The following is a 288,358-nucleotide window of genomic DNA, read 5'->3' as shown; positions in this document are numbered from 1 at the left end:
ATTAGGCTAGCAACATAAATAGGCAAACCTACAAAAGGGAAGAGAAAAATCGACACCATACAATCAGCAAAATCTGAGATCCTTCAACATGCCTGAAATACTTGCGCCATTATGCGATGAAAGAGCAAAACACTTAAACAAATCAAACTAATGGCAGATCTTGCAGAAATCAAAGCACATTGGCTCCTGATTTTGTGTTCACACAAAAGGCTTCATTCATGGTGCTTTTAGTGTAATAACCAAAGTGGTCTGAAAATGGCTTATGATGATCGTGCAAGAATCCTGTGCCAAAACCGTTTGAAGATAATAACTTCAATTTTATTTCAAGCCCCTTCAGATATAACAAAACCAATATTGTGGAGGTAAAAGTGTTTTTTTTTTTGTTTTTGTTTTTTTTTTGTAGTTCTAAGTGTATCATATGATTATTTACACAGCCACAGAAATGTGTTGCTTTTAGTCTAGATGTAAGGCCAGCTACAGTGAGAGTGTGGTCATAAAAAGGTGAGAAAGTAAACTTTTAGCAGATAAATGCATGCTTTCTCAGCAGTAGGTGAAAAATATTGATAACTGGTCGTGTTTGTATGGATGGTTTTATATAATAAACACTTATCTGTGTTTTTTAATGGCAATTGACTTAAACTAATCAATTATAATTAAAATGTCATTTTCTTAAGCCGCTGTCATTGCAGGACAACAGTTTTAAGGGAAACCTGCAGAGCGGGTTAGTTAAAGTTAATTAAAGGAGACATCAGATGTAAAATGAACATTTGCATTTAAATGTTTTTCTGTGCACTACGATACTATACTGATCAAGCCCCGCCCACATCCACCCCGTATTAGCATATCCCCGCCCTCAGCCACTTGTATGCTGTCTGCCATTTTCTCCACACTTGAGCAGCTGTAGCAACCAGTGTTGGGCAAGTTACTTTTAAAAAAGTTTAGTTATAGTTACTAGTTCTCACAAATAGTAACTGAGTACATCATTATAAAACTAACTAATTACCAGGGAAAGTAACTACTGTGTTACTTTAAAAAAAAAAAAAAAAAAAAAAAAAAAATTCAAATATGTCAAATAATTTGGTAACACTTTAGAATAGCTAACACTTAATGACTATTAACTATAACTTTTCCTTTTTAATATAACTTTTAATTTAATAATTTGCTGCTTATTAATAGTTAGTAAGGTAGTTGTTAAGTTTAGGTATTGGGTAGGATTAGGGATGTAGAGTAAGGTCATGTAGAATAAGGCATTAATATATGCTTAATTAGTACTAATAAATGGCTAATATTCTAGTAATATGCATGCTAATAAGCCACTAGTTAAGAAACCGTAAAAATAAAGTTTTACCAATAATTTAGACGCCCCCAATATTAAATGTTAAATTATTGAAATTTAAATGAAATTAATACAATTTTTAGTTTACTCACCAGACTTATGATAATTTAACATTATACTTTAGTCATTGGAACTTTAGTATTTAGAATAATCATGTGTGAATGCATATTTGTCATGTTGACTGAACTTAGGACTGTGGTGGTGCTTAAGAAATTGTTTGTAATTTAGTGTTTCTATTTTTTTTTTTAAAAACCTACAAATAATACTTATAAGATAACAAAACTACTATGAATTCTACTACAAATAACAATCTAAAATGCACCAAGCCCTGTTATAAAAACCAGCATATACTGGTTAGGTAGGTTTTGATGGTTTTAGCTGGTCCTTAGCTGGTTTATGCTGGCTCTTTGCTGGTTCTTAGCTGGTTTAAGCTGGTACTGGACCAGCACATGACCAGCTAAGGACCAGCATAAACCAGCAAAGGACCAGCATAAACCAGCATCCCAGCATCAAGACCTACTTAACCAGCATATGCTGTTTTTTTCAACAGGGAGGAACTGTGTTCATGAATGTTAATCATGTTGTCTGCACTCGCACAAACTGATTTCCTGATTTGCAGGGACGATAATAGGTCAGCGCCAGCCAATGAGATTGCTGTTTACACATTAGTTCCACCTACTACCAGAGAAACCAGTTTTTAAACAAAGAAACTCTGTTAATATTATAATAAATTATAGTAACGCCACACTTTATTGTCAGTAATGGTAACGGCGTTGCAACGGGTAAACAGTAATTTGTTTGATAACTTGTTACTGAGAAAAATAACGCTGTTAGTAACACAGTTTATTTATAACACCGTTATTCCCATCACTGGTAGCAACAACAGTTTTTCATAAGCGATGCAGCTGTTTTGTAGTTGGATGTGAAAGTGAAAATAAGAGTCTTCATTTTCTCCCAACATGAGAGCCACTGAGGACGCAGTGAATTAGTTTGGTTTTTAATGGTAACGTGCCACCGAACACACAAAAAAATGGAAGAGAGGGGTGGGGTAAGCTGTAGATCATTATCATTTAAAGAGACAAGCACTGAAATGGGTTGCTGTGAACAAAGTTGTTTTTGAAGAGGTAAAAAGTGTGTTGTTTTACATGAACATTGAAGAATTTTAACCAAAGTAGGTTGCAGACATTTCATGAAAGCCCTAAAGAGTAATACCAACTTGTGTAAATGACATCCGATGCCTCCTTAATGCTGACATTTATATAGCATCAATTTAATGGAACATATATTTAAACATAACTTGAACACCCCCTTGAGTCATAATAACAGTAACATAATAATGTATGGCAGAACTGGATGCTTAAAATGTGTTTGCCAAGTGCAAACATCTGCACAGTCGTGCAGTATGTTTCTGCCATATGTTTCAGGCTATTACGTTGCATCAGCATGCAATAAATATAGTCAAAGAAGGCTGTTTACTTTTGATTTTTATTTTAAGCCAGCCAAAGAATAATGCTTTCTAAGAAAAACTCAACAGTAATGGCTTAGATGAATATTTCATTGTTGTTTTGTGCTGTTTATAAAACGTGGATGCCTCACTCGCGTAGTCAAACCATGAGCCGGATAATCAATGCTAAACCACAGAGCTGTGAAGTTGACTACAAAATACAACACCACCACCAAAAAAAGAAAAAGAAAAAAATATGATCACCGTTATTCCTGCACCCCCTCATTTAATGTGTTCATTACACCATATTCTGTTATTTGCGGTGATAAAAGAACATGGAACATGCAAACACAAAACTATCCAGATTGAAAAACAAATGAGTTGAAATTACCACTTAGAGTTGTTTCCACAATCCTTTTTATCCATAAAAGCAAGCTGTCTGGAGAGTTATTGGGCCTGGAGTCACAAATGGATAGCTTTTGAAGTGCAAAGGATGCTGAAACATCAGACGGTTATTTCTTTATTTATTTATTTGCCGTATTTGGTTGCAGATTGCTGTATATTTTCAGTAGCTCTTTGGCTTATTTCGTCATTATTAGAGCAAAGAACATTCAGATTAGAGTAGGGGCCTCTTGAAAGCGCTATTGTTGTCTAACGAAACTCAACTACTGCTTTGCAATATCAATGCCTTTTTGTCATGTGACCATGTTACTGCTGTTTATATAGACCTGGAAAAGATGTTAAAAGACCTTTTTAAAAAAAAACAGTTTGCACTACTCAGAGATCAATGGGCATCCACAGGAAAATGTATCACTCCTTTATTTCATCTGAGTTAATTATTCTGTGGCAAGGACATTTTAGTCAAAGTTTACTGGATTCAGTCTTTTGCCTGTTTTCTTTCAATTAGAGCCGGCTTTGTATTTCTTTTTGGAACCGATTGATCGTAGACCTCGTTGAGCTCAGCTTTGTTTTGTGAGGTGAATAAGATTGAGTGAACTTTTTTTCACTCACATTTTGCAGTGCATAATTCAGATCAATGAGGTGTATGATCAGTCTGTTCCAAAAAGAAATATAAAACCTGTCCTAATTGAAAAAGCAGATCAAAAGATTGAATCCAATATTTGGCAATAACTAGAGATTCATAAGAACTTTTTTTGTAGGCACCACAAGCGTAACAAGAAAAAGCCTACCCAAAAAGCAGAAAAAGAAGTTGTTATGCCCTGTGCAAGCAACGTCAGTAAGTTTAACTCCAATAAAACATACTTTATCCACATATACATATCCACATACTTTTGTCAATGTAGTTTACATAAAATTGAACCCAAACACTAAATTGTAGTTTAAAATCATTTAAATGATCTAAAAAACTGTAAAAATCGGACACAATGTACTATATCAGTATGTAGGGTTTTTTTGTCAATCAGGTGTTTTACCTATATTTTAATGTTTTAGGGTTAATGGAAATGTCTTTAAAATTACTGGATAATGTCCTGGCAGAAAATTACGTTTTCCATTGTAGAGTCGTTTTGCATTGGTAAGATTTTTTTTACAACACTGTGGAAATTAATGTTGATAGCTCAGAAATTAAATAAAACAAAGGCTGCCTCATAAATAATGCCTAATGAGTGGGAGGACCACGCGGTCAACAGAATTAATAAATCACTAAACACAAAACCCTGTTTTGTCAAAAGATTGTGGGCCTTATAATTACAAGCGTTGAATATTCCAGTAATTTGTGTGAAGGTGAATCTTAATAATAAGGCATAAAATTAATTATTATTTCTTTTTTGTTAAATAGCAGGTGACATCCAAATACTTTTGCCCTTATAGTTTAGATTAAATTGAACCAAAACACTAAATTGCAGCTTTAAACCGTTTGAATTATTTTAGTTTTTAGTTTTTTTACACTGTAGAAATTAATGTTGATAGCTCAGAAATTAAATCAAATTATTGTTGATAGTTCAGATAATTTGATGAGAAATGTTTGAGCTCCGATTGAGATTTGTTGGCAAACCTGAGTACAGTTGTTGATATATCAAACTTTATAGGAGATGCATTTGAGATTATTAGGGACGTTTTTTGAAGCAGATGAAATCTGAGAAGTCTCCATTTGTTATCAGTGCTCTCTAGGAAAAACGAGAGTTATTATTCAGATCCTTGTTCTCTCTACAGGCATGGATTTGTGAAAATGGACTAAGATGTCAGGTTAGATAGAGGTGTGTGTGATTTGATGTTTCTTAAGTTTGCATATTCATGCCATGTGAAATTAGCGGTAATGTTTCTGCTCCAGTAATGCATCTGATGGGCCTCGCTGCCGCACGAAGCCGCGACAAGGAGTGAGATAACAGCGTCTGACTGACTCCAACTGCCACATCAGATTTTCTGACATTGCTTTGACCCTCAGACGATGTCTGTCCGATCCAGTGGCCCGTCTGCGTTTTGCGCATTTGTTTGACAAACACTTGAGGGGAGACGTTGATAAGAAACATTGGTTGGACTGCTCCACGGACTGATCTTTTCTGATTTGCTTTGCTCTCGGTGAGCCTCATCTCTTCGTGTTCTCTATCAGAAGGGAAAAGAAGCATCGTACACTACATTTTCTTAAACTAAGATAAAAGAGACTTGAGAATGCAGACTTCATTTCGCACTGTCAGTGATTTGAGAGGTAAAATCCATTGATTCGCTCATCCGCTGACATCTCGCAGAACGAAGCGCTTTGAAGTAGCTTGTTGTTGTTGTCAGAAATTGTGAGCAGAACACAAAAATATATAAAACTATGTACAGAAAGATATATGATGTTCCATCTGAGTGTGTGTACACAGGCTGAGGCTAATAAAAAGTGCAAAGCTTAATTAACTTCTATTATTATTAATTTTTAATGTGCCTGTCCATTTGAAATGTTACAATTCTGGCACTGTGAAGTTGAGGTCTTTCATCTCTTTCTTTTACAATCAATAATTTTGCTTTGAAGAGACAGGCCATATCTTACAGCTCAGACAAATGTGGCTCATTAGCAGCAGGTTTCTGAAAGTAAAAACAGTACGGACTGAAGTAATTAAAACGCTTCGGGCAAATCAATAGAGATTAATGTTAGTTTAATAGTCAACCTCCTTTCTTTTCTAGGCTGTAGTATGGGAGCATCGCATTATTTACTGCAGTGGATTTTGCTGCAGAGTTTCAAAATATCACACACTAGAGCAGTTCAGTCATGACGTCAATTTGTAGGCCAAACCGGGAGGCTAATTTGCCACAGATTCCCTCAGGAATTCCTAATGGGTTTTTAAGAATAGCAGAGTTCGATTTATTGCAAAGTAAGAGAGTTTACAGGCCATAAATTACATGCAGTCACACCTTAAATGTGAATTTTGAAACCTTAAAAATGCACATTGCTAAGAAGTTAGTACAGAATGACATGACAAAATTGAGATATTTAATAGATCAGGCTGGATGGGATAGAGAAGAAACAGACGTAAAGGGACAAAGCAAAGAATAAACGGCTTTGTAGTAAATCTGCATTTAGCATCCACACCAGTACGTGTCAGTATGAAGTCCACGACCACTGAGATGAAGGAGAGCCAGCGAAACCACACTTTTAATATATTAAAAAGCAATCAAGATTTGATTTTAGGCCATACAGCTCATGAAACTTGCATGAAACAACCAATGCTGCCATCACTTTTAGCATGCAAAGTAGAGGGCACTTTAGAACAAAATGAGCCCCAAAACCACCATGACAAGTGCACTGAAAAGTGAGATTTTTTTTGATCGGTTCCCCCTGCAGACCTCTCAGAACTCCTGACATGTTTGTTTTCCCCCTCCAGCAACTATCAATAGTGCAATAGATGTAAAATCGCCCTGATAGACTCGTCAGATGCTCATTTATGATGCCCTGTGGGTTTCATGATGGGCTGCAGCTGAACAGATTTAGAAGCACATGCTCGCTTCACAATGAAAAAAGATCTGCCAGAAATGAACGAGGGGTTTAGAACCACAACCGTATCTGTAAGGCATCGAGCATTAATTGCTGGCGTGTACATGTGGGATGTTTCCTCAGCAGCGAACTTTCTTTTTGGCAGATCATTATCTAATCCCTGGGCTTCTTGCTAATCAGTTTTTTCTCAGGAGCTCACCATCTCTCCCAAGGGGACTCTTCTCTTCTCTTCACCTCGCTAATGATGTTTTGAATGATGAGGGAAGAGCACGGGATATCCAAGCTAATTACTCAAAAATAAATGCTGAAATAAGCACTTGGGGAGGTTGCTTGTGTTCTGACAGCATGAGACAGTTAGCAGAACACTGCAGGATAAAATATAATACAGGTGAATATCTTACGCTGCATTTTTTCAGATGTTTTTAACGGAGCCACGATGGACTCATTCACTGCGTAAGTGCGTATTGGTGCATGAAACCTGTGCGTGTGAAATTTATACTCCCTTTAGAATGTGTTAAGCCAAAATATTTATTTACGTACACTCTCAGAAAAAAGCTATAAGAGGTGGTAAAAGGTACACCTTTTTACATTATTTACCCCAAAAGGATTTATATTTGTACCTTACGAATACATATTAGCACTTTTTGAAAAGTTACTGCTCCACTGACAGCTTCTGTCCCTTTTTTCTGAGAGTGTATATTAATATACCCAAGTGACCTTAAAGGAATAGTTCATACAAAAATGCTAATTTTTCTGAACATTTACTCACCCATAGGCCTTCAAAGATGTAGAGTTTTCTTCTTTTTTAGAAAGGTTTGGAGACATGTATCATCTCACTTGCTCACCAATGGATCCTGAATTGGTGCCGTCAGAATAAGAGTCCAAACAGCAGATAAAAACATCACAGAAGTAATAATCCACAAGTAATCCACACCACTCCACTCCATCAATTAACATCTTGTGAAGCAAAAAGCTGTTTGTTTGTAAGAAACAAATCCATCATTAAGACTTCTTACCTTTAAACTGTTACTTCTGGGCAGAATCCATAATGACGCTTCCTGCAGTGTAAAAGTCCATTCCTTGTTTTCCTCTCACATCAAAATCCACCAACATATTTTTTTGTTTGGAACTCTTTTGGATTGATCGCTTGTAACATGGCTTTATCTGTGCATATTTCTCTCCAGATTCAGATTAGATGGTTTTTTTCACTGTAGAAAGCAATATTACACTCTAAAAAATGCTGGGTTATTTTTTTTAACCCAAATGCTGGGTTCAGCCTGTTGGGTCATTTTATTGAGTTGTTTTTAATATTTTTACCCAGATGCTGGGTAGTTTTTCTGCACTCTAAAAAAATGCTGGGTTCAGCTTGTTGGGTCATTTTATTGGGTTATTTTTTATATTTATTTTACCCAGGTGCTGGGTAATTCTTCTGTAACTAAGCTGCTGGGTCATTTTTAATGCTGGGTTATTTTTTTCTACCCAACCGGTTGAGCCTGTCTCCAACGAAACAACCCAGCTGCTGAGTTACAGTCAGAGCCTAGACAAGTTCCACCTTTTGTAAATCTTGAAATTTTGAATAAGACTCTTTAAAAGACAAAACATAAAAAGTTACACTTCAGTCTGACTCTATGCAGAAACAAAACAAGTACACAAGTACTTGGATTGTCTGAATGTGCACATCTGCCGTAGAAGTGCCACTTCCAGGATTTCACACAACAAAATTATGTCCAAATATCATGTAGTGAGTCACACAAGTGAGTAAACTGATAGATAAAGGTCAGAAGCAGTAAAAAGCAGACTTCCCAGATTATATGTCAGGCCCTTCTTGAATGCAGTGCGACAGAAAATGACAATTGTTCCTTTTAGAAAAATGGAGAGAAAGTGGAGACTTTTTCCTAAGTTACTTGCTTCTTAGTTTTTTTCCCTCAGAGTTTCAAACGAGATCTCACAAACACAAGAAGAGATGTCACAAACTAGGCTTGTCATGTATTTCTTTTGTTATTTCTAGTAAGAAACTTTAAGGGAGACTTCTGAGACAACTTTAATAAAAACCGAGCTGAGAATAAAAAAGGAAATAATGTATACCCTTACAGACAGTAGATGGCACACCTACCTTTAAAGTGCTAATCCTATTAAAATCCATAATCATATAGTATCACTATGATTTGTATTATTAAACATATTTAATGATTAAAGGTTCTTCTGTATTTTCCAGCTTCTCCACCATTCGGATGAATCCATTAATTCTAGATGCCTAATTTTCTGTATCAGGACAGAAATACCAAACAAAAAGAAGAAAAAGCCTCAGGCTAACTCTGTGTGTCAAAATGGCTAGTTAATGAGCTCTGCAGTCTGACCTGGTTCATTCACAGGATTTACCACACAACTCTGGCCTTTTCCATTAACCAAGTTGGTGTTGGCAAACAAAACAACTTGGCAAGTGTAGCAATTAGCCATTAAACATCTTCAAAGACTTTTTGCTTTTAATCTGCATCGTCAAAGTCATCACCTCTTAACCACCTCTTGCCCCAACAGATTTTTGAGCCAAGTTGATTTGTATGCAGCTTCCATTATGCACACTATACATGAATATTTAGTACACAAGTGCATTTGTGCTTTTTATCTTTTAAAATATTGTAAGTCAAATAAATTGTACCCTGATAGCTTGTTAAAAATAAGAGTGAGTGTGCAGTATATTTATTTTACTTTTTTCCTAACTTTTACCTCGAAATGTGTGCATTTAATAATTTCATTTCATACTTTATTTTGTTTATTTTATTTGATCTTCGGCTTTCACTCTTTAGCTGTATGGCATGGAAAAGCATTACTAGATTGCATTGGATAACATTACTTTCTAATGTTATTCAACAAGCACATTTTGCAGATTAGGACACAGTCTACTTAAAGTTTTATGAAGCATATAAGTTTAAAATGCACATAATATGCCATTGTTTGACTATGCTATTTTTTTTCTGGCCATGTGAGGCTGTTGTCTTTTATCTCTTCTCTCTTGCCTTGTGTCGCAGTGACCCTGAGAGGGTGAATGAATCGAGTCCACTGGCATAACTGTCACTGTCCGATCCAGTTTACTAATTACCCCTCTTGTGCTGACTGTGTCCTTTTCATGTTGCGTGTGCTGTCTGAGCCAATTTGTGAGTCTAAATGAGTAATCAATATCAAGTGTGGCAGTATTACCTGGTCAATAAGACATATCCAAACTATTAACATTGTACGAGAGGCTGTTTTGATAATGCCACAAGCTGTTTGCTTGCTTTTTCAATTCAGTAAAGAGGTAGGTAGCTGTTTTAAAGGTGCATTGAATATGTATATTGGTATATCTGTAAGTAAGGATTGTGTGCTGCTGAGAAATGAATTAAGAAGGCCCTTATAAGGAATTTGAATCGATGAATTGAGGTTACAGAATGGTAATTTGCATTTATTTAAATTTTTAGAATTAAAATGGAAATTTAAAGGTATTCTTTTGCTGAGAAATAAACTAAAAAGGCCTTTATAGGGAATTTGAATAGACGAATTGAGGTTACAAACAGGAAACAGAATAGTAATTTGAATTCAATTAGAATTTTAGAATTAAAATGGAAATTTAAAGATATTACTTTGCTGAGAAATGAACTGAAAAGGCCTTCATGAGAAATTTGAATCGATGAATTGAGGTTACAAACAGGAAGCAGAATAGTAATTTGAATTCATTTCAAATTTTAGAATTAAAATGGAAATTTAAAGGTATTACTTTGCTGATAAATTAACTAAGAAAGCCTTTATAGGGAATTTGAACTGATGAATTAAGGTTACAAACAGGAAACAGAATAGTAATTTGACTTTAATTTGAATTTTAGAATTAAAATGGAAATTTAAAGATATTCTTGTGCTGAGAAATGAATTGAAAAGGCCTCAAAAGGGAATTTGAATCGATGAATTGAGGTTACAAACACAAAGCAGTATAGTAATTAGCATTTATTTCAAATTTTAGAATTAAAATGGAAATTTAAAGATATTCTTGAGCTGAGAAATGATTTGAGAAGGGTTTTATAGGGAATTTGAATCGATGACATGAGGTTATAAACAGAAGCAGAATAGGAATGAGAATTTTTTAATTAAAATGAGAATTTAAAGATATTTGTGTGCTGAGAAATGATTTGAGAAGGCCTTTATATGGAACTTCAGTCAATGAATTGGTTATAAACAGGAAGTAGAATAGAAATCTGAATTTAATTTGAATAGTTGAATTAAAATGGGAATTTAAAGATATTCTTGTGCTGAGAAATGAATTGAAAAGGCCTTCGTAGGGAATTTGAATCAATGAATTGAGGTTATCAATTGGAAGCAGAATAGAAATTTGAATTTTTGAATTAAAATGGGAATTCAAATACATTCTCATGAGTCGATACTCAGCCAACTATTAAATTCAACACTCTATATGAATCGTTTAGAATTGTCTGTATTTTGTCAAGTTAAACCTTGTACGACAAAAGCAAGTTTTATTAATAATTGTGGGAACTATGATTCACTGGCTATGCATCACATTATGTTCAAATGTAAAAGTGAGGCATAACCAGCCACTATAATGCAGCAAGGTACACATACTGATTCATGTTATTGTTGCTATAATTTTTTTCCAATGAAATGTCACATGCATCACAGGGCTGCACTTATGAAAGGTCACGTCGGGCAGTATAGGTACATCATCACTCAAATATTTTACGACTGACTTTAACCACAGTTCAGATGAACGATGGGCTAGTAAACTCTTATACTGGTCTGCTTGACTTCTCTTGTTATGGCTTACGTCAGTAAGTTTTACTTTATAATGCAGGCAGCACCAGGTCACAAATTTTGTAAACTGCTTTTTTATATGTGAACTGCTTTTGCTATTTAGCATATCAAAATCCACAAGTTTTGTAGCACTTATCTGGCTAGTTTCTGTTAAAATTAAGCATATTGTGTGCAACAATAATGTGATATTTTCTAAACACCATATTAATGAGATCAGTGATTTTTTTTTTTTTGTTTGTTTGTTTTTTTTTTTTTTTTTTTGATGCATAAGATGCATAAGATATTAAAGAAATAGTTCACCCAAAATTTAAAAAATGCTGAAAATGTGCTTGCCCTCAGGCCAAACTTTGATGTAGATGAGTTTGTTTCTTCATCAGAACAGATTTGGAGAAATTAAGCATTAATTAAGCTCACCAATGGATCCTCTGCAGTGCATGGGTGCCATCAGAATGAGAGTCCAAACAATTGATAAAAACATGTCACGACTCCAGTCTATCAGTTAACATCTTGTGAAGTGAAAAGCTGCAAGTTTGTAAGAAACAAAGCCATCATCAAGGCGTTTTAACTTTAAACCACTGCTTCTAGCCAAAATATAAGTCCATAATAACACTTTCTTCAGTGAAAAAGTCAATCCCCTGTTGTCCTCTCACATCAAAATCCACCGACATATTTTAAGCACTGTTTTGAACTGTTTTCGCTTGCAGACAGTGTTTGATCTGTGCATATTTCTCTCCTGATTCAGATGAGACGACTTTTTCCACTGGAGAAAGCAATATTATGTATAGAGGACTCATAGAGTGGAGTGGTGTGGATTATTGTGATGTTTTTATCAGTTGCTTGGACTCTCATTCTGATGGCACCCATTCACTGCAGAGGATGCATTGGTGAGCAAATCATGTAATGCTAAACTTCTCCAAATCTGTTCTGATGAATAAACAAACTCATCTACATATTGGATGCCCTGAGAGTGAGTGCATTTTCAGCAAATTTTCATTTTTGTGAGACCCATTCCTTTTCTTTGTTTTAATCAGAAATGCACAATAGGGAAGTGAAATGCATTGCAAATGCCGTTTCATGACGCCTTTAATTGTGCATTAGTCTACTGGGATGTATACTTTGGTTTTGTTTTATCCAAAAGAGAAGCTAGTACCTTTTATCCTTTGTATCCTTAGCAATTCTTAACAACGTATAAATATATTATCGACAAAGTCTGTGCAACCACTCTTTATTTTGTTATTTGTGTTGTTTAGTTCATTATCTCTTAACCAGTTCACAAGTGTGACTAAAACTAGTTTTGCTATTTAGCACGTCAAATTCCACAAATTTTGTTGCATTTGTCTGGCTAGTTTCTGTTAAAATGAAGCATATTTTGTCCAACAGTAATGTGACATCATTTCTAAACAGGATGGTAGTGAGATCAGTGATGCAGTGATTTTTCTTAATGCATAAACTCTAGTGAAGTTATTAAAGAAACAGTAGATGAGTTTGTTTCTTTATCAGAACAGATTTGGAGAAATTAAGCATTACATAATTTGCACAACAATGGATCCTTTGCAGTGAATGGGTGCCGTCAGAATGAGAGTCCAAACATCTGATAAAAACATCACAATAATTCACAAGTAATCCACACCACTCCAGTCCATCAATTAACATCTTGTGAGCTACATGTTTGTGAGAAACAAATCCATCAAGGTGTTTTAACCATTGCTTCTAGCCAAAGAGTGCATAATAACACTTCCTTGTGTGCTTGATCTGTGTATATTTCTCTCCTGATTCAGATGGAGAAAGCAATATTATGTATAGAGGACTCATAGAGTGGAGTGGTGTGGATTATTGTGATGTTTTTATCAGTTGCTTTAACTCTCATTCTGACGGCACCCATTCACTGCAGAGGATGCATTGGTGAGCAAGTCATGTAATGCTAAACTTCTCCAAATCTGTTCTGATGAAGAAACAAACTCATCTACATCTTGGATGCCCTGAGAGCGAGTGCATTTTTTTTGGGTTTCATTTTTGTGTGACCCGTTCCTTTTCTTTGTTCTAGTCAGAAATAACAATAAAAGGGAAGTGAAATGCATTGCAAATGCTGTTTCATGTCGCCTTTAATTGTGCATTAGTCTGTTGGGATGTATAATTTGGTTTTGTTTTATCTTTGCATCCCTAGCAATTCTTGACATGTATAAGTGACAGAGTCTGTGCAACTCTATTTTGTTATATGTGTTGTCTAGTTCATTATATCTTAACACACACGGAGTACTTTTTAAATGAGGGTTTTGAGATCTAGTGAGTTTTCCCGCTTTGACAAGTGTGAAATTTTCATCCAGACTTGGTTGCAGATCAAACAGTTGAACTCTAGTCCACCCGCAAAACTTTAAAAAGTCCATTTAAGAAATAGACCCCCAGAGTCCTGGGGTCAACAGGATTTAGTTTATGCCAACATGCTTCTACAGAGGCCGAGGGACTGATGAAGTACCAGCTACTCCAGCAAGTCGCCCACTAACAGGATAGAGATCAAACTCGGTGATGCATTTGAGATTCCCGGAAGTTCAAGCTGAACCCCGGGCTTCCATTGCTCTTGGGCAACAGGATGACAGACTTGCTCGCAGCCAGGTGCTTCATCAAATCTATATTCTCCCCTGTAGAAAGGAAGCAGATGCTGAGGTCTTTAACAGCGAGAGACCAAGTCTATCACAGCCTATGTATGAAACTGACTTGGTAAATATCTCTGAAACTCTTTCTCCTCTGATGTATCTGCACTGCTGAGCAGAGAACTTCTGAGGTCTTCTTCACAGCTCTCGCCGCTTCAGATGGCAGAGTAGCAATGATGTAAAAAGACTTTCATCTTATGCAATTCAGTGAAGAGCTTTCACGTTTCTCCTTATGACATAGTACATTTGACTAATGTAAATGCGACGCGAACTGATGTCCAGACATTCTCCTGCTGTGTTAGTGTGAAAAATGACTCTGCACTGTAAAAAGTTGTAAAAAAAGATTATTGGAATACATTTTGCAAGAAAATATTATTTTAGTTTTTCTACTTCAAAATTTCATGTTTAATTCAGTGTGTTATGTGCCATTTCTTTGTATTTTTTTGTGAAATTTACTAGCAATTTCTAAGTAAAAATAATTATATTTTACATCATATTTTACACTTTCACTGCATGCATTCAAAAGATTTTTTTCGAAGTTTTAGATAACATTGATTATGCTTTAAAAGAAAATATCACTGCAGTCTTTCTAAATATCTAATTGCCATACATAAAAGAAAAAAAACAGTTGCATATAGATTTTAGCAGAGTAAAAACATTCAGACTACTAAAGATTGCTACAACTGGGTTTGCATAAATGATTTGCATTGCATTGCATTAATTTTTGGCAAAAAACTGGCATCATATGTGCTCACAGCTTAAAGGTCAATAGCACAGCTCTCTCAGTCATATGCTTGGCAAATAATATCCAATCAATGACCATATGCTTATGCGGCATGAAACATATTTGGTCAGGATGCATAGCTGTAATAAAAACCACTAATTGAAGCACTGATCTTTGCAAAGGTGAAACCAGTTTTCACTAGTGCAGTGCTAATACGTTCTGATGACTGAATTAATTCCAGTTTATTTATTCAGAAACCATCCGAATTTGATTTGGAATAGAGTTTCTTTAAAGCATCATTTATCAGTATGGGAGATTTTATCTTGAAATTTCTTGATTTTGTAAAATGTGGGCCTGCTTCTACTATCATATCATAATGCATAATATTCAGCATTACAGAGTACAAATGAGCATAATGATGAGTTTTCTTATATTTACATGAAAGGATGCATTTCTTAAGAAGCTGACTACGGTCAATCAAAGAAGTCATATCATTTTAATTGCTCTTTTGAATTTGAACAGCTTTATGTATAATGTGTAAACATAATCTTTCTAACTCAAAACTCCCATTGTTACTTAATTCTAACTGTCAGACAGAGAGAGAGAGAGAGTAAAAATGGTCATGTACATCTAAGTTACAAGTGTTTTTGGTGCAAGAAACTTTGACTAATATTTTAAGTTGACCCTAGAGGAAAACATAAAATGATAAAAAGAAATTATATGGCCATTTTAAAAGCTCTATTACTCCTTTAAAATGACAAACGGTTGAACAGTTGCAAGGACAGACTCCCTGGAGTAGTTTATGGATAAATGTTATCCTTTGAGATTCTAGCAGGCTGGAGGATATAACATTGATAGCTTTGAATGCTGTAGTCTTATGAACTTTCAGTAGTGCTAACATGTCGGTTGATTAGTGAATGTCAATATTTGCACTCTTAAGTAACCTGTGTACCACTGTTAGATCACTGAAGGGAAAGGTTTTTGCTTCTATAGTGTTTTTTTTTCTTAAGGCAATCATTCTGACTTGGGTCATTTTGAATAGAATCATCAGATTTGTTATGAGAACTTTGAGACAAATTAAAATAAAGCATCTGGAATCTTAAATTTAATGTCCATGTGTGTTGTATAGTCTCTGGTGCTGAGCTGGAAAATGTCAGACAGAGAATGCTTTGTGAACTTTGGCTCATTTTCCAAGTTAATTAAACAAATTGCAAGCTACCGCCGGCTTCCACCGCCCAAGTTCTTTCATCCACAAAAGCGGCGACAGACAATGCGCTGAGATCAAAACCCATTGTTTCCATGGAGTCCTCATTTTGTGTCATTTGCAGAGACATCATAATCACGGCAGAGCCAATCAGAATTCACTTCATCAGGCTCATGCTGGACTAGAATTTCAGACAGTGTAGTCTGACGTGTTCAATTTCCAACATCAATTTGGAAAATTATGTCAAGATTGTTATGAATTAAGTGCACTTCCTATATGCCTGGTCTCTGTCAGATATCTGGTCTTTTATTTTTACTTTAGTCTTTTAATAATGCATTGAAAAAGCGTGTGGGTGAACCACACAAAAACATGTCTAGGTCTGTTTCACCCCAAAATCAAATATCATTGCATGAAGAAAATGAGGCATATTTTTGAGACCATTTAACATCCTTTTTATTGCATTGAGGTTATTTTCATGACAGTAACGTTTTCCTGCTAATTGCCATTATTATTGTTTTTTTTCTCTGTAGTTTCTTCTCTTGATTATGGAATACCATTTACATATCGCTATTCTGTCTTTTTCTGAATTCTGAGCAATTTTTGTTTCCGCCACAGAATGAAAAAATAAAAAGGTCATTTGTAGACTTTTTATCTCACAGTTCTGACTTTTTTTCACAAATGCGTTTCACAGACTTTTTCTTTTCTTTTTCGTTTATATCTCAGAAATACAAAATAAAAAGTCTGAACACTTTTTTTTAATGATTTTTTTTTAATTTTATACCAGAAACAAGTTTCCAAACAAAGTTTGCAATACATAAAAATTAGGCTATACAACAAATATCACCACAATGTGTACATTTTTTTTATATTATCTATTTATTATAATTTATTTATACATACATATATATATATATATATATAAATTCCCAACATATTATTTTGATGCTTAATTTTCATGGAAATAATGTAGTTATTATAGTTAAAAAAAAGAAAATGAGGCATATTTTTGCATTGAGGTATTATTTTCATGACAATTAAAAACATTTTCAAAAGCAAATTGCCATTATTATTTACTTACTCCACAAATATCATGAATCAGACTTCTCAGAATTGAGTTTATATTTTGTCTCTGAGTTTATATCTCAGAAATATGAGGAAAAAAGTCAGAATTAGTCTAGGATAAGTCAGAATAAACTTTATATAAAATATAAATTGTGAGGTAAAAAGTCACTTTTTTATTATTATTTTTTATTTCCTTAGCAGAAACAAGCTTCCAAACAAAGGTGACTCAGCATATTCTTATTGCTAATCATCATAAATATTAGGCAGTACAACAAACATTACCACAATGTGTAAGTTTTTAAAATATTATTTAAATATATAATATTATTTTATAATTTAGCATAAATATTTATTTTTCCACATAATAATTATATTTTCATGCTTAATTTTTATGAAAACAATTTAAAAAAAATTCTGAAGAGGCTTCATTTTCTTCATTTATTTGTTTTGAATTTATGGAGAATGACTTGCATGAAGTTTCGTCAGATTCCTGCACATACAAAACGCTGCACATTCAAATTAATGAGCATAGATGCTTATTAGGTGTATAAACCAAGCCATGTTAATACAACCTTCTCAATTGTAAATACAACAATATCATTAAACCAGTATCTCATTTGCATAATTGGTCTGTGCATTGATTGTGAAGTGCATCTCAAAGCACACGCTGATCCAAGGTTGCTCTGCGACCATAATCTCCGGCACGCGGTTCTCCCGCCGCATTACGTACAACACACAAACTTATCATATGCAATACTCCTCCAACCTGGGAATCCACCCAGCAGTACCAATTACAATCACTGCCTCTCTCTGGCTCGCCCACGCCTAGCATGGGCCCGAGGGAAACAACTGCAACCATGTCAGTGAACTAGATGAGAGAGGTGTATCCGTTAATGTGCTCTCTCTCTCTCTCTCTCTCTCTACCTCTCTGTCCCTAGTCCCTGTTTTCCCTGCAGGTACTGTTGAAAAGTCTCTATTAGCTTTAGAGCTGATTTACTCCAAGGTTATGATCCTGTTTACCTCTTGTGGTGTGGCACCACGTAATGTTAGACATTCCTGCTATATTCTGCAACATTAGACAAGCCAAACAGGGATAAGTGGTGTGTGTTTACCTTCCTGTAAACAGATTTGGAGGGTAAATGCTTGGGCACTTGCAAGCAAAAACAGGTACTGGCTTAAAAGACATGCCAACATTGCAACTGAGAATAAAGTATTTTGATTGAATTTTGGATTTATTTGATATCAATTTTCACACTAAATTCACACTGAATTTGAGTATAGTTGATCCAGTTAGATGCTTTTTACACTAAGTGAAAATAGCGATGGATGCTATTTACCGTAAGTTCAAATAGAAATGGGTTCTATTTACACTAAGTGAAAATAGCAGTATTTTTTAGCGATATGCTATTTGCTATTTAAGTGTAAATAGCTGTAGATTCTATTTACACTGTTAAAATAGTATTTTCAGGTATTTATACTACTTATTGCTAATTATCTGCACCTCAGAATTGTAGTACATTATAAAATAGCATGCAGTAATAACATATTGAGTGCAAATTATGATTTTAAAAAAAATATTAAATGGATGCCAACTCATTGGGACAATAAAGCCATCCTTACACCTACCCTAACCCTACCCAATATTGTATTTTCAACTTTTCGATTATTTCCTGTATTTTTATTGAAAATAAATTCTTTTCAGATGTTATATGAGGTTTGAAAAAGGATAAAAAAAAACGTTTGGCGAATTGTAGATTCGAACTCGGGTCGATCGCGTCAAAAAGACTACCGCACATGTTTTTCCATCTACACCGTCTTTTGTAGTGTTGACGAGCCCAATCACATGTTCGTGGGTGGAGTTAGTGCAAATAGCCTCTGCCAACAAGGCGGGCTGTTTGCACTTAGTATAAATAGACACTCTGAAAATGAATTTGAAATACATTTATTTCCTGCTAAGTATACTAAAAATGCATTTGCATATTTATGTACTTTATTAAAATACCCTGGCCTGCAGTTGTATTTTCGGTATACTAAACTGGTATACTAAAAGTCGAGGATACAAAATCAGTGTTTACAAGGAATAAAATGGGCTTACCTCAAGGTTCAATTTTAGGTCCATTGCTTTTCAGTTTGTTTATAAATGATTTGCCATGTAGCCGTCCAGATTTTGATTGTCAGCTTTATGCTGATGATACAGTAATATATACATCTGCGAAGCCATCAGCTAAGGTTCCAACAAATGGAAAAGATATCTAGATAATCTCAAACGCTCGTCTTGTCTTACTCTTCCTTGAACTCTCTGTATTCTGCCTCATGACAGTTAGGGTATGTTGAAAAACTCTGATCGTATTTTCTCCCTCAACTTCAAAAATTATTTCAAAATCATCCTACATCGCTGCAGAAGTTCCGACCCAGTCTTTGCAAAGTGAACATGCACAGAAGATCAAACACCCTTAACAAAAAAAGTAAAACAGCCATATAGGACGGTTTTGAAGTTGAGGGAGAACATGAGATGGGAGTTTTTCGACATAGCCTAACTGTCATGTACCGAAAAAAAAAAAAAAAACAGTTTAGGCAGAGTAAGACAAGACGAGTGTTTGACATTAAAAAGAAAATAAATAGTATTATTTTTATTAAAATAACCGATTGTTTGGTAGATAATCATTTCTTTACGACTGAATGAACATCTTGGGTGACAAGGGGGTGAGTACATTATCTGTAAATTGTTGTTCTGGAAGTGGACTTCTCCTTTAAGTACATAATATGTATTCGTAGTATTCTTAGCATGAAAAAAGGTATTTTGAATACATTTTAGTACCTTTCAGGGAATCCAAGTGCACACTATAGATGCATTTTCATGTTTCAAATCTGTGACAAAAACTCCTAGGTTGTACCAAGCCATCTAGTGTGTTTTTGTGAGAATCCCTGATGTTATAACATATTTCAGACTCGTCTAAAATCTGACTGTGTGCACACTGTCCTGACTTGCGATGAACAGCATGAAATTACTAGATAGTAAAATAGCACAAAACATGAGCAAGGCAGTGGGTCGGTGTGGTATCACAAGACACCCTTATTTCAGAGATACCTGCGAGGAAGCAGAGACATTTTATGCTTGATATAAAAGATTTTGAATAAAAAAGCGTTTATTTCCCATGCATATTTACTGAGGTGTTTTGAGTGTGCTTTGTCCATTGCTATGTGGTTGCCAAGGCATTGTAATCGGTCTTGTCATGTTGCTGAGTGGTTGCTACGTGGTTCCTAATGCATTCTGAATTGTTGGGTGATTGATTACTGACTTAAGTCAGCTGGATCAGAAATCTCTAAAATCCTGATATAATCACTTTAGAAAAACAATAACACCTCTTATCTTATAGCTGCATGATTTGAGGTAGGCTACTATTCATACCAACAGTAATATTGACGCTTGCCTTATAGGAAATGCCAATATGAGCAACAAATAATGAAAAGGCTGAAGCATTTATAATATGCAATACTGTTCAAGGATGCATTCTTTTTTAATAATTTAAATCGTTTTTTCAAATGAATGCATAGGAAATTGTTTTCAACATTAATAATAATAGCAAATGTTTCTTGAGCAGCAAATCAGCATATTGTAATGATTTCTGAAGGATCACGTGACACTGAAAACTGGAGTAATGATGCTGAAAATTCAGCTTTGAATCACAGGAATAAATTACATTTTAAAATATATTCAAATAGAAACCAGTTATTTGAAATTATGATAATATTTCAGAATATTAGTGTTTTTACTGTATTTTTTTATCAAATAAATGCAGTCTTGGTGCGCCTAAGAGACTTCTCTCAAAAGCATAAAAAAAATCTGAAAATATTTTTCTTTGCACACCAGCACTGTTTTAATTGCAGAAATGTGCAAAGCTATAAATGAGTCCCAGCGTGTACGCGTGCCTGTGTGTTTATGCGTTCTCGTGTCAGTCTTAACCATGGTTGACTGCTTTCTTGAGGGCTGAATAAGACAAGCTGAAAGGTCACCCATAGCTTGTAGATTCAGGTATTACTGGGTGGAGCGAAGGGCGAGCAGTTGTTGCAGACGAGGGGGCAAAGATTATTGCAATATTCCTGCCGAACTGCCAAAAGGGTTCAACATAAACCGTAGGTGGCCCTGGAAATCAGATAAGGCTGAGTGAATCAAAGCATAAATAAATAAATCTCATCCTTCACCCTGAGACAGAAGCACTGATGTTATGAGGAAATGATAGATTCTTTCACCGTCAGCCTTCGACCTGCTTTCCAAAGGAAGTGGAGATTTCTGAAAGCTAATGAGGTTCAATTTCACCTGTGCAAATGCGTCGAAGTGCCGTCGGTTATATTGATCTCGTTGTAGCTCGTAGTGGTGTTGATGCACGTGTAATTATTCCAGCTCGGATTCTGATTCAGCATCTATCAAGTCAATACACTCAGCATCTGCTCTCCTGTTTGATGCTGATTTGAATGCCAATATCGTCCCGCAACAGCATTAATGAGACATGATATTCATTGAAAGATCATTTGAAAACTTCTCAGCTGTTGCGAGAGAAGAGTTTGCAGACACTGATTGCTCATAATAAGCATATGACAGGCAATTCATCATGTGTTAAGAAATGAGCTCCTCCACTCTGCTGTTGAACATTCTATTATCTTTAGAGCTCGGCCTCGTCGCGCTCGACTCGACTGCGCCGCTCTTTTAAGCAGAGCCTAGTTACTGTTTTAATCAATATGCCGCTGTTCCACACTGAGCACAGGCTGAAATAAGCAAGTGACCAGTGTATTGCCGTTCAGCTCTCCTGATCCTGTTTAAAAGTAAATTAGTTTGACTGTTTACTTTCTTAATGCACACTTATTGTGTAGATATTCCAGTCCCTTATATTACTAAGAAAAAAACAGTTTGTCTTTGTAATCTTACATCAAAATGTAATATTTTACTTTGCCTCTGAAATTACTTTGTTTTTAGCTGAATTTTTAGTGGTTTTAATGTAATAATAATAAGATTTTAAGATGTATATATATATATAATTACACGTCTGTTTATAAAAATCACAATAATAATAATACAATTGTTATTATTGCTACTACTACTATTATTACACATGATTATAAAAAATACTAAAATAATAATAATCGCTGACCTAATTTTTTGAGTTTTATTTAAATGCATATATATTATTATTATTATTATTATTATTATTATTTCCATTAATAGTAATAATAATAACAATAATGATTGTATTATGATGATTATTATTATTGTGATTTGAACAGTTGTGTAATAATAATAATGTATTATTTAATAATAACAATGGCTTATTTAAATGCAAATATAATACTTTATTATTATTATTATTATTTCCATTAATAATAATAACAACTATATTATTATTATTATTATTTTTATATTTTATAATCAGAGGTGTAATAATAGAAGCAGCAGTAGTACTAGTAGTAGTAGTAGTAGTAGTGGTAGTAATAATAATAATAATAATAATAATAATAATAATGCCATAAAATGTATTAAAAATATAATACTTTATTATTTTCATTAATAATAATAATAATAATAATAATTTTATTTTTGAAAGTTATAAAAATGTATTACAAATATACTTTATTATTTTCATTAGTGATGATAATAATAATAATAATAATAATAATAATAATAATGCCATTTATGAGTGTTATAAAAATGTATAAAAATATATTACTTTATTATTTTTATTAATAATAATAATAATAATAATCATCGTCATAATCTTTTGAGTGTTATAATCCAAATTTATTTAAATGTGTATATATAATACTTTATTATTTCCATTAATAATAATAATAATAACAACAACAATTGTATTATTATTGCACATCTAAAAAAATAATAATAATAATAATAATAATAATAATAATAATGGCATCTTTTGAGTGTTATAAAAATGTATTAAATATAATACTTTATTATTTTCATTAATAATAATAACAATAAAATTATTTTGTGATTTTTTTTTATAATCATATGTAATAATAATAATGTCTGACATCATGATTTGAGTGTTATCATCCTTTTTAATAAAAAAAAAATATTTTTAGTTTTACATTTTTTAGCTTAATATAGTTTGTTTACATAATGTTAATATAATAAAGGTTATGGTACTAAAAGCAAATTGCGCCTTTTTCGAAACAACTGACTTGGGAAAAGCAAGTATTAGCATTTGGATATGTAGAGATGGAAGTAAAATGGGTCATACAGTAAATGGGATTTACCGTTGACTTAACCTTAAGGTGACCACTATTCAATAGGACTTTCTTTGCACACATTCTCTCTCTGTTTAATTGAGTTTGAAACTTTGAATTGATCAATTTTTGTCAATGCTGCATCTTTTCAGTCTGAGTAAATGTAAGATTGTTGGAGTCATGGCTTTCAGTCACAGTGAACTAAATCAGAACAGTATAGCATTTTCTAATGTGTCAGTCACTTATTTTGAATAGTCTTCAATTCTCCACCTTTTCTGAAGCTGAAACTTGAAAATGTGTTGATCAATCCGAGGAGGTTGGTTCCTCATCAACTACATCAATATTTCTGCTGTCGTCAAACCGAGTAGAAAAGAAGCAAATGCAAAATCCAGGAGTGAAAATTGCCAACCCCTAAAGAGGCATATTTCATACACAGCAGCTTTTATTTAAGCAAGAGATTTGCATTTGAATGAGTTACAACATTAACCTCAGACAGCGTGCTGCTGAAGTGTCACACATCTTGATTGCACTTTGTCAAATAAAAACAAATGAATGCACAACAGGGCTCTCCAATAATCTCCCTCTTAATCTCCTCAAAGCTGCTGTCCCTTAAAGGAGACACTTCATCCTTCATTTACAGTTCCGTTGTCTTTAACAATTGTCGAAAACAAGTTTTGTGGCAGCGCCTGTGCGATGCGCAGAGCATTGTTTCCTCTTGAGGTTGTGCCATCGCTGCGGTGCCAGCAGCTCATCTGTTATGTTGCAGGCTGGCTGCAGCCGTGTGTGGGGGCCAAGCAGTGATTAAACAGTGATCCTGCTCTAAGGGTGGGGGAAAAAAAGCAGTAATAGAGCGGCAGCCAGCCGTGATTGATGGTCTGGACTTCAGCTGACAATAACGTGTCAGGGCAAGACAGCACAGAAATTATGTTTTGCGCTTTCCAAAAGATGCCAGGTTGGAAGCGCATCAAAACTGCTGTGAATTACACTAGTTGATCATTTGGAGGAAATGTCAACATTAAAACGCATTTGTAATGCACTTCTGTAGCAAAATATTTAAGACGAGTGTAGGATGAGACTTGTTTTTATTCACTGGGAATTGGTTGGATTGTGAATGGACAAGAGCTGACTGGGCCTGAGCTTTATATGACAGATGCTTAAAGTTAAACATTCTGACAGGTCGAGATTTTGCTGGTTATAGCATGGTTCGCACTGACATCACAGCTCAGTATATTCGCTATCGTTTTTGGGGCTGCTGCCGAATTTGGAATAGCATACTAGCATGCTACTCTTACTATTTCTGCCATATGATGAAACAGTAAAAGTAGTGTGCTAGTCCCATACAGAGAAAAATGTTAAATGTATTTTTAAATATACAAAAATATGTTACAAATTGTAAAATATGTTTATATACATACAGTTTCAGTGGGTTTTAGTTTTAAAATTTTTTTTAAACTTTTTTTAGACCATTTTTATATGTTTTAAATCTAAAAATATTTATTTTATCCAAAATATATTCATAAAAATAGATTTTGCATTTAATATTGCAAATAAATAATAAAAAATATTAAAGTAAATATTTATGCCATATGGAGAAACAATTATACAAAAATGGCCAAAAATATGTTACAGATTTTAAAATATATTTATATACACACAGTGTCAATGGTTTTTAGTTACTTATTATTATTTTTTTCCTTTTTTTGGCCATGTTTATATATATATTTTTTCAGTCTAAAAATATTTATTTTATATAAATACACAAAAAAAGATTTTGCATTTAAGTGTGTCAGGATTGGAAATATACTGTATTTTCTTGGCCCAGTCTATAATCCTTTTTATTAAAAAAAACTAAACAAAAAAACTTTTATTAATAATAATAAGTAGATGAAGATGAAGAAGAAGAATAACAAAAACAATAATAATAAATGCTGTTCTTTATGTTTAATTTATTTTATTAATTACCTATTTATTAATTAATTACCTATTTAGACTATTTAGAAATAACTATTTTTAGTTATATATTTTTTTGTTTAATACTGTTTATCTGCATAATGTTCATATAATAAAGGTTATGGTACTATATGTTCAAATATACAAAAATGAATTAATTTTTTTTTTTAAATATTTATTTTATCTAAAATATATTCATAAATATATATTTAGCATTTATCTAAATGCATCAGGATTAGAAATATACTCTAATTATATATATTCTTAATATATATCTTGGCCCTAAAAAGAACATTTTGTAATATGTTTTGCAATTTGAAGGCTTAAACACGTATCTGAAATATGTTTTTGTCCAGAATTTACAGCAGAAGAGCATACTAGCATGCTACTCTTACTATTTCTGCCTTATGATGAAACAGTAAGAATAGTATGCTAGTCCCATACAGAGAAAAATGGTAAATATATATTTTAAAATATACAAAAATGGCCAAAAATATGTTAGGGAATTTAAAATATGCTTGTATGCACAGTTTCAATGGATTTTAGTTACTTATTTTATTTATGTTTTACTTTTTTGGGCCATTTTTATATATTTTTTTCAGTCTAAAAATATTTATATTATCCAAAATGTAACAAGAACATTTTGTAATATATTTTTGAGTTGAAGAGTCAAATACATATCTGAAATGTATGTATTTATTATTTTTTCTTACTCTTTTTTTGTCGTTTTTATATTTTCAATCTACATATATTTATATTATCCAAAATATATTTGTAAAAAAGAAAAAATAATAATTTCTTAAAATCTTAAAATGCCTTTTAAGATTGCAAATGTATTTTCTTGGCCCTTAAAGTACTATATAATATAATATTATGTAATGTAATGTAATATAATATAATATATTTTGGCATGTGAAGGGTTGAACAAGACATAGTTCATGTTTGAAAAATATATTTCCTTAAGCATATAAATGTTGCATAAATCTGTAATGGATTTTGACCAGATTTTTTGTTCATTAAGTATTATAAATTCAATTTATGTATTAATATTGCATCATTTGTTGTGGTTGCAATAACCAGTCACATGCTATTTACAGCTCAGGTGATTGGCTGAAAACAACCTGCCTGGAGAACTGAAATTTGTACCAGAACTGACATTGCACAAACGTCATTTTCTCAGCTGTGTGTGAGACTAAAAATGAGATTGTTACGTTATTGACAGAATAAACCATAATCCCAAATCAAGATGTTTGTTATTCTGTGGACATGTCCTCTGAGAGTCCAGGGCTTTGAACCACTGATACATTTAGGATGGAAATTGCATCAGATCATTTCTCAGAGTAATAGATCATTCCCTGTTTATATGGGCATGAAATTGGTGAGAAAGAAAAAGCCGCTTACAGTTTCCCATTATGATGCTTTAGTAGCTGAACGTGGAAAATCTGCATATCCGAACCCTTATCCACCCATCAAAAGACAAACAGCCATGAAGTGCAACTATCACCCCAAATTCTTGACTTCTCTCAAGTATCACACAGGTCTATAAATTTCCTGCCGTTTCCTGTCAGAGTGTCAGAGTTTGGATGAGCCTTGGGAATTGCTGCAATTGGTGGTACTGGTGGCATTGGCATTAGCGCTAGCTCATTAATCCTGGGCCGCGCATTGACATTTGCTGACAGTATTGAAGTCTGTAGAACTGAATGGAGCCCCAGAGACCACTCAATTACCCTGTCTTGGAGCAATTAGCAGCCAACCAATGCTAGTCAATGTCTGCCCCGTGACTGAGAGGCCAGACGGGACCAAAAAAACCTAGTATATGCAGGGAAATAAAAAAAAAACACATTCCTGCTAATACCAGCAGGCTAGAACAATCCTGTGGTGTACTGTTTTGTTAATATGATTTGTTTGGTTGGTTTAAGCATTTTTGAAGTGGGGAAAAAAATTAAGAAGTAACTTGTTAGGTTATGATGGAGGAAGATGCCTCTGTTAAAAACAAGTAAAGACATTCATTGCATTTACTTTTATTTATTTACACTACCAGTCAAAAGTTTTTGAACAGTAAGATTTTTAATGTTTTTTAAAGAAGTCTTTTCTGCTCATCAAGCCTGCATTTATTTGATCCAAAATACAGCAAAAGCAGTAATATTGTGAAATATTTTTAATATTTAAAATAACTGCTTTCTATTTGAACATGTTTTCAAATGTAATTTATTCCTGTGATCAAAGCTGAATTTTCAGCATCATTACGTGTCACATGATCCTTCAGAACTCATTCTAATATGACGATTTGCTGTCTAAGAAACATTTATTATTTAGTATTATTATTATTATCAGTATTATCAGTATTTAAAACAGCTGACACTTATTTCAGGATACTTTGATGATTAGAAAATCCAAAGATTAACATTTATCTGAAATAAAAAGTTTTGGAACATTATACACTATACCATTCAAAAGCTTGGAGTCAGTATAATTTTTTTTTTTTTTTTTCTTATAAAAATAAACATTTTTCTTTAAAATTTCTCTTTAAATTCGTATTTAAACTGATCAAAAGTGATGATAAAGACATTTATAATGTTACAAAAGATTTATATTCAAATAAATGCTGTTCTTCTGAACTTTCTATTCATCAAAAAAGCTGTTTTTAAGAACAACAATAATAATAATAATAATAATAAACGTTTTTGAGCAGCAAATCAGAATATTAGAATGATTTCTGAAGGATCATGTGACTGGAGTAATGATGCTAAAAATTCAGCTTTGAAATCACAGAAATAAATTACATTTTAGAATATATTAAATTAAAAAGCAGTTATTTTAAATAGTAAAAATATTTCTAAATTTTACTGTTTTATATTTATATATATATATATTTTATAGTAAGTGTCTTAACATAAAACAGTGAACCACCCACTCTTCTGTGTCTTACAGAAATTAATATAACACATTTAATTGCAGGTATTTTTGAATATGTCATAATAACAACATTCAAACTAAATGATTTCACTCAATTAAATAATAAAACTGAATGATTTCACTTAATTTAATATATAATGAATATGTAATATGTCTGAAATGTACATCTAAAACCCATGAAATTATTAAATAATAACACCCTATAATTACAATAGTAACATTAGTAACAACATGCCACTTTGGACTGTGCCTTGTATATATGTGTGTGTGTGTGCGCTTGTGTGTCCCTCACAAATCCCTCATTTAACCTCAAAACTGACTATATTGTATAAATGTTGCCAATTAGGAAGAGTAAAGCCATTCATCAAACATGTTGAGATGAGATTTTGCACCGTCTATGATCAAAAGAAAAAATTAGGTCTGGGGGTCATTGTGCTTTGCTGGAAAAGCAGCATTTCTTCACTACTGTCACACTGAAGATGTGGTTATTTTAGTAGTGTTTCCCTGTTAGTAACTCCTCAGCGCTGTAGCCCACTGTGCGGCGACCTGTTCTCTGAAAATTATTGACTGTCATACACATGAGGACTTCCTAGTATTTTAGTTACACCGAGTTGTTAGCCTGCGGTATGTGTGGGTGTTCTTGTCCTTTCTCAAGTTTCGTAAATCAATTGATTCCTTCTTAATGAACCCTAAAGTGGACTCGGCAGCCTCGGGTGTATTGTCGCATTTTTCGGCTTTTTGCTGATTGTTTTGAGATAGGACTATAATTTTGACATGCCATGGAAAATCCATACGCTGCCTCTTGCAGGGCAATCAAAGCTGTTTTTATGACTCCACAGTGGTAGTTCACTATCTCTCTCAGTGTATATCTGTGTGTCTAAGTGCATCGACTGAATCAATACATTTCATCATTATAAGATGTTCCTTGCTCCAATCCATGTGCAAACTGTATATTTACTTGTAAGTCCCCGTTCTTCCTTCCTTCCTGCTGCCACCGCAATGTTGTAATGTACCACTTTGTTTCACCAAAGCTTAATCATTGTCCAAATCCTGTCCCTTTTTATATAATATACTGTATAAGTAATCAGCAAAGTCAAATTCAAAAAGAGCCAAGCCCCATCGCCCTCAAGCCAAGTATATATGACATTCTTCTTTCAGACAAAATATAATTGGAGTTATATTAAAAAATGTCTTGGCTTTTCCAGGCTTTACAGTGGCAGTGAATGGCTGTTGAGATTTTGAAGTCCAATTAAGTGCATTCATTCAGCATAAGCGCTCACACTCCTCCTCCGAGGGGTTAATAAAGGCTTTCTGAAGCAAATTGATACATTGGTGTCAGAAAAATATACATATTTAAAACACTATAAACTGTATTCTCTAGCTTCCGCTAACTGTCGTACGTGCATTCACAAGTGGCGTTCCAGTGGATGTTTTTTCTTACATAAAGGCATCGATTTGCTTCAGAATGCCTTTATTAACCCTTGGAGCAGTGTGGAGCATGTTTTATGATGGATGGATGCACTTTATTGGACTTTAAAATCTCAACACCCATTCGCTGCCATTATAAAGCTTGGAAGAGCCAAGACACTTAAAATGTTCAAACTATATTTGTCTGAAAGAAGAAAGTCATACATATCTAAGATGGCTTGAGAATGAGTAAATCATGGTGAACTATCCTTTAAAAAATGCTTAATCGGTTTTTGTTGTTTTTGATGTTTTGGCTGATATATAAAAACACTGCCATGTTATACCACTTAGTTTCTGGCCATAAATTGATTCTGTACAGTACAATAAAATTAGTAATATTGTGAAATATTATTGCTATTTAAAATACACAATTTGTATTTGTGAATATTTTAAAAAACTATTTTGTTCCTGTGATGCAAAGCTGAATTTTCAGCATCATTACTCCAGTCTTCAGTGTCACATGATCCTTCAGAAAACATTCTAATATGCTAATTTCTTGCTTAAAACACATTTCTTATTATTATCAATGTTAAAAAAAAACATTGTTGCTCAAAATTTGGTGGAAAAAAAGTGCCTCACACAGCTCCAGGGGGTGAATAAAGGCCTCCTGTAGCGAATCGATGCATTTTTGTAAGAAAAATGTCCATATTTAAAATATAAGAATCACTTTAATCTATCTTGCACTTATCTATCTAGATATATTTCTTACAAAAATGCATTGATTTGCTACAGGAGGCCTTTATTAACCCCTGGAGCTGTGTGACTTATTATGGATGGATGCACTTTATTGGACTTGTTTTGGACTGATGAAAAGAAACATCCACCCATTGCCATTCTAAAGCTCGGAAGTGCCAGGATAATTTTTAATATAACTCATTGGATTCGTCTAAAAGAAAAAAATCATATACACCTAGGATGCCTAGAGGGTGTATAAATAATGGGCTAATTTAAATTTTTGGGTGAACTGTCCCTTTAATTTGTATTTTAACTGGAATATTCCTTTAATGAGCACATATGCTTCAGTACAACACATAGGCGTATTAATAAGTACATTAAACATCACAAAACCATCTGAGACTGAGTATAATGTCTAATAAAATGCATTTACTCCCCTTTTCCCTGAGCCGTTCGGCAACGGTAACAAGGTGGTAACAAGCCAATACCCATATATCAAACTCTTAAGGAGTTGGAAATTGAAACTGTTAGTGAACCTTCCATTGAGGCATAAACAAGTAGCAGAAAACCATGTGGAATAAATGCAATTAAGTTACATAGCCAGTGCACAAAAACAAACATGCATGCAATTAATGCTCACGCACAACAGGAGGATATCCGGCAATACTTCATATAGGTAACCTCTGCTAAAAAAGTCAGGCATGGAGAACGACAGTGTGCCAGCTTGTTAAATATTGCCCTTTTACCCGCACTCCTCCACGGTCTTCATAACTCCAACCTAACGCTTAATTAACTTCCAACGACAAATCAGCCCATTTTCTGGGCCAGACGTTTATTTTCGAGAGCTGGGACTCAAGGTGCGCGCGAGTGTAAAAAATGAAGCACATTTGTAAGGAGCTTGCCAACAGCTGTGAGACAGCCAGTTGGGTTGTTTCTCAATGTAATTAAAATATAAAGCCAAAAACTCATTACTGTATGAAGCGAGTGATATAGCGCTCAGGCAATTTAGCCCTAGAGCATGTTACATAGAAGTGGAGACAGTTCATGAATTAGATCTGTTGGTGGTTATTGATTTAGAAGCGTTGGTTGGTTTAAATATGTTGATGTGATGAATTCGAGTTGAACTGCGTGTTCAAGCAGCACACTTTCAGTATTAATTCCCCTCTTTTAAGTTTGCATGAGTTTGCCACTCATCTTGCTGCTTTTATGGCTTTTATACAGCTTGATTTGGCATTTGATTGAGCGGGTGGATACCTACTGAGCTGGTTGAATCAGAAATGGGCCTTTAAGTGCCTTTCGTGGTATATGTTATTCACACCGCTATACAAGCTGATGAAGAATTTAAGCGGGCGTGCTGCTGTTCTCACGTCAGCACTAATGGCCGTCCATTGTGTGCTGATGAGGGATCTGTGGTTTAACTGTAATACAGCTTAGTATTATAGGCTATTTCTATGACAATTTAAACAGGTCAGTCATTACGAGATGGATTTTAAGCTTTTTTGTGACATGCAGGTCTGCACATTAAGGTCAGATGTGAGGGGGCATATAAATCCTGAAAGGCTTAAAACATTTTTAGTGCTGAAATACAGTGTAATCACATGCTACATAGGTGAAACCTGTCAAGAACATGTCTGGGTTATATTTTTTCTTAAAATCAAATGGTAGAAGTAAGATATTATACTTTGCTTAAAGGAATAGTTCACCAGAATGAAGGAATTCACAGGAATGAAAATTTGCTGAAAATTTACTCACCGTCAGGCTGTCCAAGATGCAGTGAATGGGTGCCGTCAAAATGAGAGTTCAAACAGCACAATGATCCACAAATAAACAAAACAACCATTAAACGTTTTTAACATCAAACCATTGTTTCCAGCTAAAATATGAGTCCTCTATCAGAAATTGTCTGAATCAGGAGAGAAATATGCAAGCATCATTTACAAGTGAAAACAGTACATCATAGTACTGCACGACCAGTCAAAAGTATGTGAACAGTAATTTAATGTTTTTAATGTTTTTTAAAGAAGTCTCTTTTGCTCTCCAATCCTTTCATTTATTTGATCCAAAATACAGCAAAAGCAGTAAAATTTTGAAATACTTTTACTATTTAAAACATCTGCTTTCTATTTGAATATATTTTAAAGTGTAATTTATTTTAGTGATTTTAAAGCAGAATTTTTAGCATCATTATTCCAGTCACATGATCCTTCAGAAATCATTCTAATATTCTAATTCTAATTTGGTCCTCGAATGTGATTGGTTGAGCCATGTTCAAAGCTGTTGTAAATTACTCTACAAACCTTTGTTTACGTTTGTGTGTTTCTGAGGAACTACATTGTTTGGTAGAAAATTAATATTTGTATTAATATTATTATACTTTATTGCCTCAGTTTTCTTTTGTAAAACCTTACTATATATATATGGAATAACCGTTTTATAAAAGCAATAAGCCCCGTGAAGCCGGGGTTTGAGTGAATTTATAACAGCTAATGGGTGTTGCTAGGCACGACACAAAGCAGTGTTGTCATCTTTTTTCAACTTACCAAATATCTTTTTTTAACTTTAAACCATCACTTAAGACCAAAATATGTGTCCATAATCCATAAAAACACTTGTTTAAAACTGTTTGTAGAGTTTTCACTAGTAAATGTTCATTGCATATTTCTCTCCTGATTCAGACAAGAAACGTTTTTACTGGATAACACAATATTATGGATAGAGGACTCGTATTTTAGCTGGAAGCAATGGTTTGAAGTTAAAAATGTATTAATGATGGATGGATGATTTCTTGGGTGAACTGTTCCTTTAAGCAGAATGTGATTTCTTACTTCATGGGGCTTATTGCTTTAATTTCAGAAAAATGCTGATCTTTGGATCTTTCTGTTCATCGAAGAATCCTGAAAAAAATTACTCAACTGTTTAAAGATAATAATTTAAAAAAAAATGTTTCTTAAACAGCACATGAGCATATCAAAATGATTTCTGGAGGATCATGTGACACTGAAGACTGGAGTAATGATGCAGAAAATTTAGGTTTGATCACATAAATAAATTACATTTTAAAATATATTCAAATAGAAAGCAGTTATTTTAAATAGTAAAAATATTTCACAATATTACTGCTTTTGCTGTATTTTGAATCAAATAAATGTGGGCTTGGTGAGCAGAAGAAATTTTTTTTTTTTTTTTTTTTTTTTTACTGTTTTTAAATATAAAAAAATAGATTTTTATATAAGTAATATCAATCAATTTTAAAGTTTCTCCCCTTCAGACTTTTGTTTTATTGTTCCCTGTTGTCTAAGAGACCAGGTTCTAGGTTTCTGTAAAGCAACACTCAACAACAATAATAATCATTATAAGGTATGTCTTTCTTTTGTATTGCTTTTTCAAAGCAACTATATGGAAATCAAGAGCAATAAACACTTGTCTTGTTGCATCTGTCCTTGTAATTGCATTCAATTTACAATTCTATACTGTTTTCCCCTGCTGGAGTTTCTCCACATAAAAGGACTCACATGAGTGAAAGCTGAATAAGGTGTGCGACACTACAAAATGAAGACGAAAAGTGTGCGAACAAAAGCAAAGCCTTGATTCAACAGCATGTAGCTGAACCTTACCAAGTATAAATGTAGACAAGCTAGTGTTGTTTCTAATAATTAAGACTATTAAAAATAATTTCCAGTAATTAAAATAAAGCTGAAACAAAATAAGATATAAATGTTAGATGAAAAACACAAACTTATTTGATTTATTTAATTTAATTAAAAAATGCCATTTCAAGTTATGTTTAAGTAACATCACAGTTTTTTTGTACCTGTTTTTTAATTAAAATTTAATTAAAGTGGTCTAGTATTAAGCTTAGCTCAACAAATTTGCCTAATTGGCTGTTTTATTTACTTAACACTGTGCTTTTCGGTGTCTGTCCAAATATACAAAAATCTAAGTGCAAGAGCCTCACATATGAATACTAATGAGATCACGTTGGAAATCAAAATGAATTATCACCTATTATGCTAACTGAAGAGAGAACAGAATTAGCATTGAACACCTAGAAGTACTTTCTGTCTGCTGAAGGTGTTCTTTCACTAGCAGACAGGTTAATTATAAGCACGCTGATCTATAGTTAGGTTAAAAAAAAAAAGTAATGGATTTTACAGGTCATTTCATGTAATGAGCTATGCATTTGCATGTTTTTCAGAGCTAAAAGCGTCCAATCGCTTTTCTAATTTATTTTGACAATTCCCATTCTTAGCCAAGTGTTTCTTAGTGGCTCCCAGTTCCCAGCTCAGTGCATTGGTATTTAAAAAACGGCTTTGTCTCCCAATAATCTGCTGTCTCCCCCACAGCTGTGATTTGTTTCCTCTGAGAAAACAGAATTTCCATATTATTCAATTACTTTCCTAACACATCACAGGCTTAATTGAATGAAGCATGTCTCCAGTTTAGCAGCAAAGTCAATTGGGGTGGGACCAAACAAAACTAAAGTGGTTAAAGCTCTTGGTTACGGAGGGTCCCAGATGACTGAGGAAGCTAAGCAGGTTGTGCGGTATTGTTGCCATTAGCCCTTTTCCTATAGCGTGATCAGTTATGGTATGTGATGATTCACCGCTGCGGTACAGGACGTCTTCCTGCGCCGAGGGCACGGCGTGATTATTTTTCTTCTCTGCAGAACTCTTATGATGACGGCTGGGATATGGAGGGGCAATTTGTCTGCACTGGTTTCACAGAACCTTCCAGAAGTGGTGATGATTTCAAAGTAAGTTCGGCACTGGTGGCCATTGTAAACTTTATAAAAGGAGTTTGTTCCCCACAGAACACTGATGAACCCAGTGACACTCCGGACCATTTCGGTGATCTGCTGCCTGGGAGTAAAATGAGCTTGTGCTGCAGCACTACAGCTCTGTTCTTTTGTTATGTCTTTTTTGTGCAGAGTGCTTGACCAGTGCAACAACTAGCTAGTCGATTAACGAGGTTAAGTTTTTTAAAATTAATTAATTATTATTAGTAGCAGTAGTACTAATATATATATATATATATATATGAAGAGATGCAAAACCAGCTAAAAACCATCTTGATCAAAAATGAGATAATGATATAATGATACTGAGTGAATGCTCCAGACATATATATATAATAACACTAGTTAGTACATCAAAACTAAAGCATAAAACAAAAATGAATACATTTTTTTATATAAATATAAAAATAAAACATTTCATAATTATAATAAATTTAAGTTAATAAGTCACAAGTTTAAATTGAAATAAAAATGTTATTTATAGTTGTTTTATGCTTTTTGATTGACTACTAACTAGTGTTCTTTAACAGTGATATTATATGTAGTATATCAGTGTATACTGTTATTGCTAGTTATTGCTATATACATAAAATATCACTAGTTTTATATATATATATATATATATATATATATATATGTAAATAAATATTTATTTTATTAATTTTTGTTTTATACTTTAGTTTTGATGTACTAACTAGTGAACTATATATCTATATATAGTTGTTATTATTATTAATATTATTATTATTAAAGTAATTTTTATTTCTAGTAGTAGTAGTAGTAGTGAACTATATATATATATATATATATATATATACACTATATTGCCAAAAGTATTCGCTTACCCATCCAAATAATCGGAATCAGTGCAGTGGTGTAAAGAACACCGCCACTGGAGCTGAAGCTGTTATAGCAGCAAAGGAATGGGATGTCACTTAAGTTCATATGCAAGTCAAGGCAGCTGAGTGAATACTTTTGGCAATATAATATATATATATATATATATATAGTTGTTATTATTATTAATATTATTATTATTAAAGTAATACTTTTTATTTCTAGTAGTAGTAGTAGTAGTATTACTAATAATAAATAAACAATTGGTTTTTTTTCCCAGAAGGATTCCCATCTTTAAAGCAACCAATTAAAAAATCGAAATAAAAAAATTGTACTAATAAAATATATAAATTGTTGCATTTGTTTTATTTTAAATAATTGTTTTATGCTTTAGTTTTGATGTACTTACTAGTGATTTTTAATAGTGATTTTTAATAGTGATATAAAAGAGTATACTCTTATTGCTAGTTTTGCACAAACTAAAACTCTAAAAGCTATAAACATAAAAGTAAAATATATATATGTGACCCTGGACCACAAAACCAGTCATTTCTCGAAATCGAGAGTTATACATAATCTGAAAGCTGAATAAATAAGCTTTCCGTTGATGTATGGTTTGTTAGGATAGGACAATATTTGGCCGAGATACAACTATTTGAAAATCTGGAATCTGAGGGTGCAAAAAATACTGAGAAAATCGCCTTTAAAGGTTTCCAAATTAAGTTCTTAGCAATGGATATTACTAATCAAACATTAAGTTTTGATATATATACACTTTACTTTACTTAATATCCTAATGATTTTTAGCATAAAAGAAAAATTATAATTTTGACCCATCCTATGTATTTTTGGCTATTGCTACAAATATACCCGTGCAACATAAGACTGGTTTTGTGGTCCAAGGTCACATAAAACGTTTTTAAGTTAAAAGTTACAGTATGTTTAAACAGTACAGAACATCTGACTCTTATCTGAAAATAATTTTTTAATGGTATAAGCTCTTTAATAACGAACATTTACTATAAGAAGATGCAGTAAAATATTAGTGGTAACACTTGAAGTATTTATATATAATGCATTATGAAAGTATTTTAAATGCATTGTGGTTGTAATGCACCTCATTCTCATGAATAATTGTAACCACAATTATAATACGTTTCTCTTCATTGTTACACCTTCAGAAAGTATACTGCATTAAAACACATAAACAACCAATTTCAGATGTAACAAGCAATCTGCAAATATCATAATACATTTTAAGTGGTTGCAATTATTTATGAAACGATATAATGCATTACAATGTATTTTAAATCTGCAGACGTTAAAGGCAAAGCAGTGTGTCCTGACAGAGAAGTAGAAATTCACACATTAGTTTATCACTTTACAATAAAGAGTTCTTCACTTTTCATTCAGATCTTTCAGCACTCAAGCAGTAATTTGTGAATGATGGAGCTGCTGTGTTTTCTTATTGTGTTTAAGGTTACAAACGGCTCTCCTGTGCTGCGCCTGTAGACTAATATGGATTGCTCACATTGGTGCTTCCCATAAATTAAGGTAAAACACGGTGTTTTTTTCTTTGATTAAAAGATGTGTGCATCATAGTCCCTCAGCTCTTGGCTAAAAGAGTAAATTGTGCCGGTTTAATAAGTTGTGAAAGCAAAGCTCCCTTTCTGCACATGATTAATAAGCTTATGGTAATTGGGTTGGAATGTCCTCTGAGTAAAACAGATATTTTTCTTCTAATTTACAAGACAAATTACCCATCATCAATAATATTTGGCCTGGAGAAATCTTTGATTTTTGGCATTGTGTTCCTGTACTTTTAATCAAAAATACACATACAGCATTTTTTCTTTATTAAAGTCGTACAATCCATATTAATTAATACATATCCCTAATGTCTGCGTGCAGTGCGGAGATTTCATGTTTGAATGATTACATTTCCTGTGGTTGTGCACAAGAATAATGCAAATGGATGAAGTTTGCCTGACAATATGAATTCAGGTTATCCACAAACATCAATTATTTTTATTTTACAATTTAGAGGTTTATGTGAAATTCTATGCAGTTTCAGTTTCAACAGATCTGTAAGTAATGATAACTAAAGGGACTTATGATTATTATTAATATTAGAATATGTGTTCATAGTAGTGTATGAAGATATATTACCAATCGGATGAGTTTAGGGGAGGCTCATTATTAGATTTCAGTGTTTCTGTACTGTGCAAATCTTCACGATCTTCACAAGAGGGAGTAAATTATGAAAAATCTTGATGTATTTGCCATTCTGTTTGGTTCCGCTAGTGGCTCGTGATGTTTAAAATAACTTCCGGCGCCGTAATTGAATTCTAGAATAAGCCAACTCATAATACAAACACACTAGCATAGCTCATTATGCATGTTGGGATTATGTTATTTACTCTGCCCACTGACCTAAGCAGACAACAGTGTTAGCTGAGCCTCAGCACACAAATCTTGATGCAGACCTTGTTTACGACACAGGCACACGCACACAAGCACGTATTCACTGCCAACTGACAACAAGTGCTATTACAGTCAGTATTAGAACAATACAGAAACCATCTGCTGACCAGATTTAATCTGATCCAATTAGCATAGCATTTGCATTGATTAATCCACAAAAATATGCCGCATAATATAATTTCTGAACGAGTCGGTTCATGCCAAATAAAATCACTAACAGACAAATTGATGCTAAATCGCTCTCTGGGAATCATAACCCATCGCGTTCCATGTAAATTAGAGGTGGGAGTGAGAAAGAGACGGGCGAAGAAGGAGAGAGAGAGAGACAGTGACAGAGAGAGACAGAGAAAAAGAAATCAGAATCAGGTTAGAGATGGACTCCGGTCATTTTTCTTGCTGTCAGCTGTTTGCTTTGCGGTGGTGAGGGTGAATGACAATGCTGGCTGTGACATTCTACCTCACGCGGAAACTGTAAAACTTGCATGCGTTCGGAGGGAAAGTGAACTGCATCTGGCAAACCTCAGTACTGGATGTTGCAGTTGTCCTCCAGTTTTGTCTCACTCCAGTCTCTACAGTTATGCTAATGAATAATAACTTAAATAATATTCATGTGCATGTATTTATTTAGATAAGGAGCTTTGTGATTGTACTGTACTCAAATCCACATCATTTCCGTCGGTGGGTTCCAGAGCACGTGAACGGTTTCAAAACCTCCCCTGCTGCATCCTAAACATTATAAAACCACATCAGCGACCGATTTGGGACAGTCTTAGACAGCAAAATCTGTGAAGCACAGAGGAGATTCGATTCACAATTGCTTCTAATAGAGTTTGATGTTTGATCTATATGGTCTAATAACAAAAATGCACAAATGTTTGGAGTCTGTAAGATATTTATGTGTTTGAAAGAAGTCTGTAATGCTCACCTGCATTTATTTGAAAAAAAAAAAAAAAAAAAACAACATAAACAAAAAAAAACCAATATTATTAAATATTTTTACAGTTTAAAAATTGTTTTCTATTCGAATCTATTTTAAAATGTAATTTATTTCTGTGATGCAAAGCTGATTTCAGCATCATCACTCATCATTTCAGTCACACTTTATTTTAAGGTTCAATTCACATTGTTAACAAACCATTAACTGTGACTTTTTGCCTCAATAAACAAATAATTTGCTGTTTATTAGTAATTAGTAAGGTAGGGATGTAGATTATTGTCATGCAGAATATGTGCTTTATAAGTGATAATAAATAACCAGTATGTTATGAATAGGCATGCTAATAAGCAACTAGTTGAGAATCGTTCCCTATACTAAAGCGTTACCCACATTTCTTATTATTATCACTGTTGAAACACTCATATTTTTGTGGAGACAGTGATACATTTTTCAGGATTCTTTAATGAATTCTAACAGTATAAACAGCATTTACTTGAAAAAAAGGTAACACTTTGATTTAAGCCTTTGTGTATAATGCATTATAAAAGTACTTTTAATGCATTAATTATGCCTTTTAATGTATCTTATTGTACAGTCTCATGAATGATTGTAACCAGTTATAATAACACTTATTAATTCATTGTTACACTATGCATTTTATGTTCAATTTAAATTATTTACAACAAGATATAATGTATTAAAACACACATTATGAATAATTATAATGCATTTTCCCCTTTAATAACTCTTTATAATGCATTATACAAAGGGTTTAAGTGTTACCTAAAAATATTTCATTTAATGTCCCTTTTTAGCAATTTAATGCATCCTTGCTAAAAAAAAAAAAAAAGTATTACATTTAAAAAAATAAATAAAACAATCAGTTTCAACTATTACATAGATTGATTAAATTAAAGGATTAGTTCACTTTCATGATAAAAATGAAGGCTTTTGAGAAAAACAATCCCGGATTTTTCTCCATATTGTAGGGCTTCGGTGGTGGCCAACAGGTTGAAGGTCCAAATTGCATTTCAGTGTAGCTTCAAAGGGCTCTGCAAGATGTATATTTGTGTTTAAAACGTGTATTTTGAAAATGACTGATCATTTCGCTAGATAAGACCTTTATTCCTTTGCTGGGGTCATGTAGAGGCCTTTAAAGCTGCATTGAATCTGCAATTTAGATGTTCAGCCCATTGGCTCCCATTGAAGTCCACTATATGGAGAAAAATCCTGCAATGTTTTCCTCAAAAACCTTAATATCTTGCGACTGAAGACGGAAAGATATGATCTTGGATGACGTGAGAGTGAGTAAATTATCAGGAAATTTTGCTCAGGAACTGAACCTATCCTTAGTTATCCTTATCCTTAATTAGTTAAATTGACTTTTTTTTATTTATACTGTTTGGTATTGAATTAAATTTTCAATTCACCCACCACCTTTTTCACTATGCTTGTCGCAGTGCATTCTTGGATTGTCTTAGAAGGCAGCATAAGCAGGCAGCTACTTTCTAGAACATCCTTTGTGCCATAAAGCACCTCGAACGTCATAAAGCACTCACTATTTTTTTAAAACAACAGAGCCATTTATTTTCATGCTAAAGTACATGTACGTGCACCAGATAACGTTTGCTCCAACTGTATGAAAATGCCTCTCACTTCCAGTAAACCCTTTTTGTGCACAACAACCCTGACATAAAGCCTTTATTAATTCCCATCTTCGCTTTATGCACTCAAAGAAATATACTTCAGCACACTGTTACCGTACAAAACACAAAACCTCGCTCCGTCTCTCAATAGTTTGCTGTGGAGGACACAATGGCTTTGTCCCACTCGCAGGCAATCTAAAAGTGTACAAATGCCCCCAAGAGCATCTTGGTATTTGTTATGGCTGCCCTGCAATAGGCGCAACAATAAAAACAACCTTTAGCCAAGGCTGAGGTACTTAAAGCACAATCATTATGCAACTTTTCAGCAGCAGATAAACACATAAACCAGTCATCTTAGGTCGTTTTATATGAACCTTTTAATATTAGGCACTATAATGCAAGTACTTAACATCCGATCAGCAGCTAGTGTAGAAGCTGTTTATTTAAAGTTGAAAGCAAAATGACCCTGGTTTTTGAGAAGAGGCCCTTTAAAAAGTTTCTCTATAGTATTTCTTGAGCAAACTTTGGTGAGCCTTTGTAAGACCAAAAGTTGCAAAGTATAGCAAATTGCTAGCCAAAAAAAGTTCAAAATAAGAAAAAAACATTAATGGGTGGCTGCCAGCCATTCTGTTCAATAGCACTGCAATTAGTTTTTAGCAAGTCCATTCAAGGTGAAAGGCACAAGAGGAAACGTAATACCACTGCCATAGCTTTTTAACAAGATTTCTTTCAAAGAAATTTGTATTGCTTTGAATTGAAAGTTACAATAGAAGCAGCTGACCCTTTGATGGGCTCCGCCCTTTTATTTTCAGTGCTTTCGCTCGTTTATCATGAATGAGGCCATTTGTGAAAGTGAATAGAATTGTTCCTGACATTTCTACAATGCATTCCCTATGGCACTTCTGACCTGGATTAATAAAAACGTTATTAAAATTATTTATCTTGTACATTAGGTTCATACTGACACTGGTCTCACATTAGAAATGCTTTTGAAGAATTTGTCAGTAGTGTTTTCATGATGGAGTGTAGTGAAGGGTCAGTTGTAATTGTAGTGTTTTTAGTGGTCCTGTAATTAAATTCGACATTGATTGAATCTAAATTGCCAGCGTGACCTAGTTATTCAAAGTCATTCAAGGTTTCGAGGATATTTAAATTGTGTAATAACTTAATGCAGTTCTCATCAGCTGTGAAATGATTTTAGCAACAAAGCAGGCTAGAGTGTTTTCTTGAGCTCTTGACTGTCAGGTGTGCGCGAGCATTTTAATTCAATTACATTAAATGCCGTACAGACGATTGCAGCTCAGATTAGTTTAAATTAATTAATTAATGCTGGTGCTTGTGATTAAATAAAAGTAATTATAGGCACATAAACAATTATTTTACTACATCTGTTGCATAAACACATGCTTAATGATCATGGGAATAAACACTCCTGAATTAGTCATAAAGGATAACTGGCTTAAAGGGACAGTTCATCCAAAAATAAAAATTCTGTCATCATTTACTAAGCCTCATGTCATTTAAAACTGTATTTAATGTCTTCCATTAACACTAATCACATCCTTTTACATTTATGCATTTGGTAGATGCTTTTATCCATTGCATTCAAGGTATCCCTAGTGAAAAATACATTTACATATTATGTACTTAATAAAAATAATGTGCAGTTGTACTTTTAGTATACTAAACTGGTATATTTAAAGTCTGCTAAATTGGAACAACTAATTTTGTACTTAACGCACTTTAATTGCGCGTAAGTAGTGCTGAAGTCCAACTAAAGATATACTTAAGTATATATAATTGTGCTGGCCTGAAGACATCTACATGCCAATATTCAGTGGTGTTGAGCCCGGGTGCGAGGGCCCTTTAAATGCTGCTTGCAGCTTTAATTTAAATTGTAATTCAACACAGGTAATGTATTCTGGAAAAAGCTAATTCCACCCAGGTCTACACAAAATAAATGATTAAAGGGGTCATTGGATGCAAAGTTCACTTTTACATGTTGTTTGAACATTAATGTGTGTTGGCAGTGTATGTACACATCTACCCTATAATGATAAAAATCCATGCAGTGATTTTTAATTCTGTAAAAATATTATCCCCTTTTTCAAATCTAGCCATTCTTAGATGCCTGAGCGTCACACTGACAGAGGCCGCTCCCACAATAGTTGATTGACGTGAGCGTCTTACCTCAGACCCGCCTAAATCCACTGTAACTGTCTGACCTCCACTGTTTCAATGCTGTAGCAGGGATGTAAATTAGACAAGAATTTCTCCGATTGAGCGATTGAGGTGTTGTGTTGCTGAATGTAATCATGAATGTAGTGGTTGTCATTTACTCCCAACATCTGAGCCGCTGAAGATGCAGTGGATTCGTGATCCAGCTTCACTTACAGCAGAAGTGAGTATAAGGGTTTTTTTAATGAATCTTTGTGATCACCTTTCCCAATAACGTGCTAGTTAGCAAGTATAATGGCTAAACGCGGATGCAGAGCTCATTAACATTTAAAGCAGCCTCGACCAGAACAGGATGATTTTTGCAAAGGTGATTTTGGCAAGGTAAAAAGGGTTGTTTTACACTACCATTGAGAATTTTTAACTAAAGTATATTATAGACTTTTCATTAAGACCGTAAAGAATCATATCAACTCGTGGAAAATGGGCATCCGATGACCGTACACTGTAATTTTATTAACTGATATAATGTTAATATACTGACTTATGAAAGTACTGAAATCTGTTTTGTACCTTTGTAATACACTGATATCCACCAAAAGCAGGTGGTGATGAGGAAGTTACATGATGAACTGGAACCTGAAACTGAAATAATGCAATAAACATAAATTTAACAACACTAGATGTAACATACAACCCAAAGAAGAAACAGTTCTAATTATTAAAAAAAATCTAATTACGGTTATTCACTGTAAATTACACGTTCACTTACTACCTTAAAGGGGTCATCGGATGCATCAATTTTCCACAAGTTGATATGATTCTTTAGTGTCTTAATGAAAAGTCTATAATATACTTTGGTTAAAAATTCTCAATGGTTGTGTAAAACAACACCCTTTTTACCTTGCCAAAATAAGCTCTGCAAAAATCATCCTGTTCTGGTCGAGGTTGCTTTAAATGTTAATGACCTCTGCTCGCCCCGCCCCTCTCTTCTCTCTGTGGAGTGACGAGCCTGTTTATTTTAGCCGCATTTAGCCACTAAACTTGCTAACTAGCACGTTATTAGGAAAGGCGATCGCAAAGATTCATAAAAAAACCCTTATACTCACTTCTGCTGTAAGTGAAGTGAAGATTTGTGCGAACATAGACGCATTTGTGTAGATCAGGAGGCGCATTCCATTCACAAACAAACGTGATCCACTGCATTTTGAATGGCTCAGATGTCGGGAGTAAATGATGACCACTATGTTCATTATTACATGCAGCAACAAAACACCTCAATTGTTCAATCTGAGATATTCTTGTTTAACTTACATCCCTTCTCTGGCATCGAAACAATGGAGGCCTGACTGTTACAGCTGATTTAAGGCAGGTCTGAGGTAAGACGCTCATGTCAATCAACTATCATGGGAGCGGCCTCACACCGACAGACATCTGAGAATGGCTCAATTTGAAAAAGGGGATATTAGTTTTACAGATTAATTAAAAACCACTGCATGGATTTTTATCATAATAGGGTAGATGTGTACATACACTGCCAACACACATTAATGTTCAAACAACATGTAAAAGTGAACTTTGCCTCCGATGACCCCTTTAAGATTACATGTCATGTCCAATACAGTTTTTCACTTTATATAGTAGGGGAAATTACTATTAACCAATTAATAGGTTTTTACCGTAGCATTTTTACAGTATTTTACTGTTAAAACCATTGTCATTTTTTACGGTGTATAGATTAATATACAATACGTATGTGCATCTGTCCGGACTGATGCATGAACTCTCACCTGCGCAGGATCCCCTGCACAGTTACCCTCGCCGTGAGCTGTGTTTACCTGTTCCAGAACATTAATACAGACACACTGATATCTTCCCACTGTGCCGTGCAGCGAGTCGGAGCAATCAGACATACACGATCATCCTTTTGAAAAATCAAAGCTGGGCTTCCAGCTGAGCCAAGTTTGATATCCAAAGGCAGGCTGCCCAGCGAGGCTATCTCTGCTCTGTTTTGATGAGGTGAAGTCTCACACTGTTACGACGGATGAATATTTATTTTGGGTGACACTTTCTAAATTTGCTTCTATCATTTGATGGGCCAGGTCTCTTTTTTTCTGCCAGCGACATTCATAAATTTGCACAATTTCCCTGTGATTTCAGGCAACTCGAGGATGACCAGCGGACCGCTGTGGCTGGAGATCTTCAAACGCGTGCGTGCAATGACAAAAACAGCCGTATGGTGCATGGCTTTTGTATAGCTCGAAATTTCAGCTAAATAGCTCTCTCTGTGGAACAATGCAACAGCACAGTGAGCCGTGATGGAGTCTGGAGTGCATAGCTTGAGGTGTTTGATAAGACCTGCACAGGCTTAGCTCTGAGGGGTTACTGAGGTGGGCTGACAGCATTGTGCGAATCCTCAGGGACTCTCTGCCTCTATGATTACAGCTCGCTGCACTTTCTCTCTCTCTCTCTCCTTCTCTCTCTCTCAGCTGTTTGACTCTTAAAATAGACCCTCAAGGTCTGGCTGGCTGCTATTCCCAGCTGTAACTCGAGAGATTTCTAAAACAGAGTGACCACTTGCTCTTTTGTCCGCAACCTGCGGAGTGTGAGATGTGGATGGTGTCCAAGGTGGAGGACAAGGGTCAAAAATGCCACTTTTGGAACATTTTTCAACCTGATTTTTAGCACAGTAGAATGTGTTCGTTGATCAATAGTGCCATCAAACAGTTGTCACCCTACTCACAAAATTAAATTTAAGTGATTGGTTGATTGAATTATTGTTACGAAAGTTGTTTAAGCTCAGCTGTAAACATAAACCAAATGTCTGAAACGTACTTTATGCAAGCGCATAAACTCAGCCATTGTTATGCATCAATTCATAATGCAATGCAAGTGCCTGTTGCATTCCCAGCATTACTGTAGGATTAGCATTAAACAGCTGGTTTTCTCTTTCAGATCAGCTGCTGTCATGGTGGTGCTTGAAGAACACTTACTGAGCAGGTTAGATCTGATTAAGCATTTTTGTAGCTTGATACCTCTAAAATGACTGTCAACCTCTCCAGTATTAAGGTTTGTTGCAATGCAAAGAGTGTATTTGCAGTGTGTTGGCCATGCATTCACGTCTTCGTTTGCCCAGAGTATGTTTCTAATCTCATTCAAACCCTAGACCTAACCCTAAACAACATTGCCTTACCAACAATGAATGTCAATCCTGGAACATATCCTACTTGATAAATCAGATTAAGCAACCAGCTCAGTGAAATGCTATTGTTATAGATTACAGGTTCTGCTCTGATTGTTTGACTCAAAATTGTATCAATTCTGTGTTCCATTCAAGCTGAATGTAGATAATTTCCTATTTGATATCACAGACTCTGACTGTGATGAATGCATTGCAGACTATTGGAGGATGATGCACTGTATGGGCAACAAAATGGCAAAGCTTTAGTTGTGCACAAGGAAGTCTCCAAACAATCAAGCACAAAATAAAAGAAATTAGAAAAAATAATTAGAAAAGCATTTACATTGGTGAATATTTATCATTAACCACTGCACTGTTGAAAGATGTCTTTATGCTCACAAAGGCATTTTTTTGATAGGTAATGCTGTAAATATTGTGAAATATTATTGCAATTTAAAACAAGATTTTTCTGTTTTAATACATTGTAAAGTGTAATTTATTCCTGTGATGCAAAGCTGAATTTTCAGCATAATTACTCCAGTCTTCAGTGTCACATTATTCTTCAGAAATCATTCTTATATGCAGATTTTTTATTAATGTTGTGCTGGTGAATGTTTATTTATTTATTTATTTGTTTTGGAACCTGTGATATTTTTGGGATTCTTAGATGAATAAGAAAGTTATATGCACTACCATTCAAAATTTTTTTTTAAAGAAGTTAATACTTTTATTCAGAAATGATGCATTAAATTGCTAAAAAGTGATAGTAAAGACTTATATTATTAGAAACGATTTCTATTGTTTATCAACACTTTCTTTTTAATTTTTTATTTATCAAAGAATCCTTAAAAAAAAGTATCACAGGTTCCAAAAAAATTAAGCAGCATAATAATTAGAAAAGCACTTACCATTGGTCAATGTTTATCATTAACCACTGCACTTTTGAAAGTCTTTTATGCTCACAAAGGCATTTTTGTGATAGGAAATACTGTAAATATTGTGAAATATTATTGCAATTTAAAACAAGAATGTTCTGTCTTAATATATTGTAAAATGTAATTTATTCCTGTGATCAAAGTTGAATTTTCAGCATCCTTACTCCAGTCCATCATTCTAATATGCTGATTTGGGGCTCAAACACATTTCTTCTTATTATCAGTGTTTAATCAGAAACTGATTTTTTCAGGATCCTTTGATTAATAGAAAGAAAAACAGCATTTATTTCATGTTTAGCATGTTTGTCTTTACTCAGTGGCCATTGTCACCTTGTGCTAACTAAACAAATGTGTTTGCATATTTGTGGAAACTAAGGTATTATGTCAAATTAGAGATGGGACATTTTTCAGTATGAGTTTGAACACAATTCATGGACTTTGTTCAAGGACTCCTCTTAAAAGTGTTCATTTGCTCTATAAGTGACCAACATCTCCTCTCCTAAAGGAGTGTTTCCATGTTAAAGGCACACTGAATTCATGAGAATTGTGGTCGAAGACATTTTGCAACAACCTTGAAATACGTTCTAACTGGCAAGTGGTAATAATACACTAGTGACATTGAAAAGTCATCAACAGTTTAACCTCCATTCAGACTACTTGTTTTCAGATATCATAAAAAGCGCTTTCGTAATGAATAAGCACACGTGAAGTGGATAAGAGGGCCGCGCTTGAAAGAAGATGAGAGGGCCGAGCTGAGAGTTGCTTTCGCTGGGATGCTTGCGGTGTGGCGAATGCTGTGTCTGAAGTTGATGCGTGGGAAGAAGGCACTTCACCGTCCAACTTCATGCAAAAATGCTCCTATTAATCCCCCACAGCGCCAGAGAAGGTAGAACTTCCTGCAGAGAGACACACACACACATACAGTACATGTGGGTACATGCACACACGCACTCATGGTTTCATAGATGGTAGGCTGGCTAATGAAGCCGTGAAATTAATCACTTTGTAAAATGACGGTAAGCGTTTTCAGTCTTCTGCACTGATGGCCACTGTGGGGAATCATTCATAAAACAGCAGGTGGGGATGACACTGTGCTGTCACTCCCATACCTGTTTTTCTATACGGCAGATATAAAAAACTACATCATCTACGCTCTGCAGAAATCACTATATAAGCTCTTAATATGATTAGCTGTTCAAGTCCAATCTTTATATCTGTTGTATCACGAAAGCACTGTCACAACCTTCTAAATAAAACCTTATTCTTCTACACTGGTGTTAAAAAGTTTGGGATCAGTTTTTTTTTAAGAAGTTTCTTAGGCTCATCAAGGCTGCATTTATTTGATTTAAAAAAAAAAATGAAGAAAAAAAAGTAAAATTGTGAAATATTATTGCAATATAAAATGACAGTGTTCCATTTGAAAATACTTCAAAATATAATTTATTTTTGTGATGCAAAGCTGAATTTTCAGCATCATTATCATCAGTGTCACATGATCCTTCAGAAAACATTCTAATATGCTGATTTATTATCAATGTTGAACAGTTGTGCTGCTTAATTTTTTGCAACCTGGGATACTTTTTTAGAATAAAAGAAAGCGTTAACAATAGTAATCGTTTCTAATAATAAAATAATAAAAATCTTTACTATCACTTTTTATCAGTTTAACACATCCTTTCTGAATAAAAGTATTAATTTCTTTTAAAAAAAAATGTTACTGACAATTTTGAATGGTAATGTATATAATTACAAAATATATATTTTTTAAGAATAAAAAAATATCACTGGTTCAATAAATAAATAAATAAGTAAAAATTCACCAGCACAACTGTTTTCAACATTAATAAAAAATCTGCATATTAGAATGAATTCTGAAGGATCATGTGACACTGAAGACTGAAGTAATGATGCTAAAAATTCAGCTTTGCATCACAAGAATAAATTACATTTTAAAGTATATTAAAATAGAAAATGTTATTTTAATAGGTAAAAATATTTCACAATAATACATTTTTTTTCTGTATTTTTGTTCCAATAAATGCAGCCTTGATCAACAGAAGAGACTTTAAAAAACATACAAAATCTTACTGATCCCAAACTTTTGAGCGGCAGTGTAAATAAAAAATAATTTGTTAGCTTGGTTGATCTACCTACTTCACTGATTTATTTGTCTCTGTCGTCCGAGATGAACCTTCACTTTGCATTGAAGAAGACGCTGAAAATGTGTCACTGTTGCCAACATGCTCTTTGAATGTTAAAGAAAAACACGTCTTGTCGGTGAAAGCCGGAGGAGAGATCAGTAGCATGCACTGACCCATAGATGAAACCTGTCCTGCTTTCTATTTTCCAGAAGGAGGGTTTTCAAACCCAACAAGGCCTGTACTACCTGGAGAGAACTATCCGATAGCATTTCCATTCATCTCAACGGCAGTTTGTTGGCTGGCGCAGGAACCCTCAGAAGTGTGTGACCTGCTTTCTGGCATCTTTGCATGTGGGCAAAGATTGTGAGGGCTGAGTTTATTTCACACATTTAAGAGCTCTCCAAATAATTTGTCACACAATAATATAATGCCTTTAAATAATCTGAACTGACTTGATTTGTTTCAGTTCTAAGCAAATATGTTGGTGGATTTTGATGTAAGAGGACAACAGGGGATGGACTTTTTCCACTGCAGGATTTGTCTTTTAGCCAGAAGCAACCTTTTGAAGGTAAGATGCCTTGATGATGGATTTGTTTCTTACAAACGCAAGTGATGATATTGTGATGTTTTTATACACTTCCATTCACTGCAGAGGATCCATTGGTGAGCAAGTGATGTAATGCTAAATTTCTCAACAAACTCATCTACAGTTGAGGTCAGAAGTTTACATACACATTGCAGAATCTTCAATCTTCAAAAATTTGTGATATTTTTTATTTAGTACTGACCTGAATAAGATATTTTACATAAGATGTTTACATTAAGTCATTAAGTAAAAATAATAATTGAATTTATATTAAAAAAAAAAAAAAAAAAAAAAAAAAAAAAACCCTGTTTAAAAGTTTACATACTGTGTTGTTACCTGAATGATCCACAGCTGTTTTTTGTTTAGTGATAGTTGTTCATGAGTCCCTTGTTTGTTCTGAACAGTTAAACTGCCTGCTGTTCTTCAGACAAAATCCTTCAGGTCCCACAAATTCTTTGGTTTTTCAGCATTTTTGTGTATTTTGAACCCTTTCCAACAATGACTGTGATTTTGAGATCCATCTTTTTGCACTGAGGTCAACTGAGGGACTCATATGCAACTATTACAGAAGATTCAAAGGCTCACTGATGCTTCAGAAGGAAGAACAATGCATTAAGAGCCAGGGGGTGAAAACTTTTTGAATTTGAAGACCAAAAATTTAAATTAAATTTAAATTTAAACTAATTTTGTCTTCTGGGGAACATGTAAGTAAAATAAGAAATGCAAAATAAGAGAAATGTTCACATCTTGTACACATCACATTCTGTTCAAAAGTTTTCACCCCCCGGCTCTTAATTCTGGAGCATCAGTGAGCATTTGAACCTTCTGTAATAGTTGCATATGAGTCCGTCAGTTGTCTTCAGTGTGAAAAGATGGATCTTAAAACCATACAGTCATTGTTGGAAAGGGTTCAAATACACAAAAATGCTGAAAAACCAAATAATTTGTGGTACCTGAATGATTTTCCTGAAGAACAGCAGGCAGTTTAACTCTTCAGGACAAACAAGGGACTCATGAACAACTATCACTAAACAAAAAAAAACACAGCTTTTGCATTCAGGCAACAACACAGTATTAAGAATCAAGTGTATGTAAACTTTTGAATGGGGACATTTTTATACATTCAGTTATTATTTTCTCTTGTGTACTATATGTAAATGTATTTTTAATGTGAAATATCTTATTCAGATCAGTACTAAATGAAAAATCGCATGCATTTTGTATGATCCCTCTTATTTTGAAATTAACATCTTTCAGATTCTGAAAGATGAATGGAAGTTTTGACCTCAAGTGTACATCTTGGATGGCCTGAGGGTAAAGACATTTTCAGCAAGTTTTAACTTAAAGTAAACAATTACTTAAATTGTCTTTTACATAATTAATTAGAAAAATCCTTTTAAATCCCTAACAATGTATGATCGGCCTTCTTTCAAAGATGTCTTATTAGATCCTGAAAAAAATGAAGTGATGACTTGATGTGAATACAAAGTACTCCCACAGCTAGCGTGTTTTTTTAAACAGCGCTGACATACTTGTATGCATTCTTTAATTTCACAAGCATCACTCCAAACAACTGATCATGCATGCAGCCCATATGCTGAACTGACTGCCTTTGTGTCAAACAGCTGAATAGGCATTGAGAATGTGAATAACATCGTGCAGCATTTACAGAAAAGCCATGTTGTTGATATTGAATCTTTTGTTACAATGCTAGACGAAGCAAAGCCTTATATATTCTGAGAATATATATTCTGAGAAACTCGTAAATCGGTGCCGAACTGACAGTTGTAGAGGTTGGATGAGAGCATGACAAATGTGTTTAGGGCTTACGGGACAGTGCACAGCAACACGGATGCCTTTGTTTCCCAATTTCTAAATTTTAATCACAGTATGTCTGAAGTACAGTTCCGCTACGTCTTCCACATACGGCAGCGGCACAAACATGCTAATAAGTAACGGCACGGAGCTGTTGGAAGTTGAAAACTAACATGAATACTGATAAAGATGCTGATTGATAATGAAGTACTTGCGGCATAAATATTCAGCACTTGCAGATCACTATGGATTAGCGCAGATCTTTCAACATTGCGACTTCAAGGCATTGTGGGAATTGCGGATTTCAGTTTGGTGGCACTTTACATCAAGTGAGCCAAAAACTTTATGTGATAAGTCATAACAGAACGTTGGTGGAATAATATGAATGGAGGTACATGCATGCATATCTATAAACATCTGAATGAGCTCAATAGATGATTAAAAAGGTGTTTGTGTCTTGATGATATAATTACGCTGTAAGGGAAGGAACATTGTGTCATAAAGAGCACTTTGAGCTTAAGTGCACTAAAAGTGGAGAACACAAGTACTGTAAGTAGTCAATTATCAGATGCTTTTATCCAGAGCAACCCACAGTATACTTATTGCAGTGACAAGCCCCTGGAGCTCCTGCTGTTAAGTGCTCTGCTCAAGGCCACAATGGTGATCGCTCAGACCAGAAACCTTCCAGTGTAGCAGCCCTGAGCTTTAGTCATTAAGTCACATGAACCTTACGTATGGCCAGAGCAGGGTCCCGACGGGGCACGTCTTTGGAGCCCGTGGCTCGTCCATTACAGTACACTGTTATATTGTCTACAATCATAATCAGACAGACCATTTTAAAATCTGTTATTACATTATATACACTACTATTCAAAAGTTTAGTGTCACTAAGATTTTTTTTTAACAAAATGAATGCTTTTATTCAGCAAGGACACACAAAGTGATAGTAAGGATATTTATAATGATACAAAACATTTCTATTTCAAATAATTGCTGTTTTGGAACTTTCTATTCATCAAAGAATTCTAAAAAAAAATGTATCATGGTCACAATGTGACACTGAAGACTGGAGTAATGGCTGCTGAAAATTCAGCTTTGCATTACAGAAAGAAATGACATTTTGCAATAAAATGGAAAAGAGCTATTTTTTTAAATTGTAATAATATTCAATAATAAAAAGGTATAAAGCTGTCACTAGGGCGGTACCTTGAGGTACACGCTGTCACGAAAAAGAAGAAATTGTTGAAAAAAGTCATTTTTTGTGTGCACAAAAAAGTATTCTCACAGCTTTATACAATTAAGGTTGAACACTGATGTTAGATGAATTATTTTATCGCTGTGTCTTCAATGTATGTGCAGGGTCTGAAAGCTCTCGGATTTAATCAAAAAATATCTTAATTTGTGTTCCATAAATGAACGAAGGTCTTACGGCTTAGGAGAGGAGAAGTTCACTTCCAGAACAAAAATTTACAGAAAATGTACTTGTCATCCCCCTTGTCATCCAAGATGTTCATGTCTTTCTTCAGTCATAATGAAATTGTTTTTAAGGAAAACATTTCTATGGTCCCTCCGATTTTGAACTTCCAAATTGCAGTTTAAATGCAGCTTCAAATGGCTCTAAACAATCCCAGCCGAGGAAGAAGGGTCTTATCTAGTGAAATGATCAGTTATCTAAAAAAAAAATTACAATTTATATACTTTTTAACCTCAAACGCTCGTCTTATCTCGTCTGCCTGAACTCTGTGTATTCCTTGTTCAAGACAGTTAGGGTATGTCTAAAAACTCACATCTCATTTTCTCCTCCAACTTCAAAGTCATCCTACATCACTGTTTTACCTTTTTTTTTGTAAAGGGTATTTGATCTTCTTTGCATGTTCACTTTGTAAACACTGGGTCGGTACTTCTGCAATGATTTAGGATGATTCTGAAGTTGAAGGAGAAAATGAGATGGAAGTTTTTAGACATACCCTAACTGTCATGAACCGGAATACACAGAGATCAGGCAGACGAGATAAGACGAGCATTTGAGGTTAAAAAGTATATAAATTGTAATTTTTTTTTTTTTTTTTTTTTTTTTTTTTTTAGAAAATAACTGATTGTTTCGCTAGATAAGACCCTTCTTCCTCAGCTGGGATTGTTTAGAGTCCTTTGAAGCTATATGTAAACTGCATTTTGGAAGTTCAAACTCCGGAGCATCATTGATGTCCACAATATGAAGAAAAATCCTGAAATGTTTTCCTCAAAAAACAATTTCTTTACGACTGAAGAAAGAAAGACATGAACATCTTCGATGACAATGGGGTGAGTACATTAGTTATCTGTAAATTTTTGTTCTGGAAGTGAACTATCCCTTTAATTCCTAATGGCTTTGTTTTCTATTATTCTATTACACTCAAAAATGTGTCACATTATTTATTTAAAATAGGTTTATGCTGATTTTAATGGTTAAAAAATTGCTGTTGTACAGCATTTGCAGCATGTAAAAACTGAGCTCTTACCTTCAATCTCAAATTAATTTCTTGTCATTTCTTTTGAAAACGGCTGATTCAGTACTTTGCATGTGGCCTTAAGTTATTTTTCATTATATGATACTTTTTAAGCCGTGTGGGACTTTCAACCGAGCGATCAATCTGTGTACGTTCTTAGCAGATCAGAGGAGAGGCTAATTAGGCAGATGGCCTGGACTGCAGGCACTTTCAGGATCTTAGTCACATACTTATTCTCTGTACTTGTAGACCTATGCATACAGAATTATTAATGATGATTAATGCATGAGTTCACACCTACTATTCAAGGCTTCATGGCTGCACATTTACACACCGTTCCTGACTGGTGCTGAGAGGATGAAAGCGGTTCACGAACGTGCCGCGCTCACACGTTCGGTCGTGCATGTATTTTCTTTGCCGTGCTTTTGTAATGTAAAATGTGCTGATGCACGATAACACATCACAGCATGTATCGCTAACATCTCCATCGTTTTTGATTCCTGCACTCTATGTCTATGAATAACTCCATTTCTCCAGGGAGAGTAACACAATCAGCCGCTAATACTATTTCATTAGCTGTCCCCTCATGTGGGCATAGCCGCACATGAACAGATAGAGAAATCCACAAACAGACGCTGCACGTAGTTCTCTCAATTTAGCTTTGCACCAGTTCACAGCAGAGACATTTGAGAGTTATAAGTCACATAATCACAGTTTGATAGGTGAGGAATGGTTTATTTTTCAATTTCCGCTTTCATGCTAATGAATTTTGACTTTTGTGATTACTTTTTCAATAGCAATAGTGACCATTATATCCATCTTTTTATCTGGTTTCCTGTTTCCTGTTTAATCTGAATTTGGAGTTTTGTGTTTTTTCCGCTGACATATTTTAGCTTTGAAGCCGTTCATATTCTATTATCTTCTTCATATTCTATTCTATATCTCCTAAAAACAAATTATATTCATTCATGTTTTTTTATCGGAAATCTATATGTGACCCTGGACCACAAAACCAGTCATAGGTAGCATGGGTATATTTGTAGCAATAGCCAACAATACATTGTATGGGTCAAAATTATTATTTTTCTTTTATGCAAAAAATCATTAAGATATTAAGTATAGATCATGTTCCATGAAGATATTTTGTAAATTTCCTACTATAAATATACCAAAACTTCATTTTTGATTAGTAATATGCATTGCTAAGAACTTAATTTGGACAACTTTAAAGACGATTTTCTCAATATTTAGATTTTTTTTGCACCCTCAGATTCCAGATTTTCAAATAGTTGTATCTCGGCCAAATATTGTCATATCCTACATTAATGGAAAGCTTATTTATTCAGCTTTCAAATTATGTATAAATCTCAATTTCAAAAAATTGACCCTTATGACTGGTTTTGTGGTCAAGGGTCAAATACAGCCAAGAAAACTACATTTATGATGCAGTTTCTCTGTGCAAATCAAGAGATCTGTTGCTGTCATTTAGAAAAAAAGTTCAGTGAAGTAAATAGGGCCCTATGAAATCTGTTTTATTTTTTTACGAATTATTTTTTATTTTTTCCAAATTCCATTTTTTCTGTTTTTATTTTCAGGATTCCATTTTTTCCATTTTATTATTTCTAGACTCTGTTTTAATGGTTAACTTTTAAAGATATTAATCATTATCATCAATCATTATCAAAGCATATCTAATTAATTTAAGTCATGAAACTTACACAATTTAGCAACAATTTATTAAAAGTGTAAGAAATATTACATTTTAAAGGCCCTATGATATTTCTCAAATTCAGTTATTTTTAGCCAAATTCTATATTTTCCATTCATTTTATGAATTCCATTAATGGTTTTATTACATTTTCTCTGATAAACCGATTTCATAAAAATTATTTATTAACAAATTCTTTCTTTCTTTTTTTTCTTTAGAAATGCTGTATTATGTAATTTAGATTTTTTCTGGTAAATATTCCCTTAAAAATAATGTTTTCATAATAACTTAGCAACTGTCATCATTCTGTCACAGTTTCTCCAAGTTAAAACAATGATTTATTTTGTTAAGTTTTTGTGAAGATTTTTAAGTTTCTGTTTGTATATGATATGACGATAGTTTTTCTCAGTTCTAGAGATTATTTTTATGTGTTTATGTAATCATACATTAAGGCAGATGCTAAAAACACAGCAAGCGTCACGTATGCTTCAGTATTCGTATAGTAAACAAAACTAACAGTGTACTGACCTACTCTTGATGTATTTATCCAAAATTTGACAAATTCCATGACATTCTGCGATTCCACAATTCTGACCAATCATAGGGCTCTAAGTAAAGAAGCAAAAGTTATTGATGCATACTGACCTTTTTCCTTTTGTTTTATTTTCTGTTTTGTGTATAGTGTCAGTTGTTTGGTTTCAGCAGTATATAGGGGAAATATGGATTGACGGCAGCTCTGAGACACACAAAACACTATAATAAATAAACAGATTTACATTCACTTTTGTGTACTATTTCTTGTTTTTATATTAAATTTATAAGTGTAGAAAGCTACACGATGCAGTTTCATGGGGTCTCTGTGCAAATCAAAAGATCTGTTTCTGTCATTTAGAAACAAGGTTGTAAAGTTCATTGAAGTAAAGAAGTGAAAGTTATTGGTGCGTATATACTATTCTTTTCCATTTATTTCCTATTTTATACATATTGTCAATTGTGTGGTTTCAACAGTATATAGTGGATTGACAGCAGCCCTGAGACACATTAAATGCCATAATAAAGTAATATAAGTTGACATTTGCTTTCATACTGAAGCAACATACTCACATTGTGTTTGCAACAATTACATAGGCAGTTAGCCAAGGAAGGAAAACATCAAGTACAAAGGGAAGACCTTGATGCAAATAAAAATGACACATCAACACATATGCAAGTTCTTAAAGACACACAGTTTTTCTTCCAGGCTTTTGAACTGACACCAGTTGATGTGTGCTGTAATTTCCCAGTAAATCGGTGCGATCATCTTTTGTTTTGTTCCTCTTGTTTAAACTAGGTCGTCTAGTGGTCATGTGATTTCAGCATGTCTATGATCATCTCCATGTGGAATAAAACTGCTTTTTCTAGAAGTCTTCATTGCATGTGAGTGACCATGATTTTAATGATATTTCTCAAAAGTATTCATTATTCAGTGTGTGGAATATGAATGCACCATTCAACCACAAGGTGCCAATAAAATTATTATGGTATTAAGAAGAAAACAGGAGTTATCCTTCATGTAGTTAGTAATGGTCAAATGGGGTTATTATTTAATTTTAATTGATTTTCGTGACAAGCTAGATGACTTGTTGTGGAAAACATTGTGCTATTATAGTGCCAATTTACCTGCAAGACAGATGATAGGAACGATAAGTGATTGAATTGTCCTGATGAGTCAATAAGACATCTGACTCTGAGCATATGTTTTAGCTTCTATCTAATTGAGCACTGTCTAACTGAGTTATTGTATTGAGCTGTTGTGTCCTTGAAACGTAAATCCACATCAGAGTTGGTAGATTTTATTTTTTATCGGTTAAAGCATTACTTTTACTGTTGCTCATACTTTAGGGTCAGGGATCTGAACAAAACCTATTTGCAACCCAGTTGTTTTAATAATGTGGCATGCTGTATCTCCAAGTAAAAAGGCTGTTTAATGAAGAACAAAAAGGATGTTGTCCATCAGAAATTCATTAGACCATGAAAAATTTGTGTTCCATACCTGAATGTGAATTTGCAGTCAGAAAACACAGTAATCCACATGACTCCAGTGCATCAATTAACATCTCGTGAAGCAAAAAGCTGTGTGTTTATTAGAAACAAATCCATCATTAAGGTATTTTAACTTTAAACTGTCGCTTCTGGCCTAAATAAGTCCATAAATGAGTCCATAATCCATAATAAGGCTTCCTCCAGTGAAAAAAGTCCATCCCCTGTTGTCCTCTCAAATTAAAATCCACAGACATGTTTGTTTACAACTGTTTTGGCCTGTTTATGCATGTAAACAGTGCTTGTTTGTGCATATTTCTCTTCTGATTCAGACAAGCCAACTTTTTCACTGGAGAAAGCAATATTATGAATAAAGGACTCATATTTTAAGAAGGAAGCATCTGTTTGTTGTCTAGTTAAAAATGTCTTAATGATGAATTTGTTTATTACAAACACACAGCTTTTTGCTTCACAAGAAGCATTATTGTGATGTTTTTATCAGCTGTTTGGACTCTAATCCCGATGACACCCATTCACTGCAGGGGATCCATTGGTGAGTGAGTGATGTAATGCTACATTTCTCCAGATCCTTCCATTAAAAAAAAACCTCATCTACATCTTGGATGGGCTGAGGGTGAGTACATTTCTGGCAAGTTTCCATTTTGGGTGAAATAATCTTTTAAGGTCCAGTTGACCCTCCAAAACGTCTCATTGTATTCCAAGGATAAAACTTACTGTAATTTTAATGTTTATCATTGTCAAGATTTTGAAAGCTTGCATAAATCTTTCATCTTTCTGCCTTACTGATAGTAGGAACTATTTAATTTGACACAAAGTTCATGATTCTATTCTGATTCACAAGCTTGCAATTCGATTCAATTTCCAATTCGATTTGATATCTGTTATTTGGACATATATCAGGTGCAGTAAATGTTACAGTACAGTACAACTAATTCTGTAAAATATACATGGGGGTCAGTTGGTACTAGATTACTATAATATAGAAGGTTAAAATTAACTGAATTTTACACAAGTTTTTATAATAATAAAGCTATAATTACATTAGTTATATTTCTATTCCAGTTCATTCTTTGAAATATAAATATTTTAAATAGTGGCTGTCATATTCACACATAAATTAAACATTAAAGAAGTAAACAATTAAAGCTGCAAGCAGCACTGAAAGGACCCTCACACCCGGGCTCAACACCACCCGGTGCCTTTAGGAAATCAGTGTACGATGGGCAATATGCATTTAAAGTAGTAAATATAGAAGGAATATGTCAAAGTCATTTTTATGTGCCAAACTTCCTGCTACCAGGTGGTGGCGCTATGACTATAACTGGATATTGGCATGTAGATGTCTTCAGGCCAGCACTTTTATCAAACTAATGAAGTTTGGTGCAGAGTGAACATGGTATATTTGAGCATGACGTATCCTGTTGCCAACAGGTGGCGCTATGATAATAACTGAATGTTGCCCTTTAGATGTCTTCAGGCTGGGACTCTTACCAAAGATGTGAAGTTTGGTGCAGGTTGGACATTGCATGTTTAAGTTATTGTAAAACCAGTCATTTTCTGTTGCCAGTAGCTGGTGCTATAATTATAACAGAATATTGACCTTTAGATGTGTTCACCTTGCATGTGAAGTTTAGGGCAGATCAGACATTGTATGGCTGAACACCTTCTATTCCCATGGCGAAACATCAAACTTTGTCAGGCAGCCACGGACACGCCCTTTAACAAAAACTCAAGATCTTTGAGAACAATTTAACATTGCAAAGTCCTTTAGAGTAGACTGACCAAATAAAATGTTGATGTTATGAAATCTCTATAAAAGTGTAAAACAAGCCACTTCCTGTTGCCATCAGGTGGTGCTATGGCTGTAGTTGAATATGGGCATGTGTTCAGGACAGGACTCTTATCAAACGTGTATTTTGGTGCAGATCGGACATTGTATGCCTGAATTATAACAACTTCCTTTTTCGTGGCGAAACATCAAAGTTTATCAGGCTGCCACGGACACGCCCTTTAACAAAAACTCAAGATTTTCGTAATTTAATGTCACAAAGGGCTTTAGATTACACTGACCAAATTTGGTAGTGATCTGCTTAAATCTCTAGAAGGAGTTTGTTTTAATGCAACGCCTGAAAATGGCAAAACGTCACAAAACTTGCCAAGAAAATTCAAAATAACAGACTTCCTTTTGGGTTTTGGACTTCATAATTCAAAACTTTATTTTGTAGGTATTGGTTTGTTACATGTGTCTATTGAATTTTGTACATGTATGTGAAACATCCCTGGTGGAAAAAAACAGCTTATGTTGGTTAGGTAGGTTTTGATGCTGGTTTAAGCTGGTCCTTAGTTGGTTTATCCTGGTCCTTTGCTGGTTTATGCTGGTCCTTAGCTGGTCATGTTGCTGGTCAAGGACCAGCATAAATCTGCAAAGGACCAGCTTAAACCAGCATCAAAACCTACCTATCAGCATATGCTGTTTTTTTCAGCAGGGATAGCTCAAGAGGCACTTCAATGAAATTTTTTTGGTGGTGCTATCAAGCCATTTTGCTAGGGTAAATGCGGCGTTACATGACATTGTTTACAAGCTGTTATACAGTGCCGTCTTTGCATGGTTAAAAACACTGATTTAGCGATTACATTAGAGAGGCTACAAATTTTGGTAAGTTGTGCTTATTCTTTTAACATACCTTTGTATGTTAATTAATTTTTATTTAGTGCTAAAATTAATGTTAAGGCGAAGGAGAGGATCAGTTCACGCATTCTTTTTTAAAAGACAGGTCTTGCAAAGTTTATAAGCGAGCAAGGGAAGACAAGAAAAGCGAGAAGCGATTCCTTGTTCTTCTAGACCGTTTGATTTACTCTCTTTCGGACGTTTTTATGGATGGCAGAAGGCACTCCCTCACTCCATGCTATAACGGCGTAGTAATTGCATCCACTGCATGTCCTCCAAAGTGCTCAATTACTCTTTCCTCATCTTCACCCGACCTGGAGGCGCGCACAACAATAACCTTGTCATGAGCTGGCTGTTTAAATGTCTCATATATATCTCTTTAACATTCCCCTTCTCCCACGTCAGCACAGAGCCCAGACCGTGAGAGCGGATGGATGTTTTAATAGCATACTGGAAGTTTTAGCGCGTGAATGCGGCTCTGTACGTCACTTTGGCTTATTGAATTTGTGAGGTTGTCAGTAACCATCGTATTTGCAAAGAGAGTTGTTTACTCCAGTTTGTAGTTTGGACGATGCTGGTTAATTAATAAGACATCGTAACAACAGCTGACCATCAGATGGACTTCCTGATTCACTGATGATATCACCTATTTCATGCATCGCTCAGCATGAATATGGTTCTGCACTCAGTATGTGTAATTATATTGTTCTCAGGACTGTTTTAGATAACGCAGATATTCGGTTGTGGTAAGGTAATACTTTCATATCTGTAATATGTGAAGAGATAAGAGATTTGGAGATTATTTCATGCATGAATTCATGAATTTAAAGACTGGGAAAGTAAATGTTTCCATTAAAATGGGTCAGAAGAGTTTGATATGATCCAAAAAGCTTTCTGGGAGGTTATAATTGATTGGAGACTGGTTTTGGATATGGAGAGGAACAATTTGTTCTATGCAACTAATGCATATTTGTTTAAAACATTAGTTCTGAAAAGAATACGAAATTGTTCATTTTTTAAGTGTGCAAGGAGCCAAGCATGAATTTGGTACATGCACTACAGTTTAAAAGTTAATTAATTCTTTAATTCAGCAAAAAGTGCATTTAAACCGACCAAACTTTATAGTAAAGACATTTAGAATGTTACAAAAAAAATGTAAATATTAATCAAATTGTACTATAATTTTGGAGTTTCTATTCACCAAAGAATCTTGAATTATTTTTTTTTTAAAGTTTCCACAAAGACATTATGGAGTTTTCAACATTGATAATAAAAATAAATATTTCTTGAGCAGCATTTCAGAATGATTTCTGAAGGATCATGTGACACTGAAGACTGGAGTAATGATGCTGAAAATTCAGCTTTTCATCATAGGAATAAATTACATTTTGAAATATATTCAAATACAAAACAGCTATTTTAAACTGTAAAAATATTTCAGAATTTGTACATTTTGTTTTTTTAGTATTTTTCATCAAAGAAATGCAGCCTCGCTGAACATGTAAGACTTCTTTATTTCCCAATTCATGTTTCTGTTCTTGTTGGGCGTGATTTATTGCTGCACATTATTCTCCACCCCTTCAAGCATCTGTCGAGCACTTTTCACCATCCAGTGAGTTCCTGATGGATAAATTTAAGCTTTTTGCAAGATTTATTCTCTCCATAAACAATACCAGAACATGTATTTTTAATGGGTAGCTGCTGAACAGGTTTGTGTCATTGCTGTTACATTGTGCATCGTAGCTTGGCCTCTGTCCAATTAGCATTCAAGGACCAGAACTCTATGGATTTATGTACATAGATACAACATAGTTTATAACATACAAGTAGGATTGATACTCATCCTTTTTTTTTCAGTCCCCTGAAGCTGATAGGAATCTCTCTCAGTGGTTTCTCTCTCTGTCTGCTCCAGAAAATCGTGCATCAAAAAGCAAATCTATCCATGGGAACGGAGTGCAATGGCTGCTAGCTTCATGTGTAAAATATTAAGACCCCTTGACTAAATCTAATCCACATCTCCCTCTGCCTCACTTATCACTTTGCGTGTGTGGGTCTTTCTTCCTCCATCAGCACAGTTTATCTCCCAAAAGATGTCCCGTCTGCAAGACCACCAATACGTAGACAGTTTACTCCACTTTTTTTCTTTATAATCTCCCACTATTTTTCTGCTGCTTTGCTGTCAGCCAAATAGCTGAAGTTTTTGAAGTTGAATTGAGAGATTTCAGTCATTTTGATCGATTTAATTTATAAAAAACAAAATTATCCCAACACAAAGAATGAGTATAAGAATGTATATACACTACCAGTCAAAAGTTTTTGAACAGTATGATTTTTTAATGTTTTTTAAGGTCTCTGCTCACCAAGCAGTTTTCACTGTTTAAAATAACAGCTTTCTATCTGAATACATTTTAAAATGTAATTTATTCTTGTGATTTTTAAAGCAAATTTTTAAGCATCATTACTCCAATCTTCAGTGTCACATGATCCTTCAGAAATTATTCTAATATGCTGATTTGCTGTTAATGAAACATTTATTATCATTAATATTATTATCAATATTTAAAACAGTTGAGTACATTTTTTTAAGTATTCTTTGATGAGTCGGGGGAGGGGGAAGAAATTATAGAAATTAACACTTATTTAGAAAGGATGCTTTAAATTGATTAAAAGTGATGATAAAGACATTTATAATGTTACAAAAGATTGTTGTTCTAAACTTTCTATTCATCAAAGAAACCTTCTACTCAGCTGTTTTCAACATAATAATAACAAATGTTTTTTGAGCAGCAAATCAGAATATTAGAATGATTTCTGAAGGATCATGTGACTGGAGTAATGATGCTAAAAATTCAGCATTGAAATCAAATAGAAAAGTGTTATTTTACATAGTAAAAATATTTCAAAATGTTACCATTTTTGCTGTACTTTGGATCAAATAAATTCAGGCTTGGTGGGCAGAAAAGACTTCTTTAAAAATCATTAAAAATCTTACTGTTAAAAAACTTTGACTGGTGTGTGTCTGTGTTAATGAATGTCTTAAAAGTCATACATTTTTACCTTTTGCTGGGAGTCAAAATGACACTTTTTACACTTCAATTTAATCAGTAGCTCAGTTAGAGTAATATGGAGATGACTAAGCTAGTTGTCACAATATTTATTCCAGTCAATATTTCTTAGGATTGGTTTATTTTGAAAGTCAGTTTTAGTATTGACATATTCTTTGGCTACAAAAAAAAGTTATTGATGTTTTCCAGCATTATTATCAAGGGGAAAAGAAAATTACAACAGTTTATTGGCACAGGTTTGAGAAGAATAGCCTCTTCTTGAGAAATAAACCTTATCTCTTATCAGTATTTAATCTGAAACTGAAAATGGAAAGACTAACGTAAAATATCAAACCATTGTTTTAACCAAAAGTAATTAGTAAAAACTGCATAAAACTACAACCACACAGAATAATTAATATGGGAAACTGTTCTAGTAAACACAGCAAACGTTAACAAGAGCCAACAGATGAATTTAATCATTACTCAGACCTTATATTTGTTAGCCTATTGATGGTTTAGTGTGTAGTCGGACAAACCAGGATACTAAAAACGCTCTGCCAATAAGGCCGGGCAGTCTTTGCAGGAGCTAATCACAGAGGAAATGCTACGCTGCGGCCATCATTGATTAAACCTCCTAGAAATCAGCATGATTGCGCATCACCAATTAAAGAGATTTGACAAAAAAGACGAACTAGCAATATTTCTCAGTCTTGCATCCCTTCAGAGTCTCCTCTGCTCATCTCATCCTGTTTACTGTAGTCTGAGCATGACTCGGCTGTTGTTGTTTTTGTTGTGTCTGGTTTCAACCTGTTCTCCCTGTGCTAACATGCTAAGCTAATGTGCTCATTACATTTGATTCAGATGTGTCTTGGCAGCGCAGTAGTGGGTCAGCAGGCATTGGCGCGAGCGAGGATAGATGGTAATTAAAACGCACTTGGCGTGGCTTGCTATCTGTCCGCTCCAATACGCAGCACATGTGGAGCAACAGAAACCTGCGGTGTGTACGCCTGTACCATTTGGAGTTTTGATTAAGGATGTGGAGACGCGGGCAAGTGTGGGACAGAATGCACTTAATGACCTGCAAGACAGAAAATAATAATTGCTCCTCGACTACATAACTTCATAAATTTTAATGTTATTTGGAATGCAAGAGTTAGTTCTTCTCACTAAATTTGACAAGACTAGAGACACTAACAATGGTTGATAAGAGTGTTGAGTTGTTTCACTGTCTGTATGTCGCTTGTGACAGCCAAAGCTTGATGCTTTGGCCTCTTTTGGAACTATTTTTATTGCGGGGAAGAAAACTATACAAACTAACTAGCAAAATTTAGTCTGAAAGACAGTTCTTGATATTTTTATATCTTGCCAGCAGAACATCTGCATTAAGGCTCAAATAATTGGAATCAGACCTAAATAATAAATGAAACTAGTAAATAAAAAGGGTTTTACATTATCTGAGGAAAAGATGATTGTGGCACAATGATTCAAAAGTTTGGTTTGTAAAAGATTTTTAATGGTTTTTGAAAAACATCCTTTATGCTCACCAAGTCTGTAAAAACTGTAATATTGTGAAATATTATTAAAGTTTAAACCAGCTGTTTTGTATTTGAATATATTTTAAAATTGAATTTATTTTTGTGATGCAAGAATAATGAATTTTCAGCAGCCATTACTCTTCAGTGTCACATGATCCTTCAGAAACCATTCTAATATGCTGATTTGCTGCTCAAGGAACATTTCTTTTGTCGTGGGTAATGCTATTTAGTTGCTTAAATGTTTTCAGCGTTTTTTTTACTGTGTTGCTTGAATGTTCTTAGGGTGTTCTCATTGGTTGCTTACAAAACTTAGCAAAAATATAGCTGCAAGCAGTGATTACTGGGGTTCAAGAGCTGAAGGCATTTCAGCATATAAGGAAAAAGACAATACATATTATTTGGCAAGGCTGTACCCATCTAAATCAATGATTAAAAAGCATTTTTGGCAAATCCAGGTCATTTACCATAGAAATAATGTGGTTCTGTGTCCTTTTTAACTGGTTTAGCGCTGGTCCGATCTCCTTAAAACTTTGCTTGTTTAGAATGACCTGTCTCATGTGCTCACCATGTTTTGTGAAGTTTTGAGTTTTCCTTTAGGGTTTATAGGATTTGGGGTAAATTTGGACAGGCCACTTTTCTAAAGACCCACTTATAGTAAATTTCAACATTTTTAATAAGTATTGACCTAGAGAGTCCAGAGAATTGTACTGCAGTGTTTTTTCCAAAAAACCTAGGACTAGTTTGCAAAAGCAGGTTTTTGACATCTTCTCAAGCATTTAACAAACGATTCGATTGACAGTGGTGGTTCTAGAGACAAAGTTGTCCGGAATGAGGAGTTCTATCGTTTGATATGAATATAAAAAACATACAACGTACAATCGTTTACACTCTTGAAAAATGTGATACCGCCCCCAGTGGCTGATTTCTTTCAAATTTCTCTCAGACCTTTGGGGCCGTGAGTCGAACAGGCCCACCAAGTTCACTCCGATCGTCCTACATTAACCTTGTCTAACAGGTGCTCAAAATTTCCCGGCCAATGGTGGCCATGATTTTTGACATACGCAAATGTCCTTATAATCACTTGTGGCACTTTGGACCAAGACCATGCACACCAATTTTCATGTTAAAAGAACAAATGGTTGCCAGTTATAGCCATTTTTATGTTTTTTCCTCTAATAGCACCACCAAGTGGCCAAGCTCCGCATTTTTTTCCTGTGACCTCAGATTGAGCTCTTACGCAAGTGTTCTACGTTTGGCGAAGATATCTCATTCCATTCAGGAGTTAAAAGCATTTCACTCTTTCAAATGTTTTGGCACCCCTTCGTGACGTTGAGTCATTTTTGATAATTACAGATATTCACTCTCCAGAGAATCTTTCTGCACTGGTTTGGTTCCGATAAAAATAATGGAAATAGTTCGAAAAAGTAGGTTTTTCCAAAAAATGCAAAATACCCGAAAATTTCGCCAGGATCAAATCTCATTCCAATGACATAAGACTGACGGTTTAGGAGTTAGGAGCAATTTCATTCTTTTGATCGCTGTAGCGCCCCTGTCAGGCCAGCTGGGGAGAGCCTTGCTCACACTGTAAGCGCTGTGAGTACTATCATCCCTCCAAGTTTCAAGTCTCTACGACTTACAGTTTGCTCTGCACGATCAGTTTTATGTGGAGATCACTGATCCATGACCATTCTAACTATTACAATAGGGTTTCAGCACTAAACGCTAGAACCCCTAAAAAAAAAATAATAACAACCCCTAGTCTCTGATACTGTGACTCGAGTTTCCTTCAAGCCCCAATAAAGAAATAATGCATACCGATAATTCATTAGCTCTGCAGTATATAACCGCTGTCTCTACTGTTTACATTATCTTTTCTTGTAAACAACAGCAGGAATGGATTATCTGATTCAATCTCTTTGTGAGTGAGATATGAGGAAACAGAAAATTCAATTAGATCATCCCTAACCAAACAGATGAGCACTGTGTTTAATTTCTGTAACACGTCGGATGTCTACCAGCTGTCACTGAGTCAGCCTGAAATTAAACATTGACAGGTTATCTGAGATAACAAGCCTGTTTGACAGATACGTGGCATTTGACCAAACATCCACATCTGTGACAAAAATACAAATTTATTGGGAGAGATGAAATGATAATGTGTACCGCTCTGGACTGGAGCTTTCTAGTTGTTTATCTAATTATTGTATTCTACTTTTGTTAATTAATTTGTTTGTTTTCTTACTTAGCAGTTTTTAACACTACGAATGATGCATATTAACTTAAGGAAGATAAGGGGTCAAAAAAAACCTGCATAACCTGGACACTTGAAATAAACAGGATCTAATACTGCGAAAAAGTTAAATTTTCAACAGACGTGCAACATAATTGCTGTTTAAATTGCATCGTGCAGAAATCCACAGACCTGTGATTTGTAGGTATGCGAGTCCAGACTTTGCCAGTGTTTGCAGAAACAGGTGTGTAACACTTCAAATTATCCTTTCTGTTGATGTCCGTACACCTGCAGAACAGATCATCTTCGCATGTTTATAATTTTAGCTGGAATATCTCACAAACCACTTTTTAAAAACAGAGCGTAGCATAACATGAAATCAAAATTTACATAACCGTTCGGGTTTTAAAAGACAAGGGTGTGTAAATGATGACAGAGTGTTCATTTTTGGGTGAGCTGTCCTTTTCAGACACAAACTTTGAACAATTTTAATGTGTCTTCTTAATAACCATCACTGTAGATGGATGAACTTGAGTCACACTTGAGTTCATGATCAGTCGTGGTATTAGTCTGAAAATTACTATATTCAAATGTCAAACCACTGTTAAATCATCTGCTGCTAATGTCTCTTGTTTGCAAAACTCAATTAAAAAAAGCTAATAAAAGAGTTTACTTTTAGAATCTGAAATCGAATTGGATTTTCGGAAAGCATCACAGTGTCCACAAGAATATTGAGCAGAACAGCTGTTTTCAACATTGATAATAATAATAATAATAATGTTTCTTGAGCAGATCAGCATATTAGAATGATTTCTGAAGGATCATGTGACACTGAAGACTGGAGTAATGATGCTGAAAATTCAGTTTGCAGCACAGGAATTAATTACATGTTAGAATATATTACAGTAGAAAACAGTTATTTTAAAATGTAATAATATTTCACAATATTTCTGTTTTTATTGTATTTTTCATTAAAGAAATGCAGCATTGGTGACTTCTTTCAAAAACTAATTTAATGTTGGATAATTTAATCAGTGGCCAAATACCCCAAAAATGTAAGTCTTGCTCAACATTTCTCCATTGAATGTTTCTCCCGGAAATGTCACAAAAATGCAATTAATATTGACTTTAAAACCCAATTAACAAACATTCCAATTAATTTTAGGATCAATACGTAGCCTTCCCTACGTAGACTGACCGTGCTGAATCTAGATTCATGTCGTGGCAGTTTGCGGTGGAACAGTGCATCTCTTCACATTAGCTTACAGAACTAGCGGTGTCCTGGTCAAGGGCTCTCCCAAGGACAGCTGTTAGTTGAGAGCCTGTTGATGAAAGGATGCTGTGATTGAAAATTGTACCTCAGATTGCCGCACACTTGGGCATGTGGAGAGTGAAAGACTCTCGATCGGGCCTGTTGAGCTCACCCTGTGGACTTGTGTGTACGTATGAGGAATTAGGAGATTGGAGATCAGTAGCATTTCATTTTGGAAGGAACATTAGAGGGGACGTGTCTCCACCCCAAAATAAATAACAGAGGGGATTTAAAATGGGCAACCAACCTTGAATACCCTTTTGTCAATAATTGTGCAGTAACAGAGGGATACATATTAGCAACATGCCTTGCTGTGTGAACCGAGCAGAAGCACAACAATCATTTTCAGCTTTATTTATGTTAGTAAAGCCTGGTTTGATTTGCATGTAAATGGCTTATGAAAGAAAGAGAAGCTTTATAGTACATTTGACTTTGTACTGTTGCTAAAATTAGGATGTTACATAAAATAAACTGACCCTTCGCCTGGAGTTTGACTGACAGGCGATCTGACCAATCACAGCGCCGAAGCTTCCACTTTGTCCGACAAACAAACCAGACAGGAGAGTAGATTACGTCGGTGGACTTAAACTTGAAAAATGGCGTATTGACGTTCGCGATACCTTCTGCTGTTCATTTATGTTTATTTCGCATTTAACTAGTAAACCGGAAGAGATGATCAGTTCACGTGCCACTTGAAATTATCTGGCAACGGCAATCTGTCGCAACACATCAAAGAGCTACAAAATGCTAAAATGGTGTGCTAAAAATGCAAATATGACTGGGAATATACATCAGAGGTATTTTACTCTTAGGAATTTCTAGGGGTGCTAATAATTGTGGTCAGTGTGTATTAGAGAACATTTATATCATAAAGTGATTTTTCCTCCACTTTCAATTATTTTACGTCTATAAAAAAAGCTAAATTTTGTGAACTGAATGAAAGATTAAAACAATACAGAATGTTTTTCATTTGCTCATCAATTTTACCAAGGGTGCCAATAATTATGACCAAGATTGCCTTCTAAAGCTATTTCATTTGTAATAAAATAATTCAGGTTTTCAATTATTGTTTTCTGCAACAATAACTGTGTATTTTGGATTATTTTAATTTTAATTTAAATGATTTGTGACCCTGGACCACAAAACAAGTCTTAAGTATCACAGGTATATTTGTAGAAATAGTCAAAAATGCATTGTATGGGTCAAAATTATCAATTTTTCTTTTATGCTAAAAATCATTAGCATGTTAAGTAAAGATCATGTTCCATGAAGTAAATTTTCTACCGTAAATATATCAAAACTTAATTTTTTGATTAGTAATATGCATTGCTAAGAACTTCATTTGGACAACTTTAAAGACAATTTTCTCAATATTTTGATTTTTTGCACAGATTCCAGATAAAGTAATAAAGTAATTTAGATTTTTATTCATTTTCTGAAACAATAACTTTATATTTTGGATTTTTTTTTTTGGCATAAACATTTCAATACAACTAACTCTAGTAAGCTCACTGTGTATTGTGTTGTATGTAGTAAAAGTCATTCTTCTTCATGCAGATGTGTTTGGTTAGTGTTCGCATCACACAGCAAATGTTTTATATTTTCTCATTGTTTATCATACCGCTTTTGTAAGATAGTTGCAATTTTCTCTCAAATGCGCCAGTGGTCCATCTCAGCACTTAAGCTTTTGTTTGGCCGTCCTCATTGTTGGAAGGAAACGTTGAGAGCTTTCACATTAATTTACTGAACACCTGAATGGATGGATGGAAGGCAGATGAATGGAAGTTGGTGAGCGTTTAGTCGCGGTAGACGTCTAGTCTATGGTAAAGTAAGCAAAAGTCTTTTGAATTATCGCTGCAGTCTCTTATGCTTATATAGAAACATTTTTCTATTTATTCTGTTCCCGAGACATACATTTAATTTGCTTGTGCTGGAATATTCTATCACTGAGACTAGCATGTTTAAGGGTTGAATATGCTTTGTCTTTATTATTCATTACTTTATAGCATTCATGTAGTCATGTACTCTTGACTGTTCAGCATGACATTATGTATTAAATGGCACAAAATACAATGTTCCTGTGCTCATTTGATTAGAAGACAAGAGTATGTCCTTTGCCTATTTTAGCTTGGTAAATAATAGAAAAATCATCCTTTTTTGAACAGTATGTATTAGAGCTGAAATAATGGTAATAAGAGAAAGCAGAGATTTTAAATGTTTGCTCCATTGATAATTTTTTAGATTGTACCTCAGCCATTTTTGACATGTTCAGCAGCCATTACCAAAGTTTATTACCGTTATATTTATTCACTTTAGCCGTACAGTAAAATGGACTCATCCTCAGATTAGGAAAGACAGACTTGTATGTAAACACGGCATGAAAATCAAGTATGGAAAATGCATATTTTAATAAACTTCGAACAAAAAAAGAGGGAGAATTTTCTTCTATATGAAGTCATTTGAGTCTATTGTGATAGCAACAAATACGCAAAATTGCTTTGTCAATGTCCATCTTTTACTTCTTTTATTATTTAAACAGTTAGGGTTTGCTATTTGCCAAGTGCATCACAGAGTACCCAATCCAGATGTATAAGAGTAAGGTTTAGGAGTAAAAATGAATGCGAACCCCACTTAAATGACAAAAGTGCCATTGTTACCTCAAGGAGCCATTTCTGCCTGATCCATAAAAATGACTTTAATTTATCAAGTATAATGTAATCCAGTGTGGTCAGATTTTTATTTGGTGTGTTAAATATTTAAACCAGTTCATTTACATGTTACAACATGGAATTCAATTTACTAGGCTATTCCATTTTTAGATTTACTGCCTTTTCTTTTAGGTGAATTGTAGATGATTAGCTTTTTATTACTCAGCTCTATTGACCTGCTTTTCTGAGTGAATATATAGAAGTCAGCATGAGTTCTTTTTCAAGAACTTGAATCAAAACCAACTGTTTTGGATTTTTCAGTACAGCAGCTTGTGCTCTTGTGTCTTATGATGGGAAATCCCTGGCATTTAAAGACATTTGAACACCGGGGTTTCATGAGACTTGCAAGCGCAGCGGGAATTGCCTCCCTGAAGGTGTGAATTGGGAAGGAAATGCCAGGTTTAAGATGTTACAGAGTACAGATGTTACTGTGTGTTGTGAAAAGCTGACAAATTGGCTCAACATTAACTCTTTTGAACTATCAGTCGTGTCTAAGATCTATACAGTACTGTCCTCAAATGCGTGACCCTCTTTAAATGCCAGGGACTCCCCGCTATCAGATAACTGGACAAGCCATTCAAAGGAGGGGCAGGCGCTTCTAGCAAATGCCAAACAAAGTCCATTAGAGTAAGTTCTGTCACATGTCAGATGGATTACGTTTGTTTTGGTCTTTTTCAAGATTGAGTTTTTATTTTGGGATGAACTTATAGGGACACTATTCACTTTTTGGTCTAATTTGAAATGTCCTTTAAAAGAAATGAAAATAATGTAAATAAAATTTAATACATTGATAAAAATTCTAATAATAATTATCAATTATAATTAACTATATTATAAAAGAAAAAAATATATATATATATTATAATTTTCTTTATAACATACAACCAAAAACCTATTAATAGAAGCATATTTTTCAATTCAGATACAATACATTGTATGGGTCAAATTTATAGATTTTTCTTTTATGCCAGAAATCATTAGGGTATTAAGTAAAGATCTGTTCCATTAGGATATTTTGTAAATCCCCTACTGTAAATATATCAAAACTTATTTATTTTTGATTAGTAATATCCATTGCTAAGAACGTCATTTGCACAACCTTTTTTTTTTTTTTGCACCCTCAGATTCCAGATTGTCAAATATTTGGATCTCGATTTGGATCTCGTTCAATGCTTATTTATTCAGCTTTCAGATGATGTATAAATCTCAATTTCAAAAAATGTACCATTATGACACAAATATCCATTTAAAACATTTGTGCTGATAATTTCTTATGAGGTGAAATAATTCAGCTGAGTATCATCACTTGTTTGTGCTTGAAGAAATTTAGTGTGTTTGCCATTTGCCCTTGTCTTCCAGTAGTCCTTGTTCTCATTCTCCCCTGCCATTTCTGCATCTATGATATGTGAACATAAACCAAGAAACCTTGTGTTCCCGTGTAGACCGGGACATATTGACAGGTGAAAATCTGAGCAAACAAACATCAAAGCCTGAATCAGTTCCACAATTTTTCATTTTTTCAACCTTTCTCTGAAAGGTTTTAGATAGAGAACAGATATGCTCAGATATGCAGTGCATCATTTGATGCCATAACACTGTTAAATCTCAGCCTGTACCCTTGGACTTCAAACTCCCATTCAGGTATTAGAAATATTTGCTTTAGTAGGAAGGAACGGACACAATAAATCATGTAGACGGCTGTGAGCTAACATGCATTATATTTTAAGGTTATAACCTCTGACTCTATGCGTCATTGAGATAGATCCTTGTGCAGCACTGACCTGAGGAAGATATCAATACATTATTGAGTGGCTCATTAACCTAAAGTTCAACCCAGCCACTGTTCTATTGAAAAACATCATATGAATGCAAACAACATTGTATATTTTCAAACTCTTTGGTCTGAAGGGGTTCATAAAAGGACTTCAAAAGCTAAAAGACATGGATTGCAGAAAGCCGCAGTTTTGATTTGTCATATAGCTTAAATACGTTAGATACATTAGATAAAAATATATCGCACATTAGTGTGTATTCATAATCTCATAAACCCATCAATGAATTCAAATGTATTAAGCTAAATCCAAGTAATTGAGGTAAAGCACAGAGATTTTCAGGAATAGCATCAGCAAGTCAGCCATAGATTTTTTTGACCCCTTAGGAAAAGGTCACAGAGATACGGATGAGCAGCTTCCGTCAGACTGACGTTATTATGCTAGCAGTATGCCAATGCACACAGATGCATTGCATTTCAGTGTTTAAAATTCTTAACAAATGCTTGATCATGTGTCATGCTACACTGTATAAAAATATTTTTCAAAGCTGAAATTAAAGCAAAAATTATTGGAATACATTACATTACAGTTGTAGTAGTTTTTCTACTTTTAATTCAATTAGCTGGTTGTCAGTTTTCAGTACATTAAAGACTCATCCAAAAAAAGACAATTTTGTTATGATTTAATCTTCTATCTAGAAATTAACTTTGAAAATTTTCACTCAGAAACAGCTAGTAAATTTCATAAATAATTACAAAGACACTGCAAACAATACGCTGAATTAAAAGGACAGTTCACCCAAAAATGTCATTGATGCCCAAGGAAGGTAGTAAGGACATCATTAAAATGGTCCATGTGACATCAGTGGATCAGCTGTAATGAAGCTACGAGAATACATTTAGTGTAAAGAAAATAAAAATAAATAACAATAATGACTTCAACAATTTCTTCTCTGCTGTCTTCTCTGTCGTGATAGTATTTGATGCATTCTTGTAGCTTAAAATTTAGGTTGAATCACTGATGTCACATGGACTATTTTAACGATGTCCTAACTACCTTTCTGGGCCTTGAATGTGGTAGTTGCATTGCTGTCTATGCAGGGTCAGAAAGCTCTCAGATTTCATCAAAAATATCTTAATTTGTGTTGCATAGATGAACAAATTTATTTTTGGTTTGGAATGACATGAGGGTGAGTAATTAATAACAAAATTGTATTTTTTTTAATTCCTTTAACCATTTTGTAAAATGTCCATCGTCTTATTTTGTTCTGTTTGTTTTTTTCATGTTCTTACTTGTCCTCAGAGCACAAAAGAACCTGCAGAGCAAGCCTGGACATCTGGCATTTTCTCAAACCGTCTTCACCTCCATCACACTATCCGCCTCGTGTTTGACGATGTGCTAACACATGATCTCCGGGTGCTGTGGCATCATCCGACCTTTCGTTTTTCTACATGCCCAAGATTGTCCTCATTTAAAAGGTCCCTCAGTGTTGACTTGAGGTGTTCAGTGCAGCGTCCAAGAATTATTTAGACTCCCGATTCGTCAATATGTTTACAGTCAATGAGGGGCTGTATTAGTTAACGGCTGGCAATCGCTCTACATAATTACCTCTGGATTGACGAGTTAAAATGACCAAATTAGCATTGGATATTTCCACCTGAATTTTTACACAAGAACAATGTAAGAGGAAGCATCGCTGTCATGCTATTGACAGTCCGGACCTCTCTCAGCCGGTAATATTCAGTAGAGTAATGTGGCCATTTATTTCTCTGCAAAAATGTCAAACACCCTCCCAAACATTGTGTATTTATGATTCTGGCCTTCAGGCTGAGTTTCAGGGCTACAGCCACCTCAGGTTTTTGTGTTACCCAAGTTGTTGCCTTTGAAATAGTGTAAAAGCATTAGAATTGCCTTTGTGACTGATGACTGACTGGAAGAAAAGGAGTTGGAAACAACATCCAAAGCAAAATTCTTTCTTTGTCTTCTTTTTGTAATGGTCTCTTTTACAGGCGGGCATAAAATCGAGGCTCTTTTTGATATTGTTATGGTGTTTTCTCAGAGGACCTGTGTGGCATTTAGCTTGTGTTTCTTTTGCATCGCATTTGAAATAAGCAAATCACAGTGCAACAAATCCACACAGATATCCAGCCTTTTGTCTAGACCAGTCAGTTTTAATAGGATCTCTTCTTCAGGGCTTTTTTCCCCGTTAACAGGATTCAACAAATCTTGAGAGCACTATGGAGAGAGTTAAACTCTCAAGGGATGGTGTGAAGCTGTGAATTTGGAGGAGTTTCAACTGGAGCAGATGTGCAAGGACTAATGTGCGTTATTGATGCTTGGATTTTTTTTTCTCTCTCCGCTGCTCTTCTGTCTTGGGGTAGGTTGTTTCCTAAATCCTCATTCAGTTGTTTTCTCACTTACTGGCTTTCTTGTTTCTTTTTCTACTCCGTCGCACTTGCCGTTTTCCTCCCACACTCCCTCAAAGTGTCACCTGTGCCTCTCACCTCCTGTGTTATCATTAATAGTGGCGTATCTATATTTGTTCGCCCTGATAAATTTTTACTTCCCTCTGAGGAATTGAATTAAAATCTCGAGCTTTCAGTTTAATTTTATCTTGTAGCTCTGGGCTCAAGGCTAAGCTGTTGCTTGCACACAGTATGATGTCTCCATCACAACGTAAACAAAAAAATAGATGTGAAATGGGCGCATAAGCCCCACGGAGATACGGTAAATACCCGAGAAAAACATCTCGGTAATCCTTGCCCTAAGTGTCGCTGTCTGGCATTGTCTCATATCTTTGAGAGAAGCATGGCTGCCTGAGTGTGTAGTGCTGTGTGTATGCGTATGTGTTGTGTGAGGTGAACTTTTGATATACATTTTTTCCTAAGAAACTATATAATAGATATAAATGCAGTTTGTAATCTCTCAAGATATTTGATGTGCACGCAAATGACCCAACTATTTTCGGAGTCAGAGGTAATCTGACATTGCTTGCATGCAATGAAATGAGCTGTAGCTACAAACTGAAATTATACATAAAGTTGCATATAATACCATAGACCTTAATGTTTTTAACACTGCCATACACCATTGGTGCCATTGGTGGTTTGATGAAGAACCTTTAACATCTATGGAAGCTTTCCATTGCACAAAAGGTTTGTTAGTGGTAGAAAAAAAAAATTAAAATGTTCTTTACTCTAACAGAAGAAATTATTCTTTCAAAAATGGTTCTTTTATGGAATTTCTGCATACAAAAACCCTCTTTGGCATTATTATTTGACATGTTTTTTGCAGTATTGGTGTATTATTTTACAAAATATAAAAAAAAAAAAAAAATACAGGATGTTTGTGCAACATTAATGACAACATGCTGAAATGGTTGACATTATTGTGTGAAGGTTGTCACAATGCCGTCAAAATATTTTTACCACGGTTCTGAACCATTAATTAAAATTCTACTAAAGTTACCTGGACAACCACTGTACAACATGTACACATCACGGTCCTGAAGTGAAGCTCAGATGTCAGACTTTTCTGACATTACAGATATAAATATAATATGTTTGTTGGGTTTGAGCACAGGACAGCAGCGCTATAGGAATACTTGACAGACTGTTGAATTATTAACATGGTCAATTGCGTGCCAGCTCAACTCGCCATGTAAAATAAAACATGGTAACAACAACAACGCACTAAAAATAAACTGGTGTAGAAACACTTTTCACTCAAAAATTTCTAGTAAATTACCTCACAGTTGTATTTTCAGTTGTAGCCTATAGAGGGTTTGCACTTTTTGGTCAGTTACCTGGATGTGCGGCCATATTGGCGATACTCATCAGTCTATCTAAACAACAGCATTGCATGGTTAATGTACTACTGAATATGTTCTTCTCAAGCTGCTAAATCACATAGAGAAGGACTTTTTAAGCAGAAAAGGACACAATATTTTGACAAGCTGAAGTTAATACATGGTAAAGATACATACTAGCAGTATAAATAAAGATATTAGTCTAATATTTCACCTACCTGACAGGAAATGATAAGAATAAACACTAATGTTGTCAAGTTTCTTGCCCTGGAAATCCTGCCCTGGTGAAAAAAACAGCATATGCTGGTAGGTATGTTTTGATGCTGGGATGCTGGTTCAGTATGTTTTGATGCTGGTTTAAGCTGGTCCTTTGCTGGTATATGCTGGTCGTGTTGCTGGTCAAGGACCAGCATAAACCAGCAAAGGACCAGCATAAACCAGCTAAAGACCAGCATAAACCAGCAAAGGACCAGCATAAACCAGCTAAAGACCAGCATAAACCAGCAAAGGACCAACATAAACCAGCAAAGGACCAGCATAAACCAGCTAAAGACCAGCATAAACCAGCAAAGGACCAGCTTAAACCAGCAAAGGACCAGCATAAACCAGCTAAAGACCAGCATAAACCAGCAAAGGACCCGCATAAACCAGCTAAAGACCAGCATAAACCAGCAAAGGACCAGCATAAACCAGCAAAGGACCAGCATAAACCAGCTAAAGACCAGCATAAACCAGCAAAGGACCAGCTTAAACCAGCAAAGGACCATCTTAAACCAGCAAAGGACCAGCATAAACCAGCAAAAGGACCAGCATAAACCAGCTAAAGACCAGCATTTGTTGTAACTATAATGCTCCAAATGTTTTTCCCTGTCCGACTGATTAGTACAGTCCAAAACATGACAATAATTGACATTTTCAGCAGCAATAATTAGCAAAATATGTGAGTTTAGTTCAGTTCCAGTGGCATTGTTTACATTCAGTGTGGCCGATTGATGACGCGTCGTGAAAACAGCAATAAACAAAAATAAAACAGCTTTTCTATAAGGCTCCTGTGGCTGAATTATTCATCTCATGTGGGTAAACATAATTTCTCAAAAATACTTTTCCTTACTTAGCCACGAAACTTTTTAATTAGCAAATTACTGAGTTTAATTACAAAATTACGGAGTGCACCTTTAAGCAGACAGATTGTGTGTCTCCCCCTGCGCAGTCGCAATGGTTTGCTCCACACCAGCGCTGTTTATACCGTTGAACCGCTGCTTTTCTCAGTCATTGCGCCGCTGACAGCTCCTCCTCACACTCTCTCACTCTCTCTTGTTGCTCTTTCCACATTTTTGCTCTCTGACATTTTCACCGGTGAGTACTTTCTTCTTATTTTCTCTTGTCTTCATCTTTACCTCTTTTCTACGTCCTCTTTTGATTTGGGATGTGCTTGCATTTTGTTCTTCAACTGACAGCCGGTTTTTAATGTTTTACCTTCTTGGAGAGGGGGAACGTCAGGTTTTGGTTAACTTTGGTTAACGTGAGACAGCTCTTGAGTATACTAGTTTCTTTATTTTGTACAATATCCTGTAAAGGAGCAAGTGGACACGATTTTGTTTTGCTTTTACATTTTTTTTCGTTCTTTGTATTTATCAGTTGGACATTTACATTGTTCCTGATGAATTACATCAATGAGAAAAACATTTTTCTTTTTATTTTCTGTTTTGAAAGAACAGTTGTGTTTCAAAGTTGTGGAGAGATTTTTCTTTTTTTTTTTTTTTTTTTTTAAATTGATCAAAATGATATTTTTTTGTGTGAGGACTGATGTGATGTTTGTGTTTTGGAGCGCTTGTCAATGCAGCGCAGCGCTCGATTCTCCACTGCAGATCCTGCGAACATTTAAACACGTCTGGACTGTTGAATAACACCCTAGATCTGCTATTCCACCGCAGTTACCCATGTTATGCTACTGAGACACCGAGACACAGATGTGGACAGATACCTTGACTTGTTTTAGTTTACTGGGGTGTGTTTTCCAGGGTCATTCATTCTACAAAACGTGTCTTTTTGAAATGGTGGTAAAAGTAAATATCTAATGATCTGTCAGATATAGATTATAGTTACTGCATGCTTTTATAAAAGTGACAGATTTGAAGTTTCTTTAAAAGAACTGTGTGGAGAAACAGGTCTGGATACAGAGAAAATTTTGTTGATAGTGTCAAGTTTTCCATTGATAGAGACAATGTTTACATATATTGGCACTTAAGGACACCAAAGACACCCTATTTGTGGAATGACCCTCCAAGCATGTTGTGAAATTGCTTCTGTGATTTCCTGGCTGTGTCTCAAAACCTAGTGAGCTGTCTACTTAGGCAGCATTTTAGGGCATCTGCAGCATAGCTGACTGGAAACATGTTTGATGCTAAAAAGGCAGTCAAGGTGGACCACCTTGGTTTAGCCAGTCTGTTATGCTGGTCTCGTACTAAGTCTGGTATTCTTGCGAGTCAGCTGTAGCTTTTTAATTACATCTAATTACAAGAGCAACAGTTTGATCTGTAGAAGATGCAACTGGACTAATAAGTGTTTGTGATGTGATGGTTGGAAATGCAATGCCACTGAACTAAAATAAAAAATATTCAGAACTCATCTAAGGTTATGTTTGTTGGTCATGTCTAGACTGAAAGAGCGTGAGTGAAAATGTTTTGCTGATGAAATGACGTGTGATAGAGAATATTGGATAATGGATATATCTGCCCACTTGCCACTCTATCTGCCACAATTTGGAGGTCATGGCAAACAAGTCAAATGTCTTCTCCTGTCTCTTTTTTTAATTTAATGCTTCTCGTCTCTACATACAGACATACATGCAATTACATGCTTCTTTTGAAAGTCCTCCATGACTCCATATGGTCTTCAGTGCATGCACTTTTACTTTAAAATTGTTCTTGCCAGTATGTGGCCAGGTATAGATTTTAGTATTAAGAAAAGCATACAGTTTGACCTTCCAAACACAGTGAAGCACTTTAAGCCATTTGTTCGTACTTTTTCTACAGTAATGCTTTGTATTACTCATGCCCTTCAATTTATGTGCTTCTATTTTTATTTATGAAAGAGTTTGAAGGACTTATTCTGTTTACTGCCGTACCATTAAAGGAATACACCGGGATATGCACAGCTTAATGATTTTGTCATTAAATAACAAAGAATATTCTTATAAGGCAGAGACGTGACTTCGTGACTGGGGTGATTTTTTTGTTGCTGTTGTTTATATCGGTTGGTCCATTATGGTCTTTCTCGGCTTGTACTGCCGTTAGCTTATCTAGGGCATTAGTTGCCTACCTCAAGGACAGCCAACTCAAGTTGACCACTTACAGCTACTGAATTCAAATAACACACTGCAGCGCCAGCACTAAAATTGAAGCTTTATGAAATAATGGGTCCATGCATTAAAATTAATTTGCACATTAGGACAAAATCAAGAACGTTTGTGTGTATGAAAGCCTGTAAAATATTTGCATATGCCAAAACAAACGAGGATACTCTTTACATTGTTATCCAAAGCATATTTTTCAGAATTGTGCAAGTGAATAATCTAGGGAGAAGACAATGCAAAAAGAGGTGCTAGCATCAGATTTTAATGATCTAGTGGTTAGTGATTCATTCAGAAACTTCACACTTGTCAAAAGGTGGTTTTCTATTGCTATTAATTATTTCCTAACTTCTAGAAATGTGCATATTGTTAAGGTCATATGCTGTGTCTTGTGATTTCCCAATGTTCAAGATACTAACTATAACCCTGCTTTAAGTAGTTAGCACCACTGAAGTGACATTGACATGGCATTCGGATATATTTGGATTAGCTTGCAGCTTTGTCATGAAAAGTTCAGATATTATTAGTCATTGTACTGTATTCTTCCATCACAAGCCAGTGGCAAAAATTACTTTAAGCCAGCTAAATGTCAGGAATATTAAAATCTCATGGGTATTTTTATGTTTTCAAACTTTTTCACATTCAGGCTGTGCTCATATTTTGTGAAATATCAAAAATTAAAAAGGCTTATCAGACTAATTAATTCGTTTGGTCAAATCGAGCATCATAAATTAGAAATTTAGATTGCATGTACATGAAAGTTTAATGAGTAAATTGGCAGTTGTGCTGTTAACACACTGTAGGTCTCTGTGGTATGTAATGAATTCAGTCAGTTAGTCAGAGGAAATCATAACCTCGTTTACACACACACACACACACACACACACACACCATAGTGCTTCTGTAGTTACTTGTGGATCTAAAGCATTACTGGCAGCACTTTTTCAAATGATGTTGTAAAAATGCATGTAATTTTAACAGAAAATAATCTCAAAGCATTGGTTTATGTATATTATGGTCAAATATTTTTACATTTGTGACCTTGGTCCACCAAACCAGTCATAAGGGTCAGATTTTTAAAATTGAGATTTATACATCATCTGAAACCTTTCACTGATGTATGGTTTGTTAGGATAGAACAATTTTTGGCAGAGCTACAACTATTTGAAAATCTGAACTCTGAGGGTGCAAAAAAATCAAAATATTGAGAAAATCGCCTTTAAAGTTGTCCAAATAAAGTTCTTAGCAATGCATATTACTAATCGAAAATTAAGTTTTGATATATTTGCAGTAGGAAATTTACAAAATATCTTCATGGAACATGATCTTTATTTAATATCCTAATGATTTTTGGCATAAAAGAAAAATAATTTTGATGCATACAATGTATTGTTGGCTATTGCTACAAATATACCCATGCTACTTATGAAAAGTTTTGTGGTCCAGAGTCACGTTTGTAAAAATTAATGTAAAACTTACATTTGTTTAGATCATAAATTGTCTACAATGAAGTATTTTTTGTGCATTTTATGTTCTTTAGTTAAAGTTTATTGTTGTTGTTTTTATTATTTACAGTAACTTACAGATTTCTTTGGGTTTATATATGTGACCCTGGACCACAAACCCAGTCGTAAATAGCACAGGTATATTTGTAGCAATAGCCAAAAATATATTGCATTGGTTAAAATAATCAATTTTTCTTTTTTGCAAAAAATCATTAGGATATTAAGCAAAGATCATGTTCCATTAAGATATTTTGTAAATTTCCTACAGTAAATATATCAAAGCCTAATTTTTGATTAGAATATGCATTGCTAAGAAGTTCATTTGGACAACTTCAAAGGTGATTTTCTCAATATTTGGATTTTTTTGCACCTTCGGATTCCAGATTTTCAAATAGTTGTATATCGACCAAATATTGTTGTATCTTAACAAACCATACATCAGTGGAAAACTTATTTATTCGGCTCTCAGATGATACATAAATCCCAATTTTAAAAAAAATTGACCTTTATGACTGGTTTTGTGGTCCATTGTCACATATAATATAATTTCATGCCTAATACAGTATGTAGCATGTAATTTATTTATTTTAAGAATTTTTAAGAATTAGGCTATTTGATCCTAGACATTTGGCATTTTAACGCCAGTGTTTGATGTGGTGTAAAGTTTCTTTTTCAGTTAATGTTTCTGAGTGATGTTTTGGGGAGGATGTGTGGCATGTCTATCAGTGCTTATTGCAGCAGGGGGCAGTGGCTGAGTGGACGGGATATTGTATGACTGGAATGCTCCTCAAATGTCAGTGGCTGCCGCCACCCAAACAACTAATCCCACGATAAAGCCCCTGCGACACATTCAGAATTAAACATCAGAACTGTGCTTAGACTGATCGTCCTCCACTCGACTCTCCATTTGGCCGGCCTTGATGTGCAAACAGGCTTATGTTTGTCAGCATCTTCATGATTGAAATGATGGAATATCTCAAGTTACTCACAAGTTATGCTGTCAATGGAAGTTTCCATTAAGCGTCACTGCTGAAGAGAAGGCTTACAGTATGATGAGGGTCAAGAGTGAGTTATTGAGTTTTGAAATGAAAATATCACATTTTTCTCAAATTAAACTTCCACTAGTAAATTAAAATCGCTATGCACTATTGGAGATCAAATTTCATCATGCATTATTATTAGTCATACTGTACAGCCCTTAAAATTAAGCTTCCAAAAGTGTTTTCGTTCAGTGGTGCCATAGAAGAAACATTTTTTTGCGTTCCCCAAAGAACGCTTCAGAACCTTTTTACACTTAAGGTTAAATATAAAGGTTCAATGGTTCCATGAAGAAAAGGTTCTTTATAATGGAAAAAGGTTTATAAAATGTTCTTCAAAATGGTTCTTTAAAGAACAGTTTACTGAAGGTTCTTTGGGGAACCAAAAATGGTTCTTCTATGGCATCACTGCAAAAACACCCCTTTGGAGCCTTTATTTTTAAGAGTGTAGTTTGAGGAACATTTAAAAAATGTGAAGAACTGTGAAGAATGTGTTATTTCCACTATAAAAAGCGTTTTGTGAATATTAAAGGTTCTTTATGGATCCAGAGATGCCAAAGAACCCTAGAAACTGCATAACAGCATGATTTAAAAACACACACACACAAAAACACCTATGACATTGAGGCAGTGAAGGTTGCACCAGGAAGCACCTCTCATTTTTTCCTCTGAAAATGAAAAGATGTCTTACTCTTATGCACTCATGTTCAGCTACTGAAATCCTGCTACTATAAGTATTTGCTTTGTTTTAAACCACAGGATCCCTCACGCACTCCAGGTCACAAGCACTGGGACCAAGCAGTATATCCGCATCCGTCTCCTGGTCACAGAAGAGATCTGAGAGGTATGTGCAACTTCGGTTCCCAAGCCTGAGTCTCTACAAACAGATTTAGTGGCGTTTGATCTGAGCGGAGGTGTGAAAGCTCAGTGTTTATACTGACAAATGTTAACAGGGCTTTTGTGCAGAACTCTCATTGGGCGCAAAGCAGCACACATGTTCTCTGCAAACACTGAGAGGGGATTTTAAAGCCACTGCAGGTTTTTACACACACATAAGGGCTGGGTCACACAGAACGTTCCCCTGCGTGGCTTTTTAATTGTCTTTGACTATTGCGCTGTTTCGGAGTGGTTTCTCTTGCATGAGCATCACGTTTGTAAAAAAATGCATCTCAAGACCTTTCTGCAATTGGATGCTAATGTGCGGCGTCCCATGTTTCCCAAACACATCCTGTAACACAGCCTCTAGTATACTGTTATAAACTGGTTTGATGTAACTTTTAGGGAGTTTTGATCTTGTGGTCATGAATGTGACTTTTCTGGGCCTGGGTCTCAAAAGAAAAATCTTGTTCTCTACACTTAACTAAATTTGAAAGGCGGCAATAAATGTGGAATTTTCCCACTTTTTGTACTTTAAAATAGACATCTTGGTTTTGAATTGACATGATTTGGCCTAAATCAGGGCCAAAGCAACAACCCAAAAAATGAAAATTCGCTGAAAAAATGTACTCACTGTCAGGCCATCCGAGATGTAGAAGAATTTGTTTCTTTATGGAAACAGATGGAGAAGTGTAGCATTACATCATTTGCTCACCAATGGATCCTCTGCAGTAAATGGGTGCCGTCAGAATGAGAGTCCAAACAGCTGATAAAAACATCACAATAATCCACAAGTAATCCACACCACTCCAGTCCATCTATCATGAAATCTGTCTTCTAACTGTTGCTTCTGGCTAAAATTTTTTGTCTGATTCAGGAGAGAAATATGCACAAATAAAGCACTGTTAACAAGCAAAAATAGTTCTAAATAAATATGTTGGTGGATGCCATTTTGGTGTAAGAGGGCAACAGGGGATGGATTTTTCACTGGGAGAAGTGTTATTATGGATTATGGACAAGTATTTTGCCCAGAAGAAATTATTTAAAGTTAAAACGCCTTAATGATGGATTTGTTTCTTACAAACACACAGCTGTTCACTTTAGATGACATTAAGTGATGGACTGGAGTGGTGTGGATTACTTGTGGATTATTGTGATGTTTTTATCAGCTGTTTGGACTCTCACCCATTCACTGCAGAAGATCTATTGGTGAGCAAGTGATGCTACATTTCTCCATAAGAAATAAACTAATCTACATCTTGGATGATCTGAGAGGCAGTACATTTTCAGAAAAAAAAAAAAAATGGGGGGGTGGACTACTTTAAAAATGTGAAAGGCATTAAATATCAGAAAACCAGACTGCGCAAATCATTTGCAGACAGAAGTTGTTTCTCTTTGACTAAAAGTGCTCTTTGCAAAGCCTAGGGCTTTCACAGAGACAGGTGTTATTTCTCAGGACACCTATTTCAGTGATATCTGTCGAATACCGTAATAAGCACATTTTATATGTGTTATTAAAAAACATTGCTTACAGCACCTTTAAAGTTTAATAGCCAAGAAATAAGGAAAGAAATATCACAGATGAGATCTCTAATATTTCAGTTGTTTCACCTAGACTCTGGACAGAGATTAAAAGCAATGCAAATGTAGAGTGTTGCTAAAGTCTCCTCCTTTGAGACGTTTCCCGTCTAAAGACTCCCCTAGAGTATCAAAAGAGATCATAATAAGTGCTCAGATTACCAAATTCAGTTATCAGATATGAACTTTGAAGACTTGTCTGAGCTATGCTAGCTGTTTAGTATTACTGTCTCATTTATATCGAGGCCTTTTTTTCTTTATGTCTCTTGAGAAATTTTTAAAAAAGGCACCTGAGACGAAGTTGATAATGAAATTAATTATAATAGAATTCCTAAACTTCTGTTTTTACCTCTAAGCAAGTTGGAGAGTTTTGTTTTAATAATACCGCATGCATATACTTTTATAAACTGCGTATATTAAGTCAAAAAGAGTCTTTTTGTGTATGAGATTTTGTGTTTATCACATCTGTGTAATATCTGTAAATTTGGAGCAAATTAAATTTTGATCTTTTCAATGCCTGTATATAAAATCACTCCTCATTCAGTCACTAAACAGCAAACAATCTTGCAATCTGGGGAATATGATTTGCAAATTTGTTTTGAATGTGGGTGGGCTGAGTATTTTTAGACGAACTGAACTAAATGTGTTTGGCATGAAAGTCTTGAATGAGCATTAATTAGAGGAAGCACTGCAACAAGGTCGGCCTCGGTTTGGCGTTTTAGACAAGAATGTCTGCAACGAGGATCTTGATGAAAATGTTTTGAATAGTAAATGTGCATCAGAGATGTGGCGAGCAGATCCCGGTAGTGATTCGAGCATCTCTCTCTAATCAGCGCTAGCTAAGAAAGGGCATGTGAATTATAGATACACCTCTGTGAAAATTTCATGAAAATGTTATTCATGCGTTCAGATATGTCAAACACCGACCGCAACATTGGCCAGGGAGCATGGCGAATCCTGCTTACTGAGAAAGAGAGAGGAGGTTAAAGGAAACTGTGCACCGCTACACTTTAAGTTAAATTAGCAGTGTGAATTCAGTCATATCTACAGAAGAAAAGACAACAAGTTCTTTTGAAGTCAATTTTTCTGAGCTATTTCCATCACCTGCCTCACCAGGACCGCAATTAGACTCATGCTTTGCCAATCAGACACAATTATGTGCGTTCAGTAAAAGCACATTTTTTAGAGTAAGAACTAAATGAGCTTGCAGTGAATATATCTGATGTGTTTCATGGAAATGAGTAAGCTTTTTCTTGAAACTCAACCCACATGCCCAGAGGTTAAATTGGGAGTTGGGAAGTGGGTGAAAGCATTATTATTATTGCAATTTTGCGGTCAGTGGGATATTTTCCAAAATTAATACCTTTTTTTCAACAGGGATGCATTAAATTGACAGTAAAGCCATTTATAATGTTACAAAAGATGTCAGTTTTCAAATAAATGCTGTTTTTTTTCTTAACTTTCTAGTCTTTGACGTCATAGAAATAAATTACATTTTAAAGCATATCAAACTGAAATGTATTAATACTAAAACTAAATATTTCACAATATTAGTTTTTTTTATTAAATAAATGCAGCCTTGGTGAGCATAAGAGACTAATTAAAAGTAAATTATGACAAAAATCATAATTGTTGATTATTCCCTTGAAATTCCCTTGAATGATGTTTTGAATAGCTTTATACAATTGTTTTATACCAACTACCATATCGTTTTTTATAATTTCTTCTTTAAATATGAAAAAAGTAACATTTGAAAAATTAAAACAATGAGGAAAAAAAACCTGTAGGAAAAATACTCTCTCTCTCTTTCTCTCTCTCTCTCTCTCTCTCTCTCTCACTCACTCTCACTCTCTCTCTCTCTCTCTCACACACACACACACACACACACACATCTTAAGAAAGCAGAATAATGTAAGTGGATTTTTTTTTGTAATTGTGCCTTTGAACAATAACATAATTGTGGCATCTGGAATTGAAATCACGATTAGAAATTCGATTAATTGTGCAGTCCTAGTGTATAGGGGCGGGTGATCTGAACACGTATCTTATATCACGATATGAGTAATTTTATTTCACAGTAATGATATATATCACAATATAGTTATTTTTTGCTTTAAATAAGGTCTTTATGATGTCAAAATACCATAAAGAAACCATAGAAATTCTATAATTCTTGTCACCAGTGTCATTATTGCAAAAAATCCTAAAAAAAAAAAACTCACAACAACAGTCTGCAATTAAGAATAAGGAACTCATTACTAGCAATAGCAATGGAACAAATAAATAAGACATGCTACATATATTGTATAAAGCAATTAAATATATAAAAACACTGCATATACTTCACAGTGTAGAATAAATATCTTATTCTTATTATTAAAGTTACAAAAGTGATTTAGTGAAGAGCAGTGAGAGATTTTCTCTCTTTTGTTGTTTGATTAACATGAATGACAGACAGCAGGAATATTAGACTGCTGTCAGTTTAAGAGCTGGCCGGATCCAATATAGCCCACTGTTACACATGTGTTTTCTTTCTCAGCTGTTTGCTTTGACTTAAGTCCTAAATTACTGTGGAGAAATTTAAGACCTAAATTTACAAGGATATTTCCAAAGACGGGCATTTTGACACATACAAGTGTGTTTATTTGACTTTTCAAAGCTCATAAAGCAGCAAAAATGACTTCAAAACAAGAAATTAGTTCTCTTTTGCTGCTGATTGCATTTCAACAGCTTAAAATCACTTGTTTTTAAATCATGATGCTTAAATGTTTAGGGTGTTAATGTATAGGGTGTTTATAGTAAATTAGTGTACTTTTTGCATTGAAATGAATGGCGAAACGTGCCACTTTAGTACGCTACAAACATTTGTTAGAAAACAAATAACCCTCCCTTAAAGGCAAAATCAAATAACCACCCATATGTAATCAATATACAAATGCTACTCAGGTCTATATGGTATATATGTTGACTTGGCACAGTTTAACCCCAGCCTGCGGCTTTTTTACAGAAGTGGTCTTGTTCATTGTACAAAGCTCATGACAGTGGTCAATATTGCTAGATGAGGAGTAGGGCCTACATTCATGTGATGGATGAAAATCTAGTGAGCTTTAAGCCAAGTCATCTGTTTATTATATATTGCTGTGTGTTTTTCTATCAATAATAAATGTTCTTCTCCTGCAGTATTTGCTGAAAGGAATATTTTCTATATAAGAAGGCCTGACCCCTGCCATGAGTTATGGGTTAATTTAGGCTTCCTCTGTGTGTGTTGTGATGTATTACACAAACGCCGCAGCCCCGCTATCTCTCACTCTTTGCACCAGCTTGTCTAAAAAAAAAAACAAACAAAAAAAAACACAGAAAACACACAAAAATTCTAATGAAATATTAAACATTCTGGCACCTAAGGGAAAATGCTCCAAGAGTTAGACTTTATAATAAGGACATAATTTTTGCAAATATTTGCTGTGTTCTTGTGTAATATTCTTGCTCATTTCAATTCCAAATCACTTTTACTTTTGTTTTACGAACCGAAGTTCTCCAAGACATCAGAGGTATCTTGTATTCAGTACAAGATGTGTACTATACTAAGTCTCACATCCATTTCTGCTTAAAATTACCTCAACTAAACCTCTTTACCAGTCAGCAGCTATTATACAAATCAACAACATGTCTTGCAAATCAAGCGTTTCATCTTTGTGAACATGTTGGTTTTGTTGCTAAGAAATGTGGTTTATTGTATGAAGCAAAATACCATAAATGTTTTCATATTATATCATGCTATGCATACACAGTCGACATTAGTATTTTTTTTATCTTTGCCTGTAAGTCTACTGCTTCTTAGGGTCCAATAATCTCACACGAGTTTCAGATCTCAGTGTGAGCTCAGATAGTTCTCACCAAATTATATCATAAAGCTATAGCTCTGTACTCTTACTGTACTGTGCATCAGCAGTTGACCCATTTGTTTCTATTTGTATTTCTCCCAAGAATAATCAAAGACAAATTGATATTTTAATAAAACTAAATGAAGTGAAAACTCAATTAAGGTTAAACAGTAAGCCTCTTTTCCTGAGCTATAAAAGAGCAACCTCTGCACAACAACACTGTGCACATGCAACAATCGCTTATATAACATTTAACAAATGCTAAAAGCTGTGATTACATTTGGCGTGATGCAATTGTGATGTATTTTCCATGCTTTATCTTGCTTAGTAAATGCATTACTGCCAAGCTCTGCTGGTGCACATTGGTGTCAGGTTCTATAGTTCATGAGTTGTTGCTCGTACCCCCAGGGGTCAAGCTTTTGAATTAATGAAGGAACCCTTTGCTGCTACAGTATGATGTCTGACAAGACTTTTCCCACTGCGTGCCAAAGATCTTCAGCTTCTTGCTGCTGCTTTTCAGCTCTTAAAACTGTAAATCAGATATGTGGTCAATATTATGTTTTTTGACTAAGGAGCTAATTATTGTGAAAATGCGGCAAAAAATAAAAATTTGTAATAGTATTTCAAAATATACAGACAGATGGTTGATATATATTACTTACATTTCCTCCTACATTTTAAGATAAAAAATAGGCCAGTTTTTTTTAAAACAATTAAACAATTGACAACCACACATGGTTGTATATCAGGCTTATACCTCTTCAAAAGGTCATCCCTCTGATGCAGCATCTGATCCAGCCCTGCATTTATTTGATCCAAGGAACAAAAAAAAACAGTAAAATTTGGAAATATTTTTACTATTTAAAATAACTCTTTTCTATTTGAATGTATTTTAAAAAGTAATTTATTCCTGTGATTTCATAGCTGAATTTCACAGTCACATGATCCTTCAGAAATCATTCTAATATTCTGATTTGATAAATAGAAAGAAACAACATTTATCTGAAATAGAAATAACATTATTTACAATTAACAATTTAAAGCATTCTTGCTAAAAAAAAATAAAATTAATAATAAATAAATAAATGCATTTTATAAGCTTTTGAATGGTATAATGTTACAAAAGCTTTTATTTCAGATAAATGCTGATCTTTGGATCTTTGTTTATCAAAGAATCCTGAAAAAATGTACTCAACTGTTTTAAATATTGATAATAATAAATGTTTCTTGAACAGCAAATTCAGCATCATAGAATGATTTATGAAGGATCATGTGACACTGAAGCCTGGAGTAACGATGCTGAAAATTTAGCTTTGATCACAGGAAAAAATTACATTTTAAAATAGAAATCAGTTATTTTAAATAGTAAAAATATTTCACAATATTCCTGTTTTTGCTGTATTTTAGATTAAATAAATGCAGGCTTGATCAGCAGAAGAGAATTCTTTAAAAAACATAAAACTTTTGACTGATAGCGTAGGTTGGAAAGGCTGAGGTACAGCAGTTAAAACACAGTGCTTCAATGCTGAGTCTTGGTTTATCTGTTTTTGACTGACTTTTTGCTGGCACAGCCCAAGTCATATCCCATCATGCCTTTCTTCTCGTCATTGTGTCATCTTGTCTGAACCGATTTGGCAAAGAATGGAGCATTACAAGCTTTTATCGTGCGTCAGATAAAAGCTCGCTTTGCCATCTACAGTATCGAACATGTTGGAAGCCCACTGTTGTCAGTCAGCTTCAGCAGGGCTCAGAAGTACACAAGCCCTCCATTTTCTCCAATATCTCTGGCTCAGGCCTAATCAGGCATGACTGATCCCTGAATCATTTACAAGAGGAACCGTTCCATCGCATAGCGTTCTGTTTTTTCGCCCGCTTGAATCCGCCAACAAACAACACGCACGGATCAAGAAAGACCCCTGAAAGCCTCACATCCACTTCAAGAGCTGCTTATGTGGTCTTGGGTAAGAAAAGATGCATCAGTGTTCAATCCTCGTCTTTGGCACATACATTCATTTCAGGCTATTCACCAGATGAGAGACATATTGAGCTTTAAAATCTCTTCTCTTCAGGAAGGTGAACCCGGCGACTTCACATCTCAGACTTCGCTGTGCTCTGTCTGGTTGTTAACCAGGAGACTTACAGGGTCATTCCTCTTCTGCAGTTCTTTTTGAAGTCTGTACCTCATAAATATTTAATATGCGTTTGTTGAAATTTAAGTATTTCATTAAAACGGTATATCAAACTTTCAGGAATATGATCTGGCCAAGCTCAGACACTTAAAATTTGTAATTAATAAAGTTTAATTGACTGAACTTGTCCAGAGCATATTTTTAATATTAATGTGTTATTTGAGTAGTGAAGTAGTCTTACTCCGCTGTAAATGTACTTTTCGAGTGTCTGTACTTTATCAGAGTGTTTTCTTTAGAAAACTTTGCTTCACGACATTCCAAAGCATAACATTGTACTTTTACTGCCCTACGTTTTATATTAATTATCATTTAATACTTAATTACATTAGAAATCAATTACACATCACACCCCTTTGGACTGTTTGTGTTGGTTTCTCCCTTCTGTGCCCATATATGGTTTTCCCTGTTCCTGTCCTTGTCATATCATTAGCACCCATATATAAGTTGTATTCAGTTCAGTGTTGTTTGCCCAATCTTAAAATTGTGTTGGTGTGTGATTCCCTGCCCTTCCTGTCTGGATTTACCGATTGTGGATTTTATTAAAGACTTATTGTTATATTTCGTCTTTGTGCGGTTCCACACACAACCGTGACAGAACTTTCTTGCTTCTACTCAAGTGAGTACAAGAAAGTACTACATTTTTAAAGTTCTTGCGTATTAAAGGTAAAACAAACAACAACTTTTATTTATGCAATGTAGTGCAGTAAAAATTATGACATTATGCTTTGGAATGTAGTGAAGCAAAGTTTTCTAAAAAAAAAAAAAAAAAATACTGCAGATACTTTTTAAAGTTATTTGAGTAAAGTAAAAATACTTAACTACTGTCCACCTCTAACATTAACATTAAGTAATACAAAAATATGACTGATTCTAGTCAGTCTGGTTAAAGTTTAATTATGGCTTGATTATTTACACACTATAGCAAGAACCATTTTTTAAAAAACAAAAGAGACAGGAAAAACTTATTTAGCAATTAAAACAGTATTTGCCAGAAAAAAATTTGATTAGAGAAAGACCAACTGAATTGCCTGTTTTTAACATTTAAAAGCTATTCTTTTAAAAAAAAATAAGTTCATTTTCGTCTCTAAAAATATGAATTTAATATTTTATCCATTACATTTAGCCATGCATGATGAGGACATCATAAATGAACAGAATAATAGGGACAGTCCATCTGTGCTTTGTCTGACCAGGGTAGTTCTCATTAGGTTTCAGTGGGTAAAAAGTGTGCAATTATGAACTGATAGTACAAAATGTATAATTTTGAGTAAACTGGCTATCTGCAATCCAATCATAAATTGATTTAGGAATAGCACATTACATCAGTGCAGGAAAAAAAAAAACATTTCCCTCTGTCCTCGGGTATAGTGTGTAATCCTGGAAGAGAATGAATGAGTTTGTGGTGCTGTCCTGTTATCACTACTGGCTGTATCTGATAGGAAAATCACCACTTAATGGGAAGATAATGTGTCAATTAATTCTCTCTTAATGACAGCGGAAAAAGGTGAAAAGAATAGAAGATAATTGTGTTACTTTGGGCTCCGCTCCTTTATCCTTGGCAGAGACATCCAGTTTGTGCGTTTCTGCTGCTGTAGAGTGCTGTTACTCAGATACACCTGTTGATTTATTTTCTTGTTCATTCATTCCTTAATAAAAGCTTTAGTAAATACCAGAGGCACGTCTAGTTGCTGTTCAATCGGTTAAAGCAGTGTATCCTTGTTTTAAGTTTTAAAGGGACAGTTCACCTAAAAATAAAAATTATTACCCCATATACTGTGCAAAAGACTTAGGCCACTAGTATTTTCATCAGCTAAAAAATGGTTTAAAGTCAGTTAAAGTCGGTCTTTTGCTGTAGTGTGTCAGTAGGAAATATCAGATTACATTTCCAAACATTCATTTTGCCATTAATCGTAATAATCCAGTGAGATTTTTGTTTGCACAAGGAGTCTGACAACAGCGAGTGCTCTGCACAGAGATCTGATCTCATGTGACAAAATCTCCAGGATGCTTCAAGAAACCTACCTGCAAAGCTGCAGCGCTGTTAAAAGTTTTAGGCACTTGTGTAAAAATGCTGTAAAATGAGGATGCTGTCATAAATAGATTTTCTTTATCAATTACCTTCTATTAACTAAATGAAATCAACATTTGGTGCGACCATTCTTTGCGTTTACAGCAGCTTTTGCCCTAGGTGCACTTGTGCAAAATTTTTCAGGTAGCTTTGCAGGTAGGTCTCTTGAAGCATCTTGGAGACATTGCCACAATTCTTCTGGATTTACTCTGTTTCAGTTTGTTCTGTGTCTTCATGTCATTCCAGGAAGACTGGATGATGATGAGATTAGATCAGTGTGGAGCACTGGCTGTTGTCAGACTCCTTGTGCAAACAAAAATCTCACTAGATTACAATTAATGGCAAACAGAATGTTTGGAAATGTAAACCGATATTTTTTTACTGACACACTACAGCAAAAGATAGAAATAACTTACTTTAAACCATTTTTTAGCTGGTGAAAATACTAGTGGCCTAAAACTTTTGCACAGTACTGTACATGCTAGGTGTATATGACTTTCTTCTTTCAGACGAATACAGTCGGAGTTATATTTAAAAAAATGTCCTGGCTCTTTCAAGCTTTATAATGGCAGTGAATGGGTGTTGAGATTTCGAAGTCCTAAAAGAGAGCATCCATCCATCATAAAAAGTGCTCCGCGCGGCTCTGGGAGTTAATAAAGGCCTTCTGAAGTAAATCGATTCGTTTGTGTAAAATATTCATATTATTCATCATTCACATGAACGCGCATGACAGTTAACAAAAGCTAGAGATTATGGTGTATAAAGTTTTAAATATGGATATTTTTCTTACACAAACGCATCATTTCACTTTAGAAGACCTTTATTAACCACCCGGAGTCGTGTGGAATATTTTTTTATGATGGATGGATCCAGTTAATTTTGCTTCAGACATCCATTAACATTCATTCACTGCCATTATAAAGCTTGGAATAACCAGGACATTTTTTGGTGTAACTCTAATTGTATTTGTCTGAAAGAAGAAAGTCATATTCACCTAAGATGGCTTGAGGGTGAGTAAATCATGGTTTAATTAATTTTTTGATGAACTATCCTTTTACTAGTGTTAATTTTCTGACAAAATGATTTTATGACAAAAAATATTTGTTGAGACTAAGATGAGGTGACGGCGACATCATTAAACACAATTTGTGACTGGAATATGAAAAATGGTTGATGAAAAAATGTAAGACTAAAATGTATTTTAAAATGATATATAATATAAAACTCCCTATAGCCAAATCTGTATTTTCTTTAACGAAAAAGAGGAGAAAAATGTAGAAGTTTTCAGGCTTAGGGTTGCCAGATGCCAAGAGTTTAAATCCCCATATTAGGACTGGTTTCTTAAAATAACACTGTTTTCTGCTCAAGGTTTTACTTAATCTTTCCAACCTGGCAACTGAATGCATATGCATGGTATTACCTAAAGTTTATATTAAGCAATGCATGAAGAAGAAAATAAACATTGACAAACATGTAATTGGAGTTTAGAAATCTCCACTGAGATTTTCTCCTCAAATGCAAGTGTAATACAGCCAGCCTGTCTTCTTTTACACGGTCATTTGCACTGTTTTGCACTGCATAAATCTGCCATCAACCTTAATAATAAAACCAATTCAAGCTGTAATAAATTTCAAACATGGCTCTTGACTATATTGTTTGTGATTGTGGCTGCCGAATAGTATTTTTAGTTGTTGTTTTAATAGAAAAACATGAATAAAATTTGGAATTAATATTAGGAATTTCACAGTTTTGGCTTGTGAGAGCTTTTGAGTTTCACCAGTTTTTAAAATGTGAAAATGAGTGTAATTTATGGTAATTAAAAAAAAAATCAGAAAACTGCATGAGTTGACTTTATTTGTGCTTTATCTGTGCAGTGAATTTCTCGAATAAATAGTCATAAATCATAATCACGACTTTATTTTGAGAAAAGTAATTGTGGTTATTAGTTTCATTGAAGAAAACTTGACTGAAATTCCCAGTAAAGTTTGAAAGTGTCTAAAAACAGATCTAAGTATCGATTGTTTTTTATTACGTGACGGTTCTCCTCTTAATTTACGCATAAGGTGGACCACGGTCGATAGGTCTTGAGCTTTATGGACGCAGAAACGGTCTCTCCGTGTAATTATTCAGTTCTTTTCCTCTTGAATAGATGATTGGTTACTTGACCCTCAGAGGTCTCCGTTCCGAGTGGTTCCTTGAAAAGCGTCCTTGCAAATGAGGCTCACGATTAGCACAGCCTTCCACGCATCAAAATGCACAGTGAATAAGAGAGCTGAAATTGAATTTGATTCAATTTTTATTAAAAAAAAAAATTAGTTTGGAAATTCAATATCCACTCGCATAAAATGGCTGAAGGTAAAGCTTCAGAACTAGTCAAAGGGAATTTCGTGTTAGATGTTAATATGATTATTAAAGCTTAAGACTTTGAGTCTGTCCGCCTTTTGAATTTGTACAAGCTTAGAGATGTAAAGATGGGATGTTAATGACATTTCTCTACATTCCTCGCTCGAGTTAATTACCATCGGTTACAAATAGCGATCCTTCACCTTATGAAATCACTTCGGCGTCTTTGAACGCTCGCTGTAGTCCTTTGATTCCCACCGCTGTTATTCAGATTCATTTTTGACTAGATAGAAGTTTCTGCATAAAATCGTAACATCTCGGCAGAGCATATTTTCAGTCTGGCTTTTAACATGATAAATCTGAGTGTAATCCAGCTAGCACATCTTGTACCCTACAGCATTTACACTTAGCCTCTTTTAATGAGTGTCTCTAAGGGTTTCCACTAATCCTGGTTAATCTCTTTTAATGGTGTGATGTATCCAATAACCAATTCAGCCTGCAGGACCGGATAGCCAGAGGGTCTGCATACTGGACCGCAAACATGAGGAGGAACTTTGGTGAAATCTGAGGCATGTACTTTGCATTCACAGCTTCCGTTTGGGGGAAATCATTAATGTGCATTGAAAACGAGCTTGGAGAAGGTGGATAGTCCTGATAGACATGAATATGGCATGCATTAGATATCCATTTTAGATGCTGAGATGTTATAAAAGCAGCATTTTGGTTGGTGCACTGGTCCTTCATTCTTTATCCATGAACGCTACTGTACTAGACGTCTCCAGCGTCCAAAAAAGCTCTGAATTGGCTGTGAAGTGCATGAATTACAGATGTTTTCACTCGGTCTCGTTCGACTGTCTCTGATGATATGTCAGCGCACATTTCTCCTGTCAAGCCTTCTGTTGCTCAATTAAGTCCTTAAGTCAGGATGTCAGGCATTCCTCCACTGAACCTTTTAAGCATTGAATGACACTTGGAGACGACTTGGCACGTATTCTTGATACCATAATTGATAGGCGCTGCATGTATGAAGACACCTTTGAAAAATAATGAGCAAAATTGTTCATGTCAGACGCTTTATTTAGCGGTTCCTCACACCCTTTTTAGTAGCTCCAATTGAGATATCACTGCCGTCATTCATACTGTTCCTGTGACTCGGGCTGAAGTCGAAAATGCAATCTTGACCCATTTATAAACTCTTGTCAACTGAAAACCCACAGTTGGCTTCGCTTATAGGCTATTTTGGCTTTGCTAATGAAGCACGAGGCCCTGGAGGGGCTGTATTATCGTGTATGTTCTGCGCGTTGTTATTGAGCGTGAATTTGATAACTGAGTCATAAATTTAAATTAGACTTTATGGAAATCAACATCTAAGTGACGGATTCAGAACAGTGCCTCGTTGCTTTTCTCCTCAGATCTCAGTCCCACACTTAAAAATAAAGGTTTTAGGAAAGAGTTAACAGTCTGACGCCTGGAGAATGTTTTTACTTTTATACCATGCCATTGCAGAACCTTTTTGGTCTATGGTACTTAAAAAAAAAAAAAAAAAAAAAAAAAAAACATTTATGAAGCTTTTTTTTCTTCTTCTTGCATTGTATATTTCATATATTTATATATACACACACACTTGGTATCCCAAATTATGCATCATCCCAAATTATGAATAATTACAATTTAAAATAATAATACAAATATATATATATAATACAGTCATGTTTTTTCATTGTGCATTCCAATTAATCTCAATCAAACTGCAGCTGGGTTATTTTGATTAGGTAAAAAATAACAAAAACACAATAAAAACATAACATAATAAAAAAAAATATTACAGTTATCTGTAATTAAAAAAATATATATATATATATAGATAGATAGATAGATAGATAGTTTTTTTAAATTATTTGTATTTTAATATTTATATAATATTTATGTCATTTATTAATTATTATTCTATTTATTAGTTTATTATTTATTTTGTTTATTTTACATAATTTATTTAAGTATTAAAATTTATAGTAAATTGTATTTGTGTAATTAGATAATAGTAAGATATATGGACACACTGCAGTGATATTTAATTTATATATACACTTTTTTTATTCTAATTATATATTACTATTATTATTATTTTACATTTTAATGATTTGTTATTAAATTAATATTTATATAATAATATATTTTTTTAATTATTAGTTTGTTTATTAGTTTATTATTAATTATTATTATTATTTTACATAATATATATTTTTTTATTTTATTTAGTTTTTACATATATACTGTATATGGTTTAATCATCATTCATTTTTGCATCCAAAAATGCAATGTATGTTTTATTTGTATTATTATTATTATTATTATTATTATTTGCTCATTGTTTTTTTTTTTTTTGTTTTTTTGCATTAAATATCCATGTTAATGAATGACAAAAATGGTTCCTGCTTAGCAAGTGTGTCTTTGCTGAAAGAGTGAGATCAACAAGAGTACATGCAAATTGACATCTGGATTTTTTTTTCTCCCAGTAGATAGTTAGGGTGACCTTGACACTGACTGTATGAGGAGGAACTATTGTGCCAATGACCATTCAGCAATTTCCAAGCGTTCGGATCAGCTAGAATACTCAAAAACAGTTCGCATCAGATTAGAGGGGCACAGTGATCCAGACGAGTCCCGGTGGCAAGTTCCGACACTAAAATGTCACAGGCCAAGGGGTTCAGAAATGTGGACGGTGATGTATTTTTAGGCCAGCGAGTCAGAATTAGCACTTTCCTTCAGCAAGATGTGAAAGTACACAGCCGCTGATAAGAGACTGCACTTGCTGCACTCTATGTGGGCTTTTATGTGTTTTATTGTCAATTATGTTTGATGGAAAGCCAGGTATATAGTCACCTCACCATATGGCTGTCGGAAATGGAATTGCCGTGTGGATGTCACATTCATTGCCATAACTGGATTTGTTCAGCCGACCAGCTTGCAGAGATGACCCCCCTTCGGCCTCATACACCTCTTAAAGAGAGTCAGAATCCATGCGAATGTTTCGCCAAATGGATTTCAGAGGCCGCTGCGCATATATATCTATCTCCACAGTGCTCATTTTGCCGTTATGACAGCTGCACTAAAAATGACATTACCAATTTTATCTTCGTGAGATATAAAGGATTATGATCTAATTCACCAGCATTACTACATTAGAGTACAGATCGTATCCGATTGGATAAAAAATTCATAATGCTTAATTTTAATGGAACAGATCATCCAAAAAAATACAAGTTCTGACGTTTACTCTAAAATTCTCTCTGTTCCTAACACAGAAAGCTGTCATATGACTTCAGAAGACTTAGTAATATGTTTTATTATCATAAATAATACAGACTCCTTTTATCTGTCTTTTTTTTGTGATTTTGGATCTTGACAACCCAAGTCCACATTTTCCATACAGTCAGAAAGACTGTCATTGGAAAAACACAAAGATCTGTAAATAATGACAGAATAATTTAAACATTCATTTCAGTCATTTCTTTTTCATTTTAAGTTCCTTTAACATTTATAGTGACTAGACTTTTTTTTTTTTGCTAGTTTGCTAGTTTCAGCCTATTCTTACATTTTTTTGCCTGATTTTACATTAATATTTTAATTTATGTTTTTTCAAGTGTTTTAGCCTGTTTCAAGAAGAGAAATGATTGCAGTAGGGCTGTCACGATTTAACTGGAGTACTCAATTTAAAAAAATAAAATAATACAAATCCTAACTACATTTTGCTTGTGAAGTCAAGTCATGTAACTGACAAAATACCGGAAGTGGTGCATTTCACCGACTAGAATCCATGAAATGCATATTTTTAGAGCATAATTACACTATAATGCTGTTGTGAATTCACAAAGGCTATGATTCAATTAAATATGTGCGCTTTATTTATTTAAATGCGTGAATGTTACGTACATACGTGTCAAACGGCTTCTTTCACTGTATGCTATATATATATATAAGTAATTTTAAAGTCTATTGTTTGTAGTGTTGTCACGATACCAAAATTTTGACTTCAATATTTGATACCTGACTAAAATATCACAATACCACTACTGAACTGATACTATTTTAATGGTTACATTTAAAAAAAAATAATAATAAAAAGCATGTGTAATTAATTGAAATCCTGAAACTTAACAGCAATTTATTAAAAGTTAAACGGAAATTACATGTTTTTAAGGCCCTGTGAAATACATTTTATTATTTTTCTCAAATTCAGTTTTGTTTGTGAATCTCTGTTTTCCATTAATTTTCTTTATTCTGTTTTAGTCGTTTCATTACATTTTAACAATCAAAAGCATGTCTAATGAATTTATAAAGGATAATTAAAGAATTTATTATATGCTTTTCAGAAATACTGTTTTGTTTATTTACAATTTTCTGGTAAATAATTGTGGTAAATATTTTTTCTGGTAAACAATGTTTTAATAATATTTTTATTAGTAGTAGTAGTACTATCTTTACATTAAGTAATATATTACTATATTTCTAGCTGTCAAATTAAACCAAACTTTTATTTTGACGGGTTGCTGTGAAGACCATTAGGATCTTAGGTTATGGATAGGTTTCCGCCAAAGAAACAGTAAAATGCTCATGAAGTGACTCTCAGAGCAGTTCTAGAGATTATGCTCATGTGTTCATGTTGTCATATATTGAGGCGGCAGAAGCTGAAAACATCGTGAGCGTCACGCGTATGTGTGTAGTAAACAAAACATGCACGTTTGCGCCATTTACTAACACAGACACGCAGAAATACGGCTCTTATTAAAATGCATTCTTAAAGTACAGGTATTAGCAAAATAAGGAATCGTACCGTTTTTAAAAGCAGGGTATCACAATACTTTTTAAATACCGGTATGTCGTGCAACACTAATTGTTTGCTTGGGTCTATTTTTATTACCATAAAAAATTAATTAGAATTATTCGATGACTCGATTAATCTTAATCTCAGAATAGACTAACATAATAGCATGTCTTTTTGATCATAAATATGTTAGCATTTGAATTTTTATAAATTATGTATCACAATATATTAAGATGCAGCTTGCCTTGTGGATATTTAGTGTTACTTTAAAAAACAAGACATGGAAGCTAAATAGTAAATTAGTTCATACCTCTTCCTTCCATTAACAAGCTTTTTCTGCTTCACTCTCAATCTGTGGCTCAATTTTCCTTTTTTTCTTTTCTAGGCCACATTTCTCGTAGGCAATGTGTCTTAATGATAAAGACCCTGGGTGAAACACATTTAACAGCATTGCTCATGAAAAACATGCACTGCCAAATATCTTATACAAGCAATCAGATGTTTTCAGCCCATCTGTAAAAGCATCAGTCTCCTCTATTGAATTCTGCGTGTTTTTCTATACAGGCGGATTTCAAGGACATCCTAGGCATTTTGTATAGCATTTCTTTGACGAGACACTATACTGATTTGCGGTTCTGCTAGTTTGCTATGAGCTGTAATCGGTATGGCTTGGCAGTGTCTTGCGGTGCAACTTTCAGAGGTGTCTTTATCAACATTTCTTTATTATTCATCACTGATTAATCTTTACAATTAAAAGCAGCATATGTATTTGTGTTTGTGCACATTTGAGTATATTTCAAATTGTTTTCTGATTATTGGAAGTTTGCATTAAATTGCAAACAATTTTTTTGTCTGAAGACAACGTGAGTGATGCTTGCCAATGCAGAAATCACCTCCCTTCTGCTAGAAGGCTATGGGTGGTTTGCCAAATCTCTGTGATATTCTGGTCTCCGGTTTTCTTTCAGTGCAAGTCTGTGGAATTTTCTGGCTTGTTTTATGATTTGCCAGGTATATTTAGTCTGAGGTACATTACGTCTAACCATTAACAATAGTGAATAGTGTGTGTGTGTATCTTATGCATGTTGGTGTGTTTGTTTGGAAGGATTGTTGGCTTGTGATTTATCCTGGACTTTATATGACATTGTACTTTACGTTGTACTTTATCTATAGCAAACCATATTGGAAGAATTAAGCTTAACTGCAAAGGCCTTTAATTCTCACAGTTTATTCCAAAAAAAATAAAAAAATATATATATATATATATAAAAACACAATAACAATATATATAATAATATATAACAAATAAAATAATATAATAAAAAACTAGGTTAATATTAATCTTCAAAAAAATAACTGTAGAAAATAAATAAGTGTAATTTTACAGTGTGAAATAATTTTTAGAGGCTGTTTTGCAATGAATTATTTCCTGTTTTCTTCAATTATGTTTCTTTGTGAAATCTACTAGCAATTTTTGAGTGAGAATTGCTTTTATATCAGAGAACTAGAGTGTAGTTTTTAAGTGTAGCTGTGTTTATTTCACATAATTTGATTGTGTATTATAATAAAATCATAATATACTAATTAATGTAAATACTGTAAGTAGAATCATCATTAAAAATAATTGGAAAATAAATAATACATGATGCAAAAATAATAGGCGGTCAAACGATTATCCGCGATTAATCACATCCAGAAGTTTAAATAAATAATAAAAATGTGTGTATACTGAATATATTATGTATATATATTATATATATTAGGGCTGTCAAACAATTAATCGCGATTAATCACATACAAAATAAAAGTTTGAGTTTGCCTAATATGTGTTTGCACTGTGTGTAATTATTATGTATATATACATTTAAGAAATATGTACAAGTATATGTATTTATTATACATTTTATATTATATATAAATAAAAATATTTTGTACATAAATAACAAATGTCTCTTAAATATATACATTAATTTGTGTGTATTTATATATACATAATAATTACACACAGTACACACACGTTTGTTAGGAAACTCATACTTTTTTGTATGCGATTAATCGCGATTAATCTTTTGACTGCCCTAAAATATATAATATAAATTATATAAATATAAATATATACATTAAAATATTTTCAAAATATATACATGCATGTGTGTGTATTTATATATACATAATAAATGTACACAGTATGCACATACATTATGTAAACACAAACTTTTATTTTGGATGCAATTAATTTGACAGCTCTAAAAAATAAATAATAAATAAAATATCCGGACGCATCACGGTAATATACATTTTTAAGAAAAATGTACTTATTTCTCATCAAAATATTGTCACAATGCAAAAAAAACAAAAAAAACCTTAGTGTTCCTAAAAACATGTAATTTTTGATGTTTTCTTCTGATTTTGGCAGTGCAACATGACCCAAACATGTTCTTGACATTTTATATGATTCATCCAGATGCTGACATGTGCTTGAGCAGTGGATCAAGTGAGAGAGAGACTTATTGTGTATGTGAGTGAAGAGTGTGATTGTGTCTGAGGAGCTGGTCCAAGTCATGTAATCTTGCCCTGTGTGTATTCGTGAGTCTTTGTGAGTGTGTGTGTGTGCAGTACACAGTTGAAGAGGGCTTAACAGATTGCTTGCCCATTGAGGTCTGACCTTTACTGTCAGTAGAACACTATAAACCCCAGCGCTGTACCCTACAGTCAAGCAGAATACTAACTAGGCCAAGTCCAGCTGTGCTTGCCGTATCTCTTTGCCCAAGGTGGGGATGTGAAACTGAAGATTTCACAGCCATGTCAATGTAATGTGGAGATTTTGAGGGGCCTTTGAACTGGCCCAAAGGATAACCTCCTGGCAAAATAAGATCTAGTTTTCATCACACAGCTGGGAAGACGGATCAGAGTACTGAGACAGAAAGTATGGCCCGGAACTGATCACTGGAAAAGCCAAAAACAATGGAAAATAATGGACTGGCTTGGGAAAACACACAGTGCACTGCGAAACTAAGAGAGTTAAGAATGGATCAGGAAAGCTGACTAGTCATTTAGTGACTTTGAAAGCATATTTTTTGTGGTTGCATATCTAAAGTCAAGTTAAACGGTAACTCATTTTATAGTAACACTTTATTTTACACTCTCCATCTTAAAAGTTACATGTGCGTGCTATAGTAATAACAACAAATTATGCATAACTGCATTCAACTAACCCTCAAACAAATTTTCTATAGCATGTAAATGTTGATGGAAAAATTATGTTTATAGCATAAGTATGTGTCAGTTTCAGTTGCACTTAGCAAATATATAAATTAGGGCTGTCAAATCGAGTAATCGCATCCAAAAAAAAGTTTGTGTTTACATATTATATGTGTGTACTGTATGTATTTGTATGTATATGCAAATACACACATGCACGTATATATTTGAGAAATATATGTCTGTATTTATTTGATCCAAAGTTCTGCAGAAACAATAAAACTTCGAAATGTGTTTACTATTTAAATTATGCTTTCTATTTGAATATATATTAAAATGTAATTTATTTCTGTGATTTCAAAGCTGAATTTTTAGCATCATTACTGCAGTCACATGATCCTTCTGAAATCACTGTAATATTCTGATTTGCTGCTCAAAAAAAAATTATTATTATTATTATGTTGAAAACAGCTGAGTAGGTTATTCCTCTTTAATGAATAAAAATTTCAGAAGAACAGCATTTATCTAAAATAAAAATCTTTTGTAACATTATAAATGTCTTTATTATCAGTTTTTTTTTATCAATTTAAAGAATCCTTGCTAAATAAATGTATTAATTTCTAAAAAATAATATATTAAAAAAATTCTTAAGCAGCAAATCAGCATAGTAGAATGATTTCTGAAGGATCATGTGACACTGAATACTGGAGTAATGATGCTGAAAATTTAGCTTTGATTACAGGAATAAATTACATTTTAAAATATATTAAAACAGAAAATGTATTTATTTTAAATAGTAAAAATATTTCACAATGCCATATTTTGGATCAAATAAGTGCAGGATTGGTGAGCAGAAGAGAATTTTTTTACAATATAATAATAATTTTAAATAAGCAATTCATATATAAAAATAACAAAAAATATATCTGTAAAAAGCGCACCTGATTGTTGACTAGTCGTTCAGATATTCCACCAACTAGCTGGCTAGTATGTCATTTTGCACATTCTCAATAAAGATGCAATGAAAATAGGAAGTGGGTGCAGTGAGAAGGGAAAATGACAGCATGCCAGCATCCTAACCACCTTGCGTTGCGAATAACAAGGCATATTGTGTCATACATAAGAATGTTGGAACATACACATTTGTATGAATGTTATTTTCATGTCACTGCATTTTATTATTTTTTGGTGGTCCCAGACATCTGTTGTCAGCGCTGACAAGTTCAGATTGTGTCTGTCACACCACAGGCTGTTTGAGCACCAAATCTTTTCCCTATCTCAGAGCGCGATGACGCTAAAGTGGTGTTTAGAGCAATAGCTGTCCTCAGTTTGCCCCCCTGTACAGCGGCATCAGCAGCAGCAGCACCCGTTTAGTTAAAGTCACAGCTTTTTAAAATCTGCCATGCAGCACGGTGCACATGAACATTAAAGTATCTCACTGCTCAGACTATCAAGAAGGTGTATGTGTGTGTGTTTGTGTACCAGAACAATCCCTTAAATGAATTTGCTCAGCCGGTGGTCAGTGTCGGGTTGGATTCAGCCTTTTTTAATTCAGAGCTCAATTCTCTATTAAGCTGCAATAAAACCTGGTTTTGCTTCAGGACTTTGTATTACAAAAGTAAACGAAAAATACCCTCGAAATCAAAGCCGCACATTTCCACTGGGTTTCATCATTGATTTCTCCATGCCACTTGCTATCTCAGCAAATTCTCACTGGTTTGCAATGCAAATGCTGAGACAACTGTGCGTACATCATCTAAACCTCAACAAAGCAAGCCAAATATGTGCTTGCAATGTGTACTCGCCGGTATTACAAAGTCTGTTTGCATTGTGCTGGGTATCAGCGCTCCACTGGAGTTCCCTGCATGCGAAGCCTTTAGTGCGTCTTCACGAGGTTCAAAGACTTCCAGAAATTATGGATGTAAATGGAACAACACAAATGTGACATGAGGAGAATCATACACAATCCCCCCTCCCGCTGCGAGAATCACTGTGCAGCGTGACTGTCTTTTATGTCGAATTGTAAATAAATCAGTCAGCCTTGCTTTGAAAAGTTACTGTTTAATGAATACAGATTAGGTGTGCAGGGAGTTTCAGATAACTGTTATTAATGCTCTGACACCGCTAAATATTGTTTAGCTTTAACGCTTTTTCATTTTTTATTTGGATTAAGTTTTTATAACCTGCAGATAAAGTCGTATGATAGAATTTGAGCATATTAGGATGTAATCCTGAACTGTAAAATCAAATTTCCCTTGATCTTTTGACATATAAGAGGTCATTGTACTATAAAAACAACAAAAAAGTTTCAGAACTCAAAACGTTCTCGTAGGGCTGTCAAACAATTAATCGTGATTAATCATATATAGAATAAAAGTTTAAGTTTGCCTAATATATGTGTGAGTACTGTGATGTAATAGTGTGACTAAACTCCTCCTCCGCTGCCTGTTTAGCCCCGCCCACCAGTTCATGCATGTAGTGTAAATAGCAATAGAGGTGAACACAGGTCTATGCAGAAACCAAACGATAAAGATGACTCCATAAAGATGACACAGTCTTTGCATTGCCTTCCGTTTGATTGCAATGTTAGGAAGGAGTGGCAGAACTAGTAAGAACTTGGTCCTTTATTTACATCAGTTTACTGCGGATTCATTTACAAACACAGCACAATTCGACCCAGCATTTTCAGAAAGATTGAAACTAAAAGACAATGCTGTGCCAACTACACTGTAAAAAACAATTTGTTGAGTCAACTTAAATTATACTAAGTGACAACTTAGATATTTAAGTTGACTCAACTTAAAATTTAAAGGCAGCTGGGTTACTTACCCATCTGTTAAGTTTAGCAAACACAAATATCTAAGTTGCTACTTAGTACAACTTAACATTTCAAGTTGACTAAACTTATTTTAGTTGACTGAACTTAAAATTTTAAGGCAGCAGGGTAACAAATTATTTTAAGCTGACTCGACAAAATGTGTTTTTTATTTTTTACAGTGTATGTCAAAGTCCTTTTAAAGACATTTTTGAAACACCTCCTGGGCAAGCAAGTGCAGCTCCTGTCTCTTTGAATGGGCGGTTATCTCTATGAAACATCACATTTTCTAAAACTGTTCACTAAGCTTACAATTAAATTTCATATTTCACACCAATGAAATTTGACAACAACAGTCTCATAAAGCTTGTTTTTTATGTTGAGATATGTTTTTAAAACTTGTTTTTGATGCTAGACCAGCCAATGTGCATGCACAGTCATGAGCGCGAGTTTGCAAATGAGTTCTATAAGAACCAGAGCTTGTCATCCAAGATGTTCATGTCTTTTAAAAAAAATTATGTATCAGTTGTTTTCATTAAAAAAAAAAAAAAACTATTTAAATACTTTTTAATCTCAAATGCTTGTCTTGTCTTGTTCTCCCTGAACTCGAAAAACTCTGATTGTATTTTCTCCCTCAACTTCAAAAATCATTTCAAAATCATCCTACATCACTGCAGAAGTACCGACCCAGTCTTTGCAAAGTGAACATGCAAACATGCAAAGTGAACAAGATCAAACAACCTTAACAAAAAAGGTAAAACAGCGATATAGGGTGATTTTTGAAGTTTAGGGAGAACATGAGATGGGAGTTTTTCAACATACCCTAACTGTCATGAACCAGAAAAAACAGTCCAGGCAGAGTAAGACAAGACAAGCATTTGACATTAAAAAGTACATAAACTGTATTATTTTTATGAAAATAACCGATCGTTACACTAGATAAGACCCTTTGTCATGTGCCTGGTCTTTGTCTTCTGTATTCGTGTTTAAGGACTTTTATTTTGTAGTTTTTGTGTCTTATTGTTCCCTGCTTCCCTGTACCTCTGTTCCCTTGTTTGTTGCCATGGATCTTCATTGAACCACACCCACTCCCTCATCAGTTACCCCGGTTACCAATTAGATCATTACCTCACCCTGTGTATAAATAGTCCTTGTCTTTCCCCTGTATTTTGTCAGTTGTTTAATGTCTGTGATGGTTGCTCCCTGTTCTTGCCTGGATTCTAAGGGTTCCCCGTTCTGGATAATTTGTTGTTTTCTTTGGATGTACAATAAACTCTTGCACATAGATCCTCGTCTCATCTCCGCTTCGTTACAGAACAACTGACCAACTATGGATCTAGCAGGAGTTTATCGCGACCCTCTGAGCACTCTTTGCTCAATTTTTCAAAACGGCCGACCGATCGAATATTATGTGGAGGAGTTCCTTTATTACAGCCAGCTAGTGCCTGGAGATGACACCAAAATAAAGGACTGTTTCTGGAGTGGACTCGATCCAGAGGTTAGTTTAAACTTACCGGATGAGGACCCCAGCTGGACCCTGTCACAGTATATAGACTTTGTTTTGCTGTTCTGTGAATCCCCTTTTTCTGTTAAGGAAGTAGAAAGGGTAATTCACAGCATGGTCGCCACTCCTGAGTCTCCTTGCAAGATGGCCGCCAGCCCAGACCCACTGCACAAGATGGCCGCCACGCCAGAGCCTGTCGCAAGATGGCCGCCACGCCAGAGCCTGTCGCAAAGATGGCCGCCACGCCAGAGCCTGTCGCAAAGATGGCCGCCACGCCAGAGCCTGTCGCAAAGATGGCCGCCACGCCAGAGCCTGTCGCAAAGATGGCCGCCACGCCAGAGCCTGTCGCAGCCCGTCGTCAAAGATGGCCGCCACGCCAGAGCCAGTCGCAAAGATGGCCGCCACGCCAGAGCCAGTCGCAAAGATGGCCGCCACGCCAGAGCCAGTCGCAAAGATGGCCGCCACGCCAGAGCCAGTCGCAAAGATGGCCGCCACGCCAGAGCCTGTCGCAAAGATGGCCGCCACGCCAGAGCCTGTCGCAAAGATGGCCGCCACGCCAGAGCCTGTCGCAAAGATGGCCGCCACGCCAGAGCCTGTCGCAAAGATGGCCGCCACGCCAGAGCCTGTCGCAAAGATGGCCGCCACGCCAAAGCCAGTCCACAAGATGGTCGCTGTCTCCAAGTCACGCCACATGATGACCCACGTGTTGGACTCACCCCTAATGGCTGTACGGACAGCTAAGATGGCGCTCCCTCTTGTTGCGGCAGCTACCCCTGATTCAAGTCAAGCTACAGGGCCGAGTCAAGCTACAGCAGCTGTTCCCCACGAGTCAAGCCAAGTCAATGTTGTTCCCGAGTCAAGCCATGTTGTTCCCGAGTCAAGCCATGTTGTTCCCGAGTCAAGCCATGTTGTTCCCGAGTCAAGCCACGTTACAGCAGATCTTCACAAGCCAAGTGACGTTATCGCTGCTGCTCTTCCCTTAATGGCAGTGGCCATGTGGTGTGTGTGGGCTACACACTGTGCTCCTGAGGTCACGCCTGTTCACAGGTCAGCCTCTGAGCTCTCGTCTGATCACAAGCCTGCACCAGAGCTCTCGTCTGGTCTCAAGTCTGCCCCAGAGGCCCCGTCTGGTCTCAAGTCTGCTCCAGAGGCCTTCCCCGTCGGAGAACCTGCGCCAATGCCTCCAGAGGTGTCGGCGCCAGCCGTAGAACCTCTTACGGAGGGGGCGTTAACCACCAAACTCTCTGCTTCTCCCTTTTCCCTGTCTACATCCTCTGTCACTGTTCTCCCCAGGTCCCACTCGATGACGCAGCCTCCTGTTCCGCCCGGAGGGCTGCTCCGCCTCCTGTTCCGCCCGGAGGGCTGCTCCGCCTCCTGTTCCGCCCGGAGGGCTGCTCCGCCTCCTGTTCCGCCCGGAGGGCTGCTCCGCCTCCTGTTCCGCCCGGAGGGTTGCTCCGCCTCCTGTTCCGCCCTGGAGGGCTGCTGCGCCTTCTCCCTCTATTCTGTCTGCCTCCTCTGTCCCTGCTCTCCCCAGGTCCCAGAGCGTGATGCAGATTCTTGTTCCGCCCCCGCAGGGCTGCTGCGCCTCCTGCTCCGCCTCCTGCTCCGCCTCCTGTTCCGCCTCCTGTTCCGCCTGGGAGGGCTGTTGTGCCTCCGGCTCTGCCCTTGGGGGCTCTAGTGTCGCTGGCTCTGCCTCCGGCTCCGACCTGGAGGGCTGTAGCGCCGTCTGTTCTGCCTCCGGCTCCGCCCTGGAGGGCTCTAGTGCCACCTGTTCTGCCTCCGGCTCCGCCCTGGAGGGCTCTAGCGCCACCTGCTCTGCCTCCGGCTCCGCCCTGGAGGGCTCCTGAGCCTCCTGCTCCGCCCTGCTGGGTACCGCCTGCTCCGCCGTGGAGGTCTTCTCTCATGATCTGGTGGTCCTCAGCTCCTCCCATCTGGCCGACTCCACCCTGGCCTCTTGCTCTGCTTCAGTCCCTTGTTTATCTCCCCTTACATGGACCTGGCCCTCCATCCCTTCCCCAGTTCTGCCTGAGCTCCTCCCCCTTCCTGGACTGGTATTTCTGTTTGGAGCGTCTGGAAGCCACTCTTTTGAGGGGGGGGGTTATGTCATGTGCCTGGTCTTTGTCTTCTGTATTCGTGTTTAAGGACTTTTATTTTGTAGTTTTTGTGTCTTATTGTTCCCTGCTTCCCTGTACCTCTGTTCCCTTGTTTGTTGCCATGGATCTTCATTGAACCACACCCACTCCCTCATCAGTTACCCCGGTTACCAATTAGATCATTACCTCACCCTGTGTATAAATAGTCCTTGTCTTTCCCCTGTATTTTGTCAGTTGTTTAATGTCTGTGATGGTTGCTCCCTGTTCTTGCCTGGATTCTAAGGGTTCCCCGTTCTGGATAATTTGTTGTTTTCTTTGGATGTACAATAAACTCTTGCACATAGATCCTCGTCTCATCTCCGCTTCGTTACACCCTTCTTCCTCGGCTGGGATCCTTTACAACTGCATTTGGGATCGTTTGAAGCCGCATTTAAACTGCATTTTGGAAGTTCAAAATCAGGGCACCATAGAAGTCCATTATATGGAGAAAAATCCTGAAATGTTTTCCTCGAAAAACATAATTTCTTTACGACTGAAGAAAGAAAGAGATGAACATCTTGAATGACAAGGGGGTGAGTACATTATATGTGAATCTTTGTTTTGGAAGTGGACTTCTCCTTTAACACATTTTTTAAAATATGAACTAATACTTCTCCAAAAAAGCTCTAAATAATATGTGAAAACTTCTGTATAATATGTGTTCAAATATAATGCATTTTATTGAATAAAATTGAATAATACTTCTGCAAAAATGTTCAACTTCTACATAATACATAATATGTATTCCAAGATACGTTTCTCAGAACATTGGAAGCTAAAAAAAAATCATTTTGCGGTTGTGTGTCCTGGATATGTGGCCTTGCTTGCTTATTGTCCAAGAGCATCCTCTCCATTCTCATGCTCCTTGAGTGAGAGTTGCTTTCGGCACTTTTCACAGTCCCACACAGCTCCCACTCAAGACCTTGAGACTTCAGATTATCAGATTCAGGTTTTAGTGCACACTACCTATGAAGATGATACTGCCGTGGCCTTATCTTGGATATGTTGTCATTTGAAGGTTAGTTATTGACAGAACAAAAAGGTTTTACACAATGCTGCAAAAATTGTATTTGCAGACGAACCAGAGACACCATAATACCAGAAATGTTTAAATAAATCCATACACTGTTGGTTGGATTTATTTATTTATTTATGTATTCATTTATTTTCTGAGTTGTTGCAAGACTTGAGAATCTCACAAAGGCATGTTCAGGTTACACCTCATAATTAAAGAAACAATTTTTTTTTTTTTTTTTTTTTACTATGCAGTCAAAGTATTTATCTATGTATGTATGTATGTATTTGGGTTTAGGTGATAAATAAAAAAATCATAAATATAATATTAAATAAATAAATAAAAACAAAACAATAATAAATAAACAAACGAACTCCAAAAATTTGCAAGGTATATTTTGGGGTGAATTATTAACTGATTTTGTGTGATTCATCCGAGCAGACTGGACCACATGAGCCTCTGTCCAGTATCTGTTTTGTAAACCCAGTGTCCCTTGAATGAACCTCTGTGGAGGTGTGAATAAAAAGTGTGGGTCAGCACTGGCGGTTGCTTGACCCTGTGGTCATTTGGGTTTTTTATTGGTCAAGCCATAAAAGCTCTCCAGCACACATTTTGTAGCTCTGGGACAGAGTGAAAATGCAATGCTGAATTCAAGCACACACACACAACAAACTTTTTCTCATACATGCTGTAAACATTTACCCAGAGGTCAAAGAATGGTGAACCCAACCTCACCAGGGCAAACCCTAAAGGTCGAAGGTGTCACGGTGTTGTATGCTCACTATTCGACAAGCCAAAAGAGAGATATGTCAGTGTTAACTCCATTTGATCTCATATTTTATAATATTTTCTTTGCGTTTTTGTGGTGCCATCGATTATTTTCTCCTCCAAATGTTTTTGAGGAGGCGCTGCTTCTCTAAACTCCTCAGAGAAGCCATCCCTGGTTGAGAAGTGTCTGGATATGCTTGTTGTACCTGCTTCGAACAACAATGAAGAATTTCACAGCTGGTCTGCAGTATAACCGCCCAAGACAGGAACAATGTATTATTTCCTCTCTGCGTTATAGGCAGAACATTTACTGAATAACACAAGATAAAACATAGCTACCTTTGACAGCTGCTAAGGCATGACATTTTTTCATTTCATTTCTTTCCTTTCCGCTTTAAAATTTTCTTTCCCATTTCAAGTCAACATGAAAACAAAATGGATAAGGCCAGGAACATGCATTTTTTGCTCTTCTAGTTCAAGATTCATCAGTGCGTGGTATTTTTTATAGACAAATACATACATTACAAAAGTAGAGTGTTATTTTGTGTTGACTTTAATGTCTGGGTCAATCCACATGTACTTTTAATGTCTTATGCATGCAGATATTGTCAAAACAATATCCTCTCAACATTCGCTTTGATGTTATTGTGCAGGTCCCTCTTTTCATATAGCAGTGATATAATTTCACCACGTTGATTTCTGTTTTCATCTTGGTTTGAGGAGCACTTCACAGCAAAGGTTTTGTAGACAATCTCTTCCTTAGATGTTTTATACATATTCAGCTCAGTGAATCCAGTCCATATGTTGTCTTTTTTATCTCAGGCACTGTGCTGGAAAAAAATATGAGAATCTACTCAATGTGCATCAGAGAACCGCAATTCAATATAGAGGCACCTCAGTTATGATGTTTGGTTCTGATTCAATTCTGGGACGCCGATTGTATAAATACATTTCCGCAGGTTTCCTTTTAGGTTCAGTGTTAGCCTTTGAAACGTCTGAAGTGCGTACTAAAACAAGCATGTAAACAGACAAAAGCTCTGTTTTTGAAACCTAGTGTGTTGCCTTATTGCCTACTGCCTACATAATCAGTGGTTTGCAACATAATACATTGGCGCTCTGCATGACGGAGTCGACTCAAATGATTTCAGTGGAGTTTGGCATTAGCGTGTTGGCATAATATTATAATATAAGTACATAACACATACTAATATTCTAATTTAAGTATTACTATTGATGCTTTTTTAGTGCCATCTTGAATTTCTTTCTTGCTTTTATAGAAATTAGTATTTTTATTCATTGAGGATGCATTAAATTGATCAAAAGTGACAGTAAAGATATTTATGTTGTGATGTATGCCAATCTTTTGAAAATTGTTAATCAAAGAATCATAATGTTTCATGCTTTCCACAAAAATATTAAGCAGCACAACTCTTTTCAACATTGATAATCATAAGAAATGTTTCTTGAGCAGCAAATCAGCATGTTAGAATGATTTCTGAAGGATCCTGACGCTGAAGACTGGAGTAATGATGCTGAAAAAACATCTTTGCATCACAGAATTGCACTTAAAATAATATTAGTTATTTGAAATTGTAATAATATTTCACAATATTACTGTTTTTGCTGTTCAATCAATGCAGTCTTGATAAGCATAAGAGACTACTTTTTAAAAAAAATCTTACAAACCTAAACTTTTAAATGGATAACATAATTAAGATACATTATACATTATACATTATGGAACAACTGTTGTGTATGGAGCGCACCTACAGTATAATGAATTAAAATGTTGTTTAGATTGACAGCTCACTAGTTTTTTAGAACAGAGTGAATGCATAAGAAAGAAAAAAGGAAGGACGAGGATGACAAGTGCAAGGAATAAAGAATAATGGATATTTAATGACATTTTCAGCATTTCAGAATCCTTCAGAATTAAAATGCCGCTAGTTCAGCAAAAGAAGACATCAGCAGTTATGTGAAAGTGAGCGTGTGCTCATCTAACAAAGAGTTTTCTAAACACAACTGTCAGAGCGCCAAAACTGTGATTAATTCTACTGTAAATGCTGCTGCTTTATTTAAAAAGGCAGATTGTTTATTTATGTCAAAATTATTCTTATTATTGTAGGTTGTCATGCATATGCTGTTTTGTTAACTGTCATTCTGTTTATACAGTTTATATTCAATGTGGTATTTTTAGTATGGATTTAAATATGTGATCCTGGATCACAAAAGCACTCATAAGTAGCATGGGTATATTTGTAACAATAGCCAAAAATACACCATATGAGTGAAAATGATTATGTCAAAATCATTAGCATATTAAGTGAAGATGGAGAATGTTCCATGAAGATATTTTGTAAATTTCCTACCATAAATATATCTAAAAATTAAATTTTGATTAGTAATAGCATTGCTAAGAACTTCGGTTGGACAACTTTGAAGGCGATTTTCTCAATATTTTAATTTTTTTCCCCCCTCAGATATCAGATTTTCAAATAGTTGTATATCAAGCAAATATTGTCCTTCACAAACCATACATCAATGGAAAACTTATTTATTCAGCTTTCAGATACATATATATATATATATATATATATATAATTAAAAAAAATGACCTTTATGACTTGTGGTCCAGGGTCACATATGTACATCTGCTGTTTCTTGTTCTTTTGTGCAGCAAGCTGTCCTATTATTCAAAATTTTTTGTAAAATTACAATATCACATTTCTAATAGGATGAGCCATGTTCAAAGTCATTATATATATAAGGCATGCTGCAATGTTGCTTACAGTTAGGCTAGAACTGTATTATTTTGTTATTTTTTTATTTAGTTAAACTATATTACTCACCAAAAAATTTAAATTCTGTCATTTACTCATCCTCGTGTCATATTTCGAAGAACACTGTGTGCCAAACACAACTGAAGCCCTTTGACTTTCACTGAATGAAAAAAAAAACAGTAAGACATTTCTAAAAATATCTTCCTTGTGTCCACAGAAGAAATAAAGTCATAGAGTTTTGGAATGACATGAGGGTGAGTAAATAATAAGCAAATTTAAATTTTTTACGTGTGCTATCCCTTTAAATTAGGATTTACATAAAATTCCGATACATTTAACTAGGCCAATTTATTGAATGCATTTACCATTATGTTGTTGGATTAAAGCAAATTAAAAGGACTTCTTGCTTTGCTCAAAAACACCCTTTAACTGGTAAAAACTGTACCACACAGTTGTAAGTGGCTTATTGCTTTAAAGCTGTTTTTTTACAGTCCTTTTCTGTGTGTACATACTTTGTACTTATTGTAGCAATTACAATAACTGGGTAATAACTAGGAACCTACACCTAAATGTAATTTTAACCCATGTAGTTACCTTATATTACCAGGACTTTCTTGGGTAAGTGCACTGTAAGTACCCATACTGTGTGTACAAATATGTACCTTAAAGTTTTAAAAACCACCCTTTAGGGGTAAATAAGTTACATAGGTGTACTCTTCAAAAAGGGTACCGGCCCAGTTTTTGTACCTTTTTTTCCTGGGGTTTTCTGAGGTTTATTTGCTGGTGATTCGATTTCCCGTACCTGTTTCCGTCTCTCTACAAATATAGGTAGTGGAAAGGTCAAGAAAACACTTATAGAAGGCGAAAATTGAAAATTAAATTTTGAAATAATTGCTTTTATAACATGATTCTAAGAAATAATAACATAAGATGACCTTTTTGCTGATGTACAAGCTGTTGAGGGTGAAGAATGACATTGTGGGTGGAGCTTTAATTCAGCTTTTCTGATCGGCCATTTATGAGGTATCCATCAGTGGAGCGTATATATGAGGGCGATAAATCTGGCACTGGAAGGACGTGTGTGTTCTCGCCCTCCGAGTGGTTTGTATTGCCTGACTGTCGGCTTGATGGATGGTCTTCCGTTCCTGGCGGGTTCGCCAGGTCTCACGGCAGCAGCAATGTCAGCATGTAGCTGGCCAACAGCAGCGCCATAAACAAATTTGATTGACGGGTCAGACACGCCCTTTCTACCGGACCTGGACACTGAGGGATTTCAGGGACATAGACACTTGTTGGGAAGAGCCAGGGTAGAGGAACTACACATTAATGTCACAAAACAACGACGCGGGCTGCAACCCGCCATTATTGCGGTCTCTTGTTGATGTGGAGTGTTTGTGGAGTTTGACGGAAGACAGCGCGGCCTGTCACACAAACCCACTTCACTAAATACGTGCGGTGTGCATATTAATGGACGCCATTGATGGAGATGGAGAGCTCTTCCAGATATCATAAATATGCAGATTCCCATTACTTTGCTTGGATGGGGTTTTTAATTTTGGCAGGGGTAATTTATGTATTTAGGCTTGTGAAATAAACGGAGAACAATTGGCAGGTGTCTAAAAGGAGTGGGTGCAGCTCTTTGTGTTATTAGTGCATGTGAAAACAGAGGAAAAGTGACATGATGAACTGGGTTTTAGACAGTCGGTGAAAGCATGCAGATTGAAATGTAAATGAAAATCGACCAGTGGTACAGGGCTCTTAAATTATGACAGACTATGGAAATGTGGGATCGTTGTTTGTGCAATAATCTAAATGCATTTCATTCATATTTATCATGCCAGGTGTTAGGGCTGAGCGATACAGTATACTGAATATTCACAATGAATTTGGTGTTGAATTTGTGATGTCTTTATTTGTTTTCTAAATAAACATGTCACTTGACTAGTTTGGCAATCTTTTCTTGTCTTTTGATTCAGGAGAGCATTCGATTTTTTGTTTCAGCTGAACTAAACATTCACACAATCCTTTTGCAGCATCATTTAAAAATAAATAAATAAAAAGATTAAAGTGGTTAATTGCCTGCATGGCAATTTTCATACTAAATACCTTGTTTATACCTTGTAATTTCGCGTTTACATCTCATAATTCTGAGTTTATATGTCACAATTCTGAGTTTATATCTCATAAAAACATGAAAAAGATCATGTTCTTTAAAGTTTTGTTTTGTGTAAGAGATATTAGTACTTCTATTTCAGACAGCAGTAGCTGATAATCCCGAATCATTGCTCCTTCCTGTATCTTTCCACTAGTTTCAGCACTGTTCTAATTGTTTTGTGAACACTAGTCTGTGGCAGACTCTGTTTGGCGTGTGATATCAGTGAGGAAACAGCACTCTCTGCCCTGCTAAACATCCTTTGCGGTTGTTTAGGTCTGGTTGTTTGACTCTTTATAAAGAGTTACACTGGTGTTCCCCCTGAGAGGACGGGCGAGCAGGGAGACGAGAAGAATGGCTGCTTTGCAGATTGCTTTGAGGATAGATTGCCAGTTTCAAACTGCCATAGACACAATCAAAGTCTCATTGCAGCAAAGGTGATTTTCTACATCCCCTACTTGTCGCATCAATCAAAATGCGTTTAATGAAATAACACATTAATCCCTGATGCACAATGTCTGAGAACAAATGTCTTATTCTTTGCATTGTAAAACCAATGACATTGAGGTCTTTTTGTTGTTTAATCTTTGCATATTATCTTTTAGAGGTGCCTAAAATTAAATACGTGTATTTGTGCTGTTTTTTAATTGTTGGTCAGTGTGCTCATGCGTTAGGCGCATGTGTTTAACCATTGCATCATTTGTTGTTTTTTTCCAGTGTGTCCCTTATGAGCTTGTTTTGTAACAGCAAAGCAAACTCCAAAATTCTCAGATCTCAAAACCCCTGCAATCTTTTTTGTTGTGCTCTGTTTTTTGTCAGAGCTGCAAGATTATATCTCACAGTTCCAAATTTATATCTCACCATTCCGAGTTTATATCTCTCAATTCTGAGTTTATATCTCACAATTCCAAACTTTATCTTGCAATTCTGAGTTTATATCTCAATTCCAAGTTTATATCTTGCAATTCCGAGATTATATCTCACAATTCCAAGATTACATCTCACAGTTCAGTTTATAACTTACAATTCCGTGTTTACATCTCTCAATTCTGAGTTTACATTTTATAATTCTGAGTTTATATCTCACAATCCCGAATTTACAACTCACAATTCTGAGTTTACATCTTGTAATTCCGAGTTTGTCTCGCAGTTTCAAGTTTATATCTCTGAATTCCAAGTATATCTCGCAATTCTTAGTTTTTATCTCTCAATTCTGAGTTTTTATCTCACAATTCCGAGTTTACATCTCGTAATTCCGAGTTTGTCTCTCACAATTTCGAGTTTATATCTCACAATTCCGAGTTTATATCTCACAATTCCGAGTTTATATCTTACAATTCTGAGTTTTTATCTCACAATTCCGAGTTTATATCTCACAATTCTAAGTTTTGATCTCGCAATTCTGAGTATATATCTCGCAATTCTTAGTTTTTATCTCTCAATTCTGAGTCTATATCTCTAAATTCCGAGGTTATATCTCGTAATTCCAAGTTTATATCTCGTAATTCCAAATTTATATCTCACAATTCTGAGTTTATATCTCACAATTCCGAGTTTATATCTTACAATTCCGAGTTTATATCTTGCAATTCTGAGTTTTTATCTCTCAATTCTGAGTTTTTATCTCACAATTCTGAGTTTTTATCTCACAATTCTGAGTTTTTATCTCACAATTCTGAGTTCATATCTCACAATTCTAAGTTTTAATCTCACAATCCCAAGTTTTGATCTCACAATTCTGAGTTTATCATCTCACAATTCTGAGTCTATATCTCTAAATTCCGAGGTTATATCTCGTAATTCCAAGTTTATATCTCACAATTCCAAGTTTATATCTCACAATTCCGAGTTTATATCTCACAATTCCGAGTTTATATCTTGCAATCCCAAGTTTTGATCTCACAATCCCAAGTTTTGATCTCACAATTCCAAGTTTTGATCTCACAATTCCAAATTTATATCTCGCAATTCAGTTTATATCTCATACTTCCAAGTTTATATCTCACAATTCCCAGTTTATATTTCACAATTCCGAGTTTTTATCTCACAATTCTGTTTATTATCTGTTATATATATCTATTATCTGTATTATTATTATTAATTAAGTCAGAATTTTGAGATATAAACTTGTAATTATGAAATACAAAAAAAGAGGGGGGGAAGCCTGAATTTTTGAGGTAAAAAGTCACTTCTATAAGTAAGACATCAAACTAAATGTAACATTTTTAAGTAGAAAGACTAAATTTGTATTTTCTTGTAAAACATAATACTTCAATTATCTTCAAAAGACATGTACATTTCAAAGAGGATTCTCATTGATATCTCTTTCTCTTGAATCTTCCTTTCTTAGTCTTTCTCTATTTATCATCCTTCCCTGTTTTTTTTTACCTTCGATAAAAAGCACTCTTAATTGTTGTGCCAATTAGTTTGAAATAGTAAGACCCTTTCAGCCTCTTGTAAATGATTGTACGCAGTGCCAGAGCTCTCTGCAGGCCTAATTAATCTATCCCAGATGCAGGTAGGAGTAAATTATCACAGGAGGACACACTATCTTCGGGGGTGGACACACTCCTGTGTTCTGTATGACGGCGCGTGTGTATCCTTGTTGAGGTTGGGGTCACCTCAAAAGGTGGTTTGATCTCTGCTAACAAGTAGCTAGAGACCCAAGAACCATTGATTGCTGGCATGATAAATTCAAGAGGCCAGTCTTTCTACTGACTGCTCTCTTGACTTCTCTACTCCCCTGAGAGACAATTGGCAGGTTAAATCAGACTCTTCGCTTTACGTTTCACCTGGATATGTCAACATTTTCACACTAGTGTGTTGTTTTAAACTCATGCAATGATCAGCTCCTTTCACAGATTTATAGATCTGGATATTTTATTATGATACTACTTTTTTAATGTTATTGTCTTATTTTAATTTAATTATTTATAATTATTTTTAATTTATTTTATTATTTGACATTATTGTTGTTTCTTTATTGTACAGCATTTTGAATGAATGTCTCTTGTATTTAAATGTATTTTAAAAATGCATTTAGATAAAACAATATAGACAGATAGATAGATGGTAGATAGATAGATAGATTCTCGTTGTTTTATTCATTTTTTTAATGTATGCAAAAATGTATTTATTTTATTGTCCACTAATTATTTATAATTATTTATATTTTACACAGTTTAATTTAATTTAATTTAATTTAATTTTATTTTATTTTATTTTATTTTATTTTAATTTTCCACTAATACCATTGCTTTTGTCTCCCTGTACATCGCTTTGGCTGAATGTCTGTTGTAGATGAAAAGAGGTTTACCTAAATCACATTTTAAATTTTATACTATTTTATATTATTTATTATTTTATTTTATATTTTCATTTAAAAAATATTGTCTGCATGGATGGATAGACAGATGGATGGATGCATCAATAGACTGTTGCACTAATGTTGCATGTAAATCTTGCAGGATTTTTCATAATACAAGTGTTACCATGTAGACATGATTTCATGGCTGATCCTCTGTTGAAGGACAGGGAGAGGAGGAGAATGCAATAAGAGGGGGATGTTGTTCACCCCATCTGACCACATGCCATATATCCTGGAAGGTCCTGCCACATTAGCATTGGTTTACCCTGAGCGCAGCTGTACAGTGGAGCAGGATCAGCTCCTGACTAATGAATACCACGGGGTGTTTCTCAGCCCCTCAGTCTCATACATCTGTTTGTAGAGTGAATGGTAAGTTGGCTCAGTGTTCAACATGCAGAGGGCACATTCTGCCTGTAAAGATGTCTACATTTCAGCCCACTCAGTCTTGGAAAGATCTAACTAAAGAGGAAACATTTGGTACAAGGGACTGATAATGTTCCACCAGCCCAGGACAGCCTCTGCTTGCTTCTTTGTGCAGGAGTGCTGTGTCTGATGTTTCAGTGTGGCTAAAATAGATTTGTACATTTTCTGAAGAAAATTTAAGTCATGGTGAAAACTTCACTATGAGGTTATGGTGTAATAGGAGGTTGCCAAGGTCTTGCTGTATGAAAAAAAGTTAAAATCCTGTGATAAAAACTCAGAATTGAGAGAGTTTTTCCCAAATTGGATTTGACAAATTGACTTTTTTCTTATGAATTCTGAATGTTTTCTCCAAATTCTTAACTTAATTCTCATAATTCTCACTATTTTTTTTTTAGAATTTTGCATTTACATTTTGCAATTCTTACTATTTCTGCAAATCCTGAGTGTACACTTCACAATTCAGACTTTTTTTTCTAGCAGTTGTGAGTTTATATCTCACATTTCTCAGAATTGCAAGTTTTTCACAATTCTGACTTTTTTCTCAGAATTGTAAGATTTAACTCACAAAATTATGATCTATTAGCTTGCAATTCAAAGACAAAAATTCAGAATTGCAACGTTAATCTCCAAATTCTTAGTTTACATCTTGTAGACTTATTTCTCAGAGTTCTGAGTGTTTTTCACATTTCTCAGAGTTGCAAGTTTCACACAATTGCGCAATTCTGACTTTTTCTTGTGAGATGTAACCCAGAATTGCAGTGTATTAACTTGCAGTTATGAGAAAAAGTCAGAATTGTGCTGTTAATCTCAAAATTATGATTTTTTCCTCACAATTCTCACTTTTTTCTAGGAATTCTGAGTTAACATTTCACAATTCTGACTTTTTTCTTAATTTGAAGTTTTTATCTTAGTAATTAGATTTCTCTGAATTGTTTTTCTACAATTGCCCAATTCTGACTTTTTTCTCAGAATTTCTTAGAATTCTGAGTTTACATTTCACTAATTTCTCGCAATTGTTTATTTCTCACAACTTTATTTCTCAGAATTGCATGTCACAGTTGCGCAATTCTGATTTTTTCTCAGAATCGTGAGATGGTACTCAGAATTGCAATTCTGAGAAAAAAAAATTGTAACACAAAACTCAGAATTAAGATTTTTTTCCCCTCCAAATTCTGAGTTTACATCTCAGTTCAAATTTTTTTCTCAGAATTCTGAGTTTACATTGCACAATTCTATTACCTTCTTTCTTACAATGGTGAGTTTATATCTCACAAATTGGATTTCTCAAAATCCCCTTTTCCCAGAATTACCTTTTTTATATTTTTCTCCCAAACAAACCTCCATAGAAAATGGCTATTTTAAACTGTAATAACATTTCACAATATTACTGTATTTTTGATGAAAATACTACAGTACTACTGTATGTGCAGTGAAAATGCGTGCAACACATTCTTGTATTCCGAATCAACACTAGTGTCAGTGCAGCAAACCTTTGGGAATTCATCCGAATATTTCTGCAGGTTGCATGAGTTGGTGTTGTGCTGAAAATCTATAATGTAAAGCATGAACAGAGCAGTTCCCTGGGATGCCCCATTGTTCCTCAGCATCTCCTGCCAGCAATCCGAGAACCTCACAGACTGCTGGCTGTCAGGCTTTGATTTGGAAAAACTGTAGCTATTGCCCAGAACACTTGATACAGAATACCACTGTAAATGATTTATTCATGAATTTGCTTTTTTCCTCATGCTGCTTTAGGGAAAAAATAATGTTGACTATGCAGTTGGTCAATATTTTTCCATTCTGTATAAGGTCATATACCAGGCAAATGATTGCCTTGCCAGACATTAATTAACTTATAGTATTATTAGAGACTGAATTAGCGTGTTGATTGGAACTCCGGGGTGATGTTTTATTAAAAACGGCCTTCCGTATCACCTTCCGTTGTCGTTATTCTGCTCCATTGTACGTTTGATCACATGCTATAATAAGGTGCCCTAATTTTTAGAGTTGAAATATGAATTTAATATGGTGACAAACTGTTCCATGTTAATTATTAAATGTGTTTGGATTCATTTACATACCGCTGAGGCCAAGAAGTCACTAGGGAAGGTTGTGGTTACACAGTTTGATAGTTTAACACTTCAAACAGCTCATTAAGATTCTGCAAAGAATCACAGGCGTACATAAAGATGTGATATGAATAAGAGACTTATGTCCCTCCGAGGACCAAAAATGTGGTTCATATTCGAGCATGCTTTGAATAGAAATATTAAAAACTGTTATGGAGTTAAATAGGAAGGCAATAGTTAACGGTGAACGGAAAGTGCGTTTTCTGTTCAACAAACGTGTGATTTTAACCCATTTTCTTGTCACAATTCCACAATACATTTGCATAATCCGAACGGCGGTTCCACTTCAGAGATGAACCTAACTGATTTGTTTTGTCATCGGATCCCTGTCCGTGCATAATTATCAGAATGTCTCAGACGTCGCTGCCCTTTCAATGTCATCACACATCGATTCACATTCTGGCGCCGTGGGTTCATCCGCCTCTGATATGCTGTGATTAAGATAATTAATCTGAAATAAGGATCTTCATCTGGATTTGGCGAGAAGTAATTATAGCGATGATTTGCAAGCTATCAGAATGACCACGGCATTATGGCCGTATGGCACCGCAGCCAAATCAACGCAGTGTTGCAATCAGACACGCTTCACTTGAACCATTTCTATCGCTCCCCCTCTCTAAACAAGCGCCGCAGCATTTGCTCTGTGTATTATGAATACCCTGTTATTTCATATTGCGGGTGGATCAGCGTTCCACCGAGTTCAAACAGAGAGAAAGATAATTGAGTGGATAATCATTCGTGTGGTTTTGCGCCCGAATTTAGCTATGAACTTTTGAAGCAAGGATTCTGATACTGCCCTGGCTCTGAATTAAAGGCTTTGACATTTATTGTGATGCAATTTGAAATCGTTGATAAACAGTATGGATTTCCTTTTGCCATGAAGCAAGGTCAGTGTATTGACACAGAGGTTATTAAATAGTTCATTGAGCCCTCGGATGGTCGTGTTGGAGCTAATTGATTGCTGCTGATGCTGTAAGTGTTAATAATGCTGACTAATGCCAAAGCGTAAGGGTCAATGTAATTATGTAGGGTTTTACTGTATTAAAGAACATTTGTATTCAACATGCATCAAAAAGAAAATGCAAATGCATTTTTTCCTCCATTCTGATCTGTTTATGAACATCTAAAATTGTCTGGAAAAACAGGTTCTTTAAATTATTATTGAATTAATAGAGCCGGTACTCAAATAACCACCATCTGCAGTGCAGTTACACAATACGCTGACTATAAACCATACAAGAGAAGGAAATTTATACCAGTCATTTACATTTAACCATTTAATATACTAAATGCAAAGACATTTTAAAATTAATTTAACATTTTCAAGTCAAAACCATTTTTTTTTTTTTTTTTTTTTTTTATATAATTTTTATTTTATTTAATATTTCGTTTTCCTTGAAGGTATTCCATTGAGGCGGTGGAGCTCATATATACACAAAAACTACATTTTTTATTACATTTCTGACCATAAACCATACACGAGAAGGAAATTTATGTCAGGCATTTATTTTTTAACTATTTGGGACCCTGGACCACAAAACCAGTCATAAGGGTAATCTTTTTTTTTTTTTCATTGAGGTTTATACATCAGTTCAAAGCTGAATAAATAAGATTTTCCATTGGTTTCCATGGTTTGTTAGGATAGGACAATATTTGGCTGAGATACTACTATTTGAAAATCTGGAATCTGAGGGTGCAAAAAAATCAAAATATTGAGAAAATTGCCTTTAAAGTTGTCCAAATTAAATTCTTAGCAATGCATATTGCTAATCAGAAATTAAGTTTTTATATATATACAGTAGGAAATGTACCAAATATCTTAATGGAACATGATCTTTATTTAATATCCTAATGATTTTTGGCATAAAAGAAAAATTAATAATTTCGGCCTTGCTACAAATATACCTGTGCTACTCAAGACTGGGGTTGTGGTCCAGGGTCACATTTAACAAATCAATTGCTAAGGCATTTTAAGATTAATAAAAATAATTTCAAGTGAAAATCATTTATTTTATTTTATTTTATTTTATTTTATTTTACATTTTCCTTGAAGGTATTCCATGAAGTCTGTGGAGCTCAAATATACACAAATGACATTTTTTACATTAAATTCAGTTTTAAGCTTTTTTTTAATTTAAACTTAGGTTTTAATGAATTAGCTAATGATCTGTTAAGCTTTAAATAATGCATAAGGTGCAGTGCAGTTAAACAATGCACTGACCATAAACCATACAAGAAGTACATTTATATCAGACATTTTCATTTAACCATTTAAAATACCGAATGCTAAGATATTTTAAAATTAATTTTAAAATTGTATTTTTCCTGAAGTCTGTGGAGCTCATATGTACATAAAATTTGTACATTTTTAATATTAAATTTCTTTTTCAATTTTAATCAATTGGCTAATGATTTATGCATTAAATAATGCATAAGCTCCACTGGCCTGTAAAGGTTAAAACTCCTTTATTAGACAAATCTGACCAAATAATTTGTATGCCTAGCAACAATGACTGACTAGAATGTGGACATTTTTATTTTTTGCCACCTGAAAACGTCTCTGCATTCATCAACACTTCATCATATCTAATTAATAAAACTTGCAAATACTGGTGCTTTCACACCTTTTTAAAAATACCACAGGGTGAATTTCTACTAGCAATTCTTCTATGCATACTCAAGTTCAGTTTGGATTCAAAAAGCCTTTTGTAGTCTGAAAAGTATTTTTCCAGAAGCTCATAATGTCATCGCGACTTTTGCCGCGTTCCTTTCCTCTGCTTTTTCACTTTCATATTGTGACTGTATATGTTTGAAATCACAGTTCTTTGTTAATGTAGGTTAAAATCTCTTTTCATTCTTCTGAGGCTCAGGAGCGCAGAGACAGTGCAAACAATTCTTTGTACCTCTCCTCTTCTTCCTTCCTTGTACCTTGTGTCTCTCCCGCTCTCAGCCTGCTCCCTCTTCCCCCTTCTCCCAGAGCAGTGTCTTTTAAGCATCTCGCCGTCTTCTCTTCTCTCCTCTCTTCGGGTCACAGACATCAAAGAGAAGTGCGCAGAATGGCTCTTTATTCTGACAACAGCCCGAGAGAGTATCTGACTGCAGAAAACGGCAGCGGCGCTGGCTCAGGAGAGAAGAGGCGAGCGAAAGGCGTTTATTGTAAGCAAAAAAATAGGATACAGTTTAATTTAACGGTCCATTAACAGTCTATTAATTTAATAAATATGCGAGTGTGTGATTAAATGAAGAGGTGGTATTGTGACGCCGGTGATTGAGATCTGAAATGCATTTTGTATGCACGTCTGCGAGCTTTGTAATGAACAGCCGTGACGGGTCTGAGCAAGGTGACGTGACAGGTGTCAATCAAAAAGACAAAAGTACACTCAGTGTTGTCAATGCAATCAGTCAGTGCTGTCATTAAAATTGGCTCAGATCGCATTATTCTGGGAGGTCCTGCTGCTGCTAGATGAATGCAAATGCTAACCAATCGCTTTTTTGAGGTATAATGCACCTCCTTGTGTTAACAAGCATAATTAAAATGACAGATCACCCAAAAATAATAGAGTATGCTATCTTCATTTACACACCCTCACTGCAAGCCTCTATGACTTTCTTTCGACTGCAGAAGATATTTTGAAGAATGCAAGTAACCAAGTGTTTTTTTGTTCTCATTGACCTCCATTGTATTTTGTTTCCATGCAATGGAAATCAATAGGAACCAAAACTGTCTGGTAACCAGCATTCTTCAAAATATCTTCCTTTATGTTCCACAGTAGAAAGGAACAATGACATTAGGGAGAGTAAATGATGACAGAATTTATATTTTTGCATAAACGATCCCTTTAACCTCAAGCTAGTGTTACTCCCCTTTATTTTTCTCTCTTCACATCATTGAGAAGAGTTTCTGGATCGTTCTGCTATGAAAGCAGCACAGGTAGCTTCGCTCTGATGGATGATCCACTAAGCTGAGCAGAAACCTTGAGTGTCAGCCACAAAACCTTGAGACGGGGAGCACATAATGAACCTCCCCTTCGGCAAGCCAAGGAAAGAAAGAGAGGCAAGGATGAGAAGAAAGACGAGATAAATAGACAAGGCTTGGAGGAGAGGCAAGCATTAGCATTAGTATGGCTGCACCCCAATTCACATTCTTACACTTCACACCAGAAGTGCACTTCTCTGAAAGGAAAATGCATGGTTTTGAGCAGTAGTTAGGGACTGGAGGGTCACGACTACGTTAAGTATGGGTTCACTTGCGATGGGGATAAATACATGTCAGCTTTTGGCAGTTCAGTCCAATAATGAGTCAAGAAAAGATGTGCGGCGTTTCTGAATACGCCTACTTCCCTAATATAAAGTATGGCAAAATGAGCTGAGGAGCCATCAGATTGGAAATGCTGAAATATTAAAAATAACTGACTGGCTATTTTAAGTATAACTTCCTTGAGTACCATGTTAAATTGTTCATGTTATAATATACACTACCATTCGAAAGTTTTGGAGTAAGTACGATATTTTTAAAGTTTCTTGCTTACTATGGATGCATTGGTTTGATTAAAAATACAGTAAAAACAGTAATACTGTGAATTATTATTACAGTTTAGGTTTTATATTTTAATATATTTTAAAATGTAATGGCATAGCTGAGTTTTCTCCAGTCTTCTCCAGTCACACGATCCTTCAGAAATCATTCTAATATTCTGATTTGCTGCTAAAGAAACATTTTAATCAATGCTAAAACAGTTTTTAATGTTTAATATATATGTGGAAAGCATGATACATTTTTTCAGGATTCTTTGATAAATAGAAAGTTTAAAAAACAGCATATTTTAAAATTAAATTATAAAATTATATTTTAAAATTAATATTATACATTTCTTTACTGTCACTTTTGATCAGTTTAATTCATCCTTTCAAAATAAAAGTATTTGTTTAAAAAAAAAAAAGTTTGAACGGTTGTGTAATTTAAAGGGATATTGGTGGTAATGTTGGTAATTAAACAGTTTCTAGTCCCATTTGACTTCTATAGTATGGAAGTCAATGGCTATCAGCAACTGTTTGGTTACCAAAATATCTTCTTTTGTGTTCAGGAGGAGAAAAAAAATCATATGTGACCTTGGACCACAAAACCAGTCATAAGGGTCAATTATATTAGACAATATTTGGCCAAGATAGAACTATTTGAAAATCTGGAATCTGAGGGTACAAAAAAATACTGCGAAAATTGCCTTTAAAGTTGTCCAAATGAAGTTCTTAGCAAAGCATATTACTAATCAAAAAAAAGTTTTGATATATTTACAGTAGGAAATTTACAAAATATCTTCATGGAATATGATCTTTACTTAATATCCTAATGATTTTTACCATAAAAGAAAAATCGATAATTTTGACCTATAGAAATTATCAGCATTTTTTTTTGTTCTGGACCCATTTTTTGGGTCAACTATCCTTTTCCTGTAATTTATCTATCTATTATTTAGTTACTTAATTTTATAGTTGTTGATATTGCATCACAAGTCCAAGAACATACATGGTGCACACCTGTATAGCAAAATAACATACAATCAAACCAAAATTTATTCAGACACCTTCAACATTTCTTACATTATCACAGTTTATTCACTATAGTTTAGAAAATGCTAATAAAATATGACAAGAACTCAGGGTTAAACTGTGTCAGAACAAATTCAGCTTGATAATGTCAGATAACTTTGATAGAAAGGTATGTAATGGATTACAATCAACCAAAAACTGTTAGTAAGACAATATTTACACAACTGTCAATACCTTGTTGACCAATTACCAAGCAATTCTTAATTTTGTTCAGTCTGTGATGTAAAAGGTCGCATTAGCAATAAAAACTGTACCATTGTACCAAAAATTGTACTTGTAAAGAAATATCATATATCTGGTGTCTGGCACAAAGGGTTTATTTATTTTTTATTTTTTTTTACAAAAACCACTAGAACAGTGTTATATATTTTGATGACTTATGTACTTACATTATCCCAAATGTTTCCAAGAATGTTTAAATCCAGAGAAATAAAAAATATTTGGCCCATTCCATGTCATTGCATCACCTGCCAGTTTTTTGCATACTGCATAAATAAAAGTAGAGTATGACAGTAAAAGCTATTCTGAACATAACCTTTATGTTTGTACTGTATATAGAGCAGGTAGTGTGAGAATTGGGATGCAGCGTGTGTGTCTGATCGAGAAATAAAGAGAGATATGGGTGCTTACAAAGCATGTAACGTCCGTAGTTGGCTGCCAATTGGAAGTAACGTACTGCCTGCAAGAGCAAATTAGCCTCCAGGGAGTTCTTCACCTCAAATTGAAATTGACAGCAGGTGACACTCGCAAACTCATTAAAATACCTCTGGCAGAGGTCGGCCTTATGCTGGGCCAGCGCAGGCCAGACAGTCTATCAACAGGGGGGAGACAAATTAAATATTTCATCCAGGGCTGGAAACGGGGAGGAGTTTTGTTTTCAGCCCTTCGAATTATTGAACTCAGTAACTTTGTCCAGAGAGTTCAAAGCATTCTGGACGGTACGAACTGCTAAGTTTATACCCTGCATGTTATTTATTGCCAGTAATGTTTTTATAGCTGCTTGGCCAGCGCATTTAGAGGTGAGTTGCTGTGATAGATCTCATTTAGAGAATGCTCACCTGATGTTATTCGTAAATTTGGCCACGTATAGCAATTTGCGCAATGCTTTTGAGGCATTTGGCTTGAAGAGCCTGCTATGCGGTCAGGTTTTGGTCTGTTTGGATGAAAGCATGTGCCTCAGTGTTCGTCCCACCCATATGGCAAGTGCTGGTCATTAGCAGTGATTTCTGTTTCTGTTTCTCTCTCTCTCAATTCATGACTAGCGGCACAGCTTGTGTGCGCCAGCCATTTAGCATTTGCAATATCGACTGTTGATCTTTTCTGATTCGGTTTAATCCACTCGAGTCGGGCGGCGTGCGGTGTGTGGCATGCATGAAGGGAATTAGGTGTCTCTCAGGCAGGACGTCAGATTTGCTTTCTAGCGCTCATCCAAAACACTGACTGTGGTAGCTTCCTAACTGTGATGAAACTTAATGTGTGACTGATATGAAACGCTTTACATGGGTAGCAACGCATCGCACAACCTCTATTGGAATCAGTTGTGAGCTTCATGTGAAGAGCACTATTGTGTGGAGTCTTCTTTTATTTTTAGTGCCTTTGACACGTTCAGACGTGTTTACAGAAAATAGATTTGTACACTTCTGAAACTGTGTGAATCAGAATTGACTGCAGTAGATGTTTGTGTTTCTACACTAACAACCCAGTGCTCTAATAAGCACGAAAAAACACAGCACATACATATAGTATATATGGGAAAATATGGGCATTTTAATTGAACTGAACTGGGAATTGAACATCTGCTATATTCTTCTGTGTAAGTGTATATGTTTATGTATATTTGTTATATCAGTTTTATAATATTAGTTTTACTAACGCAAGTCTTTCATTTTTACCTCAAGTATTAAAACATGTGAAGCCATCTTTTTTGCACTGATGCAAGGCTTATCATTCGTTATAAATAATCATGTATTTTTAGCCATCAAGTTAATGTGATTTATTTTGTATGGGAATTTAATTGACTTTATTCATTATTCATCATTACTGCATGTATAGAAAAAGTTAATATACAAAACAATATTGGCTGAATGTGCTGCATAGAAAAACTATATTTGTATGATAATTTATTACTGTGATATAAAATTTTACATATGTAAGATATAAAAGATTTTAGTCATAACCACCAACCATAAATTGAACTATTATTTGTAACTTTTTCAGTTTTTGAGTATTGAATTAAGTAATATTTAAAAGATTGATGCTGGAAGATTTTTTTTATTATTATTCTCTTCTGCTCACCAAGGCTGTATTTATTTGATTAAAAATACAGTAAAAACGGTAATATTGTGAAATATTATTACAATTTAAAATAGCTATTTTCTATTTTAATATATGTTAAAATGTAATTTATTTTTGTGATGCAAAGCTGACTTTTTTAGCATCATTACTGTAGTCTTCAGTGTCGCATGATCCTTCAGAAATCAGTCTAATATGCTGATTTGCTGCTTAAAGGAGAAGTCCTCTTTCAGAAGAAAAATGTACAGATAATGAACTCACCCCCTTGTCATCCAAGATGTTCATGTCTTTCTTTCTTCAGTCATAAATTATGTTTTTTGAGGAAAACATTTCAGCATTTTTCTCCATATAATGGACTTCTATGGTGCCCTGAGTTTGAACTTTCAAAATTCAGTTTAAATGCGACTTCAAACAATCCCAAATGTGGTTGTAGAAGGGTCTTATCTACCGAAACGATTGGTTATTTTCATAAAAATAATACAATTTATATACTTTTTAATGTCAAGTGCCCGTCCTGTCTTACTCTGCCTGAACTCTGTTTTTTCCGGTTCATGACAGTTAGGGTATGTTGAAAAATTCCCATCTCATGTCCTCCCTCAACCTCAAAGTCATCTTGTATCGCTGTTTTACCTTTTTTGTTAAGGGTGTTTGATCTTTTTTGCATGTTCACTTTGCAAAAACTTGGTTTGGTACTTATGCAGCGATGTAGGATGATTTTGAAATGATTTTTGGATTGGTGAGGACATGAGATTGGAGTTTTTTGACATACCCTAACTGTCTTGAGCCAGAATACATGAGTTTAGGCAGAGTAAGACAAGACGAGCGTTTGAGATTAAAAAGTATTTAAATTGTATTTTTTAAAATGAAAATAACTGATTGTTTCGCTAGATAAGACCCTTCTTTCTCGGCTGAGATCGTTTACAACCACATTTGTGATCGTTTGAAGCCGCATTTAAACTGCATTTTGGAAGTTCAAACTCGGGGCACCATATCAGTCCATTATATAGAGAAAAATCCTGAAATGTTTAACTCAAAAAACATAATTTCTGTACGACTGAAAAAAGAAAGACATGAACATCTTGGATGACAAGGGGGTGAGTACATTATCTGTGAATTTTTGTTCTGGAAGTGGACCTCTCCTTTAAGAAACTTTTTATTAATATTATCAATGTTGAAAACAGTTGTGCTGCTTAATATTTTAGTGGAAACAGTGATACCTTTTTTTAGGATACTCTGATGAATAGAAACTTCAAAGGAACAGCATTTATTTGAAATATAATTTTTTGTAGCGTTGTAATGTCTTTACTGTTACTTTTAATTCACTTAATGCATCCTTGCTGAATAAAAGTATCTTTTTTTAAAACAAAAGTCTTACTGACCCAATTGAGCATTACATATTAGATTTTGGCATTAAGAAGGTGCTTTATGATGCAATCTCAGTAGGTTCTCTCTCTTTCTTTTGCATTGTCATTCCTTCTGCTTTCTTCATTCTCTTTTTTCACCCGTATTACCTTACACTTTCCTTTTTTTCCTAAATACTGGGTCAGGCTACCCTTTCCTTATCCTCTCCTGGTCAGTCCTCCTTTTAGCCTCCAAGGATCCTACATCCTCTCATATACTCTTCCGTTCACTACCTCATCGCCCTCATCTATGTGTGTGGGTTAGATGTATAAGAAGGAAAAGGCCTAGGCTTGTAGAAGGAGAGGCCTAATGAAGAATGTATCGATTTCCTATAAGAAGGATTTAATCAAAGTCCCACGACACATCCACTGGGACAGAAGCCTCGCTACAGCACCAAATTACACTTCATACACCATCTATTTTTCAGCCACGGCGATAAATGGAGGTGCCGAGCAGATAGATGAGAGTCCCTCCAGCTCGTTCATCATACCCAAACTAGAGGAGGAAAGCAAAGTGATTGAGACGGGCAGCAACAACAGCCAATGATGAATAGACCGGGAGGTGTCGACGGGGCGGGAACGGCATTCACCATTGGACAAGGGAGCTTTAATTGAATTTGGGAAGAGAAGGTTATATAATGAATGATTCATTTGATCTATAAAAAATATATAACATCATGTCAGGGAGTGCTATGTTGTTGTTGCATAGAGCATTTATAGTTTATTAGACAGTAAAGATATGTAATTCAATTGACTGAACTGTTACTATGGCTCATTACGCACTACAGTGGAGGAAAAGTTTATGAGCACAACAAATCTGATGTGGATTTACATCAGCAAAATGCTGTTTGTCAGCGAATACAAGCATTAGTGCTTGGATTTGAATATGCAAATTTTATCCAAACACAAGCAAATTCTGTATTTGGCCAATTAATACCGTAAAACAATGCCCTCTAAGTGTAAATATCCCTGATTTTGAGGAAATAAAGAAAACAAAGTATGTTAGATTTAATATTCTGCTTGAGATAATGATTCTTTAAACAATTACATACAGTGTTTCTGCTTTTAAAAGGTCTTTAGTTGTCTTTATTTGTCCATCCACAAATTAAAGTCTCCCTCAGTATTTTTATTTTTTTTCTGGGTAAAAAATATTGATTTCTCGATTTTAATCAGTTCTCATTTTTACAAAATATCAATCCCAAATCCCAAGAATCGAATTGTCTAGTCCGTTTTCAGTTAATGAACACATTGTAGCTCACATCCCATCCAATAAATCGCAATAAGCTTTGTGCTTTGTTACTTTTCATATGAAACAAAGCCTCAGATTTCAAATTCTGTCCAATTTATTACAGTATTCAAACAATAAATGCCGTTTTGCCACTGTTTAATGTGAAGTGACAGATCGCTGTAGATCCTCAGTTCAAGAGAAGTGGCTTATGAACTGATCATCTCCTCCATTTTAATACTAGTTTCCGCACAAAATAAACACGAATGAACATCCGAAGGTATGTAAAAAATAAAATTTTAACTAAAATCTGTATCCTGTCTAATGTAAATGCTCAATTAGTGTTTCAACCGCAGAAAGACGTCAATAACAGCTTGTAAACAATGTCACATAATGTCACATTTACCTCGGTGACTGTAAACTTGTTGATTAGCTAAAAAAAAATTAACTCTAGATAGGAGCATTTTCTTAATATATTAGTATTAGTATTAATGCACCATATAACATATTCATCATAATTTTTACTGTTCTTCAATATTTAATTTATATTTGAATAAATCCATTAAGTTTATATGACAGCCACCATTTAAATGTTTGTCAAAAAAGTAAAGTAAAACTTCAAGTTAGTATTATAACTTTATTATTATAAAAACTTGATATAATTTAAACATTTAAATATACTGTAAATATTATAGTAACGTAGTACCAGCTGTCTCTTATGTACATTTTACAGCATTAGTTGAGAGATTTTTTTCTTTGAGAAAATTTGCCATGTACTGTACCTGATGTCTATCCAAAGTAGTCAATATTGAATCAAATCAAATCGAAATTTAATCGAATCATAAGTGCGTGAAGCATTAATGAATCAAATCGTGAAATTTGTGTCAAAACCCAGCCCTAGTAGTTTTGTTTTTTAATGAAAATATTGAAACATCCTTAAATCAAGATACTTTTACTTGAGATGCAAACTGAGAAGTCTTGTTTTCTGAGAAATTGAACAAAATTTAGATAAGTGAGAACAAACATCTGTCATGGGAAATGAAAACTTGTTTTACAATTACATTTTTTACAATCAATTTTGATCAGTTTCTCAGAGCAAGACTACTTGTCATTTTGCTCCTCAAGTAAATATATCTTGATTTAAGATTCTTTAGACATTTGCTTGGAGAACAAGACAAAAACAGTGATGAAGAGCATCGGTTTCTGCAGTGTGATCAGAAGGTAGTGAAGGTTATTTCCATATTCTAGCTGGATTAAAAAGTAATGAAGAGATCTGTTGGAAGCAATATTTTCAAACTGTCAAGCGCTGCTAATACAAGACATTTATAAAAGTCCATATTGATGTATATTGCAGAAATAATTTTTTTTTTTTTAACTTAATGTGAAATCAAATGTGACCCTGTTTTTTTTTTATTGTGCACAACTTGTCTTAATTTTTTTTTAATAGCTTGCAATATCTTGCATTGCTTCTGAATCATATTTTTCTCTAACGTCACCAAGGCTGTGCATGCAAGAAAAACATTTTGTCAGTAATGCATGATACGACTAAAGTGATATAGTTATGACAATAATAGCATATAATGATAGATTTGATAAAGAAACTGCAGATACCTACAAATAGAAATGCTCTGAAGAATAAATTAGACCTCTACACCCCTCATAAAAAGCCTCTTCAATAAGAGTTTTTCAATAGAGTAGACCTTCACAATCCAAAATCGTATTCAGGTTTGGCTTCATTCTGATATATTCTTTTCTCGCTCCTAAATATGTCGCATTACTGAAGCGAAATGAGTTGCAAATGCCGTTGGCTTCAAAGCATTTTTCAATTAGAAGGTACACACATTTTAGAGACTTTTTCTCCCCTTTTTCTTATCAGGCTATAAATGAAGGGCCTTTTATGTTTGTGTGTTACTATGGTGACCAGTTATCCTGCGCACGCTGGGCTTGAAAGACCCCCACTGGTAAAGTATGCTGTAAATAGTTGTACAATAGTTCATCTGCATAGCTACTCCTTGATTGGAGTGGCTGCAGAGCCGTGCCACTCGGCCGAGAGAAGTGAATCTAAATTGTTTTGCCCCAGAAACATCGCCTAAATCAAACCTGTATTGTTGTGTGAATACGACACAGTTGCAGCAAAAGAGCACATGTCCGCTGTTTGCTTTGAGAGGTGTGGAAAGAGCTAGAATTAAAGGTAGTCTTTCCTGAGCGATTCATGCATTGATTACTGTAATTTATTACAGTATTCAAACAATAAATGCCGTTTTGCCACTGTTTAATGTGAAGTGACAGATCGCTGTAGATCCTCAGTTCAAGAGAAGTGGCTTATGAACTGATCATCTCCTCCATTTTAATACTAGTTTCCGCACAAAATAAACACGAATGAACATCCGAAGGTATGTAAAAAATAAAATTTTAACTAAAATCTGTATCCTGTCTAATGTAAATGCTCAATTAGTGTTTCAACCGCAGAAAGACGTCAATAACAGCTTGTAAACAATGTCACATAATGTCACATTTACCTCGGTGACTGTAAACTTGTTGATTAGCTAAAAAAAAATTAACTCTAGATAGGAGCATTTTCTTAATATATTAGTATTAGTATTAATGCACCATATAACATATTCATCATAATTTTTACTGTTCTTCAATATTTAATTTATATTTGAATAAATCCATTAAGTTTATATGACAGCCACCATTTAAATGTTTGTCAAAAAAGTAAAGTAAAACTTCAAGTTAGTATTATAACTTTATTATTATAAAAACTTGATATAATTTAAACATTTAAATATACTGTAAATATTATAGTAACGTAGTACCAGCTGTCTCTTATGTACATTTTACAGCATTAGTTGAGAGATTTTTTTCTTTGAGAAAATTTGCCATGTACTGTACCTGATGTCTATCCAAAGTAGTCAATATTGAATCAAATCAAATCGAAATTTAATCGAATCATAAGTGCGTGAAGCATTAATGAATCAAATCGTGAAATTTGTGTCAAAACCCAGCCCTAGTAGTTTTGTTTTTTAATGAAAATATTGAAACATCCTTAAATCAAGATACTTTTACTTGAGATGCAAACTGAGAAGTCTTGTTTTCTGAGAAATTGAACAAAATTTAGATAAGTGAGAACAAACATCTGTCATGGGAAATGAAAACTTGTTTTACAATTACATTTTTTACAATCAATTTTGATCAGTTTCTCAGGGCAAGACTACTTGTCATTTTGCTCCTCAAGTAAATATATCTTGATTTAAGATTCTTTAGACATTTGCTTGGAGAACAAGACAAAAACAGTGATGAAGAGCATCGGTTTCTGCAGTGTGATCAGAAGGTAGTGAAGGTTATTTCCATATTCTAGCTGGATTAAAAAGTAATGAAGAGATCTGTTGGAAGCAATATTTTCAAACTGTCAAGCGCTGCTAATACAAGACATTTCTAAAAGTCCATATTGATGTATATTGCAGAAATAATTTTTTTTTTTTTTACTTAATGTGAAATCAAATGTGACCCTGTTTTTTTTTTTTTTTGTGCACAACTTGTCTTAATTTTTTTTTAATAGCTTGCAATATCTTGCATTGCTTCTGAATCATATTTTTCTCTAACGTCACCAAGGCTGTGCATGCAAGAAAAACATTTTGTCAGTAATGCATGATACGACTAAAGTGATATAGTTATGACAATAATAGCATATAATGATAGATTTGATAAAGAAACTGCAGATACCTACAAATAGAAATGCTCTGAAGAATAAATTAGACCTCTACACCCCTCATAAAAAGCCTCTTCAATAAGAGTTTTTCAGTAGAGTAGACCTTCACAATCCAAAATCGTATTCAGGTTTGGCTTCATTCTGATATATTCTTTTCTCGCTCCTAAATATGTCGCATTACTGAAGCGAAATGAGTTGCAAATGCCGTTGGCTTCAAAGCATTTTTCAATTAGAAGGTACACACATTTTAGAGACTTTTTCTCCCCTTTTTCTTATCAGGCTATAAATGAAGGGCCTTTTATGTTTGTGTGTTACTATGGTGACCAGTTATCCTGCGCACGCTGGGCTTGAAAGACCCCCACTGGTAAAGTATGCTGTAAATAGTTGTACAATAGTTCATCTGCATAGCTACTCCTTGATTGGAGTGGCTGCAGAGCCGTGCCACTCGGCCGAGAGAAGTGAATCTAAATTGTTTTGCCCCAGAAACATCGCCTAAATCAAACCTGTATTGTTGTGTGAATACGACACAGTTGCAGCAAAAGAGCACATGTCCGCTGTTTGCTTTGAGAGGTGTGGAAAGAGCTAGAATTAAAGGTAGTCTTTCCTGAGCGATTCATGCATTGAAATCTGATTGGGAACTTATAATGTTTTCTGATGCTATTGAAAAGTTGTCAACTTTTGATTGCCTTTCAATGCAAAGTTGGGCTTTTTCTCCCTCTCTCATTCTGCGATTTGAGGGAAAAACACTTCAGGTTGTGCGATTTTAAAATATCTACAAAGACGCTCCAAACAACAGATGGTTTTATATAGGCCATTGTGCATTATTTACGATATCCTAATCCAACAGAATAATAAACATCTTTAGATGAAAAAAATAAAAACGGGCAGCACGGCTTGTAGAGACTTTCTCAAAATGTGGATTTGTTTGTTATAAACTATTCCTGCATCTCATTTGTGATTTTCTCTCGCTCAACAGCAGTTAGTCCCTCTGCGTTAATCCACACTTGGATTGTCACATCCTGACAAATGGTCCAGCAGTCAACACATGCTATATATAGCGGTCTGCTGGGTGGTCTTTAAAATGCTGCTCTTTTAGTCTGTCTGGCAGTCGAGTGAATTGCATGAGCTCGGGTGAATGTTACTGTTGCTTGTCAGACAGAATTGCTGCGCTGGTCTCGTGTGGTCTAGTTAATAGATGTGTGTGCTGATGCACTTGTCAGGTCAGTGCTTTCTGCTTGGGTCATCCTTGATTCTTTGACCTGATGTTTACTCTTAAGATTATGAGATGTCTGGTTAGTTCAACAGTTGTTTTGGACAGGTCCCTTTACTAAGTCCATTTACTACATACTAAATTTTCTGTTTCAAATAAATGCTGTCCTGTTGAACTTTTATTCATCAGAGAATCCAAAATATTAAGCAGCACAACATTTTCAACATTGATAGTAATCAGAAATTATTAGAATGATTTCTGAAGGATCATGTGACACTGAAGACTGGCGTAATGATGCTGAAAATTCAGCTTTGCATCACAGGAATAAACTGAATTTTAAAATATATTCAAAAACAAAACAGTTATTTCAAAGTTGTCCAATATTTCACAATATTAGGGCTGGGTAAAAAATATTAACTTAATTTTTGATTAGTAATATGCATTGCTAAAAACTTCCATTATACAATTTATTTATTTATTTTTTTTTTTTGCACCCTCAGATTCCAGATTTTCAAATAGTTGTATTTTCTAAATATTATCCTATCCTGTTTTGTGGCCCAGGGTCACAAATTTCCTTGCATCTATTCTAAATATTGTGGTGCAACTTACTTAGATGCCAATATAAACAGGTTGCATAACATCCTTGTTATACTGTAGTTGCTAGGGTGTTTTGGGTGATTGCTATAGGGTGTACTTGCAGAAAGAGTTGCTAAAAAAATATTTAGACAGCTGGAGAGAGAAAAACAATGAATAGTGCTGTTGGACTATCTGTTGTATAAATCAGTATTTCAACCACGCAAAGACGTCAGTATTACAGCTTGTAAGCAATATGTTACGGAACGTCACATTTACCTCAGAAAAAAACATATTTGGTGACCGTAAACTCGTTACTGAGCTAGAAAAATGAATTCCAGAGAGGAGCATTTTGATAAATATATGCACCATATGACATTCATTAAAGCAATAAGCCCCAAGAAGCCATGGTTTACAGTGAATTTATAACAGCTAAGGGGCATTGTTAGGCACAATGCAAAGCGGAGTAAATGTGACGTTTATGTAGTAAGGTTAAATAAAACAGAGCAAATAAAGTGTGATCATATTAATAAAACATTATTCTTCCACCAAACAATGTAGTTCCTCAGAAACGGTTGTAGTTGCAACAAAGTGGTTGCTGAGCAAGACACAAATGTAAACAAAGGTGTGTGTTTGTAGAGTAATTTACAACAGTTTAGAATGTGGCTCAACCAATCAGAACAATCCGTTTTATAATATAAGACGAAAAAAGAATCCATCAAGTTTTTATGACAACCACCATTTAAATGTTTATATTTAAAAAAACGAATTGGAGTAGAAATATAATTATGTAACTGTAACTTTATTATTGTGTAATATGTGCAATTTAAGCATTTGTATAAAAAACAGTTAAGGGGATTTAGGGATTTTTCTCCTACAGAAAGGGAGAAAACACTTCCCATATATCTTAGTTGTTAATATCAAATGTGATCCTGGACACAAAACCAGTCATAAGTAGCACGGGTATATTTGTAGCAATAGCCAACAATACGCTGTATGGGTCAAAATTATCGATTTTTCTTTTATGCCAAAAATCATTAGGATATTAAGTAAAGATCATGTTCCATGAAGATATTTTGTAAATTTTCCACCGTAAATATATAAAAACGTAATTTCTGATTAGTAATATGCATTGCTAAGAACTTCATTTGGACAATTTAAAGGCGATTTTCTCAATATTTTGATTTTTTTGCACCCTCAGTTTCCAGATTTTCAAATAGTTGTATCTTGGCCAAATATTGTCCTATTCTAACAAACTATACATCAATGGAAAGCACATTTATTTTTGTAAAAAACTGACCCTTATGACTGGTTTGTAGTCCAGGGTCACAAATTTCCTTGCATCTATTCCAAATATTGTGGTGCAACTTACTTAGATGCCAGTATGAACAGGTTGCATAACATCCTTGTTATGTTATAGATGCTAGGTTGTTTTGGGTGGTTGCTATAGAGTTGCTAGGAGGTTACTAAGGTGTACTTGCAGAAAGAGTCACTCACAGACAACTGGCGTGCTGTTAGTGCTGTTGGACTACCTATTGTATAAATTATTACTCTGTTCTGTTCAAGCATGGCAGTTGTATTGATATTTAATTCTTTCCGTTGGTTTAGATTTAAGATTTGAATTCAATGCACAATTACCTGCCTAAAGCTGCTGCAAGCGCATTTCTGTTTCAAAAACAGTGGAAAACTGTTAAAACAAGTCTCCCCCTAGTCAAACGGATAGGCCCACTCCGAATGACGTCACTGGCAGAGAGCCGGCATATTAGAAAAAAATGCTTACAGCAGCATTAAGTCTCATTCATGCACAATATATGCACTTTCATATCAGTCAAAGGTGTCTGCCAAGATTTTTCTAAAATGTGGTTTGTAGACATTATGTTGAACACTAAAAAATGCTTAAGTGCATTCACCATCATAAATAACTAAACTAACAATATTTAAAGTATGTAACTTTAATTTTAGCCTACATCTTCTAAAGAAAAAAAATGCTTACTTGGGCAAAAGTTGCCACTACAACTCTGTAGTGTTTTGGGTGGTTGCCAAGGCATGTCTGTATGTTTATTACAGTATTCAAACAGTATTTTTTAGCTTGTGGTTGCTATGTTTATGCAGATGCTTTTATCCAAAGTGACTTACATTGCATGCAAGGTTTACATTTTTTTAATGCATGCATTCCCTGGGAAACAAACCTATTGCTAATGCCATGCTGTGCCATTTGAACTACATGAAATGGTGCAGGACAAATTATGCACTGAAGTTTAGTGTTTTTCAAAGCCCCTAACCCTGATTATGAGTAATATTATGCAATATAGTAAGTGCCTTAGCAAGCATCACCAATTATAATACTCTGCTTTGTTACAGAAGCGCACAGCTTTTCTTGTAAATAAAGCAGGCGAAACAGTCTCTATTCTTACCGAGACACAACGTTAAGCATATTTATGACTAAGACGTGTAACTTTAAAATAAAAGGCTGAGATGCAACTGATTTCTTGTTGCTTTGGGCAATTTTGCTGTAGGCTAATTTGTTTTGAATCCACAGAGTGAACATGATGCTAATGGAATTGGTTGTATTTGTCTTATTATGTACAGTTTGAAGCACGTCTCTTGTTATAAAACGCGCACGCATACGGAACGAGAAGGGGAGGGAGTCTTCGCAACATTAAATCTGCATTAACTCCGATAAACCAAGGACCGGCTCCGGCAACTTGAATAAAAAGTGCCAGAGGGTCCAAATCTTCCCTGGCGTCTTAGTGATGGCATGCCCTCTGGCCTAGCTAGTCTACAAAGGCCACAGAAGTGCTGCTGCTTTGTTGATTTAGTAGTGTTCAGCTGAGGATGGGGAAAGTCAGACTTCCCAAAGGAACAGCCTGCGGAGTCCTAAAGCCCAATAATTTTATGATATATCTGGTTGGAGGAGCCACTGCAAGACTTTATCAGCAATACCAGATGTAGCCCGGAGCCATTTAGAGCTGTCTCGGGGAAAAGGTCTTCTCTGTCTCTGGGCATACTTGGATGAGTTTATGTAAAATAGGAGTCTTTTTATTAATATTTTTGTATGTGCTTTGGTTTGATACAGTATACGTTTTGCACTTATCCATGGGGGGTGAAAAGAGTCTGCTTTTGCCTTAGGAAGGCAGACAGATTTTTTTTTGTCCTTTTTTCTCTATTTGACATCACTTTTACCTTCTTTGGTTGTCCTGTTCTGACTGTTTATATATAGTCTCATAGCTAGAGTGTGTTTTTAGCAACCCAGGCTCATTGGAAATCTGTGCTTGTGATGATGTTTCTGCAACACAGATATTGCATACCTTATTGCACGTTTCACTTTAGTTTCAGAGTGAAATGTCTAGTAAGTGGCTCTAAAACACACGTTCATTAAGTGACTGTGACATTTTATTATTGCGATGACACATGCACGAATTGTCGCATTGCTTCAGGTACGTATTGTGGTGGTTCAGAATTAAAATGTCTAGTAAAAGTTAATGCTCTGTCATGTTGTAAATACCCAGACACCAAACCCAGCCCTAAACTTATTTGATAATGTTAACAAAGTGATATAAAAACGCATTTGCTTATGCAACCATGCTAATTTAACTTCTGTATAAATGAGTTTGAGCTGTTTTGTCAAAACGTAGTTTGCTACTGAGCAAACCTACTGCATTAGAAAACCCCAACGCTATTTTACAAATAATTCGTGCATATTGTAAAAGCTGGCTAATGTACAAAATCATACAACATCATACGAGAGATTCTGTATGTTTTCTGTGAGGGGTAGGTTTAGGGATAAGGTTAGTGGTGGTCACTCTTACTGATTCCTATGAATTTGCTACCCCGTAAAATACGTCCAATTTTTCACAAATGCTTGAATTCGTATGAGCCAGGTCATACGAATTTGTATGAATTAGCCACCTTGTAAAATATGCATGAATTGCCATAAGTTCAGGTTGAAAACTCATACATATGAAGCTGTATGTGCGACGCTAGCATTCAAAAGTATAAATGTTCAAATCCTCAAAAGGTTGTTTTGAAGTCATAACATAGTATTGTGCAATGAATTGTGTGAAATTTAGACTTTCCTAAAGAGACAGTTCACCCAAAAATGAAAATTTCCCCATGATTTACTCACCCTTAAACCATCCTAGGTGTATATGACTGTCTTCTTTCAGTCGAATACAGTCATACATTCAAATAGTTAAAGTTATATTAAAAACGTCCTGGCTGTTCCAATCTTTATAATGGCAGTCAATGGCTGTTGAGATTTTGAAGCAAAATAAAGTACATTTATCCATCATAAAAAGTACTCCACACAGCTCTGGATGGTTAATAAAGGCCTTCTGAAGTGAATCGATGCATTTGTGTAAAAAAATATCCATATATAAAACTTTAAAAACCATAATCTCTAGCTTCCACTAACTGTTGTACTCATGTTCATGAGAAAGTGGCTTTCCAGCAGATGAAGTAAGACCTAGGCATAGCGTAAACATAAGTAAATCATGGGGTAATTTTTATTTTTGGGGAAAGTGAAACTATTACAAATATACTTCAGGTACACTTTAAATATTTCGCATTTAAAGACAGATGGTATTCAAAGATCATACAGTCCTCATCAGTAGTAACATTAAAACACATTTTAGGCTTAATATTAAGAAATGTGCATTGTGCACAAGTAGCACTCCAAATAAAGTTTAAATAAAATTTTAAATCAATAATTTTCAAGCAATATGTCAGTAAATATGTTAATACTTAACATTAATGTTATTATTTTTTTACTAGGGTATAAATATCTGATCTCTGATCTTATCCATATGCAGATGTTCATAAAATGTATTTAAATAAAATAATATTTCATTATTAGCTACAACTGGAAGCTGTCCTGCACTGGCCATTCTTGTTGAGTCTCTCATAATCTTGTTTCATGATTTTCATTCCTACACACCAACATCCAATTGCTCATGTATTGAAAAAAGAAGCTGTACTGCACAAAGGAGACAAAGCTGTTTCCTTCTCCCTGCTTTTGTTTTTATGACTAATCACAGTGAACTTGACATATAGGAGCCTGTAGCCCAGAGGACCCATAAACATATATAAGCGCACACCAAACATAGCTTGTGCCAGCCGTTAGAAGCATATTTCCCAGTGCTGCCAACCAGCACATGCAAGCGCAGCACCGATCCAATAACTCAAAGCAGAGAAGAAAAATAATCAATACTGTCATCCATTCTTCTGCAGCACCCCCCCCCCAGTCCCTCGTCATGCAGCTCACAGTGCAGTATGACACCCAATGACCTTCATGCATCGGTGGGCACCCCGTGTTTATTTTCCTCGGCTAATTATTCGGTGGATTCAGAGGCCATTGGTAATAAGCAAGACATCAGACGCTGACGGGAAATTAGCGAAGTGAGATAGAGAAAAGGAAAAGGAGGGATGAGAAGGGACCTCATCATTACAAGCACACTCGTTTATTCTGCGTTCTCTTTTATCTCTGGCAACACCTGCCCTCAGAGTCGAGAAAAAAGAAAATAGAGAATTTGGAGCGGATGCGTGCTTGTGTTTTTTTTTTTTTGGAGGAGGAGGAAGTAGAGATATAAATTTGACACAGGCAGCCACCAACCGTGCGTATTCCTCAGCCGGCGTGCTGTCTGACTTAAAGGGATAGTTCATCTAAAAATGAAAATTCTGTCATCATTTGCTCAGCCTCGTGCCGTTGCAAACCCATTTGACTTTCTCTCTTCAGTGGAACACAAAAGAAGAAATTTTGAATAATGTTTTGGCCATTGTGTGTAGCATAATGAGACTGTCAAGCACCAAACTCACAATAATGCACTGCTAAAATATTATAAAAGCGCTCTTTATGACTTGTGCCGCATGATAGTAGTTATAGAATACTTAATGATGACTTTAAGGTGTTTTTACATCTTTTTGAAGCTTAATTTTGAAGCATCCTGTTCATTCATTGCAACTGCATGTTTTTTTAATACTAATGACAGATCTTGACTATAAATACTTCTGTGTGTGTAAAGTTTTCACTTGCATTTCCCATGACGGTGTGAGTATGCTCTTAAATGCTACTTAGGACTGACTTGTCATAACTTAAGGCCTACAGGTGTTTGCTTTCTATTTGTAATTTGCCATTTGTAAATATTTAAAGTTGTTTTCTTAACTGTTCAGATGAATTTTCTGCACATACACTACCAGTCAAAAGTTTTTTTTTTAAAGAAGTCTCTTTTGCTCACCAAGCCTGCATTTATTTGATCCAAAGTACAGCAAAAACAGTACAATTTTAGATTTTTTTTACTATTCAAAATGCTTTAAAATGCAATTTATTCCTGTGATTTCAAAGCTGAATTTTTAGCATCATTATTCCAGTCACATGATCATACAGAAATCATTCTAATATTCTGCTTTGTTGCTCAAAAAACATTTATTATTATTATATTGAAAACATAATAGGATTGTTTTTTTCAGGTTCCTTTGATGAATAAAAAGTTCAGAAGAACAGCATTTATATGAAATAGAAATAATATGTAACATTATAAATGTCTTTACAATCAATTTAAAGCATCCTTGCTAAATAAAAGTATTTCTTTCCCATAAAGAAAAAAATATATACTGCAGGCTTTTAAGTGGTACAGTGTATAATGTTACAAAAGCTTGTTATATCAGATAAATGCTGATCTTTGGATCTTTTTATTTATCAAATAATCCTGAAAAAAAATACTCAGCTGTTTTAAATATTGATGATAATAATAATAATCAAATCAACATATTAGAATCATTTCTGAAGGATCACGTGACACTGAAGACTGGAGTAATGATGCTGAAAATGTAGCTTTGATCACAGGAATAAATTACATTTAAAAATATATTCAAATAGAAAACAGATGTTTTAAATAGAAAAAATATTTCTAAATTACACTGCTTTTGCTGTACTTTGCATCAAATAAATGCATTGGTGAGCAGAAGAGATTTCGTCAAAAACATTACAAATCTTACTGTTTAAAAACTTTTGACTTGTAGTGTATACATAACCCTTGATTTTTGTTTTAATGTTTATGAATGAACTGTTTCATTCCCACTAACAATAGTACAGTAAAATCAGTAATATTATTACAATTTAAAAGAACTCTTTTACATTTGAGTATATGTTAAAATGTAATTTATTCCTGTGATGCAAAGCTGAATTTTCTGCATCATTACTCCAGTCTTCAGTGTCACATGATCCTTCAGAAATCATTCTAATATGCTGATTTGCTGCTAAAGAAACATTTATTATTATCAATGTTGAAAACAGATGCTTAATTAATTGTAATTAGTTAAATTAATTTGATGAATAAAAAGTAAATATTTATTTAAATTAAAAATATTTGATATCATTATAAATGTCTTTACGTTTAATCAATTTAATGCACCTCACTGAAAAAAAAAAGAAAATTGATTTCTTAGGAAAAAAAAACAAATGTACTTACCCCAATGTTTGTATTTGTTATTATTATTTGATCATTTTTTGCAGAACAATCTATTTTTCACAATCAGCCTGATTGCAAATTGCATTTGCAGTGTTTAATTTTGATCTGTGGGTCGAGGTGTAAGCTTTCCCCCAAGACCCGGTGACTGATACTGGCAGTGACATTCTGAGCATAACGAGGTTCCAGTATTGAGGTGCACAATAGGGAGGTGAGAGCTACGCTTGAGGGACATTCACCAATCAAGCGGTGGTCTGCTCTTTACTCCCCGGAGTGATAACGGTGACAGCGGTGCTGCACAACACTGCGGTGCCAGCAAGTGCGCCCTTGGGTGTCAGAACGGAGGAGGTAGAAGGCGAGCCAAGATGTGCTATAAATGCCAGTTTTTCCTCTAAATCTTATTTATACCATCTGCAACAATCATGTTTGCACCAACACAAATTAGTTATTTATACATTCATGTATTTTAATGCATTTATTGAAAAATATACTTAAGGTATGCAATTAGAAGTGCAAAATTCAGAAAACATAAAATACCTGTAAAAATACGAAAAATGTCATTATATTTTTATAGATTTTTTTGTTTTGTTTTTACAGTGCAGTGTTTACAGATATATATATGTGTATATATATATATATATGTGTGTCTGTGTGTGTTTTGTTTGTATCACTCCACATGCAGTATTTCTCACAGCGAGTGTCATGGCGGATGCCCAAATTCACTATCATTTTTAAATAATACTGTTTTTGTGTCACAGAATGTCGTTTCAAGAATTTTTAGGTGAGAACGTAGTTGTTTAGACTGCAAATATCCAAATTGTTAATAAAGATAACGTCTATTTGAAAATTTGCTTCAGTGTTTTCGGAGATGTGAGCTCCAGAGCGTCAGCAGCCATTCAGCACTCATGAGGCTGCCGAGAGCAGCCTTACCTCGGCCAGATCTTCTGGAATTTGCTGCTGGCTCTGATGTCTCTATAGTGGTTAAACATAAGATATAATTCGTTTTGGGTAAATCTAACAGCCAGTCTTTGGTCTTAATAATCTGTTATTTGTTCCAGAGCAAATAGTTTTGGCTGAGGCCAAAGTCTCATCACAGTAAATGCTGTATATCAGAGCGCTGCTTTTTTACTTTTGACTGAATTGCCTAGCAACTTTTATGATGGGTTTTGTTGTTTATTAAATATTATTATTCAATTAATAGTATTTCATATAAATAATAGTAGTATTTAATAATCATATTTAGTGTTGGAAAACTGTGTGTGTGTACGTGATGGTGATTTTAGTTACATTATTCCGCCATTAGTCGGTAGTAAAGCCTTTTATATTGAAAGAGACGTGTTGGAAACAAAGATGCTATTTTTACTTTCAACAATAGTGATAGGAAGATCAGATCATGTTACTGACTCGGGTCTTTGAATCTTTTTTCAAGTCATTTTGTTAATTTCGTTCACTTCAGCAGAATATAACTAAAATGTTAGATGTTAATAGCCAAATTTCACAACACATCTACTTATGCAACGTTTCAAACAAGACTGTTAATGCAATAAAACTATAATGCCAAATTATGAGAAACAGAAATGTTTAATTCATTGTTTCAGGTTATGCAGTCTGTTAGATCCCCCCCCCTCCTGTCTGTATCAGTGTTGCCAAGTCTGCACATTTCCAGTGAAATTGGGCTACTTTAACACTGTTGGCATGGGTTGTTTTTCACGGGTAGAAGCGACCCCAATAATGCTCCTGAAATGCAAATTTTACCAAGGGAACCCTGCCAAAAAGGGTGTATTTTACCCCCAGAATGCAATTTTTACTGGGGACCCCCTTCAAAACGTGATTGGGCTACTTTTGAATAACAATTGGGCAGGTTTTGTTGTGAAAACCTGGCAACCTTGGTCTGTAATATTCGTTCTTTTGTCACATCAAATGAACACGAAATGAACGAATCCCTTCCTGAGACGACTCGTTCGTCCTGAGTCATATTAAAGATTAGTTCAAATTGAACGAATCGTTCATGAACGACACATCACTGTTTAACAACACCTTGCGAAATGGAGTCAACAAATGCACTGAGCAGCGCTGTCGTCGGAAATCACCATTAGCAGATTGTAGGACAGTGTGACAGGATATTAGATTTCCTCAGCAGATATTCAAAGTAATGTTTTATTGTGAATATGAGATTGAGCTAAAGAATGAATGCTGTATCATAAGCAGGTAATCATACTCGCTCAGTCCATCTCTCTCTCATAATACTCTACATAATAAATTGAGCTTTTAATATTGTAATATAAGCTTTCAATGATATGAATATGATGAAGTAATGGCGCAATTTTCCATTTTAGTTTTTGTGGTTGTCATATAATTTTCAAGCATTATCTAAGTTATGACGCTTTTGGATAAGATTCATACAGTCATTTTACATTTTACAAATCTACTTTTTGAAAACTCATTCCTTAGTATCTCTTTTTGTGTTCCACAGAAGAAAGCTAGTTGTAAGAACTTGTGGTTTATGCCTTTAACAATCAAACGCCTCAGAAATCTCTTTAGATTCCTGCTCGCACCACAATTGTGCACACCGCACCGGGTACAAAGCGTCTGTTTGAGGAGCTGATTGGCTGATGAATTGATGCTTTCCTCAACGCTCAGACTCTGATTTAGTTGCCTTGGGCAACAGTGGAGGAAACCTAATTCCCAGGCTGCTGTTTCCAAACAGAATTTGATGCTGTTTCATCCCAGTAGAGGGCTAGCAATGTCTCAGGGGAGGGCAGCAGACAGTTTCGTGCTTGTTCTGGTAACATCTGTGGTTTGTATGTGTGGTGGGGGGGCAGGTGCTCTCATTTCTAATGAGCTATTAAGTGACCTCCAAACACATTTGCCTGTCTGTAAAATACCATTACTGACAGGGATGATTTTGGCACCAGCTCAAATAGAATATAAATTATCCCTAACAACCACATGTAGTACTCAGTACTGTGTGTGTGTGTGTGTGTGTGTGTGTGTGTGTGTGTGTAAGAGAGAGTTCACGCACACGACTTTGTAAAGTCAAACAAAATTTAATTTGTACTACATTATGAGTTGATCAAGGGTAGTGTGTGTGTATAATTGCTCTTTGTATTTTTACTGTAATAGACTTGTGGATATGCCAAGGTTTCAGTTTATTCGTGTTTTATATGATCCTAATTATTATATTATATTATATTATATTATATTATATTATATTATATTATATTATATTATATTATATATTATATTATTATGTTGCCATACAAATAATGAAATTATAAACAAATAATGCATAATATTATTAAAAGAAAAATATTATTAATAAGTTCAGAAGATTAAATGCAAATTATTAAATTATATTTAAATTATTAACTCAATTATTACTTAAGTATTACAATAAATGCAAAATTTGAGTGGTTTTTATGTGAATTTATGTGTTATAAGGAATACATGTTTAATATGTTTAGAGGACTAAATACCTAAATGCAAATAACTAAATTATTAACTAAATTATTAATTATTACTTACGTGTTACAATAAATGCAAAGTTTGAGTGGTTTTTGTGTAAATTAATTAGTTATAAGGAATATATTTTTAATATGTTCAGAAGACAAAATACCTAAATGCAAATGACTAAATTATTAACAAAATTATTAATTTATTATTACTTGAGTATTACAATAAATGCTAAATTTTGGTGTTTTTTAATGTAAATAAATATGTTATAAGTTACGTATTTTTAATATGTTCAGAAGACATATTAAATACCCAAATGCAAATTACTAAATTATTAACTAAATTATTAATTATTACTTAAGTATTACAGTAAAATGCAAAATGTGGGTGTTTTTATGTAAATAAATGTGTTATAAGGAATATATTTTTAATATGTTCAGAGGACTAAATACCTAAATGCAAATTACTAAATTATTAATTTGTTTTTACTTAAGTACTACAATAAATGCAAAGTTTGGCTTGTTTTTATGTAAATAAATATTTTAATATTAAATATATTATAATAAAAAATATGAACACTTATCTGGGAGTGTATTATTGTTTTTTAAGGTGATTCATACTTACCATTTGCATGATATATTATATATAGATATATATATCAAATCATAATATTGTACATTTCATTATATATTATTACATATTATAATGTTAATACATATTTATATTAATAAAATTAATCAAATAAATAATATTAACAATAGTAATAAAAATAAACATGCATTTAAACATGCATTGTCTTGTTAATATTTAACTGTATATTACAGCTAACCAGTTAACATGTTTAGCATGCAGCAGTTTCTCTGTTTTACCAAATTACTAGCATTTTCTACAGTGTAGACTGAATTCTTTGTTTTAGTTTCAGATGAACTTTACAGCAATACTTACTGTAGATTAACCATCAATGAACCAAAAATAACTACACTGTAATTTTACATCTCAGTTTATCTTGTGTTCGTTAAGAAGTGTTTAATGAAGTACCCGTGTGAGCATATTATCAGTATGCTGAAAGTGCTGAGAGTTTGATTTAAGATGCAAACCTCCAGCACACTTTAACCTGGCCTGTTACTACTAAATGCAAAACAAGTTTCAGGTCAGCAGTAAAGGCCGATGAACATTCAGCCCCCCGGACATTTTAATAACCTGGTATTAGTGTGTTGTGCAATGCAAGCAGCTGCTTCTGGGAAACTTGTGTAGTGGGACAGCGCTGCCAAATCTCTGGAGAGTCAAACATTTGCGTGCCAGAGTCACATGCTCGCCCCACAGCGTGGCCTGAGAGAGAGAGCCTGGTGTCTCTATCCCTGACGGATCGCTCCACTGTTTGCCCTGGACTCTTTCCAATCCAATCTCTGCTCTGTTAATTTCATCCATTACACTGTTAAAAAACTGTTCCCTCTGCTCACCACATTACTGCTAATTAAATATGCCAGCTTCTCTTGTTTTTAGAGATGCCTTAGCCAATCGTGTACTTGCCAATTATTAATCAAATCCATGAGCATGAAAATGCTAATTATGATGATCAACAGTAATTTACAATAACATTAATAATTTAAGAAAATCAGTATAAAATATTTAACATTAACATTATTAATAATAGTTAATGTTGTTTTATTAATAATTTATGAGGTACATGTGTTGAATTGTAGGTTCTATATTGTTTTTTCGTCTCATAATCTAATCAGTGAACACAATCTGCAAGTGAAAGCCATTTTAGATGTTTCTAGTCTATGTGGTGTATTTACTATCAGAAGATTTATTAGGATGCTTAGTGTTTTGTTTTGGGTTTTTTTCTGTAACACCAGTGGTGAAATATATGTAAAATATTGCTCACATTAAATCACCAAAACAAGTATATAAATATTTGATATAAGCATATTGCATATGCTGCAAATGACAACAAAAAAAGTTTGAAAAAAAAAAATCACAAACAATTATAAAGAAATGGCAAGTAAAAGAAATTTTGATATATTTTTTTTTCTTTTTACTGTGGAATGATCAGCACAGTTTGTAAAGTAGAACTAAAATTAATTTAATTATCAAATATATATTTTTAATAAAAATTATGCAACATTAGGTTTCATGGCTGGTAAATTTTCTTAATTAACTCAGAAGACTAAATACCTAAATGCAAATTACTAAATTATTAATTTGTTTTTACTTAAGTACTACAATAAATGCAAAGTTTGGCTTGTTTTTATGTAAATAAATATTTTAATATTAAATATATTATAATAAAAAATATGAACACTTATCTGGGAGTGTATTATTATTGAGTGTATAATTCTAATAAGATATGTTTGGGGTCAGTAAGATTTATTTTAAGAAATTAATAATTTTGTTCAGCAAGGCTGAAGCACTTTTATAATGTATTATGATACAATAAAAATACATTTCAGTAGTAATTTACATTTTAATATATTTGTTAACAAAATTATAGAAACATTAAATAGAAACATTAAAATAGAAAAGTTATTTTATAATAGTATGTAATATTTCATGTAATGTTTTTGTTTTTTTTTTTATATTTGATTAATCTTACTGATTCCAAACTTTTGAAAGGTGTTTTTTAAAGAAGTCTTTTCTGCTCACCAAGCCTGCATTTATTTGATCCAAAGTACAGAAAAAACAACAAAATTTTTAAATATTTTTACTATTTAAAATAACTGTTTTCTATTTGAATATATTTGAAAATTTAATTTATTCCTGTGATTTGAAAGCTGAATTTTTAGCATCATTACTCCAGTCACATGATCCTTCAGAAAGCATTCTGATATTCTGATTTGCTGCTCAAAAACATCATTATTATTATGTTAAAAACAGCTGAGTAGAATTTTTCAGGTTTCTTTGATGAATAGAAAGTTCAGAAGAACAGCATTTATCTGAAATAAAAATCTTTTTTAAAATTATAAATGTCTTTACCATCACTTTTGATCAATGTAAGGCATCCTTGCTAAATAAAGGTATTCATTTCTAGAATTTTTTTTCCCAAAAAAAAAATATATACTGACTGCAATCTTTTAAATGGCATAGTGTGTAATGTTACAAAAGCTTTTTATTTTAGATAAATGCTGATCTTTGGATCTTTTTTTATTCATCAAAGAATCCTGTCAGTCAAGTGACACTAAAGACTGGAGTAATGATGCTGAAAATGTAAGTTTGACCACAGGTATAAATTACATTTTAAAATATATTCAAATAGAAAGCAGATTTTTTAAACAGTAAAAATATTTCACAATATTACTGTTTTTGCTGTATTTTGGATCTAATAAATGCAGGCTTAGTGAGCAGAAAAGAATTCTTTAAAAAACATTAAAAATCGTACTGTTCAAAAACTTTTGACTGGTAGTGTATGTAATAAATGTGTATTTTCTAAAGCAAAAAAAAAGAGTTCAGATTGGAAAAATGACGCAGTTTGAGTATCACCTTGTAGTTTTTTTGTTCTGTCTGACAAAAGTATCCAAATTGATGCGTCCTTATTTTTCTTTTTTGGTCTCGCTTTACTTAAACTCATCCAAAATAATACGCTTGAATGGGTTAATTGTGTGAATGACATAATGAGGAAAAATGGGAGCGCTGAAACCCACAGCTCATTAAGTTAGCCGGAGGTAGTGTGAGTCGTTCAGCCGCATGAATGCTTTCTGTCAGGATGCTGTCCAACATGGCATGATGTCGGAATCCGGTCCAGTATTTTCCCAGTCTAATCGATCATTTAATTACAATCCAAGATCCCTAAACCGTCTGACGCTTTCAACAACCAAACTCTTTAGAAACTCGTTAACAGGTGCTAATGGGCCCCACGGAAGCAGGCGAGTCCGAGCAAAGCTAGTTATTTCTGCGAGCGGGATGATAGCGTGTGTCCAAAAGCACAGTTCAAAAACCTTTATTGCCCAAGTCATTATAACAAGAAGGAAAGAAAGACAGGACATGCTTCAAAGGCTTGTACAATCTCCAGCAATGTGAGATGTACAGAGGCGCTAGTAATTAGAGGAGAAACGTCTTTTTTGCACTAAATGACCTTCCTGTTCACTTGCTCCGAAACTATTGTGCGATTAGCAGAGGGGAGCCGCGGTCTGAACAGCCCTCACAGTACACCTTATTTCTGTCATACCTGAGACGCACTCAATTGACCCTGACAGGCTTGCGGTTTGGTCTGATTTCACGTTCGCGGCACTCAAACGGCGCTAATGAGGAACAGCGGTGGGCCACTACTGCGGCGGTCAGAAGCATCACGTCTTTTAACCTCACACTGCTATTCCGTCCTCATAATAAGGTCCAAATACTCTTATCTCCTTATGTTTCCTTACTATAAAGAAAGGCCTTTTTTAAGGGAAAACTATTAATTGGTGGTTGATCTTTTGAAGTGCAGTCCAGTTTACCTCAATGTAATTTATCCATTGATTGGATTGAGAACAGTGGGAGTCACACTAAACATTTATGTGGCTTGCGTTGCTCAGAAATGAAAAATGTTTGAGTTCATATTGAGATCTGTGACTTGAATTAAGATGTCTTCTGAACTTCTAGAGGAGCCCTAAAGAGATAGTTCACCCAAAATAACAATTCTGTCAGTATTTACTCATCCTCATGTTGTTCCAAGTTTTTTTTTTTTTTCTGCTGAACACAAAAAATGATTTTGAAGAATGTTGGTAACCAAACAGTTGACGCCAGCCATCGACTTCCATAGTTTGGAAAAAATACAGTGGAAGTCAATGGCTGCCGTCAGCTGTTTGGTTACCAACATTCTTCAAAATATCTTAATTTGTGCTTTACAGAAGAAAGAAGCTTGTACAGGCTTGTAGGGCCTTATGATTTTTTTTTTTTTTTTTTTTTTTTTTTTTCTAAATTGCGTTTTATTTTTTTCTAAATTCAGTTTTTTCTGTTTTTCTTTTTTGCTAGACTCTGTTTTAATGGATAAATTAAGAAATGCCTAGCATTTCTAATTAATTGAAATTATGAAACTTTTCTACGATTTTAAGCAGTTTATTAAACGTAACAATAATTACATTTTTAAAGCCCTGTGAACTTTTATTTTGACCAGATTCTGTTTTTCACTAATTTCTTCAAATTCCATTTTAATGGTTTCATTACATTTTAATAATCAAAAGCATCTCTAATTAATTTTATGTTTAAAATGTAAAAATATTTAACATTTTACAATTATTTAAAAAAATCTAAATCATATCTAATTAATGTTATATTTAAAATTTTTGAATATTTAAAATGTTAGATTTATTTTAAAAAATAATTTATTATTAATTTATTACTAGTATTATTATTATTGGTTTTTTTTTTTTCAGAAACACTGTGTTGTGTATTTACATTTTTCTGGTAAATAAATTCTAGCTTTTTTTTCTGTTAAATATTACTTAACAAAATTAAAATATTTACATTTTATATTTATTTAAAAAATAATTATTTATTTATTTGTTGTGTATTTACATTTTTCTCATAAATAAATTCTAGCAAATATGTTTTTATGGTAAATGTTCCTTAAAAAAAGTTTTAATAATAATTTTATTATTAGTAGTAGTACTATCATTACAGTAATATAGTAATATATAGTATACAGTAATATAGTAATAAGTATATTTCTGTCACAGTTTCTTCAAGTTAAACCAAACTTTTATTTTGACGGGTTGCTGTGAAGATCTTTAAGGTTATGTTATTACGTATATCATATGACGATAGGTTTTCTCACAAGAAACGGTAAAATGTTCATGAAGTGACTCTCAGAGCAGTTCTAGAGATTATGTTTATGTGTTCATGTACTCATATATTGAGGCGTCAGAGGCTAAAAGCACAGCAAGTGTCGGGCACGCTTTAGTATTTGTGTAGTAAACGAAACCACGTGTCTGCACCTTTCATTTCACAAAGAGACACACAAAACATGCAGGATTCATACTTAATATTCACAACCTCCCAGCTGAATTCTATTACAGTCTAAAAGAAACAACTAAAAAACTATGGCGGTCTCAAGTTTGATTGTTCTGTTTTTTATGGGCTGTCATTAACACTTTGATCAGTGTGCTAATTACAGCTCTGTCTGATTTTACTGCGTAGGGCGTAGCCGGTGTTGCCCATGAGAAATGGAGTACATCAGACGTGCTGTGCTGGTGTCAAGAGAGCTTTGATCACTTATTCATTAATTAGGCGATATATAGGTCAGGGCGTGTCTGTGTTCAGGATGATTCATAGGGTAATGTTTGCTCAAGGGCAAAATCAGCACCTTTCAGGCCCCAGATATACTGGAGGCCTATCTATTATGGCTCTCTGCGGATTGTCTGGCTTGGGAAGTAATTATATTACCTGACAGAGGATTTATAAAAATACATTTTAGGTGATTTATTATTATTATTTTAGAAGCTATAACATAACCTTTAATAATACAGGTAGTTAATATTGCGTATTGTTAATGTAGTAAATAATAATAATAAATAAAACTTGTTTATATAACTTGTTTTAGAGTTTATATAAATAATTTATATTTAATATTTTAAAATAAAATTAAATTTTTAATACAATTATAAATAATTAATATTGCTATTCAACAAGGCTGCATTAAATTGATTAAAGATGACAGTACATTTATAATGTATAATGCTACAATAAAAAATATATTTCAGTAGTAATTTACATTTTACAATGTTTTTTTTAGAATAATAGAAAAAAGAAAACTGTTATAGTAAGTAGTTAATGGTATGCGCTAATATTTCATGTAGTGTTTTTATTGCATTTTTTATTAATCTTACTGACCACAAACTTTTGAAAGGTGTAAGTTTAAATATTATGATAACATTATGTGTTTATTTAAATGTATATTTCTAATATAAATAATTTATGTTAAATATTTTTAAATAAAATTATGTTTATAATAATAATTATTAATATTGCTATTCAGCAAAGCTGAATTAAATTGATCAAAAGTGACAGTACATTTATGTATACTACAACAAAATATAATTTGGTAGTAATTTACATTTTATTTTACATTTGTTGATTTATTATTATTATTATAATATAAAAGTGATTTATTAATAATAATCATAATAATAATAACATAGAATTTGTAACATTTTTTTATAATACAGGTAATTAATATTAAAATAATAATAAATAATAAAACTTGTTTAAATAATTTGTTTTAGAGTGTATATAAATAGTTTACCAGAATATAAATAATTTATATTAAGTATGTTTAAATAAAATAAAGTTTTTAATATTTATTATTAATATTGGTATTTAGCAATGCTGTATTAAATTGATCAAAAGTGACAGTACATTTATAATGTATAGTGCTACAATTATATATATTTTAGTAGTCATTTACATTTTTATTTTTTTTAAATAACAGAAATATTTAAAATATTAAAATTAGAAAACAGTTATTTTAATAATAGTATGTAATACTGCATTTAGTGTTTTTATTGTATTTTGTATTAATCTTACTGACCCCAAACTTGTGAAAGGTGTATGTTTATATATATGTTTATTTAAATGTATTTGTAAAGTAATTTATTATTATTATAGAATTAGTCTTTTTTAAAATAATACAGGTAATTAATATTGCTTATTGTTAATGTAGTAAATAATAATAATAATAATAATAATAATAATAAAAATAAAATTGTTTTTTAGAGTTTATATAAATAACTTACCAGAATATAAATTATTTATATGAAGTATTTTTTAAAGTTAAGTTTTTTATAATTACTTAAATAATTATAAATAATGATTTTAAGGTCATGTTATTAATAATAAATACCAATAATGCACATTTTTACTAATAATAATTATGAATATAATTAATCATAATATTAATTATTATTTAAATTAGTTACAAATGAACAGTTTGTCATTTGAATTTGTTGACAATTAACTATTTATCTTTTATTTCTGTATTTCTGTTGTCGCCATTTATAAAAGCAAGCGATTTTACGAAGTTAATGTAAGTTTAATCACTGAAGTCAACTTTTCTGCACAATTGATCTATTTTTGTCTGTTTCAGAAATATGGTTTTGTTCATTTCACAGTACCTAGAATCTACCTAAGTATACAGCTATTGTTCTAAACTCCTGTGATCTGTTTTTTTTTTTTCCCAGATTGCTGTTCACATTTGAACCAAGATGTCGCTGAAAGTCCAGACGAGCAACATTACCAACAAAAATGACCCCAAATCGATCAACTCGCGCGTGTTTATCGGCAACCTGAACACAGCGGTGGTGAAAAAGAGCGACGTCGAGACCATCTTCTCCAAATACGGCCGAGTGCTGGGCTGCTCGGTTCACAAAGGCTACGCCTTCGTTCAGTACGCCAACGAGAGACACGCTCGCGGAGCCGTCATCGGAGAAAACGGACGCGTGCTTGCTGGACAGACCCTCGGTGAGTTGAACAAGAATATGAATCTGTATCCCATCTGAATAACGTCTCTCCAAGGTTAAATAAAGTGCACAACACTTGCCGTAGGAGCAAACTGACTTTTTAAGCGCCCCGTAGAGTGTTTGGTTGACTGCTGCCAAGAGCGAGCCCCGTGACACCGAAGCAGTTAAGATTAATATCTATTGATGACAGTTTCCTGCGGCCATCACTGTGACGGGGTCAAAGCGAGGTCAATATAGTGCAGTGCGAGTAGATCAACATTATAAGGAGGCCAATGTGACATCAGCACTATTCTCCGCTCTTCAGGGTTCTTGACCTCAGTGAATTTTAAGTTTGTATTGAGCCTTTTCATGTAGTTGTTGAACACTTGTACTGTGATAAAAGTAGGGCACTCACTAGAGGGTATTCTGTTAGCATGCACTATGCCAGGAGATCAGTGTGCATATGTTTGGAATGAAATAATAGCACACTGATTACTGGATACTGGATAACTGCCAACTATACTTTAAAAATAGTTTGGGAAATAGTATGTATGCAATGCCAAACATTTCAGACAGTAATGTGATGCCTTGCAGAAACATCATTTTTAATGACCTATCATTTTTAATTCTCTATATATCATTTTTAATCAATCTAAATGTAATAAATTATAGATTTCTGTAATATTTATTGTTATTACTATTTTTGTTATGTTTATATGTCGTAAAAAAAAATATATATATTTATATAAATATATTATTTAATACAAATTTTATACTATTATTTACTGTTAAAATAATTTACTATTATATTTATACTATTAAAATCTCTATTAAAAATAATTACTTAACATTTTTATTCAAATTTGTAATGACAATAATAATAGTAATAATAATTTATATGGTAATAATTGTTGCTATTTACGCACAGCAAAAATAGTAATAACAAAATATAATTAATATTATTATATAATTAAATATAATGAAAATTAAATTTATTATTATTACTATTTAATTATATTTATATACTATAAAATAAAGATTTATTTATTTATATAATTATTAATTGATAAAATTATTCATTTATTTAATACTAATTTTATACTATTATTTACTGGATACAAACAATTACTTAACATTTTTAATTACAATTTTTAATAATAAAAATAATAATAATAATAATACAGTAAATTTATATGGTAATAATAATGTTAGTTGTTGCTATTTATGTACAGCAAAAATAATAATAATGTTAGTTGTTGCTATTTATGTACAGCAAAAATAAAATAATAAAATATAATTAATATTATATAATTTAAAACACAGATAATTTAAATAATTAAAATGTAAATAATTATAGATTTCAGTAATATTTATTATTATTACTATTTTGTTATATTTATATACCAGAAAAATTGATTAATTTATTTATATAATTATTAATTGATAAAATCATTTTTATTTATATAATACTAATTTTATACTATTAATTACTTGTACAGCTTACTGTTTTTTAATCAGTCAAAAACAATTAAATTTTTAATTAAATTTTATAATAATAATATAGTAAATGTATATGCTAATTATAATAATATTTGCTGCTGCTGTTTTGCTATGTAATAAAATAAATAATAATAAATATAGTTGTTTGTAAATAATATAATAAAAGAATAAAAATAATAAAATATAATTAATATTATACAATTTATTTATATATATATATTTTATTTATTTTAAAAACTATTACTTAATTTTTAATTAATATTATTATTACATAATTCAACTTTGTAATAATAATAATATAGTAAATTTATATCATAATAAGAATTGTTGTTATTGTTGTTTGTTTACAGCAAAAAAAATAATATTATTATATTATATTATATTATATAAATAAAAATATAGAAACTTTAAATAATTATAATAATAATTATAATATTAGAATAATATGTATTTATTTAAAAACAAATAATTAAGCAAGTCCATAGAGAAATGTTAATAGTCCAAAAATAAATGTTAATAGTTCTACAGTTGCTATTATGGTTCAGCCATTGCTCTGAAAATGAAAAGTCAAGTTGAGTGTGCTTAACTGTGTGATATAGTATTCTGTGTGCAGTATGCTTTGTTGTACACTTCACATTTTGCCATACACACTATTTTACTGGAAACCGCAAGAGTGATATTGTAGTATGTCATTCTAAACATAGCCTTAGTGTTCAGACAGACTCACTACAGACTAATAAACAATTCCTTTCGTGCCCTACAGTACACACCAGCCAGTTTCCGTCAAGTCTATATACAGTATGTATGTCTTTAGCGTGTGCCACTTCAGATGAATTACACACAGTCAACGTGGGGTCGTATTATCAAGGCGCTATTTCAGTTATCAAGTCGTTTTAATCCTCGTCATACCAGCCAATAATGGTGCGTCCTCTACGAGGTGACCTCTAGACACTGATTGGTTTCTCAGCTGTGCCGGTATCCGGGCAACCGACGGCCGATGCCCCGCCCCCCCTCAGATAAATGAGGAACAGGACAGGTGTGTCAGCGGCAGGTGTTCGTGTCACGCTGAGGACATCAGACAGTTGTTCATTTGCTCGCTTCCACCTTTTATGTCTCTATCTCTCTGGCCGCGCCGTCCCGTCTTTGCCTCGATTTAGTTCGATCTCTGTCTCCTTCGCTTCCAATCTTTGTTTCCCCGTCTCTCGTTTGCCCTCTAGCCCTCCGCAGCTGCTTGATGACATACGTGTTTTTTTCGGCGGTCAGATTAGCCGCTGTTTCGCGCTCCACGGAGCCTTTGGCTTCCACTTGACAGCCCCGGTGACCTGTCAGTCACACGGCCCCGCTCGTTCCCCACTGGCCAATCAGTCCCGGAGCTGAAGGGAAATCATCACGGCTGACATCTCTCCCTCAAACCCTGGCGCGTCTCGCTGTCTCAAAGCTCGCTTGAGTGTTGGAAATATGAAATGGGGTGACAGAGCCATGTCTTCCATTGCTTCGCGGCGATCCATTATTCTCTTTCTGCTTCTCCTCCTGTCATTGCTGTTATAAAGTGGAAGCCGAGGAGGCTCTGGAGGCTGAGGTGTGGGGAAGAGAGCAGACGCCGGTGCGTTCTGGCCCGGTTGAGTGGGTGTCGAGTGCCCTCTGGTGGACGCGTAGAGCATGTGGTTATGCAAATTAGAGCACTCCCACTTCACGACAAGTGTCCGTAATGTCAGTGCACCGTGATAATTACAGAGTCATTAGATAACAGCCTCAAGTGTACCCGGTAACGTACAATTATCAAAGAGCTGCAGATGTCACTTTGGAAGGCTTCCTCCGTCTGTCATTGTTTAATACGCATGTCAGATAATTACTCTGTGCGCTTTTTCAAATCTGCATTTTTTAAGTCAAAATGAAACTTTGGATTGAATGTGTTTTCCACTTCTGTTCACAGATATTAACATGGCAGGTGAACCCAAACCCAACAGGCCTAAAGGACTAAAGAGAACCGCAGCAACATTATACAGGTGATTGCAGAACAAATTTAATACGAGTAGAGTGTGTTATTGTTTATGTTTTCCCTACCAGTCAAAAGTGTTTGAACAGTAAGATTTTAAATGTTTTTTTTTTTAAAGAAGTCTCTTCTGCCCACTAAGCCTGCATTTATTTGATCCAAAGTACAGCAAAACCAGTACAATTGTTAAATATTTTGTGAAATGTTTTCTATTTGAATATATTTTAAAATGTAATTTATTGATCAAATCTGAATTTTTAGCATCACTGCTCGTCTTCAGTGTCACATGATCCTTCAGAAATCATTCTAATATGCTGATTTGTTGTTCAAAAAACATTATTATTATTATTATTTCAAGTTTCTTTGATGAATAGAAAGATCTGAAGATCAGCAATAAATAAAATCTGAAATAAAAAGCTTTTGTAACATTATACACTATACTATTCAAAAGCTCAGAGTCTGTACCTTTTTATAAGGAAAGAAATGATAGAAATGAATAGTTTTATTTAGCAAGGGCGCTTTAAATTGATCAAAAGTGAAAGACTTTTACGATGTTACAAAAAAATTTCTGATTCAGATAAATGCTGTTCTTCTGAACTTTAAAAAAATTATACTCTGCTGTTTTCAACATAATAATGTTTTTTGAGCAGCAAATCGGAATATTAGAATGATTTCTGAAGGATCGTGACTGGAGTAATGATGCTAAAAATTCAGCTTTGAAATCACAGGAATAAATTACATTTTAAAATATATTCAAATAGAAAACTGCTATTTTACATAGTAAAAATATTTCAAAATTTTACTGTTTTTGCTGTACTTTGGATCAAGTAAATACAGGCTTGGTGAGCAGAAGAGACCTCTTAAAAAATACATTAAAATCATACTGTTCAAAAGCTATTGACTGGTAGTGTAGCTTGCAACACATTTAGATGCTGTATGGAAAAGACTGGGGTAAGTTGTCACATGTGTCATAACAGTGGTTTGATGTTCCTCTTACCTTTTCCAGCTTTTGTTTTTCATGTTTTATCATTTTCACTGTTTAAATATTAAGAAAGTCTTTTGAATAGTGTATAGTACATTTTAAAGTTAAAATACACTAGCATTCCAAAGTTTCGGGGTCAATAATTCTCTGCAAGGATGCATTAAATGGAAAAAGTATGCGAAATGACATTTATGTTACGAAAAATTCTATTTCAAAGACACTTTGTGTTTTTGATTTTTCTGTTCATCAAAGAGCCATAAAATATTATGGTTTATAGAAAACCATGCAGCTCAACTGTTTTTAACATTGGTTATAATAATAAATGTTTGTTGAGCAGCAAATCCGCATATTAGAATGATTTCTGAAGGATCATGTGACACTTAAGACTGGAGTAATGATGCTGAAAATCCAGCTTTGCATCACAGGAATGAATTACTGTTTTAAAATAGAAACATATGTTTGTAAAACATTTGGAACAGTAGTGTGTTCTAGTGGCTTTTATATTTTAGATTAACTTTGTTTTTTCAAATAAAAATATCATTTTCAGATGTGTAAATCACAAGCTCGCACTGTGACAACTTGCCCCATATACAGTAGTGTGGCATGTAGTGTGTATCTTTTTCCTTTTCAATAATGGTGAAAATGTTTAATCGCTTTTTATCTAGTGAAAACTTCATAGTATCAGAGTTAAAATTGACTGGAAGTTGCTTCGGCCTCTGTTGAAATGCCTTTTTTTTTTTTTTTTTAATCACTTATATTTAAAATTATGTCTTTTTTTTGTTTACTCCCTGCAGTGGTTATGATTTTGACTATGATTACTACAGAGATGACTTCTATGACAGGTGAGTCCATGATTTTGCACAAATGATTTTGTTGAAATATAGGAAATGCACCAAAGTTACATCCAGAATGCATAAACCATATATATATATATATATTATTTTTTTATTTATTTATTTATTTTTTTTACACAGCAGGGTATATAATAGTGCTAAATACTACTACTACTACTACTAATAATAATAATAATAATTTTTTTTTTTTTTTTTTAAACCAATACCTGTATTAAATAGATTCTGCAGCCACTGAACGTTATATTGGGAAGCCATCAATTAACATTCAGTGTATATATTATCACACTTCTCTTTCTTTTTTATGAACAATATGATCATCTTTGGGATCAGTAAGATTCAAAAATACTATAAGAACGGTAATATTGCAAAATATTTTTACAATTTAAAGCAACTATGTTCTACTTGAATATATTTTAAAATGTAATTTATTCCTGGGATGCAAAGCTGAATTTTCAGCATCATTCACGTCTTCAGTGTCACATGATTTTCAGAAATCGTTCTAATATGCTGATGCTCAAAAAAACATTTCTTATTTTCAACATTGCAAACAGTTGTGCTGTAGAAACCTTGAACAGATGAACAGAAAGATCAAAAGAATGATTTGAAATGTACACTTTTGTAACATTATAATTAACTTTACTGCTACTTTTAATGGATTATTATTATATCAAGATAAAATACCTTTGACTGCTTGTGACTGCTGTATAAAATCATCCAAAAAAGCTTGTCAGTGTCACACTAAAGGCATTTATTAAAGAAAAACCCACTGATTGAGTACGAACGCACCTTTCGCTCGTGCCGAAATCGACTGACCTGAACCCGTAAGCCAGCATTCAGGCTTTATACGGAGGGGTTTTTAGTGCAGTAACCCAGCAGTGACTCCTAATGAAGTCAGGCACAGCGTTTTCTCTCGAGCACGTCTCTTCCTGTCATAATACGTTTTCTCACAACTTGGCAGAATGTAAAGGAACTCTCATAAAAACACTCACACACAGCTGTAAGCTGCAGAAAGAAAGACGGAGGGAAAAAATATGCGTTTCACAAGAACTCCCTCCACGACCCGTTAAGCAAACTTTGGCTGGGCGAGCGCGCGCTTGGCCGGCGTCCCTTTTCGGTAGCTATGGAAACCCTGCTGCGAGACTCAGCTGGACGTACTTGTTTGCAGATGTAAGGGATATTGCGTCCATATGATGAGCTGACATGTTTATTGATATCTCTCTTGTGATCTCTGCTCCCTGACTTACAGCCGTCTTAGGGCGACGCTGACTCCAGTCGATATTTTACAGCAAACGTATCCAATAATTTAGATCTCTAGGATTGCGGATCAGTCGGCGAAGCCGCGTAGATGGCATGTGGGAAGCCAGCTGGTTGCTTTTAGGTTCCTGTCTGGGCAGCAGACTTGCTTCTCTTTGAAGGCCAAAGTATCTTCTTCTCTCACTTCATTCATGCCACATCACCTCCTTCATCCCTGACAAGCAGAGCTCTAGGACTCACTCGGATCGCAAACTATTTGCTTTTGGCCTGCTTTCAGCTCATTTGGACACAATGCAAAAACGTATGCCGACGGTTTATGATTCTCCTTTGAGTCGGCTGCATCTCCCGCTCTGTTTATGAGGAGGTGATGGAAAGCAGGTATGCTCTGAAAAGATGCCACTTTACTCTTGCTTTCCCCAACAATGCATGCGCACACTTCTACAACTGATGGGCAAAATCTGATCAAGGCTTAACAACACAAAGAATTTACCAAGCAAGTGAGATGACCTTACAAAAAGTAAAAAAAAAAAAGTGTTATTTGGTGTTGTTTATATATTTTTATGGTATTTCTTAATATGCATTAACATTTAGTCATTTAGCAGATGCTTTTATTCAAAGCGACTTACAAACGAGGACAAGAGAAGCAATCGAACCAACAAAAGAACAATAATATTTAATTGCTGTGACGAGTCTCGGTTAGTCTAACGCACTGAATGTAGCACTTTTTTTTTTGAGTAAATAAAAAGTAAACATGTAGATGGAATAAAAAGAGAATAGAGAACGCTAGTGTTAGAGGATCAATTTTGTAATACTTTGAATTGGCTTATTTTTATATTTTTAGTTTTTATTTAATTTCTTCGTTTTTTTTATTTCTATTAAGCTTTATATTTTAAATTTAGTTATTTTAGTAATTAAAATGTGAAGCATTTAAAAAAAATTTTCATCTAATATTTATATTTTTATTTTATTTCATATTTATCTCAATGTTTAATTTTAGCTTTAGTAAACAATAACAACAATGGATAACAAGTGTTTTGAAAAAAGTATTAAATATACAAAGTAAAAGTATAGAAGTATTAGTTATACATTTATTTAAAAAAATATTTTATTATAATTAGCCTATTTACTTTTTCTAAATTTCTTTTAACATGCTGAATATTTAGAGTTCTTTTTTAAATAATAGTTTTATATTTCTGACATCACATATGTTGGGTTGGTGGTCATATTTTCATTTTTAGTTTTAGTAATATTATTAATTAAAATGTAAAATGTTTATCATTTTCACTTGTTTTTAAAGTTTTCATCTTCTGTTTATTTTATTTCATATTTATCTCAATATTTGAAAACAATTTGTGATAATTTTAGTTTTAGTAAACAATAACAACAATGGATAAGTGTTTTGTAATTACTTTTAAGATGCTGAAATTTTTTAATTAGTTTTTTTTTGATAAATGGTTTTATATTTCTGACATCACTATATTGGTGGTCATATTTTCATATTTTTGTTTTAGAACTTTTAGTATTGAAGTATTAAAATACAATGTGTTTGACTTTCATTTTACGTTGTTACAGTTTTTCAACTTTTCGTTCAGTTTTTTTTTCATATTTATCTCAGTTATTGAACTTTTTTTTTTTTTTTTTTTAGTAATTTTAGTTTTTGTAAACAATAACAATGGATAAGAAGTGTTTTGAAAAAGTAATAAATATAGTAAGTAAAATATAAAAGTATTAAGTGTACATTTATTAAAATTATTTTTTTATTTTATTATAATTAGCCTATATATTTTCTAAAATTCTTTTAACATGCCGAATTTTTTTAGTTTTTTTTTTTTAAACACAATGTTTTTAGATTAGACATCACATAAGTTAGATTGGTTGTCATATTTTAAGAATATGTCACTGAAAACTAACATATGTTGACCACTTATCTGAACATTGTGGAGAAATGTAGCCCTAAATAAATTGTTTTTAGAAAAAAAAAAGAAAAGCATAAAATGAAAAGTCACAAACACTGCAGTTTCTTGGGCGTGACCTATAAACTCACTGATAGAAGTCATGTGGTTGCATGAAGCAGTTTGCGTCTTATGTCTCTTTCTGTCTCCAGACTGTTTGAGTACCGAGGCAGAGTATCGCCGGTGCCAAGAGCGGTTCCAGTAAAGCGCCCCCGTGTGGCAGTGCCGGTCGTCCGCAGGGTGAAGTCATTACCTGTCAAACTCCTGACCAGATCCACTATACTTCCCAACAGCTCTGTCAAACACAAGTGTAAGTTCAGTTTCTTTATTTTGTACCAGTTTTCTTGATTTTGCCATGTTACTGACTTATACATACACATGTTAAATGCTAAAACATCAAAAGATCCTTAAAATGCACTGATCTTTAAGCACACCGAGATGATTTATGGACTGCTTGAACTCTTGAACCGGCCTTTAGACCACTGACAGATTACCATGCCAGATTTAGGATTTAGGATGTTTGTAATACAGCAGCAAAGGAACCTTTTGTCTTGGGCAGTGCTTTATTATAGTTCCCCCTACCAAATATCAGCGCATTGCTTTTATTTCTGGTTTTGGTTTTATGGCTATATATAAATCTGATTTATTAATCTACAACATTGTGTTCTTTTGTAAACCTTGTGTGTACATGTGAGCAGTGAAATCAACCGAGCTGCAAGCCATCAAGTCAGAACTGACGCAGATCAAGTCCAACATCGACGCACTGCTGGGACGTCTTGACCAGATCACAGAGGACAAATACTGTGCCACAGGTGTGATGTTATGTGTCATGTATCTAGACATCTGTTATACACACTAATATTTATTTATTTATTTATTTATGGCTAATGAAATTAAATTATTCAGCAAGAATGCATTAAATTGATCAAAGGTAAGACAAAAGATTTCTAGTTCAAATAAATGTTTTTTTTCTTCAAAGAATCTTAAATTTTTAATTAATAAAATAAAAATGAAAGAAAAAGTGAGATTGTGCTGCCTTCTACTTTAATTTTGGATACGATTAATCATGACTATTTTATTTGACAGCACTAATAATATTGTTTTACATTTTATTTGTGCTGCTTAATACTTTTTATTTTATATGCGATTAATAGCATTTAATCAGTTTGACTGCACTAATAATTAGGGCTGTTCGTTTTCTGAAAATTTTGGGTTCAAGTTTGATTCCTGGTTCATTTTTTTTTCGATTCTTGTTGTTGTTTTTTTTTGATTGGAGGAACCTAATTTTGCCATGAGTGTAGGATATACATGTCTTAGAAAGTAGCCTTATCAAAATATGAAGCTTTAATTTTTTTTTTTTAAATTATGATAAATTTCTGCATTTAAATTTTACTGCATTGCCCATGAAATTAGTCACAGCCCACAGCGCAGCAGTGGACATGTGTTTATTGCATGAACTGAACAATGCATGCATAGTTCAGCTCAATGATGTTAACTTCAACAGTATGTTTTGCACAAAATTAACAAACTGTACACAAACAAAATAAGCAGAACATTAACAGCAACACTGATATGTGAGCTCAAGGTTTATCTGTCAATCAGATGCGCTCTCGGCCACTGTGCTCGATGTTTCAGAATTATCATTGGCTGATAGAAAAGTTAAGAAATAGCATTTTTTTTTAAAAAGATAGAAATAGGATCAGTACCCTCCAGTACATCATGATCTATTCTGTCGTGCAGCACTCAAAATTGGGAACAATATAAGCCATTTCCACCGTAAAATAACAAATAACTTCTGAATCGTTTTTGAACTGGTTCATTAAAACGATCTATCCGAAAGAACCTTTTCGTGGAAACGAATCAGACTTCTAATCACTATTAGCGAGCAAGAGGCAAATTAATGGATGCTCAACAGAAGGGTGCATCCTCAAACTCAGACGAGCTATATATATATACACTACCGTTCAAAAGTTTGGGGTCAGTACATTTTTATTGTTTCTTTTTTTTTTTTTTTAAAGAAATGAATACTTTTATTCACCAAGGATGTATTAAGTTAATAATTAAAAGTTTATTAAAAGTTAATAATAAATAATTTACATTGTTATAACATATTTATATTTTGAATAAACACTGTACTTTTTAAACTTGTTATTCATGAAAGAATCCTGAAAAAAAAAAAAAATTACAGGTTCCAAAAAATATTTGGCAGCACAACTGTTGATATTATCCAACATTGATCATTCTAATAATAAATCCGCATATTAGAATGATTTCTGAAGGATCATGTGACACTTAAGACTGGAGTAACAGCTGATAAAAATTCAGCTTTTCATCACAGGAATAAATTCTATTTTAAAGTATGTTAAAATAAAAAACATTATTTTATATTGTAAAAACATTTTGCAATATTACTGTTTTTTTTTTTGTTGTTTTTTTTTAATCAAATAAATGCAGCCTTGATGAGCATAAGAGACTACTTTAAAGGCTATTACAAGTCTTACTGACCCCAAACTTTTGAACGGTAGTGTATATATAATAAAATACAGTACGCACACAATTTTAGCCTGGTTGTTTGACGATAAATCAAGGTTGTATTCTATTAGAGACGATTTCGTCAGTATATGCCTATTATGCTTTCCTCTCAGTAATTATTTTTGGAGAAAAGCTTTCAAAGTGTTTTTTTTTTAATAATATGGAGCAGTTTACTCTCAAACACACCCAGCAAAACGCTGACTCGGCACAGCACCACCACTGTCACACAACCCATTCACGGTTCAACACTTTTACGGCTCAGTGGCTCCAATCCAACTTTGCAGATTTGTCCCTCTGTTTCACATCAGCGGTCAATTTGACAAGCATTACCGCAGAATACGCTTCCCACGTTTATTTACACACGGAAACCAGCTTCGTTCTCCTTCATCGTCTGTCTATGAATTGTTATGATGTGGCTAATGGTTTGTGGCTAATCAATGGTGATGTCCCCCAGAGTGAAGCACATTTCTGTGCATGTATGCAAGTGTTGCTGACTGTTGAGGATGAAACGCTTTAAAAGCCCACATGAGGGAGGAAAGTCGACTAGCACTTACTCTGGCCTTCTTGCTTTTCAACTGGGCTGAAGTGTAAATCAAAGCAAGCTCCAAGTGTTTCTTTACATTGGCAAGGCTTTTTCACATGTCTGCTCATGAAATGTGTCCCTGCAGAGGTGTCTTGGTTGTTTAGGATGTGAGAATTTGGACCGTGGTTCACCCAATGCTGAGAAAACGGATAATCCCTAACATATACTGACATACTCAACGTGTTATGTAGTGGAAAGAGAGAGTGTTACTTCAGTACAATATCTGAAATCGCTCACAGCATCTTTAACTCTGTAAAGCCTGCTATATCATGTTTGATATGCGAAAAAAAATCTAAATTATTAACATATCACAACTTTTCGGAAAAACTTGTGCACATCTACTACATACCTTCTGCCCTCTGATTGATATTTGATACTTTTTAGCAAGTAAAAATGAATGAAATCAAAATGAATAGTAAACTTCAAAAACAACTGCAAAGAAAATAGAAAATATCACATTTAAATGTGAAATTCTGAAGCAGAAAGACTGAAATAGCCTAGTATTTTCTTGTAAAATATCCTTTAACAATATTGGTTTTATTATTTACAACAAAATAATTTTTTGTGTAAAAATTACAGTTCATAATTGTAAACATGTCCACATACAGGTCGTGATTTTTAACAAAGTAACTTTTATTTTGTTAGCAAAATTTTAAGATGAACATTTCCTGAACTGAAGAAAGCAACTTGTGTTTTCTTGATTATCAATTAAGGCTATCAATTTAACCTGTTAATCTAATTAATTAGTTAGGGGTAAAAAACTGATAACTAATTACTAAACGAATCTGTGTTTTAAACGAATCAGATGAACCAATAATTCAAAAGCCAATTCATAGAGTAATTTATCTAATTCCTGAATGAATCTGCTGTTTGAACGACTCAGATTAATGAAGGAATGCATGAATGAATTAATCATTAAGACATTTACCGCCACTTACTGGCAGTTTTAATGTCTCATTTGGAGTATTATTTCATTAAAAAATTTTCACATGCACGTATTAATAACAAATTTTGAAAAATAAAAATAATTAAGTGGATAGCATTTGTATGATAAATGTGTAATAATGTGTTAGTAAATGTTCAAATAAACATTAAAATTAATAAATGCTGTAGAAGTATTGTTCACTCTTAGTTCATGTTGACTAAATTAGTTAACTATTTTTAACTAATGAACCTTATTGTGAAGTGTTACTAACATTTTTAATCGATTGACAAACCTATTATCAATATTTAATTTTTTAGAAAAATCATCAGTTGCATCAAATCAGGTTTTTGAGGAATTTCTCAATCATCATTGTTGTATATCATTATATGTTTTGCCCCTCACAGTAGTAATACAGCTTTGATCATAAACCCAAGCATTTAAATTGCATCTTCCTAAGATATACACTGGTCAACATTTGAAGTGCATCAAAACCTTTTATCAAAGTTGTCCTAAAATCAAAACAATACCCGTTCTTGTCTTAGAACAACTCTGAAGAACCTGTTTTGATCCACTTCAAATGTTGACTACAATATAATTGTGAGATATACAGTGACAACTGATATTTATGTGCATTTTAAGTATCTCCTATACTGTTATAAAGATCTCATTTATTTACATTACAAGAACTGCAGAATTTCATCTTTCTTCTTGGCCATATAAATATTAACATCTGTACCGAATTGAATGTTTTTCCTTCGTACGTGCTTCTGAATAAAATTCTTGAGTATGAGCTTTATGTAACCCTGGATCACGAAACCAGACATAAGGGTCAATTTTTCAAAATTGAGATTTATACATCATCTAAAAGCTAAATAAATAAGCTTTTTTGATAGGATAGGACAATATTTAGTTGAGATACAACTATCTGAAAACCTGGAATCTGAGGGTGCAAAAAAAATCAAACTATTGAGAAAATCATCTTTAAAGTTGCCCAAATAAAGTTCTTAACAATGTATATTACCAATCAAAAATTACGTTTTCATATATGTACAGTAAGAATTTTACAAAATATCTTCATGGAACATGATCTTTACTTAATTTCCTAATGATTTTTGCCATTAAAGAAAAATCAATAGTTTTGACCCATACAATGTATTTTTGGCTATTGCAACAAATATACCCCAGCGACTTAAGACTGGTTTTGTGGTCCAGGGTCACATATTCCTAAAATATCATACTATATGCGCTTAAAGTATCAAATTTGATGCTCAAAAACATGTATGCAAATGCTAATTTTTTTTTAGATTTAAAATAATTACATTTTCAGACTATTATTTTATGTTTCAGGCATTACAGGGTTAAAAAAACCTGATGACAAGTTAAAGCACCAGTTATATAAAAACACTCTTCCCCATATAGCTTAAAGGGTTAGTTCACCCAAAAATGAAAAGTCTGGGATTAATTACTGACCCTCATGTCGTTCCATATGACCTTTTTTTTCATCTTCAGAACACAAATGAAGATATTTTTGATGAAATCTGAGAGCTTTCTGACCCTGCATGGACGGCAACGCAACTAATGTGTTCAACCATGAAGTATGTGTGTTGAATGAAGTTATTTTTATTTTCTTTGCGCACAAAAAGTATTCTTGTAGCTTCAAAACATTACGGTTGAACCATGTTATGGACTATTTTATCGATGTCCCTGCTACCTTTCTGGGCCTTAAACGTGTCAGTCGCATTGCTGTTTATACAGGGTCAGAAAGCTCTCGGATTTCATAAAAAAATATCTTCATTTGTGTTTTGAAGATGAAGGAAGGTCTTACGGGTTCAGAACGACATGAGGGTGAGTAATTAATGACAGAATTTTCATTTTTGGATCAACCTTTAATTGCAGTTGAGTACGTAAATCTATATAAACCTAAACGTATGTCTGTCTGTCTGTATGCAGAGTTTCAGAAAGCAGATGAAATGAAGAGCGAACTGTCTCAGGACGACTCGGGCTCGGAGTCAGAGGAACTGCAGCACAGTGATGTGGAGGAGGGCGAGGAGCACACACACGAGGAGTGTGACGAAGACATGGTAAGAGATGTATGGAAGACGTTTATATGAGAAATGGAAATGATACTGTAAGATCAGAAGACCAGAGACTATAAGAGTAGGGAATTTGTTCTTAAAAACAACATGACATATTAGTTTATAAATCTTTAAACGCTCACACATTGTACCATATGAATGTTAAAGTTTACAGTCTCCTAAAAATGATTTATTTTCTCTTCTCTCTACAGGAAAACAATCACATATCTGAAATGGATTCCATTCTTCAATAAAAGGCAAGAACTCAGAGCTGGGACAATGGCTTTTCGCATCACGTTGATAATTCAAACCATGAGATATTTTAAGTTTCTAATCAAGATTGTTCTTCATCCACAAAACGGACTGTAAGAATGTTAGGGAGTACAAACCACTAAATCTGGTTCACAGGGTAATTCATTCAGTTCAATTTGCTGTCCCTAAAGATACATTAAGCGTGACAGCAGGACTTGACTGGTGAGGACTTTTGAGTGTTGTTGTTGGGGTTTTTTTTTTTTTTTCAAAGATGTGGCATTGTCAGTATTTTTTTTAAATGTTCTTAAAATAAGTGCTGAATTTATTGGATAAAAAATGCAGTAAAACAGTGAAATATTATTAGAATTTAAAATAACTGATTTCCATTTTAATATATTTTAAAATGAAATTTATTCCTGTGACAGTTTCACAAAAATAATTAAACTGAGTAATCTCAAGCTAAATGCTTTTTGCACTGTAAATGCACATGTACTGTATATGTTCATAAACTGACTGGACAGACCAAAATACATTTTTGTAAATTTTCCAGCGGTCAAGGAAGAGAACACTGCTGGTATTTGCAAATGTCAGAAGAGTTTGGTTCTGATCTGAGAATTATTTTAGCATTGCTTTATCAGGTCCGTCTTTGGTGGTCCGAGCGAGTTTCACGTACAGCGCCATCCCCGTCTGTGACCTATGAGCATAAAGTTTATCAAAATGAAGGGAAATTGCTGTGGTTATTATTATTAATCTGTTTTCAAGGTGTAGCAGCTCAACTTCTGCTGTTTCAGTATAAACACTGCCATATGTTTGGCTACATAAACCCACAGGACAATGTGCAATCTGATGGCGGTTTCCACCTGATCCTTCTGTGTGTTGTTTGTGGATCACCGCTCTGTTTGTCTGACTAATCTGCCTGACCACACTCTTACTGCCACCACTAACAGAGCTTCCGCCCTCCTCTTATTCTACCAGCTGCAGATGCCCTGAAAGGCCAAATCAAAGTTAACATCACATTGAGCACAAATTAGTTATTGGTCCCACTTGCCTCTATGAATCTGCATCGGGACTCTTTCAGAGGTACTTTACAATAGCTGTCATGCTTGTCGTTGAATCTCACAAAATAACACCCTGGTCATATTCAAAAGAAGAAAGAAATTATATTTTGCATTAGGAAAATTAAGCCTATGTTTAGGATATTTTTGCATCATTGCATTACTTTCAGAACAAGTAAGCACATTTGTCTGCCCAAACTATGTATTAGAAATGTTGCCTTGGCAATAAGCTGAAATTAGATGAATTTTAATATTAAATTATATTTTATTTCAAGTAATATATATATATATATATATATATATATACTATATAAATATTATATACATATCAGAGTTATTATATTTAACTAAATCCAAAACCATAATTAAAAAAAAAAATCTATTACTTGATAGAACTAAAATAAACTAGATAAACTTTTTAAAAGATAAAACCAACAAAAAAGACAACACAAAATTACTATTTTAGTATTTTACTTTAAAATTATAATGTATGTATATGTATATGTGTTAGAAATATTATAAATATATTTTTATAAAAAAATACTTTTCAGAATTGTATCACTTAGCTTGACTTGAACCAGTAAAATGACTAAAGTTAAAATAAAAAAAAAAAAAAAAAAAAATAGACAAAAAGATAAAACTAATAAAATGTAACACAACTTACTAAAACTTTAAAATTAGTAACTTGGTGACACATGCATATATAGTATGTAAATAGTACATCTGGGTTATTAAAGTTAATCTAAAACCATAATATATATACTTATACATACATACATACATGCATACATATATATATATATATGGAAAAAATTAATTTAATTAAATACTTTAATACTAAAATTCATCTAATTTCAGCTAATTCACAACATTTCTCATTTTTATTTAGTTTGTTTTGAAACAATAAAATAAAAAAGACAATAAAAAAAATACAGCATGTGTGCGCATATGGGTTATTATAGTTAACTAAATCTGAAACCATAAAAAAATGTATTACTTGAAATAAAATATACTGTAATATTACATTTTATCTAATTTCAGTTCATTGCAACATTTCTCATTTTCTTTTAGTTTGGTTAGAAGCAGTAAAATAACTAAAACTGAAATAAAAATGAATCAAATCAAAAGATCAAAAAGATCTAAATAGATATATAAACATTATAGAAATATATATTTAAAATAATATAGAATTCTGAATTCTTTTTTACAAAAGATACTTTTCAAATTTCAACAGTGAGAATTGTCAAAAATGTTGTCACAAGGAAAAAAAAAGTTCTCCTATAGTTCTTGACAGGTTTTGTGAGATTCATTCACATGGTTTCATGGTTTTGCGGTTCAGTGAATGCAGTGATTTGGATCAGTGAGTGCATAAGGAGACTAAAACATCTTGAAAGTCAGATAACACTCGTTCTGGACCATAGAGAACTTCATGTTCCCCGTTTAGAAAAGCTTAATCGATTTCACACTCTCTGAGTGGTAATTGGTGCAATAAAAGGTGAAAGATACCAGAGACTTTCAAAAGACCATTTAGTCCGTTTGGGTCGTACTTTCTGTAAATTTACTACGATATATTGATTTCTGACAGTGTTTTTTTATACGTTTCTGTATTAGCTGTCTTTGAATTTCAACAAAGCGTACTTTTATATTGGGTTTGTAGCTTTAAAGGCAGTTGAGGAAGAATAAAACCACATCAACTATTGACTGAGATCCAGCAAGCTCTTTTGATTTCAGCCCCCCGCCTTTGCGCGTCTCTTGTCATAGCTGTTTTTCTCCACTATCACATCTTAATGCTCGTCTTCCTTTTTTGTGTATTCATTACAGCAGGGAGTTGGAAGACACTGTCAACTGGAAACTTTTTTAATACCACAGACTCAGCGGGAAGACACTGAAACCAATAGGCGCCGTCAAACTCCAGCATCAGCTGTCAACGAGACGGACAGCTAAACTAGCTGTTTGGTAGGAGGAGGGGACGTCCCCTAAACCAGGAATCCATTACAAAAAGGCCACAGTTCCAGAGAGCAACAACATCACACACGCGACAACAGAAGGGGATCAATTTCACAGACGTTCTGCATTCATGCTCCCCGCAAAACACTATTAACATGCATTTTTTTTCTACACATTTGGGCGCCTCATATGTAAATAGCCTCATCCTATTTCCGTCCTTCCTTCTTTCATGTCTGTTCGTGCTTTTTGGGAAATGTTTTTCATTTTATTTATATGCCAGTCGGGATCAGAAAGGTTGGCTATTTTTAATTACACGTGCATATTTCTTCTGCTTGCACTTTCGAGACTGCAAGAGATATTTACAGATGTAAATAAACTATGATGACTTGTGAAACGTCTTTCTTCATGCGTTTAAATGTTGCCCGCTTGGAATGCTAATACATTGGCTAATCTTTGTCGAATATACTCTTTTCCTTTAAGACAAGAGATTTATTCAGACTAGATTTGCCACTTCTTGAAATACAGGCACAACTCGCTTTGAGGTCTGGATGGGAGAGAACGTTCAGTCTGTAGTAGAAAGACTGAAAAAAAGAAGCCACAAACGACAATCACTGAAGTCCAAAACATTTAAAAGAACACCACAATTGCCTCATTAGAAAGAGCAGATCCAGTGGATGCTGTTGATACAATTAGTAGTAAAACTGAGTCTGTTTTCTAAATGCATGTTTTCTTCTTTTCATTTGTTTCTTTTTCTAAAATTGAATTCATAATGTTTAATAAGACTGTCATAATTAGACATTCTGGTTAAAACGACATACTTTTAATCTGCTTATAAAAACCTTCAATTCTTTTTTTTCTAAATTTAGACTTTTTTTCACTTACTAGAAAAACTATTTAAAATGTCTGAATTGTGAAATAATGATCTTTTTTCTCAGAATTGATTTTATATTACAATTCTGACTTTTTTCTCAGAATGTGTGCAAATCTAAGGAAAAGGTCAAAATTTTGAGATAAACTCAACATTGCAATTAAACTTATAATATAAACTTTGGGGGATTTACCTCACAATTAACTTTAAAAAAATAAAAACGTTTTTTTCTTCTCTTTCCTTCCTTCCTTTCTTTAGTTTTTTAAATTTAGTCTGCATATAAAAACCTTAATTTATTTTGTTCCACAAAAAAAAATTGTGGAAACTAGTTTCTGCCACAGCAAAAATAAATAAATAAAAAATAAAATAAAATAATAATAATACATACATACATAAATATTTGCAACTTTTTATCTTACTTTTTTTTTTTATATAAACTCATAATTCTGAAGTCTGAATTGTGAAATCATGACCTTTTCTCTCAGAATGTGTGAGGAAAAATCTAAGGAAAAAGCCAGAATCACTGAGGTCCAAAACATTTAAAAGAACACCACAATTGCCTCATTAGAAAGAGCAGATCCGGTGAATGCTCTTGATACAATTAGTAGTAAAGTTGAGTCTGTTTTCTAAATGCATGTTATAGATCTTATTGTGAACAATTCATACATGCACGTTTTCTTATTTTCTTTTGTTACTTTCTTTTTCTAAAATTGAATTCATAATGTTTAATAAGATAATAATTGGACATTCTGGTTAAAACAACATACTTTTAATCTGCTTATAAAAACCTTAAATTCTTTTGTGTTTCGCAAAAAAAAAAGTTTTGAAGTTGGCCTCCACCACACAAAGTTTTTTTCCTCGCTATTCAGAGTTTATAGCTCAAAATAGAGACTTTTTTTTCATTCACTTACTAAAAAAAACAATTTGAAATATCTGAATTGTGAAATGATCTTTTTTCTCAGAATTGATTTTATATCACAATTCTGACTTTTTTCTCAGAATGTGTGAAATTCTAAGGAAAAGGTCAGAATTTTGAGATAAACTCAACATTGCAATTAAACTTATAAACTTGCAATTCTGAAGTCAGATTTGTGGGATTTACCTCACATTAACTTTTTAAAAAATGCTTTTCTTTTCCTTCCTTTCTTTCTTTCTTCTTTTTTTTTATTTTTAATTCTACTAGTTCATAATGTTTAATCAGAATGTCATAATTGGACCTTCTGGTTAAAACTTCATTCTTCATTCTTCATCCTTTTTCATAGACGTATGAATAATAGTTAATTTAGTCTGCATATAAAAACCTTTTATCTCACAATCAAATTATTTTGTTCCGCAAAAGAAAAATTGTGGAAGCTAGTTTCTGCCACAGCAAAAAATAAAATAAAAAATCAATAAATAACAGTAATAAACAAATTATTTTTTTCTTATAATTCTTTTTTTTTTTCCAAAACTCTTTCTTGCTATTGAGTTTAAAACTGTCACTTACTAGACAAAAAGTCAAAAAAGCAATATATAAACTCATAATTCTGAAAAATCTGAATTGTGAAATAATGATCTTTTTTCTCAGAATTGATTTTATATCACAATTCTGACTTTTTCCCTCAGAATGTGTGCAAATCTAAGGAAAAAGACAGAACTGTGAGATTCACAATGACCTTTTAGAATACATTTACTTTTTTCTTTTCTTTATTTTCCTTCCTTTTTTTTCATAATATTTAATGTCATAATTGGACCTTCTGGTTAAAACGTCATACTTTTTTAGAGATGTATGACTTATATTTAATTTAGTCTGCATATAAAAACGTTAAATTATTTCATGTTCCCGAAAAAAAGAAAAATTGTGGAAACTAGTTTCTGCCACAGCAAATAAAATAACATAAAATAAAATAAAATAATACATACATTTTTTTATCTTACTATTTTTTTTTAAACTTTTTCTTGCTATTCTGAAAAAACTTTTTTCTTTCAATTACTAGACAAGAAGTCAGAAAGCAAGATATAAATAATTATGAAAAGTCTGAATTGTGAAATCATGACCTTTTCTCTCAGAATGTGTGCAAATCTAAGGAAAAAGCCAGAATCACTGAGGTCCAAAACATTTAAAAGAACACCACAATTGCCTCATTAGAAAGAGCAGATCCGGTGGGTGCTGTTCATACAGTTAGGAGTAAAGTTGAGCTTCCTCCAAGTAGGCCTGAGTCTGTTTTTTTAAATGCGTGTTATAAATCTTATTGTGAACAATTCATAAATGCATGTTTTCTACTTCTTCTTCTTTCCTTTTGTTTCTTTGTTTTTTAAAATTGACTTCATAATGTTTAATCAGACTGTCATAATTGGACTTTCTGGTTAAGACAATACTTTTTAATTTAACCTGCCTATAAAAATCCTTAAATTCTTTTGATTCTCGCAAAAGAAAAAGTGTGGGGGGAAAGGTAATAGCAACTTTTTATCTCACAAAATCTTCAAATTATTTTCTTTTTTTTTCAAAACTTTTTTCGATATTCTGAGCTTATAACTCAAAATTGAGACTTCTGAAAAGTCTGAATTATGAACTTTTTCCCAGAATGTGTGCAAATCTAAAGAAAAAGTCAGAATTAATAATAAAAAGATAACAAAAAAAAAATCTGAAAGGTCTGAATTGTGAGATAATGATCTTTTTTCTCCGAATTGATTTCATATGACAATCCATCATTTGTTTCCTCTGAATGTGTGCAATTCTAAGGAAAAAGCCAGAATTTGGAGATAAACTCAGAATTGCAAGATATAAACTTTAAAGATAAAAACTGTGAAATAGTCACATTATCTTTAAAAAAAACTTTATTTTCTTTTTTTTCTTTTGTTTTCCTCTATATTATAATCCACTATATCATAATTGGACCTTCTGGTTAAAACTACTACTACTACTTGTGTTCAGAGACGTATGACTAATATTTAATTTAGTCTGCATATAAAAACCTTAAATTATTTAAATAATAATAAAAGAAAAAGTGTGTAAGCTAGGTTCTGCCAAAGTTTTTTCCACAGTTTACAGTTTTTTCCCCAAACACTTTTTATCATTATTCTCATTATATACCTCAAAATCAAGACTTTTTTTTCTTTCACTTACTAGAAAAAAATCAATTCCTAAAAGTCTGAATGTGAGATAATGATCTTTTTTCTCAAAATGAATTTTTGTAATCACAATTTTGACTTTGTTTCTCAGAATGTTAGCAATTTTTAGGGAAAAGCCATAATTTTCAGATAAATTCAGAACTACACCTTGCAATTCTAAACTCAGAATTGTGATTTGGTCACAGTTACCTTTAAAAAAAACGTTTTTTCTCTTTTCGTTTCCTTCATTTGTTTAGTTTTTTTGTTTGTTTGTTTGTTTTGTTTTGTTTTGTTTTATTGAGTTCATAATGTTTAATACTGTAGTTAAAACTATATACTTTTTCAGAGACGTATGGCTAATAATTATTTTAGTCTGCATATATAAAAACCTTAAAATATTTAGTGTTTCACAAAAGAAAAATATGGAAGCTAGTTTCGAATTATTATTTTTTTTTTTTCAAAACTTTTTCTCCCTATTGTGTTTATATCTCAAAAATGAGACTTTTTTCGTTCAGTTACTAAATTATACAAGTCTGAAAAGTCTGAATCGGGAGATAAGGATTTTTTTTATTTTTTTTTAAGAATTTATTTTCTATCACAATTCTTGCTGTTTTCTCAGAGTGTGTGCCATTCTATAATAAGATATAAGCTTGCAATTCTGAAGTGAGAATTTTCTTTGTTTTTCACTTCCAAACTTTTTCCCTTTTCTTTTATTTTCTTTTCCTTTCTTTCTTTTTTTTTAATGAATTTATAATGTTTAATCTGAATGTCATAATTGTACCTTCTGGTTAAAAATACAGGCTTAAGATAAACTCAGAATTGTGATATAAAACCTTAAATTATTTTATGTTTCACAAAAGAAACAGTTCCCGCCACAGCAAAAAAAATAATAAATCTAATAATATATATATATTTTTTATCTTACAATTCTTTTTTTCTTGATATTCTGAGTTTATATCTCACAATTAAAAAAAAAAATTTCACTTACAAGACAAAAAGTCAGAAATCAAAAGATACTCATAATTCACAAAAATCTGAATTGTGAAATTTTATTTTACTCAGAACTGATTTTATATACTTTTTTCTCAGAATGTTTGCAGTTCTAAGAAACGATCTTGCAATGCTGAAGTCAGATAACTACCTTTTACAAAAAAAAAAAAGTGAATTGCCAGATAAACTCAAAATTGCAAGGAAAAAAACTTTTTTTCGTAATTGCGAGTTTTTACAGTATATAGAATTACAAAAAAAAAAGTCTGAAGCATTAAATAAAAAGTCACGATTACCTGTTTTATTTTTTTTGTGGCAGAATAGTCTTCCACAGGAAAGTCATAGAGGTTTGGAACATGTAAATGATGACAGAATTTGAATTTTCGGGTGAACTATTGGGTGGAGTATTAATATAATGGCTGTTTACGCAATGTGCCTCTGAGTATATAGAAAACAGTTATTAAGACATCATTTTAGAAATTGTTATATATGAGTGGTTGGGATTTTGCATGTGATTTACAGTATCTGACATCCAGGCTGTTTAAACATAAGAACGCCCCCTATAATTAATGACAATGCAGAGAAATATCTGAATCAGTTCAAGGCATTAAGCATGTCAAGACTCAAACATCTGGCAACAAATAAACAACTAAATTCAGCTAAAACATTTTGGCATCAGCTACGGATTTAAAGTTCAGCTTTGGACACATAGATCTGCGTTGCAGCCAGACGGACTTTACTTTTATTGCACTCCAACCCATTTCCTCCCATGCAGCAGAGACGGCCATATCCGGGTCAGTCAAGAAACCATGCTCATTATTCATCCCCATGTCACCTTGTAAGTGAGTGATGTAGGATGTTAACCAGAAGCCGCTGCTGTGACTCTCCTTCCAGTCCCTGGAGCCAGTAATGCCTTTAATCACGACCAAAACACAAAAGCTGTATGGATGGAACTACTTTAACACACAAAAAAATAACTGAAAATAGCCAGGTACAGCAACAGATGGCAATTAATGCAGAACTTGCATTAGGAAGCAATTTAGCAATTTTACTGGTGCTAGTGATTTCTCCACAACAAGAGAAGAAAAGGACTTCACACAACATCCTTCAACATACTTGATGTGGTGCGAAATATGGACTGTGTGCACTGATGAGGGTTGTGTTTCATATTTACTCTTTACCAATGTGTTTTGCTCCGGGATGACTGACTGACTGACTGACTGACTGACACATCAAACTCTCATTCGGCTGTCACTTTGGGCAGTCGCATAAACAAGTGTGTTGGTTTACAGAAAGAGGCCCACGGCGCTGAGGGTGTTTGGGTTAGAGTATCACATGTATAGGAATACACTGGAATGCTGGGTGTCAGAATAACATTCCTTGATTTATGTCAGTGGGATTTTGAGGCTCTATGGAGCTTAAACAGCCAAAGGCTGGATTCATTTGGACCGAGGCTACAGCTATGACTCTCTTACAAAAGCATCATTTTGTTCACATTTTTCAGCAAAATGATCATTTCTGGACAATTTTATTTTAAGCATGAAACGCCCATAATACGCTTTATTAATGTTATGATTTTTTGCTAACATTCTATGATAAATTAGTAGGCTGTTTTAGAGAAAAATTAGGCTTTGCTTAGAGGAATATTCTGGAAAAACACAATAATGTCCTAATGAGGAAAAAAAAAAAAAAAAAATCTAGACAAAAATGCATTTAAAAATTCAAAGAAATTAACTTTTAAAAACTTTCAAAAATGTTTTTAAATGGCAAATATTTTAAATATTTTTACAAATAATTGTGACCCTGGCCAACAAGTCATAGATGTCAGTTTTTCAAAATTAAGATTTATGCATTATCTGAAAGCTGAATAAATACGCTTCCACTGATGTAAGGTTTGTTAGGATAGGACAATATTTGGCCGAGATACAACTATTTGAATATCTAGAATCTGACGGTGCAAAAAAAAAAAGTTTAAATACTGAGAAAATTGCATTTGAAATTAAGTTCTTAGCAATGCATATTACTAATCAAAAATTAAGTTTTGATATATTTACAGTAGAAAATCTACAAAGTATCTTCATGGAACATGATCTTTACTTAATATACTAATGATTTTTGGCATAAAAGAGAAATTGATCATTTTGACCCATACAGTGTATTTTTGGCTATTGCTACAAATATACCTGTGCTACTTAAGACTGGTTTTGGGGTCCAGGGTCACAACTGTACAATATGGGGTTCAAAAATATAGGGTAAGTTTACCCATTAAGCCCATGTACCCTTTAAGCCCACTTTCAACTTTAAAGTCAAATTTTAAAAAGGGAAAATCATATTTTATGCTAGTCATTATGTTAACAAATCCAGTGATTTGTTATTTCCCTGACTTTTTTATTGCACACCAATCACATTTGACAATATTGAGTTAGCCCCACTCATGTGCGTGCTGTCTCAGGGTACCTCATGCAAAGACACCCAAAAACGTTGGTGTTTTGGGACCCTTTTCAACACATTTCTGCAATTTTCAGACTTTTCTTTGTTAAGTACATTAATATTATGTCAAATAATGGTTAAATGTATTGTTTTTTTTTGTGTGTGTGTATGAACAAACAGTATGTTATCATTTTATATAATGTTTTTAATAAGTTTTATTGGCTTGTGCACAAAGCTAAACTCAAGGTCAAACCATTAGCCTTACTGACAGATGGCTTTAAGTAAAAAAGAAGCTAGATTATGTTATATATGCTAAATGTAAAATGAAATTAAAAAAATGTGAGGTGAGGTGATTTATAGGCTGAGAATAAAATAAAAGAAGGGAAAATGTGAGGTGAGGTGATCTAAATGTGGTTAGACTATAATGTGTTATGGTACAGTACTTACAGGTCCTGTGTGACTGGGGTCAAATGTTATTAGTACGGGTGATGAGTGCTAGCAAACATTAGTAAAAGAAATTTTTAAAACACTTCTGTGTCACTGAATAAATATATTTATGTTTTACTTCTTTAAAATCAATATTTTTGTCATATTTTGTAAATAAATTATGATGTGGGCTTAAATGGCGCCAAAGTACCCATGCCGGATTTTTGACTTTATTCATAAAATATCTTAATTTTATATTCTAAAAAGTGTACATCTGCTAATTAATAGAGAAATCGTGCATTTTAACAATAGTTTTTTTCTTATAAACCGTGGCAATATCTATGAAAAACACTTAAACTTAGATTTTGGTGGGTTTAATGGGTTCGTTTAGCCTAAACTTATTAGCCTTACTTATTTGAACCAGAATATACAGAGGATGAACTAATAGAGATGTAGACTGAAGTTCTACGTCAGAACCTGCTTCATTTCATCAAAAATATCCTAATTTGTGTTAGGAAGATGAAGGGTCTTACGGTTTAATAACTAATCTCAGAATTTTCATGTTTGGCTTAACTCATTAAAGTCACTTTTTACCATTATTTGTATAATTCAGAAGACAGAATTATAACTAGATTGGCAACAATTCTTTTCAGTTTGCATTTTAATCCACACTTTGAGATGAGATCACTTTCCTCAGTTGCAAGGAAAAAAAAACATTGAATCTAGAGAATGAGAAAAATAATTAGTTTCAATTATTAAAAGGTACAAAGTAGATGCATTTTTCTTATTAATAAAAAAAAACACTCTTCCTGTTCTTCCAAGAAATGTTCAATCAACATTCATCCTTCTTTTAAAGCACAGAAAACAGCGGAAATATTAGCGTCTGTTCACATAATCACACAGAACATTTTAGGCCAATTACTGCTCCTTTCTTAATCACACTAAACTCTTGAAATGTAAGCAATATGTCCTCCCAGAAACATTCACTGCACGTGTTTGCCCAGCTGGTATGCATTTTATTTCAATTATCTTTCTGAAGGTAATACAGCAACGACAAATTTCACCAACAGTTCATTCATGAAATCCTCCAGGCTCCACAGCCATACTGAACAAATCAACACTCCCTTCGTGTGCATAGGCGATTTCAGAGCTCCAAAAATCAGAAGAAAACTAAATGATGCATTTGAGATGGCCGAAAACTCAGTTCTACATTTCAGACTTCCTGAACAGATTGGGTAATAAGCTGCGTGAGTGGATTTGTTGAGTTTGGTGGTGGAGTACAGGTGTACAGATGGGCCGTGTAAGGTGTGTGATGATGGAGGGACAGGCGTTAGTTGGCTTTGGCACGCAGCTGCGCTCTCTTGCCCGTCACGGCCTGGAATCCGGTCTTGATGCTGGCGACGGAGCATCGGGAGTGACACGTCTCACACTGCAAGAAATACAGACGTGTGTCCTTCTGCAAGATTGTGTCAGGAGATCGACATGTGTGGCACGTCACGTACTCCTCTGCAAGACAAAAATGCATTGCTTAGGTTTGTTTTTTCCCCCCATGTAATGCATATTAATAATTATATATACTGTATACTCGATGCATACTGAATTCTAGCATTAAGCCTTTAATTATTTTCATGCTACATGCAATATATAGTAATTACTTACGATACACACATTTATATATACACTACCAGTCAAAATTTTAATGTTTTTTTTAAAGAAGTCACTTCTGCTCACCAAGTCTGCATTTATTTGATCCAAAGTACAGAATTATTTTTTCTTTAATTTTTAAAATATTTGTACTATTTAAAATAACTTTTCTATATGAATAGATTTTAAAATGTAATTTACTGTGATTTCAAAGCTGAATTTCCAGTCAAATGATCCTTCAGAAATAATTGTAATATTCTGATTCGCTGCTCAAAAAATATTTATTATTGTTGTTGAAAACAGCTAAAAAAAAAACAGAAACAGAAAGTTCAGAAGAACAGCATTTATCTGAAATAAAAATCTTTTGTAACATTATAAATGTTTTGATCATCACTTTATATCAATTTAAAGCATCACTACTAAATGAAAGTATTAATTTCTATCATTTTTTCCAAAAAAAAAAAAAAAAGACTATTATACGATTAGAATGACTTGTGAAAGATCATGTGACACTGAAGACTGGAGTAATGATGCTGAAAATGTAGCTTTGATCACAGGAATAAATTACATTTTAAAATATATTCAAATACAAAGCAGTTATTTTAAATAGTAAAAATATTTCACAACATTACTGCTTTTGCTATGTTTTGGATTAAATAAATGCAGGCTTAAAAATTCTACTGTTCAAAAACTTTTGACTGGTAGTGTATAATTATCCAGTGAACACCATATGCCATTTAAATTTGCATAAACTTACATAAACAGCATAAACACAGTGTTTAAGAACATTTTTATACTTCACCAGTTAAACAGACACTCACTTATATATCTTCTTAAGACATTCTCTATCTGTTTCTGCTGGAATCTGCCTTTGATGACGAGCTGATTGTTTCCATCTATGGACCCGCTGAAAAATTAAAACAGTGGTTAGTGCATATCTAAATACATATAAAAACAAACAAACAAAAAAAACACTTCAGTGCTTTAATTTTAGAAAAACACCACCAAATAATTTCTATACTCTTTCCAAACCACAAACTTCCTGTTTCCAGCTACAGAAAGAAGAATGCTGCTCATGTATAAGACTGACTTTCTCAAAACCAAAATCATCTGGATATATCCAGGAGGCAAAATTGAGTGCTTTCCTTTCATGTGCCTACTGAGAAGCATGTGGGTGAACACAACGAGGTGCTGAAATGAGTGTTGAGCACCGAAATCGTTCTGGTTATGTTTTAATAATGCCTTCTGAAAGCATCACACGGTCAGTTGCTCCCTGTAGAGCAGCAATGTCTTTCTTAACTGATTCAGCTTTCTCTCTGACATCATGCAAAACGCCTCCAGCAAAACCTGAAAATGAAGTGGTCTGGTGGAGGGTTTCAGTCGCACAGAGACGCTGGAAAAATAATCAGACGGCTTCTCAGGCACTGGGACGATATTTTGCAAGGCTAATGATCATCCGACGAAGAAAAACAATCATTGGTTGAGTGGCGCACCCCATAAAACAAAATAATAGTTCACTTACAGATTACATATGGACAGAAGATCATAATAAGCTCTTTCCACAAACAGGGAACAAAAAGGCCTCTTTTGAAAGATGAGCATTTTGCATTTCTTCAGCAAATAGCTAAGTTTGACCTTTACTTATAAAATTTTAAAACAAACATTTGTCATTTCTTTGTAACTTCTTATTTAATAATATGTGACCCTGGATTACAAAACCAGTCGTAAGGGTCATTTTTTCAAAATTGAGATTTATACATCATATGAAAGCTGAATAAATAAACTTTCCATTGATGTATGGTTTGTTAGAATAGGACAATATTTGGCCAAGATACAACTATTTAAAAATCAGGAATCTGAGGGTGCAAAAAATCTAAATATTGAGAAAAACCTTTAAAGTTCTTCAAATAATGTTCTTAACAATGTATATTACTAATCAAAAATTAAGTTTTCATACATTTACAGTAGGAATTTTACAAAATATCTTCATGGAACATGATCTTTACATAATTTCCTAATGATTTTTGCCATAAAAGAAAAATCAATAATTTTGACCCATACAATGTATTTTTAGCTATTGCTACAAATAAACCCCAGCAACTTAAGACTGGTTTTGGGGTCCAGGGTCACATATTTACTATAAATGAAACAGTTCAACAGATTATCTCATTTTTGAGATTGCAGGAGGTAGAAAAATAGAGTTAAAAAATACAGAAAATCACAGAAATTATAAGATACAGAAATGTCAAGTGCTGAAAACTAGCTACTTTTCATGCGGTGTTAACTGTATCCTAGGTAAGTTTATCAAGCATATCTTAACGGCAAAGTATACTTCAGTTTTTATGTGTACGTAAGGGTTCGTGTATACTGTGCATGACGCAAATTTCGTTAACAGAATAGTACACGCACCGTCTGATTTTTGCAACTGCACATACTTTGTATAGTGTAACAACTTTTGATTAAAACAGTACAGAGACATTTTTTAATCGGTAACTTCTGGACAAAATAATAGCGCAGACACAAAGATGATTCTTTATAGAGCACATGTAGATCACCTGCATACATGTACACCTCGAACAAGACTATGCTTTAAAAAGCTACGTACTGTGCATAGAAAAAAAACTAAGTATGCTTGGGCCTTAACAGTTCTCATAAAAAATAAAAAATAAATAAAATAAACTCACCTTGTGCCCAACTCAGCCAGCAAAAAAGCCAAAAGATGTTTTGGCTGTCGATGCAACCTGAAAAAAACAAAAACCATAAAATAAAGGTTGTGTGTGCAAATATGCGATTAAGTTATTTGTTGGCCGATACTGAAATGCCCAACAATCAATTTTATGAATGCAATTAGAAGTGCACATTCATAAATTCAAGGACTTTCCAGTTCTTTAGAGCAAATTAAACTCAAAGTCAACTCAGAACATTACAGCTCTATAAAACAGCTTGACAATTTCAAGTTTAGACTTACAGTTTGCAGATGTCTGTGAAGTTTACGAAGGAGGTCTTCTTTGTGCCGACCCTGACAACCTGAGGAGGCTTCATCACAAACTTTCTCTTCTCTCCCGCCACCATGTCCGGATTTTTTTCCCGCATGATGTTAAAGACTCTATTTAAAAGCTAAAATAATGTGATATTATCAATAAGAGCAGAAGCAAGCAGCCATTAATCTAAGGAACACAGAATAACATATTGCGGTCCATGCATATGCTTAAAATTACAATTAGATTCAGAACTATACCGTGTATAGAATTTTATTAAAGGAATAGTTAACCCAAAAAAAAAAATTTGTTAAACAAAAGAATATAACGGATTAGGGGCGTTTCCTTCAAGGAGGCAAGGGAGGCAGTGCCTCCTCAAAATATTGCATGAGAAAAACTTTCATAGTACAGAACTAAAACAATGTCAATATGGCAAAATATAACGTTAAAAAGTGTAAAGTTACAGTGGGAGTCCACGTCTCTCTTGCCTACTCTGAGCCCACTGAGATTTAACAGATCTCCTAAAGCGTGCCATGAGTTTGCTGGGGGGTAACTGAGAATGAATGGCGGGGGGGGGGGGTTAATGTGAGAAGAGGCAATGCCTCCATATGATTGGATATGATTGGTTATGTTCGGCTGTGATTGGTTCACGTCATAAATCCCGCCCCTTTTGTGTTTGTGAGTGTTCCGTGTTCAAAAATCAGTCTAAAAAGTAAACAACGCGCATACTTAAATACAACCACTTCATTACGTCAAAATAAGACTTAACATAGCATGAAAACACAATCTGTGTGAGTTTTAAGTGAGTAATCAGCTTGGTGAAAATTTCGGTACATTTCTAAGTTTGTGACCAATATTTACCAAGCTCTGATAAGTGAAAAATTCAACAACAGTTAAAAGTTAACTGTTAAAAAGAATAGCTGAACATAAATTTACAAACAAAATATACTGTTTAAAGTGTTACCGCAATGAATTATTATTTGGGAGTAAATTTAAAATGGTTTTAATAAACAGAATAGTGATTACATTGTTGATGTAAAAATATAAAATAGATTGTTTTTGTTTTCCTGATAGTGTAAATAATGTTTAACCAAGAAAATGTGACTGGGACATGAATTTACATTTGATTTAAAAAAATTAAATAAAACGTTGAGGCCTCATTTTAGAACACCACCACACCACTGTAATGGAGAACAGACTCATAATTTAGCTGGAAGGAATGGTTTAAATGTCTAAATGATTTGTTGAAACATCTTAATGATGGATTTGTTTTTTTTACAAACTTGCAGCTTTTCAATTCAGAAGATTTTAATTGATGGATTGGAGTTGTGTGGATTATTGTGATGTTTTATCAGATGTTCGGACTCTCATTCTGACCGCACCCATTCACTGCAAATGAGCAAGTGATGAAATGCCTAATTTCTCCAAATCTGATTCAAAGAACAAAAACTCATCCACATCTTAGATGGCCTGAGGTTGAGTAAATTTTTAGCAATTTCGTAACTATGGGTGAACAATTCCTTTAAATTTAGTCAACCCAAAATGAAGTTGGACAATCATGACATACTTTCATTACATAACACGGCACAATAGCAAAACAACTGCCATGTATGTTAAAAAACAAAAACAAAACACACACATATGTACAAGCTATTGTTTAGAATGAAGACGTCGTGTGTTAGCATTGTGAAATTCTGGTTGTCAAACATTATTGTAACATATCCACAGTTTACGTGACAAACTACACCTGTGTGAACTTGACGAGAACAGACTTCATACATCTAATAAATATCATCTTGACTCCAGCTGTAGTAATTCTAAACATGAGAAGTTAACAGAGAAAAGCTGCTCTGCCAACAAACGTACCAGATGGCAGCACTTTCAGGCTCTTTATCAAGTTATCACCTGAAACAAGCGCACATGTTCTGTATGGCAAGTTTGGAAATAAATGTTCCCATTTACCTCATCATATGTGTAATCTCTCTCTGATCCTGCCCAGGCAGGGCCCGTCTGTGTGCTGAATGTGATGTCATCCATGTTTTTACTGTCTTCATCTTCGACACCTTTCCACAAACAGCACGAATTAGATTGCCGGACATTACGTTATAGTCATTTACAAAGGAACACCCTACTGAGGCACTTACCGTCATCTTTGCTTTGACTGTCTGTGTCCTCTTTGCCTTTTCGTGATTTCTTCTTCTTAGCAGGCAGCATTAAGTCATCTTCCTCTTGTGTCTCTGACGGCTCCGTTTCGATCTTCAGCTCCTTTTGGAAGTTCGCAATTTATTTAGTAAAAGACGATGCATGACAATGGCTGTCAGTGGGTGTGTGATGATGTTGAACAGATCAAACTTCAAACGCAAAAAGAATCTGATGCGTAGGCTCAGATATCAATTTATTTTTCAAAGGAATCCAAGGCCACTGAAGGATAACGCTTTCACGGTCAAACCATCTTTCAACGAAAAGCCATTACGGCCACGAAAACAATTCAAAGTTTAACAACTACACATGTGCCAACAATCGACTGACCTTCATTCCTTCTTCAAGATCGGCGTCAAAAATCTTGTCTTTTTTAGACTTCTTTTTCTTTTTCTTCTGGTTGAAGAAGTTTAAGTCATCCAGGTCATCTGATGTTTCTGGAACATCAAAATAAAATCAAATAAGCCACACTTTTTGGATATTTCACATTTTAATAAACAATCAGTGTGCAAAGTAGAGCTGGGTAACGTATTGGATTTTTCCAGTAAATATTTATTAACAATATATTCTACATTATTTGTTAATGGAAAGTTGAATATTTCAAAAAAAAAAAAAAAAAAAAAAAACAAAAAAACACTTTTTTTTTTTTAAATGCATCTGTACGATGGACAATTTTACTTTTAAATCATGATTTTGAGGCAAACACACTTCTGTAACATGTCTCTAGAACAGACAAAACAATAACAATATGGGTAAAAATCAGTGCCTCTGCTTAGCAGCGAGTCTGTAGCGAGTGTGTTTTTGATGCACATGGGCAATATAATTATCATATAACATATGATTACAGTTAGAAAGATGCAAAAGATCTAAAGTAAAGATACAGTGTAATTTAAATAAACATTTACAACAAAGCCAGCCAATTCAAAATTAAACAGACATTCAAACTGGAATTTTTAACATACATATACAACTTTGATGTGTCCAATGTGTAAACATTATGATTTAAGCACTTAAACCAGGGGAAATCAGCAAATCAGCTAAATGAGCTAATCAGCATAGTTTAAACACTCGCAACACTAGCTGCTTAAAACTCTTAGAGATTGGTGCTGTTGTTTTGTCTCTTTTGACTGATATTTGCATAAAGTTGAGCAACTCTGAACTGAGCCATTCTCAGTCGCTATCAAAGCTCTCTTCCCAAAGGAATGAATTGAAAATACTCACACTGCTCCACTTGCTCGGCACCAGTGAACATGCACCCGAGAAATCATGCTTCTGCAGTTTAGGAAATGCGCATGCACGCATTACGATTTTATTACTATTTCGATTAATTGCACAACCCTAGTGGCCGTTACACTTTTTTTTGTAAAATTCAGTGTGATTTGTTTTAAAAACACAGATTTAAAGAAATGTTGTTTTATTTTACATGCAAATGTTGCTGTTTATTACCATGCGTTGTTATACTGTTGCAATAAAAATAAAAATGACAAAAAAATAATAATAATAATTTTTGACCCTGGACCAAAAAAACCAGTCTTAAATCGCTGGGGATTATTTGTTGCAATTAGGGCTGCACGATTAATCGCACGATATTGTAAGGCGCGCTTAGTCAATGAAGCCGGTACTTTGATTAGTAGTAAAGCTCCATCACGTGCGTTCAGCTGGAGCGGCAATTAATACACAGAGCCGTAAATCACTGACAAGCTACACCAAATCGCGCTCATAATCGCAGATGAATCGCTAAATTCCTACTGTAAATGTATGAAAACTTAATTTTTGATTAGTCATATATATGTATATCAGTGGCGGCTACTGGTCTGTCAAATAGGGGAAGCTCATTTTCGGCCTACATCATAAAATTGTCTATTTATTTATTCACAAGAATGTGCCTTATTGTCATAAGTAAGTCACAATGCAAACAATCGTAAAAAAAAAAAAAAAAAAAAAGTTTTTATTATGCAAAATAGGATGTATTTTTTCTTTTAGTCAGATGCTACTATATAGTATAAATATTTTGCAATTTAAATAAGGTTATTATGGAGATTTATTTATTTATAAAGTATTTTAATAGAAATATAAGGTTTCATTATGTTATGTTAAAATTTTTCAAGATTACTATATATATATATATATATATATATTTATTATAGTCATCCTCCATGTTAATATTTAATGTAGTAATCTATATATATATACTGATTACTACATTAAATATTAACATGAATGAATGAATGAATGAATGAACGAAAAAAAAAAAATATTAAACTCTGTAAAAGTGAAACAAGGAATGTGGTGTATAATTGTGTGATATGTATGATGAAAATCAAGCAATTTCGCCAAGCAAATATAAAGAAATAGGTTGCAGCAGTTTTTATTTCGACTCAACTTGAGAAATCCGCGATGGGACTGAGCGCGAATAGCTTCAGCGATTCCTTATAGTACAAAATCGCTGTCAGTCAAAAGGAGATGCAATCTTTTGACAGACCCTCCAATCATCACGCAGAAGCTCGGAGTCCAGGCCAGCCCACTCTTCATTTGCTCCTCATTCACCCCCAGAGACGCTGAGCGTCCGTGGGCGGGACATAATCGCAGCGTTTATCCAATGACCGTCTAGTTTCAAAGCACTGAAAAAAAACGTTCAAAGCAGCCGCATTGAAGTCAATGGACGCTGGGCTTCAACGGGGAAATGCACTGTGACGCTACGGGAATGTATGAGAAGAAAATCAAGTCAGCCGACCTGCTATATCTAACTGATTCTGAACGAACTCGTCTTTGAGATGAACGTTTTCTAACGCATTTTTAGTCAATAAAATGTTAATACAATAGTACATAATTTGACCATTAATTTTGTGACATTATAGGGGAAGCTGAGCTTCCCTTGCAGTCTTAAAGAAATCGCCACTGATGTATATATATATATATACATACACCCACACACATATATATATAGTAAAAACAAACCTTGGTTTTGTGCAAAAAATGTTCAATCTCAGACTCAAACTTTCAGAGTAATTTGTTGTTGCAATTTATTGCATTTTATTTGTTTTTATATTACTTTATTGTAATTGTATTTTTAACCACTTAAAACTGCCTTTAAATGTTTGTTCAAGTTCAAATACACATTAAGATTTTTTAATATTTCATAGCATTTTTAATTAGAAAAATCAAAATGGCTTGTGGTTAAAAAAACAGGGGAAATAAAAAAAGATTCAATGTCCTTGTTATCAATTTGTAAAAATATACCTTGGTTTTGTTCAAAAAAACGTTCAAGTTCACGTCTGGAGTAATTTGTTGTAATTTATTGCAATTTATTTGTTATTATTGTATGGCATTGTAATTGTATTTTTGGCCACTTAAAATTGCCTTTCAACGTTCGTTCAAGATCAAATATACATTAAGTCATTTTGAATATTTTATAGTATTGTAATTTGAAAAATCAAAATGGCTCGTAGTTAAAAACGGAAACTATTTAACAAGGCAATCAAAAAGCAACAGCACTACTGCAGACTACAACTGTGATGTGCTTTACCTTTCTTCCTCCCCTCATCTTCATCAAGATCGAACTCTTTCTCCTCAGGCACTTCAGCCTCTGTCTCTTTCGTTTCTACCTGTTGGCCTTCATCTCCCTCTCCACCTTCTTCTTCCAGCATGAAAGGCTTCTTCTTTTTCTTCTTCTTCTTGGTCATAGTGGGATCAAATATCATCTGGAAGAACCATAGCATGAGTTTAATAATGAGATGACACTGAACAGAGGCTGTCAACAGACATCAAAAAGGTCAAAATGAAGCTTGAAAGCAATCATCGACTAATGAGACTAGTCTCAACTAATCCTACTAAAGCTGTCTAAGATAATGTCAACCATGATTAGTTTCAAAAACACAAAATGCTGGAGCTTCCGGTCCTAATTTTGGTTTGCACAGAAAGAATAAATTAATTATCTGGAGTAAATGAACAAGATTTAATGTACAGCATCTGTTACAGCAATCATAAAACAGTTTAAATGTTATTATGTGAAATTTGCATACATGGATGCTTATTTGATAGGAATGACATGGTAATACTACAGTACATTGACACATACCATGGTGATGTACCATAGTATTTGCATAGCACTTAAAGAATATGATGTTTTACTATTTTGGGGTACTTTTTGTAAGTGATACCGCTTAATTAAATAATCACCATATAATTACATAATTCTTCAAGAACACCATGGTAATGTCTCAAAAAAAAAAAAAAAAAAAAAAAAACGTAGTAACGTAGTAGCAAATGTCCAGAGAAACCATGGTAGTCCCACAGAAACCGTATTACCAAGCTAAGTCCCAAAAAAACATGGTAGTACCATAGTAAATGCCCCAAAATATGGTCATATAACGGCACCGGTCCAAAATAATCTGTCTTTGCTACGTCCAAACAACCATGGTATTACCATGGTAATGTTCAAATAACATGATATCGTGTAAATTTCAATGTAAGTACCAATCACGTTTTGTCAATAGAACAGCAAGACAATTAGAGAAACGTACGCTGTTTACTATCTAACGATAGCTGACAAATCACAAAAAGATCTAGAAAAGACGAGCTGTGCACATGTGTTTCCTCACAGCCTTTACTGGTAGGCCCAATTGTCCTTCTCTTTTGACTGCTTAAATAAATTAATATTAACAGATAATTTTACTAAACAACGATTGTTTACTAACCTCGTCTCCCGACATGGTTTCGGCTTGTTGTGAAAACGCAGGAAGAAAAAATAAACGTTATTATAGGCTATTCTTAACGAACTCTCTTCTTCGAAATGCTCGTTGCTTGCGACAGGCCGGGCGGAGCTCAGTACGCATGCGCGTTAGATTGGGCTAGGCGCATTGCATGCTGGTTGTTGTAGTTTTGGTCTGCAAGACTACGTAGGGGAGGCTAGGGATATTTTTGGTTTTAACGTTTGTTACGGAATGTGTCTTAAACTGTAATATTACCTCATTTAACTAATACAATTGTGGCGTAAAAAAATTAATTTCTACTGCATCTCAGCTGGCATGTATGATAGGGTTTAGAGAAATCTCCAGTCCCTCCATATCATGTTTGATCAGTTTATTGAAGCTCATGAAAGCTCCCTTTATGTTGACAGAACCTTGAAGATGTTGGCATGAACAAGCAGATGTGCTAGATAGAAGAAGGATTCTTATGCGATACAATAAATCTTTGGAAATAATGCCCAAATTGGTTTCTAAACTGCACTGCTTGAGGAGGTGAAAACATCGTGACTCTGGAGGGTTTTACTATACCCTCATGTTCTTTGAATCTATGCTATAATATTCTCAAACCCTTCCTCCAGAGATAAACCAGACCTGGTGCTTTTTCTTTATTGTTCATAATGGCTTCCAAACCATTTTATTCCTGTAATCTGTTTAAAATTGCAGTGGGATTTCTGGCTCCCAGCAAGCTAAAACCCCTTCCTGCTACCTCCTTTCTGGTCTGCTTTTTCATAACAATGTTATTTGCAGTATGTATGTTACATCTTTCAGTCATAGTGCAAATGAACGTGAACTTTTTATTTTTTCACTTGAAGATCAAATCCAGCCTGTGAGTAAATGGTTTGACCGAGACTAATTTTCTCTCTAAAATAGGTCTATGAATAGCAACAAAAACTACAACAGTACTTTTCTAAACACCTGTTTGAACTATTGAAAAGCGTATAACAAATTTCTATTTTCTAATTTCTAAATTTCCATTTGGTTGTTTTTCCTATACACAACTATCAATGACTTACAGGTGTGTGATGGTGATTGTTGATTCATTTTTCTAAAGAAACACTGTCCAACACTGACACAAGCAGGTAAAGTTACTGCAGAAGTGTCTCCCTCACCTCTCCTGAGCAAATTGAGTTTTCACAGATCCCCTAAAACATGCGGTGAGTTTGATGGGGGGGGGTAATTGAGAATTAATGGGGGAAAGTAATGTATCATCGCTATATGATTGGATATGACTGGTTATGATCGGCTGTGGTTGGTTCATGTGATAAATCCCGCCTCTTGTGTTTATGCGCATTCTGCATGAACAATATAATGGTGTTAATGGGAAGACTAATTTTAAATAGTAAGTAAACAACTCTCACACACACACACACACACACACACACAGTTATAACCACATTGTTACATCAAAATTAGACTTTAAATGACCTGAAAACATGATCTGTGGAAGTTTTTTAGTGCATAATCAGCTTGGTGAAATTGAAAGTAAATCTCTGTTTCTGTGACCAATATTTACAGAGCTTTGATGACTGATGATCCAAAAAATTCAAAAATAGTTATTGCATTGAGTTATTATTATACATCTTATACACGTAAAATGCTTAAAAACACTAATTTGATGAGATTCATACATGGCTTTAATAAACAGAACATTGATTACATTGTTAAAGTAAAAATAGTAAATAGAATTTTAAAAAAAAAAGAAAAAAAACTTTGCAGAACACCAACAAGAACACCACACACACACACACACACACATATATATATATATATATATATATATATATATATATATGTACTTGTTTTTGCTACATTGTGGGGACCAAATGTCCCCACAAGGATAGTAAAACCTGAAATTTTTGATTGTGGGGACTGGCTTGAGGTCCCCATGGGTACAAAAGCTTATAAATCATACAGAATGAGATTTTTTGACAAAGTAAAAATGCAGAAAGTTTTCTGTAAGGGTTAGGTTTAGGGGTAGGGTTAGGGTAAGGGGATAGAAAATACAGTGTGGACGGTATACAAACCATTGCGCCTATGGAGAGTCCCCACAAAGATAATAAACCAGACATGTGTGTGTGTGTGTGTGTGTGTGTGTGTGTGGTGTTCTTGTTGGTGTTCTTGGTGTTCTTGTTCTTATATATATATAGATAGATAGATATATAGATAGATATAGATATATATATACACACTCAGATATATATATATATATATATATTAGGGCTGTCAAATGATTAATCACAGTCTTTGTACTGTGTATATTTATTATGTGTATAGAAATACTCACACATACATGTATATATAACAGAAAAATATATTTGATTTATATATAAAATATTTAGATTTACATATAATCTAAATTATATACAAATATAAACATATATACATATAAATATAGATTTCTAATACACATGTATGTGTGTGTATTTATATATACATAATAAACATACACAGTACACATACATATAGTATGTAAACATAAACTTGTATTTTGCCGCAATGAATTGTTTGACAGCCCTAGAATATACATACAAACATATATGTGACCCTGGACCACAAAACCAGTCATAAGTGTATCTAAATGCTGAATAAATAAGCTTTCCATTGATGTACGGTTTGCTAGGATAGGACAATATTTGGCCGAGATACAGCTATTTGAACATCTGGAATCTGTGGGTGCAAAAAATATAAACATTGAGAAAATCGCCTTAAAAGTTGTCCAAATGAAGTTCTTAGCTATGCATATTACTAAACAAAAATTAAGTTCTTATATATTTACAGTAGGAATTTTACAAAATATCTTCATGGAACATGATTTTCACTCAATTTCCTAATGATTTTTGGCATAAAAGAAAAATCAATAATTTTGACCCATACAATGTATTTTTGGCTATTCCTACAAATATACCCCAGCGACTTAAGACTGGTTTTGTGGTCCAGGGTCAAACACACTTATATATATATATAGTAGTCAGCATTTGAAGTGGATCAAAAAAGTTCATCAAAGTTGTTCTAAGACAAAAACAGGTTTAGATCCACTTCAAATGTTGATAATGTATATATATATATATATATATATATATATATATATGCACTGCTAAGAACTTCATTTAGACAGCTTTAAAGGCGATTTTCTCAATATTTAATTATTTTGATTTTTTGCACCCTCAGATTCCAAATTTTCAAATAGCTGTATCTCGGCCAAATACTGTCCTATCCTAACGAACCATACATCAGTGGAAAGATTATTTATTCATCTTTCATTATTATGTATAAATCTCAGTTCCAGAAATTGGACCCTTACGGCCAGTTTTGTGGTCCAGGGTCACACACACACATACACACACATATATGTATGTTGATAAGCAGTATTGTCTAGTGGTATAAAGCCTTGCATAGGCTTTTGTAAACAGTTTTGTTTAAAAAAAAATAGTTCAGTACTTAAATTACAATGCTTTTAACCCCCAAAAAAAATCCTATAATGTTTTGTTTAATGTTCAGTTTTAGTTGTGCAGTTTTAAGGCATTAAGGTTTATGTCTCCAGAGTATTAAGTGTCACAACTATGGTCTCCCCTGTGTAATACATCACAGACAGTATACATGCTACAAGAGGCCAGCAGTGGATCACGAGTGTGTTTAGGGTATGTGTAATTTACTTAAGGGGTGGAACACTGCTAATCTATGCTTTCTCCATACTATATTTGCTCCACGAGCAGCACGATTTTCAGTAAAAGCGCTGTTGCACTCTTACCACAAGCCTTGAAGTGAAAGAAAATGTATGCATCCGCTTAGGAAGTAAGTACTGTAGTTTATGCTTTTTGAGCATGGGAGGGAAGACAGAAACCCAGACAAGTATGTGCAGAAGGTAAAAAATGTCTTATTCCTCCTCTCTGACTCTTTCTCTCTCTCACTCGCTCTGTCTTAATTTGAGTTATTTTCATGTAGGTTACATGAGACCTCATCTGAACGTATATCTAGGTTATACATTCAGCTAATCGCTTCACAAATTTGACATTATTGCTTTTGAGGGTTGTAAAATTACAAATAATGTAATAAATCTCTTTGTTGTTACTTTAGTTCTCGTCGAGCCCGAGCCTTGTTTTTCGACTAGAAAAAGCACATATACACATCACTAATCAAAACACTGAAGCTATGCCAAGATGTCTTAGTTTCATTATACGCCCATTTCGTGTTTATATGTGTTACATTAGCACTGCTGAGGCTGAAAATATACACAGTGTCGCTGGCTTAGCGAGAATAGCGAGAAGTCTGCAAAACCTTAAATCAGGTAGACAGATTTGACAGATAGTGAACAGTGCTGCTATTTGGAGTCTGTGGGCACTTATTCACATGCCGGGCAGTTTTCCACTCATCTCTGAGACATACTGTTCTGTGATTTCTGAAACTGGATCGCAAAAAGTCTTTGAAACTAAATGAATGTTGTTGAAATCAAAGGTTTCTTTACCCATGGTATTGCCAAACAACATAATAGCTTCAACTATATGCTGAAAATGGAAACACATGTAGAATCACTCATCACAGTTTATTAATATAATATACCTTTTCTATGATGTGGACATTTCTGTTTCGTATACTGTACTTCATTTTCACAAATTAATATATATATATTTTATTTATTATTTATTTATTTTTATTTATATATATGCCTTATTTTATCTTGTTATCTAAAAGAAAAACATTTAAAAGTCAAAATCTCATATTTCAAAATCAGGTTCCAAACGTATTAAACAATGAATCACTTTTATTTAAACTTTTATTTGTTGTAATTTTTAAAAAAAATGCTTTGTTGTATATATATATATATATATATATATATATATTATATATATATATTCATTTGAGAATATGAGATTTATAAAACTAAAAACACAATAACGAAATATTAAATAAAAGGTTTTTATTATATTGCTTATTTCATTTATCATTTATTATTCATTTATACTTTTCAAGTATCAAATTTTCATTCTTTGAGATGTCAAAGTTTGTGACTCATTGTTTAATACACTCGGATTCTGATTTCACAGTAATACTGAAATATACATTTTATTAGAATAATATATGTAATTTTATATTAGATGGGATTTCAAAATCATGCATGTGCAAACCACATTTTCTGACTATAGAAATATTAAAATATTAAACTCTGTCGATCAGAAAGTATTTAAAAAAACTCTCCTTGAAAAGCCATATTGTGAAAACATATTTCAATTCTGCATAAAGAAAAGAGCTAACAATGTTGAAACGATTCAGCTCTAATGCTCTTTAAATGTTATATTTTAAATGTCAAATTTTAAATTTTAATTCTGATCTCTAGTTGTAAACTTAGAACGATTACATCTAATCTAAGACTGAAAATACAGCCAAAATCACCTCAAATAAAAGACAAAAATGAATCATTTTAAGCATTACCTTAAACAAATTATTAGAAAAGATCGTACATGCTGCAAATCTTTTCGTTCATATAAAATCGCTGCATGTTTAACCAGACTGCCTTATAACAGACATGAATTGTAACCATGTGCTCCAAACTATTGTTCTTGGGGGGAAGATATTGATCGTTTCATAATGTCATTTATTTTATAACTAGCTTTTCTTTAGCAACTAAATCAATGTGACTATATAACCAGTTTATCACCTCTGCAACTTAGCACCAAGCTAATAAAACACGAGACATTTGTGACTCACGTGGCGAGAGGAAAAAGATCGATTCAAAGCCTGATGTCTTTCTCTCTCGCTCTCAAAAAAAAATAAATAAATAAATAAATACATTTAAAATAGCAAAATCACTTGATACCCAGTGATCAGCATGCATTTTTTTTTACTTAATAGCAAAAGTGTGTTTGACATTTTTAGTATTTAATGTCAAAACCTCTTTAAAACAACATTAATTTACCTGCGAGTCAAGACTGCATATGTTGCTGTTTACCTGTTAGCATTTTTTATAAACCATCAGCACATTATTTTTCTTTTTTTTTCGTTTTAAGCATTAATAGGCTAGTTAGGATACTTAGTTAGTTAGATAGTATAACAGGATAGTTAGTTCCAGGAATTTTCTTGTGTGTTTTGTCATTTTTTAAAAAATGTCTGTATAGTTTTCATTCATTTTTATTTCAGTTCTAGCTTTAGTATTTTAGTACATCAAGATAAACTAAATTAAAATGAGAAAGGCTGCCTTGAGAATTAGCTGAAATGAAATAAGTGTAAAAATAAAAAGCTCAGTTCAAGCTTGTTTATTTTAAGTACCAAAAACTGTTTCGTGTTTTCAGTTTAGAAATTATAAAATAAACTAAATATACAGGCAAGAAACAGTATATTCTCAAACATTTTAAAACAAGACGAAAATAGTAATAAAATGTTTTGTTTTTCTCTAGTAAATGTAATTATCAAACCTACAGGTTTTACAAAGTCCACTCCGCTCAAAGATCTGCCTTCAATTCAAAAGAGCCAAAACATGATTATAGTAATTGAAGTAATTTGCACGAGATGTTAAAAACATCCAGCTTTCATGTTTTTTCTCCTATTAGGATCATTGTGGGGTCGTTAGGGTTCAGCTTTTGTTGTTGTGCCTTTGTTTGTACAACCCATCTGGCAATTTTTCGCCATGCCGTACGAATTCTGTGGTGCAGCCCAGAAGACAAAGCTGGTGTTAATGACAGAAAATGAGTGGCTAAGAAACACATGCCTTTCTTAGCTTGTCCAGACCCTGTCAAGTCAGTCTTTACAACATCTCTTCATTCTGGACCATTCAAAGGTTTCCAGAATCCCCAGAGAGCAATGTTCGGCACTCGGTTGGCTTTTTCACTTCCATGGCTTTGATTTTACAACCATTGTCCAAGTCTCTGGCAGCATCCAGATGAACAAACGATGGATGTAATTACCTAATGGACTTGCATGCTTTGGTGTTGAATATGTGAATGTAATGTCACCACATTGGGTCAGCCAAAAAAACAAGAAAAAATAAAGACTGACATAATTGTTTCTTTGAAGCATTTTTTTAAACTTGACTTGTCACTTTAAAGAAAACATAAAATAGCATTCACAACCTATTTTACTTCCAAAATGTGACATTGTTTAGGAAAAGAGGATTTTCAACAATAAAGTGTACAAATCTGTCACTGGGCCAGTATTTGTACCCTATTTAAACTTAAACTTTACATGTTAGTACCTTAAAGGTACATATCAGTAGTTTTGGGGATGCATTACAATACTGTGTTACTCCCTAAAAAAATAACTAATTGCATTACTTAGTTACTTTTTATAGAATTTAATGTGTTACGTTACTTTTGCATTACTTTTTCTCATCCAGGCTGGGTTTGCTTGTTTGCTTTAAATATAAAAAATATATATTTTTGGCAAATGTAAAAGCCTTTGACACCAAAAAAGAAATGAATAAGCCTCATGCTGATGGAAATGTAAATTCACGTCTGTAAAGAAAAGTTCAACACTCTTCAGCAATTAAAAAAAAAAACACAAATGTGACCCTGGACCACTGGAAAACCAGTTGTAAGATGCACGGGTAAATTTGTAGCAATAGGCAACAATACATTGTATGTCAAAATGATTGATTTTTCTTTTATGCCAAAAATCATTAAAGATAAATATCACGTTCCATGAAGATATTTTGTGAATTTCCTACCGTAAACATATATAAACCAAATTTTTGATTAGTAATATGCATTGCTAAGAACTTCATTTGGACAACTGTAAAGGCGATTTTCTCAATATTTTTTTTTTGCACCCTCAGATTCCAGATTTTCAAATAGTTGTATCTCGGCCAAATATTGTCCTATCTTAACACACATCAATTTATTCAGTTATACAATTAAACTTTATGACTGGTTTTGTGGTCCAGGGTCACAAATGTTATGTTCATCTAAATTCATTTTTTGCTTATTAATATGGTTGAATTGGATCATCGAAGGTCAGCAGCAAAGACATTTGTAAATAAAACTCCTCTACATATTAAAATACTGCAGGTTTGCATCTAAGTTTTTATTCTAAGTTAGCGTTTTACTGTTTTTATTCATTTTGAGGAATACTGAATCTGTTTTTGTCCAAACGAGATCAGTAAATGCATGTTCATATTTAGTCTTGAACTAGTATTTACAACGCCTTTGCACTTACTCCCGATTTCTCTCAACATTGGGTCAGGAGAGTCAGTCAATAAATGGGAAAAGTGACGTTACTTGTTTTAAAAAGTAACTTTTTAATATTTTCTTGTAAATGTAACGGTAATGCATTACCTTACTAGTCACTTGAAAAAAGTAATCTGTTTACATAACTTGCGTTACCCCCAACACTGCACAGTAATACTTTAAAAGTACATATTATTACCTTCTGAAATGGTACCGCAGTGTGATACCTTTTTTATGAGAACGTAGGGCTGGGCATTTTATAGAAAAGCTTCTAAAATGCATATTTTACATTCATTCCATCGCATTTATTGAGATGTAGTTGTGCATTTGTGACGATCCAGGGGTTGTATCTGTGGGTGGGCTTTTCAATTGCAGCCTAAAGCACATGGAATCAGCTCATTTCTGTGTTTATCACACACCATCAGTTCACATTGAATCTATTTGTAACATCTGGGCCTTCTACTCGGAAAAATCTTTGGAAAACAATGTTTACCAGTACATGATTTGGTTTTGAGAGTCAGAGAGTCAGAAGTGAGAAGTCATTTTAAAGAGAATAGGTTTCCTAATGGCCAAATGTGATTTGAAGCTCGGTGGACAAACTTCAGGACTCAGAAAAGTAATTATAGCGTCATCTGGTGGTCAAAACACTCCTTTCCAGTTTTAACATGTGACTGTTCATTTAGCCTCTTGATATTGTGCAATTGTGCTGGAACTGTTGTTGAAGGTGTAATAAAATTCCATAACATTGTATGGAAGACAAATCCACATCACACCACATGTTCTTTCATGTGTTCAGATATGTGGTAATGTGTTCAGATAATCTTGTAACAATCATACCTGCCCTGAGTGAGAGAGAAAAAAAACACAAAGGAAATTCCTCTTGTTTTCTGTGTGTAATTATTGATTATGTCATGTGCCTGCATTAGATCTGATGAATCACAAATCAAAAACAGGCTCTGGTGTGTGGGTGAATATCGTTCACATTCCTACCTTTTTATTCAAAAAAATAAAAGCAACTCTCAGGATGTTCCCTCACAAACACACACAGCATTCCTAAAAAGTGTTTGGACACTTCATGTCTGAATGTCACTGGATTAGATAACAAAATATCAAAGTGAGTGGCATCTGTGAACATTTTCGTGCAACTGGTGTTTAGATGATTTATATTAGGGTAGTTATTCAGCCGGAACCTATTGTTTATTCATTTTCGTTAAAAAAAATTCGCTTCTGATATTCATTTTTAAGTGTGAACTAAGTGTCCAAATATTTTTTCGGACCACAATACATACACACACACACTTGCTCTCTCTGTACACATACTTATCGTTCACCCTTTCTCTTTTTTACGTCGATCTCCCTCTGTCCCGTCTGGGCGTGTGGATCCGCCCCTGCTTAATTTTATCATTTCGCCCCTTTCTGAATTTCCTGACTACAAAAAGTCTGTCTGACATTTCTCTCTCAGTCTCAGCAGGGGAGCGGGGAATATCTCAAGCCAGCTACGCAAAGAGAAAACAGGGGGCCCCATAACTCACCAGGACAGGTCAGTTTGTAAATTCCCAACACCGACTCCTGAAGATTACCATGGGTAGTATCGCTTTTGAATGCACCCTGAAAGAGGATATAAAGAAAACACGAGATTGTCAGAAACAGGAGGTTGGACATGGTGAGAAATGATGAATTGTGATCAAATGCCACTAGAAATACTGTAAACTGAAACTGTAGCTTTACTTGTGAACTTGTAAGTGTTTTGTCGGTGACTTCGTTGATTGTTTGAATTAATATTGAACTTACTGCACAGGAATACAACATGTTTTCTTGGTATATGCTATTTGGCCTACTTCACAAAATAAAAAAAAGTCTCCGTTGCCGGTTGGAGATTTGTTTTTGATTTTTTGTTTTGTTTTTAGCAAAATCTACAGCTTATAATTCTAACTACTATTAAACTGCTCTTGTAGATGTTTTTTATGTGTGTATTTTCTGTACAACGACGTGATATGTCAAATTTCCTTGCATTTACACAGTTTAAGCTTCGCTTTGGATAAATTTGTACTTTATGAAGCAAATTCATAAAGGCTAGTTCTGTCTACCGTATGTTTCTCTCTCTTTGTTTAGGTGTTTAAAATAAGTCAAGCCTTTAAAGACTGAACATCCAGTTTTGCAGCGAAACATTTATGTGTAGCTAATTTTGTATGTGTTATGTGCGGCTTTCGTTTTTGATGTTTGTTTGAAACTATTGTTTCGTGCAGGGTGAAGTCTTAATATGAATCCGTCATTGTTGCTGTGCTGTGTGCTGCTCTGTTTAGCCTACTGTGTTACGGTACACACACACATGATCATGGAGGAACAATACAGCTCTAACCAAACAACCATCAGCTTGCAAGTAAACAACCAAACAGATGCACCTTCTGTGCTCATAGTCGGTAAGGCTTCTTTCTCTTACAGAAAAACTATATAAAACATCATTCTTGAACAAGAACAGTAAATAAATGACTTAAAAATGGTGAACAGAAACTTCTAGCCACACAAGCATTGTTCTCCATTTTTTTTTTTTACTTTTTATGCTACTAATTTAATAACTTTAAAGTGATGTATGATTAAATGCATTTGTTTTCTGTTATCAAAGGCCTTTCAAAAACACCTAAGAGGAACAAGAAAACGGAAAAGAAACCAAAAAAGGTTTGGTTGGCATATTCATTTATAGTTTAACCGCTTTAATGCATTTGCTCCACACAGATATAATGATGAGAAGCTGCAAAATCACAAAAAAAAGTCAGTGTTTAATTTAGTTTACAAACTAATATGCGTACAAATATACTGTTTAGTCAATCTACAGCCTTGTATCAGTCTTAAGACATTTTAATTTTACAATAAGAAAATTAATTAACTATTTGTTCATAAAATCTCTATGTTTAAGGAAATACAGATTGAGGTTTATTAAAATATTTTAAATAGTTTTTATTATTGGGCTCAGTATAGCATTCTGTGGCGGAAATTACATTTGAAATTTTTTTTGGTTTGATATGTAGCCTACTTTGTTTTGCTAACGCTAAGTTTGCATCTAGCATTTAACACCATTAAATAGCATTCTCCCACTTTTAAAATATGACCAAATGAATGTGAGTGATATTTACCTGGATTTTTGTTTACTGTACACATGCGTCAGGCTGTTCTCTGGCACTTTTCTTTTCTCCTTGGTGACCAAGTACACGAACTGCTGATAAAAGTTTATTAACACATTAGTTGGTCGTGGTGAAAATGATGCCTTAGCTAGGATACGGTAGTCATTTGTGCTAAAATGTAAAAGATTTTCACAATAAATAATATATTGGTTCATGTTTATTTTGTTAGACCTAATTTCATGGACAAATATAAAGTACCCGAAGCTAAAGAACCACATGTGAACGTAAACCTTCATTGGATGTGTTTCAGAAATTCACCAGCAACCGTGTAAAGCGACCTCCGCCCCCGCCGAACTGCGTCCCGCTCTGGAGCAGCTGCAAGACGCCGAACGCGGTGTGCTGCGATCAGTGCGCCTTCTGCCACTGCCGCCTGTTCAAGACCGTCTGCTACTGCCGTATGGGCTACCCGAAATGCTGAACACCCTTTGACAGGGGCCATCAGTCCCGTGGAGGAGGATGATGGGACTGTCCCGATCTCAAAGCCTTGTTTATAAAACCCTGTGGGATTATAACAACCAAATATCAGTTCACTCCATTTTATAATCGGAGATTTCCTGGCCAGATAATACCGACTGAACGTCAGAAGCGCACGGGAGAAATGGAGAGCCACCTGGGTGATTACCAAAGTAAATCACATTAAAGTTAATTATAAGTGTATTGTTAAAATACTCACGTTAATGGAAAAAATTTTAAGAATTTTATTTTTGTAAGCACTTTATAGAAAAAAACGTTAAGGCACCTGGTAACCTGTTTAAGCTGCTATAAACGAGATAAGGGATCCGCCAAACAAACAAACAAAAAATCACTATGACAACCACAGTTGCCGCCAAATAGCTGCCGGTGTTTACTAAAATAAAACCGGCAACAGTCTCAACGAATAAATAGAACAAAACAAAATGAATTTAAAATTAAACAAAACGACAGATTCCAAGAGTTTATTTAATAAAATCGTTCGACACTGTTTTGGCAAACTTATGTCTGTATAATTAGGTGAAGTCTGTGGTAATTGTTTTTTTAAACCAATGGAGAATATTTTTGTTGAAAGATGAACTAAATGAATGGATTTTTTAAAATGTAGGCTATCTTTCTGTACATGAATGTATATATGTCGTCTGAAAATCGTGCAATGTATATCATTATTATTGATTCAAGCAATGACCAATATCCAATTTAACTAGTTAAAACTAGGAAAAACGTTGCAGAAATCATTGTAAAATTTCAACATTGTAAATTAAAATAATAAAGAATTAAACGTGTTAATTTGTCTGCTGAATTCTGATTTACGCTCTCTATATATTTACTTGTGGTGCAAGGTTTTTTCTCAAAAATCAGCTAGTGAGTAATTTTCATAGTGTGTAGCGATTAAGATAAACCACTGTAATTCCTTGTATGGAAACAGTAAGACAGTATAACAATACTTTGAAGTAGTATCCACCTTATATTTCAATGCGGAAGTAAGCTGTTGTCTGAATGTGCGAGACTTCCGCTTCGTTATCTGCGGTAGCGAGAATAACAACAACAAAGTGCAATAAACGGGAAACTGCTTGCGCTACAACCAAGGTTGTTTTTAAATAAGACAACACAATAAAATAATATGGTGAGACACATCATTTTGCACTATGAAGCAGCAAAACAAACTTTTCTTACAGGAAAATATAGCTTGAAGCGGCTAACGCCGGAAGCTCTTATGGGAAAAATAAAAAAAAATATTATAATACTTATTAGGCTATTATCACTTGTACCTATGTCGTACACATGCATCTTTATAAAGTTGACGTAACATATCAAGGAGTTTTTATAATTATTTTTGAAATCAACGTCAAGGAAAATGTATATTTTGAGTACCGCGTGCACAACCTGTGGCTACCAAGTGAACTATTTTTGAAATAAAGTCATTAATATATACAATTTAATGTGCATGTGTCCGACATAGTCTGTCATTTAATGAGGTCATTAAAATGCATGCATAAAGAACAGATAAGCAATGAAATGCTGTTTAAATCATTTTAAATTAAGCTCCCCAAAGCGTTTAATACAAACTACAACGAATCTATTTTAAAGGTCTTGCCTTAAAGACAACTGATTATGCAAAGCGAGATCAAAGCATAAGGACACCAGTTCCCAACACCTCAATTATCGGTCCAACACAGGTAATAAAACGTACATTCAAACACACGCACAGGGTGACACGAAAGGCTCCAGACGCCACAGCTGGTTCACATTGAAAAGGAAGCAATGGGTGAGAGAGGAGAAGAGGAAAAAGAACAACTCAAAAAGATAGGCCCTTGTTATGTCTCTCAAGGGACACTTTGCAGGCATTATAGGGGTCCAGTACATCTAATGGCCTACAGACTACTCCTTTACCCCACAAACACTAACTACACCAGTTTACAGTTTCCAGCTAATAAGGGCCAAATTAGATTGAAGCCATGTGTCTGCGAGGCAGCTTGAATTACTAAGGCACTGCTTATCTATGAAATAAACTAGTTTGGGTTCATTAGTTAATGTCTCAGTGAGACCAAATCCTGATTTTATGGATGCGGGCCCAGTCCTTCTGCTATTTTTCATGGCTCCTCTCAAACGCTTTGTGTCGCCGACCGCATATTGCGGCCTCGTTTCTCATCGGGGAGTTGTCATCATTGTCACAAGTCTGTCAGTTGGATGCCTCAGCATGATGTTTTTATCAAGCAATCATTGCAGGACACAAGTGGAACGGTTTTAATTTCATATGTTTTGGCTTGTGATATTAAGATTATTTATGGGAAATGTCATAACTCAAATGCTGTGAAGATTTTTGAAATCGCTTCACATTATTCTGTTTAACATCAGAATGGAAATATTGCACATCAAGATCTGTGACCCCAAATCCTAGCGCAATAAGTAATTTCGGGAGTATGCGAGATGGTTAGCTTTAAAGGGACAGTTCACCCTAACATTCAGGCGCTGTCATCGTTGTTTCTTTATAGCAAAAAAGCGTAACCCAAACTACACTGAACTCTCACTGCATGGGCCAAAAAAACCCCAGTTACATTTTTAAATACCTTCCTGTTGTGTTTCAAGGAAAGTCACAGTTTCAGTAAAACATAATAATGGCAGTATTGTCATTTTTGGGTGAACTATCACTTTAAGTTCACATTAAAGCTGTTTTTTTTGTTTTAAACAGCCACAAGAATGACTTTTCGTTGCCAAGAAGACCTGAAATAACAATTTTAAGAAACCACATAATTCTGACACTATTTTACAACAATTATGGAAGAAAAAAAATGGCAAGGAATAAAAAGTGCACATTCAACCCAAACCCATTTGTTTTTTCAAATGGTTGACTATGTGAATCATATTGTCCTTTTATTTCTCAAAACATTAGATAACTAGTTTACATTTACTGTAGTGAACATGAGCAGTGTTTGTCTATGCAAAACCCACTTATTATTATTAATTTTGCAATTACCAGTATTATTTTACCATCGTTTATATAGTATTTATTGATATTTAAAATTAGCTTTTATTTTTACATCTTATGTTTTCATTATGAGGTTTAGTTTTATCAGTTTCAATTATGTCCACCTTATTAGGGAAACAATGAGAATAACAACGTGCAGTAAAACTGTTTGCACTACAAACCAGTGTGTTCATAATAAAGATAATACATGAAAATAATATGGTAAGACACACCAATTCGCAATATCAAGCAGCAAAACGAGTCGCTTTATGGAAAAAATTAGGTGAATGCTTTTGTGATTTTTATTGGTTTTTCTATTTTATTTCCAATTAATTTTCATTTATGTTCATTTAGTAATTATTCTAGATCAACTAAACTTGCTTCAGTAAGTTTCAAAGCAGTATTTCTACTCTTCATTTAAGTTTATCTATTTTGTTTTAGCTTTATTTCAGTTAACAAAAATGATTTAAGTGGTTTAGTTAACTGGCAGTTACTAGTACGCTCTCACCTAGGGCCAGTTGCACAAAAGGTTAAGACTGGTCTTAAAAGTTAGTCCACTCATTTTTTTTTTTTTAGTCTGGTCATAATTATTTACCATTAAAGGGTAAATAAGACTGATTACCCTTTGGTTAACTGCTAGTTGGTCAAACTAGTTCTTAAGATGCTGTCTTAACATAGAGGCTAAGTTTATGCAACTGGCTCCTGGTTTTATAGACAAGGCTTAAAAAAAACATCACTTAGTCCCAGACAAAAATGCAATGGTACAACTGAAGGAAACTTGCACTGACTGATCTGAAGTATGTCAGTGCCTTTGTTTTGTCTCAAGGTGCACACCAGTGGTGATTTTTCTAAGGCATGTTTATAAAAATTACTTAAATGTCCTAACTGAACTATGGCCTAATCCTGGTTTAGTTTAAGACCTTTCTGTGAAACCAAGCCTCTGTGTGGTTATGGCATCAGTTAAAAAAAAAAAAATAAATAAATAAATCTCTGTAAGATCCCAAAACAGATCCAGTTTCATCAATTATCACATTGATTTGGCGAATCATTCATGTCTGTAACAAAAAACATTTACATACTTTAGTTTAATACGTGGGCTTGGGCGTTCATTCAAATGAGCAACAGTAATACTGATAAATTACTACTCATTTTTCTGGACCATTTTTGAGAACCACAGTGCTGAAATGAAGGATTAACAGCTGAACGTGTTACAGTCAAACACCACATTTATTTCATCAGGTCTTCATGAGTGGATGTAATAAAACAGGACCCACTCAAACTCACAGCCTGCTAACAGAGAAACTAAGCTTTTTTCCAGAATAGTCATTACTTTCATTTGTTTACAAAAGTATGCATGGGCAAAACGGGTAAAACTCGCTCAATTTAGTTATCTGACAATCTGGAACTCTTCACAATGAACCGTCGTAGGGACATCAATTACCTGACTTAATGAAAGAATTGTTTTGTTTTTTGTTTTCAACATAACCATGTAATAAAACAAGGAATGCAAGCGAGACAGTGACAATGTGTTCACAAGTTGCACTTGATATCATTGCAAAAAGGCGTTGGTGAGAGCTCGCAGGCACTCGTGATGAGAGCGAGAGACATGATTAAGCACATCACAGCGTAGTCCGTCTTCATCCACAGCTGAGCTGCGACTGGTCAAAGCTACTTAGTAGCGGTAGTGGTCCGCTTTGAAGGGACCGTCGCGGGGCAGACCCAGATATTTGGCTTGCTTCTCTGTCAGTTTCGTCAGTTTGACGCCAAGCTTGTCCAAGTGTGCGGCAGCCACCTCCTCATCCAGCTACACGTGCACGAAGGACATACAAATATCATCAGTAAAGCTTCTCTGCTCCACTTTGCATGCATGCAAAACATCTGCATCTTGTTTTTAAGTAAGCTTGTAAACCTTTTATATTCATGGATAACGTGCATGTTAATGGACAATACCATCTGTGTCTGCAATTAGAGTTTACATGAAGCTACCGTACCTTCTTTGGCAGGAAGTAAACACCCAGTGGGTATTTGCTGGTGTTGGTCCACAGCTCAATCTGGGCAAGGACCTGGTTGGTGAATGAGTTGCTCATTACGAAGCTCGGATGGCCCATGGCACAGCCCAGGTTCACCAGACGCCCCTCAGCCAAAACAATGATGTGACGGCCGTTTTTCATGCGATAACGGTCAACCTGTATAAAAGAGCGGAGAGTTGGTCAAAGTCAGATCAGAGCTGGCTATCATGGGTCACAAAGCAGGGCTTTTGAAAGCAAGGTTTTGGTGTTTGGTAGGGGAAAAACAACAAAAACAAGTATTGATGACTTGTTCACAATAAAGTCAGGAGTGTGTATTTAGAAAGCAAATGGGGTAGGTTTTAAATTCATGGCTTGTATATTTACAATACAGAAAAATCTTTGGACCATTTCAACAAATTTTATGTATGATTTCCCCAAAAAATTAATAAAAAAAAAAAAAAAAAAAAAAAATAAAAATATATATATATATATATATATATATATATATATATATATATATATATATATATATATATATATATATATATATATATATATATATATATATATATTACATACCCACACCTTATTTCCCTTTTTTACATTTTTGGCAGTTCTCACTATTATAATGTAAAAAGTATTTAAAAATGTAATACTTTCTAATTTAAATCACTTAAAATAATAATAATAATAATAATAATAATAATAATAACAATAATAATAATAATAAATTAATAAACTTTATGTATATAAAACATACACACACATATAGATAGATAGATAGATGACAAAGAGCAAATTAAAATAAAATTATTCAATAAAAAAAAGAATACAATTAATAAAAATTAAAATATGCATTTTGTTCTCCTACTCATTATTTAATCATTACTTATTATTATTTAATATTAATTATTATTAGTACATAAAACAACAAATATAGAAAACAGTTTATTAAAGTGCTCTAATCTTTCCCCTAAAACTAATAAACCATTAAATATTATTTCATTATCATTAATAAATAAAACCTAGTGCTGCGTAATGATTAATCGTGATTAATCGCATTCAAAATATACGTTTTTGTGTACATAAGTGTGTGTACTCTGTATATTTATTATGTATATATAAATAAATAAATAAATAAATATATACATGAATGTGTGTGTAAGAAAAATGTTTAAATATTAAATACATTTATATATAAAAAATTATATTAATATAAATATATACGTAAATATTTTCAAAATATATACTGTATGTGTCTTTATATATACATAAAAATACACTGCACACACATATATTATGTACACAAAAACTTTATTTTATTTTTCAGTGTGATTAACTGTTGCCCATTGCTAATAAAAAATTAATAAAAAAAAAAAAAAAAAAAAAAAAAAAAAAAAATCATTATTTAATTATTTATAAATAATTTTAAAAATATATTTAAAAGATTTTTGTAAAAGTGAAAAAGTAAAATTCTTAGTTAAAAAAATAAAAAAATAAATAAAAAATAACAAATGCATTACTGTTCACCATTCAAGTCATTAATCTCGTACCTGAGGTTTGATGTTGATTTTCTCTGCTGCATGTTCATTGAGCCACTTCATGTCAATCTCGCAGTCAAAGTGACCAATGTTGCAGACAATGGCGTCATCCTTCATGTTCTCAAAGTGTCTGCGAGGAAAAAATAAATAAATAAATAAATAAATAAATTCAACATACATAATGTTTACACTACCTGACAAAGATGAGCAACATTTCTAGTCGAAGCACCATTTCAAACAGCTTTTGGCACAAAATTCTGTTCACAAGTAAGTAAAAGCCGTACCAGCAGTAAGTAAAATGTTTGCCTTGGCATTTTAAACGGGCTGCTAACCGTAATATTACATTTGACAAGTAACTCGTCCTGCATCTTTTATTCTTCAGCCAATGAATGATCCATCAAATCATGCGGCTTTTCAAGCAGAGGTGGGCAATTACGTTTTTAGGCAATCAAGGCTGAAGCAAAAATGTAGGTTCAAAATATTTCACCTCGACCATTTCTGGACTGCATTTTCTTAACTGGTGCCAGACAGACATATGCAGATTGCCAGCCTTTAAACATGTCCCATCAGCTCTGAAATCTTCCAGAGAATCTAAGACACAGTTCGCACATCTGTAGATAATCCCAAACAGCAGCTGTGCTCCACTGGCCCCTGCGTGTCCTCATCCCGACCATTTATCACAGAGGCCCACACCCCATCAGAACCCACCAGCCCGCTCACCTCCGCCTTTAAGCATCAGATAAGCGCAGAGCGGCGCGCATATGCGCACGAAACTCAAGCGAGCGCTGCATAATGTAGCAGGCTCGGGCCAGATCTCATGCTGTGCGTGTTTGATCGCAGGCCCGGGGGTCCTTCCACCGCACATGAATCTCCCTGCCTGTTACCAGCAGAAACCCCATTTCATCATGTTGAAAGGATTCATTGTTGACTAACTTTCACGCTGTGCCGGATGACATCCTTATATGCAGTTGCCGCACAAGTGTGAGAATTCAATTCATGTTTTTAGCAGGATGTCCAATAAGTCAGACTGTGCGCCGTGAGTAGGGCCCTATGAAATCAGTTTTTTTTCCCCCAAAATTACGTTTTGTTTTTTTTTCTGGATTCCGTTTTTTCGGTTTTCATTTTTCTAGACTCTTTAAATCCTAGAAATTTGAAAAATATTATTCAAAAAGAACGTCTAATTAATTGAAATCATGAAATCAAAAATTGAGTTTTTTCTTCTCAAATTCAGTTTTATTTTTACTAAATTCTGTGCTTTCCATTAAATTTTCTGAATTCTCTTTTCATGGTTTCATTCAATTTTCTATGATTGACATTTTATTTAAAAAAAAAATAATGATTTAATGAATTATTATTTTATCTCTCTCTCTCTCTTTTTTTTTTTTTTTTTTAAGAAATACTGTGTATCTACATTTTTCTGGTAAATAAAATAAATAATTTTCCCGGTAAATATTCCTTAAAAAAAAAAAAAAAAAAAAAAAAAAACATGTTCAATAATAATTTAATAACTATCATTAGGCTTACGTTAAGGGATACATTTCTGCCACAGTTTCTTTAAGTTAAACAATAATTATTGAGCAAAAATTATGAAATACGTTTTGATTTTCTTTTCCTCAAATTCAGTTTTATTTGCACTAAATTCTGTGTTTTCCATTATTTTCTGAATTCCATTTTAATGGTTTCATTTAATTTTCTCTGATTAACATTTTATAAAAAAAATTTCATTCTTATTTTATTTAGGGTTTTTTTTTTTTTTTTTTTTTTTTCAGAAATACTGTGTTGTCTATCTACATTTTTCTGGTAAATAAATTCTGGTAAATAAATTTTCTGGTAAATATTCCTTTAAAAAAAAAAAAATAATAATAATAAATTTAATTAGGCCTACATTAAGTACACATATTTCTGCCACAGTTTCTTCAAGTTAAACCGAACTTTTATATTGATGGGTTGAACAAAAAAAAAAAAAAAAATGAAATACATTTTGATTTTTTTCCCCCTCAAATTCAGTTTTATTTTTACTAAATTCTGTGTTTTCCATTGATTTTCTGAATTTCATTTTAATGTTTTCCATTTAATTTCTCTGATTAACATTTTATTTAAAAAAAATATATATATATTCTATTTAGTTCCTTTTTTTGTGTATCTACATTTTTCTGGTAAATAAATTCTGGTAAATAATTTTTCAGGTAAATATTCTGTAAAAAAAAAAAAAGAATATTTAATAATAATTTAATAACTATCATTAGGTCTACATTAAGTGATATTTCTGTCACAATTTCTTCAAGTTAAACAACTTTTATTTTGACGGGATTCTGAGAAGACCTTTAAGTTTCTGTTGGTATATGATATAATAATAGTTTTTTTTCTGCTCATGAAGTGACTTTCAGAGCAGTTTTTATGACTGGAGTCCGCGATTCCACCTGTGTTTTCCGCATTGCGAAATGTAAATTCTATAGTGCATTATCGGTCTTGTCGATCCACCAGTTCACATTTGATTTGGAAAAACATGGGTTGATTTTTCGCTTTGGTCTGAACAAAAAAAAGCAGACAGGTTTATTAGAAAAGCAAAGTCATTCTCTGCTAGCAGGTGGCACTTGCGGAACAGCAGAAATATAGCGGTTTCTTGGTAACTGCAGTACATAAAGCTGCACAGCACTTGACTTTAAAATGTGCAGCGCTCATATTTATTCAATCAAATCAGTGCCTTTTAAAGTTTAATCATCACAATAAGCCATATCGCAATTCTCGTCCTTCCATCCCCTTGAAAAAGACCTCTTGAAATCATAATTAAGACCATCTTGAACCAGACTTTTTATGGCCTTAAATTTGATACATTTAAGAATTTTTAAGACAATTTAAGGACCCGCACAAACCTTGAGACAAGCACCACTATCATTAAACACTTGACTGGCGAGCACCAAAAACCCACCCGATTTTATACTTCACACCAGGATGGAGCCAAAAGTGTGTTTGTCTGCCCAAGTAGCTATTTGGTTACTCGTAAACATCCAACAGCCAGACTACACTTACTAACTGAGGATTACAACCACTTTTTTTCCCCTTCAAAATAACATGTACAAGGGAACCGTCCACAATAAACCACACTTTTTGTATTGTTAAGACAAAACAAGTCCAAGAGGCTAAGGCAAGATGAAGACATTAAATGTTGCTAGATGCAATAAAATTTGTCGTGCCATAAATAACTATTGATTCATTACTTCGCTGTTGGAAACAAAAGTGACCTCATCGTTGGGCAAAAGGCTGAAATTGCTACAAGAATCATTCTTGAAATATTTTCCATCTGGTCCATCTTAAAACAACTAAAAGTATCATTACGAAACCGGAATTAAAAAAAAAACGGAAACAGAATTTCCTCAGTTCTTGAGGGGACAATACAACCAGTACAACACATTCTAGCTTGACATCTGTTAGTTGGTTCATGTTTGATTAACGCTACACAAACCTGCCAAGGATAATGTCCTCACAGCCAGTGCTGGTCACAAAGATGTTTCCTTCTTTGCAGGCCTCATCCATGGTGGTCACCTCATAGCCTGTGTAATGAGACCCAAATGCAGGGCAATCAGACAAAAAAAACAATCCACTTTTCTAAAACTTGCCTGGCATGGAGTTACAACAACTTTCCAAATACAGCTCCCTAAAAATATACAGTTGGGCTCTTTGACACCGATGTGGATAAATCACATTTCTAATATAGTTAGACAATAGTGAACAGGGTGGCCTATATATAAACACATAAAAACATCATCGACAGCAGTAAAAATAATAAATTTGACAAATGTCATTATTACTATTAACAGAATAATGTAAAAATTATATAAAATATCTGAATATTTTAAATGTAAAGTTTAAGTGTAAAAAAAAAAAAAAAAAAAAAAATTGTTATTCATTATATATATATATATATATATATATATACACACATATATATAAAATGAATACTATTATTACTGACAATATAAATCTATTATATATAGTAGCACTGGTATATTTTTGTAGCAATATCCAACAATACATTGTATGGGTCAAAATTATTGAGTTTTATTTTATGCCAAAAATCATTAGGATACTAAGTAAAGATCATGTTCCATGAAGATATTTTGTAGATTTCCTACCATAAATATATCAAAAATTAATTTTTGATTAGTAAAATGCATTGCAAAGAACTTAATTTGGACAACTTTAAAGGTGATTTCGAATTTTTTTTTAGATATTCAAATAGTTGCATCTTGGCCAAATATTGTCCTATACTAACAAACCATACATCAATGAAAAGTGTATTTATTCATATAAATTTCAATTTCAAAATTTGACTACATATGACTGGTTTTGTGGTCCAGGGTCACATGATTCTAATATGCTACTAATAGTAAATAACAAATAAGTATACGTTTAATATACAAGGGTCAAAGACAAAAAGGGCATTTCAAACATCAAAAGATTAAAACTATATAATAATATATATATATATATATATATATATATATATATATATATATATAATAGAACCAGAATCAGTAGATTACATTAATAAGAACTAACTAGTGATTTGAAAGACAGTACTAATAAAGATTTTAAATTTTACATTTTAACATTTTAATCATTTAAAATATAATAAGATTTAGTAAGATCACTTATTATTTTATATATTTTAGAAAGTACAGGTCAGATTAAGTGTTTTCAACGTTGTTTAATTTTTACATAAATATATCTGTTATGCTGAATAACGATGGAACATTATTTCATATTTTATTCCCATATTTTGACATTTTATTTTCACAAAAGTTAATTTAAATTAGACACTTTACTTGCATTTAATATGCTTTCTGTTTATAGAAAATCACTTTTGTACATTTAATTTGATGCGCACACCATAATGGAGTGTCTCTTCTTCAATGAGAAGGAAAGAAAAACACAAAGACACACTGTTTCCACTTTGTGTGGGGACATTCCATAGGCATAAGGGTTTTTATACTGTACAAACTGTATTTTCTACCCCCTTTCCCTAATCCTGCCACTCACAGAAACCTTTCTGCTATTTTAGATTTTCAAAGCACTCAATTCCAAATGATTTTATAAGCTGTGGACCAAAAAAAAATTCCTAACAAGGTCAGAATTTAATGGTATTGCTATACTTCTGGGGACATTTGGTCCTCATAATGTAGGGAGTACCAGGTACACACACACACAAACATGTCTGGTTTATTATCTTTGTGGGGACTCTCCATAGGCGCAATGGTTTGTATACTGTCCACACTGTATTTTCTATCCCCTTACCCTAACCCTACCCCTAAACCTAACCCTTATAGAAAACTTTCTGCATTTTTACTTTCTCAAAAAATCTCATTCTGTATGATTTATAAGCTTTTGTACCCATGGGGACCACAAGCCGGTCCCCACAATGTCAAAAATTTCAGGTTTTACTATCCTTGTGGGGCCTTTTGTTCCCCACAATTTAGCAAAAACAAGTACACACACACACACACACACACACACACACACACACACACACACACACACACACACAGAGAACATACCCTCCATAGCCGCCTGCAGAGCGTTGATGGGATCGATCTCTGTGACGATGACTCTGGCACCAAACCCTCGCAGGGCCTGAACGCAGCCCTTACCGACGTCACCGTACCCGGCCACCACTGCCACCTTACCGGCAATCATCACATCTGTGGCGCGCTTGATGCCGTCAATCAAAGACTCACGGCAGCCGTACAGGTTGTCAAACTTACTCTGAAGAGAGTGGCAGAACAAGTAATTCTCAAATAAATATTTTTATTTACAATAGCCATATAATATTATAACCATGCCATTAATAAATTAATTATAATATTCCATTAATAAAAGGTCACCTTGGTAACGGAGTCGTTGACATTGATGGCAGTAACTTTGAGTTCCCCTTTCTTCAACATCTTGTAGAGGTTGTGAACTCCTGTAGTGGTCTCCTCAGAGATGCCCTTGATTCCTGAGAGATAAAACACAAATCAACATTTTGCAAATGTTAAAGACCCAGAAAAATCCTGCTCTGTGCATCTGTCTGGAAGGAATGTTGAACTTACTAGTTGGCTCGATAAATTTTATTTTTTGTGTAGGTTAGCTTAACCCTCACTGGTGTAACTGATGAGACCGAATCCAAGACATTTCAACCTTCTACTTAAGGAAAGATTAGTGACTGTCAAGACATCTCATGACAACTTTAGCTTTGGTGGAAAATATACAATATCTCAAGAAGCCAAAAGCATTATCATAACTCCATGTGGAAACATTTCTGGCATTAATCCACACGAAATGAAAATACGAGGAGCGAAGTCACTGCAGGTCTTGATTTTTGTGCAGTTTCACAGAAAAACTGGCTATTAAGTTATTAAGTCTGATGCTGCTAGAGACACAGTGACGTGACATCTCCTGCACATATGCGATGGAAAATATTAAAAATATGCACCATAATGTTAAATATAAAACACATTCTGGTCAGTACAGCATTCCAGGCATGCTAAAACAGGACAAAGTAATAGCTAAGATGTGAATTTACTTATCAGGGGCAGTATTTTAAGTAATAAAGTTACAATCTATAAAATTGTATTAAATCAAAGAAATTTCCATGACTGCATGGGAAAAAAAACACTTAAAATTCCATGATATTTCCCATTTTAATTTTGCAATTGAGCAATATTCCCATTGCTTAATTTAGGATAATTTCATGGTCATTAAAAGTATTTATGGAGTGCAATTTTTCTAGTCACCGGTCATAGGCAGGAATGACAGAAAGTCCCCATTTTAGGCCCTTAGAAACAAGAGGAAGCTTGTGGGGTTTATTTTTCCTCTTTATAATATTTAAGGAAGTTTATCTACATTATTTTTTTTAAATGTTTTTGAAAAGTAGTTTATGTTCCCCAAGGCTGCATTTATTTGATTCAACACACAGTAAAATACAGCAGTATTGTGAAATATTATTATAAATTAAAACAGCTATTTTCTATTTGAATATATTTTAAAATGTAATTTATTTATGTGATGTAAATCTGAATTTTCAGCATCATTACTCCAATCTTCATAGTCACATGATCCTTCAGAAATCATTCTAACATGTTGATTTGCTCAAGAAACATTTCAAATGATCAATGTTGAAAACAGTTGTGTTGCTTAATATTATTGTGGAAACTTATTTAAGATTATTTGAAGAATAGAAAGTTCAAAAGAACAGCATTTATTTGAAATTAAATAAATCTTTTGTAATATTATTAATGTCATTACTGTCACATTTGATCAATATAATGCATCCCTGCTGAATAAAAGCAATAATTATTTAAAAAAAAAAAAAAAAAAAAAAAAAAAAAGGATGAGCAGATAACAGATATTTGCTTTAGTTTTATATCTAATGCCATTTAGTTCACTAACTGCAGAAATCCATGAGCAACCTGTGAAACTTCTTCAGTTCACAGGTCCCTACACAGAATCAGAGAGCTGACCTTTGTGTTTCTAGCCCAGATTCTTAACCCTACCAAAGGTCAGAGATCAAATAGAGCAGCCTCATAAATTTGACCTATTAAAATTTGACAACATTTATAGCGTAAAACTAACACCACATGACCTCCCCTTTCTGTCAAATAAAACTGAAACCTATAAATCCTTTCGTGAGCTATCCTTCCTAGACTAAGACTGCTAATACTATATTATAATGCTTGCTTTCTTTACTAGGCCAAGAATGGAACAGCTTGATCATGGGTTATCCTGCCATCTAGTGGCCATTAAACAGCAGTACAGTACAACTCTATGATAAGCATCAGCAGGCCAGAAGTGCTGTTATTACTAGCTAAGGACATCCAGACAACGATAGTAACTGAGAGAATGAAATTAAACATTACTTAGAGTTGTCTACATGACTCTACTTGACCTCTGGCTGTGCAGGATGAGAATGAGTAGATGATAACAGAACAAACACAGACTGCATTATACCTGCAAGCAGTTTGGGGTGTTTCTGGTGCACCAGATTGGTCAGGTCTCCACCGTCGTCCAGGATCATGTTGAGAGGCTGACCGTCCTTGAAGTAGATGGTCTGCTCGATGCACCACACATATTCCTCATCAGTCTCTCCCTTCCAAGCATACACTACAATACAGCACAAACAACACATGCATTAGACACCGATACATAAAAGGATGAACTAGTTACCGGCTTTGCAAAGTTTGTGCTTGAGTGCTTACATTCATCTTATTTTCAAAGTTACATCTTAACTCATTTACCTGGCTCACAGACCAAAAATAAACGTGATGTATTTTTACATGAGTAAATGCAAGTAATAAATGTTACAAGTAAATGTGACAAGTAAACGATTATTACAGATCAAGTAGACTTATAACTGATCATTTGAACCGAAATATATGCATGTCTGGTGTAAAAATAAAAATCAATGCCAAAATTAAGAATAACAAGGGCTCTGGCAAAAACTTCATTAAATGCTTTTAAATTATTTTATCGGCAAATCGGTTTTGAAAATGACCGTTAACCATAAAAATGCTCAATATCGGTGCCGATAATCAGTCGACCCCTAGAAAAAAAATTAATGCAAAAGTCACCCAATCAATTCAAAAGTTTGAGGTCAGTCATGTTTTCAAAGAAATTAATAGTTTTTGTTTAGCAAGGATTAACTAAAATTAAAAGTGAGAGTAAAAACACGTTACAAAAGATTTAGCTCAAATAAAAGCAATTAAAAATATATTTTGTTAAAAAAAAAATTGGATAATACTAAGAAATGTTTCAGCAAATCAGCATATTAGAATGATTTCTGGAGGATCATGTGACCCTGAAGACTGGAGTAATGATGCTGAAAATACAGCTTTGTCATCACAGGAATAAATTATATTGTTTTAAATTGAAAGTTTAAAAGTTGTTTTAAATTGCAATAATATTTTTATAAATATCACCATTTTTACTGTATTTTCGATCAAATATATACAACCATGGTAGGCATTAGTGACTTAAAAATATTAAAAACAAAACTTTACTGACCCCCAAACTTCTAAAGAGTAGTACATGTTACTCATGCCACTGTCACGGTTCATAAATATTTGAATATTTTTCCCAATCTTTCCCGCATGTGCAATTTACTTTTAAAAAAATCCCAATGTATAAAGGTCTAAACTCATTTTCTAATGTAACTAGTACCTAATAAATAACATATGGCTCTGTCCCACAACCTAGTGAGCTAGTAAGCAGTATGTTATTGCATCAGTCACGCTCCCGATTTAAAAGCGATTACAGAAGGCTGCCAGCATAATTATACTGCTAACTAAAATACCTTCTTAAGGCCAAGTTCTTAGGCAGCACTGCATCTAGGCTTATCCTTTGTGGAGAAAGCAATCTCATAATGCACTGTGAGCAGTGAAAAACAAATCCACCCAAGACAGCAGACAAAGAGAGAGACATGTCAATTATAAATATATTTAGAGTTCATTTTTATACTTAAAAGTATAGATAAAACATTCAATTGAACTAAAAACAGACCCAATATTATAGTACACTACCAGTCAAAAATGTTCATCCAAAATACAGCAAAAGTAATAATTGTAAAATACTGTACTATTTAAAATAACTGCTTTTATTTGAATATTTTAAAATGTAATTTATTCCTGTGATCAAAGCTACATTTTCAGCATCATTACGCCAGTCTTCAGTGTTACATGATTCTTTAGAAATCATTATGATATGCTGATTTGCTGTTCAAGAAACGTTTCTTATTACTATTATTATCATCAATATTTAAATTTATATTTTCAGGATTCTTTGATGAATAGAAAGATCCAAATATCAGCATTTATCCGAAATAAAAAGCTTTTGTAACATTATACACTATACCATTTAAAAGCTCAGAGACAGTATATATATATATATATATATATATATATATATATATATCTTTAAATAATACTTTTATTGAGGATGCTTTAAATTGATCAAAACTGATGGCAAAGACATTTATAATGTTACAAAAGATTTCTATATCAGATAAATGCCGTTTTTCTGAACTTTCTATTCAAAGAAACCTGAAAAAAAAAAAATTCTACTCAGCTGTTTTATAATAACATAATAATAATAATAAATATTTTTTGAGTAGCAAATCAGCATATTAGAAGGATATCTGAAGGATCATGTGACTGGAGTAATGATGCTAAAAATGCAGCTTTGAAATCACAGAAATAAATTACATTTTAAAATATTAAAATAGAAAAATAGTTATTTTGAATAAAAATATTTTAAACTTTTACTGTTTTTACTGTATTTTGGATCAAATAAACGCAGGCTTGGTGAGCAGAACAAACTTCTTTAAAAAAACATAAATCTTACTGTTCAAAAACTTTTGACTGGTAGTGTAAAATTATGTTCATGTTATGCTTATAAGCACTGCTGCCTAAGAAGAGAGCAGAAAACCACAGCCTAAAGATCTGTTTTCTGTTGTTAGATAAACATTTTGCAATCTTTTATAAAATGTTTAACCTTTTTTAACTAAAAATCATTAAGCTTGTATCCCTTTCAAGGTTTCATTGTTTAAAAACTGCATGGGGAAAGTCTTTCATTGACTAAAAGCTGTAATGACGAAGTTGATTGAGTTATCTTTGCCTGCATGCTCTTGCATGTTAGTCCTTCAAAAATGTTGAGTCAAATCTAAAGATTAAACCCACGATTCTAGGTTTAGCCACATGCTTTATGCTGGATGTGTCTCTAAACTCTGAGTTCTCCTTATCTACATGCGATTACGCAGCTTTAGAGCAAACAGTGAGCAGGATTACAGCAGAGCCGCAGCGACAGTCTAGCACACAAACACCTGTTACCTGGAACACCAGTTTTAGCAATGGCTGCTGCTGCGTGGTCCTGGGTAGAGAAGATGTTACAGCTGGACCACTGGACCTGGAGCAGACAGAGAACAAGCAGCAGGAATGAGATCATGTGACCTGTACAGACTTCATATGTTAGTTTCATTACTTTTAGGATAAAATACGGCCTTGGGCTGGGATATTCCAGGTTGACAGAGGAAATAGGGGATTAGAGAAGCAATGCATTTCAGTCAGACTGCAAAGTTAGGCATCTAGATGTTTTTTATTTTTGTAGATAATAACCATTTTTTCAATGCTTTTGACTCTGCATCCTCACCTCAGCTCCGAGGGCAGTCAGGGTTTCGATGAGCACAGCGGTCTGTAGAGTCATGTGCAGGCAGCCTGCGATGCGAGCGCCTTTCAGGGGTTTCGTCTGGCCGTAGAGCTCCCTCATCTTCATCAGACCCGGCATCTCATTCTCGGCTATGTCGATGGCTTTACGTCCCCACTCAGCCAGGCTGATATCGGCTGGACAGAGAGAAAATGACAACCGATTATGCATTAAACAAGTACTAAATTCAAGAAACGGAAAGAATGATTAAATTAAACGGTCAAAGATTGGCTCAGACATTTGAGAGCACAGTTAAATAGTAACAAGAAATCTCAAGAGACATACATTTCCATTATAACACGTAAGTTAAAGCGGACTTTGACGTGTCAGTCTCATATTTGGACATCTAGAAGAGGAATTCAACAGATGACATCCAAAACCACATACCTAACATTGAACTGGTTGAGGAGATGGTGCTTGGTTTCATATGCACACTTGACCAATAGGCAACTCTAAAGATGTTCATTTTCTTGTCTGCACTGATTCAGTTTGGTCACAAGTTTTTGAACAGTAAAATTTTTGTTTTTTTACACAAGTCTCTTCTGCTCACCAACCTGAGCAGAGTACAGCAAAAACAGTAAAATTTTGAAATATTTTTACTATTTAAAATAACTGCTTTCTATTTGAATATATTTTAAAATGTAATTTATTCCTGTGATTTAAAGCTGAATTATTATTATCATTACTCCAGTCACATGATCCTTCAGAAATCATTCTAATATTCTGATCTGCTGCTCAAAAAATATTTATTATTATTATTATTATGTTGAAAACAGCTGAGTAGAATTTTTTCTGGTTTCTTTGATAAATATAAAGCTCAGAAAAACAGCATTTATCTGAAACAGAAATCTTTTGTAATATTAGAAAAGTCTTTATGATCACTTTAGATCAATTTAAAGCATCCTTGCTCAATAAATAAGTATTAATTCCTATCATTTCTTTCCCAAAAAAATAAATAAACATTATACTGACTCCAAGCTTTTGAATGGTATAGTGTATAATGTTACAAAAGCTTTTTATTTCAGATAAATGATGATCTTCTGATTTTTCTATTCATCAAAGAATCCTGAAAAAAAAAATGTACTAAAAAATAAATAATAATAATAATAATAATAATAATAATAATAATAATAATATATTAAACATTTTCTTGAGCAGCAAATCAGAATATTAGAATAATTTCTGAAGGATCATGTGACTGGAGTAATGATGCTAAAAATTCAGCTTTGAAATCACAGAAATAAATTACATTTTTAAATATATTCAAATAGAAAACAGTTATTTTAAACAGTATATAGTAAAAATATTTAATTCACAATATTACTGCTGTATTTTGGATCAAGTAAACGCAGGCTTGGTGAGCAAAGAGAGTTCTTTAAAAAAAACACTGCAATTTTTTGAGTGTATTTAGCAGTCAAACAAATGTGTATTTACAAAAGAAAATGGTATTCAATCAGAAAATAATTTTTTTATTGCAACCACTAACCTATAACAAGATCTAGGTAAGTATTTGCTCAGTTTAACATGAAGATTGAAATTGAATTTCCAAATTCCATGACTTAAATATTGCTACTTCTCATAATTTTTCTATTTCTTTGACTTCCATGGTTTTCAGTGACCATGGAAACCTTATAAGATGTCTTCAGAATGGGTTATTAATAAATTAGTGTGCCGTACTAGTGCACTTTGACATTTCATTAACTGATGTTGAATGAACTCCGAACTGTTAGGACCACAGAGTAAAGTCCAGCTGTATTTACTATTGAATTACTTGAGCTTATCTGCTCTGAGAGAACATCAGAGAAGTTTGCTGAAAAACAACAACAGACTCAATGCAAATGCCTGAGAGACAGCTGCCAAGTCCAGTCAGCATGACTGTGCTGACGTGTGACTAAACATGATGCAAAATCAACACTGAAGACAGAAACGTGGTAGGTTTAATCTGTCTTAAAGTACAACGTTTTAGCACCTTACATTCATTGTTGGCCATAAAAAGGAGGAGCTGGACGTTTTCAAAGATTCGATTGAACTGATTCACAAATCCATTTGGACTAAACCGAGTGTTTCACTGATTCGAACTGGAAATATATTTAAGATTTTTATTAGCAATTAAACGAAACGTAGCTAGTTTTAATAAAACGTATTTTAGCAAAAAGTGCAAATGAATTAATGAATCAGCCCGTAAATTAAATGCAATATTGTTTAACGTATATCCAAACCACATTTACGCTCTAAATTACTATGTTCTAACTGAGATACATAAAATTACTATTAGCAGTCATTAATAAAACATGACTGAAAAACTATCAAACAGTATTATACCGTGTCTTTATTTGAACAGAATCAAATGGCTGAGCCATTCTACGATCCGAACAAACTGTTCAAAAGAATCGATTCGCGAAAACGAACGACTGCGAGCCACTAAAAGTGGCGGCGCGTTTGACAACTGGATTCTGGGAAATGTAGTTTAGTAGTGCAGGCTCTCTCATTCGCAGGAGCTTCTACAGCGCACGGAAAAACTACAACTTCCAAACTTGCTTCTTCCCGTGTTCCGAATGGAACCACGCTAGCTTTTTTGACAGGTGTTAGCTATAAAATCATATATCCCACTTTGTGAGTCAGCACAAAATGGCTATAATAATAACCTAGACATGTTAAGTGCGCGAACTGTGATTTTATGGCGCAGATTTGCAATAGTGGATCTCGTGCAAGGCAGCGCTGACAATAACGCCTCCTCTGCCATGTGATACATAAGCACTAGCAACTAAAGATTTGCAACAATTCATGCTCGGTCAAAACTACAACCCAAAAACCTTTTGCAGAGAATCGTATGCTTTATCGATCTAACAGAGAGATTATTAGAAATCACCAGAGTGGAATTAGCCAATTAGCCAATTAGCATTGGCGGTAAAATCATGATTGCGTGATTTTGAGCATGATCTAACGTGAATAATCCAATAAACTTATACTAACCAACTTTGAATGGAAGCTTCTCTGACATTTTGATGTGCTGTCGTTAGGTAAGCCTGATTTGGGTTGGTCTGGAGCCCGGCTGTGGACCTGAGTGAGTGCAGAAGGAGGTAACTTGTTATGTGAACTTCAATATAACTGTGTACTAACCGGTAGTTGTAATATTCATGAGCTCATGCTCGACTCTCGTTTTTCATTGGTCGAAATATGCCCTGCCCCATCGCTCTAAATAAACCAGAGTGGGCGTGTTCTTTCGATCCTGCGATAGCCAATGAGAATCCACGGTGGTTTAAGGTGTGTAATATTATTTGGAATGTGTAGAGTGCTTGATTAAAATACAAGTTTCAACTGGCTTTTGTTTTTTAGTAATATTTAACACCATGAGGACAGATCTGAGCTTGTGAATACAGGTGCTTTATGGATATTTTATACAAATATTTAAATTTAAAATAAGTTTGAAAAAAAAAGAATATGTTGATAAAACCAGTTTGAGCTGCTTTTTAAACAAATCAATATGGAATGAAGAAAAAAATGTTCTCCGTAAAATCCATATAAATTACAATCATCATGAACATTTTCAGTTGAACAGGGGTTATTTGGATAACACTAGGCCCCTCTGTGTAAAGTCCAGTCAATATGTCCTGAAAATATGCCCTGTGTTTAACCCCATATCTGAAAATGATCTGCTTTGTGTGATGAAATTAAACCTGAAAACCCTGTCAATCATAAAATGAATATACGTTTGAGTAGACAGTATTACTTCAGAATTGTGCAATTGACTAATCTGAATTAAAATTTCGAGACAGTTATTACTTTGGGGTTGGTAAGATTTTTTTCAATGCTTTTAAAGTCTCAAGCTCACAAACAGTACCTTTATTTGTTTAGAAATACAGTAAAAACAGTAATATTTTGAACAGAGCTGGGTAGATCACTTAAAATATTTTAATCTGTTGCTGATTCCAAATTACATTTCAGTTACGTAATAACGTAATCTATTACATTACACATTTTAGGTAATGTAATCGGACTACTTTTTGATTACTTTTGACCTAACTTGTTTTTCATATTGATTTAAACATGAAAAAAAAAATAGATATTATAGATAATATTATAGATAATCTTGTACCATATTAAGATAAAAATGCAAAGAGAAAGAAAACATATTACATTTGTTGTTTTTAACATAAGTGGTGCATCAAACATAAACGTTTTCTAAACTGGGGTTCATATAGGAACTAATAAATGAAAAATTAATGTGTTAGTTAATTATTCATTTATTACCTTAAAATCTCAGGGTGGGGCGGATTCAAATAAATATATTTGGTAAAAGAGATTCGCCTTACAAATAAAAAGTTTGGGAATTGCTACATTACATGTATATAAGAAATAATGTGAATGTAATAATTACAAGTACATCATTTTTGGAATCTAATTACATAATCAAAATTACATGTAATCAGTTTATGATTATGAAACACCTATTAACTATTTTTATTTGAATTTTCAGCATCATTACTTCAGTCTTCTGTGTCACACGATCCTTCAGAAATAATTTTAATATGCTAATTTGCTGATTATTAATGTTGAAAACAGACAAGCTGCTTAATATTTTGTGGAAACAACACATTTTTTAGGATTACACTTCTGAATGATAATGTGTATTGATTTACTTTTCACATACATGTTCTTACTGCAAAGCCTCATTTTAAGTGAAGCTTTTTAGTCATGTACCAAAAATACTAGAGACTCAGTCAAAATATTTTAATAACAATAAGTGAGCTTATAATGATATAACAATGATAAATCCAGCACCTACAAAATAATGAAAACATACAAATGTATTAAAGCTTCGCCTTTCACATCCTGTACAAATCAGTTTTCATTTCTACAGACCGCAAGTTGCTTCAAAGTCTTAATTTTCCTTTCCACTGCAAGAAAGAAACAGACAAGCACCATGTATGCATGTAATGGACCACTGGGAAATATTGTGAAATATTTTTACTATTTAAAATAACTGCTTTCTATCTAAAAATATTTTAAAATGTAATTTATTCTTGTGATCAAAACTACATTTTCAGCATCATTACTCCAGTCGTCAGTGTCACATGATCCTTCAGAAATCATTCTAATATGCTGATTTGCTGTTCAAAAAACAATTATTATTATTATTATTATTATAAATTTTTAAAACAGCTGAGTACATTTTTTCAGGGTTCTTTGATGAATATATATTATATATAATAATAATAATAAATGTTTTTTGAGCAGCAAATCAGAATATTAGAATGATTTCTGAAGGATCATGTGACTGGAGTAATGATGCTGAAAATTCAACTTTGAAATCACAGGAATAAATTACATTTAAAATATATTCAAATTGAAAACGGTTATTTTAAATAGTAAAAAAATTCAAAATGTTACGGTTTTTGCTGTACTTTGGATCAAATAAATGCAGGTTTGCTGAGCAGAAAAGACTTCTTTAAAAAACACAAAAAAAAATTGTATCGTTCAAAAACTTTTGACTGCTAGTGTATTCTCTGTCCTTCTGTCTGGACACTATTTCATCTTCAGTATTCAGTAGACAAAAACACATGAACACTAAAGCTTTGAAGTGCATAAATAAAGAAATACTAGCCAAATAATGCAAAAATAAACATCTAACGCACAAATAAAAATACAGAGAGGTGTTAATTTGGCAAAACTTTAATGTGAGTGTAAGGTTGAAAGGCAGAGGACAACATAAATGAGTGTCAAAAAGACAAACAAACAATGAACAACGAATGAAACGTGATAAATAAACAAAAGTTACGTGTTTAGTGCGTCTCTCGCCTCTCAATATTCAATACTCAAATGTTTTATAGACTCTCAAAAGAGGAAAATGAATAAAACCACGGTATCAGAACATCATAATAGAGCACTCTGCAAAATAAAGCATGATATTAAATTAATCTGTGCGGTCTGAATGCATTCACGCCTCAATAAGACAACAATCTGAAATCTACAACAAGCCTCGTCGTTTTTTTCCCCTAATGCAACACTCATTTCAAGAAACCACTTCTAGTGTAAAGACATCTTAGAATCACGAGCCAGTATTTCTGAAATATCTCAAATACAGTACACGTTTCTTGAGTGAGATCGTAAACCGTCATGCCATTAAAGAGAGATGCTATGTACATTTGCAGCAGCACTCAAACTTGAGGTGGATCCTGAAACCTTTATACCCACCTCAGTCCTGAAACTGAAAACAAATCTTGTACTCGTAAAGCCTAAGTGCTGATCTAGGACGTCCCGTGGGCGCAACGGATATCGTACGAGGAAAGCACCTGCGCTGAAACGCTCGATGCACAGAATCAAACGGGGCTTACAGTGCTTTTAACAGAACTTGCGAACAAACAAATTTGTAATATGCCACATGTTCTCTCCAAAAATACGACAGATCGTTACAGACACTTTCCCCTGCGTGCAAAGGGTTTCCGTGTGTACTGGTTTCTCGGACCAAGCGGAGGATTCCTCGTGATGGAAGTTTGAAAAGTTATATGACTACTTTTACAGGTAATGGAGTGCCGAACACACAAACACTGATCTACAACAAGCCTTTTTCGTGTCTGAAGAGTCCAGAGATGAGGAGAAACGAGGCAAAATCTCAGACTTGCTTAGATGAGTGTGTTGACCGTAAGCCTGGCGGAGATTTATAATTTTTTTTTTTTTGAGCAGTTGCATTTATGTTTTGTTTTCCTCTCATGTGTGTTTATATTTTAACCTATATTAGACACAAAGACGTCATACTGTAACATACTGAAGAGTCCTTCCAGGTCCTTTAGTAACAGGTATCGGAGTGAGGTTTATGCCTTGTATAGTGTGTATGGGTTTCGGGGAGCATTAATTTGCAGCCCACGCCTCCAGGTCTTTCATGTCATCCTCGTCCTCTTCTTCTTTCTTCTTTGCTGCATTTACAAAAGACATTCAAGAACTGCATTTAATACAAGCCAATATAAACAGATTTGAACGAGTATGAACGAGCAATTTGCAGCATCATCAACTTATGTGTCCAAACCTGTGTGAATGTGAATGTGTGGGTGTGTTTAGTACCTGGTCTGGCAGGTAAGGACGTAGAGGGCACGTTTGGCAGTGGTACATTGTCTCCGATCTCCAGAAGGTTCTTATCCAACTCTTCCTGCTCCAGCTCCTCTAGTTCAGCTAACAGCTCATCCTAAAATAACACAACATCTGTTTATATCTAGTATTAACATGCATATTATATACAGGTGAGGTCAAAAGTTTACATACACCTTGCAGAATTTGCGAAATGTTAAATATTTTACCAAAATAAGAGGGATCATACAAAATGCATGTTATTTTTACTGACCTGAATGAGATATTTCACATACAAGACATTTACATATAGTCCACAAGAGAAAATAATAGTTGAATTTATACAAATGACCTTGTTCAAAAGTTTACATACGCTTGGTCCCACAGTTGGTTTTTCAGCATTTTTTGTATTTGAACACTTTCCAACAATGACTGTATGATTTTGAGATCCATCTTTTCACACTGAAGACAACTGACGGACTCAAATGCAACTATTACAGAAGGTTCAAACACTCACTGATGCTCCAGAAAGAAAGAAAAAACAAACAAAAAAAAACAACAACATGCATTAAGAACCGGGGGTGAAAACTTTTGAACAGAATGAATGTGTGTACATTTTTCTTACTTTGCCTAAATATAATATTTTTTTCATTTAGTACTGGCCTTTCAGAAGCTACAGAAGATAGTTACGTTTCTCAGAAGACAAAATAAGTTAAATTTACTCTGATCTTTAAATTCAAAAAGTTTTCACCCCCGGCTCTTAATGCATTGTGTTTCCTTTCTGGAGCATCAGTGAGCGTTTGAACGTTCTATAATAGTTGTATATAAGTATCTCAGTTGTCCTCAGTGTGAAAAGATGGATCTCAAAATCATATAGTCATTGTTGGAAAGGGATCAAATACACAAAAATGCTGAAAAACCTAAGAATTTGTGGGACCTGAAGGATTTTTATGAAGAACAGCGGGCAGTTTGACTGTTCAGGACAAACAAGGGACTCATGAACAACTATCACTAAACAAAAAACAGAGCTGTGGATCATTCAGGCAACAACAGTGTATTAAGAATCAAGTGTATGTAAACTTTTGAACGGGGTCAATTTTATAAATTCAACTATTATTTTTTTCTTGTGGACTATATTTAAACATCTTTTATGTTAAATATCTTTTTCATGTCAGTATTAAACAAAAAATAACATGCATTTTGTATGATTCCTCTTACTTTGATAAAATAAGTAACATTTAGCAGATTCTGCAAGGTGTACTATATGTAATCTTTTGACCTCAACTGTACATATAGAAAGAAAAAAAAAACACATTTAACCAGCAAGGATGCATTAAATTGATCATAAGTGATGGTAAAGACATTTATAATTATTTATTTATTAATTCAGCAATCCTGAAAATATAGGCTGCGTCCGAAAGCTCTAAAATGCTGCCTTCGGAGGCAGCATTCCAAGGCAGGAAGGCATCAAGGCACGTCTGAATTCTAATTCTGCTTCACTTCCTGTCTCCGGAGGTACCTTCATCTGATGGAATTTTGAAGGCAGCATGGATGTATCCTTCGCTGCCTTCGATTTCCCACAATCCTGTGTGTGTGCGTCATATAGGCTATATAAATAAAGATATTCTGGTGAAATTAGACTTGTTACTTTATATAACAGATGAGATCTTGACCATGATATACTTTATGAATCGTAATAGTGTAAAAAGCATAATAAATAATATTGCTTGTAATAACAGTATTTAATAAAATGTTAAAAGGGTTCAAATGAGTAGTGAATAAGAGTAATATTTACTACCAATAATAACGAAACAGCCACTAATAACAATGACCTGTTCTGCAATATTACTTGCATCAGTGCTTTTATTTATTTAAGCAAAAAGTAGCTGCCATTCTCAGTCGTCTTCTCCGACGCACAGACCTTCGGTGGGTAATGACGTTGAGGTCTTTATGTATTATTAAAGCATTTACATATAGCTGTATAAAATCGTTTTTCTACAAATTCTACAACTTAACCGTTAGGTAACCTAGCAACGGCGTCACGTTCTGCTGCCTCTGAAGTCCGTCCGAAACTGTTTTTAGAGTTGCCTTCACAGCCTTCGAAGTCACTGCCTGATAAGGCAGCGAGGCAGCATGTCAGCTGACTAGGTTTTCAGACGCAGCCATAGTATGGTTTCCATAAAAACTGATTCTTGAGCAACAAATCAGCATATTAGACTTCTGATTTCTGAATGATCATGTGACACTGAAGACTGAATGATGCTAAAAATTCAGCTTTGCATCACAAGCATATTAAAATACAAAAGCAGTTATTTTAAATTGCAACAATATTTTACAATATCACTGCTTTTATTGTATTTTTTGATCAAATAAATTCAGCCTTGGTGAGTATTAACAACTTTAAAGGATTAGTTCACTCCAGAATTGCAATTTCCCCCATGTCATCCAAGATGTTAGTTTTTCTTTCTTCAGTTGAAAAGAAATAGCGTTTTTGAGGAAAACTTCCAGGATTTTTCTCCACGTAGTGAACTTCAAGAGGGACCAACAGGTTGAAGGTCTAAATTCCAGTTTCAATGCAGCTTCAAAAAGCTCTACATGATCCCAGCCGAAAAATAAGGGTCTTATCTAGCAAAACAATCAGTCATTTTATTAAAAAAAAAAATTAATATACTTTTTAACCAAAAATACTCATCTTGCACTAGCTTGACTTACGTATTTACTCACATCATTACATAATCACGCTGGAAAGGTCACATGTGATGTAAGCAGAAGTACCGACCCAGTGTTTGCAAAGCAAACGTGCAAACGCCCTTTACAAAAAGGTTGGACAATTTTGCAGTTGGAGGAGAAAGATGGAATTCTTCGTCCCCTACCCAACCTCTCTGAACCGAAGTACACAGATGAAGAACTAATCACGTGTGACCCTTTTGACCTTTCCAACGTGATTATGTAATGCGTGATGACGTGCATACGCACAGCAGAGCTAGTGCTAGATGAACACTTGTGGTTAAAAACTATATAATTTTTGTTTGTTTGTGTTTAGAAAATGACCAATCGTTTTGCTAGATAAGACCCTTATTCCTTGGCTGGGATCATGTAGAGCCCTTTGAAGCTGCATTGAAACTGCAGTTTGGACCTTCAACCCGTTGATCCACAATAAGAAGAAAAATCCTGGAATGTTTTCCTCAAAAGCCTTAATTTCTCTTCGACTGAAGAAAGAAAGACATAAACACCTTGGACGACATGGAGTAAATTCTGGAGCGAACTATTCCTTTACATTAAAATCTTACAAACCTCAAACCGTTTTGGGAATTTTTCCCCTCAAATTAAACGGCACCCAACAGGTTTAAAATGTGTCTTTGGCACAGATATTGTGTGTTTAATGAGTAATCTATGATGTTGCTGCGTGAGCATTTATAACACGATGTGAAGATATGCCTTCCTGACCACCTTATAATTAAACAGCAGATGTAAACATTATCTTTGTACGACACACGAAAATCACTCAAAAGCTCAGCAGGTGAAGCTTCATCATGGCTCTGGGGTTTGCATGTTTTAATCTTACCTCATCGAATTCCTCCCCAAACCCGACAGGCTTTGAGATTGCGTCTGAAATTTCTTGTGCCAGCTCCTGCTGTTCTGTGATGTCCTGCATAAGCTCGTCCACTTTGTCGATGTCCCTAAAAGTAACGTAGATATATCCCATGTCAACCACAATACCTTGCACTGGTAAACTAATCTCGTTTATGATCTCATAAACTCGAAACCTTGCCACAGAGGGGCTGATAGAGAGAAAAAGCCAAGAAAACAAACTCCTCACATGTTGTCATGGGCAGCTTTCATAGCCTTGGCAGCATAGCCCATATTCTTGATGACTTCGGTGTTGGTGTGAGCGTTCTCTAGCGCCTCCCGCTGGAACTCGATGGTAGAAAGGGTGCCGTCAATCTGGGTTAACTGCTTCTCGTAGCGCTTCTTACGCTTCAGGGCCTGCAATGCAGCTGTTTCAAACAGAAAGAAAGGTAAATGCAATTAAAGCACAAAATAAGAGGATTTTAGTATTGCATAATATTAAGTGTGGTTTTATTTAAAAGAGTTTAATAGAATATTATGAAATTATGAGTTAATTGATTTAATTTGAAGCCCTTTCTTTCAACTAAGATTTATCTCAGCAAGCGTCATGCATTCTCAGTCCTCAGACCTGCTGTTAATGTGGTTTGTGCACTATATTGTCAGGTCATTTCGTAAGAATGTGTTTGCATGGAAAATGAATGTTCAGTAAAGGCAAGATGGAAAGCCCACAGAGTAAGATTCTCAACACCAAATTAAAATTAGGAGGACTCCACTCCACCACTGATTTGATTAGGGTTTTACCATGGAAAGTAAAGTCTTCTACTGTCATTATTTCTCAGCAGTGCTGCAAAGTAAAGACCCCTAAATGAGGCAAACTCACCAAACTTAATCAGGCAAGTGAGCTGGTAAAAAAAAGAGAAGAATGTAGTTGGCGGACTAATAATGCATTCATGACATGCACATCAATATTGAAATGCTTTTCTTGTTAAATGTGAATGCGATTATTTAAGGACCATTATGATGTGTTTGTTTTGTAACATTTTTTTCAAGATTTACCCATTCCCACAAACCAAAAAAAAAATAATAATAAATAAATAAATAAATAAAACAATAAAATATGAAATATATATATAAGACATAGGACTAGCTGTCTTTCATTTATCCATATTTACTTTTCTTTAAAAATTAGGACATTGGAAAATATATTTGAAACAGATATCATAATGCAAATATATATATATATATATATATATATATTTTTTTTTTTTTTTTTTTTTTTTTCCTGACTGTTCTTTGTGAGAATCACCCATAAATTGTCAGAATACACTACCAGTCAAAAGTTTTTGAGCAGTAAAATTTATAATATTTTTTAAAGAAGTCTCTTCTGCCCACCAAACCTGCATTTATTTGATCCAAAATACAGCAAAAACAGTAAAATTCTGAAATATGTTTACTATTTAAAATAGCTGCTTTCTACTGAATATATTTTAAAATGAAATTAATTCCGGTGATTTCAAAGCTGAATTTTTAGCATCATTACTACAGTCACATATCATTTTAATATTCTGATCTGCTGCTCAAAAACATTCATTATTATTATTATTATGTTGAAAACAGCTGAGTAGAACGTTATCAGGTTTATTTGATGAATATAAAGTTCAAAAGAACAACATTTATCTGAAATAGAAATCTTTATCATCACTTTTTAAAGCATCCTTGCTAAATAAAAGAATTAATTTTTATCATTTCTTTCCAAAGGAAAAAAATTATACTGACTTCAAGCTTTTGAATGGTATAGTCTATAATGTTACAAAACCTTTATATTTCAGATAAATGAAAACCTTTGGATCAATCAAATAATCCTGAAAAAAATGTACTCAACTGTTTTAAATATTGATAATAATAATAATAATAATAATAATAAATCAGAATATTAAAATGATTTCTGAAGGATCCTGTGACAGACTGGAGTAATGATGCTGATAATACAGCTCTGACCACAGGAATAAATTACATTTTAAAACATATTTAAATAGAAAGCAGTTGTTTTAAATAGTAAAAATATTTTACAATATTACTGTTTTTGCTGTACTTTGGATCAAATAAATGACTTGGTAAGCAGACTTGTTTAAAAACATTAAAAATCTGTTCAAAAACTTTTTACTGGTACTATACCAAAACACATTGCATTTTAACTTAATACAGATTAGAATTTTAAACACTGACAAAACAATGATTTGAGTTGCCAATTCACATGTAGAAGATAAAACAGAAGCTGTGTTTGTGCAATGTATGGAATGGAACCTTGATTTATCAGCTTTACAATACAATAAAATGCTCTACAAATACTCTTACGTCATGTGCACGTTCAATTGGACCATTCCAAAGACGTCACCTGACACAAAGGTCATGCAAATTAAACACTTTTTCCATGAACGCACTGGAATTGTAATCTACGACAAAACATCAGTTCCACACCCCTAGCAGTCACACCATCCGTTGCGTCCCAGCAGCCCTCATAGGATAATCAGATCAATTATTGATTACCTCTGTTCTGGGGACTTTAAATGTGGAGTTGTATTACAGGCCTCACAACCCAGACGGCTCTTTAATGTGCTCCTTACGTTGCCCTGAAATTATTTATGGAGCTATCTCTGGATTTGGACAACACTTGTAGGATCGATGGGACAGGAAAAGGACTTATAAATATAGTTTTTGTAACTGCATTACGTCATAATTTTTGCAAGGCCTGAATGTAGCACTAATGGAAAGCATGACAAAGTAGGATTTAAAACGACAACTTTTTTCCAGATTGAGCAGATGGGCAATTTTGAGGGCTTTTTTATGTATTTAGTTCAGAACGAAAGTAGAAAGCATTATTTAACACCAGAGAATGTCAACTAAAAATAATCAATTTTAAAAACCATACAAACAAAAAAGTTAACATCTGGACAGTTGCATTAATTTTAAAACATGCTTATGTCTAAAAGGGTTTTAAAGTATCTTATCACTGTTAAAGATGACAATTTGTGACCCTGGACAACAAAACCAGTCTTAAGACGCTGGGGTTTATTTGTAGCAATAGCCAAAAATACACTGTATGGGTCAAAATTATTGATTTTTCTTTTATGCCAAAAATCGTTAGGAAATAAGTAAAGATCATATTCCATTAAGATATTTTGTAAATGTCCTACTGTAAATATATCAAAACTTAATTTTTGATTTGTAATATGCATTGCAAAGAACTTAATTTGGACAACTTTAAAGGCGATTTTCTCAATATTTTGATGCCATATACTGAAATAGTTGTATCTCGGCCAAATATTGTTCGATCTTAACAAACCATACATCGATGGAAAGCTTAGTCATTCAGCTTTCAGATTATGTATAAAGCTCAATTTAGAAAAATTGACACTTATGACTGGTTTTGTGGAGTTTTTAAGTTATTCTTGACTTGTGAACGTGCAATTTTACTAAAATTACTAAAAGGTTTCTTTTTCAGCAAAGTTTGGTTTTACTTCCTGAGTCAACCAACATGACCTACATGTTTGTCATCACCATGGTTACCAGGAAAGGTCAAAGGTGAACTGATGGAGCGCTGCAACATTGTATCTGTCTATCCCAAGCATCCTGAAAGGATTAATCAAATTATAAAGCAAATCATCGTCCTATAGTTAATTCCATATCCCAGATTTGTATGACAGCTCTCAACGACCCATCATGCGTTTTAGAAAACGTCCAGCCCTGTTAATTAGCTCGTTAACTGTGTTATTTCAGTTACAAGATACGTTTTTAATCAATTTCTTTGTATAACAGACCGACATAAAATAACGCTGAAGCACAGAGGCAACCTAACCTGAGTTAACCAGCTAATCTATGCCAGGTAAGTTCACTTAGCTCATCGCTCACCTCTTTTGTTCTTCGTGCCGTTTCTCTTGGCCGTTACAAGCTCCTGTTCGATCTTCTTCTCCAGGAATTCTTGTTTCTTGGTCAACATTTCTTCTGTTTCTCGCAGTCGCTGGATAGCCTCTTGGGGGCTTGCAGATTTACCCCCTTTGCCACCGCTACCAAAAAACTTCCCAAACAAAGACATCTTGCCCTCGGGACCACAGCAAGCACTGATATTAGACTGCTTTTTGACTACTAGTCTAGACAGGTCACCTCAGCGTGGCTTCTGTCTGTCACCCACACAACAGGCTTGTTGTTGTTTTTTCTGCTTCCTCCTCTCTAACCCAGGCCGCATGACATCATCACGTCACAGGAATATGACTCACGTCATGACGCATCGAACGTTTCCACTCCGTAATGATCACAAATAGGGGCTTTTATAAAATTACAATAGGAAAAATATTACATTTTACAATCATTAATATTACCAGGGGGGGTTCTATATACACAAAATTAATTTTGACATTTTTTTTTACTTGATTTAAAACTATAGTAGCAGGGTTTGTAAATGTAAATACAAAAAAATAGCTATTACACGAAGTGTTATTATTAATATTAATGTTATTGTTATTATTATTGATCGTTAGTATATATGAACAATAAGTATCGGGTGATATAAAATCTTATGCAAACAAGCTGCAACAGTCAACGTCAATCCGGGCATTGCTACAAAATAAAAGACCCTTCTAATTTAAAGACACGTTGGTATGTAAATATTTAATAATAATGAACTTATGTATAATCATCAGATAATGAATAGCATTGTTTTATAAGCAATAAACATTTATTAACATTATTGTTCAAGTCAATCCAAGCATCATAAGGGGATTAATCAATATACATTTTGAACGAGAAAGAGAGAAGGAGAGAGATGAATTAAATATTTTATATTTAATAAATATCATAATATATAATAAATCATGTTTGAATGCTACAAAACTGAAAGCAACTTTAATAAATCTGCATTTATGTAGTTTATTAAAACGTACATATAATTCAAAAATGAATACACAAAAATGAAACTTTTTATTTTGAAATGTTATGGTTAATGTAGATATTGTGTCATTAAACTGCAGTGATTGGCTCAATTCCAGCTTTTTTTTTCAATTGCACTTTTTAGAACAAGGAACATACAAGGGCAATAACATATAAAATATATCGAAACAAATACAATAATAAACATAGGGAAAGCAATAAGAAAATAACAAATAATTACAAATTATTCAAAGCGTAAATTTAAGGCTTTAAAATAAGTTACATGGTTTTTTTTTCGCTTTGTTATTTATTTATTTAGCTTTCTTCTTGTAAAATTAGTTTTTTTCTTTCACTGCCCATTGCATTTATGAATAAAGAAATTTCCATATATAATGAGTAAGTTCACAATATACCAAATTTTAAAGTCAACAGTATACTGTATAAAAAATGTAACAGTATAATAAAATTTTAAATCTTTTTTTAGTTGCAATTCAATATTAGTATTTTAACAAACAAACAAACAAACAAAAATAATAATACAATCAATAAAATAAATGGACAACAGTACTCTCATTTTCCTCTCTACAAAACTTTGTTTCACAATCTTCCTGTTTCACAGGATAAATATGATGAACAATCTTAAACGATGCCTCTCTCATGTTATATGTGATACAAATAATAATAATTTTATTTATAAATTATTTATTTATTTATTGTCTATATCATTTCCTAATGAAGTTCTAAGGGAATAGCATTAATTAACATGATATACTCCTTGACAGGTATATAAAATGAAAATTTTTCTAAAAACTGTGAATAGGTAAGCACATGACCAGTACTATTCAAAAGTTGTGAAAGCAACAAAACATTTTTATAAACCATTTAACTAAAAAAAAGAGATTTATTTTGGTGTGTAATGTATTTATTATTCCAAATTAAGCGTTTGTGAGGAAAACATTGGGTTTGTATATAATCATCCATGATAGGTTCAATTCCATCTGACAGTGTAATGATTGGCATGTTTGTCAGCCAATAGGATTGTACGCTGGCCTATGACGTATTTTCCGGCGAACGTACAGGCCTTGCTCTCGTCCTTGATCAGCGCGAACTGCAGCATTTGACGGACGCAAGACACACATTTGCGCGGAAAAATGGTTGCTTATTGGAGACAAGCAGGACTGAGGTATCAGAATGACAATTAACAAATTAAAAAGGCTGTGCAGTTGTTATTTTAATTATTGTAAGGTCTGTAGTCTGTGAGTTCTGTATGTGCTGTAACAGCGGGTCTGGCCTTACTCTGTGTAGCTGTGAGTTTGACTGTGGGACTAGCGTCATGTTGAATTTGAGTCACTGTAGACATATACGAGCAATTTTGTTGGAGTTTTTTGTAATTTAATATTTGTCTTGTCGTTTCAGTTACATCAGGTACTCAGCTATCTGCGCCAGGGTCGTGCGAGCAGCACTGAAGCCACAGTTGAAAACTGAGGCGATTAAAAACGCAGAATCCAGTGTGAAGGTCACTAAAATAAAGACTGTATAATGTGAGTTAAACTTTCAGCTGTTTATCTGAACTGTACTGCACTTGTAGAAAGTTAAACATATGTTGTTAAAACTGATTCATTATCTTTTCTGTTTTTTCCAGGATCTGTAATTAAGCCCTCAGTCCCCACATCTCCACACACATTCTCTGTCGGATTTACAACAAGACCTGCAGTTATGATGATTTAATGGAAATAGCCCTGTTCTTTTGATAATAAATTATGAAGAGTCTCAAACTTAAACAGCCTTTACTTGGTGTTTTCTTGTTCTAAAGAATTTTCTGTTTAGCAGGTGTTCATTGAGTTAACTGGGGGTATTGTTAATATGTCAGATTAGTTTTAAATTAAGTAGTACTGGTTTTAGAACATCTACTGGTTTGCAGTCCAGTAGTTATTTAAAAAGGTAAATGTTGCAATTTAATGTGTTCTCTGCATAAAGTCATAAGCAATTTGGCTTATTATTTATGTGCAATGCTCTTTTTATGTACTTAATATTTTTTAGGCTCTGCAAGAAAGAATGTATATGTTAGATTTAACTATGTAGACATAAGGTTTATTTTACATAAACAAAAAGCAAGATTTTCCGAAATTAATGTATTTTTTTATTTAAATATGTACAGTGTTTCCATTATGTAAAACCCCTTAGATTCACAAATTGAGTAGTTTAGTCTCTGTTGCTTACTGATATCCAAAAAAGAGTGATTGTCTTCATTTTTATTTTAATGCATTTTGTAAGAAAACGAATCGGTGCATGACATAAATGACAATGAAATGGTAAACACATGAAAGTTTGTAGCATTATAGATGCTCACATACAATGCAGATGCATCAAATATATTCTGAAAGTTTATAAATTTTCATGCTTTTAAACTAAAGGGAAAGCAAAATTAGCAAAAACATAAATGTAGCATTTTGAATATTGATGACAAACAACGACAGAAGAATTTAAGCCTCTATATAGCACTATTACACCACACAAAAGAAAAATTAACAATATTTCTTTTTCCCTATATTTTTCTATATGTATAGATTTCATTATTACAGAACATACAGAATTAGTTTTTTTGTGTTCTCAGGTGATCAATATAGAATCATTTTTTAATATCTTTAGCTTTACAATAAGCTTTACGCTACCGTTCAAAAGTCTGGGGTTAGTGAGATTGTTTCTTTAAAGGAATGAATACTTTTATTTGATAAGGATGCATTAAATTGATCAAATGTAACATTTATATAGTGATACAAAATATTTCCATTTAAAAAATGTTCACCAAAGAATCCTGAACTGTTTTCAACATTAATTATAATAAGATTTTTTTTTTTTTTTTTTTTTTTTTTGAAAGTTCTGCTTTCTATCCCAGAAATAAATTACATTTCATAAAATGCGACCCTGGACCACAAAACCAGTCATAAGGGTCAATTTTTTGAAATTGAGATTTGTACATCATCTAAAAAGCTGAATAAATAAACTTTACATTGATGATGGTTCGTTAGAATGGGACAATATTCGATTGAGATACATTTGAAAATCTGGAATCTGAGGGTGCACAAAATTATAAATATTGAGAAAATCACCTTTGAAGTTGTCCAAATGAAGTTCTTAGCAATACATATTACTAAGTTACAAGTTAAATTTTGATATATTTACGGTAGAAAATTTACATAATATCTTCATGGAACATGATCTTTACTTCATATCCTAATGATTTTTGGCATAAAAGAAAAATCGATCATTTTGACCCATACAATGTATTGTTGGCTATTGATACAAAATATACATGTGCGACTTATGACTGGTTTTGTGGTTCAGGGTCATATATATATTATAAATAATATTCACAATATTGCTGTTTTACTGTATTCTGATTAAATAAATGCAGCCTTGGTGAGACTTTCAAACATATCGACCCCAGACTTTTGAAAATATATAAGAATAAGAAAATTGGATTTGAATTTTTGTATTTGAATTTTGAATTATCCTGTTTATTTTTGTGTAATTCACAAGTTTATCCTGGAGGTCAAAAATATTTCACAGTTTGCAATGAACAATGGCTTCAAATAGTATTTGAACACGTAAGGCACATTATCATTTAATTATGTAAACTATATATTTTTAAAAGCACACCTTTCAAGCCAAACATTTTTTTCTAATGCATTGTAATTCATTTATTAATTTTAACTGTATCTCGAGTGTCGAAATACTTTTTGGGGCCACTGAATGTTCCCACTCTTCACACAATCAGATCCACTCTTGCCAAATTCACTAAAGCCCACGCGTCATTCGCTGACAGAAGTTTCAGTGACCACCTCAGTCTTAATCTCCACTAGGGTGCTGCGTGCTGTTGATGACAGACCCTCCTCCTCTGTCACTTCATCTTCTGCATCGTAATCCATGTCGGCGGTGGCATCCTGATATTGCTGGTACTCTGAAACCAAATCATTCAGGTTGCTCTCGGCCTCGGTGAACTCCAGCTCATCCATGCCCTCCCCCGTGTACCAATGCAGGAAGGCCTTGCGTCGAAACATGAGCGAGAACTGCTCTCCTATGCGCTTGAAAATCTCCTGGATGGCGGTGTTGTTTCCGATGAAGGTGGAGGCCATTTTGAGGCCTCGTGGCGGGATGTCGCAAACGGCCACTTTGACGTTGTGAGGGATCCAGTCCACGAAGTAATTGCTGTTCTTCTGCTGAATGGCTAGCATTTGCTCGTCGACCTCTTTAGTGGACATGCGACCACGGAAAATGCCTGCCACTGTGAGATAGCGCCCTCGACGCGGGTCGCACGCGGTCATCATATTTCGGGCGTCGAACATCTGCTGGGTGAGCTCGGGCACCGTTAGGGCACGGTATTGTTGGCTCCCGCGTGCTGTGAGAGGAGCGAAACCAGGCATGAAGAAATGGAGACGCGGGAAGGGCACCATATTGACGGCAAGCTTCCGAAGGTCAGCGTTTAGCTGACCTGGGAAGCGGAGGGAGGTCGTGACCCCGCTCATGGTGAGGGATACAAGGTGGTTGAGATCTCCATAAGTTGGTGTTGTGAGCTTAAGAGTGCGGAAGCAGATATCGTACAGCGCTTCGTTATCAATACAATACGTCTCGTCTGTATTCTCAATCAGCTGGTGGATCGATAGGGTCGCGTTATACGGCTCGACTACTGTATCGGAGACCTTCGGTGAGGGCATTACGCTGAAACTATTCATGATGCGGTCAGGATACTCTTCTCGGATCTTGTTGATAATCAGGGTACCCATTCCCGAACCGGTGCCACCGCCCAGAGAGTGGATGAACTGAAAGCCCTGCATGCAGTCGCAGCTCTCGGCTTCGTTACGAACGCGATCCACGACCTGCTCCACAAGTTCTGCGCCCTCAGTATAGTGACCTTTGGCCCAGTTATTGCCGGCTCCAGAATTGCCTTTACATTTATGGAGAGAAAACAGGATCATGAATGATGTTATGGCATATGAGTGGCACTGTGTCATGAGCCAACTCTTCTATGAACCAATCAGATTTCAGAGCTGAGTTCGGGTTTGCTCACAACTAAAGACGATAAAGTTAACTGTAACTATAACAATAATAATAATAATATAATAATAATCATTGTAATTCTATGAGGATAGTGAAGTCCACACCATAACAATAACAATAATTACAAAGAGGATCGATATCGTTGCAATCATTTTTTCCAACTGAAGAATGATTAAAAACATTGACAGCCAGTAATGGTGTGTGCATACCAAAAGTGAAGCAAATATTTGCATTGCGTACTTCTCGTGGGATGTTTTTTGTGTCACTTGTGCACATAGAAATATAAAAACAACAAAAACTATTTCCTGAAACAGCTGGATGTGTCAAATCCTGTCTCATTAACCTCTTTGCTGAATGTCTTGCACGACAACGCGCCATGCAAATTTTCGAGTTGAAATTTGACGCCTACCACAAATTTGTATCTAATCGACAACATTCACAGGAAACGTGTCAACCAAGGTTCAGGCACGCCTTCCATCAAGCGTCGGCATCGTATAAATGCTTCACCTGGCGCGAATTTGCTTCTTTGCATTGACTTTTTATGTACTTTACTTGCGCAAATAACTGAATTCGCTTTTGGTGTGCACACACCATAAGAATCCATTAGACTAGAGAACATGCATTCAAAGCAGCAGACATCAAATCTACAGTGCACATTATTGCTAACAAATATTTATGGTTGTTTATGCATACTGATTCATGGATAGGAAAAAATATTAAAAAATGTAATCCATCTATTACATGCACACATCTGGCTGACACCTTTACCTGAAACAACTCACAATGCATATGAGGTATACATTTTATAATTTCATGCACTCCCTGAGAATCAAATTTGTAATTTGTAAAAGCCATTTGTAAACTGTATAGGTCTGGCTTCCAGTCTCATCCGTGTCCAGCTATTTTCAGCTGTACAAAACAGTTTGTTTTGCTGGTTGATACTGCAAATTGGTGTTTCCTACCATATTATTTTTAATATATTATGAACTTAATTATGAACACACTGGTTTGTACTGCAAACAGTTTTACCGTTTACTGCACGTTGTTATTCATGTTATTTCCATACAGCAGCTAATGAACCGGAAGTCTCGCCCATAGGCTTACTTCTGCTTTGAAGAATAAGGTGGATTGATGTCTGTGGTTTCATAAAGAACTTCTAACATCCATGGAAGCTTTCCATTCAACAACAGGTTCTTTATAGTGGAAAAGTTGCTTTTTTTCTTTCTTTCTTTTTTTATGTTTTTCACACTAAGAAAAAAATGGTTCTTTTAAGACCTGAAGGGTTCACTGAAAGGTTTTTTGTTGTTCTTCTATGGCATCACTGCAAAATCCCCCTTTTGGAAGCTTTATTTTAAGACAGTATGCTTCAGAAGTGGGAAAACCAACCCTATTTATAGTTATAGAAGTAAACTCATGTGGTACCTAAATTAAATGCATCTAAATTGCTGGCTCACCGTGTATAAAGTTATCCGGTCTGAAAAGCTGTCCTATGTGACTGCCCCTCACGCTGTCCATAGTCCCTGGCTCCAGGTCCACTAACAATGCTCTTGGAACATATTTGCCACCTAAGAAACAATAAAACATCTCAAGTCACTGAGAATGTTCTATAGGAAGTTACAGTGATCCTCAACTCAAAGACTGCACATTTACCAAATAAAGACACCTGCAGCTGAGTACTTTCTTGAGAATATATATCTCCCACAATTTGAAATGATAACAAAAATACAGACTGGATATAACTGAACTAAAACATGCAATGAAAATATATATAGGGCTATATGATAATTATGATATAGTTTATAAATCCAAGGCTGCATTTTAATTGAATAACTGTATAGTATAATCTGCATTTTGGATTTTAGGTACATTAAGTAAATATTTAATATCTAAGGGGTTCAGCTGAAAAAAGTTTGGGGAATTACTATGAATTTTAATACTGTACTGAGAAACAGAAACCATGAATGTAATGTACAGGTCTGCATACCATGTGCTTCATTGAAGTAAACATTGACCCTCTCCAGCTGAACGTCCATGTCGCCCTCATACGCTCCTGTTCTGTTAATACCATGTTCATCACTGATCACCTCCCAGAACTGCAAACACATAGAAACATTTTTGGCTTGAAAATTAGTCACCATATTTTCTCCCATGTGACCTGCTCAATCCTCAGTACTGAATGAATGACAAAAAACTGTCATTTTCAACACAGAGCCTTAAATAACTGACTTATCTGTTAAGTTTAAGCGACTCGCATTTGTTTTTCTGGATGCTTTTCAGTTTTGACCACAAAACTACTGCATCTGTCACTCAGAAATTCACAGGCCGCTGAGCTCATTTCCACGATAAAGAAGGCCCAACCCGTCAGAGGAGGCTCTGTGTCTCTTATCTTACATTAGACCACACTGGGGTGAACACCCTTGACTGCACGTATCATAATATTAAATAGTTATTCGGTTTAAAAATACATGTCATGCTACAAACATAGCAGTAAATAAGTTGTTGCTACTGCTTTTATCTGAAATGCACATTACTGCAATATTTAGCTACTAACAGAATGCAGTTCAAAATGACATTAAACTCCAAAATTGATTATAATAATGATAATAAAAGAAATGCATCACAAACAAATGAATAAATAACCTACTACTAACAAATACTCATAATAAAGAAATGCATGTTCATTTGTCTGCATCAGATTCTCTTGCTTGAATCAAGTTGAGCTTAACATAATGCAGCTGCTAATCATAAAAATACTCATAAAAACACACAATTTGAGCCATCGCACCTTTGAGCCGATCTGATTTCCACACTGTCCGATCTGTAGATGAACGATCTCACGCATAATGATAGATTTGGCACGTTGAAAGAGCAGGAATAGCCTTGACCGTGAGTCTGAGATGCCCACTGTGTGTGTAATACCACTGATGACATCATCAAGAGGGAGTCACCCATATGTCACATAACGTACTAGTCAGTGTGACACTGAATTAGCCAGCTAGATTACTACATTTCAGTCAAGAACAATAATTGTGTTGTAGGGTTAAAGTTTAGCACACTATGAAAGACTAAACTGATGATGTTTATGAAGAATTGAAGGGTTGTTGAAATATTTGAATATTTAAAATTCAAAAAGCCTATCATCATGAGTTTGGATCAGCTGCCGTCTCTCTGGCGTGCGTGATAAGAGTCTTCCAGGCCCTATCTGTCGCAGTGCAGTGGCACAGGCCGTCAGAAAGACAGACAGACCACATACTCATTGTCTAAGTGTTTCCTGCAGTGAGAGTTTGTTTATAGCCTATATGTTGAAGTTGCCACTTCTGTACAGTATAAACTCTGACATCTTCCTGGTCTGGAATTTCAGTTTGGAGGCCAGCATACCCAGCTGACAAAAACATGTTTTTGCTAACTTTAAACACAGTATTTCTAAATGCCCCAATGTTTCAAATGTTACACGAACATTCCAAATTGCAAACATTATTGGACCAAGTAGTTACATTTAAACATGTTTCAGGAAAAAACATTCCAGACCAAACACTTTCAACAAACATTCTATTACCATTACTGGAAGAACTTTAGTAGAAAGAACCTTGCCAGAAAGTTCTGTTAGTTGGGTATATGCAGATTTATATTTTACCAACAGATGCCACTGTTGTGCTCCAAGTACTTTCACAAGAACTGCTTATTTTATGCCTACATTTTAAAAATGGACTCGATCATTCATCTTCCCTATCATTTATTAAGTTGATTCTTGACTATTAAGATCCCCAACAGCCATAAATAATATAAGTTTAGGTAAACCACAAGTACCGAGTGATTCAAAAGACCCGAAGTGGAGGGAATGTGTGAAGTGGCGGCACTCTTGTTGATAATGTCAATGCATGAGGCATGCTGTAGGACAGATTAAGAACAGAAGGCATGCTATTGTGCGCGTTATTTAACCTTCCAAGAAACAGGAGAGCGCTCGTATATTTAGCAAAGCGCTGTGCTTTTTGTACAAACTGTGTCAGATCTGTAGTTACAATGAGGGCTTTCATGATTTCAGGTCATTTTATTAGGGGAAATTAAACAGAAAGAGCAACAAGAGGGGGAATGAGAGCAAGCAAAAGAAGATAAAGGGCAAGAGAGTCATCTTCACTTTTAATTTAATATGTGACATCTTTAAAACCTTTTTCAATCATACCATTCATTTAAATATTTTAACTTTCCATCCTGTCATACCCATACAGTATGTACCCTATATGTGACATATGACAAATAAATAAATGGTACAATTTTTAAAAAATGCAACAAGACATGGGTTCAAATCCTGACCTACAGTACCAGTCAAAAATTTCTGAACAGTAGGATTTTTAATGTTTTTTAAAAGAATTCTCTTCTGCTCACCATCCTGCATTTATTTGATCCTAAATACAGCAAAAGCAGTAATATTGTGAAATATTTCTACTATTTAAAATAACCGCTTTCTGTTTGAATATATTTTAAATATGTTTATTTATTCCTGTGATCAAAGCTACATTTTCAGCATCATTACTCCAGTCTTCAGCGTCACATGATCCTTGAGAAATCATTCTAACATTCCAGATTTGCTGTTCAAGAAACATTTTTATTATTATTACTATTATCAGTATTTAAAACAGTTGGGTATATTTCCAAAGATCCAAAGATCAGAATTTTTATGAAATAAAAAGCTTTGTAACATTATTTACTATAGCATTCAATATATATGTTGGAAAGAGATTATAAAAATGAATACTTTTATTTAGCAAGGATGCTTTAAATCAATCAAAAGTAATGATGAATACATTTATAATATACAAAAGATTTCTATTTCAGTTTAAGGAAGGAAAGTAGGAAGGAAAGAAGGAAGGAAGGAAAGGATGTGTGGCCAAGTATGGTAACCCATACTCGGAATTTGTGCTCTGCATTTAACCCATCCAAGTGCACACACACAGTAGTGAGTAGTCAACAAACACGCACACACCCAGGTTATTCACTCCTCCCACCCTCAATCCTTGGGACTCTAACCCACAACCTTTCAGTTAAAAGTTACAAGTTCGACTCCCTAGCCATTAGCCAACGGCTAATTTAATAGAAATAGATAAATAAATCTTCTGAACTTACAGCAAATCAGAATATTAGAATGGTTTTTGAAGGATCATGTGACACTGAAGACTGGAGTAATGATGCTGAAAATTCAGCTTTGAAATCACAGGAATAAATTACATTTTAAATCATTTTCAAATATAAAACAGCTATTTTAAATAGTACAAATATTTCAGAATTTTACTGTTTTGCTGTACTTTGGATCAAATAAACACAGGCCTGGTGAGCAAAAGAGACGTGTTTAAAAAAAAAAAAACTTTTGACTGGTAGTGTATTTTTGATTATAAGTATTTTAAAAAGTAAAACAAACAAACAAGAAAATTTATGTAAAAATCTAAAAGCTATCTGAACGAGCATGATGCTGCTGGTACACTACAATATATCTAGAAATAATTTGCAGCTGTCAAGTCTGTCATGAACGTTGCATGTTGATGTACAACAACGCCATCTACAGGATTATTGAATCTGTTATATTTTGTGCACCCTGTACCCCCAAAAGATGTAATGGCTAATAACAGACTCAATCCTAAAACTGAGCTTTAGGTACCAAAAAAAATGTATTTGTCTAAAATAATAAAACACTCATACTGTAAAATAACCCAAAACAGATTAAGCTAAATAAATCTTAATCTGCATCATATAATAAAACTAAAAACTAAAAAAAAAAAGATAAAAGGAATACTCGGGTTTACAAAACTAAAATTGTGCTATTTTTCTCCGTATGACGTCACGGAATGACCTTTTTTTTACTCAATGAACAACAACATTATACAACACTATGAATAACAACCGCGATAAAATTACCCCCAGGAGGAACACTTGAAATAAACACTTAACTTCATTCAATATGTGTTTTTTATGAGTACATTTATGCCTTAATATAAACTTTTGTCTATGTATGTATGGAATGGAATCAAAATGATGATAAGATTAATGAAATCAAATTGTTTTTCATCTTCCTTAGGATAATTTGTGAAGCCACAAATATTTGACCAACGTCACGGAGTGAGTGACCTCCCCCTGCTGCTCGTGAAAATTTAACGCTGTGCAAAAGTTGCGACGCAGAACTGATCTCAGGTCAGCCCGCGAGAGCGAGCGGAGCGGCGAGAGCTCCAGCGGACAAGGAGGGACTTGGAGCGGCGGCCAGAAATAGTAGAGAAAAAATAACAAACAGTGAAAAGTACGCTATGCGTGTCAGGTCAAAGTTCACTCTTGTCCATTCGTGAATATCAAAAACTGAGGAACAACCCGATGAGGCTAACTGACACCTTGGGAGAGCCTTGCGCGATAAGGCTGTAAGGGATAGCGAGCCTTCTCTCCACCTGACCTGGATAACCATCATCATCATGGTGTTCTTATCCTGCAAGACTTTTCCAGTCGAATGTTAAACACCTCAAGGATCGATCCCAGCACTGGCCATGGGGATGTGTCACAGCTTCAGATCTAGGTTATCCCAATCGGCGATATCATACACCGGCGGGCGGACCGGTGCGAATCCCGGGATCGATGTCGAGTCCGGCCACTCGGACAGTTGTGACCCGCAGCTCAGAGAGCGCCGGCGGGTGGAGGAGAGGGCGCGGGTCAAAGCGGATAACAAGCGCAGTCGAAACATTGACAAGAACCTGAGAGCGGAGAAGAGAGAGTACAAGCAAACGCACAGGCTGCTGCTGTTAGGTAAGAACCGACTTTCTAGGATGGGGCGACTACTTTATCTGCCGTCAGGGTAAATGAGAGCAGCCACGAGCCGATGCATCCGACGGAAAGTTTGCGACTGGCCCCTTAAAACACGTTACCATGGTAACCATCGTTTCCACCTAAATACTGTGGTAGCTTGTTAAGCATTAGAGGTGATAATGGCGTGGTTTTAATGACTCAGACAAGTAAAATGAGCATGAACAAGTTTAAAATGCATTAAAGTTGTTTAAAATGGACCACTTCAGAGGTCTTGGCCTTTTCGACCGTATAACAATTAGAATGTAGTATCTGTTGAATTTATATAAACATTCCATATAAAAAATGGTAAAAAAATTAATTACCATCTTTACTAAAGTACTAAATTGAATGCTTTAATTAGTTACATTATTATTGATTATAAAATTATACTTTTTACTTTGTTTTTCATTTACACCTGATACAAATGAGATCCTGGACCCCGGAGTCCAATTTTTGAAATTTAGATTTATACTTTGTCTGAAGCTGAATAAATAAGCTTTCCATTGATGTATGGTTTGTTAGGATAGGACAGTATTTGAAAATCTGGAATCTGAGGGTGCAAAAAAATCGAAATATTGATAAAATCGCTTTTGAAGTTGTCCAAATGAAGTTCTTAGTAATGCATATTACTAATCAGAAATTAAGTTGATATATTTACGGTGGGAAATGTACAAAATATCTTCATGGAACATGATCTTTACTTAATATTCTAATGATTTTTGGCCTAATGGTTAGGGAGTCGGGCTTGTAACCAAAAGGTTGCAGGTTCGAGTCCCAGGTCCGGCAGGGATTGAAGGTGGGGGGGAGTGAATAACCAGCGCTCTCTCCACCCTCAATACCACGACTGAGGTGAGTCCCTTGAGCAAACCCCCAACTGCTCCCCGGGCGCCGCAGCGATAGCAATATGGCTGCCCACTGCTCTGGGTGTGTGTGTGTGTTCACTGCTGTGTGTGTGCACTTGGATGGGTTAAATGCAGAGCACAAATTCCAAGTATGGGTCACCATACTTGGCCTCACATCACATCCTGTCCTTTCCTGCCTTTCCTGTATTTTTGGCTATTGCTACAATTGTACCCGTGCTACTTAAGACTGTAAAAATAGTTGTATCTTGGCCAAATATTGTCCTATCATAATAAACCATACATCCATTGAAAGCTTTTTTTATTCAGCTTTCTGGTGTAGAAAACTGACCCTTATGACTGGTTTTGTGGTCCAGGGTCACAAATTACATATTTTGCAGGTCATCATGACTAAAAAGACCATTTGTGACCCTGGACCACAAAACCAGTCATAAGGGTCAGTTTTTATACACCAGAAAGCTGAATAAAAAAGCTTTCCATGGATGTATGGTTTGTTATAAAATCTGGAATCTGAGGGTGCAAAAAAATTGAAATATTGAGAAAATCCCCACAAAATACAAAATATCTTAATGGAACATGATCTTTACTTAATATCCTAATGTTTTTCGACATAAAAGGAAAATATATATATTATTTTGACCCATACAATGTATTGTTGGCTATTGCTACAAATATCAGTGCTACTTACGACTGGTTTTGTGGTCACATTTTGGTTTAAAAGCAGTGTTGGGGAAAATTACTTTTAAAAGTAATGCATTACAATTTTGCGTTACTCCCTGAAAAAAAGGAAACTATTTATGTTACTTAGTTACTTTTTATGGAAAGTAATTTGTTACGTTACTTTTGCGTTACTTTAAATCAGGGCAGGCTTGCTTCTTTGATTTTAATATAAAACAATTCTAATGTAAAAGCCCTTTTACACCAAAAGTTAAATGAATTCACCTCAGACTGAAAGAAAAGTACATTTATGCAGGAGATCACTCTTCAGCTATAAAAAAAATGAACTGGTTAATAAAATGGGATTAAATACATAAAAGATATTTGTTTTATTTAACATATTCAATTATTGCAGAGTTTGCAAGGAGACTTGTCAATCAATAAATGGGGAAAAAAGTAACTGGCGTTACTTATTTAAAAAAATGACTCAGATATTTTCTTAGAAATTCAAAATTAATGAGTTACTTTACTAATTACCTAACTCAAGTTACTTGTAATGCGTTACCCCCAACACTGGTTAAAAGTATCTATGGACAGGATTTGTTACCAGAGAATGGAATTAATATACGTATATATATTTACTAAACGAGTCCTAATTCTGTTCTCTGCTAATCAACAGCAGGCCACAGATGCTGCTTGTATAATTATTATATAACATAAAATGCATGTACAATAAATAATACACTTACAATGGAAGTCAAGATATGCATAGATGTGGTTTAATTACAGAAATGTGCAGCTTTTATTATCAGTTAATTAATTAATCAAATCAAATAATTAATCAATTTAATTTGTGTGTGTGTGTGTGTGTGTGTGAAGGGATGAATCAAATAAATAGATTTATTTTTTAGGAAAATGCATTGTAATGTTCATATTATCCATCTTTTGTAGTACACAATATTAGAATTATGTTCTAATTAGTGTGTTGCAGATCATATAACACTAATTAATGCTAAAGGTATCCAGATAGTATATTATTTTCAGTAGATTTTAGAAGCTGGATCCATGCATTAGAAAAGGAGTTGATTGTATTTTTCAGTTGTTTAAAAATAGCATTAAATTGTGTGTAGAATTTGTTTTACCCATGCTCTCATTCAAAGGTTTATTTATTTACGTACTAAAATCGTATGTTCATTTAATAAATCCACGTAATCTGTAGACACTGTAAAAACTACAAATCCATATATAAAAAAAACAATGCACCTCCTTTTACTAACCATTTGCTGAGAAAGAAAATGAAGCAATTGCATTTTTCTTTTTAAGTTTCAGGTCCTATTTTGTACTTGGTCCATAAAAACTGTTTTGTGGTATTTTGGTGGAAACGATGGTCATCCTGGTTTTCGGTCGGCCACTGAAAAACATCGATTGACCACTATTCTGAATATGTCTATAGTGCAAAAAGAGAATTTAAATTTGGAGTGAGCTCTTCAACTCAGATTAAACCTGGTTTCTGTCATGGACTGTCATAACAATGAAAACATCTGGTCAAGATCTAATCTGTGACAGGAAAACTGGCCCTACTTGTTTTTTTTTTTTTTTTTTTTTTTTTGTCAAGCAAAGAATAAAATAATAACTCAGACATATTTTGCAGAAGATAAATCTAGACATTCTGCTGATTCCGGTCTAAAATTGTACAAAAGTGAAGTGAAACCATTTTCCGAAGGCCGTTTTATTTTCTAAAACTGCAGCGCTATTCTTGTGGCATACGTTTGATTATTTTTTCCCCTTCCGTCTACTTCTGCACTGGTTGCGCGGCTCAACTTCCTCTTAGGATAAAATATTTTTTGTAAACCGAGATGAGATGTAATGTCTCTATGGCCATCGTTTTTGTCGAAATTTTCTAGAACCACTGCCTTTTTTTTTCTTCCTCATAAGCTGGTTGAATTTTTTTGGACTTCCCCTTCGGCCTGTCTTGGAGGTGTAAACAACGTTAGAGCAGACTTGGTTTATTAAAGTAGTATTACACAAGGCCTCATATGTCGCTACCTTTATGAGAGCTGTTCTTCTTTTTATTAACAAGTTACACAAGAAAAGGAGGGCAGTCTGACGACACAAACGAAGAAACTGTTAAGCTCTGTGACCAAAATACTCTAGTCATGCGGGTGCTCGGTTCAAAACAGATGACACACACATACAAAGCTGATTGTTGCAACCTTAGAATGTAGGAAAGCGATCTCTGTGTGTGTTGTGTGTTTTATGGGGCTTGGCCGGTAGTGTTTGTGTGCGCTTGCCTAAAAAGGAAGTCTGCTTATGAAGTGTGTCCTTCTTTCTTAACAGTTTGTCATTTTAGGGCAGAATCAACCTCATTGAAAATGTCTGTAGCTTAACTTGGCGTCTTTTGATGTGGCCGCTTTTGACTGCCGCCTCTGTTGTTGAGGCTGGATGTCGCTGCTCACAGCTGCAAGCCCACAAGTGTAATGTCTTATTTTAAGTGATTGCTGTTATTGCTCACTTAAACAGAATCACATCCTCTCATGAAGGATGAAATATTGCATGAAATCAAATGAATGGACTCATAAGGAGTCCACTGTTGATCATGCAACTTCATGCAGGGCATGACAAAAGACATTCAACACATACCACGTCCAGTTTTAATAGAATCAGTGGCTGTTAACCTCTGGTTACACACAACTAAATTAATCCAATTGGTCCGTAATGGATGCTGAAACTTCATCATGTTGATTGTCACCGGTAACAATAGTTTTTTTTGTTCAGGGTGAAATTTTGAGCAAGGCATGCAGTTCTTAATATAACATTAGACAAGGAGAAGGTGACTAATTCCCCGAATTACCTCGTTCCTTGAAAGGGACTGTCTTATGTAATTTGACATAACACAAATGGGTCCTGAGTTAAAGGTTGGACTGTATTAAATCTCATTGTGTAACAGTGCTGTACCTCTTATTGTCAGGCGAAAAAAAATCACATAGAGCATCATTAAAGGAGCGACCTAACTTATCTAACAACTACTCAAAGTACTTATCAAACACTACTCATATTTTCTTCAAAAGGGATCAAAATGTTATTAAATATTAAATTAATAAGCTTCCTATTTTCTCAGAAAATTACAATACTCATTTTTTGTACACACATCTTTTTTTGTACCACAGATTTTTGATTTTTCATCATGCAGACTCAAAATAGAACAAAATATATACAAGAGGGGTAAGTTAATACATAATATAAAAATCATGGCTAAATAAACAAGAATAATACATAAAACTAGGGCTGCACAATTAATCGAATTTCTAATCGATGCCACAATTATGTTTTAAGGAACAATTACAACAAAAATCCACTTACATCATTCTGCTTTCTTAAGATGTGTGGATGCGTGTGTATGTGTGTATATTTTTCCTACAGGTTATCTTAAGTTTTTTTCTCATTGTTTTTATTTTTAAATTTTTACTTTTTTATATTTAAAGAAGAAACTATATATAAAATGTGTCATGCAGTTGCTTCAAACAATGGTATAAAGTTTTTCAAAACATAATTTAATGTAAATTGTCATAATCATAATTAATAATCGCAATTACAATTTCAAGGGAATAATCGACAATTATGATTTTTGTCATAATCGTGCAGCCCTACATAAAACAATTAATTAATTATGAATTTTGGCAAATAAAACAAAGACAAACTTTACACTACCAGTCAAAAGTGTTCATGTTTTTTAAAGAAGTCTCTTCTGCTCACCAAGTCTGCATTTATTTGATCCAAAGTACAGCAAAAGCAGTAATTTTTTTGTAATATTTTTACTATTTAAAATAACTGTTTTCTATTTGAATATATTTAGAATGCAGTGTTTTCCTGTGATTTCAGAGCTGATTTTTTGGCATCTTTACTCCAGTCACATGATCCTTCAGAAATCATTCTAATATTCTAACTTGCTGCTTAAAAACATGTATTATTATTATTATGTTGATAACAGCTGAGTAGAATTTTTTCAGGTATCTTTGATGAATGGAAAGTTCATAAGAATAACATTTTAGCTAAAATCGATCTTTTTTGTAAAATTTGAATTTGAAAAGTATTAATTTTTATAATTTCTTTCCCCCCAAAAGGCTTTTGAACAGCATAGTTTATAATGTTACAAAAGCTTTTTATTTTTTTTATCTTTCTTTCTGTTCATCAAAGAGTCCTGAATGTACTGTTTTACTGTTCATAATATTAATAATAAATGTTTCTTGAACAGCAAATCAGCTGTTTAGAATGATTAGAATGATTTTTGAAGGATTGTGTGACACTGAAGACTGTAGTAATGATGCTGAAAATGTAGCTTTCATCACAGGTATAAATTACATTCTAAAATATATTCAAATATATTTTAAATAGTAAAAATATTTCTAAATTTCTTTAGAAATAACTTCGGATCAAATAAATGCAGGCTTGGTGAGCAGAAGAGACTTCTTTAAAAATATTAAAAATGGTACTGTCCAAAAACTCTGTCTGGTAGTGTCGGTTAATGCATAATCTAAAAAATAATCATGGCAAATTAAATAAGAATAAAACATAAAACAATTAATTAATAATGAATTATGGCAAATAAAAAAGATGAACATTTTTTAACACGTTGTCTTCTGAAAAGTCCCTGAAATTAAAACTGAATGTTGCAAAGCTGCATGTTGGATCCTAAAATAAAATTGTGTCGCCATACTCAATATGTCAGAGCATTTTGTCCACAGAAATACTGGCTATGACTCCTTAAAATGTGGTGAAAGAACACTGTTATGGATAATAAACATTATGTAAACTGAAAAACAGTGAAACAGTATCCAACAATATTCATTCACTGTAAATCAGTTATCATACAAATCAAAGTAAAAAGCAAAGGAAAAGACTTAAGACTTGTAAGGATAACAAGTTATGTTTTCCACAACTGCTAAATCATTTTATTTGGATGGGCATTTCTTAAATAGAAAAGTTAACAACTGTGAGATTAAATAATTATTATTGTTAGAGAATGTGCATATGTAATGGATATTTTGTGTTTTGCGCTCTCTCAAACTTATTCTTAATCACAGACTGTGTATATATTGTCTGATTATCCTCATTTAGAACTGTCGCATACAGAGTTCGGACACAAATAGTTTGACAAAAGAACTTGTCTGCTGGAGAGCATTATTAGAGAAATGCTGCCACCTTCTGGTGACAGATCATAGCGTAGTGTACTCAAACCCAAGAGTCATCTCATCTTCCTTACACTACCCATGCATCCTTTTATTTAAAGGTGATAACTTTGGTTTTATGTCAGTATTGAATTTAACTGTACATGGATGTGACCACTGAGGAACTTGTTAACTTTGTGTCAATTAGTTCAGGCTTAAACTTGTAACACTCCTTGTAACACTTCACCTTGTTTCCAAATGAGTCTGTTTAGTCTCTGCCCCCGAATGCCACACAAAGATTATAGGATCAAAAATAGACCACAGGGTGTCAAAAAATAGCTCAACGAAACGTCATTTTCCTATTCGGTCACTGTCATACTGTAGTTTATCTCTCATGTGTTGACATCACGTTGACTTTTGTATGATCTCTTATACTAGAACTATGTGTCTGGATTCTTTTGTTTACTGTCTGACTAGCAGCATGTTACTATTTTAAGCCTTTGTTTGGAGCGGCATAAATATATGAGGAAAATCAATGACTTAAGTTAACACATCAAGGCACCAGATATAGACTTCATTTATGTTTGGGTTTAGACTTACTATAGCTTGAATAAAAAAATATCAGTGGCATGACTTTTCTTTTTTAGCTGAAGGAAAAGAATAATAAAACTTCTAGATTATAATTCACACCGGCCAACGCATGTGATGTCTTAAAAATATATATACATATATAAAGTACAAGTAAAGTTTATTGCCAGATCAGTATACATTTTTTTTCTAGCATGTCTGAGGAATATAATGTGTGACATTTGTAAGTTTACACTAAACAAGTAATATTTTGAGTATATGCTCAGACAGGTTTTATTCAAATAATTTTACTATTTAATTTTACTTTAATTTAGAGTGAATGTAGCTAAGAAGTCTTTCTGGCATTCTGTTTAGTCTAATGAATGTAGCCATTAATTGCCAAAATAGAAGATATATGCTGGTGCCATAGATTGTCATTTAGTGTTTTGGTACATAATTGATTTATATTGCACATGTAATACATCACGAAGGCTATGTCTGTGGAGATTCTCAGCGGGCGGATCAAAACGTATAATACTTTTTCAAGCTAAACCTACTTAAAAATACTCGCAGGAGGACCCAGCAGTTTTCAAAATAGAAAATACTGTTGTAGGACGTTTTTTTAATTATTAAATAATAAGAAGCACTTTTAACGATTCAAATGAACATGAGCCTGGAGTCTGTACACCTTTGGCTGGTGAATCATTCTGTGACATTGCTTTCAGCGTATGTTCTACTTCTGGTTGCTATGGTTGTATGTTGTTGCTATATTGGAAATATTATGGCTTAAATCAGTGGCTGTAAAAATATACCTTCAAAATATTTGCCCTTTTAATGCATTAAGAAGTAACTTGTTCTTCTGTTTGCAATTATTTTACACTGCAGTGATTTATAATTAAGTGTCAGTTTATTAATACAATAATTGTTACTTAAAGTTGATAAGGGGTAGTTTTAATTAACATCCACTTAGACTAGGAGATCCTTAGAATTAACAGACAAGGAACACTTAAATTCAAACATTCTTTTAGTAATTTTTAAATATTTACTAATTAAGTGTTAGTTATTTTTAAATACTTGTAAAGAAGAATTGTAGCTTGTATTGCATTCACTTCCCTCAGACGTCCGGTGCCGTTTCAGATACAGAACAGATATAACAAATCAAAAGTAAATTAAGTACAGTTCTTACAAAAGATGTGAGGACTTTTCAGGCTGCAGTACAAATAAATGGTCCTGACAAACTGATTTTATTAAAACTACCAAACATACATTTATAAAAACATTTTTTTCAGTAAGTGCTCTGTGTGATTCGTAAATGTTTTAATTCACTAAAAAGAACCGACTCGTTCGAGTCATTCGTTCGGGAATCGGACTGCACTAGTGGCGCTGTATGTTGGTGATTCATTACAAAGAACCGACTCAAAAGAGCCATCCGTTCGGGAGTCGAACCCCAGTGGTCAGAGTATTTTAGTCCTGTGTTATTTGTGCCTCGGATGCAGAATGTACATTCAAAAACCAACAGCTGACTGAACTGATTTAATTATTACTCGGCTGCGGTGTATGTTGACGAAAGCAGTTCTCGGACCCCAGTCCGAATTAAAACAAGCGTCTTTACATATTTTCAGGTTGAAGCTGTGCTTCAGAGACTAGTGTGTTAAACGTAAGATTATATCGGACTGCCATGCGTATAGGCAGCGAAAATGATCCGTAGTGAAAGATGGATCGGGTGGAATCGCGAACTTTATCACGTATGAATCTTGTCTTCAAAGAGGGCGCCTCGCTCCGCAGAATCGCCGCTTGCTGACGTTTTCGGGCTGTCATGTGATTAGCAGGGTTCAATGAGAGCTGTTTGCCCCACCCATCTCTTCAACGCTGTCTATCTCAATGTACAATTCACTGAGAAAAGGAAATAATCGCTAAAAATACACCCTCGAAAAGGATTCATTCGCCACAATTGGGGATTCAACGCGCTCCGTCCGTAGGGAATCCATCGCTGTCGTTGTGGTATCGGATTTATCTTCACGTCTCCAAATGCACATGATCTACCACCCGAATTCAAGAAGGATACAAAGCGTAGCCTGACAGCGGACTCGGACTGCGATAACCGGTAAAATATCGACGGAATCGGTCGCATTTGCATCTGCGGTTGAAAGAACCGTGAGGATCGCCGCTCGCGTCAAAGCAAAGCCTACGGATGTGAGGAGAAATTCAAATTACGGTAACGGAGAAGACGGCGAAGGGCCTCGTTTGATTTGGACGAGCCGAGAAAAAAGCGATCAGTCACCAGAAGCAGAACAGGAGGGAAAATAGCGTCAATCTGAGGGGAATTTTTCAGCAGCACCACCGTATTTTTCTCGCAGACAACGTCGTTTCGTAACGGAGTTAAAAGGTTCATGTCGGCCACGGCGCAGGGCGGAATGATCCACATGCCGTCATTTTGGTGGAAATATTTATTTTTTTAATTTGTAGCCACCCTTTCTATCTCGTTCTGCCCGTCTCGTTGCATCGGCCGACGGATTCGACAGCGAGACACCGAAAACAATCGCGTTTTGTGGAGCTATTCATGATTTTAATAGGAGTCGCTCGTCATTTCGGGAAACCGACCATGGATTCGCGACGGGAAATTTGCTAAATCGCCGTCGTGGGAAAGCCCAAATCATTCATGTAACGTCGAAGGCTTCGCTGGATGCACATCCATACACAGAAATCTCATATTTTATAGCAGCGAGCGCTCGACAGGACTCGGCCGTCTGTAGGCCGGCCTAGTGTTTTCACCACCACCACCACCACCACCTATTCTCGCCAGTACTAGTCACCCATAGCTTTCATATTTCCCCGTGCTCCCCTGCCCTTATCAGCTCAATCCGGGGAAGTTATGTGCATACGAGTATAAATGTCCCGCTTTTCCATCAAAGTGTTCTGATCGGAGGCCAATCAAGGGATTTGGATCATTTATTCATACGGTAGATACACCTCCCCCCCACCCCACCCCAAAACTTTTCTTGGGTTTTTGGGAAAATGGGTTGTTTGGGCAACAGTAAGACTGAGGACCAGCGAAATGAGGAGAAGGCCCAGCGAGAAGCTAACAAAAAGATAGAGAAACAGCTCCAGAAAGACAAACAGATCTACAGAGCAACTCATCGACTACTACTGTTAGGTAGGTTGGTCTGAAAGCTGCCGAGGTTCTGTCACTGCTGCACATACTTTCCTGCTGGACGCTCTCGGAGTCTGACTGACGCGCGTGACGTCACCGGGGCCTGTCACACGTCGCGTTTGGGGCGATTTTGATTCATTTGTTCGCGTAAATACTGTGGGTACGCACGCGTTTCGATTGGGATTCCTGTGCCGTAGTAGTGGACACCTTAGGGCTTAGCTGGTGGAGAGGCCTGTGGTGCTTCATCCGACAACGCTCAATCACTCCATTCATTCCCATCTGATTTATGTTGAATAGGTTTTGCATTATGTAAATATTTGGCCTCCCATGATTTTATAAGTCATTCACAACTATCTCATGGAGATCCTACGCTCACAAGCGTACACTTGCACATATGCATATGCAGAGCCCTAAACACGTTACGTGTTTCTGTAGGCTGCTGTTCGGGGAGTTTAGGGTGGTTTCTGCATCCTGCTAAATTAGCAGTGTGCTTATTACTGTACGTACATATAGAAATAACTGTTTGGGAGATCAGTGCAGCAGGTTTTGGTTTTTAGTTTTTATTTGTGTATCCAAGACCTGGTAGGACTGTTTGCATAGTACTGTTTTATGGTTTGGCATTCTGGGCATCCCCAAAATGATAATGGCAAAAGATGATGCATACATATTTTGTGCTTTACATTTGAATCAGTTAACATTTTTTAAATGCCTTAAATGTTCATAGTTTAGTTTAGCAATATTAACCAGGCTCAATTTTGTTAATTGAGTCAGTTAAGGTGAAAAATAATTGTAAGTTTGTATGACTTATTTGCTTTCATTAAACTGTAGTGTGTTTATATCAGCATTACGCCGGTCGCCCTGCTCTCAAGATATTGGCGTTGGTGTTATTGGCTATTTAAAAAAAAAAAAAAACAACACGTACACACAACACATATTGGTCTACCACCTTACTCCCTTTAGATAAAATCTGCAAGCGTTTCAATTTCATGGATCTTTCGTAGCACGACGTGAAGTTGTTTGAACTTCAGTTTGATTTGATTTAGTCTCTGTTTAAGAGACGTGCTAACTCTGATAAAACCCAGTTCTCTAACAGCCTATTTGTCCAGATATACAAATGGCTTAAAAGTACCCCATTCTAAATCAAAATCCCATGTATTCAACATGGCGAAGCACTCTAAATCATAATGTCTGCTGTTTAAGGGATATTTCTAGATACCCATGATTCAAGTGTGTCGTAATGATATATGATTTAGGGATGTGTACCAGTGTAATTGGAGCACAAAAGTGGAATTCCTGTATGCAAACAGGCCTATTTGACACAATTGGAGCCTGGTAACAGAATACGTGTTGTGATAAAGAAGTTCCCATCGTACATCTGAACTGAGAGCCTAAATCTGAGGTGTTTCAGTGCTTCTGTAGTTTGTGCTTCACATCTGCAGGGGATAAGTTAACTCTATTCTCATATTTAGCACTTGGATACTCGGACAACTGTGCGCTGTTGACTAGAAATTGTAGAAGGATTCAGCTTTGTCAATGTTTGACAGCTAAGCTCTAAGAGACGTTAGGTGTTGTTTCTAGATAGTTCCTAAATGTTTTGTTTTGCATTTCACTATTTGATTTGATGCAGAGCTAACCAGTTCCTTTTTAGTTGAGGTTTACTTACAATATTGTTAATAATTAAATGAAATATTAGAATCAAAGTATGAAGCATATTATTGAAATCTCATGAGGTATGAAATATGGAAGCAACTGCTGAATAGTCATAATTTTGAAAATCTTAAATTGGTGATATATGATATTCCATATAACACATTTTGTGTGTTAGTGCTTTTTTTTGCAACTGTTGCACACGTTTGCAATGATAATATAATTTATAGACCGTTTTAGATTTTTAGCATGCCATTTCTGCTAGGGGTGCATGTTTAGTTTGCCATTAAAAAGAAATGCTACTGTGAAATTTAATTAATTATTCCTGTTGAATCAGGTGATATCTGACCCCCCCCCCTCCTCCCACATCCCTTGTGATTTATATCTTTCTTTTGCTCGTCTTTCAGGGGCTGGAGAATCGGGGAAAAGCACCATAGTCAAACAGATGCGCATTTTACATGTCAATGGCTTCAATGCTGAGTAAGTATGGCTTCCATGTCTATGGACTTTTTTGATTCCACTTAAGTCAAATGCAAACTAGGTTTTTATTCCGTCCATAAGCGTAGCCTACAGTCAAGTTTGATACAGAGTATAAACAAACCCTGTTTTCATTCATCGTGCCATTTTGTTGGCAGCATCATTGTGCTGTAGCATTTGTCAGTGAAAGTCAGTGAAAGTTTAGGAGGATGTTGATATCAAAAGTCTTTGCGGTAAAGTCGAGCTTTATGTCATTGTGGTGTTGTCTTGATGTAGTGGGACATTCCAGAGTGTTATATTTATAACCTCAGTGTATATGTATTTATTGTAGTGCTTTTTGTATTGTGACAAGACTCTTTTATTAATGTAGCATGATACTGTTCACTGAAAGTCCCATTATAATAAAAAGCTGACTTTTATTTAATAAGCAGTAGTGTTTACCATCATAAAATGGTCTGAAACCAGTTTCGTGATTAAGTTGTTACAATTTACTATACTATGATCTAGTCTTCAAAGAGTGTGGTAAGGGTCTCCAAAAATACTACAGAGGTTACAGAAATACAGGATTTCGACATTTGATTGCTTAAAATAAGGCAAAGGCAAATAATTATTGCATGAATTTGTAAATTAATTGCAGCATCTGTACGACACATTCTAATTTGATGAATCTAAAGCAGGAAGAGTCAAAAAAAAAAAAAAAAAAAAGAATTGGTGTATATGCTGTGTAATTTTAGATATTTTTGTTATGTTGCGCAGGACTCTTTCTCTAATATGTGCTATTTATGCATTTAATATAGTACTCAGTTTATGTATGGTAACGTTTGTATTTTGGCTGTTTTACAACGATTTAAAGCAAATGCAGCTCATCCAATCAGAATTTAGAGATTGCACTGTCAGTTTTATAATACAAGTTATGTTTTTTGTTTTTAACTCCATTCTTACGTAATATGAGACTTAATCATGACTCAATTGTACAAAGTAATTAATTGCGATGATACGCTTTTCATTGGTAAAGTATTTACAGAATTATGCAAACACAGACTTCAAAACAGTTAATTATCATAACCAACTATGTAAAATAATATAAAACCTTTTGTCGAATTTCCAGCAAAAATAACCATGTTGTTATAATGTAATACAATGATATACTGTAAAACAATTCATTTTGTTATATAACAACATTACAGTTATTTCATTTATGTTGCCTGAAAATGAATCGATCGGAAGTAACCAAGTGTTATTGTTTCACAGAGAGAAAAAACAGAAAATTCAAGACATCAAGAATAATATAAAAGAAGCTATAGAGGTAAGTGTTGAAGCTTTTTGAGTTGAGTTGAACTAGTAACCAAGCATGCAATAATGGGAATGCAATGAAACTCTAATCGTCTTTTTTTGTTTTTGTTTTTCCCTCTACAGACTATAGTGACGGCAATGTCCGTGTTGGTACCTCCAGTCCAGTTAGCCTGTCCCGCAAATAAGTTTCGAATTGATTACATCCTCAATTTAGCCAATCAGAAGGACTTTGAATTCACACCGGTGAGTAGAAAGTTATTCTGTCACTCCATCACCCCGTGTTTCATTATGCCATTTGTTAAGCTGGGCATGCACAAGACGTATTTAGTTGAAAAACATGACCTTTTTAAAAAGACAGATCAAATAAAAAAAAAGTAAAAATTGAGTGTCGTGAATGTTTATGTCAGGCCTGTGTGTGTTTTGATGGCTCTCCTCAGTCGTGGAGCCTTGTGTGGTTTGTGCAATTATAATTAGCAGCTATTCTTTGCTTAGGGACAACACATAGGTGAATTGAAAAGCGCCCCACCTGAGGGAAATGTGGGTGTGTGAATGTGTGACTCTCAGGTATAATGGTGTGGCGTTCATTACGACTGATTACTTGTAATAACCTCTAAACTCTCCCTTAAGAGAGCCTCACCTGAGCCACACACCTTGTCACCCAGGACCTCCCTGCTCCCTCATCACCTAGACAGGTGCTCTGTGTCTAGGGAAAGGGGAGTGGAGAGCCGCCCTGACCTGCGCCAATGGGCCTGCTTAAGATTTAATTACAGGTGATTCAAATTTGGTGGCCCTATGGACTTAAAAATAGAGAACACGAAGAGCTCACCCGCTGGTTTAGACAAGGTTTTAAATAGTGGCCCGCATCATTACATAAACATTGCTAGAATAATCAGATGATTATGAATACAAGAAGTTGGAATATTTCACACCTAAAAAACTGGATAGACATATGACTTTAACACAGGAAGCTGGTTTTTCTACAGGATTGCCAGGAGACCTGCGTGATGCAGAGTTGATCGTTAACTGTTAACTTCAGAATCAAGTGCAGGAAGTGGTTGTAGTTTTAGCATTACTACAAAGAAGATACTGCCCCACCCTCCCTCTCTCTCTCTCTCTCTCTCTCTCTCTCTCTCTCTCTCTCCCTCTCCCTTGGTGGCCCCAGGGCCCGCTGGGAACCAGTCTGACTGGTTGATTGTGTTGCAAGCGAGAGACAAAAATAAAAAGCAAAAGCAATTATTGACATTTATAACTCAGTCATGCCACTTTAGGATATAAAGACCCATTGAAGTTTATAGACAACTGCTATTTCAGCACTGTTGCATGGCTGAGTTGTAATATTTCCATTCAAAAAAAAAAAAAAACTTCTGTAGCTGTGAAGCTATCGAGCTAGGAGGAAACTGGCGAACCGTGTTGGTGTAACGATTTTTAAATGAAGAGAAAGACAGATGTACAGAAGATGAATTAAAAGAACACATTAAACATGCTTTAACATTACCATTCACCTGAAATGGTAGCTAAAAATGTCATTTTCTAAACTTTTCATCATGCATCTCAGTATTATTTATTTAAATAATAAATGTGAAATAGAAAAAATATATAATTTGCTCTGAAATTGCTTTTTTCAGTCGAGTTTTTCAGTGCATGTAAGGCACAACCTTTCTTTTTAAATCAAGATATTGTTTTCAGTACTGTTGGTATTAGTAATTTTTATTTAGATAATTATGAACGGCAGTTTTAATATATATATTGCTGTCATATTTAATGCCAAATTTGGAATGGAAACAAATAGTTCAAACAGAAGCTTATTTATCAAATCAGTCTTTTGAAACATGGTTTAAACTGATGCACAAAGTGAATTTGAATGACCAACTCTGCTGCTGTTTTAGCTGTTAAATTTTTTTAATTTGAAGCACTGTTGTAATGTATGTCTTAACGGTTCTTAAAGTACTTTTTAAATACAATTAAATATAATTTCTTTCATGCATTGCTTAATTGAAATCTCTTAAATATTCATTATGTTGCCCAGCCCTACCATAAGCATTTTGTAGAAAATAAAATTGAATTGTTTTTATAGTTCCAAATGATTTTCTTATGTGTTGCACTTATGTTGTTTATTTCACTGATGAATCTGGTAAAGGTTCTGTACAGTGAACATTCCTTAAATTCCAGTCATTATTTTACATTGGCTTCAGATTCATATCAGGTTGTTTAAAATATGTATATTACTTAATATATTTATATTAGTACATTTAAAAAAATTTTTTTTGCTTGTAATTGCTTATCAGCTTTGAAGTATCAGTGTTTCGTGTAAAATATTTGCAAAAATTATTTTATTATTTGCTGTAAATTGTCACGTTTTCCCTAAAGAATTATCTTATTTGCTTACATAATAGCATTTGCAAAACCGTGTCCTGTATATCACAATATACTGTTAGGATACAAAAATTCAGATACCCATAAAATAAATATTTAAGGTAAAAGCAGTGAGAGCTGGTGGGTGGCGTGATTCTCAAGTGTGTGGCTCTTGTCCTACACATTTAAAAGCGTAGTGGCACTCCTTTTTAAAGCGAATGCTACCATTTTCAAACACATCAACAAAGATCAAGTGAGACAAAGCCCCGTTCCCTGTCGGGACCACGGTGCCGGTCCTCCTTTGTCCCGTGCCGAGTGCACTGACCCGTTTGCTGTTCAGGTTCATGCCATCACATATAAACAGCTTTGCAAGGTGTGTCCCCGGTTCATGTCATATTGGCTCAGATTGGAAGTTTTTCATTTCAAACGCTCATTCATGCTTCACCACCATGTCTGGATTGCAGTGGGTGGTCAGAATCATTTAGTTCTGTCTTGAACTCCATAAATGTGGCTTTTGTTATACATGAACTGCGTACGTTGTTTGGCGTTTATGTATGTTATCGAAAAGGAGACAGCAGAGGAGCTGAGTTGATGTGTGTAATGTTAATATCCACCACACAGTCTTCTACAGCTTGTAAAATAAAGTTAATTTTGGCTTTATATAGTTTTATTTGAAGATTAAGATCACAGGATTCCTCCTTCTGGTTGTAAATTAAAAACATTTTTTTTAGTAGCAAGCAATTTTTTTAGCAGATTCAAACTAGAATCTGGTATCCATGCATGCAAAAATCTCAAATCAGATTCCCGATTGGTTGTCCAGAATCTGTAATTGACCAATCAGTGGTGGTGTTTTTTATTTTTATACAGGTTAAAATGCACTAAAGAGTCTGTGCAAAACATGATATGCAGCCAAACTACGGAGGTGTAAAAGATTTGCCTGAATTCCGACAGCTAGTTTATGGGTTTGTCCTCTCTTCCACTTGTCTTCCCAACAGGAATTTTATGAACACACAAAGACCCTGTGGCAGGATGAAGGGGTGAGAGCTTGCTTCGAAAGATCCAACGAATATCAACTGATCGACTGCGCACAGTAGTGAGTATTTGGTTTCTTTTAAATGCTGGGTTTGAATTGTGCACGTTAACGCTTTGGAATATTCTTGGTCGGATTGGTTGCGCTCGACTCGCTCGACTTGTTTGTGTGACTTTCGTAGCACGTTGCATGTATCAGACTGATTTATGCGTTCAAGAGGGAGGGAAATAGAAATGTGATGAGTGCAGAAGTGACAGAACGTGAAAAAGAGAGACTGATGAGTGCTAGACAGATAGGCGCTTTCAGAAGACGCGGAGGTATGAATGTTGGGTATACGTTGAAAGGTTTCCTGCATTGTGGCGCATATGCGTGTGTGTGTCCTGTCCTCTCCCACAGCCACTGGTGGTTGTTGTGGATCAGACGCTGGCCTGAGCCGTTTAGACCGGAAGTGCCCCCCCCCACCGCTCCCTGCTGCACGCTTATGTAAACGCAGAGCGGAGAAAGAGAGAGAGAGCTATTTTTAACTCGCTGGTTCACTCACTTGCAGCAGAAGGAGACGGTTTGAGAGAGGCAATCCGCAAGTATCGCAAATAATGCATCTCTCCTTTTGAAGAAGAAAAATTAGCTTGACGTGATAATGGTGGCTACTTGCGAAGGTTTGGAGGGCAACTCCCAACCTCCCCGACTGCAAAGAGGGACGGAGGAGAATGACAGTGCTGTTTCGAGCGCGCTCACACACGTACGCGCGTTCAGCGAGAAACCAGCGTCGTCAAGCGCTCGTCCTGTTATGAGCTCATTTTTCTGTCTGAGCGTTTTCAAGGCTCTTCCTGTCACATGGCCAGGTGTCCATATTGAACGTGTGCGTGCGTGCATGCGTTTGTGTTTTCATTCACCTCATTTCTTTGTACGTTCGAGCTACAAGAAGTATTGTGGGCTCAATAATGTTATCATTGAGACAAGCACAAGAATGGCTACGCAAAGCGTGAAAAGAAATCTGACGTATCGCAGTTTGTTTTTGTTCATCCCGCAACTTTTTTTTTTTCTCCCCTCTCCTGACTAGTTCTTCCTGCATCTGTTAGTAGCGTCACTGCAGTGACAGAAAATGGCTGAGATAGAGAAAAAAAAAACAATGAGAATAGTCATTTCATTAGGGTTATGCCTTTTTCACAGGAAGCATATGTGTGTATTACTGAAGTAGGCTTGTACTACATTTGTACAAGCTTTCTATATTTTTGTAAGCTAGAGAAAAAGAAACGTTTACTTGGTTATATGTATGAAGCAGTATTTTCTGTTATGGTGTTTTCTCTGTTTTCATATACTAGAAATGTTGCATTTCTCCTCTTTTGCATTTTGTTTGCATAAATTCAGTGTAACAGGAAAAGAAGAAATGTTTCTTTGAAATGCTTTCTATATTTTCATAAAATTTCCTATATTTCAGTTTCCATTAAAACCGAGAAATGTTGCGTTCCTGCCTGTTAACGTTGTAAATGCAAATCAAGTGCAAGGATTTTTTTTTTTTTAAAATTTCTGACAAAGGTGTCATGACCAAAATGTTTGTATTCCTCCTTTTTTGCATTTCGTTTGCGTAAATCCAGTGCATTAAGAAAAGAAACGTTGTTTGTTTTTACATGCTTCCTATATTTCCATAAACTTTACAATTCCTTTATATTTACATGAAACAGAGAAATGTTGCATTCCTGCCCGTCTATGTTTTGTTAATGCAAATCAAGTGTGTTTTTATTTTTTTATTTATTTATTTTTTTTTAAAATTCCTGATAACTTTAGGTCTCCTGACCAAAATGTTGCTACCTCAGGAAATATTTAATTTCTTGCGGGCTACAGCAGTATGCATTATTTCCTGTATCCAACGCACCTGCCTGCAACCATTCAGGTGTGCAAGAGGTGTTTGAATAGAGAATTTTTCTTTAGGGAGCTATTATTACAGAAGGCATGTGTGTTTAATGTGGACAATCTTGGAGCTTTCTATATTTTTGTAAACCAGAAGATTTTTCTTGTTGTTTGCATTTCGTTAGCATAATTAAAAAGGGTTTAGGATTTTCAAACCAAAGTAAAAAAAGAAACAACAGAGCTTTCTAAATTTGTAAACCAGAGAAGCTGAAAAAAATCATTAGGGTTACGTATACATAAAATATATATTTATATAATACAGAAAATATTTACTTATCTACAAACTTCCCATGTTTTTATAAATCAAAGAAGTATTGCATTACATTTATTTATTTATTTATTTATTCAGTTAAATTATGTATAAAATTAAAAGAATATATATTGTCTCGGAGCTGTCTATAATTTTGTAAACCAGAGATAGCTTGTATGCAAAAAAAAAAATCTGTTTTCAGATTTTTTTGTAACCCAGAGATGTTTAATTCCTGGTGTGCATTCCATAAATGTACAGAAATGTTTCATTATGACTGCCTGTTTTCAGAAGGGCTTTCCACATTTGAGTTAGTTAACCCTTGGTCATTCTAAACCCCGGGTAAATGGAATCCTGGGTTATCTTGCTTTACATTTCACACTGCTTATACTTTACCCAGGGTTAAAAGTTAATACTGGGTATTCATAAGCTGCCATTTCACACTGCACATTCCTAAACCCGGGTTAAAGTCCTTTATTGTGAATGTGCAGTGTCATTATTGTCGTTATTATCCTGTCAGTTAAAAAATGTCACCACGTAGGTCTTCCTTGGCAGGTTTCATTGCTAACAGCACATTTACACACAGTGACCGGATACACCACTTTCGAATGACAAACAACAGGGCTCAACAGTGTACGCGTTCGACTAAAAATAGATGTGTGTGAAATGTAAAATGTATTTAGAAGCAAGTGTGAAAAAAACAAAAAACAAAAAAAAACATCATAATTGGTCCAACAGTCGTCTTCAATTTGGTTATTAAAAAAAAGCGATACAGCCTAATATTAAAAGGCAACTATTTGAACTAATAACACAAAAGGAGACACACTTAATGAAAATGCACATTCACCCTCTAACAGCAGATGGCGCTGATGGAACAGCAGAAATGCAGCTGCTACCCTGGTAACCCCATAACCAAAGCAGCTAATACTTTTTGTTTCTGAATAAGATATGAATGTTTCAAACAGCTATTCAGATTTTTGTATTCACAATGGCGTTCATCACAGCACCAAACACTTAAAGGGTTGCGTTGTGGTACTCTCATGAATGCGCATTGAGAAGAAATTGTTGGATAAAGCTGTTATTGTTGTTTTCTTTGCGCACATAAAGTATTCTCGTAGCTTCATAAAATTACAGTTGAACCACTGATGTCACACAGACTGTTTTATCAATGTTTTTATAACCTTTCTGGGCCTTAAACTTGGTAGTACCATTGATATCTGTGCAGGGTCAGAAAGTTCTCGAATTCCATCAAAAATATCTTTTTGTGGTCCAAAGATGAACGAAGGTCTTGCGCGTTTAAGTCTTAAGTGAATAATTAATGACAGTTTTCTTTTGTGGGCGACCTAACTTCTTAAAGACTTAATAGGCTATTTATTTTCACACTTAAACATTCTTACATTTTATTATGAACTAAAACTTGCCCTGGATATTGACAAAATATCTGATTATTTATTATTGATCGGTTTCATTTTACAATAAGGCTCAATTAGTTGCACTACACTAGTTAACATGAAGTAACAGTGAAAAATACGTCTTACGTTTATTAATCTTAGTTCATGTTAATTGTAACATTAACCAATACATTATTAAAACCAAAAGTTCAAAAGGCCCTATCTGATATTATGTAATGGACTTGAGCTAACATGAACTAACAATGAACAGTAATAATTATATGAATTAACATTAATAAAGAGTAGTAATTACGTTAACAGATGTAGCTATTATTCATTGTTAGTTATTGTTAGCTAACATTAATGGGACCTTATTGTCCCATTGTTATAGTACTTTGATGTGTTTAAAACTAGCGATGCTCCGATCCGCCTTTTTTGCCTCCGATACGTTTCTGATATCTAGGGTTTGATATTGGCTGATACCGATCCGATACCAGTGAAGGTTGTTTTTTTTTTTTAAATAAATGTAGAATTTATATATCTCTGTGTGTGGAACTGATAATCATTCTTTCACAATCTACTAAATACAGACTACTTCATTATAAAGAAAAATAAAATTATAAATATGAAAAAAAATATGTATATTCATAATCTATGACAAAAAAATATATCATAAACTATGTTAGTGGATAATTCAGCAGCAGAAGTTATTCTAGAAAAATCAGTGCACAGTAATGTTAGAAATCCAAACATTTGGTTAAAAAAAACAAAAAACATTATTTTGTGGGGAACAAATAAAAGTGTTGCACTAAATCTGGTAAAATATTACACATTGCTATTTGTATTATTATAAAATCCATTCATAAAAAACAGTGCATTTATATAAGTATATAACATTAGAATACATTTCTTTTGAATGTACAGCATATTTTTGATAAGGTAACAACATATGACAGATAGGATAAAACAAATACAGTGCGTCACGCAACGCTTACAATACGCGCATCCGGTGTGCCGAACGATCCGATTGACGCAACAGCACGCAGCGCTTTGCGTTAAAAGGTTCAATACAGAGGGAAGAGAAATTGATGCGTAGTTTATTATATCTGTGCAACAGTTTATTGAGCCTTTCTTTTAACAGTTTTAAATTTCAGTTACTGTGCGCACTAAAAGCTAGCTATCTATCTATCTATCTATCTATCTATCTATCTGTCTATCCATCTATAGTCTTTTCTACTCTCATGTTTTGTTCTCACAGACGGTAGCAATTAAAATGATTTAGAAACAACATTAAACTCCAGCATGATAATGTCCTTTTATGCGAAATCATAGACATTTATCCACAAATCAAGCATAATAATGGGAACACAGAAGGATCTTGGAGAGAGCTTTTCCGAGCTGACTGTCGTAACCGAACGCGACCAGGTTTTCAAGGCTGAATGAATGACTGACTGCCACAGCGGAGAGAAGAGTTTGTGTTAACTTTAATGTAATGATTGAAATATTCATATGTACCTCAAATTAAGCTATGGTATGGCTTCAGAAGACTTGGAATATAATGCACGAAAATGTTATTGTGCTTTATAATGCTTTTATACAGCTTTACGGTAACACAGAATAATACACACAATATCGGAATTGGATTGACCCTCTATGACAGGGTACCCGATCCGACAAAAATGGCAGTATCGGAGCTGCCGATACCTGATATGAATATTGGATCGGCGCATCCCTATTTGAAACATTTGTTTGATTTATAATTTTGTTTTTAGCATATTGCTTTATTGTATTTAAATGCTCAGTTTTTTGTTATAAGAGAAAGGATTACACTTTATAATATGGTGTAAATTGTTAACTAGTTAATGTATTAACTTACATGAACGAACGAATGAACAATACATTTATTGCACCATTTATTAATCTTTATTAATGTTAGTTAATAAAAATACAGTTGTTCATTGTTAGTTCATGTGCATTAACTAATGTTAACAAACAACTTGTGATTTTATTAATGCATTAGTAAATGCTGAAATTAACATTTAACTAATATTAATATATGCTGTAGAAGTATTGTTCATTCTTAGTTCATGTTAACTAATGAAGTTAAATAATGAACCTTATTGCAAAGTGTTACCGAAAAAAGTTTTTAAACCTGTTAGGAGGACAACCATGATAAAAGCTTCAGCAATTATGATATGAAAATTTGGTACGGTCACATGCCTAATACACATACAGTTTAAAGTAGGGCCTTCTGTAGCTTTTGTGTTCTCCTTATTAATATCCCCTTACATCCCCTTAAGCTAAAACACATTATTTGAAAAATTTGCATTGATGTTTGTATTTTTCCCTTAACCGCTGTACTGTTTATACAATGCGCATTTCCTGTTTCCGACATGACGTGACCCATGCAGCTCAGTTGACCCTTTTGTTTGATTGACCATTTTTTGACCTTTTGTTTGATTGACCATCATATCACTGATCACCAATCATAATGCCGAATCTGCCATTTTGTCCGACAAACAAACCAGACAGGAGAGTAGATTAACATTGGTGGACTTGAATTTGAAAAGTAGTGTGTATTGATGTCTTTCCACAGTTGAGAACAGGATACCTTCTGATGTTCATTCATGTTTATTCCGCACTGTAACTAGTAGAAAAGATGATCGGTTCACGTGCCGCTTAAACTGAGGCGCTACAGCGATCTGTCACAACACATTAAAGAGCCACAAAACTTTATTGTTCGAATTTCTTACAAAATGACTAAATTTGAAAGCTGAGACATAGTTTAATACAAAAATAACCGCATTGTCAGTGTCCTCTTTGCTCTGCAATGTATTTTTCACTGCGTGATAACTGCGCTATGGCTTGTTGGACATTAAAAACTGTAATAAGTGGGGCGGAAGTTTACAAAGTGTCAATTTCTGATTGGTTGTCAGTTACTAAGCTTCTAAATTACATGTGTAAAACGTTCCGTTACCCGTTTTAAAAGCGGCGTTTAGAACGACAGTGGGGTTAAGCGCAGTGTGATTCCTGTTTTTTCCATAACTGAATAAATGTTGCATTCTTGCATGCGTTTCAGAGGGTAAATTGTTTCATTAATGTTGTCTGTTTCAAAGAAACAAAAAATATTTTCTGCAAACGTTTTTTGTAAACCAGATAAACGTAGCATTCTTGCTTGTCCCGCAGTTCCTAAACGTTAGCCCAGTGCATGGAGAGAGAAAATTCCTAAACCATCCGCCATTTTTCTTTCTGTCTCTCTGAGCGCCTCTCTCTTTCTCTCTCTCCCTCTCTCTTTTCTTCCCCAATCCCTCTTTTGCGAAACCAGACCTGTTTTTTCTCTCGTTCTCTCTTTTTGCTTTCCCCTCTCTTTTCTGACTGGCCCTTCTCCACCTTTCCCTCCTCCCTCTCTCTCTCCCTCTCTCTCCCTCGCGCTCCACTCCCTCTGTCTTTCTTTTTCTTTTCACTCTTTCTCTTTCTGTCTGTCTCTCCCTCTCTCTGGCCTCTCTCCAGTCACACAAGATTTGGAGCTGATAGTCTATTTATAGCGCCTGTGGTTCTGTCGCTATGACAACCGAGCTGGAGGCCAGGGCGCCAGGGAGCTATTTTTGGAGCGCCGCTGTAATGTCAGACACAGCCTTCTCTCTTTTCTTTCTCTTCCACCGCTCCCTCTCTCCCGGTTTCTGCTGCTTCCTTACTCTGGCGTTGCAAACTTACAGAAGTGTGTGTGCATTCGCGTGTAAAAGAGAGAAAATGCGGTGGAGGCTCTTGAATAATTCGCAATTTAACATATTTGGAGATGCAAATATAGCTAGCTTTTTTTTGCAAGTTGCATTTCATAAAATGCTGAACTTCAAATCTGACCGATTCTGTAGGATGTCACCTTTTTATTATTTAAACAAGATAAAATAAAAATAGGCACAACCAATGCAACTTTTTTTTTTTTTTTTTTTTTTTTTTTTTTTTTTTTAAACAGTAAACTGTTGTTGAATGCCACTGTTGTTTCTGAAAGGCTTGCCGTTAGATATCCTCGGTACCGTATCGTGCCACGCACACACACGCGGTTCACTCTGAGCCTAAACAGTGTTTGCCGTATTGGCCCCGGAAGCTGCCTAATCCACACTCTTAATACTCTACTGTTAACTAGATGAGCTGTAACATTAACCAGATTAGTAAGCGATGAGGATATTATCAGCTTTTCCATGCTAATACACCATCGGCACAACGGCTCACTCTTCTCTCTGTGAATAGTTTATGCTCTTTGCATGCTTTTTCTTGGCTTTTCTTTTTTATCTATAAAAAGAAATTGCATTATTTTATTTTTTAAAGAAAAAACTGTTAAATCAGCTATTAATTTTTTAGTATTTGTATTTATTACTACTTATTTTTAAATGCTACATGCTGTGGTTTATTGCTTTATATTTCATAATATTTATATGTAAATATTTGTAATATTTTTAATTATTAATAATAGTACTCAATTGTTCAGTTGCAGAAATATTTTAATGATTTTCTGGTAACACTTTACAATAAGGTGTCATTTGATAACTTTAGTTAATGTATTAACTAACTTGAACAAACAATAAGCAATACATTTATTACACTATTAATCTTTGTTAATGTTAGTTATTAAAAATAGTCGTTCATTGTTTGTTCATGTTAGTTCACAGTGCATTAAGTAGTCTTAACAAACAAGTTTAATTTTAATGATGCATTAGTAAATGCTGAAATTAAATTCAACTATAATTAATAAATGCTGTAGAAGTATTGTTCATTTTTGTATTGTTCATATTTTGGTCATGTAAACTAATGAACCTTATTGTAAAGTGTTATGATCATCTTTTTTTTGACAATTGCGTATTTGTAATCTTTGATTTTTATATAAAACATACTATACATAATACATACATTTTAAGCATTTGTTGACTGCAGATCACTTCAACTTAACATGTGCTTGCTAAAAAGATATAATTAATAACTAAGTCTAATAATTAAGTGTTAATTATCAGTAAAGCTTTTGTTTGTTTGGGATACTGTTTGCCATCGTTGTTTGAGACACTGTTTGCCATCTTTTATCAGCTGTAGAAGTTTGTTTATATGGGTCTGCATAATTTTTAGCATTGTAACCGCTTACAATGCAACACACCAAAAATATCATATTTTGGACCTTTCCTCTGGATAAATGACTAGATGGTGCCATCGGCGTCTCCCCCAGAACAGCTGTTTGGCCCAGAACGCAATTGTAAACTGAAAAGGCGCTGAGGATCAAACAAATACCTCCGTAGTCATAGACGGTCACTTTTTGTAACTTGATTTACTTCGTTTTTATGACTTCATTTAAAAAAAAAAAGCAACAGAGACGATATGTGGGTAAATGTTTATGATGTTGTGAATTTGTGTTGGGAAGTTTGGAATGTTTAAAAAAAAAAAAAAAAAAAAAAAAAAAAAAAACTAATTAATTGTAATTTTATTAGTAACATAAGTGGATCTATAATGCAAAAAACGCATTTTCAGATAGCATAAATACTGCAGTTTGGAATTGGGAAAGAAGCAATATTTTATGTGCAAATTGTAGTTAAGCAGTTTTATTCAAACATTTCAGTATTTTTATGATAAAGTAGTAATTGGTTTTGACTTATGAATTTTTGGTGATTTTATATTTTTATTGTCCACTTACTATTTAGGAAGGTGGAATATTGTAGGTAATAAAGCAGTTTGATCGATCTAAAATTTTTGAGATTTTAATATTGTGCTTTTCTTAATGGGCGACATTTCAGGGCTATATTTGAGAATAAAGTTAGTTGAAGTGACAGATGATATAAAAACTTTTAATTGTTCAAAAACAAAATCTGCACTTTTACTTGCTTTACTTGCATTTTTACTGCAGTGATTTGCTTTAAGCGTGAGTGAGCTGCATACTTTTTTTTTATATATATATATATATATATATATATAATAAATAAAAGGAGCTGAACAGAAATTCTGTGTGGGCCAAGTCATATGACTCATGTGATACGTTGTGTGTGTGTGTGTGTGTGGCCAGACCATCCATTTACTGCTTGAAGTGTTTTTACATTTTTTTTTTTTTTTTTTTTTTTTTTTTTTGAAATTGCTGCCCAATCATATCTGCACTGCATGTTTAGAACAACTCAAAATAAAATGCATCCGCATACGCGCTAATATCCATCTTTTGTTTTTAAGACTTCTAACATCTGTTACACACTTTCAAGCGCGTTTTTTTTTTTTTTTTTTTAAGTCTGTGCTATACGCTGTTCCAAAGTAGAACCTCCGCAACTGCTGGCAGACGTCGACACGCAACTAGAATTTCACGAACTTCCTGCCGTGCGGCCGTTTGAATTCTAGAATTCCACTTGAGTTGAGGCTGGATTTGGAATGCAGGCCTAAATATACTCAGTCGCAGCTATAGCTGTCTCTTCTGCTTGGCATTACGACAGTGGAGGCTGTGTGCGTTCTCAACTATTGTACCCAGAGGGGCATGAGTTGTATTATGTCTGACCAGCGGGCTGGGCTATTGTTGGAATCCTTCTATTAATAGGAAGAAAGGCAATAATTGAGATATGGTGTTAGACAACGACGGCGGTCACAACACAATTGTCTGTGCAAGCCTCCCCCGTCCGTCTGTCTGTCTGTCTGCCTGCATTTTATCCTGTCTGTCTTTCATTGTTTGCTCCGTTTTATTTCTGTTTATGCCCCCTCTTCCACGTGATGTGCCACACTTTCATTTGTGCGGCCTGCTGTGCGTGTTGCATGCATGCACATACACACACTAGTGCGGCCCATGCCGCTGTGTGTGGGACCTACAGCCTTGCTGTCACATTTCAACCCTGTATGTCACATTCCTGTTGGACTTGGACAGGGGGGATGCACATGCGCGTCCGGCCTGCGGATTTCTCTCGCTTTCTCTCTGAGTCCCTCGTGCTTTGATTTAGGCGTTACTCTTTTGCAGGCATTTGTGAGGAATTTTAATGGTTCTAATTACAATTCCTTAATGATTCTTTTTGTATTTTTGTAGATGAATATTCAAGATTCATTTTTTTTTTTTTTTTTTTTTATGAACTAGTTCATAAATGTCATATATATATATATATATATATATATATATATATATATATATATATATATATATATATATGATACATAATGTTAAAATGTTATTTACAACAAATTATGTTTATGATATATTTATATGAGAAACATTTATAACTAAAATAAAAACTTCAAAAATTGAGGGTCAAGTATCTGACCTTCAATTTTGTTATTTACAAAATTGTTATTTACAACAAATTATGTTTATGATATAGTTATATGAGAAACATTTATAACTAAAATAAAAACTTAAAAAATTGAGGGTCAGATACTTGAAAATATTGTATTATGGTATCAGTTCTAAATGAGAAGTGTTTCCATGTATTCTAATGTTAAATATATGTATTGTAGAAGTTATTATTAATATGATTTTTTATACATTTATGAATTTATGAAACTGAAAATTGTACAAATAAAAATTGTGGGTCAACTACTTGAGAGTATTGTATGAACATTATATTGAATTATATGGTCTTCTGATTTATAATGCCAGCATTGACATTATTATAAATTATATGCCTATGATATTCTATAAAAGTGGACCCAGTACTGAATGAGAAAGCAGTTTTATGCACATTTATTTATATATAATTAATATATATTTATAAATTGTAATATTTCAACATTAGAAAAGAAACTTAAAACTGAAATACAAGTTCAGGGTCAACTATTTGAGTGTATCGTATTATAGAAAGAACTATATTGTATTGTACTATATGGTCTTCTGATTTATAATGTCAGCATGGACATTATTATAAATCATATGCCTATGATATTCTATAAAAATTGAGCCAGTTCTGAAGGAGAAGCATTTTGAGGTGTTCTGATGCTAAATATTAATGTATTTTAGCAGTTTTATGCATATTTATAAATCAATATTTTAACAGAAAAAAAAACTTAAAACTAAAATAAAATACAAGCTGATTATATTATATGGTCTTCTGATTTATAATGTCAGCACGGACAGTATTATAAATCATATTCCATGATGATCTACAAAATATGGAGCCAGTTCTAGAAGTAGTGTTTTGTTAGGCACATCGATTGTTATCAGCCACGCTTTCTGCATACGTTTGTTTCTGACGAGTGTCTTTAAGATCTCCGCTGCATGCATAAAGGACCAGGAGGCGAGTTCGAGCCGTCCCACCATCTTGCAGCCGTTTTTCGCCAGATAGCAGCTCGACTAAGACAGCGTTTCTTGATCCCCCTCCCTCCCTCTGTTTTGCCCTCTCTTCCCCTCTCTGTTTCCTCCCACTAGAGCCGATCCATTGACTAGAGCAGCGTCTGACTGAGCGCTCTCTGATCACTATGACTCAGAACCCTGCCTGCTTTGATCTCCAACACAAACACGCGCCACCTGCTGGCTGATTCCGCAGCTGCAGATTGTGTCAGCTGCCTTTTTTTTCTTTTTCTTTTTTTTCCTCCATGGCTGACTTGTGTCGTGCGGTGATTTGAAAATGTGTGTGTGAAAGTTTTGACGATGCTTGCTGGGGCTGTGTGAATGCAGGAGTATTTTATTAGAATTTTTAATGTTTTTCAACAGATGATTATTAGGGATTGACAATATGACATATAGCACAATATGGTTTATAAATAAAGTAGTCCTGCTAATGCCTTTTTAGGGATGTTTTCCAGATGTAAGGCGATTGTTCGTCAATGACTAAACATTGTGTTGTGTGTAACGGCATTCTTTAATTGCTTGTCTTGACTTGTTTGGAATAAATCCAGCTCTCTGTCATTGCGTTACTCAGTGTTTATTTGCATCTCCTAAATCAGTCTTACCCTATTAATTAAAAGGAAGTGTTGAGACGTACTGGAAAGTTGTTAATGTTATTTCTCTTTCTTTTTAGTTTCCTGGACAGGATCGACACTGTGAAACAGAGCGACTATACTCCCACTGATCAGGTGTGTAAATATCTCTATGATGGGATTCAGACATTGATTTTGAAGCACATATCTTTGGGAGCCCTCTTTTTTTGTTCACATCTTATTGTGTCTGATTTTAAAGGTGTCTTTTATTGTGAATGTGATTTTTCCATTTGTTGCTTCTGTATCTCAGGACTTGCTCAGATGCAGAGTTCTGACTTCCGGGATCTTTGAGACAAGATTCCAAGTGGACAAAGTTAATTTTCAGTGAGTTTGAGCGGGAGGCCTTAATGAAACTTTTCACAATTTCTCAGTGCCACAAAAGATATCTGCATGTATTTTCATAACGACAGTCAATAATTTTTACAAATTAATAGTAGTAAGTGCCTGATGTGAACCAGTCCATGTCAGGCTTTTTGTGGCCACCTAACTAACCTTTTTTTTTTTTTTTCTTCCTGCAGTATGTTTGATGTTGGCGGACAGAGAGACGAACGCAGGAAATGGATTCAGTGTTTTAATGGTAAATGTTGTGCTTTTATTACTTTTTATTTTGGCCATTATTTAATCTTTTTACTCTAAGGAATGGATTTTTAAAGTTGTTCAAAGTATACGCTTTTTCCCTTTTTTACAGACGTGACAGCCATCATTTTTGTGGTAGCCAGCAGCAGTTATAACATGGTGCTCAGAGAGGACAATCAGACCAACAGACTCCAGGAGGCACTTAACCTGTTCAAGAACATCTGGAATAACAGGTACCCTTTAGATGCCTAAAACAAGCTTACACATGTAAAAAGAATAGGGCTAAATGAGAGCATGCTTCTGCGCCACTCGCATTTTCTTCAGAAAATATAAAAAACTTCTCATCTTTTTCTCTTCTTGCTTTCCAGGTGGCTTCGAACTATTTCTGTCATTCTGTTCCTAAACAAGCAGGACTTGCTGGCCGAGAAGGTCTTGGCGGGAAAATCAAAAATTGAGGATTACTTCGCTGAGTTTGCACGCTACACTACACCAGATGATGGTCAGTAAAATAGTTTTTGTTTTTTTGTTTGTTTTTTTTTGTTTGTTTTTTTTAGCGTGTATAGTTGAAATGAATACAAATTCTTGTTTTGATATATCACTCCATTAGTGTTTTTAAAATTATACGTTTTCTAACAGCAACACCAGAGCAAGGGGAAGATCCGCGAGTTACGAGAGCAAAATATTTCATCCGAGATGAGTTCTTGGTGAGTCTGGTTCTTCTATGGCACTAAAATCATCATGGCAACCTATCACCCTGTGTCCTAAACTATGGCATTTGTTTCTTTAATAGGGCAAATCCAGCATTATGGAGTTGACATTTTGTCATTATGGATGTGACATATAAATGCTTAGAGAATGTATGTGTTACCAATATAACAAACCATCTGTTTATATTTAATAAACCCTTGTTGGTAGAGTCTAAACATCAAAAAATATCAGTCTATGCACAAGTTTTCTGTGTTAAAAAAGGGAAATAATCATGCGTTATAGATGTGACAAAAAAGGACACAGTTTCTGAAAGACTACATACTTTGTAGGATTTCTGCGAATTAAAATGCACAAACCAGACGCAATAATACCCACCAAATAGAGAAGGAATGGCTCTTCACAGAACATATAATTGTTAATTCATTTTAATTTTGATGTGTCTATTTATGAGGAATATGTACTGTTATGGATGTGACAAGCCTGAAAATAGCACTTACCAGACTATGGAAAATCATGCAGTTAAAGTGTAAAAAATTCTTTAAAAACTTCAAGAAAGACCTCACATAAATATTTGAACCACCAAATGTTGACATTTGTGCGATCAGTATAGTAAAAACCTTTTTCATGGTAAGGTTGACTTTTGCATGGAAATACCCAATATTTATAAAACACTACCATTCAAAAATTTTGGGCTCAGTATTTATTTATATTTTTTTTAATTAATACTTTGATTCAGCAACTTTTCATCACAGAAATAAATTACATTTTAAAATAAAATCAAATAGAGAACAGTTATTTTAATTTGTAATATTTCACAATTTTGTTGTTTTCACTGTATTTTTAATCAAATAAATGCAGCCTTGGTGAGCATACGAAGCTTGTTTTAAAAATCTTACTGATCCAAATCAGTAGTGTATTTATGAACTCATATAAAGGGATATTAATTAAAGTAGATGTTTTCGAATTTTCGAAATTTGAATTTTGAGACTCACTCACATTGAATTTAAGCCATGTCATGTTGCCAGTCCTAAAAACCTTCTGTTTTTTGTTGTTTTGTCTATGTAGAGGATCAGTACAGCGAGTGGAGACGGACGGCACTACTGCTACCCGCACTTCACCTGCGCCGTGGACACGGAAAACATCCGCCGAGTGTTTAACGACTGCAGAGACATCATTCAGCGCATGCACCTACGACAGTACGAACTCTTGTGATCGCAGCAGGGATGACGGGACGCAATCTCACCACCTGAACTTTCTTTAGGCCCCCCTGCCCTACATCACGCCCCAATATCAAACCACGAACCTTCAAACTGATGAGTCCCCACCTCTTACACTTACACACACATGCATATTATATATATATATACATATGCGTATGTATATATATTCCTATATATACATACAGACACACACACACACACATGGCCTTTCTCCATCCTGAGTGACTAGGGGCTGGGGCAAGGGGACGCACTGTGTTACTGATGAAAGCGTGGCTGTGATATCTGGCAAAAAGACTTGTTAACACAGCCAAGGACTACCGATGTTAATAAAAAGAGAGAGAAGAAAACAAAACATGTGAGAGGGAGAGGGAGGGGGGGAGAAAAGAGGGAAGAAAAAAAACTGTCCAGGACTGCTCAGGACAAGGAAGCCATTTCGTACACATACAGACACATAATGCGTCCAGCTAAACTCCTGACCCGCAGTCCTATGTATGTTACACGTCAAACTTGTCTTTTTTCCCATCGTATGCCTAAACACACGTTACTTATATTGATGCGCACGCACAAGACATACACACGCTATTCTTATCCTCCACCGTTTTGGTCCTGTTGAACGTTTAGTGCCTGTGCGAGCCTGGCGCGCCCCCCTCACCTTTTCCCCATTTCCCGTTTCCCAAAACTACATCACACCCCCCCACCCCATGGAGGAGAGCAAAACGACGGACCGTACGTTAAAAAAACAACAAAACAAAAAAACAGAATGTAGAGCGAAATGTCTTTGTTTTTCCTCCCCCCAAAAAAACAGAGGGTTTGGAGCATTTACTGCCCCGGGTTGCTTTGCGTGTGGAGCAGAGAATGACTTGAACACAAGACCCATCACATGACTCGCTTCTCAAGATGCATCACAGGAGAGGCGAGCGCATGCAATGCTAGATTCATGCAGAACAGTGAACTTAATGCAGTGCAAAAAAATCCAAACTAATATATATATATATATATATATATATATATATATATATATATATATATATATATATATATATATATATATATATATATATATATTATATTTAATATGATATTCCTGTAATAATACAGCCTTTTCTGTTTGTTAGTTTCCCCAGTTTGTGTGTTGGCGTGTGCGAATATGCACCATTTTAAACCTCCTGTTTTCCCGGTTGCTCTCTCCTTCTGTTTTCCGAGTGTCATTCCTCTCTCTCTCTCGTTCTTTCTCCTCCCCTTATCTTTCTCTCTCTGTCTGTCTTCTCCCTGCTGCAAAAATCTTGTACACTGACACGTGGGGACTTCATCAGACCGAGGGTAAGACCGAGTAATGACGCGAGACATGAGAAGGACGTCTAACGGCCTAGTTGCGCTCTCTCTCTCTCTCTCTCTCTCTCTCTCTCTCTCTCTCTCTCTCTCTCTCTCTCTCTCTCTCTCTCCCTCTCTCTCTCTCTCTGCCCCCCCTTCCTCCCCTCCGACTTCCTCTCCTCCCCTTTAGCCTGGCTTTTGGTCTGTCTTTTGATTTCTCTGCTGGATCATTATTCTTGTACAGACTGTAAAATGTATTATTTTGTACAACTTTATTGAAGAAAAAAGTAACTTGTAGAAGCTCCCTGTGCCTTGATCACGACTGTACGTGTAAAATGAGCTAAGATGTAAGTAAGATATGTTTCATTGCGCTGTTTGGCTCTGCCCTGCCTCTGTCGATTCCCTTGAACTCTGATCCCTCGACCCCCTCCCCAATTGCCTGTTTGCTCATCAGACTCTGGGTGGAAGTCGCCCCCTCCTCTAGTACCGATCTCGAACCGGCCTCCCTGTACAACTTACGAACGAAAACACGTGATGCCGGTGTCAGATCGGCAACCGAGTGCAACTTTTACTGGGGGGAGCTGCTGTCTGTCACGTCCCTCTCCCCCCTCTGTTTTTTATTTTCATTAGTTTAACCTGCCTCTGGTTTGTTTTAGGATCAAGACGAAACGCCTGATGCTGTGTAGTACAAAGCAAGAAACATTATATACAGTATATATAAATATATATATTTATATGTGTAAATATATTATTTATATATATTTGTTTGCTTTTTACAGGTTTTCTTTGCCTTTTTCGGTCCGCGACAACAATAGTCAACCTTTTTAGAGGCAGGGTGTGGGGCTTTTTTTGTTTTCTTTTCTTTCTTTTCTTTTTTTTTTTTTTTTTTTTTTTTTTTTTAGCTTTAACTCTGTTGAAGGAGAAAATAATCCAAATGCAAAAACATTGCTTGTCTCTTCGTAAAAAACCAAATTCCTTTGCTAAAAAAAGAGTGAAAAAGACAGCAAATCTGTCAATGTATTAAGTGTACAAATTGTTTTGATAGCTGCACAGTCAGATATTGGGTTCATATCCCCCCTCCCATGGTATTCATGTTTATTTCTTTATATTAAAAAAAAGGAAAAAAAAAGAAAAAGGAAAAAAGAAAAGAAAAAAGCTGCTCTACAAACTGACATACTAACAAAAAGAGGCCGCCCATCACCGGACAATGACCAATCGTAACCCTCTCTGTACCACACTTCCTGTCCTGCTACCCAATCACATGAAAGCAGGGGCCAGCTTTTGGTGCTCTAATGGTCCACTTTGTTACACAAACAAAGTATTTATTTTTGTTTTATTTATTTGTCATTTTATACTTTTTTTTTTTTTTTTTTTTTCCCAAAACGCCATAATTTGAATCAAAAACTCTAATGTCTAACCGGTCTGATCCGGTTGTGTTTTCTGCAAAATGTGGTACAGGTGTTATATTTATATTTATATATATATATATATATATATATATATATATATATATATATATATATATATATATATATATATATATATATTATTTTTTTGGTTATGGGCATGGGCATGGGGTGGGGGGAAATGTTAAGCTATGACATTTTAGTATGTTTACTTTTTTTAATTTTATTTCTAGTTCAGACTCGCTGCAGCAATAAGTGAGTGAGATTTGAGTACCAAACGCCCCCTTGCCTGACTCTGTCTCTATAAGAAGTGTTTTCAGTGTATATGTTGCTTTTTTCCATGTCTCTCACACTTACTGTACATTTTGTACAAAGATTCAAATTACAGCAGTAAAAGAAGAGTGTAACACTGTCTGAGTGACACACACATGCACACACTTTTCACAAGGCTAACTCTGTTTTTTGGCCCAAATCAAACTATAAAGGATAATGTAGTTGCTATTACAGTGATGGTGGTTCTTAAAGGTCTAATATACCATTTGCTACGTGTTTCTAAAGAAGCGAAATGAAGTTATCATTTGCTGCTTAAACTGACGGTTTCAATAGCACTATGCATTGCATACCCTAATATGATTTTTGAAATCATTTGGTTGTCCTTAAACTACGCTCTTATGTTTTGCCACCAGGCACATATATAATTATG

General features: G+C 34.2%; 8 protein-coding genes and 1 long non-coding RNA gene across 12 annotated transcripts; 4 read left to right on the top strand and 5 right to left on the bottom strand.

The window, feature by feature from the left end:
* Window positions 1–78,509: 78,509 nt before the first annotated feature.
* raly (RALY heterogeneous nuclear ribonucleoprotein) lies at window positions 78,510–177,224 on the top strand. The gene is made up of 10 exons (XM_051112430.1): window positions 78,510–78,590; window positions 83,888–83,972; window positions 158,263–158,542; window positions 161,954–162,026; window positions 163,790–163,837; window positions 167,208–167,365; window positions 167,754–167,867; window positions 173,046–173,176; window positions 173,383–173,427; window positions 176,299–177,224. The coding sequence occupies exons 3-9, from the start codon at window positions 158,287–158,289 to the stop codon at window positions 173,422–173,424; spliced, it is 822 nt and encodes a 273-aa protein (XP_050968387.1). The 5' UTR covers window positions 78,510–78,590; window positions 83,888–83,972; window positions 158,263–158,286; the 3' UTR covers window positions 173,425–173,427; window positions 176,299–177,224.
* A 7,644-nt stretch (window positions 177,225–184,868) lies between these two features.
* eif2s2 (eukaryotic translation initiation factor 2, subunit 2 beta) lies at window positions 184,869–195,903 on the bottom strand. Its single transcript, XM_051112429.1, has 9 exons — window positions 195,744–195,903; window positions 194,573–194,747; window positions 191,377–191,483; window positions 190,992–191,112; window positions 190,810–190,910; window positions 188,838–188,986; window positions 188,554–188,610; window positions 186,691–186,776; window positions 184,869–185,731 (listed from the first exon to the last, which is right to left on the bottom strand). Exons 1-9 carry the CDS (start codon window positions 195,756–195,758, stop codon window positions 185,556–185,558), a joined length of 987 nt encoding a protein of 328 aa, XP_050968386.1. The 5' UTR covers window positions 195,759–195,903; the 3' UTR covers window positions 184,869–185,555.
* Window positions 195,904–205,410: 9,507 nt separating this feature from the next.
* On the top strand, window positions 205,411–207,807 carry asip1 (agouti signaling protein 1). Of its 3 annotated transcripts, none has more exons than XM_051112902.1 (4): window positions 205,411–205,487; window positions 206,194–206,367; window positions 206,571–206,623; window positions 207,377–207,807. In XM_051112902.1, exons 2-4 carry the CDS (start codon window positions 206,208–206,210, stop codon window positions 207,542–207,544), a joined length of 381 nt encoding a protein of 126 aa, XP_050968859.1. In that variant the 5' UTR covers window positions 205,411–205,487; window positions 206,194–206,207; the 3' UTR covers window positions 207,545–207,807. The 3 variants fall into 3 exon arrangements, with proteins under 3 accessions (XP_050968859.1, XP_050968860.1, XP_050968857.1); XM_051112903.1 differs by having other exon boundaries at window positions 205,470–205,610; XM_051112900.1 differs by lacking the exon at window positions 205,411–205,487 and adding an exon at window positions 205,488–205,610 and having other exon boundaries at window positions 206,251–206,367.
* On the bottom strand, window positions 205,471–207,404 carry LOC127167072 (uncharacterized). The gene is made up of 3 exons (XR_007827949.1): window positions 207,357–207,404; window positions 207,079–207,161; window positions 205,471–205,555 (listed from the first exon to the last, which is right to left on the bottom strand). It is a non-coding gene; the product is annotated as an uncharacterized LOC127167072 (long non-coding RNA).
* A 3,966-nt stretch (window positions 207,808–211,773) lies between the features above and the next one.
* ahcy (adenosylhomocysteinase) lies at window positions 211,774–228,487 on the bottom strand. Its single transcript, XM_051112931.1, has 10 exons — window positions 228,321–228,487; window positions 225,294–225,484; window positions 224,975–225,050; window positions 222,102–222,254; window positions 219,998–220,110; window positions 219,671–219,878; window positions 217,579–217,666; window positions 214,128–214,245; window positions 212,557–212,751; window positions 211,774–212,369 (listed from the first exon to the last, which is right to left on the bottom strand). Exons 1-10 carry the CDS (start codon window positions 228,346–228,348, stop codon window positions 212,238–212,240), a joined length of 1,302 nt encoding a protein of 433 aa, XP_050968888.1. The 5' UTR covers window positions 228,349–228,487; the 3' UTR covers window positions 211,774–212,237.
* Window positions 228,488–231,004: 2,517 nt separating this feature from the next.
* On the bottom strand, window positions 231,005–240,249 carry chmp4ba (charged multivesicular body protein 4Ba). The gene is made up of 5 exons (XM_051112039.1): window positions 239,889–240,249; window positions 236,230–236,407; window positions 235,975–236,089; window positions 232,407–232,527; window positions 231,005–232,261 (listed from the first exon to the last, which is right to left on the bottom strand). Exons 1-5 carry the CDS (start codon window positions 240,070–240,072, stop codon window positions 232,197–232,199), a joined length of 663 nt encoding a protein of 220 aa, XP_050967996.1. The 5' UTR covers window positions 240,073–240,249; the 3' UTR covers window positions 231,005–232,196.
* Window positions 240,250–241,926: 1,677 nt separating this feature from the next.
* On the top strand, window positions 241,927–242,683 carry atp5f1e (ATP synthase F1 subunit epsilon). The gene is made up of 3 exons (XM_051112040.1): window positions 241,927–242,085; window positions 242,319–242,443; window positions 242,545–242,683. Exons 1-2 carry the CDS (start codon window positions 242,054–242,056, stop codon window positions 242,440–242,442), a joined length of 156 nt encoding a protein of 51 aa, XP_050967997.1. The 5' UTR covers window positions 241,927–242,053; the 3' UTR covers window position 242,443; window positions 242,545–242,683.
* Window positions 242,684–243,142: 459 nt separating this feature from the next.
* tubb1 (tubulin, beta 1 class VI) lies at window positions 243,143–248,982 on the bottom strand. The gene is made up of 4 exons (XM_051112038.1): window positions 248,746–248,982; window positions 247,945–248,053; window positions 247,415–247,525; window positions 243,143–245,847 (listed from the first exon to the last, which is right to left on the bottom strand). Exons 1-4 carry the CDS (start codon window positions 248,800–248,802, stop codon window positions 244,715–244,717), a joined length of 1,410 nt encoding a protein of 469 aa, XP_050967995.1. The 5' UTR covers window positions 248,803–248,982; the 3' UTR covers window positions 243,143–244,714.
* Window positions 248,983–252,158: 3,176 nt separating this feature from the next.
* On the top strand, window positions 252,159–285,465 carry gnas (GNAS complex locus). 2 transcript variants are annotated; one of them, XM_051112391.1, is made up of 12 exons: window positions 252,159–252,737; window positions 265,231–265,303; window positions 266,552–266,606; window positions 266,717–266,836; window positions 269,941–270,038; window positions 282,476–282,530; window positions 282,685–282,758; window positions 282,953–283,011; window positions 283,123–283,243; window positions 283,379–283,509; window positions 283,647–283,714; window positions 284,784–285,465. In XM_051112391.1, the coding sequence occupies exons 1-12, from the start codon at window positions 252,482–252,484 to the stop codon at window positions 284,928–284,930; spliced, it is 1,257 nt and encodes a 418-aa protein (XP_050968348.1). In that variant the 5' UTR covers window positions 252,159–252,481; the 3' UTR covers window positions 284,931–285,465. The 2 variants fall into 2 exon arrangements, with proteins under 2 accessions (XP_050968348.1, XP_050968349.1); XM_051112392.1 differs by lacking the exon at window positions 252,159–252,737 and adding an exon at window positions 261,853–263,179.
* Window positions 285,466–288,358: the final 2,893 nt, after the last annotated feature.

This window comes from Labeo rohita, chromosome 6 (genome assembly GCF_022985175.1).
Source record: "Labeo rohita strain BAU-BD-2019 chromosome 6, IGBB_LRoh.1.0, whole genome shotgun sequence".
Lineage (NCBI taxonomy): Eukaryota > Metazoa > Chordata > Actinopteri > Cypriniformes > Cyprinidae > Labeo > Labeo rohita.
The sequence above is the reverse complement of the archived record's forward strand: the minus strand, read 5'-3'. Positions and strand labels throughout refer to the sequence as shown.

What these genes read in the sequence shown, in the direction of transcription:
- chmp4ba (XM_051112039.1), bottom strand. Translation starts at nt 240,072, where the DNA reads ATGTCTTTGTTTGGGAAGTTTTTTGGTAGCGGTGGCAAAGGGGGTAAA. An exon ending in CGGCACGAAGAACAAAAGAG is followed by an intron (nt 236,408 to 239,888) that starts GTGAGCGATGAG and finishes TGTTTGAAACAG; the next exon opens with CTGCATTGCAGGCCCTGAAG. An exon ending in AAAGCTGCCCATGACAACAT is followed by an intron (nt 236,090 to 236,229) that starts GTGAGGAGTTTG and finishes CGTTACTTTTAG; the next exon opens with GGACATCGACAAAGTGGACG.
- gnas (XM_051112391.1), top strand. Translation starts at nt 252,482, where the DNA reads ATGGGGATGTGTCACAGCTTCAGATCTAGGTTATCCCAATCGGCGATA. An exon ending in ATGGATTCAGTGTTTTAATG is followed by an intron (nt 283,012 to 283,122) that starts GTAAATGTTGTG and finishes CCTTTTTTACAG; the next exon opens with ACGTGACAGCCATCATTTTT. An exon ending in TCATCCGAGATGAGTTCTTG is followed by an intron (nt 283,715 to 284,783) that starts GTGAGTCTGGTT and finishes TTGTCTATGTAG; the next exon opens with AGGATCAGTACAGCGAGTGG.
- raly (XM_051112430.1), top strand. Translation starts at nt 158,287, where the DNA reads ATGTCGCTGAAAGTCCAGACGAGCAACATTACCAACAAAAATGACCCC. An exon ending in CAGCTCTGTCAAACACAAGT is followed by an intron (nt 167,366 to 167,753) that starts GTAAGTTCAGTT and finishes ACATGTGAGCAG; the next exon opens with TGAAATCAACCGAGCTGCAA. An exon ending in AGGAGTGTGACGAAGACATG is followed by an intron (nt 173,177 to 173,382) that starts GTAAGAGATGTA and finishes TTCTCTCTACAG; the next exon opens with GAAAACAATCACATATCTGA.
- atp5f1e (XM_051112040.1), top strand. Translation starts at nt 242,054, where the DNA reads ATGGTTGCTTATTGGAGACAAGCAGGACTGAG. An exon ending in TGGAGACAAGCAGGACTGAG is followed by an intron (nt 242,086 to 242,318) that starts GTATCAGAATGA and finishes TTGTCGTTTCAG; the next exon opens with TTACATCAGGTACTCAGCTA.
- eif2s2 (XM_051112429.1), bottom strand. An exon ending in TTCACAGACATCTGCAAACT is followed by an intron (nt 188,611 to 188,837) that starts GTAAGTCTAAAC and finishes TGTTTTTTTCAG; the next exon opens with GTTGCATCGACAGCCAAAAC. An exon ending in CTGGCTGAGTTGGGCACAAG is followed by an intron (nt 186,777 to 188,553) that starts GTGAGTTTATTT and finishes TTAATTTTTCAG; the next exon opens with CGGGTCCATAGATGGAAACA.
- ahcy (XM_051112931.1), bottom strand. Translation starts at nt 228,348, where the DNA reads ATGTCAGAGAAGCTTCCATTCAAAGTTG. An exon ending in GAGGACATTATCCTTGGCAG is followed by an intron (nt 214,246 to 217,578) that starts GTTTGTGTAGCG and finishes TTTTCCTCGCAG; the next exon opens with ACACTTTGAGAACATGAAGG. An exon ending in AAATCAACATCAAACCTCAG is followed by an intron (nt 212,752 to 214,127) that starts GTACGAGATTAA and finishes TCTTTTATACAG; the next exon opens with GTTGACCGTTATCGCATGAA.
- asip1 (XM_051112900.1), top strand. Translation starts at nt 205,529, where the DNA reads ATGGGTAGTATCGCTTTTGAATGCACCCTGAAAGAGGATATAAAGAAA. An exon ending in GAAACAGGAGGTTGGACATG is followed by an intron (nt 205,611 to 206,250) that starts GTGAGAAATGAT and finishes TGCTCTGTTTAG; the next exon opens with CCTACTGTGTTACGGTACAC. An exon ending in ACCTTCTGTGCTCATAGTCG is followed by an intron (nt 206,368 to 206,570) that starts GTAAGGCTTCTT and finishes CTGTTATCAAAG; the next exon opens with GCCTTTCAAAAACACCTAAG.
- tubb1 (XM_051112038.1), bottom strand. Translation starts at nt 248,802, where the DNA reads ATGCGTGAGATCGTTCATCTACAGATCGGACAGTGTGGAAATCAGATC. An exon ending in GAAATCAGATCGGCTCAAAG is followed by an intron (nt 248,054 to 248,745) that starts GTGCGATGGCTC and finishes ATGTGTTTGCAG; the next exon opens with TTCTGGGAGGTGATCAGTGA. An exon ending in TTACTTCAATGAAGCACATG is followed by an intron (nt 247,526 to 247,944) that starts GTATGCAGACCT and finishes ATTGTTTCTTAG; the next exon opens with GTGGCAAATATGTTCCAAGA.